Source organism: Tauraco erythrolophus, chromosome 9 (assembly GCF_009769465.1).
Source record: "Tauraco erythrolophus isolate bTauEry1 chromosome 9, bTauEry1.pri, whole genome shotgun sequence".
NCBI classification, from domain to species: domain Eukaryota; kingdom Metazoa; phylum Chordata; class Aves; order Musophagiformes; family Musophagidae; genus Tauraco; species Tauraco erythrolophus.
Window position 1 is genome coordinate 35,077,108 of NC_141473.1, and position 228,692 is coordinate 35,305,799.

At 41.4% G+C, this 228,692-nt stretch overlaps 2 protein-coding genes across 5 annotated transcripts; one reads left to right on the forward strand and one right to left on the reverse strand.

Annotated features, from left to right (window-relative positions):
• Window positions 1–33,598: 33,598 nt before the first annotated feature.
• NRBF2 (nuclear receptor binding factor 2) lies at window positions 33,599–49,932 on the forward strand. Its single transcript, XM_086616528.1, has 4 exons — window positions 33,599–33,662; window positions 45,943–46,027; window positions 47,612–47,652; window positions 48,814–49,932. The coding sequence occupies exons 1-4, from the start codon at window positions 33,609–33,611 to the stop codon at window positions 49,525–49,527; spliced, it is 894 nt and encodes a 297-aa protein (XP_086472654.1). The 5' UTR covers window positions 33,599–33,608; the 3' UTR covers window positions 49,528–49,932.
• An 8,361-nt stretch (window positions 49,933–58,293) lies between these two features.
• Window positions 58,294–225,135, reverse strand: JMJD1C (jumonji domain containing 1C). Of its 4 annotated transcripts, none has more exons than XM_086616769.1 (26): window positions 224,986–225,135; window positions 170,456–170,620; window positions 116,705–116,818; window positions 98,914–99,019; window positions 93,939–94,063; window positions 92,541–92,684; window positions 92,224–92,422; window positions 90,470–92,145; window positions 87,205–87,377; window positions 84,677–86,883; window positions 81,491–81,692; window positions 79,551–79,765; window positions 78,375–78,527; window positions 74,615–74,704; window positions 73,073–73,200; window positions 72,682–72,895; window positions 71,982–72,196; window positions 71,248–71,526; window positions 70,678–70,846; window positions 70,178–70,268; window positions 69,928–70,058; window positions 68,645–68,767; window positions 67,459–67,598; window positions 65,002–65,178; window positions 59,430–59,561; window positions 58,294–59,085 (listed from the first exon to the last, which is right to left on the reverse strand). In XM_086616769.1, the coding sequence occupies exons 1-26, from the start codon at window positions 225,133–225,135 to the stop codon at window positions 58,996–58,998; spliced, it is 7,608 nt and encodes a 2,535-aa protein (XP_086472895.1). In that variant the 3' UTR covers window positions 58,294–58,995. The 4 variants fall into 4 exon arrangements, with proteins under 4 accessions (XP_086472895.1, XP_086472893.1, XP_086472897.1 ...); XM_086616767.1 differs by having other exon boundaries at window positions 84,674–86,883; XM_086616771.1 differs by lacking the exons at window positions 170,456–170,620; window positions 224,986–225,135 and adding an exon at window positions 121,899–121,918 and having other exon boundaries at window positions 84,674–86,883; window positions 92,233–92,422.
• Window positions 225,136–228,692: the final 3,557 nt, after the last annotated feature.

Here is a 228,692-nt window from a genome sequence, read left to right on the forward strand (position 1 = left end):
GGAGCTGGATTAACTACATGTAATAACGTGCACTTCTATGCAACCAGCTTGCAGTTGCCAAATTCATGAAACTGTATTGGGCTCCGTCTGAGAAGTCTCCATCACCCCACCTCCTCAGCAGTATGGCCACTTTCCAGCTTTCCTGTTCAAGCTGCTCTATAAGAGGGGGGCAGAGAAAAGCGAGAGTATGAACTGTAGCGTAGTACTTAAAGTCACTGCTCAAGGACTAGCTGTGCATCCCGCACTTGACATCTTGATTTCAGCACAGATGCTGCAGATCCTTCTGTGGCCAAAACCCTTTTGAAGAGAGGGTTTGGCTCCCAGTCTCACTCATGAACTTTCGAAAATTTTACCTGCCTTTAATTACAATGTTACAGGACTGCCAGTGATTTCCTAGGAACACCGCGACATATCCTGGAAGGGCTCCTGAATGTAAGTGTTCATATTTTCAATTTTTATACTTCCATCCTGCCATTGTTCCATTCCTCCATCATATCAAACAGCTCCTCATGACAGCTATCCTGCACGTTATCAGCAGCTATCCGCACAAGCGTCTTTGTGTTTCATGTTAACTGTTTTTATTCCTTAAAATTCACATCACTCACAATAGATGGTCAAAATCCTCCACTCAAAATCATTCCTGCTCTTTCACTGGTACAAGCAGTCAGTGCTAACTCCCGTCAAAGTTCTCCCATGTCAATTGGGTGCTTATGTTAAACCTTCCAAACTCTCCAGTTATTCTGAGGAGTCTTAACTCTTTACAAGTATTGAGCTTATTATCAGAACCATCTAGGAGTCCTGGGCCCCAATATTGTACATTCCAATTGCTTTGCACGGTGCTTTTTCCAAGGACAATGCATAAATTTAAGGAGATCACTTAATGTTAAAGGTACAACCTTTCCTACAGAAAGGAAAATTTAATTTTCAGCTCTGCCCAGACACTAGTAACTATTGCCAAATTTGCTAAATATTTTTTCTCTACACTGACATCTTTCTATCACAGCACAGACTTTTCCACAGATTTTTGGAATACCAGTCTATGATCTCTGCTGTCCTCCCTAAGAGATGATCATTATTCACAACCGCACTAGCTGGAGCTTCTCGATGCTAGTTTTCCTCACATTCATGCTTCTGCATTCGTATTTTTGGTCAACACCCTCAGTCCTTTTTCAGTGTCTATTTCCAACAAATATTTTGCTTATTTCCTTTAGATTTTGCGTATGTATTTCTTTTGATTCAGACAGAATCAGGAGATGAAGATAGAATGCTTTGAGGAAAAGCTTTCCCTCTGTATTTATTCCTGCTTCTTATTTTGCATCTCTCTTCACTGGCTCTTGGAAAGAAGTTCTGGTGACCTTTGAAATGTACAGATAAGATAATTTTTAAAGGCTCAGTCACAGAAAAGTTTAGAAAATTTGTGAACAGGCAGGGAAGAGCAGATAACTTACTTTGTTACTGTTCTGTCATTTTCTTTAGATACTTCTTTTCTGAATTCTTACAAAAACACACATCCTAGTGAGCAAGGAAGTAGTAGAAGAGAAATAGGAAAGTACAGACAGAGCATTTTCCCTTCAAAATGTTTAAAACATCTTGTGCTGTTTCTTTGCAACAGTGAAGATTGATGTCTTTTTTAGGATAATACTTCAAGGAACTACATTACAAAAAATACCAGATTCCTTTCAGCTAGTTCTCTGCATGTGGCAGGATATTGGTGAAAATCAGCAAATTTGGGATGTTAATGTTCAACCAGGTACAGTGAAGGGTGCAAAGCACTTAAAGACAGATCAGCTTGACAGACTCTGCACTCCAGCCTATTTAGCCAGGCATGTACTTTAGTTGTAAGTTGCCTTGTTTAATTAGCTACTGAGGTGTTCCATCTTCATCCCTAGTGCTTCATGCCTCATAGGACGCAGAAGCAATCACTGCTTGGGACTATGACGGAGCAGGGCTTGATTGTTCTACAAGATGTCCCATGGATGGGGACCAGACACTGTTGATTAACCATTAACTTTGCAATTCTTAACATCAGTTTTTTCCTTTCAGTGATGCTAAGACAGACACTTTGGAAAGATCTGAAATGCTGTGTAGAAGATGACAGATTGCTTTGTGTATTTTAAAAAGGGCTGATTACAGCAGGCTCTACAACCAGAGCAATTTAAGAACGAGAAAAACATAGGAAGAGATGGTGGAATTTCTATGAGCCTTTTAAAAAAAACACATACACACCCACATTTGAAATGTGTATAGAGATGCCTCTATTGAACGTATTTCTAATAAAATGCGTATACAGGATTAAAACATATCTTGCTGAAAACTCCTGCAAAAACACTTTCTAGAAATCAGCAAAATTCATCAGTCCATAGGTTTATGTTGCTTTTCCAGAGGGAAGAAGAGAGACTCGTGGAAGAAAAAGTAGAGGTGAACTAGTCTGAATAACAGAGAACTGGCTGCAGAGACCACACTGAAGTAAGTGTGCTTCTCAAAATATGTATTTCCAGTGTGCTGTGTTCACTGCAAAACCACTTGAAATCTTTTGTACCATTGACTCTTTCCCTCCTGAAATAACACCACAATTTCTCAGGTGCTTCAAAAGGATTTCTAGGAGCTCTTCTGTGGAGTATTCGATTTTCTTTATGAGGGTAGGTTATGCATTTAGGTTATTTTAGGTTATTATGTAGTTAACGGTCTAGGCTCTTTATGTAAGAAATTTTTGTTAGTGCCCATGAAGACAACTTTAGTCCAGGGTTGGCTATTACTGTATTCCCAATATGCACCAGTTTTAACTGTTCAAATTAGTAAGCCTGTTCTCCTGACCTCTGACCTTTCTTTTTCCATCGCTTCAAGAAAGTATTGCAGAGAAGGGCATAGCAATCAAGCCTTGATATTGCTGCAAAATCTTAAAATTTCTTCAGCCTTTTTGATTTGTGGTTAGGCCCACCGAAACTGGAGAAGAGTGCAGATCTCTGGCAGTGATCTGCACTTAGTGCTGGGCAGAGATCCAAGTTTCATGATCCCATTTACACAGTTTTGCAGCATGGTGGAACAGATATCTTGACTTACAACAGCCCGAGTGAGATTAAATCATGTTGGAGCTGACCATGAAAATGGCCAATGTGACATTTTGACCAGGCCAGGTCATCAGTAGTGTCTCCAGACATCCCACTCTGGTTGACCAGAGAAATCAAATGACAGCACAGAAAAAGCACTCATCTACCTAAAGGGTAGCTTTCTCAACTTAGTATCTCCCTTCATTTGCTTAGGAACACAGAGATATGCCTCTGCTTCCTCCCAGATGTGTCAATAATTCACCAGACAGCATGGATGAAAACACTGTCATCTCCAGCTGCCCATCGCACACCATTGAGAGTAGGAGCAGCACGAGCTCTTCAGCTGCCCACTGACAGCAAACCTCCTGAAGAGCACTTCAGCTATTCAATTTGCCCCAAAGGCCATCAGTTTCACAAGCTTAGCAACTCTAGAAGCTACTGTCTTCTGGCTAAGGCTCACAGCACCTGTCACGCAAGCACTTCCCACCCATTACGTGGCACTCACAGCCTTGTAACTACATGAGGACCTAAGGTCACAGACAAACCATCTGTACCAAGAGACACAATTCCCCAAACTCTTCCCTCATGCCTAAGTCAACAATAGCTTGAACATACTGAGTTTCAGGAGACAGTGAAAATTCATGCTGTTTATCGAGTTCTCACACAGGCAATTTTTAAGGAGGTTCTTCAAAGTTTTTGCAAGGCACAGTTATTTTTTGCCCTTTTTCCCTCCAGTCCTTTAATTGACATGGAGTAAAAGTTGTGTGGTTTACATGTGCCTGGAAAGGATGGAAGCAGCTATTTTTAACTGTATCACTTGCTTTTAATTCCATCATTCAATTAGACATATATTTTAGCTTCAGGAAACGTTCTTTTCAAGAGGTGAAATGCCAGCACAGTACACTAGCAGAATCATTAGCTGTCAAAATAAAACAGGCTTCATATTCACAGAACAACAAGATCAACTACACGCGACAGAAATAAGATGGCAGTGCACTTTTACTTTTCAGCAGCGAGCGCAGTGTTTTCTGTATTAAATTTAATAGGCATTTTACATGGGATGTCAGATATTTTTGTCTCTGCAAATAGGGTTCTTTCCTTAAAAAAAAAAAAACAAACATACAAAAAAATCTAGGTTTCCTACTGCTTATATAGGGAAATCATTGAGGAACAGCACGGAAATGCAGTCTTACACTAGCAATGACTAGGTAGTCATTATTTTTAAGAACAATGTCACAAAAGCTATTTCGACGCTGTCACTCTTAAGAATAATTAGTTTCCATCAAAGCAACAGATTATCTGTTCATGTTGTCCACTGGGTCATTACAATGGGCAACCAATACAGATAAATGGTATCTAATCTTTTCTGCTCTTCTATTGGACTGATTGATGGTTATAACATCTCCGATATTATAAGGCAGAAAAATTATGCTGACATTTAGAAGCAAAAGCACAGAAAGATAAAACTAAGTACAAAGCACATCCAACACCATAAAAAAAAAAAAAAAAGAAATCGCTAAAGACAAATAGAACAGAAAAACAAATGACAATTAAGCCAAAAGAGAATTATAGAGGGGAACAGCTATACGTTGTGGGTGGCAAGGAGCTCAATTAATTATAGAACATGAAGGGAAATCCAGGCATTTCCATGAGATGTTATTAAAAGACATATTGACTGAGCTTTCTTTACATGTTATGCCTTAGAAGAAGACAAAAGGATTTCCCTGATATTGATTTGTTCCTGGAACTGGTCGACTTTAAGACATGAAGAATAACATAATGAGAGGTGGCTAGGTAGCAAACAAGAAAGAACGAATTGCTGCCTCCGACACTCACATTTGCGAGCTTCCATAGATTATTGCCTTTTTCAATTTAGCATTTGTTCATATTGCTTGTCAGAAACCATTAAACCACAAAATATGCTCGAAACTAAAACCGGCAAGCCTACCAGTTATTCATCTACTGTACAAATAATCACTATTTTCATCTGACCCGCTCAAAATTATTAGCAATGTTAACTAGCTGGCTGGATTTGCAACGTTCCTGTGAGGTACTAAATGCCCTGAACTGCCCCCAGGCAGGAGGGAAATACTCAGCTTTTTGGAGGAGCAGTCCTTTTTCCCTAGCACTAAAGGTGCCGTCCCGCGTGCACCTGCTGCATCCTCTGCTGGACTAGCTTTGCAGCCGTAGCAGGATGACCACAAGACCAACCCTTCAGTCAGAGCAGCAAGAGGAGGATGAGGCTGACTGTCTGTATGACAGCCTGTGGGCTGAGGGCCCTTTAAACATCATCTTGCTGGTGGAGATAAACAAAAGTGTCTGCTTTGCCATGATGGCCTAATCCTGTCCATGACAGGCTGTTATATAAAGACACCGTGCGGTATCATCCATTTGGGAGCTGGAGAAAAGAGGGTTGATAATGCTACCCACTATGTAGACAATCACCATAAGAAACTCTAGGACAGTGCATTTCTCACCAGTATTATTTATACTGATATGAGAAAAGTAAGCAGCTCCATACTAATAATTACTACCACACGGTGGCTGGCTTCTTTCCATGACAGCAAAGGCTTGCAAACATAAGCATCTTCCCTTATGTATATGCTTAGCAATTGTCCTTACAGTGATGAGTCTTCGAGCAGTTTTGAACAGCTTTAACAGTTTGACTACAAAATAATTTTCTTTTATGATTAATATATCCACAGCAGGCAACAACTCCTCCATCTATAGATCCACAGCTGGATAGCTGTGCATCAAAATTATACTAAGAGTTCTACTTCTTCTCATTCTCTGGCATTTGCCTTTTTGATTTATCAGAAACTGGCCCCAGTTTTCACCTCTGAAATTTTGTGTACCGGCTGATTTTGCCATTTCTCTGAAACTCATGTAATAGTTAGTGTCAGGCAACAGAACGCTTCAGTATGCAAACGTTATTTGGAAAAAGCTTACAAAACATCAAGGGCAACAGTGGATGTGGTAAGCCTTAAGCAGGCGTGAGCCAAATAGGTTCTCCACCACACCAATATTCAGAGATGAACGTCTGGATAAAGAACTGTCTTTACATTTGCTGTCACTGATATCTTTCAAGTTTTCACTCTTACACTCAGCCTCCAGGTCAATGCTTCTGGGAAGGACAAATCACAGAGCTACCCTCACTACATTTATAATTTCTACCCAGAATGAAATGTTTTCTCCATCTTGTGATAATATAAGATCTCAAACCAGTTCCTGTCTCAAATGCAAGTAAAATGCCAGAATCTTGACACATTCTCCAAATGAAAAAAATACAAACATCATGCCATTTCATTCCATTAATATTCTATTAATTTCTAAAAAGGACAATATCTTATTGTTACATTTTTACTTCACATTTGGTTTGGAATTAAATTTTTTTTTCTGAACAGCACAGACAATTTTTTCATTCTGTAAGATAGACTATTTTGATTTTGGAATACTAGAATATATTAATTAAGAATGAGAAATTTGTTAAAATCAACCTACCACATAGCTTCCATTTCACCTGGTTTGGTTTAGAAAGTGAAATATTTTATTTAAAACTTCATAACTGTCTCCTCTAATTATTTATTCAGATCTTTTTAAACAATTGTAAATATTGCTCATACAGGCTATATTAGTCCTGAGGGACAATTACAGTACATATAACACCTGAAGTAGTGACATTTCAAATATTAACCTATGAATATCAGGTTAACAGAGACACTTGTAACTAAATAGCATGATACAACATAAATCTTCTGCATAAATTGCAAAAGTATACGCACAAGCTCCAAAACCTCTGTTTCCAAACTGTCTAAATTATATCATGTGATAACTTGAAAACAGAATTCCTCCTTGCAGAGTTCTGCTTAAGTCAATGTGGTGCTACAGACTTTGACAGTGAGCCATTGCGTTCCATTTCTTCTACCACATCCCAAGGCATTAGGATACACTAGAGTCTGGTTCGTTTTATTTTAAATGGAAATTTTCCTACTCAAGTCTCTGACACAGAAAAAAGTATCATGTTATTTCTCCAGTAGGACAATAATTTGGCAATAACTTTTTTAACTAGTATTAATTTTTTACTAGTACTAATTTGTAAAAGGCAAGGATTTAAATCTGAAGTTCTAGTGCTTTTGTCAAAGTTTAATGAAAATTATACTCCAAAATTTTCATTCTCCTGTGTTACCTTTTTTTTCCCCAGGCTACCAAATAACGTCAGGGTTGGGCTAACTATGACTGAGATGGATTAAATAGATCAGTCTTTCATTTAACCAGTAGGAAACAATAAAGCTTATCTCACTTCTTCAAAGCGAAAGCAAATCCAAATCTGCTCTGAAATTTGGAACTAATCTGGGAAGCTAAAGGTAGCATCTTTCAAATAAAGCAAAAATTTTATGGGGGCACTGGCCGGAAGGGGCTTGTGCCTCTGAACAAGGAAATTATCTTCTGATTCTTTGATCTCTTATTTTCTCAGTGAAACTCCCCACATGCATAACCTGAGATTTTTCCACTCTTATCACCTTCACGAGTCCTATGAACTCGAACTTGTGCAAAATCCTATTTTTTTTGCTACCTGTTCAAGTAAATGAGGTAATATAATTTCAAGTCTTGAGTATTAGCTCTTCCTCTCAATGGCTCAAATTATAATACTTAAGTTTCTTCAATATACCATCTATTTTTAGAAAATAATGGAATCAGAATAAAAAGATGAAACTTTCCACAAATGGAGACTCAGATACAACACAAATTAAGTCAATCAAAATCCTTCAAGGTTTTTTAAACATTTCACTTCGATTTTTTTTAAATGAATCTAAATTCCTAAGTGAAAAGTCGCTTGGACTAAAAATGTAACTTTTAATTTAAACAATATCCAAAGAAACATTTCCATAGTTTCAAAGCTTTTCTTCTGTATTTTTTAAACAAATATTGTGTTAAAAATCGTCCTTTCTAAAAAAAAAACCAAAAAAATCCCCAAACAACAACAAAAAACCACCAATAAACCAATAAAACACAGCTTTGATTTCATACTCTCATTATCCAGGAAAAAGTGTTGAAATAATATCGGCTGACTCTACTAACAAACAATGGGATCTTTAACTCTGTAATAGTTACTGGCCAGGAAGATAATTCTCTCTCCTCTGTCTCTGTGACTGTGCAAATTAAAGGGGATCTACTTATCACTCTCCCTGTGATAAGTAAATTTCAAGAGATGATAATTCTCTGATGTTACATGTGATATGGCTAAGTGAATGAATGTAAAGTAGGAGGATAAGAAACTGTTTTATCTAGTTTCTTCTTCCCTTCTGTTGTCTGTTTATGCTGTGACATTTTCTTGTTTTAGCTCTCTTCTGCTTCTTTGGAAATTAAATGAGATCCAGTATCTCAAAGACTACTGGCACTTATGGATTGGTGAGACTAACGTAAAAGCAATTAGCTAGGGGAAAAAAAAAAGAAACTAATTGCCTGAATTTTATTTAAAAAAAAAAAAAAAATCCCCAAACAAAAATTTGCAGTAAAGGTGAGTTTTGCAAAAACATGCCAAGCCTGGGAAAATCAAGACAAGAAGAGAAGAGAAGGTGCAGGCAGAGCATCTCTTTTGAATTACAGGGACAAGAAGAATGGATGAAGGAATGGTGGAGCTGTATTGACACTGAAAGAACGGCAGCCTCCTGTATTCAGCCTCACCAGCAATCTGCCAGCTGGCACCAACATTTTCTAAACATATCCAGGATACTCAGAACAAGACGTTAAAGCAATGTATTGTGCTTGGTTTGTACCAGGGAACCACAGACATATTCCACCTGGATGCCAGAACAGTTAAGTCTCGTGTGTTGTACATGGGAAGACTATATTTGGAAATCCATTCTGACAACTACATTTCTTTTGAGCTGTTGACTGCCTGAACTCAACTTTTATCAGTTTGAACAAGACTGAACCTATCTAAACCTCATAAAAAGGAAAAGAGTATTTGTGCTGTGATACCCCTTTGCCAGCACCTGCTCATGTTTATTATATAGGTACAGAGACCGTGAAATTTGAGATCCTATGAGAGAAAATAACTACAAGTATAGGTACGCACTTTCCTATGCAAGTGGTTGAACTAATCTGAAGCTCTAGCATATGACCTGCTTTCTAAAGAGCTCTGTTTAAATCTGTGATATACTACTGATTTTGAGTAAATAATTTGGGTTTTAATCTAACTTGTACTCAGAATGCACTACTCCACGCTGTACTCCTCTTTGTTCAGGTTTAAAAGGTCATTTTGCAATTTTATCTGAAGAGATACAAATAAGCAACTTTTAAAAGTACACCAGGACAAAAGCACAAAACTTTGCTTCTCTGCATCCTGTAAAATGGTAAGCAAAACAGTATCATCTGAGCAGTGCTTCTGATGACTGCATTCCTGGGAAAGACAGAGACGCAGGGGCAGCAGACTTCCCAAGTCTCAGTCCTGCTGTTCCCTGGCAGAGCTGATGAAAGACAACACAGTGCCTTTGTGTGTGAGTATCCACACAGTGGATCTTCTAGCCAGTCGTGCCCACAGGCTCAGGAAGCATTAGATTCCTATCATCCAGGTTTTCAGGTTAGTATACAAAATATAGACAGAGGAAGCCTACGAAGATGCATACAGACTGTCTAATTTTAAGCATCTGACTTAAATGCCATAAATTGTACTCTAAGGGCATCTCTCTTCAACTGATTATGCAGAGAATTTGCCTGTCTGGCTCAAATCTAGGATGTAAGTGCTGCATGCATGTTCCCCAGAGTACCCCTAAAGAAAGATGAGGTTCCACTTAACAACTCTTAGCTGCTTGCATAGGCAAAGTCACAACATCTCTTCTTCCTTGAGACTCAGCCAGGACACTGGGTCACAGGCAGCACTGCCATGCCCAAGCAGGCAGGGTATAAGGACCACAGAGCATAGGGGAAAGGGATTAACAATCCTCCATCGTTCCTCCTCCCTAAAAGCACTAGCTCTGGGTCCTTCATATAAAGACTTTTAACTCTCTCTAACCCCAACAGTTTGCAAGCAGATAGGCACCCAGACTGCCCAGGTGAAATGTTGGCCTAATGTGTCTCCAGCTGTAAGTGGTCTGAAATACATACAAAGTGAATGAATGCCTGCAGCAGATGGCCTCGATATCGTAACCTGTAATGATTTTTTCCACCTGTTGGAATAGTGCAAAACCTGCAATGAGTGTAACTGCAACAACTCCAGCACATCAGTTTACAGGGGAGGTGGTTCAGGCTCAGAGTCCCCAGTACCTCATTGTTTCAGCTTTCTGCAGGGCATGGCTGGGCAGAGGGCAAAAAGAGCCAGTTTTGTGATTTCCTTCTAACTTTGTGAAAAAACAGCTGGCTTAAGATCACCATTCCTGCCTTCAGCTAGCACTGAATGTACTACCATTTGCAAAAGGTCAAACTAGATTCACCTGTGATTAATTCAAGGAGTAGTTTGATTTTTACATTTACTGCCACACTTCAAAGCAAGAACTAAGAACACACTGTAAATGTAACTCTTACCATCAAACTAATTCCATAACTTATGGTTACAGGAAAAATTAAAGCTCCTTCTTTGAAACCAGATGCATTTTCAAGAGCTCTTCTACCTGATGTTATACCCGCGCACTTCAGACGTACCTGCGTGTTATATGCTGAGAATAGCTTAGATGTTCCAGTCACAGGGGAAAGAGTTCCTCGGCTCTGAACTAACAGACCCTGAGCAAAACTTGACTTGAATGATACAAATATTGACTACGAATGATATAAATATTTCTGAGACAGGAAACTAAGTGCTTGACTTCAGAGCAACATGAGGCAAAAGGCTGATTTAGTAGTAATCTAAATTTACATAAGACATGCCTAACCATATCTATACCTAGAAATTTTGAGAAATATATACATTTTGATTTAAAGAGGCCAAATTGAAAGGAAAGATGGTTTTCATCAACTTTTTTAAGCTTAAAATAAAAGCCTCCAAAAGGACTGCTAATCCAGAGAGAGTGGACATTTGAACAGCTAAGGAACTTGCCCTGACCGATCAAAAGCAATTCAGGGAAGCAAGCGCTCAAATCATAGAATCATAGAATGGTTAGAGTTGGAAGGGACCTCAAAGATCATCTAGTTCCAACCCCCCTACCATGGGCAGGGAAACCCTCCACTACACCAGGTTGCCCAAAGCCTCATCCAACCTGTTTCACTGCCTCACCACCCTCTGAGGGAAAAATTTCTTCCTTATATCCAATTTAAATCTCCCCTCTTTCAGTTTAAATCCATTGCCCCTTGTCCTATCACTACATGCCCTTGTAAAAAGTCCCTCTCCAGCTTTCCTGTAGGCCCCCTATAAGTACTGGAAGGCTGCTATAAGATCACCCCGGAGCCTTCTCTTCTCCAGGCTGAACAGCCCCAACTCTCTCAGCCTGTCTTCATAGCAGAGGTGTTCCAGCCCTCGGATCATCTTTGTGGCCCTCCTCTGGACCTGCTCCAGCAGCTCCATGTCCTTCTTGTGCTGGGGACTCCAGAGCTGAACACAGTATTCCAGGTGGGGTCTCACGAGAGCAGAGTAGAGGGGCAGTAGAGGAGCAAATCAGGAGTGACATGAGAAAAAAAATTATTAAAAACATTTATTACTTGTATCTACAGAAGTGTACTACACTGTGACAACTTTCCCCACTGAATCAAACTACTCTCCTTGCAAGCAGAAGTATCAGCCATGCAGTCTTCTACCCTCGCAACACTTGTGTGGGTAAGAGACCTTTGTTCTTCACCTGGGAACTCATCCTGGTTCTACAGCGCTTCTAAGAGCAATCCACAAACCCCTTGGACTCTGAGATGTTGAAAATGCAATGGAAGAATGAGAAGAATGGCAATAGAAGACTTCAGTGAGATTTTTTTCTTTCCAGGAAAGTAAGATCCAGGTCTAATATTTTAGTAATGAGTTAGTAGTTCTTAGACCTCTTGAAGACGTTTTCTCGTTCTATGGTTGATAGACACAGAGAGCAACTGGAACAACTTTCTGTGCAGATGCAAAATGTTCCACAAATTGCCACTTAGCCACAGACATGGTATTAAGCAGTATTCCAAAGTGAGATCTGTATCCTTGCATTTCAATAACTAAAATCCTACCTACTTACCAAATCTTAACATGACAGAAGTCATTAAATTCCTCAGGAGTCATTAGCTTTCCCCAAGCAGATGCTGTAAGCGTTTTTTTTTAGTAATTATTTTTGCAGTGCTATCACTGGAACTTCACAGACATAAGACACAACCAACCTATGTAACATATTAGTTAAAACAAGCTGTAACATGTTCAAGTGCAATCTATACAGAAAAGACAAAAGGCTAAGTTAAAACATTTCATCACTGTTCCCCCAAGTAACAATATAATTCGGCATGTCCCAGGGCATGTTTGCAACAATACATCTGCACAGAGAGCTTAGCCCATGCTCAATCTCAAACTCTTCTTCACACATCCTGCATAAAAGCCTTAAGTCTTAATGCACAGAGCTTGCTCTTTTGCCTGCTGGGAATACCGAACCAAAATTCAGGACTGGCGCTCCGTGGTGTTACAAATCATGGAAGGTGAATGCAAAAAGTAGCCAGACTTGAATCCCAAGCAGGAATTCCTGCTCACATTTGCTCATGTGAAAATCAACTACAAAACTAAAACCTACCTAAATTAACTGTTCTACCTCCCATCCTCTTTCCCTAACTGACCCAAACTCCAGCCTTTCACTTGAGAAGTTCACTAGAGTCTAGTGGATTGCCTCCCTCTTTACATCCACTGACAGTTACTTTTTCTTCATCCACTTATATCAAGTTGTGCGGAATGTCTAGCCAGACATCCACTTATTGCAAGACAGGTAGAAGACACCAGAATTACAGAGTGACACATAGCGGGTTATAATTGAAAGAGTCAATGAAGAATCTCGCAATTAAGTAAGAGAAATACTTAGGATGAAGCAGAGTTTGACAATAGTAATTTTTGTCAAAGCATCATATTTGAAGCAGTAGAAAAGACAGTGTCCTCGGTGCTAGGAAAATGTGTCCTTCCTGCCAAGAGGGAATTGTAAGTTTCCTATCTTACAACTGAAATTCTGCATTTACCTCCACAGACTCATGCTGCTCTCACAGCCTGGACAATTTTCAGAGTCATCCAGTGGCACAGGATCAGTTCCAGCACAATGTTTCACTACCAGAACAGCAACACAGACATCTCTCTGCAAAAATTGGGGTATGATCTATGGCCAGAGCAGACTGCAGTTGCTTCCCCTGTCCAGCAGCACTGACTTTCTCCCTGTCCATGGAGGAAGAACTAGCAGTATGTTCTCAGATCCTTTGAAGGGACCTCAGTCTTGCAGAGAGGTAAGACGAAAGGCAGGTCTGTGGTATCTGCTGAAGTAGACTTCCTCTGGTTGCATCAAATATAAGAAAGAAACAGTCGGAACTGCAAATGTCCCTCTATATGATTTTGATTACATAGCCAAGAGATAGTTCATAGAACACATAACATGAGCAAGAAGCAGCTCCAGATACATGTGCACGCATAGACGATAACGGCATCTTTGCCCTCACCATTTTCTGCAAAAGACATGAGCATTTGATCACATAGGCCAAACGAAAGCATGTGACTGTAAACGAAGCCAACACCTAGCCTGAGTTTGGAACAAAGTGTTGAGCTTCAGTCGGAAGACCCTGGTCTCTCAGGTCTTACATTAAATGCATATTTTAAAGGAATATTTGCTCTGAGCAGTCAGGCATGTACACATATAACCACATCAGAACAGATCTGATGCTCCCAAATTAATAACGGGTTTAAAACCCTGCAGTTTTTCCTGATGGAAGCCTAGCATTATGTAATGGGTTGAACTGCAGTTAGGGGAAAATATCTACTGTTTTATAGTAATTTGAGTTTCAATGAAGGGTATTTTTCACTCTAGTCTCCTTAACAGTCTCTATATGAAGTGCCACAGCTTGTCTTAAATCTGTTATTTACTGAAGTGAAAGGATTTCCAGGTATGAGGAAAATGCAATATTATCTGTTATAGATCAAAAAATAATAATGCTTGTGATAGGATATGATTTTTTATTTTTCACATATTTAAGTCTATATATTGTCTAGGATTGTTTCACCATTGTCTCATCATCAAGATTAACATTAAATCAAACAATGAATTATTCATGAGGTGTGAATAAATGGAATTAGCCTTTCTAGCGTTCACTCTGTAAATCGCATCTTCTGGATAAATGCCTTTTTTTCTTTTTTTTTTTTCCTCCTTATGTCTCAACACTAGAAATAATGACCTGGCTTGCAGCCTTGCTAGATTAGCTCTTGTTAGGGTGATATTTTTAGATGAACATAGGTATCATCAACCAAGAGATGTCAGGTCTCCTATCACTCCTGTCAGCTTCCTAACTTCCAACAGTTTCCCTCCCCATCCCTAAACTCTACATTCACCCCTAGTAGCCATGGTACCTGGAGCTCAGATGATTTGTTGAGCTTGACTCATTATCTACTGTGTTGTAACAGCAGTTAGAAACTGAATGACATTCAATTAAAATGATATTAGCAGCTCAGGAGTGATTTTGTTTAATTTACTCCTACTCAGATGTAAAAACATTAGTGACTTTTTTAATTGGACCTCATAATGTCTAACTCCCACTCAAATGCAATGAAATTAAAGACTTTGGTGGCTAAATACCGCTTAATTTACTCCTACCCATCTATAATGACATTAAAGATGCTTTAGGGTAGATATTGTTTCCAATCATTTATATTCAAAAGAAATCTGAGCTTATAGGTACTATTATTGAGTATATAATAAAATCATGCAAGAAATGTATCTATACGGTAGGGGATAGTTGGTTACAAGTAATATTAAAAAGTAATCATTCATTTTTAATGCAAGAATATTAAAAAGTAACGTTAAACACAAGAATTTGTGAAGTTTTCTGTTCTTCATAGCCTCTTCAAGGACGTAGTCCTTTTTTAATTTAGTGTGTGGCTTTTCAAGAAATATTTTTATTAAATTGCACATGGTTTTAAAATCTTTCTTAAGCGGTATTTATATGGTAAATCCAAGGCTGACTTGTGTTATTACAGGGATAGACAGCAAAGCACACTTTTCAGTAATGGGGTTCACTTTGCTCTGTAACTGTTTGTAATACAGCTTAATGGATTCTTCTAAAGTTCAAACATTCTAGAGGCGTATGTGGTTCTATGTCACATTTACACTACCTCTCTCCCTTTTAAACATGACTTGTCCTATACTGAGTTGATGCTGTTTGCTTCTAATACGAGTACTTGCCGCATGTTTTGTAACACTGATGAGGCTGAACCATCAAATCACTCATGCCGCTTTCACTCACACAAAAATTCCATTGACTTGGCCTTTGGCGTATTCCTCTCTTCTCCTTCCCAGCTTCAAAAAGCAAAATCATTATTAAAAACACTTTCCTTCACTTAGTTAAACTTCTAATTATTAAAATGAAAAGCATTTACAAAATTCCACTTATGCTTGCATTATGAAGCCAAGCTGTGCAGATGACAGATTTGCTCTTAAGATGGCAGAACAAGATTTCTCCTTTAATCTTACGCTCTCATCTAGCGTGTGGCTATGGGGATCTTCAAATGGAAAGGCCTGTTCTAAGTAACTAGCATGAACCATTGCCAAGGGAGAGAGGAGATATTTCTCTTCTTCCCTCTTGGCTACACGCAGCCAGCATCCTTGTCCTGCTGTCTGGTGGGTGGTTCGACAACTGTCTTTTGCCCTGCTTTTCAAGTGGTCGTGCCTTATTTCTTCCCATTCCAAACAGAACATGGCCCCTCGAGTTCTTGAACAGCAAAGCCTGTTGGAAACCATGATCTCTGATCCATTTTCTGATTCTGAAGCACAAGCCAATGTGCTACTTCTGGATTTCTTGTCTTGCAAACTAGTTTAAAATAATGTGTTAGTTTATAATAGTTATTTTAAGATAATTTTAAGGTTTCATTGTAAAAAACTGTTCTAATGCTGGAGAACATTTACATGCAATTTTGTAATTCATTTCACTTAAATTTGGGATTTGGTCATGAAAGGATTTAGCATAATTTTTCCCTGGGCATGGGCTTGCAAGGGGTGAAGCAGTGTGGGCGTGAAATATCGATGAGCTTCAACACTGTTTTGGAGTATTTGTAGGAACATCAGTAACTGTATAAGCACTCAGAGTTAAGCCCCAGGTAACACAGACCCTTCATGCGTCTTCTGCTCTGACCTGCAGCAGGTAATTTGTCAGGTCACACAATAAAAGGGACAACTCTGCTCAGCTGGAGCTGGGAACTGCATTCCCTCATGTGGCTCCCTTGGATACTGCACCCAGCTGAACAGTTCGCTGGCCTCAGCCATAGCATCATGCCATGCTGTCTCTCCTGCTCTGTAGCCTGAACTGCAAAATGAGACTGCTCTAGGAATTTATGTGCTGCGAATTACAGACCTTCAGGTGTGGAGTTCGAGACATGAGTTCATTGTGAGGTCTTGGGCACAGAGCATGCGATACAGTGAGACTGGCACAGGTGTTTTGCCAAAGCAAGGCCAAAGCCTTCAATACTTCACACCTATATGTTTATGGCACACACATGCAGGTGTGGTGTCATGACTAAACTTCAGCAAGAGCCGGGAGAAACTCTCCAGGAGCCCTCTGGTGCCACTCCTCACCTCCCAGCCCAGAAACTGCCAGGCCCCCACAATGAGACACTGAATTTGTACCTCGACCTGGCACAGGTATGAGTATCTGGGGCTGGACAGGGTTTGCCACCATCCAGGAGGCAACGGTTCGTAGGCTGTGTGTGCTACCATGTCCCCTGTTACAGCTGTGTATCTGTGTGCATCTGCACATTTATTTCAGGGCCATAGCTACTCCTAATTTACCTTTGCTGACAGGATTATCCAAAACCTGTCTAGATTGACACATTGGATGCATATTGCTACTGCGGTGGAGGAAAAAGGGGCACCCTAGATACAATAGAAGCTCTCAGAGTAACAAGGTTACTCCTGTACATTTGGACTGGACGTCGCTCAGCTATCAACAGATAATCATTACAATTTAATAAAATTAACCTACTACTGATATTCAGCATATTTACCATGGATATGATCAATGTAATTGTCTCTACTTAAAGTGGTCAACAGGGACCACTGAGCATTTGAATTTCTGTTGTCACTACATCTTTCCCTCACTGCTTTTTTCTGGCACCTCCTTCCCTAAAGCAGTCTCTGAATAACCTATTGCCAACGGGTACAATGCAAGGGAGAGGAAGCACAGTTACAATATGGTGAGTAAACTGAACATGGATGGATAAAGTCTGCAATACAGAACACCAACAAAACACTATAGAAAAGAAAGCAGATATTAAAACCAGTGATTAACTGATCAAACTGTGACATTTCAGGATCACTGAATCCTGAAACATATGCAAAAAATATACAAGGACTTCTAACCGGCTTCCATGTCTCAGACATTAAAGGAATCATTAACAGAATACAGTTCTAAATACCTTGCACATACAGTGGAAATGACTCAATATCATCAATATCATTCAGGTGTGAAATGACAAATTTCAAGATACTTATCCAAGTACATACTTGTCTGCACAGAAAGCCTCTCAGGGTGCAGCACAGTAAAGCACAAAAGACTTAAGTTTAATTGCAGTTTTTTGTGTACTCTCCCTGAAGTCAGAAGCATTTTTGAAGTCAAGGATACTATGACCAGGATGAAGTCCTTTAATGGATTGAGACTGAAATGCCTACACTGTGAAGAGATGCTTTATATTAACAAGACATTGTATATTAACAAAGAACAGAGAACACACACCTTTAGCAGGAAAAAAAAAGAAATCTGTATAATTGCCCTTAGATGGGTGTCTAAAACGGTCAAATTTAAAATGCCAGTTAACCTTCATCTAGTTCCCCTGCTTCAGTAACATGGGCTACAAGCAGATCACCTCCCATGGAGTGCAGCCCTCACCAACCACAGGAAACAGCAGTCCAGAATGGGCTAAAGAATGTCAACTCCTTGTCACCACACTGCTGATCAGGCAATCCCATTTAATCTTGATGGAGTGACTCGAACACGTTTACAAGGCACCCTAATTCTCATTATGGGATCCTGATTCATCATATAGAGCACTCAAACAGCCTCTCCTCTCCCATCTAACTTCATTTTACAAAGCCATTATTTAATACATGCACAAACAAATGTCATGCTTATATATTTTCTAGTTTTCTTGAAAAAAAGAAAGCTTTCTGTCTTTTCTATCTCTAACATTTATTTCTAGCATCTCAACCAAATGAAATGTTTCTGTTGCAGCTAGTACAGAATTGTTTCAGGAAAGAGGAAGATACTCTGTAATTTCCATGATGGAAATTTTAATAAACAGCACCCTCAAGAGGATTAGAACTCATTTCCTTCACTGTTTGGTTAAAAAAAAAAAAAAAGGGGAAAAAATAATCAGTTGCTAGGCTACCATATTTGAATACAGCCAGAATAATTTCCAAGGGTTATTTAAGGTGTTTAACTACAGAACAGATGCTGTGCAGAAATCTGGCTGTGCACCAACACCTCTAGTCACAAACGTTAACTGTGGTGGCCCTGAGGTACCCGTGCAGTTTAGTGTGAAACTGAGGCTCACCAAGATCAAACAGGCGATCAGTCCCCATTACGAGATGATCCTTTAAGGAGGTGACTTTGGAAAGGGATGAGGAGACAGGCTGCTTTGGGGCTCCCTGTTGCTCTGCACATTTGGGAAAGTCCTTGTGAGAAAAGCTAATGTGAAGAGAAGTTACATGTTTTGTTCTGAGGGTGATGAGTCCCATGGCCATCCTGGCATGTGGGCTGAAGGTGTGAGAGCACACCTGGACTATTTTCTTAGACTACACCAGGATGAGACCCAGACACATTCTGTGGACACTTGGGAAGGAGGCACAGCAGCTATACCCCATGCTGGGTAACAGGAGGACTGACTGGAACTAAGAGCACACCACTAGTGCCTCTCTTCCCCAAGGCAGGCTGGAGGTCATTAGCTGGAGATATATATATACAGTGCATATATATATAGTGCCAGGAAGATTACAGCCTCTGCCCCTGTAAATGTCAGCCTGAGCCAAGTCATCTCAGAGTCTTGAAGAAGAGCAACTTGTGTGATATATCTGGATTTAGTAGTGGAGAGATCTTAAAAATAATGCCTCAGAATAGAAATTGGATGTGCTGAGGAACAACCACAATTTGCGCGGCATAAGAAAAGTCACTCTGGTGCTTAATTCTACCATACGATGGAGCGTATATATTTTCTTTGCAGAAGTAACACCATCCAGATGTCTCTTCCCTCTTCCACTCCTTCTTTCCAACTAAACACATATCATCTCAATACCACTAAAAGTGATTTTCTGGCTTCTTAGTGATAACTTCACTGAAAAGCAAGATTTCTAAGAATACCAGAACACCCAATGTTAAATACAGCAGTAATTTACAGAGCGAATACATTTGATTCCCATTTAGATATGTGTTGACAATATGTGTTCCCTCCAATGTGTTGACAACGCTGAGGTACAGGAAATCAGATCTTTGATATTGGTTTTAGAAAGAATCTTGCAAAAATAAAACAAAATCTTGAGAACGAAAGGTCAATCAAATAATTAAGAATAATTATTTTACACTTAATTTAGTAAACTGATTTTCAAAGGATATATGCTGAGCTCTCACTCTGCTGCAAAATTGCACTCAGAGTTTGTTGTATTGGCAAATGCTGTTATTTAGCTTTTTTTGTTTTGATTTTGAGCACTTTCCCTGTGCTTATCAATTTTTATGACAACTTTTATGGATTAAAAAGATATTCTTACCATTTAAAACATCACTGTGATCTAATAAAGCCTAAGCAAAGATAGCCTTCCGAAGAGTGGCCAGATTCATGCCTAACGTTTCAGAAGAGTGTGAATTCCTAGAGATGAAGTACCCAGCCAGATACAGATGTGACTGGGAATGACAGAGAGCACATTTAATCCATCTGCCAAAAGGAAGCTGCTTTGTCAAACCAGACCTGACAATTCAGAACTGTTTTCACAGTTACACTTTGGTATGAAGAACTATTTTTAACTCACTTTTAAAACACACTTTTATTACTTTTTTAAAAAAGCTAGATGCTTTTACTAAAGCTAGAAATGAGATGATACCTATACGCCGAAGAAAACCTGGGCAGAAATAACTCATATCTAATCATTATTCCCTGGAACAACAATAAACAGCTGCTTATCTGTGATCATGCTACTTGTCTGTAGCATTAACTTAGATATCAAAACTTTCAAGACTGACATTAATGTAAGCTCCACAAATTATCTGCTGTACACCCACGAATGGCTTTTGTCCCTTTATTCTGAGATAATTCATTTCCTCCCCTTCTCCCCAGTTTTACCACCCTTTCTTAGCATGTCTCGCCAATTTTCTGACATGAAAGTTGTACTAAAATGTACTGATTGCCTACTTTACTTGCCATGTACAGCAATTTTGTTTAATTATTTAAAATTCATGTATATACATCTTTCTATATATAGGTTCCATATGAATAAGAGAGGCTAATACGTAGCAATTACCTCTGTCTTCTAACTGCTTTACTAATTTTATTTGAAATAAAAATGGGCAGGAAATTTTTGCATAACTGTTAATTAAGATTTCTTTTTCACCCTTCCAGAGTAGTATAATATACTGGGGTAGAAACACAGCTTAACCTACATTTCACACTCAGCCATATTCCTTTTTATGCTGTAGTTAACAAAGGTGTTCATGAATCAGCTGAAAATCTCAATTCATAGTTGGATGACACTTTTCTTCAACTAACAACAATCCTCAGTTACAAATGCCAAACAGGAAGAGCACATCTGTGAAAAACAAGCCTCTTAAACCGAACGAATGAATAACAATGATGTGTGGGCTGCGCTTTCTATGCAGCAAACTCTGGGAAGACCTTTCTGTGAACAGCTATCTGATAACAATTGAAGACGCTTTGGTGTTCCTACTCGCCTCCCACAGCCCTTTGTATCAGTAGCTCGGCAGAGAGAGTCTGACAGCAAGATTCCTTTGTCATCTGAAATTTCAGGTACTGTAACTCAGCTCAGTGCTGTACAAAGGGACCTCTACTGAGTGGCTGTGTGCTTGTACAGAAGAGACAGAAATTTCTCAATGGTTGGTTCTCGGTGTGCGGTAAGAATTGTTACCTACGAGTTATCCCAACTAAATCACTCTCTGCTAAGTAACTTTTCAACACCTTGGTCTCCCTGATTTACACACAGCAGCATCCTCATTTCCAAATAAACAAACTAAAACCCTCCAGCACCTATCTGTACGCAATAACCTATGCTGCATGCAATTCTTCTCCCAGCTAGTTCCAAGAGTGAGGAGAACAAACCACCTGTGCTTAAAGCATCATTAGGTTCTTAAATACCATGATGAAAACCATAATATACAAGCCCATAAAAATAGAAGGGAATAGAATAGAATAAAGTTCACCTTCACATTCCAAGCTTAGTGTAAGTGGCATTTCTCCATCATTCTCATAGACCCACCAGAGAGACATTTGATCTGAACATGAAAATGTAGAAGTATGAACATGAGCAAATCATTCTCAACTTGCAGGCTGCAGTCTTCCATAAACAATCCCCCCTCCTTTTTATGCATCCATAATATTAAGAAATAACTAAAAGTATTTGCAACATTTCATTCATCATATCAGTGACTGCTACAGAGAGAAAGAGCAAGAACATTAGCACTGGGAAATTCACACTGCTCTTTTTCCTCAAGCCCCACATCAATATTTAGATAATCCAGCAACATAAAACTAAGGAACTGTCAGAGTTCATCCCAGAAAGCAATGCCCTTTGACTGCTAAAAGGCAGACCTCCCTGGAATAAAGGAGCAGACTGAAGCTGTGCAAAGCTTCTTATATCCAGAAAAGGGCCACACATTTTAGATGGATGTAACAAACACTTTTAATTTTGCAGAAAGTTCCCTTCCATCTCATCAGAAGGCAAGTTCTCAAACACTTCAATGACGTGAGAAGACATTTTCCAAGTTCACGAGACCATTTTTTCTCAATCACTGAAAATCCCAGTCACTGGAGTCAGAATCTGACAACAGTTAGTTTATTTGGACTCATCGTACCTCATAGACAGGCTAGAGCTCCAGGCTGTAGTATAATCTCAGCATTTTTCTCTCCTGAAAAACAGATGTTACTAGAAGGAAATAACTTTAAGTGCTCTGCAGCAATTGCTGCGTTCCCAAAGACAACCTCTTTTTGTCCCTTCTATCCAAAAAAATTACCAAAATAGAATCTTGCTATAGAGTCTTAGAAGTTCCTATCCATGGCTTTCCATGCTTACACTTGACAACATCTGCCCAGCTATAATTGCAAAGGAAAAGATGAAACACTGTTTAAAGTCACCAAATCTCTGATGGGTTTTCTTCTATCCCAAATCTGTGGATGTGAAGGAAAAGAGCATGCTTTACAGAAAATATTGGAAATGCAGGTTAGATGCAATGTGCTATTGCAGTGATGAATTGCATTGTCTAAAAGTCAAAGCACAGGTCTCTGGGGTACCACGCACTGTTCTGTTCCTGCTAGTTGTACTAGGGACACTTGCATACAGTGCTTCTGATTTCCCCATCTGTAAAAATGAGAATAAAGAACTGCTTAACATACATGTCTCAACATCCATTGTCTTAGCATTTGCAAGCCTTTACAGGTCGAAGGCTAGAGAGCACTCACAAAAGCTGAAAGTAATATTAGTTTAGATAATATTTTCTGCATTTTTTGTCCTCTTGTTCTTAATTTTGAAGGACAACTGCAATTGCAATTCATCCATTTAGGCTTATCCTAAAGTCATTATTTGTTATGATGCTGTTGCTGCCTTCAGCTACAAAGAAAATGACTATCCCTACCCCCTCACAGGCAGGATTAACAGCCATAGAAAATGAATTATGGCTAGTCTAACTGACAGAAGCTCAGAAGCAAATTCATTTTCAGAAGTCGACCTAAGCCCAGGAAAGAATTTTGCACCCTGTGTCTTCTTGATTCTTCCTCACAGCTACGTAAAGAAAGTAGACAATGTGTTTTTCTTCACCATCAGTCTGCACGCTCAAGACATCTGCTGAAACCTGTTGGTGCTCAAGGCAGCATGTGAACCAAGTGGTGTGAAGTAAGTGGTGCAACACTATGCAGAGCTTGTGGATTCACACCTAACTTTTTCTTTGTACGTAAAGAATGTATTAAAAATATTGTCAGCATGGGTGGATTATTTTATTTATAGGTGGAATAGTAATTATTTTACTTATGTCTCTGTCAATCTCCAAGTAAAGAGGCTAGCGGGAAAAAGAGGCTAGTGTTCAGTGAGATTGTTTACAAATACATTCATACCAAATCGGTAGTAATCAGCCTCACCATTTTTTCTTCAATCCATAGCTTCACCTTTCTCAACAGAACAGGTGCCAGATGGAGCTGCGTGGGCTTATTTTGGCTGAATCTAGTTTAGAAGAGTCATAGATCCCGGCCTGACTGTTTTTAACGCCTTTTATCAGTAGATTGATGGGTACGCTCATCCACCTTGCTCAGAACTAAGCTGTTATCCAAGTAGCCTGTGATTGCTATCAACTTTTGCCCACTAGACACTACTGAAGAAATTGTCCTTGAATCAGCTGAAGACAAGACATTGTTGGATATAGACTGGATGCTGTTGTACTGCACAGTGCCTACACAGGTTAACACCACACAACGATGATCTCCAAGCAGCCTTCCAAAGTGGTAATATTTCAGTTTAGAGATCAGTGTACAGTTTCCAACCAAATGCACTTCAAAATCACAAGCCATGCTAAACAACACATGACATCTCTGTTCTGAAAACGTTTTGGAGAGATCTGTGTTTTGAAGTTGTTGTAGTATAAAAACGTACTTGTCTATCTGCAGCTGCAGCAAAAAAAGGATAGCGTTCTCCATGATTCATGGTAATCAAGAAATGAAAACTAAATAAATTAAATTATCACAAAAAGTGAGAGAAGACATGAGGCAAATAACAGACATAAAACAGCTGCAGCTTTTCAACACAGGACTCCAGAACACACTGGAAGTGGGCTTCACGTCATGTACAACGAGCGACACGTACGGCAAGTCGTTGGGAACACTCAGCGTGTTACAAATGAAGCACATGTTCTGATCTGGTTTGCGCCCAGCTCTGAGTGCAAGAACACGCATGGCTGGAGATGCACGTGTGCACCCTTGTCACTACCAACAGCTCCACTGAGATCCACCGCACAACAAAGAATTTCCTACACAGATCCAGGCTGTAGAATCAGTGCCTTAGTTGCTTCTTGCCACAAATATCAGGAAAACAATGACCCATCTGTCAAAGTTTACCTGGAGAACGTGTCCTTTTCTTGCTTCATGAGCTGAAGCCTAAGGTTTTAAAGTTTGTTTTTTTTTTTCAAATCTGGAAAGCCTTTATATGTTTAACAAAACACAAGTATGAACTCAAGTCTTACTGTCTTCAATACCTTCTCTACCAAACTGGAGCAGATGCTTTGCCAGATTAGGTCTATGTTACCTTTGCATATTAAAAAGTAGATGGAAATACTGACTTACATTTATTTTAATACAATTGTGTAATCTGAGGTCTGTAGAGCCATACATAAAGCATTTGTTATTCCACCTATAACAAAACTGATCCATTAACTCTGACAATATTTTTAGTACATATTTTGTTACAAAAGCATTAAGACACGTTATGAATCATTCTGGCATTATGAGAGTTAATAGAATACTATACATTTTTCAGGATTATTAATATTTAGTGTCGTTCAGTAAATTAAAAAATCAAGTTTAACTAAGGTTAAAAATATCTGATGATACAGTACGTAGATGATTGTAAATGTATATTAATGAAGCTTTACACAATTGACTGGATATCTTTTCGTTAATCACTCACAAAACCATGCCAAACATATATCAAAGACTTCAGCTCCTTTTTCATCCAATCTTCCGACATTTCATTATTATGGTTACCTGATTAATGGATGCAATAATATATGTGGCATGATATGATATGTTCACATTAAATTTTAATCAAATATTACTAAATTCAGAAAACATTAAGTAAATCATGACTGATGAGGCAATATTGCTGTACTGTCATATTGATGGTTAGAGAAACTCACTATGGAGAGTTACAGATTAAGGAAGAGAAGTAAATCTTATGAGGAAATAGAAGTATCTCAAGTTTAACTAGTTGGTTCTTTTAAAATTGCCTTCCAGCCAAAGGCTGAATATTAGATCCATCAAAAGTATTCCAGTGTCTGTAACTGATATGAATGTTTTGTTTACTTCTACTGCGAGTTGTCTCATTCTTTCAAAAGCACGGATTAACATATACTCTGCGCAAGGGCCTTTCCCAAAAGATGATGGTCTGTGTAGTGAAAAAAAACACATTATTCCTCACTGGAGTTGGGAAAAAATAGCCCAAATAATTTAAAACTTTGCCATGATCTGAGAAGGAGGGTGTCAGGCATGTGGAACACACTTGGTTGTTCACTTTTACCCGAATTACACTATTGTCGCTTTGCAGAAGGTGGACGGGGAGACAGATGTGGATTAGTGTTCACAGTCTAGCTCTGCAAATGTAAGATGGTTTCGTCCTGGAAAATGAGAAAATGTGCCTCCACTGCTGCAGACAGCAGCTTTCTTTTCAGCTTAAAGTCAGTAATGAACCTGTTTATCTGAAAATTTGGAACTCGTATTTGGCAATACCTCTATATTGCATTATTAACTGGGAGTAAGGAAATAAAGCACTGAACTGGCTTTTTACTACTGTGTTTGAAATTGAGAGAGGGCCAATTGTATTTATCTACTTACACTTCCTGTTCTAGTGAAAAATCAGATGGGATTTGCTTATGTTGTTCTCTGCCTGAGCCCACCCCTGTAACTGAAAGATTCAGCTTGCAATTTCAAGGCATTATTCTTTTTTATAACACGTAAGTTCTTTACCCAGAAAACAACTCCATCTTAGGAGAGTTAGATGACCCTTTAGAAACTAAATGATGAACCCTACATACTCATACTGGAGGAAGTACTAGCTAAAAGACTGCAACAAAACAATTCAAGCAACAACCTGTACTGAAAAATCTCATTCCAAAGAATTTAGAGCTCCTAGAAACAGATATTCTCAGGGGTTAATTCTAAACTTTCAGTGTTATAATCCATGACTATGCTTGCATAGAATTTCAGTCCCGTGGTACAGACTAAACAGCGCTCTCCCATGTGTTTCTACCTTAAAACCAGAAATGAAATTAGTCTTGTCATATGACCATCTTTTTGGTAGGCTCTGATGCCAAGATATCAGATGTCACTGGATCTTATTTTGAGTATGTGAAGTCATGTATAAGTCCTACTTAACTGCTTAATTAATTGTATTCAAAAATGTAGTGCATTGCATAGTACTTGCCATGAGGCCTTTCCAAAATCTATTTGCCTCTTCATGTCCCAGTTTCACTTTCAATCCCTTTTCTTGTCTTGAAAGATTAGAAGGGGTGTAAGACTGCCTTGTATTTTGTGGACATGCTTACCAGCAAGGGAAATCTCAGTACTAGTGCACCCCAAATAAATACTACTCAATTCTGTACCTACACTCTAAATATTAGAGCAATAAATATTTAACATGTCTAGCCAGAACTTTTTTTTGGACAGCTTGCTTTTTTGCTAGAAGTCATTCCATTCAAAATATTTTAAGGGAAAGCATACAGATAATAAAGGGAAAGAGGAAATAAAAATGCTAAAATGGATATAATGAAATTAATGACCAACTGGGATCAAATGAGAAGGAGCTCTGAGTATTGATGCATCTTGGTAGCTCAGTAGAGCTACTGGTTTCATACTGGTTGGAGCTATGGCACAAGGATCTCAGTTAACCATCTTCCTGCTGTAAAAGCAGGTTTGGACTTTTTAAAGTGTGACTAGCTCATATAACATAATGTGAACAGTTATGAGAATAATTAAAGCAAATCACTAAGTTATCTTCCTCCATACCCAGATAAGTTTTGTGCAGATTAAAAAGCAGAAAATTCCTGTGAGTTTAAGACCTAATAAAAATGGAAGAATACATCCAAACCCACAGCTCTTACCTCAGGCAAACTCCCACTGCTGTTGGCACCTCATGCAATGCAGAGAAGAGTGCAGACACTTCAAACAAAATTGCCTGGAAAGGTTTGATTCACTCTCACTTGATTAATTGAATGAGTATATCATAAGTCAGTCTTGTAGCTTTTGCTTTTCTCAGGAATAGAAATATGCCAGGAAAAAAAGGTAACTTGAGGTCCTCAGTAATCTTTAGATCACAGAGTGTGATGTTATGTCTCAGGCCTCCACAAAACTGCTGGCTCCTACTAGAATCCTCTGTTAAAATCAAGGTCCAGCTTTTAGAGACCCAACACAGCCTTGCAGTCTACAAGGCTGTGTCAAATACCAGACCTCTTGTCAGAAAGTCAACTTGAAATGGGCCTATTTCCTTGCATTTCAGTTTGAGAGAGGAAAAACAAAACAAACCAGAAAATTTCTGACTGCGAAAGCAGGGTAGGTGACGTTCATTGGATTTCAAAAAAGATGCAATTTGTGTAGGAAAGGAAGGGAATAATTTTCTGTCTGGACAGACAAACACAGCTGTGGAGTTAGGATGAGAGAGCAAGTTTAGAAAAAGAGAAAGGAATCAGTGCTAGTGATGCAAGAACAGATCCTTCATATCCTTTAGAGAAGTAAAGCTGCTAAACAAACCTACTTTTGTCCAAGCTTTTTAAATCCCCAGAAACCAAAGCTGAAGGGTTTTTATTTTTGTGGACAGGGCCAGCTAAGAGAAGCAGCTGCCTGTGGCAGCACTTGGGAAGGCAGTAACGGAAGCAACAGTGCAGCACCGGCCCTTTCAAAGGTGAGCATGAGCGCAGCAGCAGATCTGAGTTGGGGAAATAGGGGTGGACCTGTGGTTTATAGGTGAGAGTGGATTTGTGTCAAGGGTGGGAAAGTGATGGAGGGTGGTGGCTTTATAGTAGGAGAGAACATGCATTAAGAAATGTTAGGAAGAAACCTGGGGCGATGGAGCACGAGCGAAAAACAAGGACATCCTCACATACCCAAGCCTGATTCCCCATCACCACTTTCAAATGGTCAGCTCTTTCTGACCCCAATTTTTGCTGTCGGAAACATGTCAGTCCTAGCCAACAGAAAGGAAAAAGTCAGTATATCAACTGTTCATCATTATGCTCTCACAAAATACTGAAAATAGGAAAGTTTCTGCTCAGCTTAATACTGAGAGCTTATGAACACAAACAGAGTTTTCCTAGTATGTTGCACCTGGACAAAGTAATGCAAAGGAATACTACTTAGCCTTTCACCATTCCCACCAACTCCTTTACCTAAATTAGTTGTACTGAGCAAAGAAATCACACTATAAATATAATTAGTTACTTGGAACCTGATCTAAAGCCTAATGAAATCAGCAGAAAGCTTACAGAGAGAATGAGCTATAAAGAAAATATTAGTTTGATTGCTGTGGGCAAAACTACTTTCAGATCTAAGTAGAGGATTTAGCTATTTTATTCTGCAAGTAATGAGAAAATATCTTCATGATTCTAAAACTAAAATAAGAGATCTAATTAATTCTAGAGCACCACAGTCCTATACATTACTTCTTAGTATGCAGGAATCCAATAGTTTCTTTTTTAAACAGTAATATTTAAATACACATTTATTTTAAATGGTTGTGGTTCCTCTTTTCAGTAAACACATGTGAAGGCATACATTGTGTTTAAATATAATAAATACAGCTAAAATCATGCATCTGGGTCAATCCCCTGCATGTAATCAGGATTATGAAAATTTAGTTTTTCCTTTCTTATCTTTCTCAATAAACGGTCTATGTACAGATGACTGGAAATTATTCAGATATGGTCTTGGTTGTGTTCTTGTTTTTTTAACTCACCAGTTCTTTCTTCCCTGCAAATCTGACTTGTTTCTAATTCTATGAGTTGCTCTGGTAGCTAAGGAAAGTGCTGAACTGAGGTTGATGATTTCTAAGCGGCGCTGAAGTTCTTTCAGAAACAAAATTCTCATGCCAAGGCATACCAGTTGCAAATTTTCTGCCCACTTTAGTGACTTGCTTTTTCGGTTTTTGGTTCTGACTGCTGACCACATGTAATTATAAGGGAAAAGGTCACAAAGGACCTTAAGAAGCCAAAATCCAAATAGACACAAAAGAAGGGGGAAAGGTGACAGGAAAAGGTTTTAATTTAATTTACACCTTGTCCAAGATTTCACCGTCCTGAACCTCTCAGCTCTCTGAAAGAGGTTCCTTCAGCCCCAGTTGTCAAAGCCCTCCTTCATCCACTGCCTTGCCCACAGCTCCTCTCAGGCATTCGCCAGAGGCAACCCAAAGAGACACAGCACATCTAGGGGGAGATCCTGAAATCCGGTTATTCTGAAAAATCTGACAAATGGAAGGAGGGCCATCAGTCCCATGGCTCTGTACGTGCGTGGTGGGAAATAAATTGTCAGAGGCATAGGGGAATCCCTTTTGTTTCAAAGGCGCTTCTTCAAAGAAACAGACATCCCCATCTCTCTTTGAGGAAGGCGCTGTGTGGGAGGCTCTGTGGGCCCTCCTACAATGCCATGACTGAGAAGCTTGTCTTTAACTGGAGCTTAACTGAAAATGCACAGTCCAGATAAAATGCGAAGGCACAAAGAGTAAATAAAGAAGTAGTCAATGCTAAGCAAAGTGTGGGCTGAGGAATTCTGCCTCCTAAGGAGGTGACAGTCAAATGAAGCTGGCTCATCATCTGTGTCAAAAGCAGCATCAGACAGGTAAATAGCAATTCTACACTTTCCTCCTACTCTAAAATTCCACTCTTAAAACACAGGGTATTTTAGGAAGCTTCCTGCTGACAGGCACATCCTGCCCAGAATTACATTTTAATAGTTCTTCTTTTAGACAAACATTTAATTTATACTTAACACAGTCAACATGCTATTCCCATGCAGTCCCTAGGGAGGAGCAAAACATGCAAAACACAGAAAGGGTGGTAATGAAAAGAAATAATCATCCTGTTTTCATTGATGAGTTTGTAGATAATGTAGTAGACTGTTTACTATGGTTCTCTTTTCTCTGGAGGGCAACTTTAAACCTCTTAGAGCAACTCTGTAGACACCAGTAGAAAACAGTAGCCATTTTCAATCCTGTGCAATGGAGGTTAGCACATCATCTGGAATTAATATGTAATATCCCACACTCCAGGATCTTGGAATTTTGGACAAAAATCTACAAAGTGTCCAACACTATTCTCTAAGTAAAGGAGAACTTCCACACAAATTTAGATTTTGCAGTAGCGATAACATCACTGTATCACATTGCAACTAACGTTACGCAGATAGCATTACAGGTTTTACTGGCTTTCCACAGCCGCTTCAGGAATTGACAACATGATGCTCCTTGAAGGACCAGGGAACAATGCCATTTTCATTTTGCCAAAGCCAAAAATGTACTACCTACCCATCAGGGGGGAGAAAAAATAAAATCACACTAGAAAGTAAACAAGTTGAATACAGCATTGCAAATGGCAATGCTAATGACCCTGAAGCAAATCCTGCATATCGCTAGCCGCTTTTAAAACATGAGATTTTGAAAAATAATCTTGCCCGGCTTCTTTTTATTTGCCTTCAGTTTTTGATCAGATTTAGACGTAGGAAACAAAACATTGACATATAAGTCAAGGAAAATGCCCCATTTAAAGATCTGCTAACAGTCCCTGGATGAGAAAAGGCATGGCCAGGTACCCAGAGGAGCTTACAGTCACTGCCAGCCTTGCTGGAGGAACAGTAATGACCACTGCTGGTTACATGAACAACAGGAATGCTGTAACACATTGGCTTGACTCAGCAACACAGCTCCCAAAAGCTTTTTTCTGTTGTTATAATATTCCTCACTCCTTTAGCTCCCATTCCACAAGTGGTAAATTGGCCCAGCATCTTACTCCTTTTCCCACTAAAGTTAACGTGTCTTGAAATGAACATTGACTGTCTCTTAAAACCCAATAAATTAAATTGTCTTTCCTGAGCCAGCAGCACAAGTAATGGAAAATATTTCTCAGAACTAGTTTGTTTTATTTCTAAGAAAGTGTTCGACCTAATCATCTATTTTATCGAACTGGTATGATTTATGGAGAACTGATAAGCACATAGTAAAAACCAGCTATACAGCTACCTGTCACAAGTCAAACATTTGATGCAAAATTAAAAATTACACACAAACAGATCAGCTATATAGTTTAAATAAATAAAAAGGTGCAGTTCAGTCACCAAAGATGAAAAAAAGAGTTAGTAACGTGGCCGGAAATAACAGCTTGACAGTATGCAGTTTAACTGCCAGTGTATCTAAAAATCTTATCCTACATAAAATTTAGCAAGATCATCAAAATTTGTCTCTGGATTAATGCTGTATGGAAAAGGATAATCAACCCAGCTAAGTGTGTAAGATCTCACGTACAGATGCAAGTCAATCAGCAAATTGTGACACATTCACTCAGTATAACTTCATTAACAACTGAAAACTCAGTTTTGTCCTCAGATATAAACACCATTGGCAGACTTTTTTCCTATTGTAGCACTACTGGCAAGAGAGAGGAAAAAGACGGGCAGCACAGGGCTAAGGGTTAGAGAAGGACTGTTCATTATGAAGAGAAACAGTAACCAAGTGAGGCGGTCAAGATGGGAGCTATACTACAGATGACAGATGTTACATCTACACATCCATGAGCTAAGAGGAAGGAAAACACAACGGTTTGGTACAACGAAACAATTGATTTTTCTCATCTCGTATGTTCACGTGTGTAAGTACTGACACTGAAGCGCCTTTCTTCTTCACCCTGGCTGACCAATCTCTTCAATGACTGCTAGAGGACAGCTTCGCCTATCTACTATTCAATCAGCGGGCTCTAGATCAAAAATGCTCTGGACTACATAGGATCTGACTTGGTGGTATATAATTAACCCAAGCGGTAGATAAATTCTTGCAAATGAAAACAGGAACTAGCAAAGTATCTTTTGGAAGCTCCTTACCTGAAGAGATTATCTTGTCTAACCACATACGTTGGAAGCAAAACTCCCCGCAGCACTCCTCTGTTGCAAAGCTAGTCCCCATAGCGCAGGGATAGCTGAGAGCTATGGCGTTCAGGCCACATAGGCTCCCTCAGAGACCCACAGACGCCACTCATGTCTGAGGATCACATCTACAAAGGGAATCCTGGACTTTCTTTCCTTGCTGCTAATTAGTTCTTTTACTTCTTGTTTTTGAGGTGTCTCATCTTCCCTGCTACCTTCTATCCTCCTGTCTCTCCCCTTTTTTCTTGCCCTCATTCCCCTTTCAGTCTATTGCTGCCGTACTCCGAACTCATGCCATCCTTAGTTCCACGTAAGAAAGTTATACACAATTCCTTTATGGCAGTTGTCTTCCCAATAGTCTTCACAAAACACAACGTTGTATGGATAAGGATCATTACGACGCTCAGCAAAGTAGCTGGTCAGTTTATTTGCTGCTCAGCGTCCTGCTCAGCTGATCTTTCTCAAGAAAGTTTATTCTGAATAATTAATACTGCTACCTTGTTAGCGCGCACATGGTGACACGGTAGTTTTGGTGTCGCTGTCATTGCCGCCTGTTTTCATACACCGCAATTCCTGCAGTGAGGAGCCACGGAGAGCAATAGCTGCTTCTTCTCCCGCTCACGGAGAGGCCGAACTGCCCTGGCGAGCTTCGTGCCCGGAGCCCCTTCGCCTGTGCCGGGTTACGCACCGCAGGGCGGAACTAAACTCCCCGGGGCAGGAGCCGGGTTCGCACCTTCGCAAGGGAAAGGCGCTTCCCGCCGTCCCTCGTGCCTGCGGCTCTCCCGCGTGACCCCTCCGGCACCGGCCTCGCTGCCCCGCGGCGACGGCTGCTTTCACCGCCGCGCTCTGTGACCGCGCGGGGTGCTTTGCGCCTCACAGAAACCCCGCGCGCCTGCACACCGGCGACCTGCGCCACGCGCGGCGCTGAATAAACGGGAAAACGGGGAACGAAATGACGGCTGTGTGTCCCTCTGGGACGGGCGCGGGGCCCTCCGCCACCGTGCGGCCGTGCCCCGCCGCGGGTGTCGCCTCTCCGGCTCTCGGAGGCGGCTCGCCCGGTCCCTCGGACCGAGCCCGCGTCTCTCCTCAGCGCAGCGCGGCACCGCACAGCCCTGTGCGCGCGCTGGCGAGCGGGGAAAGCGGCCGCGGAGGGGCGGGGCGAGGCCGGGAGCGGCGCGCGTTGCCCCGGCGACACCGCCCGAGTCTCGCGCGACCCGGAGGCTCTCGCGAGGCGCCGCCCGGGCCGGGCCGGGCGGAAGCGGCCGCCGTGTTTACAGCCCGCCGGGGCGGGGGCGCGGGAGGAGCGGCGCCGGCAGCCGGAGCGGGCGGTGGGGGCCGGCGGCACCGCCTCCGCGCCCATGTGCCCGCAGCCCCCGCCGTCCATGGAAGTGATGGAGGGGCCCCTCAACCTGGTGAGCGCGCGGTCGCGAGGGCCGGGGCGGGAGGGTAGTCCTGTCAGCCGGTCCTGCCGCCGCTCTCGGCCCTCAGGCGGCGGCGAGAGGGTGACGCTCCTCCCCTCTTACCGGTGGGTAACCGGGCGGAGAAGCGCGACCGCGACTCGAACAGTGAACCGGGCCCTTTCCGCCTCCTCTCACACCCCCCCGGCCAGCACCTGCCCAGGGCTGGTGCCAGGCCCCGCCGCGGCGGCACCGGGCCCCGGCCTGCCCGGGCAGCTGTCCTGGGCTTGAGGCGGCTCTTGGGGGGGGGTGCTGGGCTCGCCACAGTGCGGTCCGGTGGCCGAGAGGCCGGGGAAGCGGTGGCCCCGCCGCTGCGCGGGGGCTCCTGCGGGCCCGCGGCCGGTGCGGCACACGGCCGGAGCCGGGCTGCGCCGTGCCGGGGGCGGCTGGTAGCACAGGAGAGAGGAAGCGAGTCAGGGCTACGTGTAGCGGCATGTTTAGGTCGCGGGGGGGTAGCGGCAAGTCTGGCCCAAGCTGCAAACACAAGGGGCAGGAGAAGTTCTGGAAGGAAACGCGTACATGACACAAGCCTTATCCGCGTCAGTTTAAAGAGGTTAGAGACTTATCACAGCCCACTACTGTCTACATGCTTGTTTTAATTTCAGAAGGTGAAATGCTTTGAAATCTTAAATCGGTAATTACTCTGCTTAAACCAAATCTCTAAGGAGCTCTGATGGCAACACAGAGGTCTGAAAAATGCATTCTTCACAACAGCTAATCGTGTTTTAAACAGCCCAAACTGGTAGATTTCGGTCACCTAGACAAGATCTAGATTCAAGAACAGTTAGTTCTCTGCTGCCTTGTGGGTTTTGTCAAAGCTGTATCTTGACTATGCCTCAGATGCAATGATACACAGAGAGTTCCCTTAGAAATTAGCTTTGGTCCAGCAGTCCAATTACCCAGAACAGCACACCAGGAATACAACTGTAGTGCTTCCAGGAATAAGTTTGATCCAGAAATTGTTAAGGCATTGCCATGCAAACCTCAGAGACTTGAGTCAGTTTAGTTTAGTCAAAGCTTATTTGCTCCAGCATGATGTCAGCTCTGACAAACCCTTGCCTGCTCCATATAGAGTCGGTCAGGTATCTTTTGATTACTCTCTCTAATTTCAGAAAGGCTTGTAAAATTGGCATTGCATACCACCCATGGAATTAAGGTTGACAGTGAGCAGGAGGATGATCTATTTAGATCTGAACTGATGGTGCAGAACCGCTCTGGGTATGTCTGCATCATGCTGTTTCAGTCTTATTCTGTATACTGGAAGCCTGATTGAAATAAAGAACAGCAGGAAGTAGACAGCTCTTGTAATTTGTTGATATGATGGGTTTAAAGTCAAAACAAACTTGGAGCATGGTAATGCAGGAGGGATAAACTATAGGTATATCACAGACACTGTAAAAACCTGTTTAAAAGTAGATCTAGTGCCTGGCCTTCTAAGGAGAAAATGATAATTGAATATTCACTAGTAAATGGCTGAAAGTAGCAACTTTGTGGCAGTGCAGATATCACCAGTTAATAGTGTTTCTTACTGAGACCACTTACTGAGGACTGTAGGAATGACAAGAATATGACTAAAGCGTGGTTGATGATCCTCTCACCACCATAGGAATATGCAGTTACTACACCTGTCTAGCACCACGCTAACAATAAGATCAAGACACTTCTGCATAATCACAACTGGGCAATACAGTAAAAAATTACTAGTTTTGTGTAGAAAATTATGAAGTTTCCTGCACATATATTTCTACTCCCTTTAATGGAGTATCCTGAAGTACAAAAACTTTTCTTGAAAGTGCTGCACGATGTAGTCGTGGATCATCTTATATAGAAGAATGACCTGTCTTTTCAGGTTGTGTCAAGCGCCATGTAAACTCTTCATGACAAGAGCTTGAATGGGTACAGTACCATGGTTAGAATAGGCCTATGTTTTTACAATGACATGAACAGGAGTAACTAGAGCTTTGGAAAGCTCTGCTATTCACAGTCCCTCTCTGCAGCTAAGTTTCAGATTTGCAAAAAGGTTCAGGGAAGATGCCAACTTCCAATACAAGAACGTTCATTTAAGTTTTTTATACTATCCAGTATCATGTATTTCACTTGCTTCTCCTATAAATCTCTTCTTTTACCTAAGTCTAGTTCCTGTGGATTGGAAAAGCACAGCTTTTCCAAAAATGCCAAACTATCAGAGAAGAGGGAAAAAAAACCCACACAAAGAAAACCCCTAAACTACAGAGTGGCTTTGGATACAGTAATCATTAGGCTTATTTATCTGCTATTAATGACTTAAGTACAAGACATTTTCTGTCTTTCAGTGTATCATGGCTTGCAGATTTTTGTGAAATTATTTTTCTTTAATTAGGGCTTTTCATTAGCATTTGCTGTAGTTCTTGGATGTTGCTTTGTCCTGTAAAACATGTTCATTAGTTGTATATTTGAGTATCTAGTCTTAGTTACTGGAAAGCATGGATACTATCACTGTCATGATTTTCCTGGGGAGCTGATCTGACAAAAAAAACCCCAAAACATAGCAGTTTTGCAGTATCCTAATCTCTCTTTTTCTCTGTCAACATGTAGCAGCACACTGTCGTGCCGGCAGCTCAGCACCACCCAGCCACTCACTCACTCCTCCCCGGTGGTATGGGGGAGAGAATCCTAAGAGGAAAAGTGAGAAAACTCATGGGTTGAGATAAAGACAGTTTAATTGGGAAAGCAAAAGCCACACATGCAAGAAAAGCAAACCAAGGAATTCTTTCACCACTTCCCATCAGCCTGCAAATATTCAGCCATCCCCAGGAAAGCTGGGCTCCATCACACATAATGGTGACTTGAGGAGACAAACGCCGTCACTCCAAACACAGAATCATAAAATGGTTTGGGTTGGAAGGGACCTTCAAGATCATCTAGTTCCAACCCCCCTGCCATGGGCAGGGACACCTTCCACTACATCAGGTTGCTCAAAGCCTCATCCAGCCTGGCCTTGAACACTTCCAGGGATGAGGCAGCCACAGCTTCTCTGGGCAACCTGTTCCAGTGCCTCACCTCCCTCAGAGGGAAGAATTTCTTCCTTAGATCTAGTCAAAATCTGCCCTCTTTCAGTTTAAATCTATTGCCCCTTGTCTTCTCACTACATGCCCTGTAAAAAGTCCCTCTCCATCTCCCAGCTTTATATGCTGAGCATGATGGTGTAGAATATCCCTTTGGTCAGTTGGGGTCAGCTGTCCCAGCTGTGTCCCCTCCCAACTCCTTGTGCACCTCCAGCCTACTCACTGGGGGGGGTGATGTGAGGAGCAGAAAAGGCCTTGACTCTGTGTAAGCACTGCTCAGTAGTGAAGACATCTGTGGTATCAACACTGTTTCCAACACAAATCCAAAACATAGCCCCATACCAGCTACTGTGAAGAAAATTGACGCTATCCCAGCCAAAACCAGCACATACACCAACTGCACTTAACTATTTGTATTGGTGGCTTTCAGTTTCAGTTATTGTTTATACATTTGACTATTTGTTTAGCTTTCCTAATTACAGGTGGCATGCCATACCTTGTTGTATTGTGCTGGCTTCAATTACATTCTTTTTCTACCTTCTGAAAGATACATTTCCCTCGAAATAATATTTGATCTTTATGCGTCTGTGTCTTAATGCCTTAAACTGTCAGTGATATTTCTTTTTCTTAAGTTTAATTATAGGCTATTTCCCTAATTCACTGATTGACTTCTCTGGATGGCACTAGACAAATACTGATCTGCTTTCTAGATCTGTTAAAAAAAAAATCTATAACAGTGTTTTTTTTTTAATGGAAGTTTTAATCGTTGACGTTCAGGTCCAATGACTTCAATGAGAAATGGACCTATCATTTTAGAATTTGAGCTTTAGTTCTTCAGATCCCTTTTTTTTTTTTCCCCTTTTAAAGTTATTCTTATCTTTTTGTATATCTTCTGTGCCATTGTTGCATGGTCAAAGAATCATGCTGAGTCTTACCCCATCTTCCTTCTTTTAACCTTTCTAGGGCTTGTGCTACAACACTAACTGCTGATTGGATTTTTTTTTCTAGTGAGCTGTTCTCAAGGTATTTATGGTATCCAGTGATACTTCATTTAGGAATAAATTGAAACAACTTTTCCAAAATCTGCTGCCATTGTCTGACCTGTTGAAGTCATGGGAAAGAGTTTTGCAGCTCTGATACAAACCAAATGCTCAGGTCTCTTCCTCTTGCCCTTTTCCCTCCTTCCTTCTCCTCTCTTAGTGTACTGTACGCTTTGCGGATGAGAAACATCATCTAACCTGGAAACAATGGGTTAAAGCCCTGATCTTTATGCTTTTACTCATAGGGAAGCCACTTCTTCAACACTACAAATAAGATATTTAGGTTGTGCTGTGGAACTTGAAACTGGTGTGGACAAAGCACAGTCCCTGCACCTGCAGGCAACCATATAGCAGATATCTAGTTCAGATGAATACTTATTTCAGACATAATCTAGTGCCATAAGCTAAGACATCTCAACATTATTTAACAAATTAAAACTTCTACTGCAAAAGCATGAAGATAAGTCTCGAATTCCTTCTTTGCAAGAGTTCTTTTCTTAAGAGCTTCTCTGTGCTACCTAGTGTAGGGGCAATTCCCATTGCCATCTGGTTTAGGCAAAGAATTCTGATCTCACATCCAGCCATAATTTTAACCATAGGTATAGGAGCAAAAGGCAGGAGCCAGATGCCTGTGAAGATTTTCCATGCTGACCATCAGAAGCTTGGAAGTAACACAGTAAAAATGAGGCTAATAGCATCAACCTCCAGAAGTGACAAAAAAAAGGAAACTTGCTCATTGAACAGAGTCCAACACCCAGAACTTCATAACTCTGCAGATTCTACTTTAATGCCCCAGTATCTTCCAGTAGGATACGTGCTAAGGAGCCATACCACCTCTACCTTGTATTCTTCCTACAAGGTAATAGCACTTTGTATGGTTTATAACAAGATGCAATCCAAAATCTGGTGAAAATCTATTGCCTATAAGTTTCTTGAAGTGTAAGGGATCCAGCTTGAACAGTCATTGTTTTGATGAAAAACAGAAAGTACGGACTAGTGGCTGGAGTGAGAATACTGCAAAAAAAACATATATTGCAAGAATCTCATATAATGGAAGGTTTTACTGTTAGTACTGTAAGACATTGGTAGCAACCATTCCAGTGCAAGCCACTCAACGGTCTGCTTCAAGAAATGGTTTAGAAGTGAGGCGAATAGTACATCGACACAGGGGCAAAATAACAAGCAGAATAAACGTGCAATAGGGAAGAGTAGGAGAAAATAGAAAGCATCTGTGAAAGTTTACCAGAGACCAAAGGATTTAAACCAAATGGGCCAAAATGTGTGGGACTTAATGCCAGCCTGCGCCTTTGTTATTTTGATTGGAAAATCAGGAATATTATGTCAATCTGCAGAAACGTCCACTGAATCTAGTTTGTATTCTTTGATTTTTTTTAAAAAAAATTGTTTAAATAAAGCTTAACTTTAAAGCTGCTACACTTGTCCTTCCAATCTAAAATGAGGAAAAAAAGAGAGGCAGGTGCACTCAATTCTGAACTCAAACTGGAGAAAACAAGTTTTTAGGTTCTAAAAGTGGAAGTATCATTAAACAGACATGCCTAATACAAACTCTGTTTTTACAGCAGTGGTGGAAACCGTGTCTTGGTTTTCCCAGTAACAACATGATCTATATGGAGCCATTCATTTCAGCTAAGGGCAACGTAAAGTGTGAACCCACAGAGACAGCAGGATATCTGCCTGAGTAAAGTGACTGGAGGTGCTGGTGTGATCCATCAGATAGCTAACAGCCAGATAGATCAGTAGTCTCCTCCTTGGAAAAGCTCAACAACATTGCATTCATTCACATACCTACTAATAAAGCACAACACAAAACTCTTCCATGTTGCATGTGTAACAACTTGCAGTAGCTCCCAGTCAAGAACATAATTAGCTAAGCTATAGTTTGTTGACGGAAGCATTATTTCCTCACTGGTGTCTGTGCTGCTTGGGTACCTACCAGCAGTGCCTTTCTGCTGTGTCACACTGGCATTACTCGCGTATCATCGAGCCATGCAGTTCAGCTCTGAGTAAGCGTGCCCAATAGTTTAAAGACCCAAACGAACCCATTTCATAGAGGCTTAGGGAGGCAGCAGACTGAAGTCATGGCTGAAGCCTTTCTGCCCCACTTGTTTGAAATTGTTGCTTCTGGAATAGTTTGTTTACTGGGCCAGTTGTTGTGATGGTTCAGTTGTCCCTACTGAGGGGTAGCTCAGGTCCTGTAACAGCTTGAGCCATGGGGTTTAGGGCTACATATAGGAGCCCAGGTTGTTTTCCTTTGTTACCAGGGCAGTGGGACTGTTCTCAGACTGTCTTATAGCCTCCAGGTAGGAAGACTCATGTAGTACGAGCTGCAGCACTATATATGGGGACAAGAAAAGCATGACCAAAGCAGCTGAGAACTGTAGGTATACAAAATGGCTCTGGCAAGCAAGTTGAAGCATTTAGTGCTTTTATCATACTAAATGGAGGAAAAGGAAAAGAATGAGGTTGATTTGACTATGCATTAGATAAAAGGATAGCACACCTCAACCAAGTTGCAGGTGATCAGAGAAGAGCTGCAGCTGTGCCTGCGTGGGGTATTGAAGACTCCACCTAACCTGAGCAGTGTGAGTTGGTTTCGTTCAGATCTGTCGGTTGCATTTGCATGCTGAGGAACTCGGACTTAACCATTTTATCTTGAGTTTGGAATAGGTTGGGAACACGCATGTAGTCAATTAGAGCTATTCAGTGAATTAATGTTGGTTGGCTAAACAACTGGTTGCTTGTCCGCCCATGTATTTAAATCCTATTACTCTTGTTTACAAGGAAGTTGAGCTTCAACATCTTTATGGTTCAGTACGGACTGAGGAGGCTGTTAATATTGAGACTACATTCTCATGAGAGTTTCACATACTTGTTTTGCTCTATAGGCACACTAACCTGTAATTTACAGTTGAGTCATTGTTCTGTCAACCTCGCTAAGTACAGGCTTTCCAAGACAGAAAATTGAGCTAGCATGTGGCTAGTGGTATTGTTTGAGCAGCCACAATGGGTTCTGCCATTTTTTGTTTCTCCTTCAATCAACTCTATCTTTCCTTGCAGAACACAGTGAGTATTTTTAGGGAGGCTTGCTTCTGTCAATAGAGCTATGCATCAGCATTTCTTTAGGCTTAGGGGCAAATATATTCCTATTGTTTAGCATAAGTTACAGTACAACTCTATTATTTTTGCTTTTAGTGTAACTGCCTGTAAATACAAGCATTGTCTGTAGTCACCCTGAGTTTTATTCATCATGATTGCACTTTTTTTAAATAAAAAAATAGATGGCCATATTTTGCTCTTGGACCTCTCAGGTCAAGCCTTCCACTTGTATTCTCTCTTCCTTCCATTTTTCAGTGCATATGCAGCCATACATGTTCAATCCTTTCTAAGTTCACTACTTCCTGGTGAGAACAGGTGCGTGTAGCACTGCCAGAGTGTTTTTGGGGTGAGGGGAACAATGGTGCATGGCCTCATCCCACCCGTTGTGGCCTACTGCTGTAAACATCCACGTAGAAGATGCTTAGCACTCTTTTATACAATATGGAAGTGATGCAATGTGTGCTTCCGGACTCTTCATTTCACCAAAACACATTCTTAGAAAAATAGCCCTGTTTTTCCTTAAGGAAACAAATCCTCAAACAGATCCCTGAAAAAAATACCTTTATCTTTGCTTTCAGCAGTAATATTGATCCTTTCTGGCAAAGACAACTGGTATCCATGGTCCATAGCATAAAATAGGTGATGTTAGCAGCAAAAAGTAATTTCACTTAAAGCATTTACAAACTCTTATATTAGACAGAACTTGTTTGCAGTTAGCTTTCCTCAGGCCCCATCATTTTAGCAGCTGGGTTTTCCTGCCTTCGTTTGTAACTTTATTAGTAAGCAAGGCACTGTAATCTGTGCTTCGTAATCATATCAAAATATATCACTTTGTAGAGAGTCCCTTACAATGAACAAAGAAGGCTGTAAGCTTAACATCTTGTACTGGGCTTTATCCAGTGAAGAGCTCTTGCCATTAGGGGAACAAAGAAAAACAAAACATACACAAGACTATCTAGCTCAGCTACAGAAGAACTGTTGCAAATTACTGCTCTTAGGAGAGGGTAGTAGACTTACTCTATTTGAAAATGACTAGTGCTACATCTACCTTTTAAAAACACTACAGGATTGAGTAGTATTTTTCCCTGTTACTCTTTATATAATAGCTAGCCATCAACTGGAATCATATGGGCAAAGCAGCAGCTTTTTCCCCCCTCCGCCAACCTAAGCTAGGATCATACGGTGGTAATCCTTTAAGTTGTAACAGTGCACAATCTCCAGACAGAAAGCTAGCATTTTTATTTTCATTTTTCAGTTTGAGGGAGCAGTAAGAAATCTGGCAAGTGGGCTTCATTTCTCATGGCCTGCAGTCGCATCGTTGTGTAGCTTATATCGGAAAAAAAAAGAAGTTAGGTGTTAAGTTTTGAGCTGCTAAAGAAAGCTCTAGGTAAAGGGGAGACTTGCTTTGCTGTTTTAGAGGGTTGTTTGATTCTTATTCTGTTGCTCAGAGATTACATAGGCAATGATTTGGGCTAGTTGGGTGGAAAATCAAATCAGTGTTTCTCTGGAATAGCAGTACAAACTTAGAAATGCAAGTATCATCCTTTAACATCTCAGATACAGTCGAAAAGTTTGAGGAAAGTTGTCTAGCTTACCTGCTTCTGTAGTTGATCCAGAGTGGTTCAAGTGACACAGTAAGGCATGCATAAATCCCTTAAGAACTAAATACATCAGAGCAACACAAGGAAGCTTTTTAGCTTGGTCATCCTTCACTCACACCTGCTTCCTCTTAAAAGACTCAAGTGGTTACACCTGTCCATTTGCCTGCTGGGAATTCCTGCTTGTCTAGGTTGGGAGGGACATCTGGAAGTAGTTGTCGAACTGCTTCCCCCCTTCCATAGCTTGTTAATAAATTATAATTATTCTTACACTACATCCTACACTTATTTCCAGCGCTACAACTGGAAGAGGAAAGAGAAATCAGATCTATAAACCCACTGCAGTTATGCAGCAGCTGTTTCTGTAATCATCACAGCAGCAGGACAAAGTCAAAGCAGTCCTGCCTGAATCTGTTGGGAACCAGCATAGCAGCTCCAGAATGTTGGTGTAAACACCTTCCTCTAGCATGACATCAGACTAGGGATAAACTTGAGAGCCATTTTTTTCACTTTATGACATAGGACCAGTTCTTGCATTGCCAGTTTTATAATAGGATACAGGCCACTCCGAGTTCAAAACAGATTGGCTAACAATGGTTGAATGCTGTGTGGTGAAGTGGAACTGAGCACTAAGAATAAACCAACAGACTAGACAAGATGTGGAAGCTTATCCATGACTATTAAGCATCCAAGTATTTCTGTTGCAGCTTCATCACTTGCTGCTAGGAACCAGCACCACTAATTTCTTCCAAACTGCTGGTGATGAATAATCTACCATGAAAATGGGAGAAATTCCTTGGTTCTTCCACATTCAACTAATTGGAACAAAGACTCACAGGGTGGAATAAATGAGCAAATATTTCCTTGTCGAGCTGGCAGGAAGACATACAAAATGAGGAATTCCTCCTCCATGACTGACTGCAGAGCACCTAGCTTTCTCACACAAGGCTGTGCTGAAAATGATTTTCCTTTGCTGTGGTTCTTGTTGTTTCCACTAGGGAAGTCTGTTGCTCTGAATCGGAGTAAGGTGGCCTGGCATCTGTGTATTTTGATGTAACAGTAAGAAAGGCATTTTGACCTTGTAATCAGAGGATCCTAGCTTTTCTTTTTGCTAACATCTCTGGACTATTGTTTTCCAGATTTTATTCACAATCTTGCCCAACTTCTTCAGACTCCTTTGAGCTTCACTAGAAATTAATTGAGAATGGAAATAATTTAATTGCTCAATCAAATAACAACTGCTATCCTCAAATGTTCTGCGTGTGCTTAAGTGATTTGTGTAAGATCATGCTCTAGTAGTTTAAAATGTGTGAAAATAACCTTTGAAAACAGTTATATGTAGAAACTAATAAATGGAACCAGGCCCCTGGCTTGTTGAATTGCTTTCTTAGCTCTCCTGTCTCTAACTACCTTGTTTCCTCCTTCCCTGATGTTTTAGACCCACCCGTGCAGTTTGCAGAAGCAGCTGTATCAATACTAATTTATTGAAAAATTGTTTTGCAAGGAGCTAGCTCAGGTGTTTTTATGTCCACGACATAGCCAATTTGTAACTGGATGAGCTGCCATGAATAACTGAGGAGATGGCTCTGTATGAGCTGGTACCGTTTGTTCATTCCTGTGGGAAATAAGTTTATCTTTCTGGCATCTGTAATTTGTAAGGAGTCCGTAGAAAAAGGCCATAAAATAGATGATTTTCCAATAGAAAAACACTTCCTCTTCTAAGATTATTTAACCTTAGGGCAGAAGAAAAGGGGAATGCTGACAATGCTCTGAGGATTGAATGAAGGTAAGGAAGAAGAATATAGCCAAAATATGAAGAATCAAGGAATTGTGATTTATTTTTTTTTCAAGAACACTCCATATTAGCATATGAAATCCATTTTAGAAAAGCCAAATTTCTAAATGCAGTGATATAACTGCTAGAGATTGCATAAGAACAGCTGTTGCCCAAAAGAGTGTTTTCTGTAGAAGTCATTTTCTTCTGTGGTGTCAGAGCTTCTAAAATTCCGGTAGAAAATTGAACTGTAGGTGATAAGTCAATTTGGAGGACAAAGATGACAAAGAAATTGACCTGCATTTTGGGACTTATTTTTTAAATGGATGTTAGTATAAGTATCATGTTAGTCCTGATAGAATCATGTTACCATCCTGTTTGGATTATCTGACTTTCGACGCTTCTACCAAGGCTGCAGGAGATGGAAAAAAGTGTCTTTCCATAAGGCTTGTAGGGAACCAGCTGTTCTAACACCTGAGGATATGGACAAATGCACTTATTTTTTTGTTGATCCTGGAACACGCTTAAAGTGAGTCGGTGACTTATGTTCACCAAACATCTGAAGTCTGATATGTTTTATGCCTTTATTTTGGTGAAGGAAGGGAATAGAGAATTTGTATGGGTCAGGGAATTAGAGAGGCAGATTTCAGGCTTTCAGTTCTGTTTCCCCTCCAAGTTCAGTCAGAATGGATTTGGTAAAGGTTTTTGTGGGAGACAGTAGTCTTAAAGAAACAGGCAAACACTTTCTTCAGATTCGTGTCTTGTGTTGTTTCACAGTCAGTGCCAGTGAGGTCTGTTTGCTTCAAACTCCACATGTAGTAAAGCAGTCATGAATAGTCTTGACAGTCTGACAGTCTTGCCAGTTAGCAATTGTAGCTTTGCATATTACACAGCTGGTCTTGGAGGAAGGACCATAAAATTCACGTCTTGTAGTAATGACAAAAAGACTTGCTTTCATGAAGGTTGCAGTGCTGGTTATGCAGTCTGTTTCTCACTGAGCATATGCAAATACTGGCATCAATTGCTTGCTTTCAGCAACATCCTTAGTGTACCTTAGTGGTTTACATTAGTGGCTTACAAATACTAGTATAGACTTAACTGTTGTACAGCAACAACGTGACTTTGATACCTTTAACTATGGCTGTGCTGCTTCCATTCATTAGTGTAAGCTGCGAACAAAACGCCGAAAACCTTTCACAGTGTCTTCACCCAAGAGGCAAAGCCTCTTGGGCATGGGGCAGAAAAATATGTCAAACTAGCTGTCAGCTGTAACATAATTCAAATATCTTGCATTCTGCCAGGGAAATGGGTCCTAAATACTTACAGCTTCTGGTAACTTCTTATGGCCTACTGGTCTTTTTACATGACTACAGTGAACACCTGCCTATAAAGGAGGAACAGCTTCAAAAGGATTTTGTTGTGTACACACCATCTTTGCTGCATTAACAGACTTCGGTTGTTACCTGTACAGTACAGATTCTTGTAAGGTAGTATTAAAGAAGAAACTGAATTGTACAGCTTGGAAGGGAGTCGTGGATCTGAGCCTGAAAGCCTGAGAATTGGAATCAGTACAGGTTTGTCAGATGTACCGATTATTTTTAAAACAGGTATAACTATTTGTCAGTTAACCCTCATTGATGTCATGCTCTTTTTATTTTTAAGGCTCACCAGCAGAGCAGAAAAGCAGACCGTTTGTTGGCAGCAGGGAAATATGAAGAAGCAATTTCTTGTCACAAAAAAGCTGCTGGTGAGTAGCTATTTCTCATGTTCCAGCTCTTAAAATCAGTTTCTAGATTTGCATGTTTCATGTAAGTAGAATATCTAGCTACTTGGAAAATTTTTATTCTTAAAATGTGAATTTGTTTTTCAGTCCAGATCAAGCACACTTTTGGAAACTTTTTATCTAATATGAGCAGCTAAAGTCAGACGCTTCTAAAGTTGTTTTGATCAGGGGTGGTTTTTGCTGTGAAGGCAGTTCTTGACTCAAGATGAAGCCATTCCCTTGTGTCACACACAAACTGCAGTTGGGGACCTGCTGTAAGCCAGTTTCACTTTACGCTTTGTATTTTGTTCATTGCTTTCATAGCTGAAGTCACCTGCTTTCTCTGTTGGTAAAGGAAATACTTAGACAAATGTTTGCTTACAAAAGTTTACTCACTTCCCTTTCCTAATGTCTGAACCAAGACAGCTAAGAACGGGTGAGCTCAGCTTTCCCGGAACTCAAGCAAAACAGCAGATTGCAGCGTAGGCTGCAGTTGACAGCCTCTCCTAAGTGAGACTTCGTGCATTTACCTGTCCCTTTAACTAGTTATGCTTAATTATTTGTGTTGGAGTCGGTCAGCTGTCTGACAGTGCGGGCGGCTACTGCTTGGCAGAAGAAGAAAGGGGAGGTCTTAATTGGTGCAACAAGTAGGACATTTCCAGTGAAAAAGCTTGTGTGGAGGCAAAATAAGCAGCTACTCCGAACATTGTAACCTAGATACCAGGCGTTCTCACTTTCCATTCATAAATACTAGAAAACCCCATAAAATGAGAAACTGATAGTTTCTTTGGTATTTATGAATACTCAGAGCAATGAAGGGGATAGCACTTACATTCTAATATGCAGACTTTTCATTTTGGTTTCCTTCACTCCATATGCCAAGACAAAAACCAGAAATGCACTGAATATTTCTAGCTTTTCTTCATCAGATGATTCTATGCCATTGTCTTACATCCTTCTGAATTTGGTTAAGAATTTCTTATACCTTGTCATTTTCAGCACTAGCAAGACATGCTCAAAGACTAAAGTGCTGCTCTGACTCTAAGGCAGCATATTTTCTGGTTTGGAGGGGATGTTGATGAAAAAAGTGGGAAACTACGGATTGTACCTCTTCATCAAGAACGTAATTAAAAAGCATGACTTCAGAATACTGGTGCACCATGGATGAGAGGATTTTACTTACCACATTTTGTCTTAAAATGCTTGTATGTTTGCAAGTCTGGTCCTTAGCTGTGTTTCTTCCCTTCACGGGAAAGTTCTTCTTCTGGGACTTTGTGGAAATGGCTGCTGGCCTTGTCTGAAAAAAACAAATTGGAACAACCTGAGCCAACAGGATGCCATGGGAAGGGTGTAGCAGGTATTACATGATCTTGTGGTAATTTTTTTCAGACTTTTGAAAAACAGCAGGTGTTTCCAGCCACTGTAACTTGGTAAATACTTTGCCTCTGGACTGCTGCTTTTATGTGGGGATTCAGAATATGGAAGATCCCATGCCTTTTCTTAGCTTTTACAGAAACGTTCAGGTTTTGTAGCCCTGTCCTAAGTGTTTATCAATTTTCTCTTCTGCAGCATACCTTACAGACGCTATGAAGCTGACCCAGTCAGAGCAGGTGAGACCAAAGTGCCACAGGTGCCAGAATCAGCCATAGCTCTCTGTGTCATATCGTGCCCTGACTGATCATACCCCTCTTGGGCGTTAGCCTCTGCATGGTTTTCTGAACCCATGGCAACTGCACCAGGAGTTTTAGAAGTGCAGTGCTAGTCCTTGAGAGTTTTTCCAAGTTTATGTGGAATAGGGACAAGAGAACTACTAACCCGTCCAAGGGTTCTCTGACAATGGTTTCTAGTCTGCAAGGCATCTTCAAGTAGGTGATAAAACGAGTTTCATATTTAACTTTTGCTGTGAGGCACTGAGGCTGTTTTGCTGAGACAGAAAGCTGAACATCTCATCTGCAGTCTGTAATTTTGCTTTTACTCATCCAGATCAGAGGATCTCCAGAACAAGAGCCCTACACCTTTGCTTATTCATTGCACAAATCTATCTGTGAATGTACTAGTGTAGTCTGCTTAGCACTCCTACAGCAGCAGGCTTGATTTTAGCCAATATTATCAAAGTAGATAATATTGGAGTAGACCCTTGGAGATCAGACATCTGTCTTTCCTCCAAAGGATTATTCTTGTAGAAAAATGGTAGCCTCTTCCCCAGGTGGTTCCTGTGAGTTGTTAACCACCATGCCACCTCCTTCATTAAATATAGCTGAATCATTTGGGACCATATCTGGCCTTGGAGCACTTTTCTGCTTAGTGGTGGGTGTTATTAATATGTCTACACAGATACCATCACAGAAGCCTACATGTAGTTTGTATTATTTAGCTAAAGCGTGGCTGTGCATGCCAAGTGAACCTCTTCCTTCTTGGAGTTGGTCATCGGTCAGCTGAACTCCTAATGCCTCTGCTCAGAGGTATTGTAGCCTGGTCGGTGCCTAAACAAAACAAACAAACAAACAAGGAGACTAAATGTTAACTCACTCCTTCACAATATCAGTAGTTATGCTAAATTTGGGTGACATATCTGAATCTGTTGCATTGCACAAGGAGAGAGCTCTTCTTGTTGGATTTATTTATCTGAATAAGAAAAGCTCCTCCCCCTCCCTCTGGCATGCTGTGATGCTGTTTATGTAAATATTTACTTGCATGTAACTTTACATGTGTGAATATTCAGGTGGGATTAGGGGTTGCCAACTAAATTGTTTAATCTTGTTTTTACTCAGGCTCAGCTATCACTGGAATTACAAAGGGATAGTCACATGAAACAGTTACTGCTCATCCAGGAGAGGTGGAAAAGGGCAAAGAGGGAGGAAAAGCTGAAAGCCCAGCAGAATGCTGACAAGGAAACAGCTGCACATCTTCAGACTTCTTATAAGCCATCTGCTGAAGACTCTGATGATCAAAACGTATTGGTTCCTGCCACTCAGAAATACAGCCCTTACTCAGAGAAACATCCACAGGATATTCAGGGTGTCTTTGACAGGGACCCAGATACACTGTTATTTCTGCTTCAGAAAAAAAAGGAGCCAGTGGAAGCATGTATTGGGAGCAAAGCTCCAAAAGATGACAAAACAATAATAGAAGAGCAGGCAACCAAAATTGCAGATTTGAAACGGCACATAGAATTTCTCGTAGCTGAAAATGACAGATTAAAGAGAGAGAATAAGCAGTTAAAAGCAGAAAGAGCTAGACTCCAGAAATCTCCAGTTGACAAGGAGTTGGATGTAGATGCTGACTTTGTCGAGAAGTCAGAGTTGTGGGGTCTGCAGCAACACTCGGAAACTCCTTCAGCTGCAACTTGGCAGAAGTTTGCAACAAGTGCTGGGAAGGCAAAGGACATTCAAATACCCAGCCTTCCCCCCCTGGACATCCCATCCCCTGAACTCCCTCTGCTGGAACTCCCTGAAGATATACTGAAAGGACTGATGAATAGTTAAAAACCAGGAAAAGCGCTCAGTGTAGTTACCCAAACTTAAGAAAAGGGAAAACCACCAGGACAATGGTGATCTGAGGGCAGAAACATCTAACACAATCCTACTGTTGGAGAAAAGGCATTAAAGCAACTTTGTTACTGTGAAATACACATCATATCTGATCTACTTCATAAAAGTTAAAGGTACCATAATTGGTATAAGATGACGAGCTCTTGTCTTTCTCCCAATGTTTCGAACCAAATGACTGCCTGGAGAATGTCTCAAGTAACACAATCCTTCAGGGTTTTAAAGTATGCTATATGGAATAGTTATCTGTAATGCCATAAATGATGGTGCAGAACCTAACCGTTACGGCTGCCAGCTGGCTGCCACTTCATATTGAAAAATGCTTTCTAGCATGAACTTAAACTGTGCATTTCATTATGCATAACTTTGTTAATTCAGATACAGTGCAATTTATACACCTCCTAGATGGATTTATGTGCCACGCTCTATACTCCTGACCATGTTAACCTCAAGTTGGGAGAGATTTTAATTTCCATTCTATGAAGGAACCAACTTACTAGTTCCGTTGACGAGTTTTTTTGGGTTATCTGTTTACATAACTAATCAGGGTGCATCGAATCTAGCTATTGGTTTCTGTATAAAGTGACATTGTTTAAAAAAGAGAAATCTATACTTAAGGAAAAATACCCTTTTTGTTTTCAGTGATACATGAGTGGAAGTAATTCTAGCTGGCAGTATTTGATTGAAAAAGAAATTGTTTACAGTTTAACCTGATTCAAAAAGGATATGAAAATAAAAACCAAGGTGTTTTGACACTAAACGTGTATTAAATCTCTATAAATGTTGCAGAGTATAAAAAACAAATCAAGATTTATACTAACAGCATTAGAACACATGGACAGCTGAACTTCTGTGTTCATCATCCAGCAAATACAGGAAAGCTGGGATGAATTCAGAGGGCCTTGCCTGTAAGTGAAGTGCCTTGGCTGATGGCTGGCTTCTGACACCTGCAGAGCACTGCAGCATCCGAGGAAGCAGCACTGCGGTTTTGCTCCAGGATGGGCTACCCAGAGCCAAACGCACCGCGCCGTGAGAGCTGCACGCACCCGTTCAGGGTTGTGGTTTCTGGGGAGGGCAGTGCAGCCCTCCTCACACTGGGCCCCTTCCAGCACGGGCCAGCCCATGCCCTGCCCCGGAGCGCTGCCTGAACCCAGGCTTTCCGGAGGGGGGTGTTGCAATGTGCAGTGACATTCACATTAGTGAACTTTAGCTGTTACTGATTAATGAAAAGCATGAAGTGTTGCAAGCTACCCTATTTTAAGTTATTCTTGTGCTGTGACAAGGTAAACTTGCTTTCTAAGGGTACATTTTTCTTCCAGAATAGACTTGGAAGTGCAGCAAGAACTCCTTACTGCTGTGCAAATTCTCCCCTTACCTCTGTATACCTGCTGTCTCTGGTGCTTGCTTGAAGGAGAGTAGGGACTGGAGGCTAGAAAATGCCTATGGAAACGAAGGTAAGACAAGTTCATTAGAGAAGGTCGCTTGGGCTGAAATGTAGCAGGAAACTAATCTTGCTGAGGAAAAAAAGTTATTTTTCAGTTGGAGCAGGGTAGCACGTGGCCTCATGGAACAGCTGTGATGGGGTAACCTGTTCCAGGTCAGCCCCAGCCCACTGCTCCCACAAAAGGACAAGTTGCATGATCCATTGGCAGCTGCCCGGCTGGCTGTTAGGGGCAGCGAGGCAGTGGAGTGTAGTGTTTCTGGTCGTGTGAGTAAAGCAAAGCAAGTGGTCTGTGCTCACAAGAAGGAAGTTACTGAAGCACCTGTGTCACTGCCAGGGATGATAGCCCAGGGCTGTTAGCTGCAGGCAGACATTTCGGCACGCTTTGCAAGCAGCAGCTATAGGAGAAGGAAGGAATTTTTAGCCTAGCTACCTCTGCTGGAGGGTCAGGATTCTTCAGAAGGGGGGTAGGGGAATTGCAAGCTGTACCTTCTGGTTTTAAGACTTAACTGTCCTTTTGTATATAGCTGCATAAACAAAACAGCAGGTCCGAAGGAAGCTGCTTCTCTGTAGGAAGATGGCCGAGTAGGGGGAAAACTCCACGCTGCTGCTTTTCAAAGGGCTGTTAAAACTTTTCTCTCTCCTGCAATGCAAATGCTTGTTTGTTCTTGCAGTCTGCCTGCTCCACACAGGACTGCTGCTGAAATCAAACTCCAGGCAGCAAGGCTTAGCACCAGAGTTTTCCACTCCCGTGAGCGATGCAGAAAGGAGAAAGGGTGCAGTGTTCCCAGCGCTGAGCTGCAGTATGAGCACTGCTGGCGTTATCACTGCCCTTACATAAGCCCCGTGAAGGCGATGCGGAAACCTGAGTGTTTCTGATTAATACGGCGGCTGTCCTAGAGCTGGAGCAGGCGATACCGGTAACAAGTCTGACCGTGGCCTAGCGAACAGCACAGGTGCTCCCGCTGAAAGGAGAGCCCTAGTGCTGCCAGCCTCTTCTTTCCCTCCCTTCCAAGCAGCAGCGTGGTCAGCCAGCCACGAAGCCTACGGAAGGACAGGCATCCAGGAGCAGGTAGGATCACCTCTTTCAGCAGAAGCTATTGAATAATGACTTTTATTCAAGGGAAACATTCCATTCACATTTCAGGGAAAAAGCGAAGTGTGTGAAATAGGGTGAAATATTTTTAAGTTTTCCAAGTAAGGAATTCTTCAGTCTGAATTCAGTCAAGCAATTATACAGGCATTTTAAAGAAGGAAAGGCTGTATAGAGAACACTCACCACTAGAGGACAAGTTTTATAGATACACAATGATAAATCTAAGGAAATTCTCCTCCAACTTCTGCCAGCAATTAGTTTGTGCTCCAGCGACTTAAAACTCTCTTCAATGGCTGTTACCTTCCAGCTTGTTGGAGTTGTGGCACGGTGGAATGGTAAAAAGGAACACCCGGCGTTCCTCCCCTGCCCCTGGGGGTTAGTTGGCGTTACCGCCTACGTACCTTTTCCGCGCTCCCCTCTTCCCAGCCCAAGCTGTGCCTTCCCTTCCCTTCTCTCCTCCGCCCGTCGGAGCGGCCGGGCCCGCAGGACGGCGGTGGCCCCGCTCGCCAGCCGGGAGCCGGCGAGCCGCGGGTGGCCGCCGATCGCCACCTGGTGGAACCGCCGCCCCGTGCTCGGCTCCTGCCGGGAACACGGAGCTCCCTTTCCTCCGGCAGCGGCTTGTTCTTTCCATCGTCGTTTCGACGGCTTATTCCCCCCGCCTTCCGAGAGGAACGAGGACGTGCGGCGTCTGCGCGGCGCGCAGAAACAGCAATTGTGCGTGAACTGTAGCAGCGACAGCAAAGTGGGAAGTTACCGGTGGTCACGCAGCGTGTAACCAAAGCGCAGCACAATACCGGGAAGGATTCCCAGAGGCAGTGAGTCTGATCCGTACTGTTTTATACCTCGAAGAGGAACTAAAAACTTCTGTGGTCCATTATTGCAAAGCGCCTCACCAAGAACCAATTTTAAACACGTGTCCAGACACTGACTTCTATTCATAGACTTTGCTTTACCACAGAAACCACTCTTGCCTTGGAACACAGAAATATTATCCCTGTGGAATACAGCCAACATATGCTTTGCAAAAAGAAATTGTAATTACCCAATCCCTGGCTCTATCTCCCAGAAGGAGGAACCAAGGAAAAGCAGCTGGAAAGCAATGTGGAGTCTCCTGAGAAGAAAAGCTGCAGACTGCACCACCAGTCGCTACTCACAGTGACAGCTAAAACCAAAATATAGAAGTGTTGGGTTTTACGTTTTGCTTTTATATAAAGGGAGAAGAGGATCTTGTGACCTCTTCCTCTAAGAGCATTTCCATTTTCAGGAGCTCTGGTCTTGAACTCCTTCCTGCCCTCATGTCCACGGCAGCTCTTCAGCCATCTGCAATTCTTGTTGGCCTGCTTTCAGTGGTGGGGACTACACCTCATCTAGGCCACCTTTCCCACAGCAGGTTGGACCAAATGAACTTTTGAGGTCCCTTCTGACCTGGACTCTTCTATGGTTCTGTGAAAGCCAGCTAGCAAAACAGATGGGGAAAAGCAAGCACAGCCACAACAGCTGATAAAATCCCTTACTGAACTGGACTAATAATACAGCAGAAAACAAAGTCAGTCAGTCAAACTGTTCAAAAGTAATCAGAGCGGTAGCATGTCTGCCATGAATCAGGTATAGGCTGGATGGTATTTGCCAGACCTTTCTGCCCAACTATGGGGCCTGTGGAGTTCAACTGTATAAAAAGTTCATTGCTCCCTAAAGACTCAGAGCTATGGCCATCTTTTTTCCCCTACCTCCCTTCTCTCTCATGTTTGTTTTTCCAGAAGTAACCTAAACTTACCCAGGCTTTCTGTCTTGTAATCATTTGAAGTGTTCCCTCAGGCCCGTTTGCTGCAGGAGTTAAGGTATTATTGAGATCAAACAATATGAAATCCTTAGAGCTGTGAAAATACAGGATTTCCTGCCTCAGAGCTACTAAACCCTACTCTTTAATTCCACTAAGGAAGCACAAAGCTACGATAAAACCACATGCCCGGGGACTGGAAAAAGAAACAGGCATCTGTGTCAAGAATATATTGTATTGGTATGGTTGGAAGGTACTAGAAACGTTCACTTTGAAACGTTAACAGTAAAAATGTTCTGGTCCACCACATAGCTTTAGAAAGGCCCGTGTTTAAAATGCAACTCCTCAGGTAAAACATGTCTTCAGTTTGCTGTGAGGCAGCATTTTCCTACGAGCTATATATAGCTCATAACTTCCTTTTCAAAAGCTGTGAGAGCAAATGAAAGAAGTGCAGAGGTTAGTTTGTGTGTGCTGCTAACGCCACAGACCATTTGCTCCTTGGTCAGAGCTTCCTAGGTCACCCTGCTGAGATGGAAAGAAAGGGATGTGGCCGCGGATGTGGCATCAGAGGAGCTCCCCCCCCCCGCCAGCGAGTGCTCCCCTGCCCTCCTGGGGCACCACGTATCATGGGAACACAAAGGCGGAGAAGGAGAAGAGGGATTCCTGCTAACAAAGCACAAGTCAAAAGGTGGAAAGCAGGAGCACAGCGGAGAGCTGACTTTCTTTGAGGCAGAGATGGGGGTTAGGGGGGAAAGCACAGCAAAGCCTTAGTCCGGGAGTCTAACAGGGAGAGGCAGCTCGTCCAGCGCGGGTGTGGGGGAGAGCACAAACATCCTGCACCGGAAAGCAGCAGAGCAGGGCAATGGTGGCTGTGGAAGGAGGAAGGAAGGGAAATTCTCAGTTATGGGTGCGGGGCGGGGAAGGCTGTCCGCTGTGAGAGCGGGAGAGGGCTTGACAGGATGTCACGGGAGAGGGTGCGAACAGAATTACCACCTACAGAAAAGGTCAGAGAGCATGAGAACGTAGTGCTGATCAGATGGGGGTTCGGCTTCCACACACAGATCTGAGCAGTTCCTGTGAAGCCAGATGAGTTAGACGAGCAGAATAAACAGATTTTAAAATCAGATTGTTATAAGCCCCTACGTCTGACCTGCCTAACAGGGACCACAATTTCACTGCTGGCAATTCCAGCAATCCAGTAACTTCTGTTTCAGCTAAACCCTACGCACAGCCAGCCAGCCATGCTGAATACTTCAAATCTCAGCAGCCCCTCTTTGTTTGCTAATTACTTACTCTTCGTTAGTTACCTCTGCAGTCAGAATAGGAAGAAAATTGCCGTGGTCATTTACTGTATGGCAGTGCAGGGGGTGGAGGAGACAATGAGGAGCTGGAAAGGGCTGAGGGAAGGAGGGGGTGTGCAGAGAGCCAGGCTTGCAGTTTTGGTGACTTTGAGATGTGAGATTTCAAAGGACAGAAAAAGAGAGGAAGAGTTTCATGGAGAGCAGAGCACATTGAGACAGAGCTTGGTCTCAGTAGGAAGGTGGCAAAAGATGACGTGGTACTTCAACTCTTGTTCTAGGAGCTGACAGCATTCCTGCACTCAAACAGCTCCAGCTGATGGCATCGAATATTTCTAGCTGTACTAAAGTAGTTGAGACTGTAGACCAAAAAACCTCCTAGAGTCTTTAGGGAAGGAAGATGGGAAACACAGGCCCAGTAACACCTCACAGAACATGGAAATGGTCAAGAGGGGAAAACTAACCTGAAAAAAAAACCCCACCTCCCCACAAACCTCCCTTCAGTCTCGGACATCAGCTATGACAATCTCAGGTGGTACTGACAGCCAGCACAGCGCCAGCCCCGCTTCTTGCTCCCATTTCCTGTGTGGGAGCTGGGAGCTCCACTTCATTGTGGTGGAGCCAGAAATCTGAGAGACATTGAATAAGCTGAATTTCACACACAAAGCAGTTTTTAAAAAGCACCAGAATTTTTGCCTTTTAGTGGTATTTGGGGTAGCTGTTACCTTTAACATTAATTTCTTGTGCTCTGCTATTGCGTGCAGATGTGGCTTGCAGTCTTTTTGAGCTGATGGCAATAAACATGTGACAGGGCTCCGCGTTGTGCTCAGCTTGTGCCACGTTTTCCTTGTTCACTCACTTTTGGCTTCTTCCCCTCCCATTAGCAACTGGGAAACACCATCATAATTATGGGCAGCTTATGAGGCCATCCCATCCACGCTGGCAGCCAGTTCCCAAAGCAATGTGCAAAATGCACCAGGTTATGTTTTTACGCATTGCAAATCCATCAGATATACCCCATCAACCACAAAATTTTAGAACTGTCCATCTGGTGTAACTTCCACAGCAATTTACCACACATGAACTTAGTTTAAGTAAACACTTGATAGTGGACAGTTAAATTCTGTAGCGACTACAGTGAAATCCTACCTATGCAGTTCCAACTAATTTATCAATTTATATCTTTGCTATGAAAGCAGCAAGGATCTACTTACCCCAGCAACTGCGCAGCGCATCATGCCACGCTGCAGCTTGAGCCCATCGGTTTTGCTTCTCCAAAACTAAACATTTTGTCTTAAAATCCTGTCAGTCTCTCACGCTTTTCTTTGGGAGGGTTCTTGCTGCTTTGCCATCCATTTCACCCACAGGTTTTTGCACATTCACAACTTCATCACACACTTAAGGATTCATCAGCAAAGGTGGCAGGAGAAAAGTCACAAAGGTGAAACTTCAATATTCACACTAGGAAATACAAACGAGCCTGTGTCCAGCAACTCCTTCGGTTCCCACCTGAGGAGGTGGGAACTTCTTCGGCCTCCCAGGCACAAGCGGGGACCCCTCCCCGGGTCTGCAAGTGCTGCAGGGTGACAAGGGCTGACAGGGTGACAGGGGTGTCAGCGCCCCGCAGGGGCCCAACGGACACTGCCGAAGCCCGGACCTCGGAGCAGCAGGTGCCGTCCGCCGGGCAGCCACTGGCAGTGAAGCACTGGAACGCCTTTGAGAAGAGGCAGAGCAGGAAGGCTCTGAAGCAGAGGCTTCAGGCAGGGCAGGCCCAGCAGCACGGCACTTTCTGACAGTAACTCAGGGAGAACCAACCTGTTCCTTTCAATTCCACTACAGACACCCCAGCACAAGGAGCGAGGTGTGGTGACAGCCCACGGTCCAGGCCCCAACAACTGCTCTTTGTGTAGACAAAAACCAAGGCGGGGGGGGGGGGGGGGGAGGGGGAGGGGTGCATGGCCATCTGCAGCAGGGACACAAATAGCAGCAGCCTCCAGAAATTTCAAAAATGTTAAAAGTACCTCACCAAAACTCTAGGGAAAAATATTTAGCCTTAAGATTAAAATTCACTCACTCACATATCCCAAACTTTTTTTTTTTTAAAAAAGTACGCGTGACTGAAGTCCACTTGGCATTAAGCAAACCTACACTGGCAGGTTTGGCACCTGCCAGCAACACTCTGGGTAAAGACAGACGCTGCATGTAACCAACTGGGTACAAAGCTGACAATCAACTGCCAAGCACAGCAACGTTAACCCCAATGGGTTTCTTTGCAACTTCAAACAAATTCCAAGTTTTCAAACCAACGGAATGAAGAACTTTGCTGTTGGAACCAGAAATCGCTGTCATGTTTCACTATTTAAGATAACTCATGCACTTTTTTTTGTGACCCATAACCCACTCAGACATGCCAGAGTGGGAGCAGTAACCAGGCCAGCGACTCTCCCCTTCTGGATACATCACGAGCACCCTAACAGCTGCACCTAACATTTGATGTAAAATCTAAACATTTTAATAGTTTTAATTATTTAAATCCATTACAATTTAACTTTTCAAACTAACTCCAAGAGCTGGAACTCTGCTCAACTGTCTAAAATTTATCATTTTTAAGTAAAAACAGATACTTTTTTTTAAAACATCCATTATTTTGCTTACTACTTGAAGTGTAAGGAGCCGAGATGCGATAAAAAAAACCCTGTTCCACAGAAATTCCTTTCCCTCTTTGCCCAAAGTGTCAGATCATTAAAGAGAGAAGGTAAGTGATGGTTAAATTGTTTTATTCTTAAGGAGAGGCTCTTTCCAGCTCAGCTGTTGCTCTGTGCTCCAGCAGTTCTGTCTCAAACCCAGAGAGGGCAGAGCGGCACACAGGAACCACGGCGGAACATTTCACACGTCACAGTTTGAGTCCGTGGTGAAGGAACGACTCGGGCTGTCACACATAGAGCACAAACACAGAAAATGAGGACGACCAGACGACATTTGATAAAGTCATTTTAATGGAAAATGTAAAACCCCTTTCAACTTCAATGTACAAAGCATGTGTAACACTTGCACTTTTAACAAATTAAAGCAAGCCAATGTTTTAAAAAAATACATCATTGAATGTATATATGTATATATTTACATAGCATATTAAGTTTAATATTTAGCTTTAAAAGTTCACATAAATTTTACCAAAATGAGACAATTTTTAAATAAATTACACCTTTTGAAAACGTTTAATTGTACACTGAATAGCTTCAATAAAATACTGAAGTGTCTGTATTTAATATCTACTTTATATACTTTATATTTTACAAAGTTTACAATTATTTGGCAGTAATTTTCAGATTATGACATGACTGCTGTGCGGACTCAGCAAGATCCCAAATGCAGGCAATAGCTGGTGTTTGTGTCCTACTCTCACAGTAACTGTCTCAATGTAGTGAAAAATATCTGAATTATTTTAGCAAACTGTACAAGTCACATTTACATTTGATCAACAATATAGCATAGAATTTTGTGGTTTTTTTCCAAAAATAAATACATCATCTTAAATCTTTGACATTTCACAAACTTCATGTACATTATAATACAGGGCAGCAGAACGCTGCTCAATTGTTTGCAAGTCTAACGTGTAATCACAGTGGCTGTGATATGAAACTCTACCCTTGCAGTGTCATTAACAAGTAACTACCATCACTATGTTTTCTTGGCACTGATGGTTTGTGAAGCTTAAATTAGTGTGCAGACCGTTCCTGTATCAGAAAAAAATAACCTCTGTTCAATGTTAACGCAAAAAAGCAGAGCGCGCTTAGTTTTCATCCATATCTTCCATTTCGCCTTCATGAATCTTCAGAGCTCTCACCATTTCTTTAACTGCATGATACAAGATGTTTTTAACCTGCAAGAACATCGGACATGTTTTAGTACGGCTTACGACTAAGCAACGCGTCGAAGTAACTGTCTTCAGGACACTGAGCCTAGTGGATGGAACAAAACAACAAAAAGGAAGGCTACATCCAGCCAGTGCAAAAGGAAACACCTTTTTACACATTTTAAAACAAGAAATAAAGAAAACCAGTAACTCAAGGGAGAGTCACTTACACCCCTGGCATTCGTGCTGCTGCTCATTGTTATTCTGTGTGAACAGCAGTGAGGAAGTAGCTCCACGAAGCGCTCCGCATTTCAATGAGCCCGAGCACGCCCTGCCTTCCAACAGCTTCCAGAGCAGAGCTCATTTCCTACCTGCAGTTTATCATCATAATTGATTTCTTCCTTTGACAGCCTCAGCTCCTGCGTTAAGTGAAATGACTGTACAAGATGTTCTGGAGACACAAAGTCTTCAGTTACTTGAACGCAGCTGTGAAAGTTTTGCACCTATCCAAAATAACAAGAAGAGACTGATAATTAGTATTTTGGGGTCGTTATTAGGCAGAGATACCTGAGAAAGAAGCGGGCCTTGAGATGTCTGACACCACAGGCTTATCAGACTACAGGGCGTCTGCCTACGTTTAACGCAGAGAGCAATTAATCCCAGTTGGCTTCTGGCAAAAGGCACACTGTGAGCAGTGCTCCTCTGCCCGTGCTCCGGCGCTGCTTCCTGCAGTCGGCTCACACACCAATGCAACACACTCCGATGGGTTATTCCACCCTTTTACCAGGTGCACAGGCACCGCTGCTGCGTGCCACGTACTGCTACCGCATGGCCGTTTCCAGAATGCCACGCTGGCGCCGCTGCCACACACCAACTCCGCGGCAGCCTTGCCCCTGCAGGACCCGGCTCCTCCGGCCACGCAGACACACCAAAAGCTCGCACCCACACCCTGCCAGGCACAACTTGCCACCTTCACTCAAAGTAATTGCCGGTGGAAACATTTAAAAGAAAAAAAAAAAAAACCATGAACAAAGGGGCAGGTTCAGAAGAAGGGGTAAAAAAAGCACTCTCTTTTTTCTCTAAACACCACTTCTTACTGGTAAGAGGTAACTACTTAGAGACACAGACGCCATCTCCTGCCACCAGGTTGTATCTAGAGGACAAGGGAAAGGAAAAAACACAACAAAAGGTTGTGACCTGAGTACTGACTCCTGTTTGCCCTCTTAGAAACACACAGCATCAGGTTTTCACTAAAGCCTTAGAAATTACACTGTTTCTTCAGCACGTCAAAAACCCTGTTTCCTCAAATTCTAACTGCTCATCAAATTGTGTAATGTTGATCCTGCAAATTTACCAAAGCTGGCAGGGTGGAGAACGAGTGCCTTTGCCATCTTAGGAAACAAACAGTCCCACCCTGCTCAGTACTGATGAAGATCGGCACATTTTAAGCTCCAGCCTAGCAAAATCTCGAGTTTTTTAATGCACAGTCTAAAATCTCCATTGTGATACCTGACATTCAAAAAGCCTTTGGGGCCCACACAGTCGAGGACACAGCACTTCCATTTAAAAATTAGTTTGTTCTTCAAAAAGTCTGTTTTGGTCTGATTTTATAACGTCAGTGTGCCCCTTGACAGGTGGAATCCCAGAGGGTGACCCCTAGCTAAACATCAGTGTTGCACGTGGGGTTTCTGCAGCCTTGTAACCGTCAAGGACAACGCGGCGCTGCTCCCTCCTGCACATTTGTCAGAAGAGAAACTGTTCTGGAGTCCAAGAGGGTTTGTTGATGCCACACAACGTGCGAATGGCAGAGCCACAAGCAAGGACGCAGCTGCAAAGTGCCACCACGAGGCTCCCACCAGCACCCAGGGAATTTCCTAAAGCTCCAGCTGAAATGTCTCTGCGTGGCGCCGCCGGGCTGCTCGCTCCAGCCCCCTCTGTTCCCTCGCAGGCTTCTCACCTGTTTCAAGTCTCTGCCTGCCCTTGTTCTCCTTTCCGCCCCATGCAAATCCCACACCACTCTTCCCCCTTCTCACTGAGACAAGACATGACTGACTCCCTCTCCCTCCGATGCAGAAGGGGCAGTGTTTGTGGACCTCGTCTGTCCTTCTGCTGTGCCCTCAGCCTCCTTCCCTCCCAGGGCCTGTCTTCGCGGCGTGCAAGACTCTTGGGGGAAGATAAGACTTTACAGATTTAAGTACCAGTCTGGTACTTAGCCTGGGACTGCTCTGGCAGCCCACAGGCAGTTCTATTTATCGCATTTACAATACAGGCTGACACAACCACGCACACAACGCACACATTTAGCAACGACTCCCCGAAGGTTCGTGGGGTGAGGACTCCAGCACTCCCACCGCTGTGCCAGTTCCAGCTGAACCGAGAGCAGAGCTTCGCCCTCAGCTCACGCAGAGCGGAGGTTTTCCAGCAGGGCCCGGGAGACGGGTGGAGTATCAGAAAAACCTCAGACCTGGGCTCGGACAGGGAAAGGTGAGCAGGGAAGGGAGGAAAGGGCTGTCCATCCTCATGGCCACAGCTGCTCACCACACAGCCGTCACCCTCCTGCTCTTACACCCAGGATCAGCAATTTCCTGCACAGCTTTGCCCCAGGGCCAGCACTCAGCCCAGCAGCTCTGCATATGCATCTCCCAGACCTTTATCCTACATCCTTATCGCAACATCGCTGGGATGTCGCCTTACCTCCAGCGTGTTATTTTACAATATATTATCCTGCTGTTAAATCAAGATAATACCACTATAAAAAACATTCTAACAACCTGTTCTACTACGAACAAGTCTTGCATGTAGCCTGAACAACACATTTCAATCACCGACTTGAGTATTTCTATCTTTTAATTTGTTGCTAAAATATTTTACAAATTTAGAGTCACCAAATTAAAATGGGGGGGGCATCCCTAAAGGATGACTGTGATACAGGATGACCCAGAGCAGAGCAGCAGAAAGAGTGAATCATTCAAAAGAACAGTAAAAAAAACCCTTTTTTTAAGCTGGAGAAGCTTCCAAGGAGAGCTGAGGGCTCGCTGTCCCAAGAGCCAGCAAGAGCACAATGCCCAGACATTAGGAAAGCAGGAGATGCTTCTGAGTGCCCCTACTCGCACAGCCAAGAAGAAAGGAGATAGAATCCTGCAGTGCATCACTCAAGGTATGTTCAGGAACGCATCTGCAGAGGAGACCAGTCCAACACTGTGTCTATTTCTGGTTTCCCCAGGGAGAGCAATTCCCTGCACAAGAGGTACTGACAAGGCTACTCTGACCGTCACAGCTCACAGGAGAGGCTCTCTCTCCCACTCCACTGCTGGAACAGTTTGACTTTGCCTACTGAAACGATCATAAGGGGGACGTGACTGCTCTCTGCAAGCACATGGGGAGGGGAGGGAAACCTGAGAAGCAAGAGGAATGCTTTATGCCAACATAAAATATTAAGAACAAGTTGCTTTAAAAGCTAGACATTAATCCACAGAAGCTGGGAGGAGGGGAAGAGTAACATCTAGAAGAAATACACACAACCTCCTCCATGTTAGAGCAGTAAAATCGTAGACCAGCATGTCAGAAGCAGCAGTGTGACAACAATCCTAACTGGCTCCGGAACTGAAGTATCTGAGCTACACTGTGCCATGATGACAGGCAGCCAAGCTCCCTAACTCCTTCCCTCAGTCTTGATTTCCTCTGCTCCGTGACATTACTGATGAGCAAATAAAATACCACCAAATTTAGTATCTACTCCCATTCAGTTTTAATTACTAAAGATTCACGATGCGCATGTAAACGTGAAACACTTTACATGTAAACTTAACCCGGTACGTATCCTTGTTCAGCCTTTTTAAGTGTTTAAATGTGCTTGGTGTATCTGCAGCGTTGGTGCTGATCCCTAAGGTCGGTGTTTATGCATCGCTATATGGAGAGCACTATACACGTACATGAAAGAACATGATGCTTTCATTTCCTCCTACGTGGCAGATTCACAGGAACTTCTTACTGAAGATGAAAAGGTTCTCAGCTTCACCCACCAAGGTTTAAAAGCACCATGTTATTAACTCCTTGGTGCCAGAAGCTAGAACATTACCACTTCAAAAGCAATCTGGAGTTTAAAGCCAAGGAGATAAAGGTAAGAGTGTCTTATTTTTGGTCCTTAAATCTACGAACCGCAGGGGAGCCTGGAACAGTCCCATTACTTCATGTTTCATATTCTATATGACTTTATATAATGCCGTATGCTATATAAAACAGATTTCCCAGTATGTTTGTTATTTTCTGTGGATTCCCTTTTCACTCTTGTATCTGGCATATCTCTCTCTCTTGCTTCGAGAGATGAGAGTAAGGTTACTGGAGGATACAATACAAATCTTAGCAACTCTGGGAGTCCTGACTGCTTTAGCCTAACAGGAGGTAAGAACAACATCAATGCCAGACGTTCTTTCTCCTTTGTGAAGCAACATCAAGCCCTGGAGACACAGTACAGGGAAAGGCAACCTACGACCACCCAAGATTTGGTCATGTGGGTTCGTGTGTGGGTTGTTTACCCCCCCCTCCCCCCTTTTTTTATTTTGTTTGTTTTTTGGTGGTGGTGTGTTTTGTTTGGGGTTTTTTTCTCCTTTCTTTTGCCAGAAAACAAATCCACACAGATCATCTGGGGCTAACATATCACCATGTGAAACCCATCTATAGACTCCCTGGAATGACAAAGGAGTTGAGTCTGAGTAAGGTACCTGTTGCTTTCAGAGGCCCAGCAACTGACAGAGCCAGCAGACAGATTGGGGACGTAATACCTGTCATCACCACCCAGCCATTTTTTTCCACAGAGAAAAACTCTACTGCCCTGGTCACGGTGACATGGTTAAGCCATCGCTTCCTCTCTGCCCACAAGAGGCAGCGGTTGGAAGCTGATCTGCAGAGCAGAAACCAAATAGCATCTTCTTCAGAAAGGCCTGGCCTCGCTTGAACCTGGGTGGAGATCAATGATAAATCTTTAACAGCAAGATGGTTTACGAGCCCTACTGCAGGGTGGGGATGCTCCTCATGCCTTGATAGTCAGCTACCTAATTAGTGGTGCTTGACAGCTGGCAGACAGCAAGAAAGCAGGCTCCATTTCCTGTTGAAACAGGAAAAGGTTCATAAAGTGAAGAAAAATAAATCTAGAACTGCCCATTTGTCTAAACGATCATGCTTTCTTCCTCTTTTCACCAAGAAGCAGCAGCTTACAGGCTGAGGAAAAAAAAAAACCACCAAACCAAATCAATTAAATCCTATGTGCTAGGAGAAGAGTGAAGCTTCCCACACAAATTGATACTGTTTCTCCAGAACTGCCCTACTGGCAGTACTACCTCTTACACAATTAAGAATTAAATCAGCCCAGTTGCTGCAAAGGTGGTATCACTCTTTCTGATGGTAAGGAAAGCTGCTGAAAGGACAATGATGCCTACTGGTGATTGATTCACCTTCTGTGTAAAAAGGAACTTAATGTGGACCAGGTAAACAACTTCTAAATCCTGTTACACAAACATCTTTTTATACTCAAACTGTCTCTACAATTCCCCTACAGCTGAAGACAAACACGATGACAAACGACACACAAGTATTTTTAATCTGCCTGGGTTGCTCCCTGCCTCTCCGGGGTTTGGTTAAATTTCAGTTTAGAAGAAAAAATTACTAACTTGACTTTGCTATAACTAAAACCAGCTTAATTAGAAATCTGCTACTGAAATGAAAAATAGCAACAGTATTATTTCACACGTTCAAGCTGCTGTATGTTAGTGCTGGCCAGTTACCTACACAAGCAGATGTACGTTGCTGTACGTTCTATACACTAATAGCTACCAGTAAGAAAACAAAATCTAATGTGAGTACAGATGGAGTTACACTTTGAGAAAAAGTTATTTTATTGTATTTTTGTTACTTAATCCTGTGTGTCTTTAAACAAATGTACATTACCTGATGAAGTGCTCCTGCTGGTAGAATAATAGCATCACCAAGAAACTGAATAACTGTACAGGTTTTTACTCCGTATTCTTCAAGAAGTCTTTGGCGAAGTTTTTTGTTCACATACCAACTCTGATCACGTATTGGATCATGCTCTGGTAAAACTTCTAAGCCTTGCTCTTTTGCTATCTGTAAGTACAGAAAAGATCCCAAATCACTTTCAAAAGAAGCTCAACCTTTTGCTACCTTTTGCAACCCTACTGTGTTCCCAATACCAAAATTTTAGTTAGATTCAAAAGAACCTCAAAGGAACAGAGAAGTCCCACTGAACTGAAGACATCTGCATAACTCCCACTCCAAAATGTAGAGCTTTAAAGAACTCAGCACAATAATATATTAATAAGCAACATGCTCTCTGTTTTCTTTCATCAAGAAAATAAAATTTGACCTCGAGTTCCTATGCTGCAAAAAACCTTCCGTTTTGACACACACGTGTAATGCCACAACCTCAGCTCAGGAAAAAAGCAGCAGATAAAAAACTAAGAGTGATTTGGTCCTGGGCAACCTGCTCTATGTGACTCTGCTGGAGCACAGGGCTGGACAAAAGGACCTCAAGAGGTCCCCTTCCAACCTCAACACTTTGTGATAAGAAGTTATTTTCGTACCATCCCATCAAGGAATTAGAAAGTATGATATTAAAAAAAACCCAACTTGCTGACAGCAGCAGACTTAACTGCAACAACCATTTCTCATCAAGTTAACCATGGGGAACAAACATCGCCCTTAATCAATTGGTAATCAATCAATCACAGTGACTAAAGAAAAAAGTGAATAAAGACAAAAACTGCGCATCTAATCCCTCTGTCATGACTCAGGAGACAATTATCTCATTAAAAGCATAGATTTTTATTCATATTAAACGTACTTAATTACATGATGCAGAGCTTGAAACTGCTCCTGTGCATTATCACCTTTCTTCCGTGCTAACAAGATACAGAGATTTTATCTCTTATCACCAGGCAAAGTGGTCCCAAGGTCTAGTCACCAATTAATCTGCAATTCAGCACTTCAAAAATACCACCACATCAAAAATACAAGGCAGTACAGTACACAATTAGTTTTGGGTATCATGGCAAGCTGTGGCAAAAATGGCAAACTTCCTTACGTAGCACCCTAAGTATTTCTGGTTTAAACCTGCCGCTCAAAGAGTTTCACAATATCCCTTAACTGCTCTGAAAGAAGAAACACTGAGTAATACTCATTGTCCACCTATCCCCTTGCATTTGTGATTTTGTTCACAATTCCCTCTTCCAAACTGAAGAGCCACAATCTACTTTATGAGCATCTACTTTTGAAGGAACAGAAAAGCCTTGCTCTAGAATTCATTATCTCCTGGAATTAGCTGTATTTTATTTACTAGTGCTTGTTTTTCCCCACAGTTCAGCTTGCCAAAAAGCAAACGTTTGAGTCACCACGGTACAGCTGCCCTGGGACTAAAACACTGCCTTATTGTCCAAGAGAATCTCCACTGCTAAATTTCGTAGGCTCTTCCTGCTCGCAGTAGAGACCTTGGCCTCCAGCCTGTTTACAGACCCCTTCGGTTTAGCCAGCCAAAACTCATCTGATTTTTTTTTTCCCCACAGTAGAAGACAGTGAAGACTTCTCTTCCTCAAGCAACTTCTCTTCCTCAGTGATATTTTGGTATTTCTACATCATTCATCATGACTGCCTTCTAGAACATGAAAACATGTTAAAGACAGGGCACAGAAAACTGCTTCCAAGGCTGCATCTCTAAATTTATTGCCATTGATGACTATCAATGTCCCAGTGGGGAATATTCATCCTACACGCTAAGTAATGAACTGAAGGTTCCAATGTGGTTCTAACTTGTTCATCGTACTCTGCCGAAGGAAGATCTGCACCACAGCTAACGCTGAAGAAGTTTGCTGCCCTTGGGTACAGTATCCCTCACGGCTTTTATCTTCACTAAGAGCCAAGGCACGTTCTTGGAGCTAACTACATGACACAGGGTCCTTGAGAAGATCACTGGCTGCTGGGTTGCCTAGTCAGGGTTTTTTACATGGGATAATTCACAAAAATATCAACATCTGATAATGCAAGAATGGATCAGTGACAGAAAACCACTATTCTGCAAATGCTAATACTAAAAACATCCCACCTATTCTTTGTATTAGAGAAGGACAAGAACAGATCTCCAGGCTCTCCTCAGCATTTAGAGTTTGCAGGCTACCCGTAACTCTTAAGAGGTGAGTACACATCATGTTACATGTTTTATTTGTTGACTCATGTAGCATGTCAATTATAAATTATTTTATGTGCTATAAAAGAAGTAATTTTGCTTCCCCCACTTCCCTAAGCACAGGGGTGTGGGTCTGTGACTTTTGCCTGCCCTCTTTGATTTACCAGTTACGTGGATTATATTTATAAAATATCTATTATAAATCTAACCTTTTGCAGAAACTCCCTTATCTTGTCAGCATCTTTGCCAGCATAAATGTGCCATAAAGCACCAGGTAATTCACTTGAATCTTTCAACCGCTTCCTTAAAAGGTCATCCAAATCTTCCTCTTCAAACTTCTTCAAAACTCCTAAGATGCAAACAAAAATATTTTTCAAAAACAAGACAGAGGAAAAACTGAAACTAAACACCTTCTTTTTGAGCTTCTTGTGTAAGACTGACCAGATAAAAGTTTGCCAAACACAACAGAAGTCTCCAGGTGATCCTCTTGTTCAGTGTTTGTAATTAGTTACTAGAACACGAATGCCATAAATACCTTAAAAATGACATTTTTTTTTTTTTTACATCTTTTGAATATGATAGAACACATTATCCTACCTGAAACAAATAGGGTTGGCACCCAAAAAATTAGAATTTGAAAAAGTGTTTTCCTGCAGTCAGCAATAGCAGCTTTTTGCGTGCTGTTCCGCAGCAGCCAGTCAAGACGCTGGAGCTCTCCCAATATGCTGAAGTTCTGCTGCTACTAACTCCGTGCACACGCACGTGAAAACCAAGCAAAGACAGCAAACCTCACAGCACCTCTGCTAGTCACACCCAAAATCTACGTTTGGTGACTATGGAATGAGAGGACAATAGAGTACGAGGAAAGAAACAAAACTATTTCAGTGATTTAAAGACTGTTTCATAACTTATTGCATAAGTAATAAGCCTCATACAGAGGACTAACATACGCGAATTTAGGCTCTCAGGTGCTGAAAAACTACATTACAGTCCAAATTCAACAGAGCAAACACAGTGCATCCAGAGGGGGCAGAATAAACAGAAGGTTTGGCAAATACACCAGCCTGACATAACTATTAGAACTATCCCAGCTTCCAGAGAAAATCCTTCATCCTGCACTTTCATTACCTCTGCCAGACCCCGTGCAGGAATGGTACATCAATTATAGGTAATGGCGAAAAAAGTGACGAGAGTTTGAAATAGCATTTCATAATTCATGAACTGCACTGTATTTTATGCAGAACTAACGTACGTGCAAATTCTTGAAACAAAGATCTCCCAGGTTTAAGCAAGTACTGACGGACATCTTTCATCTGCTTCAAAAGAACAGCGTCGATTTTAAAAGTGGCAGATCATTCAGCCCATCTACGCCTCTTACAATCAGTTTCCCTTTACCTGATTTGGAAAGCACCCCATTTCCTTTCGCTATGCCAACATAAACAAGGATGTTCACGACATCAGAAACTTCAATATGGAGATTTGTGGTTCCTATATCGTGGTCTTTAGTAGCAGCCACACCTATGTTACAAGATAAAATTGAGATTTGTTGTACTGCATATCCACCTTCCAACAGAACGTGCAACAGCTAACTGAGAAGAAATTCCTGAATGTACATGAAGCACCACAGAAAAGCATTTCATGTACAGACAGGCTTTAATGTGAAAATACTGAAATATACAACCTATGAACATGCTTTTGCTGCGCTTGCTAAACAATAAAATGTTAGTTTTTAACAAAGACTTTGAGATATCTCTTAGCCCCTAGGTAGCAGTTGTGCCAGAACAAAACACATTTCAGGAAACGTCTGATTATTCTGCTGATCACAACATTCCTTCTCAATCTTTCAACCTTTCAGGTTGTTCAGGACAGAGTATAAGTACAAGGAACACAGATCAAATTGGTCGCTTTTATGCCTGGCTATATAAGCTGAGGTCCTAACCAAAAGAAATCCCCAAGCAAAGAGGAAAATTAATTCTAGTTCTTAAGAGGTGAAAACATACACTCTTTAAGTCAAAAGGACATTTCAGAACACGAAGCCTTGCAGCAGGATTACATAAAAGTGTCATTAATGATTCAGTTCTCCAGACCCATGCCTTGATCACTATCATTAATATGCTTATTTCAAAGGCCATCTGGAGAAGTTTTTAAATCAAAGCCATCATGCTACAAATTACAACTCATTTCTTGTCCTATTACAACAATTTGTAAAACAGAATTGAACAAATTTCTCTGCAAAAGGAGGAGTAAATGGAAGAAGTCTGAGGGAAACAATCTTTCCTAAACAGGTTTCTGAGTACAGCACACAATACAAATAAATAAATCTAGCATTCTTCTCTTAATTTCTATGACCAGAATTATGAACACAGTAACACTTCATGATGTATTTTGTCATATGGCATTACTAAAGACAAAATCTCTCTTTGTATAAAGTAGCTAAGCATTTATACGCTTCAGAAGACCGCAAGAGCACAAGAAAAGACAGAAAGAAATGCAGAAGCAAATGACCTCTCAGGCCTGAGGTGCACATACTGTTAATATGCAAGTCAGTCAAGTATTTCTCCCACATTCCATGAACATTATCCTCCCAGCAAGCTCAGCTTTCTATCAAGGACTACAACGTGTGATATCCTACACTTCTAAGGGAAGAGGCAACTGCTGCGTTTCTAGGGCCTGCTCACCATATGCACTGCATAGTCTGGGTCCCAGATCCGGACGGACAAAAAACCCTGGCAGATGAGAAGCCAAGTTTAGTTTTCCTTCTGGGCTACAATATTCAGGTAAGGGTAAACTTTTTAGTAAGTCCTCGTATCTGGAAGAGGAAAGAAGAACGTAATTGAATTTGTGAATTTTTGAATTGAATTACGCAGAGAGAAAAAAAAAACAACATGGAGATTAACTTAAGATCATCTAACACCAAACTCAAAATACCTTGCTGGCATCATAGCCTTGAAATCTTCACCAGAAGGCCAATCTTTCAGTTTTAGTAGAGCCGTTTCCCCATTTTTTATTTTCTGCCGTTCTGCAAGGAAGATAGAAATTACTAAAAACTAATACACTGTGTTTTACCTCATTCAATTAAAACATAGAACTGAACTCTTAACTTGTCTATAAAGATTTAATCCATAAAACAGGAGATACTTAATTTTGAGAATCAAGAAGGATACAAAACAAACTCAAGTAGTTGAGGAATGACTACTTCTGTTTGCTTTCTCAGTCAGACCTAACTATCATAATAGTATATCTTAAGTTCTGCAAAGGTACAAAATGCAAGTTTCCATCACATTCTCTGGAAACAGATTACCTAGAGCTTTCTTTTTAAATTAAAAGTTTCTTCAAAGCCTCAAGATCCATAAAGAATATTTTTAACTGCAGTTTCTAACATTGACTGTGTTCAGAATCAATGGAATAAAACATTTAAAGTAACATACTTGAAACATCTTCAAAACCATCCCAGAACTCCTTGACGTTGGTGTTTGAAATAACACTATCTTTGCAATTCAAGATATCCGCTTGCTGGTTTCCAAAATCTAGACTAATTGACTCAGCTTTCCACAGGCTGAAGTTCATTTTCTTATGCATACCAGACACTAAAACAGGCTGTAAAAAAAAAAAAAAAAAAAAAAAAAAAAAAAAAAAAAATTAAAAACTCAATACTTATCCTTTCAGAAGTAAACACCACCTTCAATTAAGCTGGAGTAAAAACACATCCAAAATACACACTGAGGACCTCGGGCCTACTGAGGTGTTAACACTTCCAACAGCAGCCATATCCAAGGTGTCATATACACATCTTTTTGGAACTAGAATTTTTTATTAATTATTAGCAGTTAACTGAAGTTTAAACTACACAAGGTTCACACGTGGGCTATACCTGACAAGCTTTTGTCCACTTCTAACAATACATTTCCAACATGGAGTTAGGTGAATTTGTCCTTTAACACAACTCCCCCAGAGTCCATACTGAGGTCATTTTATAGACTGAACAGCTCAACACCTACCCTTCCTTGTTTCCAGCACTCTTTGAAGAGCTTCCAGTTGTTGTTGTTTTTATGGTCTCTGAGCCACAAAACATGCTTATCACAGATCCACGAATACTGGATATCACTGTATAGTTTACTGCAGTCATCCTGAACACATTTTCTATCATCCTTTGGCTCATCTTTTATTTCAGATTTTACATTTATCTTTGGTGCTCTATTTGGTGGAATCTTGTTTTCCACTACTGAAGCAATTATGTCATCAAGAATGTTGGGCATACTCCTTCCACTCTTGCCACTCTATCAGAAAACAAACAAACATATGCTTGAAGAATGTAAAAGCAAAAAAAGTTAATGCAACTACTTTTGCAGTAGAATGATAACATTTCACTACTAATTAGAAGCTTGCAGTTATCTACCTCCTTTGTAGAAAACTGCATGCACTCTTATATGGAAAAAATATACAGCTATTACAAAACCCAAGATACTCAAATCTTCCTTTGCTTCGTCAGATTAAGGTTTTATCTAACTTCATGGACATTTTCTTCATAGTATGTATCAATTATCTAAAAAACATGTACCACTCTCTCTATAGAAATTAATGCAAATGTGTGTGCGTGCATATAAAGTTTTCATTATAAATGAGTATTTAGAGCAATACTGCTATCAGACTGCTCTAACTACAATGTACCAAAACAAATGATGGAGATTTTCAAATCCAGATATAAAAACTATGCATCTTGTACAACACTTACTGCTGTTCCTGTGGAGTAAACTGGAGCAAAAGCAATACCAGCATCTGTAGAACCTAGACGCAGTTTGCCTGCTGTTGTAGTTAATAAATCTCGTAAGGTTGAGCCCTGCTCGTTGTTCTGGGATGCAGGAGGGGAGCTTTTACAGTTTTGGGACTCCAAATTATCCTGGTCTTTCTCTTCCTTTGAATGTTTTCCAGAAGGACATTCTTTGTTCTCTAAAACAACAATTAATTATTGGAAATTTACACTGTTGTATCATGATGCAGACACAGGGACAGCACCAGTATCCTGCATTTTACAGTGGTGGTATATACTGTAGCACTAGCGCTTTATTCACCGGAAAACACACCAGAGGATGAACTAGATCCTTCAAAATGCGGTCAAACACTGTGACCATGAAAAGACCTTCCTCAGCACCTCAGACATGCAGCTGAGTGAGTACCTGTCACAAATGAGAGATGCTGTAGCTAGAAACACTGCCACACTACACAGGCATTCCACTAGTGGCTCTTCTGACAACAGATTCTGATGCCACCAGGAGAAGGCATTGCAGTTTCAAGCTTAAAATTAAGGGGGGAAAGAGTATCATCTTTTCTTTTTGTTGAACAGAACACTGTGTGCATTTTTCCTAATTAATTCAATCACATACCACTGGTGCCCCCAAAGTTGTGGACATGGTATGACAATTTCAAACACATACCTTTCTTTTCTTCTCTGGCTTTCTGCTCTGCAAGATCAGCTAACCAATGCAGTGGTGACTGGGATTCAGGCGGTGTTAACTTGCTGTCTGTGCTTACATCACTCCTTGGACTTGTATTACCATTTGTCTCGGACTTTTGAGGAGTATTCTGCTGTTGAGACTCAGGCATGCACAGAGAAATTTTATTACTGTGGTTAAGGACATTCTGCAAAACCTGTAAAGAGCAAATTTATTTTTAAGTATATAACTTTGTTTTAATGTATTTGAAAGACAAGGCTAGCATTTAACCATCATATATGCAAACTAAAATGCAACTGGCACTATTCACCCATAAAAATCCACAAGAAAGAAGCCGAACAAACTGCCATGTATACACCCATTTTAGGCTCACCTGAGACACACCATTCATTGCAGGGAGCTTGCCAGCTGGCGTGCTCTGCTTGCTGGTACACTGACAATGGGATTTAATTTCAAATTTTTCTCTAATATTGTGCATAGCATCTAGAAGATCGGTCAACACTAGAAGACAATTAAAAAGAAAACCATCAGCAGCTCTCGATCATTTTGTGGCCCTCTATACAATGCACACTGTGATGCTAAAACGCTATCTCCGAACCTTTTTAACATTTAAACTATTAAAAATGCTAAATTGAACACTCAAAAATACTAAAAAAAGACTGTCCAGTTTACCATAAAGCTTGTGCAGCAAGAGACAAGGTCTTTAAGTAAGTAATTGCATACTACCCTTCTGAATAATCTAACCTTTACTCTGCATTCCCATTGCATGGCACACAACAAGCAAGCCAGTCATTCATTATTTGCTCCTCATTGTTCAACTGATGCATCATTGCTTTGTTTAATAAAACCGTCGAAGTACAGACTGAAGTGAACCACGTCTTGACAAAAAAATTAGTATGTGATCATGTCATTTAAGGCTGTTTGGTAATGGGTTCGCACAGAAGAACTAAGCTGAGGTTATGCAGGCAGTCTTCACTATGCTGTTTCCAGAAGAGTGGTTCAATTCACAATTAAAAATTAAAACCAGTTTCAGACTGGAACCTGTTCTGGGGAATGTCACAATTTGAATTTATTATGGAATCTAACCAACTTTCATTTCTACCTGAACTAACATGCAACAACCCATCTAATAATTACTGGATCTGTGCTTCCAGCTTAAAGTAACTTGGGAATTTGCTTAACAAGTTTAAAGGCACACTTGAATCTTCTATTCTCTGCTCTGCATCAGTGCTGCCAGAGATCACAAGCAAAACTGCGCTAGCAACAGCAACCACATCTAACCACACTTCTTTATAAACTTGTTCGGTTATAAGAACAAATCTGAATTCTGCTGGGTTTAGGATTACTGTTTACTTTTTCATTTATCACAAGCTCCTTTACTGTATTTTGCTTTAAGATGCTCCAACAGATGTCCAACCAAAACCAGAGATGAATATATCTTCTTTTTTTTTTTTTTTTTTTTTGGGGGGGGGGGGGGGGGGGGGGGGGGGAAGACACATGACAGGAAACAGTGGAAAAACAAATGCCCAAAAATCTGTTGCCACATAATGCTCCTTGGCAGTACTATTCAAAGACTTTCTTTCAACAGCTAAGGTCAGATTTATTAAGTACATTCTGGTTGTTTTATTCTGCTCTGAAAAGGTGCAAAACAGTCATAAAAAACACCCTGAATTTCTTCACTATCTGTCCCTGAAACCCCTTCAGATATCTGTCAGTACACTCCTTTCTCTCTCCTCATCATCTGTGCCCCTTGCTGTTAACTGTCCAGAATCACTTGCCCTCCTGTGATGATTTGACACAATTCACAGGATTTTAAACGGAAAATGCGAAGTTTCAAGAAACAATTCTGGCCTCACTTCACAGACAGACCTGGGGAAAAAAAAAAACCCACATCCTGCTTGTTCACAGGTCTTACCAGAGCCTGGAATAATCTGTGTTGGCATCAGGTGTTTGTGATCATGAGGCTGTCCCTTCACACACTTCATCCAGGCATATAACTCCTTATCTGCAAAGTAAGATTGCCAGCTGTTTAACTTCACTTACAGTGGTACACACAGTGAGCTAACTCACATTTTTTTTAATTTGTTTTAGTTAGAAATTTGTTTAGTTTTCTACACATACTGTAAGTCTTCTGTCCTGGTATCCTGCGTGACAAAGACTTGCATACAAGGAAAAGAAGAAAGAGTTTTAACAATACTGAACTCTGAAATATCGGCATCTGTAACACGGGCCCTTGCCAATAACCTCAAAGTTTTGTATTCCTTTTATTACATGGACAGACTTGACAACTGGTGTAAGCCGAAATCCTGTACAGTTCCAACTGTGGCAGTGGGACCTCCTTGATGAATTCCAGCATGGAAAAGAGACACAATCAGGCTGCGGTTGTATGACTAATTTAATTTGACCCAATCCACACTCCAACTAAAAGTGGCTGTCTTCAACCAGAGAGTGCCAAACAGGCCAGAAAGAAGAATTTTTAACTGAATCGATTCTCTGATTTGACCTACCACGCAGCTGCTCTGCTGTTACTGGTAGCACAAAGGAGGGGAAAGTTGCGTCATGGATTTATGTCAGATTAAAGCAACCATGAAACCACAAGTCTGTATGTACCAGTTGAAAATCATTTGTGGCAGCAAAGAGGGCCGAACTGGTAGGAGAAAGACGCTTTCTATGAAGTTTGCCATGCAGAGGGACCTTGACAAGCTTCAGAGGTGGGCCTGGAAGAATCTCATGAAGTTCAACAAGGCCAAGGGGAAGGTCCTGCATGTGGGTCGGGGCAATCCCAAGCACAAGTACAGGCTGGGCGGAGAATGGATTGAGAGCAGCCCTGAGGAAAAGGACTTGGGAGTGCTGGTGGATGAGAAGCTCAACACAAGCCGACAATGTGCGCTGGCAGCCAAGAAAGCCAACCGTATCCTGGGCTGTATCAAAAGGAGCGTGGCCAGCAGGCCGAGGGAAGTGATTCTGCCCCTCTGCTCTGCTCTCATGAGACCCCACCTGCAGTGCTGCGTTCAGCTCTGGGGCTCCCAACAGAAGGATGTGGAGCTGTTGGAGCGGGTCCAGGGGAGGGCCACGAAGATGATCTGAGGGCTGGAGCACCTCTGCTATGGAGACGGGCTGAGAGAGTTGGGATTGTTCAGCCTGGAGAAGAGAAGGCTCCGGGGAGATCTTCTAGCAGCCTTCCAGTACTTAAAGGGGATCTACAAGAAAGCTGGAGAGGGACTTTTTACAAGGGCATGTAGTGGTAGGACAAGGGGCAATGGCTTTAAACTGAAAGAGGGGAGATTTATATTAGGTATAAGGAAACAATTTTTCACTCAGAGGGTGGTGAGGCACTGGAACAGGTTGCCCAGAGAAGTCGTGGCTGCCCAATCCCTGGAGGTGTTCAACGCCAAGCTGGATGAGGCTTCGGGCAACCTGATCTAGGGGAAGGTGTCCCTGCCTGTGGCAGGTGGGGTTGGAACTAGATGATCCTGAAGGTCCCTTCCAACCTGAACTATTCTATGATTCTACTGTCCCTGCCAGAAAAATATGCAGTGTAAAGACATGACAGAAGAAAAACAAGAGTGAAAAATGTCTGGTCAAGCAACTGGTCACCGATCTGTTATGGGATTTTGGGGCAAAAATACAAATGCGATTTGTCTCTCAACCCTCCATCTTGTATCCTATCCACTGCACTGCTAGTTTTAAGAGACTCTTCAAATCTCTCTACTAGTTTGCTCAGATCTAGCAAAGCACACTAAAGAAAGCATTTAGCACATTTAAAGCATTACTTTCTTGCACTGTAATAGATACACAACATACCAAATGTTCCTTTGTGATAAATACTACATTTGTAAGCTATTTTGTAGTTTTTATAACTTCTAAAACATGGAAATACATAACTGGACATGAACATGAATCAAATCGAAAACCAAAACAGCATATACCCACTTGAAGTATTTTATCACTGAAATGTCATAACATGGCATTCCAGTTGATGGTGCCACGAACTGTCTGAAGGTAACAATGGATGCACATTGACTCATTCATGTAGTGCAGTAATAAAAGTAGTAATTGATAAATATCTGAATATGGAATAATTAAACCTCTAACCTTCCTGCTGAAGCAAGGGGAAAACACTGTATTCTCCGTCACATTTAGCTAGCAACTGTAAAAACATGTACCTGTTCCAGGAAAAATGGTGTAACATATAAAGAGCTATTATATAGAGATGGGTGGGTGGTTCTGAACTTTGAAAGAGAGTGCCAAAGGAGAGATGTAGTTCACACGAACCTTACAGCATCATTAGACATCAAGCTGCAGAGAGTGAAGCTATCCTAACTTTGCTTTTGCATATAATATTGTCATGAACAGTAAGGAGACAGTCTTCCCTGTTAGAAGACTGAAAAGAAGTCTGCTTCTGTGAACTGCTTTTTTAAACTTTGAAGACATTTTACTAGAATTTTCCTGGCTGGTTAACACACACACTATAAAAAGCTTCTGACTGCATGTTCCCACTAGGGTAAATAACGTTCGGCGTATATCCCAAGCCACGTCAGAGGGATGCACACACATGCGCAAACATAGATCTCAGCCAGTGAAGGGCCGCTGAAGCAGCCTCTGGCACTAAAGCATTAACGACTGTTCTCGGTGTTGGAAAACACCAACTTTAGATCCCTAGAAACTTCAGGCTTTGATGGAAGTCTCTGGGAACATCCTATAACCGCAGAGTAGGAGGCTCTCACTGCAAGCCAAGGACAAAGTGGATGAGTCTCTCCATTTAATAAAGATCTGCCATCTAACAATTAAAATTTATTCTACTAACACCTCACATCTGTGACATTCTGCTGCTATGACAAACATGGAAATGCTTTTCAAAACAGCATTATGCTTGAATCAGCTCCTGGCGCAGTGTTTGACCACAGGACTGTGCCAGGGCACAGTGCCTGCCACCCAGGGGGAGGCAGCCCTTTCCAACAAGCAGCCTGAGCACCAACGTCACAGCCGAGGGCTGAATGATCAGATCAATCTTCCAAGTCATTCCTCCTTTCAATTGCAACTGGGCTAGGTCACTCAGAAATCACAGGTCTGCAAGTCAGTCCTGTTATACTTCACTACTAACTAAACCAGACATTTGTATTCAAGCACAGGAATTAGATTAAACTGGGTACGTGCGTAGGCTGCTGGATTGTGAAACCTCCTTCCAACACTCATTTTAAATAATATGTAAAGTATTTTTCTCCATCTCTTTCTTTTTTGTAATAAAAAAGTAGACTGTTAAGTTAGTACAACAAACCATGTGCTTCTGGAGAGAGGACTCCAGAAAGCACTCAGATCAAGGCAAGCGTTAACAGCAATGAGTTACCATAAAGCAGGGAGATGTAATGGAGTGCCAGTCTCACAACTGAAGAACAAGATTTAACCTTGAGGGGCAAGGCACAGGCAATCCAATATAATCCACACAGACTGAAAAGAGGACAAAGACCTAAAATAGCCCCCACAGCAGTTGCTTTCTGAATGACTGACTCTACAGCTACCAACAAAAAAGGCGGCGAAAAAGATCTAAGAGAAAACAAAACACACAAGCAGTAATTTAATACTTTACAGAAAGGCAGTTACGCTAGTGGATCAGCAGTCCTACAACAAATGAGAATAAACAGCATATACAATACTCTAGTTCATAAAGAACTGACCTCGAGAACTTTTTCTTTCCTTTGCCTTGTAACAATCTAGGCAGACCACAAATCCACATTTCTGGCAGACCCAATGAATGTTAAACAACGTGGCTTCACATGCATCGCACATCTCACGGACTCCTCTCACTGCTCTCTTCCATGCAATTTTGGCTGAAATACAAAATAAGCAGAATAAAAGGACTGAAATTTACATGCAAAGCACAGACTGAATGGTCTTTATAGATGAAGCATTCCTAATTTTCCCCTCAGACACAACTGCATGTGGGGGGAAGAAATTGATCCTTCCCAGACCATCAACATCTACTCCCTTAGTTGCATTACACGGCATCCCCATCGGTACCAGTATCAATACACTTAATTTTAAGAAATTAAAACATCCAAAAAACCCACAGACTAAAGTAATATGGAAAGAATATTTCTGTTCGACATGAGCGGGCTGCAAGTATGAAGAACTTCTTTAACATACACTTTTAACCCCACACAATAAAGAGAGCTGGGTTTTTCACCTGACTGCCCACGGGACGTTTAATCAAGGGCAGTCAAACTGGTGAGTCGGATGGTTAAAGTTGGCAGGAGGGGAAGGAGGTGCCTGTCCAGGAGACCTGGCTAGTATTTCTGCTTTCTGCCTCACCTCCTCCTTGTATTGCCTGGAATCAGCACAGCCACCAGCCTGCTTAAAGGCTGTGCCCATCTGCTGTGGGCCAGAAGGACAGACTAACTGTGGCTTTGGTGAGGAGGAGGCAACGCTGTTAGCACACGCTCTGCGGGGCCCATGCTGTCACGTTATTCTCCTTTGTTTCGGGAAGGAGACACGTCAGAAACACAATGTCTGCTGGCAGGAGTTGGTATCTGGCTTGCTGCAGGCCTTGGCTTGGAGCTGGTGGCTCTGGCCAGAGAGCTGGGGGCCAAGCTGGGAACTGAGGCTGCTCCAACTCCAACAGCAGCCTGGCCCTTGCCCAGCACAGCCACCAGCACAGGCGGGGGGAACGGGCTGCCTTACTGAGGAAGGTCCCTGCCCCTTCCCGACATACCCTCTTACAAAACATCCTAGGAAAATCCAGTGCAACAGTCCGGTGCAGTGAGCTACTCAAAAGGAAGCAATGGGTCATCATAAACACAGAGAAACACTGGAGTAAAACTGCAGAACACTGAGAGCATCTGAGATATCCTTACCGTCTTTTTTCACCCAGGACATGGCTGTTTTCTCAGATGTTACTAACTGACAAAATTTATCACCTATGATATCTAGAATGTATTTAGAAGTTTCTAGGTCCAGTTCATCATCTTCATAGTTTTCATGTGTCCATAAACTCAGTGCTTCATCATCATATTGATCAGGAGAGGAGAAACCATCTATCCTAACCACTCCGTTCTTACTAAAAGACAACCTAAAAATAGAAACAGATATCATTAATTACATGTATCATTATATTTTGCGACTTATAGTTTACATGCTAATTTACCTTACTGCTAACATTCTGCAAGTAGGTTTTCTTTACCTTCTTTTAGCATCCTGCCGTACTTTTTAACTTAAAAATAAACCCTAGCGCCAAAAATGGCTTTTAAAAGAACAGTAAGGAAGCACGAAAATTAAAACTAACCTTTTTATGCACTTTTTGCATTCAGTTTACTCATCATTCTCTCTTTGTAACATTTATTACCACTTTAAAATTGCAGACAGGAAAATTCTCTTATTTTTCTTTTCTCCCCCTCTTCCCTCTAAAGTTTGATTCCATCTATTCCTCAATCTTTAATTTTTGGAGTGTCTGTAACAGCAACCACTTGGTCTGACTCATATTTTAAAGATTCTTCTACCCTGCTGCTCTCATATGCAGAAAACAGGAGTTTGAACATTATATTTAAGTCTTTCTAGGCAGAACAAATCACTAATACAATATAATGTTTTTGTATCTGCTGATTTCTGGCCTTTAAAACAGCTAAAGGCTTTCCTGTTATCTCACCCGATACCATTGCACTAACCCTGCATAAATTTAGCCTATTGTAAAGCAGTAACAATTAATTATTCCACCTTGCACGATACAGGATAATTCATTATACATATGCAATTATTGTAATAGTTAAGGAATTTTACAGCAATCAAAAATGATACTCAGATGTGTATTTAATAAACAAGAAAAAATTATGAATTTTCAGTTACAATGACTTCCAACAGTAGTGCAAACTGTTCACAGTTCAAGCCCTGCTATCTAAATACAATGAAAATAATTACACTACTGCAAAATTTACCATAATATATTAAAAATATTCAAATTTTTAAATTCCATAACTGTGTTTTAAAGTGCTGACAAAACTTTATCAGTGATGTTCTCTCCTTTATACAGGAGGAAAAAAAGACCTCCACCATCACCACATTAGGAAGCAAATATTCTTATGCAGAAAGTATTCCAAGTCCAACCTTGAAATGATTCCTGTAGGACTACCAAGTCTTGTAACTAAAGCTTCATTATAATAAATTAAAACCCATCCAGGAAACAATTTCCTGTCCAAAACGAGTTGGAGGTACGCTGACAACACATCCCACGTGCAAATTAAAGCCGCTCTGTTCAGTCTTGATAGCTGTTCTGTCAGTGCCATGTACGCTATGCTGCACCCTGGGAAATTTTCTTCCCAACTTGTGATTTTTTCTTGATTTGCCATTAACTGTGAAAAAGGAGGTCACAACTCCTCTGTCCTCAGAAAACTCCCAGAAAACCCTGAGCAGCATTCCCACCATATACTGGCATAAGAACAATTACGAATTAGCACAACTCTGCAGTTGTGCAGCTTGTCCAGAATAACTGATGCTTGCCTTTTGAAAATCCCACTTCAAACGTCAGACACCTGGGTAATGGTGATGTGCTGTACTTTCTGCTTGCCTAAGGTACACTGGGCAGCTGTTCTGATGTCTTTGCTATAAAGCTCTGAACAGCAATGAAGTCAATCCACAAAAGTAGTAAGAAATACAAATGTAAATGCTGTTAAATGAGACAGTGTCTTTTATCAGGACAGACTGACTGAGCCAGAAAAATCAGACAAGCTTTCAAGCAGGCAAGTCCTTTGTATTATTTTAAAAAGTTAAAACCACCACATTATCAGGAAACAGCTGTACTTACCGCCGAAAGTAGTAAAATCTACAAAATACTGGTGAGTGAGTTGGTTCTTCTCCTTTCTTACTTCTTATTAGCCTACATTCTCTGCATTTTTGCAAATTTGGTCCTATTTCAGAGCAAGAATCATCCTGCAAAAAGGACTCTCCCGTTTGCTTCAGCTTCTTTACTTTGCGCCAGTCTTTTAACACTGAGCGAGGTATACCAGCTGCAAAAGTAAGGAGAGTTTCAGCGGAGGTACTGGCAAGCCTGTGTTCACAGAACCCAGTCGCATCAGTCAGGACTCAACATTTCTGGAAGCACATCTGTTACCTGCATAACGTAATTCACTATTAATCCCATCTGTCCGCCTGTCAGCGCCGAAGCTGAAAAAGCACAGCTACCAATTAAACTTAACGCAGGCAGGAGCACAGTTAACTACCTGCTGAGCCACCACGAATACCGAGGACACTGCATTTTCTCTTATATTAGGTGTATTGTTCACCACATATCCTACGAAAACCATCTTTAGAATCTCATTCTTGCAAAATACAACACACCAAGAAAGGCAGGTCTGAATTCTGTTTCAAGTGAAGGTGTATGCAAAAATGCAACAATTTAATCAATGAATGCAGGGCTTTAAAAAAAAAAAATTCTATTTCTCCAAAATTTATTTTTGCTGATGGTTACAGATACAGTTACAAAAACGCAGCTCTATTCACACGTAACTCATCTGAACCTAATGTAAAATATCCAGCGTAAGGAAGAACAGGATCCATTTGCTCTGTCAAGTTCGTTGGCTTTGCAAGGCTAAGCAGTACAATTCTATCTTTGATATGAAAGTCAGCAGATCCAACACAGGGTAACATAAGGAGCAAATCTAGTAATTGAGTAATACGTGCAAATTTCACAAAGACATTTTGAAACTGAACCACGCTGTTATTTAACCAGGCTTTTATTTTAATGACTTTTAAAAGCGGCACCAGTTTTATCTGCAGATAGGAATATCTACCACGACTCTTGAAAGTTTCTTCATGTCCTGTAAACAGGGATCTGCTGCAGAATGATAGAGAGGTCAGGGTGCTAACTTTGGACTTGGTACCTGGGTTCAGATCTGTATGTTGCCAGAGATGACTTGTGCAAACTTTTGCAAGCAACAGACCGCCTGTGACTCAGTCCGTGACCTACAAAACGCACTCCCAACTCATCCGAGGAGCACGACGATAACTGGACTAAAACTTGAGAGTAGAAAAGGCCAAAGTACAGGTCTGCTAGTACAAAACAACGTTTTGTGCCTTGGAACTAGAGATCCTGGGAGTCATCTGGGAGCTGCTAGACTTCAAGCTCTGTGAGCAGGAACTTGGAAGACCCCCAACGCTTGCGGGACTGTAAAATGCCTTGCTTTGCAGGAGGCAGCCTTGCAGCCTGGAGCTCTGAGCACTCTGGCTAGCACACAGGCTCCTGGGGCTTTCTGAAACGGCATTGGGACAAAGCAGTTTTCAAGCCTGGCAGTATCCAGATACCACCCACATTGCAGAACTGCCACCGAGCCCCCAATCCTGAAGAACAGTTTTCTTCAGCCGCCTATGGGAGCCCAGACAGCTGTCCCAAGGGGATCTGTGTGCTTTCCTGAAAGCTCCTCAAGATTGATTATGTTTTTGAATCAACCATTGTGGAAAATCCTTTTTGTAAGAAAATCTCTGACCAGCTCTCTCTCTGAAATTATAACGAAGCTCCCCCAAGATAAACTGATGGGAGCATCAGAAACACCCACCCATTTAATGGGTCAAGTAGGAGAAACGGATAGAAAGACCCCAGGTCTATTACAATTTCGAGAGGATGGCAAGCACAAGCAGCTGCTACCACAGGACGGGCTCAACTTGCCAGCATGCGCAGGACACAGGCTGTGCAACTCACAACAGAACACAATACCAACTCCTACCCACTTCCTGTCTTAAGTTCCATGAAACAGTTTCATAATGTATTATCATATATCACTTTCATACTCAGGTACCACTAGCCAAAACAAGAAGCGATTGCCTTTCCTTAACCGACGTAAGCAATCCTTCTACAACAAAACTACAAAAAAATCTCTTGTGACAGTACAAAAGTCATGAAGACCTAGCACATTACACGTACGCATTCACAGTTCACATTAAGAAGCAAAACTGAGAAAGACTTTATAGGCATGTTCTCCTTGAGCTTCCCTTCACTTGAGGGGGGAAAAAAACCCACCGTAACACTATTATCGCTGGGCCGAAACCAGAACACCTCAGACACACTGCAACACTTCCAGCACCCAGTACAACTTGGGCATCGAGTGCTCTCAGATACCAGAAGCGCAACTTTATACACTAGGCAGTGAAAGCCAAGGAATGTAATTACAGGGAGCAGTACTCATTTTCTTACTACCTGTACTTAAAAATTCTTGCAAAAAGCCATTTAATGGTAGACTTTCTCGTGCTCAACCAGAACAAAGACAAAAGAATAGTCCTCGGAGAAGAATAAATTGAGATAAAAAAATTAAGGTAAGTTCTTAAATAAAATCCCTCATGTCAGCAGACCAGTTTCTCTCTTCAGCTAAATCTAGTTATGATCTGCTATATACTACAGCATTACATTTAAATTGAAATTTGTATTTCCCTAAATTTCTTTATTCCTTAAACAAGAGGGATGTTAACACCATGTAATACACATGCTAGTTAGGAGTGTGAAACGACACTCCCTCCAACCTTTCATTAAACCAATCAAATCATAACAGAGTGGCATCAGGCTCTCAAGGAACTGCCTCTGGCTTCCTGATCAAAGGATGAATTAAAGTCCAACAATAGAGAATCTCTCCCTCCAGCAGCGCTCTAAAAATAAACGCATTATAGAGCTTTTAAAAATATATGTATCTCTCTCTCAATGCAAGTGGCACAACTATATGCACCAGCCTGTCGAATTCTGAAGGACAGAATAAACCAGTTTGTTTACTGCTCATTTTTAAGCCAAGAACCAGTCTGTTAACACATACATACAAAATGCTGAATTTCTTAAACCAGGATATTTCAAATGGCCTCAAGACAAATAAATCTGGACCTACTCATTCACACAAGCATGCTTTTTTAACTCTTCTTCCCAGCTATTGTGCATAACAAACCCTCCAGGATTAACACTGTTAAGACTTCGCATTAGTCTGTCTCTTCCAAATCAGATGAATATACTCACTGCTGTTACCGCCGCTCTGTAACTTCAGTTTGCTTTTTTCTTTGGCACTCCTGATAAGAACACCATTCGGTTTTACTTCTTCTTCTGCATCGCCCTTTTTTTTCTGCAAATCATTTTGTTTCTTTTTGTAAGTTGGCTTGGGTTGCCGTTTAGTCCTTTGCTCTGACTTGCTCTCACTTCCATCGGAGTCTCCACTTTCAGAGCCAGACTCATAAGTTCGTTTTGCTTTTCTCCTAGGGTGCTTATCTTCCTTCGCAAACTTATCTGCCAAGATTTTACTATCTATGTTATTTTGCAAATCATTTGATGTAGAAGCTATTAAATTGACAGTACATGGCTTAATAATTTCTGAAACACTGTTCACTGAATTCTCTTTTTTATTAGTGTTTTTATCTTCCTCCGAATGCCTTGTTAGCCAAGCCTTTTTCAGTTTAGTGTGGTAGTTTGGCTGACTCGCCTGGGAACTTTGCCCACTGCCTACAGAGTTCGCTTTGTTTATTGTATTACAGACGATAGCACTGTCTAGGGAGAGAGAGGTTGAAAATGCCTGATTTTTCACAGAGTTGGACTCCGTCTCACTGGTGTTACTACTTTTAAACTGAGCCGCAGCCAAGGCTGCCTTGTGCTTTTTCAAATGGACAAAGTCGGTGGAGGTGGAGAATCCCGCGCTGGGCTGAGCAGCGCTGCCTGCCTTGCCAGCGGCGGGTGTAACCAGAACTGGAGTGCTGACCTTGCAGTCCGGGGCCTGAGCCGCCGCCTGACTCGCCGCTCTCGAGGCGGTGCACTCCAGCGGCGCGCAGGCCAAGACTGTGCTTGATAAGGAGTAAGTCACTTCTGAACTACCCCAGCTTGACACGCTGGTAGTCGTTGCTGCTGAAGCCGTGACATCCGTTTTGGTACTGCAGATCATAGTTGTGGTAGGGGTGACAGCACGAGGAACGCTGCCGTGTGAGACAGCTGGAAATTTCTTTTCATACTGTGTGCGAGCACTGTCTGAGTTCATATTTGGCAGAATGATTCTTCCAGTCTCCCTGGCTTCCGCTGTTTTCAGGCAATCTGCTTGATTTGTCACAGCTGAAGATCTCTCACTAACTCGATCTTTGGAAGCAGACTGCATTACTGGTACGCTATCGTATTTCGTGCTAGAAGGAGGACGCACAATAACAGATGCTGTGGCGGACTGTGACTTTCCACTCATTCTTTCAACATGCCAGTCCACTTTCTCATTATTTGGGGCATTATTCGACTTCCATATTTCTGATAAATTCTGTTCAGAAGTGCCCTTGTAAACAGTCTGAGCTTCCTTAGGCTCAGGTACCAGAGTTGGTGGTTTCTGCAGTTCCTGTATTTTGCCACCACCAGCATTAACAGGTTGAACGGGGGTTAGAGTCGGAGGTGAAAGGCTGCTATAGCTGCTTTCCTTCTTCTCCAGGCTCTGGTGCACAGGGGGGTGAAACACGGGGGCTCTATGCAAGGCAGGCATACTCCGGAGTGTATTTGAAGACGAGACTGACAACTGAGTAGGGCTCCTGCTGTCGCTTCTAAAAGAATTCACAGAGTGAGACTGCACTGACTGTGAAAGCTGCTCGGGTACCTTGCTTGCACAGCCTTCGCTCTCTGGTTGGTGCTTAATTAAAGGTGGAGGTTTTGAAAGAGAAGAAATGTAAGAGGGGAGAGACTGGGGACTAGCTGCTGTTGAAGGACAACTGGTTTGCTTATCAACATATGCACCTGAAGCTTCCTTTGACGGGTACGATCTTGGCGGTTCATTCACTACACTGTTAGACAAGGTGGTGAAATAGTTACTCTGCGGCAAACTCTGTGAAACCGAGTGCTTCATTTTATACAGTTCTGACACAGAGCGTTCGGCGTCTTTGTCATATTTTACTGAATGGCTTTTGGGACTTGAAGATAAGGACGTTACCCTGGAATAGCTCTCTCTCTCTCCCTCCAGTGCCTTTATTTTAGCTGTAAAAGGAGCAACTTCGATACTTTCTTGGAGTATCCGTCTGTGCTCTTCTTTGTATTTGCTCAGTCGCTCCCCAGTCTCCTGTGGTGGCCTTGGCAGCTGGTTCAGCATTGGATCTGCAAAATGCCTGTGCATATGGCTCTCCTTTGCTGTCTGTGTTCTGCTTTGCTCTAGCTCTGTCTTCACTGGCGCAGTTGTAACAGAACGTAAAGGTTCAATAAACGCCTTCCTCTCCAGTTCTCTGAAAAAGGTTAAGCAGACACAGGTTAGTCTGAACATAGTGCAACGCGCTAAATGGAAGACCTTTCTTCCCATGCTCCGAACAAAGTTATCTATTAACACAAAATAAACTTTACTTTATATTAGGTACAATTTTCAAAAGTCTTCAGATGACTCAGGAACTCGGGTACCATTCCAAGTCAACAGGGAGAGTCTGTTTTGCAGCACACTGACAAGCTTTTCTCTACCACAGGTACCCACGTTCACAAATGAACTAGGAGGAAGCTAGAAGACAACATCAGCTGCTGAAATGTACCTGCCTCTCACATAGAGTTAAACTTACTCTTTGTGATGCTCTACGATACTTTTGGACAACGGTGGGCTGGAATGTGCTGCCAGTTTGAGAGGCCGAAGGGGATCTGCACTGGACGGTCGCACAGGAATGTGACTCAGTAAACCGAGGCTGTCAGCTGAGGTCACCGGGGTGGGCTGGTGTAACCACGGGCTGGGAGTATTCTGTTAACACCAACCAAAACAAAAAAATAAAATCAGATTTCAAAATAGTCATGGGACCACAAGAATTACTGTATCAAGTCCTACCAATGATCAGGGTAAAGTCATGTATTTCAGCCTCAAATTATACACAGGAAATAAAATCTAACATTTTAAGTCACTTTTTGATCAACTGGAACATCTCATTGTACTTTCCCTGGATTTGCAGCATACAAAACAGTTCACACATTTCAGAAGCGTTCTCAGAACCGTTTAATTTTCAAGTATTCAGCACGCAGTTAATTCTAGAACAGCATCTCAAGCTCATCAAAGTTTGCAAACCAATGATAGTCTGGCAGCGCTTAATTTCAGTCACTAGTAAACAGACCATGAGTTCTTCAATGAATTGCAAGAAGTATTTCCTTCAAAAGATGAATATGTTTAGTATTTCTGGCAAACAATTTCCTCTCCAACTTTATAACATATCTCAATGTAAAGGACAGAAGTATCTTTTTCCTGGATGGTTTCTCTCCTCCCCCAACCGAATGATTAAGTATGATAATACTAATTAATCTGCTTTATTTTGCAAGGCATTTTTATTTGGCATAATTTCATCAGCAGCACGCTATTAAAACCATAAACATACATGCCTGCCATACCTTGCAGCATGGCAAATGCAGAGTAAGCAAAATTTTGTGCTGGAAACCCAAATTCTCAAAAGATGGGCAACACCAACATCCTCGTTTACACACACCATGATATTTGTAATTTACGAAACTCTTTTTTCATGGACTACTTGGGCAAGCTTCTATTTTTGTATCTTCTGTGAAACTTGTGTAAAAACTCCGCAGAAAACATCAAGAGCACCTCTCCATCTCTCTCCCCTGAGACCTGCTTACGCGAAACACGCACAGAGGAGTGCAAAGGCAGGGTGCCCTGTTGAACTGGTGCTCAGCTGCCAGGGATAGGCCAAGAAGGGACAGGAACAAGAGTGAGTAGAGCTCTAGAGCTCTGATGTATGCCCCAAAGCCTCTCAGTAGTGCTCCGCCCCTAACTCCGAGCACTGTCCAGAACTTCTTCCCCACCTCTGCTCCTCACCAGCCCATCCCTTTCCTTCTCCCTAGTCTTGGTGACTCCCAGTTGAGAAGTGCTGCAGCGGAAGGGGGAGCCAGGAGCTCTCACGACACACGCAGCACAGAATAGATTTGCAGGTGCTACAACTTTGAAGTTCTGATTTCTGTGCTTTTGAATATTTAAAGCAACTGCTTGGGTTGCGCTAAGAGGTTTAGCGCACACGTTTCCTAGGTCAGGAGTTCCCACGCTGTGGTGAGTTCCCACGAACAGCCTGTAAGCCGTATTAAAGTATTATGCAAAAAAGGCCCGTCACCTTCTCCCTAGAGGAGCTGGGGAACATCTGCTTGAGCACCAAGCATTGCCAAACAGCTTCGTGACTCCACCTGCAACCACCTCCGGCCCTGCCCAAAGATGTGGAACTGCCACAGCGGATGACAGGAAAAGGTGGGCTTGGGGGCACGCTTCCTTCAGCGCACGGGCATGGCTCAGCCCTGAGCTGAGGGCGGCCGCCGCCACTGCTCTTACAGCTGAAACACAGATCCCTTTCTGCAATCGTGGCATCCATGCAAACCGACTTTGGAAACGCCCATGCTGGGTTTCTAAGACATATTTAAAAAAGGCCTCCAGTGTGAGAGCCAGAAGACAAGTCACCACAAGACAATTGCCACATATCAACATAATTAAAAAGCTACGTGCCTCGGTATGCAGGGCTGCATACTTCAGGCAGCCAAAGTGAAAACAGTCTATCATAATTTCTTCAAAATGGACTTCAGCATGGGGTGGAGCAGCAACAACATGAAGAGATAAATCCACCTATAGTTTTCTCTTAGGCTTTTCTTCTCTGCTGCATTTGACTTTATCACATTTTAGATCAAACTGACCTCATATTACAAGGCCAGCTCAAACTGACTGTTTGGGAAAGACTTAGCCACAATGGTTTGGCTTTTCTCAAGAATGAGGCTGAGGAAGAATAGCCTTCCCCATGATGAAAAAGAAAAAAGTCTCTATAACCATTCAGAAACTCCGAGCTTTGACGCAAAGGCTTACAATTTGGCAGACAGACCACTGTCAGCGACGTGCCTTTTGTGGTCCCTGTGAAAATCTGCCCAAATTAGGCCAAGTTGTAAGGCTCTAAAAACCGGTACGCACATGCTCACTGGAGGTTTGATTGCAGCTGGCAGTAAAGCTTTCCAAAGTTTGTCTATGCTACACACGCCCCATCTTACACTGTTCCTCTAAGGTGCCTGCAACGAGCATGCCATATCCCAAGTCTGCAGGAGCTGAGAAAACTTTTCCTGTAATTGCCATGTCTGTCTGCCAAACACCATTGCCACACCAGGCGCTAGGCTGAAAAACCCAAACCATTTCTTCTGAGACTTCAGTAGTTACAGACAGCGTACAGACAGAGGAATCACCCTGACTTGAATACAGGAGAAGGAAGCAGATGGGAAGGCAGGGATGTGTGTCAACAGGAACAGAAGGGGAGAAAAATATATGCCAAGAGAGGGTACACGGATAGGTGGCAAAGACAAGAGAAATGGGTGTTCAGTGCAAGAAAGGTTTATAAGCGCTAGTGTATTTCTCTTCAGAACTTCCCACTGGATTTAGGGCTTCTCCTGTCAAAGCCTTTCTCTGTTATTTATAAAGCAGACATGAGGTTTCACTATGAAGACAGTTCTCCTACCTCTCCTAGTATTTAACTTACCTAAAGTTCTTCACCATTTGTGGTGGCACATGTTCAGCCAGTGGACTCAAGGTCCCAAACCAGTTGGCTGACCTCACATTGTCATAAACTAAACATGAATGTCTTAAAGTACCTAGGAAATCAAGGTCTGAGAGAACTCCCTACTACACACGTCCACTGTTCGGACAGTGCTTACTACTGTATTTCCACTCCTACGTAGTTCTGTGCCTACTCAAAAAAAAGCCACCGTCAACGCACACTTGACGTGATACAAACTACCAAGCCTGGATGCAGAACATCACTACTGGGAGGCACCAGCCCCAGCTAAATACATAATTAAAAAACGAGCAAAACTTACCCTTCTCAAGGAAGCGTCCGTGTTAACAGGAGTTTCTGGGTGGACCCATTTGGAGGAGGGCAGACCGAGTCCTGAGTAAGCATGTGTTCCGTTTGGATACTGCCAAATAATTGGATAAAGCCCTAGCTGATTATAGGAAGCAGAAGGATGAGCTTGTCCAAGAAGATGTGGAGACTGGTGTTGTAACATCTGTTGCTGCTGCTGGTGTGCTAATGCCAAATGGCTTAAGCTGCTAGCATGAGCAGTCTCTAGTCGCGGATGGCCACCCAGCAAGGAGGCTGCAGGCACTCCGGGTAACACTGCAGGAAGTAGATGAGGGTGATGAACAGAATGGTGAGATGCGGTACTAAGGGGGTGAGTGTTAATAGCGGACAAGGGAGCCTGAGCTGAAGACCCAGCGAGCAGATGGGATGAACCAGTTAATGCAGGATGATGAGCGTTTGGATTTAAACAGGTTCGGTGGGATGAGGAATGCAGAGGATAATTATGCTGATGCAAATAAGGTGAAATGTGATTAGTTCCTGTTTCTTGTCCAATCAGAGTGGGGTCCCTGTACACCGTGAAATGTTCATTCTTGTCAATGATAAGAGGACTTTTAGTAGCTTCTAGAGCACTAACTCTAGCTGGAACTGGATGAAAACTAGACCTAGGCAAATCATGATCAGTTTTATTGGCTGACCTTGTTAATCCAGTAGCATGGCTGTTTTGGGAACTAACCTTAGACTTCACAGTATCGGAAGATTGGGTGAATTTAGGCTTAACATCAGGTGACTTTGTTTTAGGATGATCAACTGAAGCACTAGGTTTTGACTTCACAGAATCGGGGACTGGACTTGGCTTATGCAGTTTACTCTCTTCTGCTAGAGAAGCTACGTTTAACGGAGACATAAATGAGCCATACTGCACTTTTTCTTTTTCGGGATTTAAGTGTTCATTTACTGGCAACGTTTTTACAACCCCAGGTTGTATCAAATCCGTTTTGTTAACAACACTGCTAACCCAACTTTGATCAGCTTCCTGTTTTCTTGCTTCAAGGAAATTTGCATTTGCAAACTGCTGTTTTATATCGCTGCTGTGAGATTCTATTTTCTGAACCGTTTGCAAACCAAAGGTACTTGCAGCATTATCCTGGCTCTCCTTTTCAGAGTTGTTTTCATTAGTAATGTCAACAACACATTTCGGAGTAGGAGGTCTGGGTACAAATTGCTCATTTTTTAATTCCCCAGTATGATGTTTTTCTGCATTGCACTCTTGAACACGTGGATCCTTGGCATTCTGCTCATAAGGTGTTGGCTGCTCTGCTGCATGGAGTGAAGATTTTTCCTGCTGATCTAAGACGGATGACTTCAGTCTTTCTGTCTCTTCGCGTTTTTTGTCCTCCTGTATTTCATCCCATGGAGACCGCCTATCTGTTAGTGTCTGTTCTACTCCCTCAACTGTTTGGGATTTTCCTTCTTCTCCGTTTATCTTTGAAGTGTTCTTGCTTTTTAACTCATTTTCCGAATTTTGCTCTGAGGAGGAATCTGTTAATCTTTTATTTGAAATTTCTGAGTCACTGCTCTCAGAGTAATCTGAGATATTGTCTGTCCGCAGTCTCTTCATATTTAATTTTTTTTCATCCTCTTCAGGTTTTCTTCTTTTACTAAGAAAGTGTTTATTTTTGTTTTTGGGGTTTTCTGTAAAAGATAAAAGCATGTCTATCACATTTTCAGTTTAATACAGGTTTAAGAAGCTCTCCCTCCCTCTCCAATAACTGCTTTTACCTCGACCTATATAATCATATCTTTCTTCTTTCATCTTCTCTTCATCAGGCATGCTGCTATCAGAGCCTTTCCTCTTATTTGGCCGAGTATTCCTCTGTTGCTGGTGCTGGTGAGAATTCTGTTTTGGTGCTGCAGTTTGGGAATTCATTGCTGGTCTGGGACTATTTGCTTGTGCACGCGTATAATGACCCTAAAAATAATTTTGTGATTAATAGACTTAAATGTGATTTCAATTAGTGACTTGAAACACGTATTTTTAATATTTGCAATATACGAAAATACTTAGGTAAAAAGATAAATGTATCTACGTGGACTGTGTTGCTGTTCTGGTTGGAACGAGACCGTCGGCGTGAAGTGATGCCAATATTTTCACCTTTCAACAAAGAGTGAACAACGTCATCTAGAAAGGTCATCTGAACCATAGAAGGATCAACATTCTGAGGTTCTAAAACCTGGTTTATTAAAAAAAGAAGGAATAATAATCAGTAGATGTTCAGACATTGCTCAACCTGTATTTCCTGTATCAGTGTTCATCAGTCTATTTTATGTGCTAAAGACTAATCAGAGAAAAGCCTACTTAACCCTGACAAGCAGAACTGACATATGACTCACAAAGGCTGGGAACAGAGAAAACCAAAGCAAATGTGTCTTTACATATCACTGCAAAAATAACTTCTTTTTTTAATAAGAAAAAGTACCCACCACTACTTCCTTACCCCCCTTCACTGACCTGCAAATTTGAAATTAAAAGACACTGAGCTTTTCATAGAGCAACCCTTAAGTAGAAATTACAATATGCAAATATTTTATACAATTTATTTAACATAGCATGAAATATACTGCAGAAGCACACTACAATATTGCTTCCAACATGAGCAAAACTGCTGAAAGAAAGGAACCAAAACAACTGGAGAGAAGAACTCTTAAGACTGGCAGAGCATTACTAGTGAGGGATACTTCAGAAAGACAGAAATGCTAACCGAATCTTTCATCAATGTCAGTAAGTGGAAAAAAAAAAAAATTTGGAGAAAATTTATTAAAGCCAATTAAGAGACAGAATGTATTTGAGCATTAGACTAGTATTAAATTTTTATTGTCACACATGATTTTGTCAGTCATTTCAAGGCAGACAGGTCATTCACTGTATTAATGTTGAGTCATTACTCTGGTCTCCTGAAACAGAATTCATTACTGCCACTAAAAACACCAGTATTAACTCTTTTTGTAACATCAACTGCAGAAATACAACTAAAACTCATCAAATTAAACATAAATTAGGGCTGCACTAAATGCTTAATTCAATAAATTGCGGAAAGCGGCTATTTCAGTTGCTTGGAAGAAGTAATCGCTACCGCAGTGCTAAAAGATTTCAGTGTTGAGAAAAGAAATTCTCAACGGAGCTGACAGGGAAGACCAGTTCTTAATGCTAGATTGCTTCACTTCAAAGACTTCACTAGTCAAACAGCGACAGCAGAAGAAAAGCAGAACTGCAGGACAGGTATTAATCATATCATTGCACAAACGTTCAGCTGCAGGACGGTTCTAACTGCTAGTCCCATGCAAAGCCAAGCCGTAGTAACAGACTCGCCCTGCTGGAACTGAACAACTCGGTGTATTTCAGAGTACTGCAAAAATAAAATCTAAAGAGCTCCCGACGCGTAGCTTACTTGCAGCTTGCTTTCCCCAGTATGGCGTACCGAACTCACCTGGTCATTCATAACCACCATAGTGCGGGTGAAGAGATCATGGTGAGTGATGATGCCCGTGAACCACTGGGTGGCAGAATCCTGTCTGTACACTCTCACCCTATAACCATTTAAGGAGTACGGACCTTCGGAAGGGGAAGAAATAAAAAAGCCATTGAGGAATCCAGCGCGCACATACCCACAAAAGTACAAATGGGTTTTCCTGGTTTTTTAAGCTTCATAGCAAACATAGTGCATATGGCACGGACAGCAAAGACAGGCAGTTCTGGCACAGCACTGCCTGTGGATTTTACTTTCATTCAGGAAGACATTTTGAAATGCAAATGGTACATCTAAGTATGCTTTAAGGTCAATTATGCTAACGTTTTCAACATACAATTTTCTTATCTAACTAAATCTTTCTGCAACCATGATGACAAACGATGGGAAAATTCCTGCCTACAAACAGCAACCACAGAAAAGCAATCTGAAAGGCTAGAAAGCAGCAGCAGCAGGTTATACAGAAGCTATTTAACAGGCTAGTCACATGCCCAGATGCTTTGCTGGCAAAAAGATTTACATCTTGGTGGTGAGGCTCTGCATCTGCCAAGTCTTTCCCATAAGTGACCACAGAGTTTCTCTCCATTACAGCAGTCGGAAAGACAGCTGAGAGATCACGTCGCTGCTATGGCCACACAGAACACTCAAAAACACACACACTATATCAAGCCTTGAGCTCCTGTTTTCAGATGTACCAACTGCAAAGAAACCCTGCACGCTGTCCCTTTGCTAAGATCAGTTTAATTCAGCTCCAAAAGCCCATGGAGGTGGGCAGATAGTACGATCCAGTACTTAGAGTTGGTTTCAAGACCCAGAAATTGAGATTCAACAATTCTGTTTATGTTCAGTGTCTCATTTGGTCACCAGGTCCCTAAGTTTCATCACTCTTAGTGTTTCTGTTGCGTTTTGTGTGACTAAGCGACCTTGCCACCAAGTTCAGTTCCAACTGTGTGGGTTTCACTACTTCTGCAACCAAACCCCAGCTCAGGCATACAGGAACAGAAGCAAAACCAGTCAGTGACAACCTACGAAAAGCCTAACTTAAACGACTTCAGAGTGCCGAGTTGCTCAACCACAGAGGCAGGGCCAGAACTGCCCTGTCTAGTGCTAAAGAGCGTTTTTTTCCCAGTCCTGACCAGTACATTAAGTAAGCTCAAACATCTGCCCCAAAGAGGCCAGGGACCTGGCAGGTGACAGCCTTCTCTAGTAGAACATCCATGTTCGCACAACTGGGTCCATCATACTCTCTGCACAAGAAAGGTTGTGATCATAAGGACTGTTTTTAACGTCAACATTTCAGAGACCAAGAGAAGCGCAAGAGCAGTAACACTTCAGACGTTTCCAAGTGCTCTCGGGGTTTAATTTTGGAACCTTAGCACGGCCTTCTGAAATACCTTTTGCATCTAATTATCTAGTTTTTAGAGCAAGCAGCTGGGAAACAGAAATGCCATGCAATGGCACTATACTTTCACCCACACCCACGTCATTCACTGCACGACTGAAACCCAGTGAACCCTCTGAGCTACCAGCATCGATTCATGCCCACAGCACGTTTCCAGCTGCACAGACAAGGGTCAGAAGTGCGCCAGCACGGGCACTACCAGTCACTGATACGTACGGGCAGAAAAGGAGGAAGAATCTACAAGCTTATGTCTCACATTGCTGGTCTTGGACCAGACGGGGTTCTCATGGGGACACATTTCCTGATGGCTTCTCTCCAACGCTTACTCTTTGCCCCTGCAAAATGCCTCCAGCTCAGCTCTCACACTTCTGGCTGTCTCACCCAACCCAGCATGCCTCAAACTTTCCACGACTGTCCCAGAGCTTTGCCTTGTTCAGACAAGACTCAGTAAAATTCTGCCTGCGTCTCTTCGTGCAATTTTCCCATTCCTACTTTCCTATCCCAGCTCCTCCTCTCTTGCATCCTACTGTTTAACTGCACAATAATTTTCAGTCTCTTGCATAACTAGAACCAGCCTCTCCCCCCTCCCCAGCTTCTTGTCTCATTTTAGCATTTACGATTCCAGGCCACTGGCTTCCAAGTCCTTTCACAGTCTTCTCAGCTTACGAGCTCCATCCTCCCTTCTCTATCAGCTTCCAGCTTCTCTTTGCACTGAGCCAGTGCCAATTTCTTTCCTCTTACTCCTTGTTCTCATCTGTGTCTGCCCTTCATGCCAGCTGTTATCCTATCTATTTTTAAAAGAGACTTTATCTACCTTTAAAAACAGCAGAGTTTTTTTCTCATGTGTTGCTGGGTGTCAGGAAGAAGGAGAAAGATTAAACTGTGGTCATATGACTGCGGACAGCTCAGCTCCAGCCCAGCCTAGCCACAAGCAGCCATTACAGGAAAAGCCTGGCTTTGTCTCCAGTCTCTGGCTGAATCACACTCAGCTACACATTGTTGAAAGAGCCTGTGCAGTACTATCAGGAAATATCTTCAGGGCTGAAGCTCACTCAGTGCTTCAAGAGGATTATTATACACACAGCCTCAAGAGATTGTAGCGTTAATAAATATAATAGGAAGAAAATATTCAAAGATTTTAATTGTTAAAAGTCAAAGACACTTTACGTTCCTTGAACTGGTTTTATTCGCCTCAAAAGCTTTCAACTTGGCCAAGTTTGGGACCAGTTTGGCTTTTTTAAAACAAGGAACAAGCTACGTTCTTGCCAAACATACAATCTCTACTGCAAAGCATGCTGCTGTGACTGCTGTCCAAAGAAAGGTCATGAGGGTCATTCATTTTCTTTAGTCTCATTCCTGTAAATGATCAGACTGGTTTTGTCCAAAATTCCCCCTCCTCAAATTGGTATGTTTCTTTTCAAACATTTGGAACTCGATTTTAATGTTTTAGTCTGACCCTCCTCTTTCTTCACACAAACTGCATTTTAGCAGTGATAGTCAAAGTATAAAATACTAAGATATGAGATGGCGGCTTCGGCATCATAGACAACAAGGAAAAGGTTGGGTCCTAAAAATGGTGTAGAGGATGAAGTAAGAGAAGATGGTAACAACCTTAATAGATGCATCCAGACAAGGCAGAACTGAAAACGCTGGAGAGAACAGGAAAATGGTAACAATGGAGAAGGTGATGAAAACCAGAGAAGGGGAGGGAGGAGAACGGAGGGATAACACGACTAGATTACAGCAGCTAGCACTGCTGGAGGGCTGTCCATGAGCCACTGAATCATTTGTGCCAAATGTCAAGTCTCCGTGACCAGGAGCAGATCGCGCCCCAGGAGAACGTGACGGCAATCTCCGCCGGCTGACCGCTGTCCCGCGGGGCTGCGGTGGTGGCATTGCCAAGGCCCTTGTGGCGGGTGGCACGTCACTGCCCGAGGAAGCACGTCTCTCCTCAGGCCATGCTGCGTCACATCAGGTGAGCAAGCGGATCTGAACTGCAGCTTCTCCTCAGATAAGGAGAGCTAGTCTGCGAGGACGTTTGGATTAGATTCATCTCATCATCTGAAATACTCCTAATTTGTGCACTTCTACGCATTCGAACATCTGTTTGAGATATTATATAGAATTATATGTATAACGACAAAAATACAGATCCTGGAATAACGAGATGCAAAAGAGTTGTGTGGATGGCAGGCTGGCAGTTTCATTTAGATGACTATTTCAACATCGCTGGGGCTTTGCTCAAGTGCTGATTCTGGATCGGTGCACAAAGAGGCTTTTGTAATTGTCTTATTATTGTTACCCTAATGAAATACAATAAACAAGCGCAGTTTTAGTTTCCTTTTCATATAGCCTTAATTTGATTTCACGTCACCTCTCAATTCAGTTTTGGCTGCAAATTTCATCAACAGACTATTAAGTCATGTTGTATCTGAGGATATTAAGATAAAATCTAAAATGACTAACACTGACATATCAACTTACTCTCTACACAATTCCGGGCACTGCTTTTTTCAGCATCCTTTCTCTATGGCCCAGCAGAATAATCACATCTGGTCATATTAAAAACTCCACAGAAAGACAGACATAGTGTGGTTTTTTTTTACTGTAACTCAATATTATACTTACCATATTCCTTTGGGCTTCTAATCTTACTTTTATCAAAGAAATCAGACAGCGAGCAAACCTCAGCACCACCCTTATAATATCAGATTATTTACTGCTCTCCTCCCCATCTTAATCTACAGAATGACTGCTTAAGCATTTTTGTCCTCAAATTGCTTTCCTGCTTGCCAGACCCACATGGGTTAGTTTCTGCCCCTCGTTGCTAGGAATGCCTCTGTAGAGCTGCCTGTCAGTTCTGCAGAAAGTTAATGAATATACTGCAAATGCATGTAATATTTTCATTATCAGCAGAATTGAGCCAAAATTATTTATTCTAATTCATACTAGTTTTCATATAACTTGTATCTGCAGTGTAAAAACGACATATGCGTTTGCTGCAATCTTCCAGCATTAGAATTGAGTCACAAAACTCACTGATTTCAAACGGATTTGGAATGCACTTTTCAACTAGGGGTGAGGGTGTGGGGTGGGGATCTGAAAGTAATCTTCATCTGTGACAGAAATGTGAAGAACTGCAAGCACAACCAGATACCGCAGAAGTCATCACGCGTAACAGTAACACAAACAGAGCACAGAACAGTTTTACACGTGCTAAAAGGTGTGTGGTTGCCATTCGTACACACTTTTTTCACGGCAAATCTTACAAAATATCCATGTTCAGACCAATGATATTCAGCTTTTGCTGTAATCACTAAGACATCAACAAGTTAAGAACAGTCTGAAGAAGTCATGCACATTTTCTTACATAGTCTTGTTTTCTGGAATTAACAAATACTTCCAAGAAGTGACTTCCAAGTTAGAAGTATGTTCTCCATTATATCACAAACACTATGGGATGAGCCCCACACAACTAATGGTCTTAAACTAGCTAACACAAAATAAAAATAACACAATTTCCCACATAATTACCTTGCATAAAAATCTCCTGAACCTTTTGTTCCTTTACCCAGGCTTTTACCTCCTCATGTAACTGCGGGTTATCCCTGAGAACTGGGTTTAGACTGTCTACGTCGTCCTAAAGTAGAGATTAAAAAAAGAACCATATGTTATGTTTACTTGTAACGTTTCTGTTTATTTTCCTAGATGCATTTTAGAGTACAATATTAAATAGCTGAATGCTAATTTTACTGATTGCCTACAAATCCCTGTGTTATTTTTAGAAAAAAAAACTTAAAAGTGCAACATCGTGCTAGAAGTTATTTCATGGGAACACAGTATGCCAGATCCCACATGTGGCCAGACTTGTAAGCTATTAATAGGATCACACTTTCATAAATACTGTCTTACTACAAGCTAAAATTGCCCTCTAAAGACTTCAATGTTTACAGGTATGCAGAAAGAATTGTTTAAATAACGATTAAATGAATTTTAAAAAAATAATAATCATCTGTTTTCCTTCTCTGTAAAATTTAATATGGACACATTGAGCATAAACACAGATATAAAAACCACAAAGATAATCCACAAGAGAGCTGTATTTTAAGAGAAACAAACATTCTGAGAGAAACACCATTCGTAATTTTCAAATATGTTGGCTTTTGTTAATTAGATAATTAAATAGATAATTTCAAATAAGACGTGCTTTAATTTTTATTTCTATTGTATTCAGTTCTCCTGGAAGAGATTATTTTTCATTATTTGAGTAGGACATCATCTGGGAAATTAAGACATATTTGGTGGCATTGTCCTCCTAACAAGGAAAAACTAGGCACAAAATCTGGTTCGTATCCCTGAAAGCATGGCTTAAATCATTGTTCATCTCTACGCTTTTAGAATACCTATTTCTCTTTATTTCAGAGCAAACTTGCTATTTCTGCCTTTGAGGCTGTGGCAGAGAAATAAAGCTGCACCACAGTCTGGCAACTCCTCGTGCAGAAGACAGTCTTGGAAATCCGTGAGCTGCAGGAACATTCATTTGCACCAGAACAACTTCAGACAGCTAAAATAATCAGAGCGATTCTCCACATACAAAATATAAAATGTTTTATCAGTACTGCAGCTGAGATCAAGTAATTTCTTTCCTTGATCTCCAACAAGTTCCTTGATGTTTCACAATTTATTATGAAGAGCTCCAGCCATAGAATATAAAGATACAAGCAACACTCAGGGAATTGTGCATTGCTGCCAGGCGCTCAAGTGACATGAGCAATTTCTCTCTATTCATCTGGATGAGATTATTCCTGCTAACCCACTGATCACAGGATGTCTATTTCAAATTCAAAATTCACTTCCCGACACTTGAAGATTTGCTGTGCTCCATTATGGAGAACACATCAATGCTTCAGTTATTACAGAAAATGACTCTCTCTCCTTAGGCTTTTGAAAAGAATATGGTCTCAGATCCAAAAGGAACGGTCAAGATGATCGTTTTAATACTTGTAAAGTGGAACAAAGTAAAAGTGAAGGGGAAGATCAACAGGACCTATACCACCAGGTTAAAAACGCCGACCAGGCAAGTATGTTATTAGCACTACCACAGACACAAGAAGGTCAACACTAAAATTTATTCAAGAATGGCAGACTAACAAAACACTTTTTCTCCTGAGGGAATCTAAAAAGGGTATTAGCTGTTCTACTTTCCTGTGCAAATCCGGTTTTCAATTGATCCTACACACAGAAGCAACACCACCACTGGAAAGAGGGAATGATTTGCCAAGGGAACCCAACAGACCCTGGAACTGAACCTGTGTGATGATTATTCATCTGTCCTCCCTCCCATGCACTCTCTTTCGCAGCAGCTGCAAGAGATTCCTGTACCAAAAATTTCCCCCCTCAAATCCACAAGCATTAAGCAACGGACTGAGGCACTGCAATACTGGAAGTTTGGCTGACTTTAAAATGCAGTTAATATGCCCATCTCATACATTTAGAATAATTCCTTCAGTCCCATCTATGAAATTTTTTATCTTCCTTTCAAGACTATACACATTGATTAGGTACCATGAAGCCAGACCTGTTACTCTTAACATTATTCGACTTTGATGAGTTATTTATGCAAAGTTTGAGTCTCTTATGTCATCTTGAGCCACTTTTCATTTGTTTCTGAAGGCAACACACACTGCTCCTTTTGGTTTTTTTTTTTAGATTTTGCATCCTTCCTAATCATCTTTGCCTTCTTTGAACTTGACACTGAAGACTCTGGTGATCCTACAGACAGTACATTTGAACCAGTTTTGTTCTACCTTCTATTCAGATCCATGACGTATCAGTACCTCTGATTGAGACTGCTTGGTGTGAACACTTAGAAAAGGAGACTGCAAGTTCACTTTGTACTTCTTTCCTCACTCTTGAAAGATGAACTCATCTCAAAGGTGAGCTACAAAAGGCCTAAGTGAGGTCAAAGATCCATTACACAAACCTGCACACAGGTCTGACTGGGATTACATAGAGGATATCAAAGAGAATGCATAGTTTCTAAATACACACATGAAATGAAACATATTTAACATACCATCAATCACTGAGGAGGGAAAAAAAGCGTTTTGCTTCTAGGCATGAACATGCTACACACTGGTCAATAAAAATCAGTACAACAAAGCAAAATTGTAATGACAACTGAAGCTTAGTATCAAGATACTAAAAAAGGGTTCCTGAAATCTCAGAAATTCTTTTCTTTGCGTCCGTATTACATATATCTATGAAAAAATATCTAAAAACTAGGAAATTAATTGCATAATGTTTTAAACTATAAGGTGATGGCCTTAAGCACGCTGTTTCAGTGCACACCACAAACTCTGGCAAAACCAGGGAGACTGGGCAGTAAGTGAATTTACACTGCTCAAAGAACAACAACTCTGTCTACAGGTTTGAACCTTGGCAATTACGACCTTCAGTTCCCCCCCTCCTTCTTGGTCGAAGTAGCAAGACTGACAGACTAACCCACAGAAGAACTAATTGCCCTGTAGGATTTTACTCCAAACTTTTCTTCATTTAAAAGTAGTTTCCCCCACAAAAGTAAGGAAGGTACCCTCTCTTATACTAGTGCTTCCACAAGTTCTGGATTACCTCCTCCAGGAGGATGTTAATGCTGGTTTGAAAACCTTATGAAATGCAAATCAGAATGCAAATCAAATAAATGGGACTGGAATTTTCTTCTTTAAATCTACTGTAGGAAGCTCTTTATGTACTTCATACAGCAGTGCCCCTTGCTCCACAAATGACTATATGCAATACTGGGAAGACTAAGGGCGTATGGGCTAGAAAGATACGGTCGAGATAATCCTTCCTGCCCTCTGAAAGACAGTCACAGGAAGCAACGTGACTATGAGAAGCTTGCCAATCTACATCCATTTTTTTTTAGATCTTTGCTGCCATTCTTTCTTCTTTCCAGACCAAAAGAGGAATTCACTTCTGGTGGAGTCAACTTTCTGCTTAATTATCCAAAGAATACCTGAGTCGGACGCATGTCTCTAGCTGATAATTCTCACCTGCTGGGGACACGCTCAACTCCTAGGAAGTCTCAAGAAGACTGAAGAATGAAATCTTCCCAAATAACAAAGTGATCCAGTGTTTTTCTGAGTATATCTGTATATTCATTCTTCTGGTGCAAAATGACAGAACAGGTTGGAAACTACAGACCACACCATGAGGTTAAGATACCACACTGCTCTTATTGTCAAGTAGAAATCTTTGTTCAGAGAAGCATTTTCAGAGAGCTTATTTGAACAAACATAATTTATCATTCAAAGCCACAGGTGAACAAGTGCAGATCACTTATAATGCTTCTGAATTTCTTTAAGTCATGAATCAAACAGGAATTTCAAAGACAGTACCCACAGGAAAAACAAGTCAAAATCCAAATACATACGGAGTTCTCCTACTCAAGTCCCATCCACAAATAAAATACTGTTCAAGACACTGAAAGGCATCCCTGGATGAGCTGAACACCTGCATATTGCCCAAAGATCATGCGAAGTGCTTTCTGAAAGGCTCAAATGACCACAAGCTCCTTTTCTCTTTTGAGCAGCCAGGCATGTATGTGGTGGGAATGCCTGCACATTTCCACAGCTCCCTACCTTCCCAACAAAACTTGCACTATTGAAGCAAGATGTTTCCTCAGCATTTTAAAATACTTCTAAGTCATTCTTCACATACTTGAGGGGCAGAAACGAGTTCATTAAATTGAGAGATGAAACCCTGGCACACAAAACAACAACAAAGAAGTGGATTAAAGTAGCTGCCCCTACCCTCAATCACGCAGCTTGCATGCTGCTTACAGGAGGTAGGTCTAGAAACCCCAGTCAGCTGTCAACTCTCCATTTTCAGCAAAGCAGAAGAGGATAACTGACAATATGCATTCCACAAAAAAAAAGTCCTGGAAAAACAGTGGCTTTTAGCACTAGAAAGGCTTGAGATGGAGCCCTGAAGACCAAGCCTCAACACACGCCACGCATTAGAACCTCCAAAAGTTTATTTGGGAAAGCGCCTTCGTTAGCCACAGTGTCTGCGCATTTGGCTTTAACGCATCAAGGACATCTTTTTAATATCAGTAGGAACTCATTTTAGCTAGTGTTTTACAGAGAAAGACTAAGTAGATTTTGCAGTCCTCGTAAAGGTCAACACCACATTAGTCCTCACCATCTGTGGCTTAATTAACTATAGCTTCCTCTGGCTGCTTAGAGGTTTTCTGATAATTTAGGACACAAATTAAATGAAAACTAGTACATAACCAACTTGAGAGTCCTGTTTACAAGGTTTACGCAGTATGCACCACACATGGAAATAAGCATTTTGTTAGTACTTTAATGGTAGCCAGACCACACTTAAATTCAGACAATGCAAATGAAAAATTCAGAGATGTCAAAAGCTTGAACTGTCTGTTTTCTTCTTGTTTCAGGAGTGATTATCTTGAAATCAGTTTCTGTGAAATGAGCCCCCCACCCTTTTTTTTTTTTTTTCCTCCTTTTTGCATCAAATCATTTTTACAACTGCATGGAACTTCAGATATAAGTCAATATCTGCCTACAGGTTGTTTTCGGAAAGCAGTAGCAGCAAAAAGTATTGCTTTTAAAATCTAGCCTGCTGAAAATTTATACTAGTTCTCTAATGCCATCTTTTAGAAGATGATTTCCTCCCATAAGAAAAATTCTTTCCTTATTTTCATTCCTTGATAACCTGCCTTCCTTTTCTTTTTTCTTCCTCTTTCATCTTTCACTGATTGTGTCACCTGACACATCTGATTATATCACTGATCTGTAATCTTTCACTGATTATAACTTTTTAACAAACTTTCAATATTAATATTGTCCTGCCTGACACCACAGTAAGCAGAGGGGGGGAAAAAAACGCAAACAAAACAGTGACATAAAATCTAGATGAGCATAATACTCAAGATCTTAACAACATCATCACCCACTAATAGTATCTCTCTGTCACACTGCAAGACTTTTCTGGTAGCAAAAGATGAGAATCTAGCTAAAACAAAGGAAATTGGCAGCGACTGACACCCCCGAGGGTATCACCAGGCAAGCGCTGCAGAGGCCACACGGACCACACAAAAACCCTATGGGGAAATCATCAAATTTAGCTGAGACCAAAACATACAGATCTTCTGTTGCTTCACTCATCTTTCTAGACACACACGCATGCATAAATCGCCGGTAAACAGTCTATTCCTTATTCTTTTCTGGCAAGTGAAAGGCTACCCCAGCTGCCACGCCACTGCAGCTGGCGGGCAGGAGGTCAGCGAGGCACTGAGGGCTGCAGGGCTGTGCCGCTGCTGCTCCACACAAGCCAGCAGAGAAGTGTCGTTCCAGAGGGGACTGCTCCAGGGGAACAGCATCGACCCGACCCACCGCCTGCCCCTGCAACCAGGGCAACCTGCCTCCCGCTCCAGGCTTCTCCCCAAGGGCAACGCTAGCCAGGAACACCAAGGCTACCGAAGGCTAGAAAGTTTTTGAGGGAGATGGTAACTTCCCAGTTTACCTTAAACGGCTTTGTCTGAGCGGAGAGAAGAGGCTTAGGCTTACCAGGCGACGTGAGCGCTTTCCATGTAAACCCAACCCACACTTGACCTATTTTCTGCTGTTCTGAGTGCATGGTCACAATTTACCTCATTCAAACCCAGCAGCTGCTGGGCTACATCTGAACCAGTTAAGTCAAGCTTGAAGGCACAGCCCTGACCCCTAAACCAGAAACAAAGTCGAGCTGAGGTCAGCCCTGCTCGCACGTGCGCGGAGGCACGCCGCACGGGAAAGGGCAGGGACGGGCAGCGATGCTCTCCCTGCGTGCAGAGGCCAGGCAAGAGAACGGGGGTAACTGCTCCCTTCCCAACACCGGGTTCTGAATGCGCTGTTCAGAAAAGGACCAACGTTTCCAGGGATTCTAGACCACAAACATTTCAGATTAGGGGTTATTTTCAGTCTCTAACAGCAACAACTATGTTTCTTTAAGTAGAAAGTTAAAACTACAGGGCGGAAAAAAAAGATGAGGACTAAAAATCTTGTAATTCTCCAGCTGTCAGTAACTTAACATCTCTCAGGACAAGCTATCAACAGTTTTTCTTTTGCTCCCCACTCTTCTGATGCCTAATACTTCTTCCCACACACACTCCTACTTATTAAGGAGTTGACACTGATTTTAAAATTTCAAATTATCGGGTTTGAGAATTAGGCGAGCAGGGCTGCGCATGCTCTCCAAGTCATTATTTCAGACTTGAAGAAGCATCATTGCACCAATTAGCTCAGTTCTGGAGGAGTAACTGACACCTCTAAGAATACCAGAAAATTTCTACTAAAAATATAAAAAATTATCCTATGGAAAAATATATGAAAGTTAGGAACATAAATATACAGGGAAAAAAAAAAATCTAACTCATAGTCAAGTGTTCTTCCCTGATTTTAGCTCTCAAACACAAAAATAAAGAAATATTTGCCTTCCTATAAGACTACAAATGTCACAGGTGAAATAAGCACACTGGAAAATTTGCTTTTTACAAGTCAGCTCGTTATTCCTGTACCTGTAGATGAGCATCCAGTATGGAAAGGCAGAAGGGAGAGAGCAGCATAGGGAATAAGCATATCAAACAGGGAAGCCAGCAGCCACCAATGGATAACCAAAACCAAACCTGGGCCAGGCACATACTGCCACAAAACAACCTAAAAACTGCTCTAGTAGCTTCTACAATAGTTTTACATTTGAAAATAGACATTAACAAAAATAGATGACCCTTATGCTCACGGGTTATATCACTCTGTCTTTGAGCAGATGGGACAATCTGGGTCAGAAAAGCAAAATCTCCTGGAGTGACAGACATATCTTTTAGCATCTGATCTAAAGATTTCTCCAAACAACTGGCTCCAATGCACAAACCTGGTGGGCTGTCAGCTTCCGACTACAGGGTTGCAGTGACTGTACTACTCATGTTCTTCTCCATGCACAAATGAATGAAAGGTGAAGCGAATAGCACTGCTCCATGTCCATCTTCTCCCCCATTTTGATGACACAGCCATACATTTGCTTTTCTTTAATTTTCATTGCAATCACATTTCCTTCCCCTTCCTCACTGCAGGCTCCATACGTTTATCACCACCATGTCGGCAATATGCAACTTTGTTCTAATTTTGCGTTTTATCTACTCCTAAGAGAATCAGAGACGGAAGACTGGTCCTGTCCCACTCAGCCAGTAACTCCCAAGTCATGTGGTGATACTGGAACAAGTCTTTGAGTCACTTACCAAGCAACTCAATGCCACTATGGGAAAAGAAACCTCAAAGTGCAGACGTTTCCCTGAAGCAAGCAATTAGCAGAGTGAAGTTGATGCTAACAAGGAGAGCAGCTGAGTAGATCAGAGAAAAATCTTTTGTACATTGATATTAAAATTTAAACTGAGACCCAGACACCCTGTGAATTGTGAACGGCTTTCAGAAGCCATCTAACAACTCCTCAAATCATACCAGCTGAAGAACAAGCTGGATGGATGGAGGTGTCTAAGCAAAAAAACCCAAACAAGTACCTTCTGTTGATCATCAGTTGTCTGGACTAGTAGGCTGCTAGAAGGGCAGTCTAATGCCCCCAGAAATCAAGCCAAGAGATCAGTTCTTGCTCAGAGACTGACCACTTTACAGTAGGCACACCCTCCGTGCATCAGGGACAGCAGAAGTTACTCGTGGCAGCTCGAACTGGCAGAGTTGGCAAGCTGTACACCGCCACCACAGATAATGACAGACCAGATAGCTCATCTCTTATCTCATGGTAGTTACCACCATCAAATCTTTTATCAGTTGATTACGCAGCAACACAGTATTATTTGACGAGACTACTGATAACTAAGAGCTTCCTGTATTAAAGAGCAAAGGTCTCTCAATTCAAATCTGCACAAGAAAACTGTAAAACACTACCCAAGATGTGGCAGACTGATGTAGGATCAACATCACCTCCTAGAAACGCGCACCAGAGTATCTCACTCTTGTGAATGATATTCTGCTCTGTAATTTGAACTACCACCAACTTAGATTATCCACAGTCACAGAAATACCCAGTCTCTTCTGCAAATGTCCTCAATCCTATTTACCAAATTTCAACTCTCCAGGAGCTCTGGGAACATGCAACTTTCCAGCTACTTTCCCTCTGTAACTCATGAGGATCATGGACAGAAAACAAATCCTTCCCAGTAATAAAAATATTGTAACCATTTTTTTGTCAAGAGGAAAGAATATATGAGATATCTTCAAAATGTTCTTGAAAGTCAGCTTCAGTGGAGTTTGATCCACTTAATTACTATTACATTAATGTTTTATTTTCAAGTGGTTTTCCGGGGTTTGTTTGAAAAAATGTGTTTCTTAAAACAGTGCAACACAACAGCGTTGGCCAAGATGCTGATAATATGAAAGCAGTTCAGAATAAAACACATTTCTCTCACATTTTAAATGAGTACTGCTGTATTTTTTCAAAGTTAATTTCTAAAAGGATTACTGCACAGAAGCAATGTGTCTGGGTTGGCAAAACAATTTGCACATTTTCTTGCAAAATTTTGTTCGGAAAAACAAACTTCTCTGGTTTCAGGGATACGCTGCAGAGATTCTCCAACTGTCTGGATGGGCATACAACAGCGAGCCCATCACTGTGCAAACGTGGAAATGCTGCCTCTGCTCCACGACAGTATCAGAAGCAATGCAGCCATCATCGTGTGGTTTTTTTCTGCCAAGAGCTCTGTTCTGACCTGCTGGAGCCATTTTAGGAATTTTCCCTATAAATAACGGAGGTCTGACCAGCTGGGATGTATATCATATTTGGATTAACACTACAGCTCTCTGCAACTCTGGAGAAAGCACTGGCTGGGCCTTTTATGGAACAGATGAGTAATTGTCTTGCAAGGAGGAAAGATTAAATTGCTAATCAGAAAACAGGGGCGTTTCAGTTGTGGCTGCAATAAGCTCCTTGGGGTAAACTAAGGAAAGTAATTCAGTGTTTAAAACTGATACAACGCTTGCCTATCTCACAATATTTTTCCGTCAATAAATCTACTAGCACACAGAAACAAAAAAATCCTATTAAAAACATAATTCAAGACTGAACTACACCACTTGGTAGAAAAAAAAAAAAAGCTTTTCAAGAACCATAGTTTAGCCACCAAGTCTTAGGCATCCTGAAATCTGCTTTAACCTGATTTTATCCATTTACACCAATGTGGTGTTAAGTGGTGAAAAGGAGATAGCAAAAGGGAAGAAAACATCCACGCTAAGTAAAAACCCAGCCTCTATGGTTGAAATGTAATTTCTAAATCGTACGCTTAAAATTCAGTACTAAAATCATAAAATACAGAACAATAATTTGTGAGTGCCCAGAAATTACTGTACTTCAAACTCATTTGCTTAGCAAAAGCATACTAAAATACTACTCCCAGTAATGCTGGCTGACACGCATGAGAAGAAGGGGATGCAGGAAAAAAACAGGAATAGTTAATTTTAATTCCATTCAAAAGACAGGAAATGTTTGGTGGATTGAAGGGGAGAGATCAGTATTTACAAACAATGGTAGTAAAACTTTAAAACCACATTTAATCATGTAGTATGCTGTTAAAAAAATGAAATTTGATCAGGAAATGCACTGTACATCAAGCCCTCTACATCAAAACAAATACTGCACTTTTTATTAGTGAAGTTATTATAATGTGTAAGAAAAAAGTAAGATTCATATATGGGTTTAATTTAAAAAACAAAATATCCAAGTTTGTATAAAATTACTTGAGTTTCTCCCCAGATGCCTGGCCTGGAAAAGGAATTTCATATACACACCCAGAACTGCTATAGCTCTCAACCTCTACTAACTGCAGCTTGCTGAAGGATATGGAGAAGTTCTCAAGAAGCACTAACCCTAGACTACAAATTAGTACTTCTGTTCGGTGTAATTTCAAAATTACATTTTGTAAGAAAAAGTTACAGAGTAGCAGCCCTGAACAAAGCAACCTTGTATCAGAGGAAGGCACAAAAGCAAACAAAACCAAGAGCACTTCACTGAATGAGCTATTGTGTTTATCAAATCAAGCTAAAGCTTAATTCTGGTAAGAACACATTTCAGTGAAACTTGGTTTCCCCCCTACCTGAAAATGCAGGAAGGCCTACTCTTCCCTCCCTGGATAAGCACTCTCATGCAATAACCTCGGGATTTTATCCTCATTCATGCTTCAGAGTTCCCCAAAACACTAAGGATTCCCAATTCCAACAGTTGAATTTGTATCTGGATTATGACTAGAGTGCTGGTCAAGAACATCACGTAAGAAAAATACTTTCAACTTTCATTTTCAGTAAACCAAATGTGAAGACTGGAAATTTTAAGGACACAGATAATGTGCCCTTCTTTTACTGAGTGGTATTTTCCAGGGGCCTTTACTGGTGAAAAGGTAATCATTTGTGATCAAACACAGGAAGTTCCTTACCCAGAAACACTGCACGGATCTGTAAATTCAGTAATCCCGAGACTGCTTTGTAGAAGTACTAAGACACTTGAGTGAAAGGATGTACCTTTACCTTCAAAAACGAAACAAGTTTTGTTCCATCTGTTCTGTTTTGAATTCCTAACTTTTAAATTATTTATTTCAATGCTATCTCCTGGAGTATGACTAATGAATTCAAACCATTTAACCGACTGTGATTTTAGAAAAATTTTAGAAAAACTAAATCAAGTTCCTCTACGACAGTGCAAGGAAACCTGTTTTCCTATGGATTTGAGACCTACCTCCAATGTAGCAACCTCAGCTTACCCCAGGGACCTCCCAACTCTTTCCCCTTCCTCCTTGTGTACATTCCCATAGCCTTTAGCAGCTCCACCTGAGCTCCCTCCTACTACCTGGAGAAGCTACAGTATTTGTGGCAGCTATGCCACCCACCTCCTGCGTGACGGCCTCCCCTCCATGCTGCTCATTTCCCTAAGGCTTGTCAGACCTGGAGGAAATCCTCTCCTGTGTCAAACCTCGCTGAGAGAGACAAAGTGACTGAAGTCCTTATTTCTTAAGAAATCCAGGTAAAACAGAAAGGCACGATCTTATTCCACCTATTTTGAGGGAAAAAAAAAAACACAGATCAAGTCCTCAGGTAAGCTCTTCCTCAAAGGGAGACGCAAATACAGGCTTAGGAGAGACGACATACGTCTCCTTAAGACGCTATAAACGGAGGGTGCCAATCCCTCCTCCCTCATTCCTCTCCTTGGAAGCGCTCCGATGAAACTCTTCTGTCCCACACGTGTAACTGGGAGCGAGGGCTGGTATGAGTCATCTGACCCACTTCTAGCCGGATGCAGCCTTTTGCTTCCCCTCACGTTGGAAGCGTACACTTAAACATAGATGTGTCGGTAACAAGCTGTTTAGACCATCGCTCTTTACGATGCTGCCAGAGAAGCCAGCTGGACCGCTTATGGGTGGTCCAGACACCAGGAGACATGGGAAAGAATAGAGACTGCTCTGAAAGACAACGCAGAGAAGAGTTAAAGATGCAGAACGTTGTGTGTGCCTCTGTCGCCCGCCGAGGAAAGGAAAGGAAAGTGGGAGACGCGCACATGACGGCCGCGGACGCCAGCTGGCCGGCACCAGGAGTTCCCCAGCTGCTTCTGTCAACCTCAAAGGGTGGGACCAACCCAAACGCTCCTGCCCGCCTGGGTCAGTGGAGGTACAAGTTTATGGGAAAAGCAATTTTCAGCTGCAGTAGCTATTTTTAAGCCTGAAGTTTAAAGTAAGAGAAGTCTGAAAGATGAGTGCATTGCATGATTAGGGGGTGCTTAAAATACAGACAGAAAAATACTATTTTATCCCTGTTTCAAAATGTTTAAAGAATTTTTTCTGTGTACATGTCATTACTACACAAGCCACACTTACACTAGTGGCTTTCTCTGACGAGCAAACGAGTCACAAAGCCCTGAAGTATCCGGGTCTGAAATACCCTATGTCTGCCCATAACAAACGAAAGGAGAATATCAAGAGTTGTACAATGCCCTTTTCTCAAGCCTTACATCAGGGCGTACAGAACTTGAATTTGTAAGAGATCAAGCAGGATTAGAGCAGTATTAAATCTTGAATCCAGGGTACCTACTTCATGATTAGTGAGAAAGTTTATTATCACTACTTCATCAACTTTGAAGGCATGTAAGACGTTTGACCTGTCAGCTCTCAGACGTGAAATGCACATTTAGAAAAAGAACAAAGCACACACATTTATCACTGTGCGTGTAACACCTCCCACAGGGATTTCTCAGGGCCCCAGCTTTACATCTGCAACCTCCAGCACACAGGTAGACAGGCAGATCTTACCATTTTGAAATATGTCTTTTTAAATTGAAAAAAAAAAAAAAAAAAAGTTGTTCTGAAGAAGAACATGAATAAGTAGAGTGGATCCAAGAGAGATTCCACCATAGAGAAGAACTGAAGCATGTTCTCGATTGATTCTTAGCAGGGTGGTTTTGGTGTGGGGTTTTTTGTTGGTTTTGGGGTGTTTTTTTTTAACCCAATATGCAGGAGGACTTTTTGAAGACTGTGTGCACACCCTTCCACTTCCTTCCCTGAGTGGTGAAATACCCTCTTTTTGCTGGAAGTTTAATGATAGCGAAGGAACTGAATTTGAATTCTTTGCCCTGGCTCAGCTGTGCAAGTCTGTGCCAGTGCTGCGTGCTCACAAATTCTTTGGAAATACATTATCATACAAACAGAAAACGTGTGTGTGTATATTTGGAAATATATCGAGCACCCTGCTCTGCCTGAGCCAGACACAGCTGAAATACACTGACTGCTTGGGCAAAGCAGAGTCTTTTCGGGTCTTTCTGTAAGCGTATTTTATTATGGAAAAACATGATATATAAGGCTTTTTGTTATTCCTTATGTGCTTGTCCAAAGTATAATACAGTTGACTCCAGCTGCTTCAGCCAGTAACAGCAGAATCACACACTTCAGCGCAATAGTGCCCGTGACGGGTACTGCCAAACACCACCCAGACAAAAACACCACACTGATGAGGTCACACATACCATATGCTGAGCTTTGATGCTTCACATCCCCTTCTATAGTCCTTCAAGTAAACTACAATGCTTAAATTAAGGCAAGATCAGCTTTGCTGTTGCTTAACCTACCGCGTGTATCACAACTAACAGACACACAGCTGCCGCAGAATAGTACAAGTAACATTACTACAGAAAACCGTTTCAGTTGTAATGATGTGATTTAGGGTCACACTTGTAATTGTGTAGGTCTTCTGTAGTTTTGCTTAAAATAATTTAGTAACAAACATATTTGAAAGCGTGCTCATTTTCAATCTATAGCAAGAGCCACTATAAAAGCTTCCACATTTGTCCATTTTTACTTAATCACAAAATACACGTGATATACTGTGAATGCAAAGCAGAAAAACATTAAGGACTTGACTTAGACATCACATTTCAAGACTATGTTTCCTACAGATACTAGGTCTGACCTAGAAAATGAATGTTGTAAATTTTATGTCTATCACTTCCTGTAAAGGAACATAATTTTCATTTAATTGCTAAGCAAAGTACCACGGCAAATGTTCCTATCTGCTTTCTCCTCAAGATCCTCTTGTCACCACCATAAAAAGAACTACATGACTAAATGGTCTGACCATCCCAGATTAATGAATGAGTCATTCTCAGTCACCCACAAGTTTCACGTAGACAATAACACCGTTTGTATCCTCTATGAAGCAACACAGATAAAAGCCACCGGAAACAAGTTGTAGGTTGGTGTTTGAGGCATCACACACACAGAATCCAAGGAATTTTTACAGTGAAGAGCAGGATTCAGAGCAGAACACATATAAGAGAAAATAATTTAAGAAAAAAATCACCTAACGCATTCAGTTGTAAAAAACAAGTTCACTAACAAGTGTAATACTTGCTAGAGAAAATCTTGTGAAGATACAAAAAAATGGAAAAAGGCCAGTACAGTGCAGCTGCGTACCCTACTTTCAATAGCAATATTAATGTAGCTCTTACGAAGGCTGGCCAATCTCCTAACAATTGAAACATGTTTATTTATGCAAAGAGCAGACATGGCATGGGAATCTGTGGTTCATGATTCCCCAGTGACTCCTGCCAAAGTCTCTTTACTCTTATTCTGGAAGAACCACTTCTGGTAACGACAGTAATTTAGTTCTTTGCCTACTCAAACTTTGTTTTTCCAGCCAAGACTAAAAGGATGCCAAGTGTGCTCTTTTCTTTGCCTTGAGCAGTTGTCACCTTTAAAGTGGACAGCACCAGCTTATTCATGAAGCCCTTTAGCCCAACAGTTAAACGGCACTGCGTTTTTTGAGCAGAATTGATCTGAGCAGAATTTGTATCAAATGCTCATCTGCTGCTCATTCCTAGTATCAGAAGCGTACACAACGATGGGAAAAATTACTCAGTAGTTAAGAGTTGTATTCGAAGTGAAATGAACTCTTCCCACACAGATTCAAACTTTGTTTGTTTTGGCAGAAAGGTACCGGAATTTTAGGCACTAACAGCAAAATGCAGTAAAAAAGTGTTTAGATCACCATGATCTCTAAGGGCTTCATATTGAAAATGTACAGCCATGAGAGCTTAAACCAAAAACTAAACATATCTGTAAGTCTCAAAGTTAACTCATCTCTGCAAAGAATAGTACCTCCATTCCATCTTCTGCTCAAAAGCAGGCTAAAAGTATTCCGGACCAAACAGGAGAGCAAAAGAGCCATTTTTCCTTCTTTTTGGAAAAGCAGGCTTTCACAGAAGTTTACTAAATATTTATCTAGGACCTGTTTTAATGCCAAATAAAAGGAAAGTCTTCCATAGAAAAGGTACAAGTGAAAACTACCTTACATTAAATGACTGAAGGCTAAGAATGTGATTTCCAGCATTAACAAAAAATAACAAGCAGAACAAACGAATAGAGAAAATCCTCTTTCTTCAGGTATCTTTCAGGGGAAAATAGTCTCATAATGATCAAGTTAATATTTCTGCCTAACGCACTGCTGGTACATAATGCAGTTAGCATATTTTAAAAAATAGTTTCTGTTCTCTTAAAGACATGATCATTCACCAGAGCCTTCATCTGTACAATTAATTAGTGAAAACTTGGCAATGAGACATCGCTACCCTGAGAAGAGACATGCCTATGAAAGTATTTTCTAAACGTCTTACAGTTATTCAAATAAAGAAATGCTTATTCGATGAAAGCTCAATATTATTTTATGTATCTACATTCAAGATCTGACCAATATCCAGTTAAAACGTGAATTCTGGATGCCTCAGTACTTAAAAGGAATCTCTGTCAGTGGCCTTCTTATAACGTTAAAACAAACAGACAAATTAGGTATCTCTTGTCACCAAACTACTTATGATTGATACAGATCAGTGGCCTCCATCTCAGGCTTTAAGAGGTAGCTGTTTGCTCCGTGAGAGGGCAAACGATCTGACCTCTCACACAGAGTTGCCCTCTACGTGTCAAAAACAGAGACCAAGAGTTAGGAAGACCAAGCTTATATCTGGAACTATTTCCCACAAGCTACTGCTTTGTACCAGTTTTTGGTCAACATCTCTTTTAAAACCGAAATTGCTAATGCTGTTAATTACAGTGTTATCTACCAAGATATTATAAAGCCAGCAGCTCACATGACACATTTTCGAAAATGACACCTTCAATTTGTATGCACCTTCCCAAACTCAGGTGCTTCAGTCTCTAATACTGCATAGTAAATACTCATTGAAGTGAAGGACCTAAAACCCATATACCATTGCTACGGTACTGCCAGCCAGGCCTGGCAACAGGATTGTTTCACAAAAGGCAGCACTCCTCATACATTCAATCTGTTTTGCTCAGCTCATCTTGTACAAAATGATCCATTGCCAAAAGGAGATTGATGACTGTTACTGGAATGAACGTTATCAGAGACACGATCTTGACAGATCTCAGGCAAAGGACAGACGCTAGCACAAGTATCTGCTTTGTAAAATGAATCTGCAAGATTGCGGCTGGACTCCGAGGGTGAATTTACACTTCACAGCTGAGTTGATTTAAGAGGTCGCTGCTGCCAAAGGAGGATATCCCGCTCTGCGTTGCGTCATCCTGACCCCCTCCTGAGAGGAAGCCACAGCACTCTGCACCCTGGGCTAATCCAGCTGAGCTCACTCACATCACAGACTTCCCCTCCCCACCCCGTTTTCGAAAAATCAAGGTTGTGCAGGTTTAGAAGGCTGAAGACACTGGCGTGGGGTCTGACAGTGGGACTCGCCCTTTGCGGCAGAGCCGGGCTGCTCGAGCAGCTCCAGCCATAACACGTAACCTCACCCTGACAAGAAGCGTTGAACTCGTTTGGCTTCACCGCCACAAACACACAAAAGCACCAGCCTTTCCACAAGATGAACCTCCCTCTCCTTTCCCCAGGATTCTCTCTCAGTCGCTTCTCTTTTTCTAGGTCTATATTTGGTATCGGGGAAAAAAAAAACACATCTTGGTGAAGGAGGAGGGAAGAAGGGGTGTCAGGACAAAATTACATAGCATTTATTCAGGGCCATCTGTTATTCCAAGTCTCAAAGTACTATTTCTGTTTCACCGCAGTGTACCATCCCAGTCATAAGAAAGAATTTATGGCTGTTCTAATTGCAATCAGTTCAGCACAAGTTGAAGTATCAAATGTTTTTCTATTTGTCATTGAAGAGATTTTTAGACCTTCTTCTGGAGTGGGGGGGAGATCATCATTGTTTCTCTTGTTCTTTAAATACGCACATGGTAATATATTAATGTGTTTCTAATTAATGAAGAAGGTGTTAAAATCAAGGATACTGGAAATTTTAGCAGGCTTAGAAACAACAGCAAGACAAAGTAGGTTTTTCTTTTTTTTAAAAAAAAAACAAAAACAAAACCAAACATTTTCTGCTATTCATTTTCAAAAAAACCACTAAGTCAGATATCACTGTACTAGTGCAAAGACTTAGAAACAAAAGCCCAGCTTCAAAAGGAAGCATTCTATCTTTTATCTGCTGTACAATTAATGGTACTGATTAACCTTTAAAGAGGTCAGGTATTTTACTTAAAAGTAGTTCAATAACATTAGTCGTACGGTACTCCTTGACATGATCAGATTCAGCATCTGATATAGCCTTTCACAAAAGAAGCAACAATATCCGCCAATAATCAATAGCAAATTGTTCCTTTAACACCGAACTCGACTGTAAAACACAAATAATAAACATCTGGATTTTACCTATGCTAAAAGGACAGTACTTATATATTAACCAAATTTCTTACCTGATAGGGCTGAAAGGCACTATCTTCAGTTATAAAATCCAGCTGTTTGTCCACAAGGAATTCTACTGCAGTAATTGAATTGTATACACTTTTTCCAACCAAGGGCTTGAATGTCTATTGGAAAAAAAGAAAAAGAAAAGAAAATTAACCAATTAAAAAAACCTCAGCACATCAAACCCCCAGGACTGTCTAAACACTGACGTAGTTCTTCCAACAAAACAAATTAAAACAGAATAACAATTACTAATTATACAAGAAAGGAGGATTTTGTGTTTTGTCGTTTTTCCTTTGTGCCGTTGGTGGAAAACCAGCTAGAAAAGGGAACTACACCATACATTCTTCCTTTCCCTCATCGTGCTTGAGCAAGAGTGTTTACCACAGAAGCTCAAAGTACAGGAGCATGATTGTATCTTAAACATACAGCTCAGCACGCAGATCCTCTCCTCCTGCCTGCAGGACCAGCTAGCGCAGTGGTAATTACAGTAAGGACGCTGAAGTGGAAACCGACTGCAGACATGAAAACGCTCCCCCCCTTCCTGTTCCGAAATCATTCACCTTGCCTCGAGTCAACCATCTCATTTCCCTGCCTGCCTCTGCATCTGTTCTGACTCTGCTGCCTGCCGCCCCCGCAGCCGCTCCTCACTGCAGCAACCGGCTGCTCCGGCGCAACGGCTTTGGAGATGACAGCGCCCGGGCCAGGGGCTTTTGCAGGGGGGCCGGGAGGTTTCCTGCTTCCTCCCACATGCTGGGGAAGCAGCAAGGGGCCTCCCGGCCCCACTGCAAAAGCCAGGCATGGAGAAATGGGAGCAGGGAATAACAGGCTCCTCGCTGCCCCCATCTAGTCTTTGCCTGAAGCACCCTGCCTTATCCAGACGCAGTGGGATGCAGCAGGCGCATGGGGAGGGAGCCATGACTTCAGCGGGTGTCCCCCGAGAGGGGAAGGGCAAGGGGTCCCCTTCCCTGCTGGCTGGGTTTCCTGGAACAGAAGCGCAAGGAGAGCGTGACTGAGTGGGGATGTACCAGAGGGGATGAGTCAGGTGAAAAGGAAATCCCAGCGGATGGAAGGGAGAGAAAATGCCGCTCTGAAGACAGACGGGAACAACGAGAGGAAGGCATGGGTGAACAAAAGAAACGACCAGCAGAAAGAACATGCAGGATACAAGGGAAAAAAACATGGAGGGACAAAGAAAAAAAAAAAAATAGAAGAAAGTTACTCTATGGGACAAAAAAAAATGTTAATGAGGGGAAACGGGAAAAGAAAAAAAACCTTTGAGACAGATTCTAAATTTAAAATGCAGGAGGAAAAGACAAAGAGGAGAAACAAGGGCAGGTCAAACCACATGAAGCATCATGCAAATGCTACACCAACATCTGTTAAGATGCTGCTATCGCAACAGGACATCACTAGCTCACACGCAGCACCCTGCAGCAACAGACCCCAGGTACTTACAAGGGGAGGGCAGGATCACAGCCACCTGTTTATAGATGGGGAAACTGAGGCACGAAGCAATCCCGTAACTTGACGAAAGCCACCTACGCAGCAGGGCAGCGGCAGAGTCAATGACCTGCCCTCGGCCGGTCTGCAGGCAGCTCCTAAGAGATGCACTCAAGGTTTTACCAGACTTCATTACCTACTTTACAAAGGTGTTGCCTTGCGATTAGTCTAAATATAACCCAAGCCTCTCTGGAGCTTCAGCTCTGGCACTTACTAAACAAATAAGAGAATATTTCATTGGAGATATGAGTTACTTTCTAATAAACATATGCAACTCTACAAATGCTCAGGTTTAACGTACTGCATTCTTGTTTCCATTCTAGTTAAGGTTTCACTTCAGCTGTTACCCTTTCTCACGCCAGCAAGGCAAAAAAAACCCAAAAAAAACCTCCGATCAGCCAGTCAGCCATCTCAACAACAGGGTAACTAGATGAAAGGGCTGGAGAGGCAGGAGACTACGATAATATGCTAACTACAGAGTCTGAATAGTAAATAATTATTTAACCTCTAATAGCTAAGAAAGGGCCTTTGCTCTTGCATCACTTTTCTATAATGGATTTTGTATTGCTAATGGTTTGAGTTAAGAGAGGGTGGAGTTCACATCACGAAATTGCGAAGTGTTGAGTGTATCAACTCTCAAGTGGATAAACTTTTCTTTTAAAAAGTCAATGTTGTAGTCTTTCAGTCCTTAATTCGCCCCCGCGTCTCTGCGTACACTGCTCTACTTTTTCCACGCTGGCTCCTTTCTAACTTTCTGTGCTATTATCCAGGTCAAGAAACGCGTTTCCGACTACAAACAACAGGACATACCACATCATTAGCCGAAACGAAACCGTGTGGAATGCGGCTTGCAGTTATCATTCAGGATTCAGACAACACTATGGATTAAGGTACGTGCGAGCCACCAGTTTATCTTACTGCTAGTATTAAAAGAACTAGTTCCAAATATAGATCCGTGAGCATAATTATTCTAAGAGGAGAAACGTAATGTCTTCTCATTTGCTTTCATAGATCTCAGCCTCTAGACAGGCCAACACCTCCAAAACATGCATGTGGAGGATGCGGGCTACCCCACAAGCACAGAGGAAAAATATGTAAATAAATAAAGCAAAACTATGCCATGTCACACACCTCCCTATATGCGGATGGCTGCTCAGCCGCACACAACTTTTTTCAGACACTATTAGAAAATATTCCCACTATCAAAGAACAACAAAACTCCACCCTTTAAAAAAAGCAGGCCTTCTTGGGAAAGCCAAATCCAGACTCCATCAGCTCAAGGAGATAGGCAGGCCACCAAGGAGATATCCAAACCAGGACAGGTTAGGGATTTGAACAGTCTTAAGACAGAAGACCTGACCAAACTTCACACCACGCATCACATATGCACAAAGAAAAACAGACTAGGAACACAGCAGACAAGACTCAGCTACTAGAGGCAAGCATGTGAGACATGTAACAACATGAAAATAGATGCAAGAAGGTCCAACGAGCTCCTTGCAGGCTTTCAGAGAAAGACGCTCCCTTCTTTCCATTCCCAAAGTGGAGACGACTCTGGGGAGAATCAGACATACTGGCTGAAACCAGGAAAAACTGAACAACTTCAAACCAAAAAATGTCTTTCAAACTTGTATAAAGCTTCCTTTTACCATCTACGTTAACCTAACTCCCTGAAGACCACAATTAAGCAAAGGACTCAAGCACTCTATTTTAAGTGACATCTGACTTCAGCACTCTTATAAGCCTCTGCTTGAAAGATAGCCCACTTTTTTTCCGTCTAAATTTCCCTGCTTGGCCAAAGAGACACAAAATTTGGTTGATTTGCTAGCAAGTTCCCCAATATTGAATAAAACAGATTTCTTATTCTGCCCCTTCCCACCACCATGATTTTACCCCAGCTCATGGAAGAAATAACCTGCCTACGGGAGACATGTGGCACAGCTCTGACACTGAGGAGTTGGGTTTGGACCTTCCCGAAATCCAAACGAGTCTTTAGAAAACGTTAACTGCCATCACTCCATAGCAAACAATCTCAAAACCATTTGATGGCATTCACCAAACACTCGTGAATACAGCGGATTACTCAGGGACTGCTTTTTCTAACGCCCAGTAACACAACTCATCTATTTATTTATCGTCTCAAAAACCCCCATGGCAACCGCAGGCCCTGCTTTCCCGAGGAAGCAGCGCTGAGCGAGCACATAGTGCATTTTTTATCTCTGCCTAATGCAATTAAGCAGCTGGAGACGCGGTAAGCCGCCCCCACCGTGTGAGCAGGCAGCTCCCTGGCACCGGCCAGGGCTCCCGGAGCCGCCGCTGCGAGCTGCTGGCTGCCGGCTGCTGCAGCGCCGGCGCTTCCCGGCTGTGACACCCAGAAGGCTCATTGCAGCAAGCGCTCGGGTTACAGCTGAGCTCGCAGCTGCTGCCCGGCTCATCCCGCACGACCACCGCCTCAGCCGTCTCCCTGGAGCTTACGGCCCGCTCAGCCGGGCACCCTGCGCCTCGCACCACAAAAGACCATTTTCCTATGCACATGTACTGCATTAGCCTTGTCTTTTATTTTTTTTTTTAGTCTCTCTAGAGGAATTTTAAAAAGCTATTCAAGAAACCTATTCTTAAACTAAAATCCGTCACGTTTTATGTATTTTCCTCCTTAAACCGCAGAAGTCGAGAAGATCGTGTGAACTTCATTTATAGGTGCTATTCAGCAAACTTTTCCACATATTGTTCTCAGCCTCGCTGTTTAGTCTGCAATAGCGCAAACACTGGCACCTTTTCATTACCACACTTAATCATTAAACTTCAGAACAGCCGTAGCTCTCTTCCAAAGCCTGTTTGTTGCCACGGTTCGTACTCAAATAGGCGGAATTACCGAGGGCAAAAGAGCAGAAGATAAATAAAGCAGATCTGACACAAAAATCGAGCACCGAGTTTTCTCATGTGCGCACTGCTCTGCCCGCATGCCCTGCGGCAGACCCCAGTTCCAGCCAGGGCGTTATTCCGGGCGGAACTCTCCCAGCCCTTCCCCGGGGGGGTGTCGGAGCCCGCAAGCAGAAGGAAGTAACCGGCGGGACGCGGCGCGAGGCGCCCCCGTCGAAAGGCGACCCCGCCAGCCGGGCCCCCTCCCCGCCGGCGGCGCCGCACGGCCGCGGGCGGCAGCGACCATCCCAACGGTTTTGTAACGGCGGGGCTCCTCACCGCTAACGTCTGGACAGCCAGACCCTGAAGTTCAGCAGCCGGCGTTAACGGCGCAAATTTAATCTCACCGAACAAAAATTTTTTTAAAAAAAGCCATTTCTGAAACTACGTTTTTTCGAAGGTCGCCGCCGCCCCTGCGCGGCTCCCCCGGGGCAGGGAGGTGTCCGGGCCCGGTCCTCACGGCGCCTCCGGCCCGCCCCAGTCCGCGCTCGCCCGCCGCCGGACCGCGCACAAAGCCGCCGCGTGCCGCGCCCGCGGAAGCCCCCCCGTCACGTGCGCCGCCGCGCGCGGCGCGAGAGGGGCCGCGACACCCCCGCGGCCTCGGGGGGCGAACAAAGGCGCGCGGCCGCCCCCCCCCCCAAAGTTGAACCGCCGGCGGGGGGGGGAGGGGGTGTCTCGCGGAGGCGCCCCTGGCCTCCCCCTCCCCGACTCGCGGCGGCGGATTCTCCCTCGCCCCCCCCGGACCGCAGCCGACCCGCCCGCCCGTCCGTCCGTACGCACCTCGCTCGGCGCCCCGCGGCCCGGCCCGGCCTGCGGGACCTCCGCACCCGCCTCCGCCTTTGAACTCACAAGGAAAATGGTTCTCGCCGCGCCGCTTCCGGGTCGGGTCGGGCCGGGTGGCCGCGCCGGGGGCGGGGACGGCGGGGCCGAGGGAGGAGGCGGCGGAGGGGGGGAGGAGGAAGGCTCGCCGCCCGCCCTTTGTGGGGCTGGCGCGGGCTAGCGCGCAGCTGGGCCCGCCGCGGAGGCCCCGGCGCGTCCCCGCTGCTGGGTCATGGCGCGCTGCCGCCGCCGCCGCTTACATAAGGGCGGGCGCGCGGTGCGCGGGGCCGGCCATGGCGCGCTCTGCCGGGGCGGGGAGGAGCCGGGACGCGCCGCACCGAGCCGCCGGGAGCGGAGCGGAGCCGAGCCGCGCCGCCGAGAGCCGAGCGAGGGGAGCACGCCGGCGGGAAGGGGCGGCGCTCGGCAGGCGCTGCCCGCGGGGGCGGGGAGGCGGCCACGTCCCGCGGGGGCGGAGCCGCGGGCCACGTGTGGCGGGGCCGGGGCACCCCGGGGCCGAGAGCCTCCCGCCGCTCAGCGGGGCGCCCGGGCCGCGCCAGAGCGCGGCACCCCGCAAAACCTGACACCTACTTTATGGCCGAAGCCCTTCCTCCCCCGAAAAGCCCCCACGGTACCGGGTCTGTCCTTCGAAAGCCGCCCCTCATCCCTCCCTCGGTGCGCTTCTCTAAGTCAGCAAACGAGGGCTACAGTTCTGTCCACATTTCCACCCCCCCCCCCCAAAAAAAAAAGGAAGAAAAAGGAAGGGCGGGTCAGGCATGAGCTCAGTGCCTGACTGCGGTCCAGAATCAGCCGGAGCACAGGGCGGTGAGGGGAGTGACCCGCACGGCAGGGGACGAGCCCAGAGTCTGGGCTGCTCCGCCGGACAGAGGGGAAAGCCTGGCAGGGGCTGCTCATCCGAAAGCCTTTCCCTAACGACACACTTCCCCGTGATCAGCAAGTATTTACAGCCCATAAACTGATGCAAAACGTTCTCAAGCATAATTTTCTAATTTTCAGCATACAACCTATTTTCGCCTTGATGTCAAAAAAAAACCCCACAAAGAACAAAAAACATAAAACATGTTTTCCCACTGTTGAACAGAAGACAATGGCACTAACCAACCAGTTGCTTACAGTTTACATAAAACCCACCAATTCACTTGAATAGTCCAAGGGGGAAAAGTGCATGGTGCACTATCAAATGAGAAAATGGTTTCCAAACAAATTTAGCAACAATGCCTATATTGCATTCCTTGAATTCAGCTCACATACACAAGCATGGATAGAATAAAAAAAAAAGGGGGGGGGGGGGAACCCACAAGGGATGAGGTTGGGATAGAGGCATTTATTTCCTCCGAACCCTTTAAACATAAACAGCTGTACATATTTTACTTCATGGAAAAAATACAAAGCGTGCAGTTTGCCAAGAAAGTATGAGAATAATGGGAAATCAATGCATGACTACCTCTCTGTTCTCATCTCGAATTATTCCAAATGATGTAAGCTTAAAGGTGTACTGGAATGCTATAAAATACTGAGCTCTGAAATAATAAAATACTGAAGTACAGTTAAAAATTAAAGCTGAACTGAAAGGCTCTCTACCCACCATGGACCTTTCTCCAGCAACTGGGTTTCTTCCGCAAGGGTTTGTGACACCGCGCACAAGCAGGGCAGGAACCAGGCGACCTGTACTCGTCGTTTGGACACTACCCAGCCTACGCTCAAACCATGGAACTGTGAAACTGGATTTTGCTTTGAAGGGACACTAGCAGAGGCGGTTTATTGTACTGATTTTCCCTTTTAAGTGGTCTTCCAGCCCAGCGAGCCCGAGGCTGCTGAGCAGCCTTATATGGCAGCGAGGCTGCGGCAGTGCCCGGAGCAGCCATCTATTCCTGACCACCCAGACCGGACAGTTGCTCCTCTTGCCTTTGGCACTCCCGCACAGCCCCACTAACCCTACACCCTGCAGCCCCTTGCCACATCTGCTAGCCCTCAGGGCTAGCCAAAGAAAGGCCCCCTTCTACCATCAGCCGAGCATGGGGCTCGCTAACCCCCTCCGCTCTCCCAGCACGCACTCCCTGACCCAGACAGGCAGCAGTGGGGCTGCACTTTCTTGTCTCCAGAGAAAACAAAATTAAAAAAAACATCTTGGTGACACCGTTTTGACCTGATTTCTTTCCAATTCTTTCTTTTTCCCCCCACCTCCCACAGGGTAGGGGGAAATGATAGCTCAGCTGCTTTCACCAGTAGCAAGACAGGTCATGCAGTAGCAGAGACCAAAATGCATCCTTATTCCACGTCTGGGGCCACAGTTTGCACCACTTTTACCCTTCTGGTGCAGAAGCATGCCCATCCTCTGCCACCAAACAGCAATGGGGCAGCTTGTCAAGCGAGTAGGAGATTCTTTCGCAGACTCGGTTCTTCAGAGGCCTCACCGCCTCTAAAAAAATAAAACTTGACCTATCAGTAACAGCTTACACAAGGAAATATCCTGAACTCAGACTCTGCCAAGGAGTCAAGAAATAAAGTGGGTTTTTTCCAAGCTTAATTCTATACTTGTATGATCTTCAAGTCAACTTGTAAAGCGCGTTTTAGATTACCTCCAAGAAGTACTGATCGTCCCAAAGACATACTACTACTGCCACCAAATTTGTACCTCTCGTGGTTTCGAGGCTTTGCTTTACCATTTCTCTCAAGCAAGAGTCCTAACACTAACAGTTATTTCTGGAAGGGCAAACAAATGAATTATGCCTACTACAAAGCACAACATGCTTCATGCTGCTATTAAACTAATGGTGCTGCGATAGCTGTGCGATACGTAGTGCAACTGTCAAAGCAGGCAATCCTCAATAATATCCAAGACAGACACTGTTAAAATACAAATCACAAGACTGTCTGAAGGACAAGCAAGTTTGCTCCTCTGGACAAAGCTTTATTAATAGACTGCGACTTAGTAACAAAGAATATTAATACCCAGCGCGGCACAACCTATTCATTACCACAGAGGGATTTTGCTAAAAATTCTCAAATGACACCAGCAACGTGTGGAATACTAACCCAGCAACTCTGTTTCCAAGGGTTTCACTTAAAGTCAACCCCAGTAAAAATCCACTTAAGTGGGAAAACACCTTTTGAGAGTATAAAAAATAAGGAAGTGCTACTGGTGCAACTGCTGACATCAAGTACGTCAGGGCGACACAAAACGACCTTTACGTCATTACAGCTTACTAAATTTATGGCAATATATAGATGTGTGTTCTTAAAGACACACAGACTTGCCACATCAAGGCACTAATGCCTATTTTAAAGTAACAATTTTAAAAATCACTGTCTTAGGAGTCCCAAAGCCTACAGAAAATAGTGCTCTCCAAGCTTGGTTATGACATTTACAAAATACTCCCCTTTGGAGCGGTTTATTTAATAGTGGCATTATTTTAGTGCTGCTTCCAACTACTGTTTGCTTCATCTCACAATCGGGCCCGAACTCTGTCAAACAAGCCATACTATAAGCTTGCACAACAGAGCTGCCTTTGTTCTTTGGCACTGCCAGTCCCCTATGGAATCAGGCAGCACACTGAACTGCACTCGGCAAACAATCCCTGACCTTCAATTACTGTCTTGGCTCGCTGCCACAGGATACATGTATTACTGGTAACACAGTGTGCCCTATTTTGCAGATAATCGCTAGAGCTACAGATAATCATGAAAATCAACGGAAAAACGCCAACACTCCCTTCCTAAAATCGCAGTCCTATCTTCAACTACGGCAAAGCGTTCCTCCGGTGTGCCGCAGCAGCACAGCCCAGGCTCAGGCTTAGGCCATGCATTGCAAGGATGGCAATACTGCAGGTTTTGTATTTTTAGAGAAAGCATGAAAAATTCCAGGTGACGCATGGCTTCGCCTTCCTCCGCCGGAGGTTTTCGCTTTGCTTTTTGTTTGCTTTGAGGCGGAAGGCACGCCAGGTTGTGCTGGCACAGTTTTGCAAGAGCTGCTCTTCCCCCCACCCCCTTTCTGATTTTTTTTCCCCAGCAAACTGGGGCCGCCACCAGCTGCAGCCCGAGCAGCCGCGGGCTGGCCACCGGCCAGCGCCCGGGCCCTGAGTCACTGCCCTGCTGGGAGGCTGCCGGCACGGTGCTGCCAGAAACGCAGCAAGGGCGTTGGGAAACCAAAGTGCACACAGAGCAGGGGGTGCTGCTGCGACCCTCTTTTCGGTTCCTGCAGGCTGTGAACCCCTGTGACTGCGAACCGTGCTCCTGCCCTGCACCGCACCCCAGAAAGACATGCGTTGCGGTGCTGCTGGCAAGGAAAGAGCACATGTAAATATGGCGAATGAGTAAATATTTAAACTTTAAAACAAATGAAAGTTATTTAAATCTGTCTTCATCATTTAAATTAGCATTTTTCTACTTATCTTCTTTCTCTGTGTGCTGCTCTACACTTGCTTTGCAAGCAGAACTGTTTCATAGCGATACGCCTGCAGAAACAACACGGTGTAAGAGCAGAGCTATGGACAGCCTCACATTAGTGGAGAAATTAACTTTCTGATTACGTATTTGTGCAAACCAACTGAGTTCAAACAGTGTACTTAAGCGCAGAAACCAAAGTCCAAGGGAGGAATTAATGTGTGCGAAACAATCATTACTATTAAGGCTGCAACATGTAAAATAAGAGTAACTGGCATTTAGACGCCAGCTCATTTGGCAAATTCTTCATTTAAGCTCTCCTTTGAGGTTACGGAGGTGGGCAAATCTCACTCGGAGGCACCCAGACACGCAACAACTTCACCAGGCCATCTCTAGCAATTTTTCAACATTGAGAAGCTGAGGACATGGAGGAACATGAGCAACAATACAACACGTACACTTGCTAACTCATTTTACAGTATATGTCAAATTAATCCGATTTAAAATTTGGTTTCTATCTTTGCAATATTTTCAATCCACTTTTTAAATCGTTTTTGTCCTTCCCTGGGCAAGCACCATGGGCTTTAATGTTCAATGCTTCAACATGACTGTGCAATTTTCCCCATTACTTCATCCCCATCTACTTCATCATACCAGTACAGTAATCGCAGCCCTGGCAATAAGCTCTGTCAGTAAACTCACACTATTTTTGTGGCTGAATTGGTGTCCCTGCTGCAACAGGAGACCAATAATCTTGGTAGAAGAAAAACTAGAAGCATGGTGTTAAAAAAAGAAAAAAATCATTGTAGGCAATAGTATTGCATGAGTGTTCTTATTTGCTGGAGTTTGCTGCCAGTGTTTAAATGATCTGCAAACTTCAGAAACTACAAATTTTGAATGTTGACAAATAATTTCAGATCAAGTTGATTTTTTTTTTTTTTTTTTTACAATTGCTGCCCCTGGTTTCGTTTCTTCTTAGCCCATTCTACATCTTCCCCTAATTCAGTCTCTATCAGCAGCCTGATGCTGGGATTTTTCTCTCTACCTAGCCTCTGCGGTATGCCATTTACAGACACAAATCCTTATACTACAGAACAGTGCTCTAACTCCAGATCTATGTCCAAAGACAAAATACGAAGCAGCCTCTCGGGCATCCCTTTGTGGCTGGCTGTCACCTCAAGCCCAGCATCGCTGTAACGGACTTGTGTTTTCCTATGCCCTCTCCCTTTGTTAGCTGAGCAAAAATGCTGTGACCCTGCCACTCACTCAAATCCAGTAACATCAGTGACATCTTTAAGTGTGACCTACTCTCTCTCACTTCTGGGTCCAGGTTACACAAAGCTCTTGCAGATCTTTTTTTATAAAGCTTATAAACCATATGTTTTTCTACCCATTCCCATAGTTCAGAGCAGCAGCCTACACTCATCCTGCAGTTTGATTACTGAAGCCTCCTTTCCTCTAGCCTTAATAAAGGCATTACATGCTCAGACCCACTCAAAACACTGTCACAAACACCTCCAGCCCACAACGTCCACTCTTTGCAGTCCTTCCCCTGGCAGTCCCATTGCATCAAACTGCTCTTTCAGAAGCAGCAGCACCTCATCCTACTATTGCTCATTTATCAATTTCAGGCACAGTTTACTGTCAACACTTGCAAAGGTGATTCACTGACATCTTTCCATTTCTCCATAAAACTCTGCTTTGCTGTACTGACCTCTGAAACCTTGACAATGGCTTGGCCACTGCTTTATGGAAGCCTCATCTTCCCTCATAAGCAATGACTCCAATTTCCCATCTGCCTGTCTCTGTGTCATCTGCCCTTGACCTAACTCTCAAGTTTTAACTCTGTGGAGAAAGGAACCCTTTTCATTGTGCATTTGTTCCACAACTCACTGTACAATGAAATCCTGGACTTGCATATACGGTTCCAAGTGTCGCGGTAATGTGCCACAACAGCCATTAACCTTGAGACTGTATTCTGTCTTCCACAAAGCAAGTACAACAGCTTCAAGATCATAATGTTCTTACCCACACTCCTGCTGCAATATTCATCAAACCCTTTTTAACTTGGGTGCCATCCATGTTTTTCAGTATTCATGCCTCTCCAGCCTTCTTGCTTCCCTCAAAATAACACAAAACTCCCTCCAACTCATTCCTTGGCTTTACTCTCTTCTTCCAACCCTATTGCCAACATTCACAACGTCCTTGCATCCTTTCCCCCCTGAACTTACTGGATGTAACATCCATTTACCCGGCCTCCTTCCAGCCTCACCTCTAGAAAAACAACCTGAGAACATCAGGTTCGGCCTTCTTACATCCACTGAATTGCTGCTCTTCTGTCTGATTCAGCATCCGGCACTGCCTCTCTCTCATACTTCCCACTAACTGAAGTCCATTACAGAACAGGACTCCACCTTTCACCCTCCTACTATTTCCTGCCCCTCTCGTGCTACGTTCCCAATTGCCTCTCTGAAGCACATCTCATTTCCTGAGTGTCACCCAGATTTAGCTTTCATAAGGTCCCTTTCTGTTTTTACTCCCCAGAGCTTAAATACTTGCCTCACCTTCTTCCATCTCATCTCCTACAACCTTGTTAACTTTGATTTCTAGAGCACTATTTTTTTTTCCCTAATTCTGCTGTTTTTTTCAGTTCTTCTGCCCTGCCACTCCCTCTCTCTTTCCTTTGTCTAAGGCATCTTATTCACAGGCTTAGTCAGCTTCCTGTCTCTTAAATGGACTGTATTTTTATTTTGTATATTTTTCTATTTGCTTTTCTCCAAAACAACTTGGGTGCATCCTCATCATGGAAAGCTCAGCTTCCCACTGCAGTTCTGGCTCTCTGATTGCTCAGGCTGCCAGGAGGCCCTGTGGTCCAGGTCCGCCTCCTGGAAACAAGCCACTGGCTCCATCGGAGGTGAAACGGGGTGCGGTTCTGAGGGAGCCTCACTCCAGACATCACTTCCTCCGTTACGGCAGTGGTGAGAATGCATCCATGCCGGTATTTTCCATTCCCACAACCCTACCACAGTATCCAAGCGACTCTTGTAATATCAAATGCTCCCCATATGCCTGACACCACACCCAGGGCATGCAACATATTCTTGACATCATGCTATGAAATGGTCACTTGAGTAGGCTGGAACAACTCAGTTAAGTAGAAAGTCTCCACGGGGAGTGGAATTGGCTCTTGGAACAGAGCTGGGAGCAGGAGAAAAAGATATGTTAAATAGAGCTCCTTTTTGGAGCTCTCTGGAGTAAAAAAAAGCCTCAAAAACATACAAAAGACGAAGTATAAAACCAGAAAAAAAAACATCAAGAACAGAGAGCAGTATTTTAGAAGAACACATCCTGTAGAAGCTGAAAGAGGGAAATACCTGCTTCAGATTATCATATGAACGAAGCTGTTATACATAAATTTGGATTCCATTTCTGAGAAGGAAAAGAATCCTCAAGGCCATTCCTCCAGTCTTTACGTTTACTCCTTTTTCCTGACAGTGGTGCGTTTCACTGTTTGTCAGGCAGAATAAGAGCTGTGGAATAAGCACATTCAATTTGCAACGTATTCAGAATGGGGTGAGTTTTTTGGTGAACAGTTAAAAGGTTACAATTTCTATTCCTTCCTCCTCTACTTCCACTGTCTCCAAAAAAGTCAGGAACCCCATTTGCCAGTTCTGCAGGCTTTTTATCTGGCTATCTCTGGATTCCCTTACCAGGGAAAGGCCATTTGAGGCGGGAGAGGATTACTCGTTTCGGATTCAGCGCCTCTGTGCTCTCTTAGTCCCAGCTTGCTGGGAGTTAAGGGCGTACTTGCACATTTCTCTGTGTTTTGCGATACATCCTTTTTATTTTCTAAACATGTACACTTTAAGCGCATAAGAGTATCTTATCTTAAAAGCAGTATTTTAAGATTTCCAAACACTAAGACTTAAACATTAAGCGACACGAATGCGTTGTGTTTTAATTATTTTTGTAAAAAGCTCCATCTTACTGAGACAACATGCTAGTATAAACTCCTCAAAAATATCAGTTTGTCTCGTCTTTGTGTCATGTAAGCAGGGAGAGATACAATCTAGTTTCAGACTATATACAGAAGTATCTTTTAACCTTCTTGAGCAGTATTCTTTCCTGTTATGATTGTTTTATAATCATATTGTGACTTCCTACACTGAGATGCAGTTGCTAACACACTGGTTTGATTCCTGACTCTACAGCATAAAAGGTATAAACCTTTTATAAGGCATAAACCATGAAGAAGTTGAGGTTAAAAGTTTACACTTGATAATAAAAAGTCTGATGGAACAGACGGGGTTTTAGTCAATATATCCCAGCATCAGGATAATGCTGAAATAATGTTGAAACACCATCAGTCTGTCTAGTAAACAAATTAGAAAATAACCTAGATATCATAATGGATTCCCGCCCCCAGTGTTATTTTTAGACTCTCGCATCTGCCTTCCTACACGCTTGTCCAGAAGCAACCTTGATGGACAAACACTTTTTTTTTTTTCCTTTCAGGAAAACACAGGACAGATGGTGTTGAAAATATTTCTCTCTGAGATAACAAGTTTTCCGCTTTTTATAAATTCACTCATCTTCAAAGTGTGACAGCTGTGAGTTTAAAGATAAAATCGAAATGATCCAGATCTTGTTCATCTCCTTTCTCCAGGGTCCCTGAAAGGTCACACAAATACGTCTCGCTTAGAAGTTTCCCGCTAAATGTGAAATGCACTTCTTTTTCAAGTTCAAACTTACTGGTAAGTTAGAAAGAAGCAATGTACCCCTCTGCTTTTTTTTCAAATGTGTCTCAGGCCTGTACTGTGAATTCAGGATCTTCTGGATCCGTTTGTATAGTATATCAGACAGTATTTACCTCCAAGATCTATTTATAGCACTAATTACATTCCCTCATTCCTCCCATACTAGTGTACGTGACAATGTTACTAGCCTACCTTATCTACTCCCACTTTGTCTGTCATGTTAGATTGCACTTCTACACCCTGGTTATCCTCACCATCCTCCTCTGTAACCTGTTCGGTTTGAATTTATCTTTCTCCAGCACGGCTGACCAGAATTATGTATGTTAGTTTAAAACCACTCTCAGGGGAAGCTGTGCTGGGACACTAGCATGCCTCTATTCCAGGAAAACATGTCTCACTTGTCCCAGAGTCACACCTACTATCATCTCAACATCACACAGCAGGTTCACAGTCGTCCTCTGACTGGCCATAAGGCCTGGACCTTTTCCATGCCAGTGCTTCTGCTGGATAAGCTCTCGTCTACCCTTGCCATCTGCTTCTAAATCCACTACTTTGTGTTTTACGCAGTTACGTTTTGTTCCATTTCTATTACTTCGTTTCTCAAGGACATTAAATTTTAGTTGCATAAAACCCCTTCATCCTCTGTCTTAAGGGCTCCTCCTATTCTATACCATCTGCGGACTTAATCAAATTTCATCAATTAGTCCAAACATTTCAGTGAAAATACTAAGCAAGTAATTCCCAAAATGTGTGAACAACTATTGGTAGCCAGACCTATTTCACCACTACGCTGCTCCACCTATTTCAACACCACATAGCTCATGTCTTATAAGCCAATTCCTATGTAATTTACTGTTCACCCTGCTAATCCCCGTCTTCCTCTGATTGTTCATCACTTGGCATACTGTGGAACGCATCGCAAAAGTCTAGATGAATGATACTAATTCCGTTTTCTTGCGTTAGAACAAAGCCAACCAACCTTTTTGTTCAAGTGAGTCCATGCTGTAGCTTTTCAAAGTGCTGATGACAAGAATAGGCCATGATTAAAGGGAAGGGGAAGAAACGCTGAGCAGATATAACCAGTCTATTTGTAAACACTTAAAAGAAAACAAGGCAATGAGCAAAAGCCAGCATGAATTTGAAAACAATACATTATGTCAAAGCAAATTTCCTTTACAAACAGAAGAGCAGACTTGAGAAGCAGATCTATATCCTGGCTTAAATAAGGTTTCTGACACAGCCTCCCATGATATGCATGTACACAAGCTAAAGAGATTAGACCCAAATTAAACTAACATGGATGCGTATCAAGAAAACAGAAGGAACAAACAAAACAAAACAACCCCCAAAACATCCAGAAATCATCACTAGCTCGCTGTCAAAATACGTTATCTAGAATGCAGTTCCCAAAGTCACCTGCGCTGGGTCTGCTCTTATTCCCCACTTTCATTAGTGACCCAGGTGATAGAACAGAGACTACATTTATTAAATTGACAAACAACCAGCTTGGTGGGACTGCAAATTATATTGGAGGACAAAAAGACAAAGTGGAAAAACAGTCTGAGAAAAAAAGATGACACGCAAAACATTGCACGTAGGCAGGAGAAGTCAACAGCAGAAATATCGAATGGCAAACAACTGGCTAAGGATAAATTCCACAGAAAAAGAGAGAGGTTATGTTCAATTTATGAACTGCTGTGAGTTAACGGTATCATGCCATAAAAATGCAAACACAATACTGGGATATATGAATGTTAGTACAGCCTGCGTTCAGCATTCATAAAGCCTCAGCTGGAGTACTATAAAGTAAGTAGAGTTTTGGATATTGTTCTTCAAGACAGGTATGTGCTCAAAAGAGAGCAATAAAACAAGCACAGTTTTGGAAAACGCCACGGATGAATACAAACTGAGGAGACTGGGAGGGGGAAAGAGAGCCGGGTGTGTCTCCAGCTATGAAAACAGGATGCTGCAAGGAATAATTTCTTAATCTCTACAGCAGACACAACAAGTTTTAACAGCCTTAATTTAGATTAGATGGTCTGAAGTTCTTTTTCAGTTTTAGGATTCTAGAACATCTACAGTGTCACTTACCTCTCCCAAACAAAACACCATTTAGAAACACATGCCCAAATTAATGCTATATATAAGCCTGCTTTTATTATGCCATCTGCCTGTCTGCCCAGCTTCTCTGACCGACATCGCCTACTTCACGGCTTCTCTCAACAGCTACAAACTGCTGGTCCGTTGAGGGCTGCAATGCAAAGGAAGAGTCTCAAGACCTCGCTCTCTGGCAGCAATATTCTGGCACTCTCGAGAGCTGTGAGGTACGCGCTGCCCCTGCCCGCACTAATCCCAGCCTGCGGATTCCCACCGATGGAGCTGAACGGGAAGATTTACCTGCAGACTTTAGGAAAGGTTCTGGTAGATCACGTGTGACCTGAAGATAACAAGCTGGCCCTCCTTGTCTAGAAAATTAATTCTTCTGAAAGACAGGTATCGGGTCACTAAAATTCACTCTTTGAAGTAGGTATATTGTATTTTTACTTAATTTTCTTTAATCTCCCAAATTATAATCCCTTGATTATTCTACCTGTCCCTCCCCCCAAAAAAAGCTTTCCAAAGCTTTACCATATTGTGAGGGCAGACTGACAGTCTTTTAATTGCTTGCATAATTCTTCCTTTCCCCATCTTTATGTTGGCACTGCTTTCTCCAATCATTTGTACCACCCTGAAGGAAAGACTAGCTAAAATAGTTACAATCAGCACTAATTCTTTCCTAATTCTGAGATGGAAACTTCTCCTGGTCTGAGTATTTTACGATCCTTAAGTTCCTTCTGGTTTTCGTAATTTCCATTCTTTTATTCCCATTATACATCTTGCTTTTTCCTCCGTAGTTATCATCATCCTTACTGAAAATTAAGCCAAAAATATTTGATGTTTTAGTTGTGTATTACTCTCTACGCTTCTCACTGCGTAGAGAGTAATACACATACTGCTTCTTTTTCTTTTCTTTCTTTTCTTCATAAAAGCTGCTTCTTTTTATTTGTTTTCACATTATTTGCAAGTTCAAATTCAACTTCTAGAAACAAAGAAATCAGAATTACATCTTTTTTCCCCTCCCCTTGCTCACAGGGATTCCTGCATTCGTCTTCATATGTATCTTCAGGCTGGCTATTTATCCATCTTGATCTGCAGACCAGGAGAACTCATCCTTACTTGGGATTCAGTTTCCAGGCAAATTTTACATATCTGTGACTTCAAGAAATTGAATCCTCAGGCTCCTTACACCTGTGATCACGTTGGCTTATTTAAATTTGCCACTAAGATTCAAAATCTAAATTCTAAACCAACTTTCCTATATTTTTTCACATATTTCAAACTGAATCAAGTGATGATTACTACGGGTGCAATTTTAAACTCCGCTTAATCTGATTAACTGTAAACTGCCACTGAATGAGAAGGTCCTCACCAGCCCCAAGCACTGGCACTATCTCTTCTGAGCTCACCGCCCACCCCGACTGAGTCATTTTTTCTGGAGTCACCTTGCTGATGTAACTCGTGCCTTTGGCTGCGTGACTGCTAGGATCAGCTAGATGGGAGCAGAAAGAGTGAAGCCAGCTCTTTCAGCAGCTGATTAAGCATAGAGTGAAACTGAATCCTCAATCCAAAATTATTTTCTAGAATATCTTCACTGCTTTTCAAAATGAAGTCTGAAGCAACACTGATTTCCTGTTGGTTCAGTGACGAGTTTAAGGAAGAAACTTGCCAGCAGTCACATCCAGGAATACCTTGGCCCTATCATTTCTCCTCTAATCTCTACCTGGGAAAGTAAACCATCTCGTAACAACCAGTATTTATCTAACAACACTACAGAGATCCCTATCCCTATTGGAGTCTAACCCTAGGGCTAACAACAGATTCTTTACTCCTTCTGTCATCTTTCTCCAAAGTGATTTCAAGCCAAACTGATTTTGGTCTGTCCTTTTTACATTAAATTATTTTTTCCTAGTCTACCATATAATTACTACTGCACAACTTTTGCTTTTGTTCGGTTATTTCTGAACAGCACAAAACACTTTAAACACATCTAGTCTAATTATTAGAAGCATTCTACCATGCTTCTGATACTCAGATGTTTTATATCCTGACCTCTATCAGAAACACATTTCTTCATTTTGTTGTCCAGGCTCTCAATACGTATACACAACATTTCAGTTGTTTCTTAGTAACCACATCGCATTATCCAGCGAAAACCTTTCCCTAACTGCAGTGTCTGACTATCATTTTCCTTAATCTTGGAGCTCTTTTCCTTCTCAGATAGTACTAGTCTTCTACCCACTGGCACTTCTCCATATGCTGAGACAGAAACAAAGCTTTACCTAACAGCTCTCTGCTGAGGTAAACGCCGGAATAGAAGTTGCATATGTTGGTCAAAGCTTTTTTCCATACAGTCAAGTTCCCAGCCATTGCACTAGCCTTCTTCTCTAAAGGCAGTTTTTCCAGGTACTTGGGAGCAGAGCCTAGCTCTAAGAGTGATCTCCTCAGGGCGCTCACCTCCAGGGACCATAATTCTGCTTAAGATCATCAGACTATTTACTCTATGCCTTCTCCAGTACAGTATGCACATCTGTAATCCACCATGACAGAAAATTTGCTGTCGTTTATCCTATCATGAAGGCTAATGATGGAGTCTTTCCTTCCCACTCCCACTCAAATCCCTTCAGGATCTTTCTCAGCTTTCTCATTCTTCCTTATCTTCCCATTCAGCAACATCAAAAGTCCCACCAAGAAGTCTGTGATTCCTCAGCCACATGAGCCTTCTCTTAATTCTTGGATCCGGTTTAAGTTCCAGCCTCATCACCAGTTCCATCTTGAGCTTCCCTGCTTTTCTTTTTTTTTTTTCCCCTCTTCACTTTTGAACTGTATCAGTAATTTCATGCATACTATATTTAGTCATCTTTATTAAATTTGCCATTTTTCAGGTTTTCTCCACTGCTCCCTTGATTAACTCCCATCTCTTTCACGTCCTTGCTTTCAAAAAGGGTGCACACTAAACTCCCTTGATATAGTCACCAGTTACACAGCAACTACTTATCAGCAGCTTGACTTTTGAAACCTTTTGTCTAAAGGAACTTCAACCCTTCATTTATTTCAGCAGTGGTTAGCAGCAGGAATCAGTCTTGTACTCGAGTCCAAATGCTGTCCATAAATTACATTCAAATCAAACGCTAGTCACTGATCCTCAAGAAACAAGATTTGCTTCCCAGCCTCCCGGGAGAGAGTCCTATGCTGGTTTTGTTGACCTCAACTAAAAAGCTTGGTGTTTTATAACAAACTGGATGTGTCAAAGATGTCTGCTTTGGCTATTCCCATGGAAGTCTATCTAAATTTGGCAGAGTTAGAGGCCTCAAAAAAAAAAAACAACCAAAACCAACATTAGAGTTCACAGATGTTTAACTGAGAAATACTTGGAAGCAAGGGGCTGTTTCCTTTCCTGGCAATCACTGTTCTTGACTAGCAAAGGCCACGGCCTCAGAGATCAGAACAGAAAGTGTCTCCCATTGCTGACACTCAGCACTAAGGGAAAAGGAAGACATAAACTGAGGAGAAGGCACAGGGGGCAGGAAAAAAAAACACCAGAAGGGTGAGAAAGAGTGAATGGGGACAACAGCTGGCAATGTATTAACAAGAATAGAAAGCTGTGTACTACCACCACACATGCCCCTTGGAAGCTGGAAATGCACCTAGAAACCCCACGCGACATTCTTGTTTTCTATCAAGACAACTTCCGCTTTTTTTGTTCCTGGGCTCCAAAACCAACCAGCCAAGTGGCGGTTTACAGAGCCAATCCTTGAGTACTACATGATTAACTGAGGACTTCAGCCTCTCTCTGCCTCACCATCTTCTCTCCATCATTGATCACAGGCCTTCTTTGTGGGGACCCCCTTCCCCAAACAGACTGGAAGGAGCAGTGCTGTATTTCTAAAAGTGTTACCTGTTCTCAACAGTGTCAAAGCAGAAATCACCTGTGCACTCTCCGCACTCTCCCCATACACATTTCTGTTTGACATCTTCCAATCTTTCCTGGCCTGTATCACTTCTAAGTACTTTTGCTGTTTGCAAGATACAGTATGCATATGTAAGGATAAGGAACATTGGCTTTTTTTTGCCTTTCAACTTAGTTTACCTCTTGTAAATTTTTTTTTTTTTTAGTTCTCCTAATCATGTTCAATTTTTGGTAACAGTATTTCAGTTGACTTTTTAAATTAAATTATTCTTTTTGGCCCAATGAGTGAGGCATAATTGATACAAAACTATCAATAAATTAGATAACGGCATCAAATCTAGGACTACAAAAGTTTAGGTGTTTTTTTACCCCTATTTAAGATATCCTCAAGCTGTGCTTATTCAAGATACAAAGCAAGCAACGGATGGAACTTAAAAAACGAAGTCTCCCTTTGGTCTTTATATTCTCATATCTGCAAAATGATTTTACTAACTTTGCTCCCTTCCCCACCCCCAAAGGAACAAGAAAAAGCTTTACATTTGCTAGGTATTGAGGGAACAAAAGAGAAACTCTCACTGACAGGTTTCATTTTTCTCCGAGAGCTCTTTCAGACCAAGACCCTCAAATGGAGCTAGACAACAGGGCAAGCACTAAATCTCTAGAACACTTTCCACCCCCCTCCATTTCATAGTGCTATAACATTGTACATTGAATTACTTCAGGAGAATCTATAAAATGAATGACCCATTTCTAGTCAAAAATCCCAGCTGTGAATCACACAGCCATTTGGCCTATAAAAAGCAAAAAACACAACCTTTTTTTTAAAAAAAAAAAAAAAAAACAACCAACACACACCAACCTGTTCCGGTACAAAAAAGAAGTGGGGATGTTTTCCAATGAATATAAAAGATAAGAATTTTTTGAGCAAGAAACATAGCTACTTTTAGAACTAGCTTTCCTTATGAAAAAAATCACTCTGGCATACCTGTATAGAAATGTTACATTTCCTCTCTCTCAGTCATTATTTAGCCTCCGAAACACTTTCTCTGTAAGTTTCTCTATAACTGAGTTATACCTGAGTTTCTCTGTAAGTCTGCTAATCCTGAAAAGAAAGGGGATGAAAAAAATATATCCACGGTTTTGAGTTTATTTCAGCAGAAATAAAGACGCTTTGTATTAAGTGGCTATAATAGCAGTTTTAATGATAGAAAAAAATACACACCCAGTTTAGGGAGGTAGGACAGAGATATTCTAGCTATGGAAGATCTCTCAAACTCAAGTATGTTTGCAAGAATTCTGCCTTCCCCCCTACTGGCAAGTGTTTCTTTGCCTTCAAGCTAAAAGATGACTCAAGTAACATATCAGTGGACTTCAGAAATAAATACCTCATCATTGTAATAAAAAAATAAATGGACTACTAGTTATCACAGCAGAATCTAAATTAGATTTCTATATTTAGAAGTACCACCTTTCTTTTGAGGATAGTAACATTCTACAGTTGAAGGGCAAAAGAACTCACACGAAGTTGGTACAGGAGCTCCTGAATGCGATTACGGGTGGCAAAGACAGTAAAGTGAAAGAAATGTATATGTAATGACAATGAGTATCAAATGTAATTATAACATCAAAATTAAAACTAATCTTGAAGAAGATGGAAGGCATATGAAATTGGAAAATGAAGTTAAGTTCTACATCTTTAAAGAAATTAAAAGGACAAAGCTATTTATTCCATTACCAGCTTATTATTTATGACCTTTCAAGCAGAAATGAATTAAAACGTCATAATGACACCAGGTATCTGTTGTAGTAGTAGTGTTGTAGTTATTAAGGTCTAAGGATGAAGACTGACACTTCTATTTCAGAACTGAAGAACTTGCGTTATTAAAGCTTACCAGTTTAATTCCTTCTGTATCTGTCAATCCAACAAAATATATTAGCTCTTCCACAAGCATTAGCCCACCTATTATTTCACAAAAATATCGAAGATTTTTCTTCCATTGCACTTCCCCCTGCACCGCCCTGAACGCTGTTATACTTCAGTTACTCCTTTACTTTTGGGCACTGACACAGACTTTAGAAAGCTGATCCTCCGTCAGTGAAACAGTATTTTAAAGTAGACTCCAAGAGTGAATATTTATCCTACTTCATTTTTACCTTTTGTTCTGTCTCATTTTCTTTGTCACTGACATGTTCCCAGTCTGCATTTATTAAAAACAGTCAAGGTCACCCTAACTCATTTATTTAGTATCTGAAACATCCAGCAACTCCAGATGTTCCATTCCAAATACATTCAATTTATTTTCATTTCAATTTTAACCAGACACCAGATCCTCTAGGAGAGATAAGTAGGAAAAAATGCAAGCTGCTCAACAAAGTTGAAGCACTCAAAAAGCTGTGCTATGCAAAGTGTGACGGACTTCATACTACAAGCTACTTTGATTCATGCAAATGCAGAAGAAGGCAAAAAAAAAAACTATAAAATATACTGAATTAGCCACAAGGCTGGAACACAACAATTAATTAGGCTAGAAAAATTTAATTCCCAATAGCATGCAACAAGCATGTAGTCTTTACATTTGGCTATGTAGCCATGAAGAGGAACTGACCTGTTACCCAGGTGTTTAAACACTTAGCAGAACATTGGCAAGTTACTGAAATATTTTCTGCCTTCTTGCTAAACCATCCTGCCAAATCCATTTTCAGTAGACATTCCTTCAGACATGATTATTTTAAAGAAGTGAAACCCATCCTTTTTGTTCTCTGGCCTGGTAATACCTTGCAGTTCTACTTCTCACATGTAACAACTTAGACCTTTTTCAAAAGTACTTTCTCTGTGTTGCACAGACACATCCCACTGAACTCTAGATTATAAGTTTCAATACTATAAACCGCATACTTTATTGGAGCTGGCATTCTGCTGCACAAACTAGCTTTTCCAAACAAAGAACTCTAATATTGGGCTAAAAATTATGTTTCAAGGAACAAAGTAGTTCGATGAAGATAGGAAAGACATATATATTCATGCAAACTTTGCTGGGGAGGTGGTGTGCTGCAGAAGGTAGACCGTAACCTGATGTCTAGCAGGAGTATGGCAGGAAGCAGAGCGCAGAGGCACAGCCACTCTTCCATGTTCTGCTTTGCAGCAATGTGGCTGGAAAGCAGAAGCCAGCTAGACCACAGCAGGTATGGTGCACTGGCATCCCTTTCACCACCCGCCCCCTACCAGAGCATGTGGTACATTCTCACAGGCCACATTCAGTGCAGCTGTGACAGTCTGATTAATTAACTTTTTTCTTCTCCATCTCCCCACCACCCCCAACATTTTTGAAACAAAACTCTGATTCAAATAAGAGGCGGACAGTCCCCACAAAAGGTTGATGTGTATGAACGCTTCCTAAGAGGTGCAGCTCAGATAAATATATTTGGCCTATCGTTACAGGCATTAAAAAGCACGGGCAAGAATTGAATTTCAGCTTGCTGACAGGTAAGTTCAACGTAGAGATTATCAGGAGCACTAAACCAGATTCTGTTTTTTGTGCAAAACAGTCATTTAAGCATTTACTCCAGAGCTTCCCTCCACGCCCCTGGAGTGGAGGGTGTTCTTGAAAATCTACAGAGTCTGGATTCCTTCAGGTTTTATATATTAGCAAACGACATCTGCTAACATCTTAAACAACGTCACTCTGAAAATCAGTACTGTTAGAGACACAAAAGTTGACACGAAACATTTACTGAATCACTAGTTAGTTTTTCTGCCTGTTGCACAAGCGAGCAGCGGAGTACAGGAATGATGACGTTTGAAAAGGGAAGCCCAGTTTCAAGATCCTCTTCGTCTGCTTCAGAGCCGTTTTCATCACTCCTTACTCTGAACCAAGAACCTGAACCTCTCTCCTACCTCATGTGTCAGCAGCAAAACAACACTTTGGCAGGGAAAGGGACCACTTGATCAAACAACCTCCCCATGAAGGTTTCCATGAAACTTCTCTATGTTTTAGAAATAGTTTATTTTGCCAAAAAGTGCATTTCTGTGGCTATGTCAACCATCTAACAATGGGTGACCGTCTCATCCAGTTTGGTTTACTAATTTAAATTGACCTCTCAGTTGGAAACAAAAGCTATTTCTACCTCTACCATATTATTACAGTCAACTGGGAGGAAAAAAAAACCCTTGTATTAGAACAAGGAGTATTCTTCTCCACAGCACAAAATAATGAATGTTAGAGGGTATCAGCCAGACCCATCTGAAGTCTGTACAGTTTTCAGTGAAGGGCACCATTTAATCCAGAGAAAATAGATTTTTATATCAAGTTTTGCAAAAGGACTTCCCATGGGTAGTCTGTTTTAACAACAGTGACTGCATTGGGACATCTGAAATTACTACAGTTTTTTCCCATACTAAAAGTGGAGCCTAGATGACCCTCAACTTCAGAAGTATTTATGTTTGTTAATTAAACGCTCAAATTCTAATTTTTACAAAGAAAAGGGGTGAAAAGAGACCAATCAAAACTCACTAAATTGTTAGGTTTATTTTAAAAAATAAACCTATCTCAGAGTATTTTTTCTGCTAGGTACCACCAAGTCATAGCAAATGTTAACTTTTTAATGGTTAAAGTAAGAAAAAACTATGCATAAGATCCTTGCACTTATTAAAATAAAAGGTCTATTGTGTTATAATGTCAATTTGGCTTCATGTATGTGAATAAGTGACTTTTTTTTTCCCCTAATAGATTAAGAAAAAGAAGATAGGTTACTTAGAACAGCATTGACTATGGTTAGATGCTTCTCATGAAAGCATGCCTGGAAAAAGATCTATTCCTAAACTAAAAACTGAACTAACACAGGTCTGGGAAAAAGCAACCAGATTAAATTTTTTTTGCACGTACTGTATAAATAAGCTTACCATGTAAATACATTTGTATGATGAGCCATTAGAAAGACACTAACTTCTGCCTCAGATTATTTTCCTGAACAGTAGGGTATGTACTTTCTTACTCTTAAGAGAAGTGATTTAAAACAATAGTGGTACATCGGCAAGAGCTTGTCCATGAAATTCACCTGTTTACGTAAGAGTTGCTCATAAGGTAAAGGCAGCAGAAGCATGTAGGCAATGTATTGACATTTCCTTAGAGCCAGCCTGAAGGAACTGCAGTCGTGCCTGCACGAGCCTGCTAGTTTGCTGCCAGGGCATAGACAGAAACAAAACCCCACGCTCGGCCCTGCACGGCACTGGGAACGCAAACCATAAGATAACCACACCAGGCGTGCTCCCAAGGAGCTTCCATCGCACTCCCGCTGCCACTGGGAGCTCCTGCCTGGAATATGAGACTGCAGCAGTCCCGAGAAAAGGCCCAGAGTGTGCACAGCGAGGGCATCACACACTGCCCATCTGCTGTGCCGCTCCACATCATTTGCTCCAGTAGGCATAGCCGGCGTCACAGCCAGGCTCTGAGGACGTTGCTTATCACTGTAGGGTCACAAGCTGCTCTAGGTTCCTAAAACTGCCTTAGTAAGTGCTTCTCTCCTACAGAAGCAGAGAGAGCATCATGAGGTCCTTCTGTTCAACATATCAGCAGCCCTCCTCTGTTTGCGAGTAGCAAAAACTCACATCCTTTTTACTAGCACACACTTTTGATGTGAGGAAATCTTAACCTTATCGCAAAGGCCAGGAAATCCTGGGCTAGGCTGGTTAGCAACTGCACACTTCTTTTTCCTACCAGAAGTCTTCTGTTGGACTGGTGCTGGCAAGACTCCCTGAGAAGTCATGTGCTTTGGCATTTACACTTTTATTGCAGTATATGGTTCCTCTTATAACTTCCCAATCTACTGCTTCTCTGAAGAAGCAAGCAGATGTCCCTGTATTTGTCACATTCGCACCACGTTTCAGAACTTCATTTTCCAACATGAGAGGGTTTTTTTCAGAATTATTACAGGAAAAAAAAAAAAATTCATTCTTTCTCAAAACTGCAGGTGTGAGCTAGCAAACTAAAGCACTACCTGCATCACCCCTTCACATTTTTCTTAAGTTCAGAGAAAACTCCTCCAGCCCCACAAAGATAATCACCCCAGCTGAGAAACCTCAAACATGAGAAACACACTGACAAAAGCAACCGGAGGTGGGGCTGAAAAAAAAATCAGCTTTTAATCACAGGTCTCAACATGCACAGTTGCTATCAAAACATCCATGCTACTATCAGAAGACACAAAGCCTGCCAGGTGGATGCTTACTTATTGCACATGTGAGATTTTAATTGCCTGGTACAGTTTATCCAGTGCTGATGATCTCAGTGCACACACTGCAGTAGCTGGCAGATCCTCGCATGCACAGCCCGGCTTCCGGCACGGGAGACAGCTTGGGGCTCACCTGAAGAGCTCTACCTAAACACCCCTGGATTTGCACCTTTGAAGTATGGAAGCGTAACTGAGGACTGCCTATGCCATGTCTCACTTATATCCAAGACTTCAAAATACTGACCTACAACATAAAAGCTTAATTCTTATTCCTGTTATTTGAGAACATTCAGGCGGGTAGATGAAGGCTGAAGAAGATTGCCAACAAGTGCATATGGAAAGATCATAGACTACCATTCCTTGAAGACAGCTGACAAAAAGACTTCACTCAGGAAACTCTGACAGTATCATGTTATTGTACTACTCTGAACTTTTGATTTCTTTGCAAAAGTAAAAATCGCCTCCTTGTATCAATTGTCTCAGTACCCGAGATTTCAAGGCTTCTTTTTGGCAAGGCTTTGTTACAGCTGATGTGGTGATCAGGTTAGCTGGTACCTTCTTCATCTGGCATCCCCGCTAATTTCTTTGCTTTTTCTGAGGGTTGCAAAGCAGCTAATTGCCCACATCTGTTAACAGGGACTAACAGTAGGAAGTTGTCTTCAAGTAGCTCCATTTTCCTCTTCAAGGTGCACAGAGTAGCATTAGATAACTGTCCATCCTTTCGTACGAAGTGCCCATGGTTGATGAGCCTCTGTGTGCACAAGGCTGTCCGGGAGCTGACGAAACACCAGTTTTATCTCTGTGCTTCACAGACACGTCAGTGGTCAACGTAGGCTGAGATATGACAACTTTGAAGCTAAACCTCAGTAACTGCTTTATTGTTTGGGTTCAGTTTTTTTTTCCTTGCATAGGCTAATTCAGACTAGAAAGGAAAAGTTACTTTGCATTTCCAAAGTCTAAAATAAACCATATCCAAACATAGGGATTACATGGATTTCCTGCCGAAACCATGAAAAATCACAAACTGAAAACTATGGATTATTTTATCTTGCTGTATGTTGTGCAGCTTCTGATGCTAGTACGGGAAAGGAGAGAAATTTGGGAAGCCCAGAAATGTGACTTTCTAGTTTCATTTCTTTGTGGTGTTCACATCATTTATCTTGTCTTCACTGAGGAGGATGAAATTACGAGAGACAGTTGTTCACTTCAATGCAGGGGCACAAGAGGGCATAAAGAGAAACTTCCAAGAGGGCAGAAAAATACTTGAAAAAGGCATGTCAAAATGGAACAGCATAATCCTCTCTCTGACCACACATATAGCTCCCTAAACCACATCAAAAGATGTTATAAGGAAAAAAAAAAATCAGAAACCTGAAAGGGGAAAAAAAGAATTCTTTCCTAAAGAAGCTAACCGACAAAATCTTGGCTAACAGAAGGAACTGCTAAACTACTGTTATTCCTGTTTCTTCCTTCACAAGAATATGAGCAGTGATACTAGGTCAGCCACTACCTGGTTTCAGCAATTCATACACACACACTTTCCCTGCCTTGAAAAGGGAAAGGGGCACATGGAATCATCTAGCAGCTACCGGCAAACAGTTCTTTACAGACCAACTTCCTGAGCCAGAGTCCGCATCCTATTTCATCGTCCTCTCCCTGAGTCAGCGTAACCGCTCACTGTACCCACGTATGTTTTCTCACCACCGTAGCATGGCATTCAGCTGCAAGGGCAATGTGGTGATAACTTTTTTATTCCCTTTATGGATAAAGTACTTCCTTCTGCTTGTTGTCATCCTGCTGTTCCAGTGTTTTGCTGGGCATCCATTGGTACTTAGAGGCAATAATTTTCCATGTGCTACCTTAACAGGCTACAAAAGTCTGCCCCCCACCATCCACCCTCTTCCAAGCTAGAGAACACAAGACCATTTAAGACCGCTGAGGAGAAGTTACTACCTACTCAGTATCTTCTTTTGACCCTCTTTACTTCTGCAGTTCTACTATACAATCCTTGAGGTAACCAGACCATGTTCACTATGCCAGGTAGATGTGCAGTTAGTTTCTACAGTGACATAATTTTTGGGTTAGCTTTGTCCTTATTCTTTTTCTATTGCTTGCTGCTAATTCAACTGACCAGTAGAGTTAAAACCAAGAAGGAATTAGCAAGTCATCGTTAAGGTCATTTAAGGGCATAGGACCACTCTAGAATGATGCTGAAATGCTTGGTAAACAATCAAATGTACATTTAGACTTAAATATTTTAGAAGGCTAGTAGTATTCTGTTATTAAAAGATTTTTTTTAAATGCAATCTAGGCATTTCTGCATGAAAGAGCTTCATAAGAGAGGCTTACAAAGTGGAAATTTGACAAAGGAATTTCTTCATTTTATGGAATTCCATAATTTTCTCTTACCAGAGAAAAAGCCATACTTTTTCTAGTTTCTCTCTCTCCCTCTTCCCCCCCCCCCAACAACAAAATCCTTTCGTGTTGCTAAATATCACCTTGGTGTTCTGCACAAACATCAAAACAGCATTTTGAATCATTGCCTTGGGTGAAATTCACATGAAAATACTTCCTGAGGCTGTTCAAAAGGATGTTTGCCAACAAAGTAGCTTGTAAAAACACAGGCTGAGCAGAAGAAATACATATTGATATTATTTTCTTATTTTCAATATCATACCAAAGACCTCTAACACACTTCAGCAGAGGAAGAGAAAAGTTTCCTTTATGTTTCCTGAATGTTTAAAGACAGCATTTATAGGATTCTAGATTGTAACAGTGTATTCTTAATAGCAACAACAACCCATCAAGCATCTATCAACAAATCCCTTTTGGACATAAAGAGAGACAAAGGTATTGGAGCTTATTGTCCAACAATAGCTTTTAGCATAAATAAAAATATTTTTTCTCTTCAGAGTTTAAAAGCATGCTTGAACTCTGCGCTATACTGGCGTAAAACAATCAATTGACCTCACTTCAAGCTCATTTAAACACACAGCATTATTGACATGAATTTTTATAAAGGTGGAAAACAAAGTATAGCTGTCTTTGTAATTAATGTTTTCTAACTGCAAAACTATTTTGGGCATTAGAAAGTAGAGCAGTAATTATATTTGAGGAGTGCTAGGAATAAGCTTTACGTAACTCTTGACCTAGAGTAAACATTAAAAAAAGTGATGCTTATGTTAAAAAGATATCTGATCATTTCTATTTTTAGAGCATCAGTGATGGAATGGAAGAATTCAATTCCTGATTAACATGTAATATACCATGTACCAAGATACTGCCTGCTCTACTTTTTTTTTTGGGAATGTAACAAAAATATAGTAAAAATCCGTACCCTGAATATTTTTTTAAGTATTTAAAGCACTTTTATGCAGAATAACTAAAACAGCAGTACTCTGAAGTATTTCACGTAACATAGAATTTAATCATCTATGTCTCAGCTACAGTATTAGATATTGTATAATGCTCCCTGTCATATTCATCTGTCTTTCACCCATCCTAGCTATTAAGTAAACTCAGTTTTTAGGAATAAGCATATTCTGGACAATTCGTAGCACTAGGCATAGGTTAAAGGGCAGAAGGGAGGATCAAGATACGTCATTTGCATTGCCTAAAATTTAAAAATACTCAAGAGTTTGAGAATAATGGAAAATGCATAGTGAATCAGTGCTGTTTAGTATCTTCACCAATGACAGACAGTGGGATTGAGCGTGCCCTCAGCAAGTTTGCAGACAACACCAAGCTGAGTGGTGCAGTTGACGTGCTGGAGGGAAGGGATGCCATCCAGAGGGACCCAGGCAAGCTCAAGAAGTGGGTCGTCACTGTAAACCTCATGAGGTTCAACAAGGCCATGTGCAAGGTCCTGCACATGGGTCGGGGCAACTGCTGGTATCAATACAGGCTGGGGACAGAGAATAGCCCTGTAGAGGACTTGGGGGTGATGGTTGATGAGAAGCTCAACATGAGCCAGAAATGTGCGGTTGCAGCCCGGAAAGCCAACCGTAGCCTGGGCTGCACCAAAAGAAGCGTGGCCAGCACGTGAGGGAGGGGATTGTGCCCATTTACTCTGCTCTGGTGAGACCCTACCTGGAGTACTGCGTTCAGCTCTGGAGTCCTCAGCACAGCCAAGACATGAACCTGTTGGAGCAGGTCCAGAGGGCCACAAAAATGATCAGAGGGCTGGAGCACCTCTCCTACAAAGAAAACATGAGAGTCGGGATGGTTCAGCCTAGAGAAGAGAAGGCTCCAGAGAGACATTATTGCAGCCTTTCAGTACTTAAAGGGGGCTTATAAGAGAGATGGGGCCAGACTTTTTAGCAGGGCCTTGTTGCAATAGGACAAGGGGTAATGGTTTTAAACTAAAGGAGGGTAGATTCAGATGAGATATAAGGAAGAATTTTTTTTTTTTTTTACAATGAGGGTGTAGAAACACTGGCACAGGTTGCCCAGAGAGGTGGTAGATGCCCCATCCCTGGAAACATTCAAGGTCAGGTTGGACGGGTCTCTGAGAAACCTGATCTAGTTGAAGATGCCCCTGCTCACTGCAGGGAAGTTGGGCTAGATGACCTCAAAGGCTTCTTCCAACTCAAACTATGCTACGATTCCGTTCATCGCTAGACTCCAGATAAGGACCATCTTACACTGTTGACAGAAAACTGGTGGATCATCTATCAGTTGGATTTTGAGAGATGACCAAGAAAGATTACTAGGTATAGATACTAGCATCCTTTCATTATATGCGCAACTTTAATTACAATTCTATTCAGTTAAGAGTTTAAAAAAAAAAAATGTATCTTAAGTTCAGAAACACAGGACTAAATTGAAAAATTGCACAGCCTCATCCACACACAGGAAAACAAAATGTTTTCCAATTTTTCAGTGGCTGACTTTGCAACCTGAATAATGACTTTAAAAGTATGAGTTGTTTGGTCTGATCTTCTGAACTCAAAATGGAAACTGGTATTAGAGAAACTCCATCATGTGGTAGTATACTGATCCCAAAGACATCACAAGTCTAATTTGAACTTTTCTATTTCACTTACCAACCAAATGAAGCGAATGAAAGAGCAGCAGGCATGAGGGCCCCTGTCTGGAACCATATACATTCTCTTACTCTAAAATATTCTCTCTTCTAAAACAAAATGACAGCCTTGTGATGAGGATCTCCGTGAGCTTCCAAAAGTGAATCCCAAGGGTTTTGCTGCTCAGAAGCCAAGCAGCTATGTTCCTCCCAGTAACTGAGGAACCAGAAACTCTGGCAGGCTGCCACAGGACACAAATCCAGAAGACCTTGCTCAAAACCAACCTACCTCGTCAGATACCTTTTGAGCTAAGGAGCCTAAAAACCTGTGCTGCAAGGCAACCACAGAAGCTGGAACAGTTTTTAACAGAAGACTGTTCAGACCAGTCTGTAGAAGGAGATGAAAGAATATGTAAATGAGCTTCATAATTATTTGGTAGACAAGTTTTGGTACTCAGGATTCACAGGTTTTATTTTTAGTTCTGAAAGGAGGCATGCTTTTTTCGAGACACAACTCTTTGCCTGGTCAATCCCAGTTGGCCTCTTTCTGCTTTCACTGCTTTTACCACTTTAGCGAGAGAAATTACAGTACTTCTCGCTTCAGCTGCTCATAGGTTTTCCAGTAATGGTTATATGAAACTGGGACGAATTGATACCCGCATTGTTCACAGAATGGCACAGGAGAGGTGACCACAACCAGAATTAATGCATAATTAATTTCATACTTATGCTTCCTACAAAATTCTGGCCTTAAATTTAAAGAACAATCTACACAGCTCAAGCAGTAGGTTCATATAGAGTATTAGGGATGTATCAGCCAGATTTGCTTTTATACAAAGAAAGTGCAAGTCCTATAGAAATGGAATGGCTAGACCTTGGGACACACTAAGGAAACCTTTCTACCTGCAAATGAGTCCTTCACTACTTGGAAATATAACATACTATAGGGGGGTTTTCTCCTTATAACCAGAAATCTTTCAAGTAATCACACTTTTTTTTTATTTTAAATAATTTTCTTACAACCAAACGAATAGAGGTTCACGCTAGAGATGCATGTCACCCTGTAGACTAACGAGCAGTGAAGAAGGCACCGCCATGACTCACCGTACCCTCAAATAACCTCCAGACTGTTCCGACAAGAGCTGCAGCAGAACACGCTGGCTGCTGACTCAAACAGATGCAATACGCACGGCCTCATTCCCTCGCAGAGCGCAGTGCCTCCTCTGTGCCATTAAATATGATTCACACGCAGCACGTTGCCAAAATCAAAAGAACAGATCATTAGCAGACAGTAAATTCTAAGTCTGCTCTTCTTTGAATATTACATGCAAATAACCTCCAGTATAATTCTGCGTATTGCAACTTGCCTTCCAACCTCAGTAAGGATGTTACAAATTTACCACCTTCAGTAAAAACACACATCCGTTTTGACCATGTAAGCACCTAACATCAGAGATGCTTGACGCCAAAGGAAGGTAAATAGATGCCAGTGTTTTGCATCAACTGTTCGTTACTAGCAGATTGTAGGGAAAGCACTGACATCAAAAGTCATTAAAACCACATCCAAAAAAACACCTTCAGATTTCATGGAATCTAACATTTATCTCAACCCCTCAGAAAAGCCAGTGCCTTTGGTAGAAAGTAGGACATGTGACAGAAGAGTTTTTAAGCAATGCTGTCAGACAGCATGGCATGAAGCAGTTCCTGTCTTGACAAGAAAGTCAGAGAGAGACAGACTTGGCTAATAATCCCATCCTTTTCAACCAGACAGGATGTGGTTCTACAATAAAGAGACACTATTACCTCCATTAACCTACAGTCCTGGAAACAAGTCATGAAAAATGTATAAATTTCCACTGCTCATTACCACCCCCAAAATAGCTGCTACATGCTTACCTGTCACTTGCAGTATTTTTCAAAGAATACTGTCATCCAGAGAAGGAGCGTTTCCTAACTTTCATGTTTTCTTTATTAAACAAAGAACACCTAAGTCAAATCACATCTTTTTATCTGCTGGTATTTTTATATATGATGAATTGGTCCCTTCCTAGAATATAATGCAGGCTCTCAAACGAGAAGAATTGATCTTGCTACCTAGAAATTAAAGGTTTCACAAACAACAATTTTAACTTTCAGTTTTCAGTGGTGTAAGTTGTGGGGTTTTTTTTCTGATAAAGCAATAAATGATGGGAAAAAAATGTATTTTGAGGTTGATATCAATATGGAGATCAGCAAATAGTCGCATGTGCGCTTTACATAGCTATGGTAGTTTTCTCTGATGATACTTGAGAGCTGCACCATAATACATTAATAAAAATTTAGAATTAATTTTTTCCCAAAAAAGTTGCAGTTAAATGATTATGTCAACTGCATGACCAATACATATAGGTCCTCAGCACTCTATGGCTTGATAAATAGAAATATCCATATGTTTACAAACCTATCTGTATACCTCTTTTTTTTAATCCCTTTCCCCAGCTTGTTGTCCATAAATTCAAGATGTGGTAAATCATCGTGCTGTTTTGGCATTTGGCCTACTGAGCCTTTTCCTGCCTCTTTCTGTTTTTACAATAAATAAGAACTTTGTCAAATTAAGACAGCCTGCATACTGTAATAAATATCAATTTACAATGTTTTTGTCATTAAAAACACAGAGAAACTGTCACTATGTAGGCAAAACACCTTCCAAAGAACTATTAACCTTCATAATGAGAGGTGGTATATACACATTTCTGAGAGTGGTTTATACACATTGAGTAACTTGTTCCCCTCCCATCTAAATAATGGTCCTCCCTCTGTCAAACTGAAGATGAACAAGAGGCTTAAACATCACGTTCAGCGTCACAGGCGCGTGACGGGCTTTGTGGTAACATTCAAGCCCTTAGAAGTTCCAGCGAACGCTCTCCTCAGAGATGCAATTCATTCCTGTGACGTGTCAGAGCGCAGCACACTGGGGATTGCACCACCAGCACCGAACGGGACTTTGTAAGGAGGCAGCTCCCATTCTGGGATACCTGAGAGGATCACAGAATAGTCAGCCCGTGACTCACAGCAAGCGAGAGTCTCTGCCAACATCTCCAGCTGCGTGGGGACAGGGCTATAGATAGGAGAGTTGTTTGAGCAGCCACAACCCACTTCCTTTCACTGAAGGCCCTCCAGCAGCTTTGTTACCAGCCAGACAGCAAAGCTGCAACAGAGGCACATCAGTAGACGTGGGAAAGGGCTGCATTCCAGCCATGGAGACTGCGCCCTTGTCAGGTGACTGAACACAGGCTGTCTTGTGTGTGTGCTTCACCACCGCAGCCAAGCGTTTTCTGGAGGCACCTGCATACTGCGTGTCCTGTGAACGGCTGTGACTGACCACGTACAGGCAACATTGGAACATGGCATCCAACTTCGAAAAGCGAGCTGTGGAGAGCGACCGAACAACTGAGACATCCTGTCCTCCGAAGATAATGAGGACTACTTAAAGGAGATGCTCGCTGTTGCCAATCCTGCACTCCACAGAAAACGCAAAGCTCTCGTTCCACCCTCCTTGGACTGACTCACGTGGCACGCAGAGCTGTAAGGGGGCCACGCGCTCGAGGCACGAGGCAGGTTCCAGCACCATGAAAACACGGGTGAACAGCACGAGAGGGGACCGAGGATCCAGGACACTGAATAAATACCAAAAGGCTCTCAGGAACTGTAAAGGGAATACAAGAGAGAAGGAACAAATGGCACATCGACATGTTGTGCCTACATTTGTGAATCTGCTTTTTTTTTATTGTCTAGATTACTAAGGTTTCAAGTTTCTTTCCAAAATTAAGGTTACTGAAGCTGAATTCTCAGCAGACTGTGGAACCAGCGTTCCCACAAGGGGAGCGCTTTGAGAAGGGAGATTTGAAGCTAGTGAGGAGCCTTTAAGGAGAAGATGTTTCGAGAACCACTGCTTTTAAGACAAAGCTCTAGCAATCAGGAGGTGGCAGAGGATGAGGTGTCTGTACTCTATGCCCTGCACTTGACCTTAAAGAGCATGTTCTACACTTCGCCCTGGCAAACCACGCTATGTGCACGGGGTTCGAAAGTGTGATACAGAGGACCTTTTATCTGCTATGGCCACAGGAAGAAACTCATCACAAGATTGTCATATACCTCTGTGAACTTCCTCAGAAATCTGGTTAGCCTCTTCAAAAACCACTTAAGAGAAGAGGTTGTGGGGCTCACTGCACAGTTCCTACAGGGTTAAGAAATACTGGGAATGAAAAGCTTTCTCTGTATTACATAGAGAACATCTCCAATCTGGCCCAGATGACCTCCCTACAGTCATCAGTCTTGTGAAATGGAGCCTTGCACAAGACCTGACAAAATGAGGAAGAGAAATAGGGATGAAGAGGAGAACGGAGCTGAACAGCATATCCCTTCGGCACTATATGTATCTGAAGCGAGGAACTCGAAGAAAAGGGATCAGCCTCAAGTGTAGACTATATTGTGAAGAATTTGTGAAACAGGAACATTGCTCTGTCTGTGACCATCACCCCACATCTTTCGTCTCTGTTACGCAGCAGTAGCGTGGGGGGTTTCCTGCTTTCAGTTTTTTCTTCCAAGAGCTCTGATGAAAGCTGTACATCACTGGTAATCTGGGACTCTACACAAACACACATACTCTTTTCAGTAGCCACCACTCTATTCAACACCTCACCTGAAATCAAGGCCAGGGATTGTCTCCTATCCTCTCCTCCAAGAATGGCAAAAATGACAGCATGAAAACATCACCACAAAGGAGCAAAAGGAAGAACCCCCTAGACTCCGTCTTATTCTGATCTGCAATCTTCTGTGGTAGCAGTAATCCTCCTTTCAAAAATAAAATGGAGACAACAGCTACCACCAGATATTCTATGATTTTATTTCTCTCAGCAGGTAGGATCTATGTGCTCTGATGAATGAGCAGAACCGTTTGAACCACCTTCAGTCTCTTCTTGCAGAGAAGAGAACAGGGAGAACAAAGACTCCCCCTTTTGACACCAGTGAGCTCCTGCAACAGTTCTCTGAATTTGGAAGATGACGACCTTATATTCCAGCAGTCACTTGCCTTAAAAAGCTATGTTTTAGCATATACCTCATTCTGGCTGCAGGTATGAAAAAAAGTAAAGGAGCAGCTGTTGGAGACAGTCTTATGTGCTAACATTTGATCCAGACAACAAAAATTGATGCTGAAACAGAGAAAAACAATCAAAACAACTACACAAAACGGTAAACAGCACAATTACACTGTGATGTTTGCATTTCCTCTCACACTCAAGTTTTTTCCGGTTCTTTGCTGATGAATTCCCAATTCCCTCTCTTCTCCTGCCAGCAGCCTCTGTCCCACACAAGCACCTCAGACAGCTCTAAAAGCACCAACATTGCTTGCACTGTTACCAAACAGCAGCAGAGAATTAAATCAGGCACCAGCCATAGCTTGGAACCAAATAAGAGCAGTTCAAGTAGACAATTCTACTGCTTTCACACCAATCCCATTACTGATATTACCTCCTTTCAAACAGTGAGATACAACCTCCCAGCTCAAAACAAGCAGCACATCCTGGAGGCAAAGGAGGAAGTGACTGAATCCTCCTTCCCTAGCTGAGCAGCAATCTCAGTTGACAAAAAAGGACTTACAGAATAATGTATAGCCAAATTTTTGGATGACTGCTAAAATCTTATCAAAATTGGAAATCAGTCAAAATGAGGAGGGGAAGTCATCTTTACTATTTCTATACCTAGGGATCATAAGAAATCACAATTGAACTCACCTCCTGCCACAAAACTACTCAGAGAATGACTTCTCAGTAATAAAATTGTATTTCCCGCCTTCATGGTTGCAAGCTGAGCCTAAAACTATTAACAGACTGCAAATGATTGCTTGCATGAGCCTGGAGAAATGACTCAGATCTGTCAACTGCTCCGTTAGCCTCAAAGCAGAGCAATACTGAGTCCATGTGGCAGAAACTCTGGCCTTTCTCCACGTACAGCATAAAGATGAAATTCTTGCTAAAGAATTTCATCATTTGGTTGCAGTCAGGAACTACATTATTCTCCCCACTCTACAACTGCTTCCACTTGCAAGCTCATCCCTCAGAGGGTGACTAACCTGCAAGACAGTTCAATGAGCAGGAAAATGTAAAGAACAAAGAGAACACAGGTTTTGTCTGCATGACAGAAGAGACAGAAATATGTGCTGGTGAACAGATTGAAGCCACCAAGGAAGGGAGAGGGTGGGGGGAGATTTAGTGAAGGTGGATCCAAGCTACAGTCCCTGACACAGGACATGCAGAACACTGTAGGGAAAAAACATAACACTGTGCAGAACACATGACTTCAAGAGTATGATAAAACCATGGGTCAAAACCACAACAGTTCAAAACATACAAGATTGACAATCATTTTATACATGGATTTTTTTTTAACTTCTTATTTCGACTACTATGATGGAAAGGCTGTTTGAAGACAACATTGCTTTAAAAAAGCCCAACTGATTAGCCTTAGTTATTATAGTTAATAATATAACAACAACTGTGGGCAGTTCATACCCACATTCTCATGTCTACTTTGGAAATGGAAAACAAGCCTCAGTTTCTCATAAATTAACATTACTATTTTGACCTGCATACATGGTTACCAGTATTCTTTGGCTCCTCACAGTTTTGGATCATGGCTGAAAACAGAATTTCAAGGGAGAAGCAAGTATCTGCTTTGGCCTAATCGCTTATTTTCCATAAGAAATGTGATATAAACAGTTACTGGGTTTTCTCCATTTACTTTTTATAGTCAAAATGTTATTGCTGGCCAACATAACAACAGTATTCAAAATTTATTGTGTTTTATAAATCTTGCAATGACGTTCCTGTTATCTCCCATCTTTATCTCTCATTTATGAAAATAAAGAGATCTTTTAGTTCATTTCAAAGACAAACTCTAAAGGCAACTAGCAAAAATCTGGATTACATTAGTTAAAAGAACTATACTGATACTGTACTGAAAAAACAAACTGCAGCTAGTACTTTAAACTCACAATGTAGATGCTAAGACCCTGGTTAAAAACAGTGAAAAAGGTCCATGAATGTAAAAGAAAAACATTTTCTCCAACGAAAAGCAACTAGCTATCGACGACCTTTCATAGTCTCACTGCGCCAAAAAACATCCATAGCTAAGTAACAGATCTGTACTTGTATCATTAAATTACTTAGATTAAAAATAAAAAAAAAAGTCAGTGCCACAGTGTAAATACATATAATAAAGAATAAGTTTAAATTCCATTAATATATTAAAAGGAAGTGTTTAGAATCCTGTAAAGTCACAGGAAAAGCTAGTCTGTCTCCCCTACTTCCAAAATTTGTTTAAAATAACACAAAGACCTGGAGCAGGCAGGCTCAGGACGACTTAGAGTTTTCTAATTCTCTTGGTAGCTAAGATGTCATACGCTATATATTACCTTATATATATATTACCTTATAATATATTATAATATATTATTATCTGCCTTTTGGCAGGCAGATACGGGACCAATTGAATGACATCCAATAGTGTTAACCTCGTCTGCCTGAGCGTGTGGAACAGTCGCCCTTCCTGGTCTCATTTGTACTTTGTACGTGCATTTGTAACATTTGAGGAGAAGACATTGGTCCTTTTGCCACTCTGAAAGGAAGTCTGGGTTAGACATTCAGAGGAGGGCTTAAGAGGCCCAATAGAAGGTACAGTGGTTATCCTAATAAATAGTTTAGAATACAAGCTTATGCGTGCCAGTAATGTCATTGGTACTGAAGGAACTCCAAGTACATCTGTCTTTAAAAGACTGTGCAATTGCGGCAGCCAAAGGTGTCAAAATCTACATTCTATGGCAGTGGTGGTAATTTCAGAACCGTGTGCCAAAATATGATTAACCACAGTTCACTAGGTATTTTGATAGTAACACAGGAAAATAGCTCGATGTAGAAAAACTCTGTGATCAACTAAGAACGCCATCAAGCCCCTCATAAGGATAACCTTCACTGTGGTATGAATACCACAGCATTTATATAAGCAGATTAACTGCCATGATACAGGTTATATATATATATATATATATATAAAGGACAGAAGATCCAAACTGTTAATAAGACGGCATATGGAGAACTCCATACATTCTTCCCTAAGAAAAGCTCATCTGAGATTAGGCACACCTAAAGGAAGCATGAATTGCTGTACATTCAGATAGCAGAGCTGCATTTCTACTTGACCACATTTGGAGGAGGAAGAGAAGAAGCAAAGAGTCACAACAGGTTCTTTATATGCTACACATACTGGTCAGGCTTATACAAATCATCTGTAATCCCTTCCCTGCAAATTTAGTCACACCATTATCATGGTAGGACTGCACCAGTCTTGACTAATCAGATACTGCTGCTGTTTGCAGCTACCTTCACCAGTAAACCTGATGGTGCTTAGTGGAGGTTCGTGCAATTCTGTCTGTCTAGGTGATGCCTGACAGAAATCAGTTTGCTACAAGCAAGCTCTGATGCAATCTCAAACCCATAACTGCTATTTCCCCCCACAGGATAGAAGTTAGTATCTGACTAAGTAGGAGAACATCCATAAACCCTGAAATACTTGATAAACAAATGCACATAGTGATTTCATTTTAGTTTTACATTATTTCCAACACAACAAAGTTCCAGAAGACTTCTGACTTAAATTAATTCCCTCAAAATGGTCAATAAATTGTCCCAAATATTTCTCATTTTTCCCATATGAATTAATTGCACCATGAGTCTTAGAAGACGATTTTGCACAAATACCTATCACTATACTTGCCAATAAAGGATCAATAGTGAAATGTTTATCAGTTCTCAAGCCACCTTGTAAATGCTTCTTACCCAAAAAGTAAACCAGTATCGATTAGATCTGTCCTAAGTAATCTACAGAAGGAGACACTGAAAGCTGGAGGTGCTGCCCAGTCTTCAAGATTAAAACGATGAGCATCTTGCCTCCAACTTCAGTAAGGATCTGATCCTGGCAAACCTGTAGCAGCAGTTTACAGAGATGTTGAGATCTCTTCATGTACTCTGCAATTGTGTACCATCCACTACTAACAAGATTCCTGAATGGGAAAATGTTTTGGTGCATCTTCAAATTATCCTTTCTGTAAGCTACAAAAATATATACTGGCATTTCTGTAGTACTTTAGGTAATCATGATATGAAAAAGAAGTTGGCTTTTAAGTTTTATGGATCATTTAGAATAGTTAAATTACTACAAGTATAAAAACACTAATTTAGAATAGTGAAAGTACCATAGGCAAAACCATACTTGGACAAATAGAAATACTGGAACCAACAGGTTTTGTCGTGGTAACAGAGCCTCACTAGAACACTGGTAAGAACAAATACAGCCTATTCCAGACAAATACATCAAAACAGATAGGAACATTGCTCACTAAAAAGAAACTATAAAGCACAAATGAGTTGTGGTTATATCCATATTGATATATAGCATTATTATTATACTTTCAAAAATAGCTACATTCATCAGCCAACAATAAGAAGTACTATTTGTCTCATTTCAGGATTCAGCTAAATGATTCAGTGATTCCAGAGGCATCCATTCAGTCAGCCCTACAAATCAGTATTTTATTCCTACTGTGATGGTACTAATATAGTTTGTAGCAACTCAGCATATGCATTTAAAAACCCTGTAAAGCCTTTAAACGAAATAGGTAAGAATTTTTCAAAGCCATCTGAAACTAAAGCCATGAACAGAAATATAATTCTACATCATTTATTAAAAGAAATATGGTACTTACCCAATGTCTTAGACTCAAAATTGGTGAGAAATTTCAAATTAAAATAGTCGGTCAAGAGTTTTTCAGAATGATGCATTGTACATAAGAATAGTTAATTTTTTTCTTAAACGGTTCTGGTCAAAAATTGAATATTGAGAGGTTTCATGTAAGTTTCTAACAATTGCTTAACTAATAGACCAAGTTATTTCCATAAAGCAACTAAAATGGAACACAAAAGCATCTAACAAAAGACAAAAAAGCTTAATAAAATACTTTTTTCTACTCATGACTGGTGTAGACCCTATGATAGTCAGTAGACAAAAAAAGCCCTCTATATAATTAATTGCATTAATAATTCACCTATCTGTAAATAAAAGTCAGACTTACTCAGGGTTAGATGAGGTCAGCCATGTTTCTCCAGTAAAATATTAACTACTGCTAAAGGATATTATTTTCAAACAAAGACCAATTCTCTAATCAATAGTAGACTATTCTGATTGCTTGCAAAGTCAGTCTAATGAGTATTTTTCTGAAATTATTTTGGTTCCTAAAGACTTTATAAAGCCCTAAATTTACAGTTATTAACATTGTTTCACTTACCAGTATTAACAATATTCTATGTAATCATGTTTTAAACATGCAATGCACACTAAATGAGATAAAATGTCTTACAGAATTACCAATAGCTGTTGTTGAAGTAACCTCAAGGTTTACTGCAAGGAAGAGTAGATAAGATCGATGGGGGAATGGAACAAACACAAAACCAACTTTTGTTGTATGTATTTCCCTCCATATATGTGAAAATTCCACGCAGCAGAGAGTAGAAAAGCAGAAGTATTGTAAAACCACACATACGACCACGTGGTGGTTTCTCAATACCTGATGAATTTCAAAAAATTAAATGGCTTCAGTGTTGTCCATCATTTGTTTAAGACTGACACCATCCTAATGGGACACACATTGCAAAAAGAAGTACAAACATCTTCAGTTTAAGTTTTCACTTTTCCTTTTAAGAAGTAATTGAAGGTGTATTTGCCATTTCTAGCCCTTGACTCAACTTCCTGATTTGGCCAGCAGCTGGAAGGATGTTAATCCAAGGATACGAGAAAGGAAGTGATAAAACAATATGCTCCCAGCCCTGGCCTCTGTGTACTCATAGAAAGAATAGATTTTGAACCCATTACAGACAATTGGATGTGGCATGTAAAATAAAAACTGTATTTTTTTTTAACTTTTATTTAAAAAAAAAAAAAGAGAGAAAACTGTTCAGCAGAAGAAACAAACCTGTGTCTTCAGCAGCTTCCTCCTCTATACTTCTCTCCTCACCAGTAGCACTTCGCAGTTCCAATTAGCCTGTGGTTACTGCCTAATCAGGTCATAATTCTTGTCATGAGTGGCATGACCTGCGGCCAACCAACACTTCTGTTCCTCCTGCCCAGCTGGGACACATGCAGAGCCATCAAATCTGAGAAGGGCTTCAGAAATGCTGACGAAATCCATGTCAACATAAATGCTGCAACATGAACTTCAGAAAGTAAGACGTGTTCCCATATAAACACGCACTTGAAAGGAACCAGCAAGTACTTGAGGAGACTGCTGTTCCAACAGCAAAGTCAGGAACAGAGGTCATACTGGTTTTACTACTTAAGACTTTGTTTTCCAGAAAACAAGAACAATAGTCACTTTGTCAAATAAATGAAGTTACCAGAAATTTTAGGACACTACAGACAGAAAATACAGATTCTATCCCAGCTAGTCTCCTCATGCTGATTGAACACCTGAAGCTGACAGGCTGGTTCCTGAACTTCTTTCCTAGGCTCAGTTTTCTCTCTAGAAGTTAAGATAAATTAAAAATGTAAACTTACTTGATGGACAACAACAAATCACTGTTACTATAACTTAAACAGTATAGGGGTTGCTGTGGAAATTAGACAAGAAAAATTGTTATATATGAAAACATAGATTGTTCATGATAAATGTATCAGGTAGAACCCATTTATAATGCTTTAGCACCTATTGACAAAGGAGAAATAAAAAAAAAAGACAACTTTTTGCTAGAAGTACTGTTTAGTCTGGTTTAGTATAAATGAAGGCCTGCAACATCTGCCAGCAGAAGTTTCTGTTAATGGCAGCTAACTACCAAGATCTTGTTTCAAAATCTTTTTTCCAATGCAGAGCCCTAAGCACATGGGATGAAATCAAGATATATAATAAACCAGAAGGGATTGATATTATCCAAGTACAGCCAATGCATAATAGTGACAAAGAGCAGCACTTCAGTCTCACATACATCCCTGCTTACTTCACAAGAGCTTAGTGTGAGCAATAACGTAGGATACTTCTGCATATAACGGAGGGGCATGAACGTGTATACACACCCCAGGGGACAGAGCTTGCAGATCTAACTGGAATCCAGGGGGTTTTAAGCCATAGTACCTGAAAGGGACGGCAGTAGCACTGTCCCTTTCAGCATCAGCGAGAGATTGGTTAAGTTCTCTGTGAAACCACATCTGTAACAGATTGAGCTGAAAGGAAGTAAGGTTGTTTTCTTTTGTTTTGAATCTGTTGGTAAAACAGAAGCACTTTCAAACTTACTACCACAGCACTACTGAGCTCCAGCTCTGGGCTACAGAGGTAAAATTTCCTCCCATCCCCACGCTCTGTCAAAATCATATAAGAGACCTCCCAGCAGCCTAACCAGCAACACGGATATTGCATTTCCCCCAAGAGGTAAAGAAACCATCCTTTTCTCAACTCAATTTCCTTGTTATCCCAAATATTAACATCCTTTTCCACACCACAAGGGCTCAAAGGACTAAGCGGCCTTCCTCCGTGTCTCCTCTCCAGTCCCTGTTGTCAATTCTCTTTTTGAATCTAGCAACATAAGATTCCCCACCATCACTTATTCTGGTTATTCAAGATTGTGAAGGATCATACCCAGTGACAAGACCTGCTGCTACTGCCATAAAAAGAAGTGCTACAAGAAATCCCCAGAAATCAAGGGAGTATTGTTTCATGGGTGCCTGTTCTATGGCTGTGGCAGGCTAAAGAGAAGGTAAAATAAAGTGATGCAATCATGACATGACAAAAATGCTCTGTAGAGTCACTCCATAGAAAAAGAGACCTTAGAATCCAAACACCTGCCTTGTTTACATGGCAATAACCAAAATTCTGACGGAGCTAAGTATATGCTTTCTTAGTACCATCAAAAAAGCTCCCCTCAGATTCTTGGTACTTTGCAAAAGGTAGATCTTTTACCCTAACCTAGCAAAATGCAGCATTTGGGCCTGCCTGCAACACTTTGACTTCATCCAGACATTAATTTCACCTGAAGCTCCTGTGTCTCAGCTGTAGGAGAACACACACCATTCACACAAAGCCATATGTATCCAAACAGTAATGTGCAAACAAACTACTGAAATAGTTTTTCAGAAAAGGTGCTTTGCATTTTAGATGGGTTCTCCATGCTGCTATACGTTTAAGGTGGACATTGAGACTTCATACAACACATCACAGGATTCATGATGAAACCCAGAGGCTGCTGCTGAAACTCTGGGAAAGGAGAACAAGAAACTCAAAACTCTAATCACGCCTTCCATAACTCATCTTACTCAAGTCAGCTTGAAGAGAGCAGGGCTGCAGCATTGCACAGCTGACAAGTCATTAATGCACAGAAGCAGCAGTGGAGATTTTAACAGTGGGTGGCTTTCAAAAATAGCTGCCAAGTGGATTTGACAGGTGTAAAGCCCAGCTGCTCCTCCCCACCACCACAAGCAAAACACCAAGCAGTTGCTTGTGGATGGAAGTCTTCTGGCACAGCTTTCCTCGGTCTGGACAGCCACCATTCGGGTGGAGGACAAGCACCACACTGACATTCTTCCCTGGCTGTACAGCCTCTCAACAGGTACAGGTCAGATTTATTTTTTTTAATGTTTTTTATAGAGAGAGAAAATTATATATATGTGTATATCTTTATATACACCACACTTTACACACCCACATATACATACATGAAATGTATGTATTTATAATATGTATAAGTCATAATATTTAGATAAAACAGTAACAAACAGACTGCGAGTGACCAGACTAATGGAGATACACAAAAGACACTGCAGGCATTCAGTCATTCTTCCAAAGCCCAAGGCTCTGGAAGTTGAATTTCCAAAATACTGTGCTGAAATAACCAATGGCATCCACATGCCTATATTCTGCTCACCATTGTGGCTCCAAAGTTGAGCTGATCCTTCTAGTTCACTGAATAAGTTCAGATGATATAGAGCTACAAAGCAACTTGTTTTCTTCAGCACAAATGGAAAATTTGATTTCATAAATGCTATGAACAAAAATCAAAGACTTAGGACTTCCCAGTCAATTTCAGAGGACCCAGCATCTCTCTTTCCTTTTATACCTGATGAAGCTGCAGAGTAGGTCAACACTGAAGCTGGAAGTGTGAATGCAGTTCAGATACACCTACACAGACTTCGAGCTAGCTGACTAGGGTATCAACAGGAGTATAACCACAGCAATCTAAGTTTCAGCACCAGTTATAAAATCGATATGCAAGCACATTTATGCTGCACTGAGCTCCCTGCAACTGTGGCTGCTCTGCTTCAACTGTCTAGCTTCAATATGGAACCTCAAGAAGCTTTATGTCTATCTTTTATGGAAGCGCATGCAAATTATTACCAGCATTTCATTGCTATCTGTCTTTTGAACAGGTGCAAGTGACAGAGGAACACTCAATTGGGAGTCCTGCTTAGCACTGCAGCTGAAGGATGCTAGTTATTTAATTTGCAGAATCCCTGGAGAACAAGAAGTGCTTTACCAGCAGGAAAGAACCTGAAGTAGAGACCTCCAGGATGCTGTGACATACTAAAGCAGCTTTCTCTAGAGGAGCTGCCAAAATGGCAACTCCCAGGCCCATACGATCAAAATGACTTGTGCTTAATGTTACTTAAAGGCTAAAGTCTAGAAAATACTCTGTTTTGTTTGGAATTCTAGCACTCCTGGCACTCCTGTAAATGAATTTGACATTAAGAACAATTGTTAGCATAGCACTTAACTACAAAAAATAGTTTATGTATTTTATATGTGGAAGAATACTTTTACAAAACTAAATCCTTTCTAATAAAAAGGATCTCCATTGCTTAGAAGTGCAAGTTTAACAAGAAGTAAAAAAAAAAAAGTACACGCTTGTCATTAGCCCACACCGAGACAAAAAAAAACCCCACACCTTTGGAACAAACAATGCAGTAGCATAAAGTGCACAAGAAGTACCAGGGCCACATACAAGTCAGCACTGCAGTGAGGCTTTCCACTCCGTCACTCATTTCCAGACTGGGAAGCCACGGGACAACACCCATATTTCACAACGGAGCATCTGGGGAGACAGATTTCAGTTTATTGCTGTTCATCTGGGGCATGTCCTGGGAAGGTAATGGCCTCTGCTCAGAAGACTGTGTGGAGAGCAGCGGCTCCCAGTAAGCAGTAGTTTAAAAAAAGCAAGTGCCAAAGTACACAGGCGGGATGTGGTACTACTTGAGACGTTTATGTTCTGTGGGAATATTACAGTAACGTACTCTCCAGCAAAGTAATCTTTGAACCATCTCCAAGTGCTGTTTGTGCATGTTACTGTCTTTCACAATGCAGCAAAAATCAGGTCATTTATGCTCTGCTGAGTCAGTTACTTAAATTTTGTCTTCCTCAAGCTCTGAAGTGTCTTAAATCTTTTCCAGGAAGCTGACAGTTTCCAAGCATTTTCTCCTCTGTTGTATATATCTCATCTTTTCCCCAGATTAGCAAAGTATACAAGCACTAGAATTCTGATGCAGAGAACAGAGAAGCTGAAAAAATCCACTATGAGTTTTTAATCGTTTTCCCTGGAAGCTACAGCACTTCCTCCTCTCAAATTTGAAATATCCTCAATGTTTTTACTTATTTTTACGACTCAGGAGACCGAGTCTTCTCTCTGCCTTGCTTTCCATACACACAATAATCCCTTGTGAACTTATTTCTTTTAACTGCTACAGTATTTTGAGTGTCTGCTGAGGATTTTTTCCCAGTATCTGGCAGGATATACCTCTATTTTTCATTGCGCAGGGAGGAGAACAGGCTGCAGTGAAGTAACTGAGTATGCAGAGGGAACATTAGCAGTACCTACAGAAACTCCTGACTTAAAAGGGGATCCATCTGATCCACGGGACCAACATATGAAAGGGAAACTTACTCAGAAATGCTAAAATTAGACCATCAAGACAAGGAAGAAAACAAATCCTTGAGAGATTGAAAAAGCAGTAGTGCGTCATGGTACAAACAGAAATGAACAAGGGACCTGTTCTACTTTCCATCATCATGCCAAAAATCAAGAATTTTGTCTTACAAATCTCAGGAAGGTCTATAGAAGCTTGTTGTTCAATCTGTACACTTTCTCCTTTAATCATGACACAAATGCCAATAAACTGGCACTTTGTAAGTATTTGCTTTATAATCCAACACAATCAAACCAGCCGAAGCAGAATTCAGTCAAGCAAAAGGATTCTGCAATTGACAGCTGGAATAGGGGGACAGGGAGGGAGGAGGAAAATGCTATGTAAGGTCAGAGGACAAGTCTGTCCTCCACATGTCCATGAATACTTCTGCTCTCATACTTTACAACCAAGTACCCTAACACTCCATCAGCACATGAACATACGGGCTCATCCACATCTAACGAGAACAAATGCATCCACTACCACCCAGAACAAACCTCATCTCCCTCTTCTGCAGGAAGACCTCCTCATTAGCATGATGGTCAGACTGAAGGCCCACAGTCCCACAGGTGCCACTGGCACTGTTCACCCTAAATCAGCTCCAGATTCTCACAGTGGAAAAGAGTGAGTCATTGCCAATGAAGATCTGCTCTTTATCCCTGGTTTTGTTATAAGCCTGGCTAAAGCTCTATATTCTTGCAGAGCCCTGGACAGAGTCCCAGGAAAGATTGTTCTCAAGCCACTGGTTTAGCAATGACTTCACTTGTTCCAAGAAAGAGAGACAGGCAAACAGACACATACTTGCTTTTTTTTTTTTTCCCCTAACTGAGGTAATAGAGGAGATGAAATTGCTCCTGCAGCCACTCTTCCTTAGGAGATAAGCATATTCAGGATCTCATGAAATACATTTTAGTTTTTGTATATATACTCTTCAGAAACATACAGTTGAAGGAGAACCAGTTCTTGCTGCACGCTAGCACAAAAACTGGGGGCGATGCAGTTATTGCAGACCTTTGTATTAGTTGAGACCACGGGGCAAATCTGTTGGTTTGACAAGGCAAGTACTGCAAAGCTAGTGAAGCACTGTCTCCATACTCAAACCAACAGGGAATTAGTACGGATTCTTCTGATTTATCATATATCAATTCATACGGAATTCATCAGCGGTATTGTTTTATTTAGAGGCTTAACAGGCAACGCGTGCTTTACAAAACAAACGACACCCAGTAGAACACATGAACCCCCTGACCCATCATCCGTGCCTCTATGTAACCTCCCAGGCACCCAGCTCTGTCCTGCCAGCAAAACAAACCATTCCCCAGTCCCGTTTTTCACCATATTAGACTGAGTCAAATTGTTTCCTCCTTTGACACCTACCCTGCACAAGACTGACAGTTTCTTCCAAAAGGAAGAGGCGAACATAATACTTTTCCTTCTCCTGTTCTATAACAGTCTCTCCCTTTCTTGTTGCAAGTGCAGAAGTTTCTCACATGCACTTCCATTCAATGTGTTCACTTTTCTTTATCTCCAATTCCAATTCTTTTCTTTCCCACCTTTGGTGTTCTCCTAGCTCCTTTTCCTGAAAGTACAAACTTGCTGTAATCTATTCATCTTAAACTCCTTTAATCTTAATTGCATTTTCAATTACCCTTCTTCTCTTGTTTTCCTTCCAAGATAATGGAACATGCCCCTTAAAACATCTGTCTTAAATTTCTATTTTTCCTTTCTATCTGTAGACCTTCAATGATAAATTTTCATTTCAGCACATTTTTCCAAAACCCTCTTCCCAAACAAAATTATTAAGAGAAAAGGCACTCGGTCCACACCTTCCTATGCCTTAAACATATAAAGTTGACGTTGTTAAAGTGAACTGCTGTCTAAGTTTCTACCCTGGTATCCCCTCCTAGTTAGTCTAACACCTTAAGCTTTTCTTCCACATTATTCTGTTACTCTCTAAAATGTCTTCGCGGCTTCTATCCTTAGTCCTCTTCTCCTCCTTCCTCTACACTATATTTCTAGGAATTTTAATATGCAATTAGAGAGACAGTAATTAAATTCAAACTGACAGCTCACAGAAGCATTCTGTTTGGTCCACATGAAAACTTCGGCTCCAATGTGTCACCCTGCCCACACACTTACTTCCACCCCCCTTCTTGGCTGCTAAGGGGATACCATCATACTCCTAAGACTTCAGGCTGAACTGTACCATAGGCACAGCTTTATCACTGATCTCTAACATCCTAGTACCCAAACTATTTCTAAATCAGGGAGATTAATTTATTCCCCCTAAAATACAGTTATTCTTATCCACCCACAGACCAAAAATTTTTATCCCTCATCTCAATTGCTTCAAAGTTGTTTCCTGAGGAATTAAAAAAAAAAAAAATCAATTTTGCCTCCTTTTTGAAGTACTGATAACTCTCCTAGTCCATCACTTTGAGCCCTTCAGTCCTTTTTTTCGTATCTTTGTGACACACTACCCTCTCCTTGTTTACCAAGCTAAGCTGATGCCTTCAATTTCAACACCTTATCTGCACTTCTTTTCTTAATCCCTTAATGTGGAAAGACACATCACTCACTTCCACTACCTACACTTTAAGTTTTCAAAATCTGTGCTCACATTTTTTTCTATGCTACCCTTTTAGCTGAGAAGTTTTCTTCTGCATTGACATCTGTAAAGCATCACTGTTTGGTAAACAAGCGCTGTTTACCAAACACTCTGTTCCCTAATATCTAGGCTACATTTATGCACACACCACTTATCACCATTGTCATTTCTTTATGCTTCTTGATAGTCTTTTCTTCTATGCTTGTAAATGCCCCACATGCAGGGTGATATCCAATTATACCAGCCTGCTAGGCAGCCAAGAGGTTCTCCACTCTTTCCAGAAAGTCATCTCACAAGAAGGAAAGGCATTTGATTTCAGCATGAACAAGCTGAGGCACTACACTTCCTCTCTGTCTCAGACTTCCACAGTCACCCAGAAACTGGTCAGCAGAGCGACCCTGATACGATGGAGCATGTTGCTGCCAATAGGACTCCAGGCCCAACTACATCAACTTTTCATCTTCGGCATCAACAAGGGGGGAATTCTACTAAAAAATTATAATCTCATATATAGATATTTGGGGGGGGTGGGGGGGTGGGTGATGTTTCTATCCGTCCTCAGTAACCGAATTTCTAAACAAAGAGAAAGACGCAGGACTCCTCATTTCCTCACTTTCTGTCAGCACCTGACATAACAGCCTGAAACCTTTCAGCACAGCTACACGAGGTTAATGGATGCTGTGCTTTCAGGAACAGCTACACTCCAGGCATTCAGGCCTTTAAAAATAGCAAACATTTGTGACCAACTTGCATTCTAGCCATTTTATCCATAAAGTGAAGATTACATTGTATCGCACAATTGAGCAAGAAAAGAAATCAGTAATTCTGAAGAACATGGATTCTAGATTGATGACTGCACCTAGAAAGCCCCACAGGAAACTGCAGACCTTGTCTTCTGATCAGGTTTGAACACCACACAGTAAATATAGAATATGTTGATCTAAGAAGAAAAGAAGAGAAGCAGATAACACCTAAATAGACAAGCACCTTCCATTCACTCCACTAAAGGCAAAGATCCTGTGGAACACAAAATAAATATTGCTTTGCTGCCTGTACATTAGCATCCAAAATAAAGTTGTACCAGAAACTTTCATTTTGGTATTTAATATGAAGATAAGAAAGTTAAGTACATGAATGATTTTTTTCAATACAGTTCTCATGCATGGGAAAGATTGAGACTTTTCTTTTAAAAGCTACAGCAAGACTCAGCTTTTCCAGAAAGTGTACATTATCACATCCAGACTTAGGATTTCACATAAAAGTGCAGATATGCCTATTGTTGTTTGGCAAATCAAAATTTTTTTACTACCTTCTCCACTGCTTTCTTATTTTTAGTAAGTCTTGTTTTGACAAAAAACCCCACAAACCTTCACAGAGGTCATCCACTCCACTACACCAGAGTGTTCAGATAGTCTAGAAACAAAATCGAAAAGGATTATGGCAATTTGAGCACCTTCCCTGTCCTCCAAGGCCTGGCGTGCTCAGTACAGCTATTGATACAAAGCAGAACTTTGGGAAGCCTCTATGGAATCTGCTCTAACTACAGTTAATATCCTGTATCCACACCTTCCTTCATACATGGGTTTTCTGGAATGAATGACTAGAGGGTATGACACAGAAAACAACTGGTATAACATTTGTAGGCAGGCCAAGTACAAATGCTGAGAACCTGTCATCTGTAACATCTGGAAACTGTGACACAACAAGCTATTTGAGCCTCACTTTAGAGTCTCTTTCAATGATCTCAATTTTTTAACTGTAAAGGCAGGAGGTGGATCTTTCGCAAATCTTTCCTCTCATATCTGTCAGCTACCTCAAGAACATAAACATTAGAACAAGAATAAAGAAATTGGTAAGATGGACATGTAAGAAAAAAAATGTTTCTGCCTTCTGCCAGACCAGCACAAGTTTGAATAAGTCTCTACTGAGAGAAAGGTGCAATTAAAACATACTTTGAACATGGAGATAGGATCAGCAGCCAGACTAGAACACTTTCTAGAAATACACCCCTTTAAAACTCAAAAAGGATCTCTATCCTGGATGGTGAGATGAAAAGCATGTAAAACAGCAGAGTACTTAAATACTAAGTCCTAAGTTGCTAACAGATTTTAAAACACCCATCTCAATCAAGGAGAGGTGGATGGCTTCAAAGAACAAATGACATGACTCCTTAAAATTAAAAATTCTTGCTCAAGCATGTACTGATATGAAACAGAAAATTTGCCTGTAGAAGCAAGTATAGGAAACAGCCTGTACATTCAGAAAGTTAGCTTGTTTTACCCAAGCACATCAGAACAAACACACAAGGTGAGTTAAGTAGGAACATCAACTGAAGAGAAGTTCATCCTAAACCATCTATACAACTCTTTCGCCACTAAGCTTTCTTGAACAGCCTGCTTCATGACCTTCAGCAACACTGTTCCAACCACAGTTCCAGAAAAAAAATCATGCGACAGCATTTCAGAAAGTCCAAGTGCTCAGAGATAAGAATACAAAGAGAATATTTAAATGAAACAGATACAGCTAAAGTTTGGAGAAAAAAAAAAATACCATCATCTAAACTCATCAAAACTACAAATTTCTAAAAACCCAAGACTGAAGTTAGAGATACTAAGCTTAATATCAAATATATCTAAGACATCCTTTCTTCACCATTTTGACAAATTTATTGGAGCTCCCTTTCACCTGTCAGTCTGTGAGAAATCTTCCCCATCTCCGTACAAAGCAAAAACATCCAATAAAGTAGGTTCCTGAAATCTCATCTCTACTTGGCTCTTGTGGAGACTTTGACAGCACTACTAGTTTCTTTGGAGAGAAAAAAAAAAAAACCAATACACATTTATTGCTTATTAGATTATCTCATCAGATACTTAGTATTCACCAGGTCTACCTCAAGGTATGTCCAAAACAGACACAACCTCCTAGCAGTTCTCTCAGCAGCTTTAACGCTTGGGCATCAATCCAGAAAGCATCAGTCTCACAAGGCTCATTTCATAAACCAGGCAAGCAATTATCACTTACTTTATTGATCTTTACTCACTTTTCTCATCTTTCTGAACTCTGACCTGAATTCTAGATAGACTCAACTCGCACAAAGCAGGCATCACAAGCTTAACAGCTGATTTTCACCTTAGTTTCAGTCCTCCACAGAACACTAAGAAGTGTTCCTGATAGGTTAATATCTGTAAGATGCTTTGACTACCTAAAGTGCCATCAGTTCTATTTTGTCACTCAGTAGTTTTGCAGTGCTCTAAATTGATTCAAAAAGGGAGATGAGTGACTTACCACCACTCCCACCCTTTCAACACAAACAGGAGTATTTTCTTATCCTTTTCTTACCCTCCTCCCCCTCCATGCTCACTACTTTCCACCATCACTTAAGTAACATAGACAGTTTCCTCAGAACAAAAAAAAAAAAGATGATATTAAAATAGTTTAGTAAATGCAATTGCTTAAGTATCTTACCAATGCAGGCCATTGAATTTGTTTGATCTTTGATCCCTGAGTCTGGCTTGGGTCCTTTCTTTTCGCCCAGACCAGCTGGTACTCCACCAAGAAGGTTGCAAAATCTTCATAAACTTTAACCCATTCTCGCTTTTCCCATTCAAGGTCATCAAATTCCACATATACCTGGGGAAATTTAAGAACAGGAAAAGGACATATATTATTACATACACAGAGCATGTGTGCATCTACATGCACTTTTGAAAGCATGTGGTTTAAAATTTAATGCAAGAGATGAATATTGCCCGTTTTACTATTATGGTATTGCAATCCTATAATCAGTTCCTGCACCACAGCAGAAACTTTCCTTGGCAGTGCACTTACGCTGAAGTGAGGAGCGTTACTTTTGCTAAAACGTTACCATTAACATTGGGTAGCTTATCTCACCGGGTACAACACTAAGTATCTACTAGTATCATCCGAGTAATACATACAGCTATTTACAGATCAGTAAACGAGTTTAAGAACACTTCTCACTCTCAGTTCAGATACTTGTCATACAATACAAGCCAACCAAAGAAACACTGTTTCAAGAAAGGACGGGGAAAAAAAAAAGCCATTTGGAACAGAACCAGAAAGGACATCCTGAGCCTGCAGACCCTCCTACTGCAAACTAGTCCAACACACAGCACCTAATAGAAGCAGCTCAGCTGCTTGCCATTTTTGTCCTCCTGGAATTCTGCTGCTTTGGAGGGGGAGGGAACCTCCACACTGTTTCCAGTTAAACTAATTTGGAGCCAGTTTGCAACTATTTGATCTCGCGCCATCCCTGTCCTGGAAGTTCAAATGTATCTGGGAGAACTGTAGTAGAAAACAACCATACCCTCCCTCAGCTGCGTTCACTAAGCTAAACATGCCAAACCTTTTGCCTCCTCTTGTAAAGGGAAGAGGTAACTCAAGAGCCAAAAAGCGATCCGAAAGCTACCCGCATTAGCAAACCCATTACATTTCAAAATTACAGAACGGGGGGGGGGGGGGGGGGAAATCAACATAATCAATTTTTTCTTTCCCAAATCATGAGAAAATTCACATGAAAAAACAGCTCACATTACAAATAGTCACTGCTTGTCACTCAAACTGAAAAAGAAGGGAAGATGCTTTGCTACCCTCCTGAATTTCAGCTCTCAGCCACACCCGAAGCAACTTCTGAAACTGGAGTTTCTTTCTCTATCTGCTTCTGAGAACTTAAATCACTGTCACAGAAATATTCTTGTCTTTTTAACTTTGGTTAATTTTAGGCCTGCAACATACTTCCCTGTCTAGACTTTGTCTCACACTTTCCAAACACGTACTATATGGTGCTCCTTCTCATCTTGTCTTTCTCCCTTCTATGCACACAAATTTACACCAAGCTTCTTCTCACTCCTCTATCAAAATTCATCATCCCAGTGTCCCCCATATTATTTTTTTAAACCATATTACTCCCCTTCTGTTCCTATATACTCCCTTTTCCTTTCCCTCTTTAAAGCATCAGACTAAGACAACTCACTGCAGTCACTTTCTTCTATGACAGCCCATTATTGCATCTCCACTTAAAATTTGTTCAAAGAAAAAGGAAGAAAGTAGTTTCTTCTCCTGTCAAGCTACACTCACAGCCTACCCATTTATTTCTGTTCCCCCTCCTCACACTGCTCACGACTCAGACTAACCGCAGCTATCGCTCGCTGCTCACCGACTCCCTCTCATCCACCAAATACTGACACCCGACCGTCCCTGACATCGTGCACGCTCCGTGTCACCAATATCACATTCACACCCAACTGGTCTTTCCGCCTCTTACCTCACATCTCCTCTTACTACTCATTTTCTTTCTTGACTGCTCTTACTCTCCAAGTCTAGGGTGTGCAGGGCAGTAGTCTATCTGCATTAAATGCTGTTCCTTCTTTATTTCCCATGGGTAAAATCTTCCCTCTGGATTCACCACCTCAACACTGGGAATTTCCCACTGTTTGCCTGCTGCCACTCCTCCAATATTTCAATTACCCTGGCTGATCACAGTCATATCTCTGCATCACCTTGTTCATCAACACAACTACTCTTTCCCCTTGTCCTTTTTCCCATTTCACTCATTGAAATTATCAGGAAACTACTGCTAGTCTTTGAGGTGGCATTGGAATCGGCCCTATAGGAATAGTTTGTATATTAAATTATCCTCTCACCTTAATGGTTCATTACAGCTATCACCTGTTATTCTAACAAAGAAAGAAAACAGCGGCAAAATCTCAAAACGAAAACTTGGAAGTTGACACCTTTCACTAAAAAGCACTTTTTAATAACTTAATTTCTATTAATGAATTTTAAAAATACTTAATCAAGTTGCAGAATAATGATTTCTCAATCAAAACAGAGTTAACAGTAAATAGTAATGCTTTAAGGCACTGGCAGGAAAGTATATCATATCTCAAATCATCCTTATCAAATACCAGAATCTTGGATTTGCAGCTACTTTGAACTTTTCTAGAGAGAAATTTATTTCTGCAATGGACCAAATCACAAAATTTAAAGACAACCTTCATTAACAGTATAGTCAAAAATCATTCCTTAAAGTCATCTTCCTCCTGGCTCCTCCTCCTGTAAATTCCACTCAATTATTCTGGACTGGTCAAATAATAATTTTGTTTCAATACCTGGAAAGACATTTTACTTGGGTAGTCTATAGCAGGGTATAAGAGGTTAAGCACCAGACGTCACACAGCAGAGAATTAAAAAAAAAAATAGGAGGCAAGAGAAACCAAGTGAATAAATGTTTTTGAAAATACAGATACAAGTAAGTCGGAGTTAACAGTTCAGGAACCACCACACTGAAACATACTGTATCTTCTGGACACTAGCCAAAACTTGTGGAAAACTGATACAATCTAGTGCTTGTGTGCAAGTTTTGCACCCCAAATAAACCGAAATCCGGTGCAGCTACAGTGGGAGTTATTGCTGAGCTATCTGCAGAGTCTTCTGGCACCGCGTAATTAGATCTTCAAAGGAGCGGTTCCAAGAAAAGTGGAGAATGGAGCATGGCGCAGAGCCAGTCTGCCATTGCCCAGGGCACCACACTCCTCCTCTAGTATGACACACACACAACCTTACTTGGGAATTACTTCTGCCAGCTTCCACTACATTCAGGTTTCGATGCCAAGACTATTAACTATCTGCTGGCCTTTCAAAGTTCATTCTTGAAAGGCAGAAACACCACAGAAAACGCAGAGTCCAATGCTTTGCCCATTCTCTTATTTGCTAGCAAATACTCAAATCAGGAAAATCCATTATGAATTTTTCCAAGGCAACAGCAAAGCCTCTGAAGAACACAGGCTCCCTCTTCCTCTGCACACTGACCTACCGCACATAGAGGAGCAACATCCCAATCAGCACAATTTATCTAAGGGAGTAAAAAGGGGAGAGAAGGAAGAAAGGAAGAAATCCAGCAACCTACGCCAACAAAACAAACGTAGAGCCAAAGTCAGATCCCCATAAGGAGCGCAAAGGCTGAAAATATTTAATCTTTCTTGCTTCACTGGCCAAACTCTGTACAGCAAGAAACTCTACAACATTTGCCTTCCTAAGCATGATGAAAGTCCATTTTGAGATTTTTCAGCCAAGTTTGGCTTCCTTGCCTTGTCAGCTATACAGAAGTTTGTGTTCCCAGAGTGGGTGAAGTCTTCTCACCACACATGCATTCACTTGCATAAAAAGGAGAAATTCCCACTGGGATGATATTATATTTATAATTGGCATTAACGTGCTAATCTTGTAACTCACTACTATTTTCCAACAGGAAGCAGCACAAGCTTTTAGCTTTCCAAGTAAAGCAAGGCAAGAAATTAATTTCCAATGGAGTCAGCCAAACAATTGCAACAAAATACTGCTGTTTCAAAGCCAAAACACAACAATCATGGTGAAATTCTCTACACGCAGTGCTGTGATCCAGAATTTTCCAGTCACTTCTGCTCCAAATAAATACGCCTGACCAAGCAAATTCTAAACCCCTTTAAACTGTCACGAAAGCAATGTTGACTTCCAGCAAATTTGACGTATAATGCTAAAAAGCATAGTCTGCACACCATCCACTTTCCTGAAACCAGTGGAGCAGGTGGATGCTGTTTGGAACTTCCCCACACTACAGCAGTGGACGAGTTGCCCACGGGCTGGTTAGAGCTGAAGTCAACTGCAGTGTTAATGATCCAAAGGCTGACTTCAGGTGAGGTGTGCCCTGGCAAGAGCTCCGGGCAATACAGCTACAAGAATCACTACAAACACCCATCATTTTAAGGCAAAGTAATCTCTAGTAACAAGGAAATAGAGGGCTGTAGAGCATTTATTTACTAAGTTTCTAACCCAGTGTGCTGAAGTGATCCATACACCTAATTTGTGTTTAACAGAATACAAGTTCTGTTTTCTCTCCTAAGGGAGGACTGCAGAGTTTCCCCTTTATCACCTAAAGATTGTTAGCAAAATATTTATTTCTAGGAGAAAAAAAAAAAAAAAAAATCAAGCAATCTTAAGATGTTTTTAATAAGTCAAAGAAAACATTTCTACATTTGTACCACATCAAACTGTCTTTCATCAACACAGATATGGCTGCTGACTTCAAGGTGAATCCCAGAGCACATCCCACTGGTTTTCATTCATAATGTTTTTAAATTAAACGAGAGACAGAATATTACACCATGTGCAATTATAATGCATATATACTTCATACACCATGTATAAGAATTGAGAACTCAAAATCCAGGTGCTAAAAATTATCTGGGGAATTCAAAAGTCTTAGTTACACAACTTAAAAGACAGACATAAAACTCTTAGGATGCTTAACCAAGCATCAAAAACTAGTTGTCTGAGTTAGCACAAAAATGTATACCTTGTATGTAATTTAGCAGAAATTTACTGAAAAATACACAAGTATGAAAAAAACACGAGAATGGCGCTTTTTTGACCCAGTATAAAGGGTGCTGGAAGTTTCCTCATTTTCAGAGAAAAATCTACCTTCAGAAAATAAAATCCAAGGAGATAAGTGAGTCCAGGTATCCCAAACCAAAGCATCACAGACAGTACTGAGGGTCTGAAGTTGGCAGGAAGGTTTCTGGAGGTCTGAACCCTACACGACTCTGACAGCTTGTTTATCTCCGGTGGGCTTTTTTAGCATTGTATGCAGTTGAAAATTAAACCAAGGTATACTAGGCTCTGAAAAACTCCATCTACTTATTGAGATGGAGGTGATTGCCAATATCTAACTGGTATAAACTAAAGCTAGTTGTAAGTCCAGAGGGAATGGAGCCAATAAGAATGTTTTTATAAAACTTAATCTTCCCATCCTGTTCCCAATATCCTTGCCTTCTCAGGTTTTTACAGATTGCTTCTTTGATGGAAATGGCATTACCTAGCAGTCAAGTCTTTCATAAATATATCTTTAACTAATCAAATGCAATCAAAGCACAATTACTATAAAGCAAACAGCTTTAACACAGGAAAATTATTACTGTGTTATATAAGTGCTACCCATTTCCGCATGGAATAGTGGTGAAATAACAACCAAAGACAGCAGTAGAAATTTTTATTTAATAAAGGGTTTGCAGTGTTGTTCTGTACTACCAAAATTTCCCCAATCGTTCACATTAGCATTTCATAGTCACTCTATATTAAAAGAAACTCATAAAAGAATCATCATACCCTTTCCTTCATATATTGAAATGCTATATATTAGCATTTCACAAACTCTTCAAGCAAAACAGTACCCCATCCAGAAAAAAAAAAAAAAAAAAAGAGTATTTGAAAATACATTGGCATCAGTCCATACAGCCTAAACACACACAAAAAAAAAACCTGGAATAATGGCAACGGATTGGCCTTAAACTACCAAATTCTTTAGGATTACAAGATGGGGTTTATTGCCTCCATGTAGTCTTAAAAATAGCCAGTATTTTTACTGCAAATCAGACATTTTCATTCCTAAATACAAAAACTTCACTTATATTTGTACACAAGAAATACAAGTGTATTTACTTTCAACAAAGAAATACGAGATGTACTGTGTACTTTTTAGCAGGGCTAGGTAGACAACCACAATGCCTGAAAACATTTTCAAAATGGCATTTTTGCCCTTGACAAAACTGGTATGTGTTTATTTATCAGACTTATACAATTCTTCCATCATTTAAGGAACGTAACCGCTTGTCTCAAAAACGCAAGAGCTCCGCATCTAACTCTCAAGAACTAGAAAAAAAGCTGTAGAATCACGTACACGTTTTACAGGAAAGAACACTGAACGCTCCTTAGAAGACGGGGCAAATGAATAGTGTTGGTTACTTCATGCTATTTCAGCACTTAAAGAAAAAACATGGCATCATTTGGACTAATGTTCAAATCTGCAGATCTTCCTTGATTATTTGTGGAGTTTGCAAGTGTTAACAAAAATTTAATGGCAGAAAATTTAATTTTCTCTTAAATGCAAAGTCCTGCTACTTTCAGATGAGCTGTGGAAGTCAAAAGGACAACTCCTCAAAGATTAAATCATCTCTAACACAACCTATGAAACATCATAAATTTAATTAAACACAACAAGGGCAAGTGTAGAGTCTTGCATCTGGGTAAGAACAACCCCATGTACCAGTACAAGTTGGGGACTGAACTGTTGGGGAGCAGCACAGAGGAAAGGGACCTGGGGTCCTGGTGGACAGCAGGATGACCGTGAGCCAGCAATGTGCCCTTGTGGCCAAGGCGGACAATGGCATCCTGGGGTGTATTAGAAGGGGTGTGGTTAGTAGGTCGAGAGAGGTTCTCCTCCCCCTCTACTCTGCCCTGGTGAGGCCACATCTGGAATATTGTGTCCAGTTCTGGGCCCCTCAGCTCAAGAAGGACAAGGAACTGCTTGAGAGAGTCCAGCGCAGGGCCACAAAGATGATGGAGTGGAGCATCTCCCTTATGAGGAAAGGCTGAGGGAGCTGGGTCTCTTTAGCTTGGAGAAGAGGACACTGAGGGGGAACCTCATTAATGTTTATAAATATGGAAAGGGTGACTGTCATGAGGATGGAGTCAGGCTCTTCTCACTGGCATCCAATGATAGGACAAGGGGAAATGGATATAAGCTGGAACATAGGAGGTTCCGCTTAAACATGAGGAAGAACTTCTTCCCAGTGAGGGTAACAGAACACTGGAACAGGCTGCCCAGAGAGGTTGTGGAGCCTCCTTCTCTGGAGATGTTCAAAACCCGCCTGGACGTGTTCTTGTGTGACCTAATCTAGGTGGTCCTGCTCAGGCAGGGGGATTGGACTAGACGATCCTTTGAGGTCCCTTCCAATCCCTAACATTCTGTGATTCTGTGATCATACTCCCTATTCTGAAGACTTAAATTCTCTGTTTATTTGAAGGAAAATAGAATAGGCACATCATCCCAGAAGCAGCCCTCAGTTATAAACTGCAAAGTTGAAGTACAAAAAAAAGAGGCCGTTTCACTATCTGCAGGGTATTAAGTCTCTGTTGTTTCAGAAGTGCCTGGAAATCTTTTTGTGCAGCACGATGGTTCTGGGTCTGTCCAGCAGGAATGGACCGACACTTATTTCTTGTAAACCACTGAAAGACCCTGCAAAACAGCATTCTGCTACAAGTCCTCTGAAATACAAAGAGATAAGCTCTCCAAAACCACTACTCTCATTACTGAGAAAAAAAATAAAAACTGCAGCCTCAGGATCATCTGCTCAAAATTTATAAAACTATACAGAGGAGCCTGTGTCCTTACTCCAGACACACAGTGATGGACACATTCAAGCTGAGGCCATACTTGAACTGCCAACACTGCTCAACACACTTCATACATGGAAGAATAAGGAAGACGACCCCGTGCTCTGAATAGGCTTCTGAATAAACCGGAGATGCACGCTGGCTGGAAGACATGTCAAATACATACGTGCAGAAAGGAACAAGACCACGTGTAGCAAATACATGCTTCAATCAACATAAATTTTCAAGGTAGCTTCCTTATAAACAGCTTTAAAATACAAAAATCCTACAAACATAGCGCGGTCTTCAAATAAAACCATTTATTTTTCAAGCAAACAGTAATCAAGATATATTATGGAGGAATAACCACAGAAATGATCAACATGTACAGGTTTTTTGTTCATTTTTAAACCCTAGTTCTGCATTCCCCAAAACACATGCTTGAACACTGACAATAAAGTAGCTTTTGCAGAAAAAATGCGGAGAAAAATGGTTGCAAAACTGAAGAAAAATACCAGTACTATTGCAACAGCCTGCTGCAGTCAGTAGCCTGAATTGCTAAGCAACCAGCACATCACGTAGACTACAAAGTAAGATTGTAGGGAAGACAGAATAAAAAAGCACCCTACTTGGATGCCCCAATATCATCTCTGAAAAATAAACAAAAACATTTAAAATACACACGTCTTTCATCTCTTAATTTAAAATGCACATTCTAAAGAGAAAGCTGAAGAGAAAAAATATGAACTACACTAAACTGCAAGGAAAAAAACATACTACTTTTATGTGACTTAGAGTTTTAAATGACTTTGTCAAAAAAGACTTGTGTCTGATAAAAAGATACTCCACAGGAGTGACAAATTTTATTTTAAAAGCTATTTGAATAACCTAGGTGTTTAAAATGTTTGGCATACCTATTTTGCAAATCTTTTTCCTAATTCAGATCTTAACAGCAAAGTGAAGCAACATGCAAACCAGAAATTCAATCATGACTGTAATGGACTCACAAAGAAACCAAAGTCAAGTAGTCCCATTTTAAAAAAAGCTTTAGATGCCAAAAGATACACTAAATTACCCAACCAAAATGAGAAACAGAAGTGACTTACAATTTTAAGAACACATCAACTATTAAATCATAGCAACAACTAGTTGAAATACACACATTACGCAAAAGTGTTAGGTCCTTTAGGACCTAAAACTCCTGGTCCTTTAGGCTGAGGAAATAAAACAACTCAAATTCTTTTTGCCATCACAGAACACAGAAAACTTTTCTTACTCTATCTAAATTTCTAAATGTTAATTTCTAAAAACAATTGTTAAGAAGCCTATGTACTACAGAAAGCCTACATACTCAATTAAAACGAGAAGGAATTTTTTGTTGGAATCAGACATTTGTGGTTTTAGATAATGTGAAGAAAAAACAACTAAAAAATTAAACTATTCAGCTACTTCAACGGCTAGTTAAAGGTAATTCTTATGTGCATGTATGCACATTTTTCATGTCACACTAAAAAGATCCACGCCTGTCATTTAATAGGGAATTACTATTGCTAAGTCTCAATTCAAAAAAAGATTATGCTCTTTTTAAACTATATGTATCTCATATTTTAAGATCTGACTAAAAACAACTGAATGGAGATAAGACTATTTAAAATTCTAATTATTAATTGTTAAATGTTAATAGCTTTGAGGCAATTTTTACAGTGCAACGGCTTGTTAATGAAGATAAAGCTCATCTAGCAGGTTGTCAGCAGACACAAAGCACCACCGAAGGTTCAATTAAAGTGCATTGTGAAAGGAATAGTTACCTCCTAGTTAGAGCTCATGATTTGCTATTGTTCCTCATCCTCAAAATCTGAGTTAGCTACTAACAGAAATCTACCTCTCTTGAGGCAGGAAACTTCACCGAATCACCTGGCTGTAGCCTTAGCTAACAAGGTATGGCTGTCAAGCTGCTCACAGGGAAACAAGACAACTTCAGTCCTCCTGGGACAGTCTGAGCACACACAGCTGGAACTCAAGGAGATGACCACGACCTACACAGAGAGCTAAAATGATTACATGATGTTTTCTGATGTTGTACTCCAGCTGAATAGCCCAAATCTGAACCAGTGCTTGAGGGAATCGATAGAAGTGCTGGAAGCACGGGGCTTTCCCAATTCCACCAAGACAATCCAATTAGCTATCTTCAATAGGTGAGGAGCAAAACCAGTCATCTTTCCAAGTGTCAAAGGACTAACCCCAAGACTATAGCTAGACCTAGAAACATTTATCAATTTCTAATCAGATCAAGATTCCATCTGTTTTGTATGTTGGCATGAAAAGTGATGTCCTCCCAAAACCACAGTGCAGAGCCTGAACAAGCACTGTACTTTTCAACAGCAAATCTTTCTTCGAGGTCAAACACAAAAGAGACTGTAAAAAAAAAGCAACGTTTTGAGTTGAACTTTTGATACCTATACCTTGAAATCCACACTAGGAAGAAAGACCAAATGCCTCTCAGCTACTCTCTGTCCGCATCATTCTCTGGACAACAGGCCAAACAAACCAGGAGTGGGTTCACAAACAATTTTCTTTTTGTCCGATTAAGCCTGGGATACCAAAAAGACATCAGCAAAGCTTTTGCATAGTGACAGACAACATCAGAGGAAGCTGGTCAGCAGATTTTGTTTGTGCCAGAGACATTTTCTCAAGGCCTAGTTCATACTAACAGCAGGAATACATTCAGAGAGACTCGCACAATTCATTGCTCTCCTTTGGTCAGTTTACAGGAATTAAGGGAACTACGGAGAAGTATTAAAAGAGTAATTGGGAAACCAAGAGAAAAGTTCACCTACCAAAGAGAGACACTATACTGCATTTTTTATGAATTATCAACTACAAAATGGTAATTTTCTGTGTTCTGATGACAACGCAGTATTTGCTCTTATAATGAAGATTATTAACCTTAAGCAACAAGCCAAAAAAAAAAAAAAAATCTTCAAAAGCATCAAGACAAGAATCCTGAAAGGTAAAAGAAATGTAGTGAAATATTTATCTACTTCATTGATTATCCACTAAAATGTTGAAAGATATTTTCCAGATGTTTTTTCCTTCATAAGAGGACTAGAATATTTGAGTAGGGAAGTTAGTGTGCCATACGAGTTATTTTAAAGCTTTATCTCTTACCAGAGAAGAATATTTTACTGTCTTAATAGTAACTCAGTCTTCTTTCCTCCACTTAACATGCTATCTATAACCAGCCTGCAAAACTGTTTCTCCTGGTCCTGCCTAAATCACCTCTAAGCAATATAATAAAGGCAAACAGTTTGTAAACTCTTTCTAGCTAAGATGCACAAGTATTTCACTTTTGCTTTTGGAAATTTCAATTTTTGCTTTTGGAAATTTCAATTTTTGCTTTTGGAAATCTGAATTCTTAAAGTCTTCTCTTCTAGTATATGACTGTATTCAGTGCTATTGCAAGCTGAATTACTCTTTTGTTATATTAGTCAGAGACAGCTTCTTGTTAGCATTCCAGTCTTTGGGTTTCAATCTGCTCTGCAAGTCATCTTTCAAAACTACATCTCTACTTCCTTCACATTGTTGATCTTTGTCTACTCCTTCATACTGGAAAGTCATTACTCATTCAAAAATAGACCCTCATACCTTCCTGATGTAGCTAAAAGCTTGAACACACCTTTTAACAAAAGATTTCCAAACAAACCTTACGGAAGTATACTTCTTTCCTACGGATTAACTGCAGCATTAGAGAAGAAAATTAAAATCTCTGCTCACAGGCTGAAGCTTCAAAGGATTAAAAATTTTCAGGTGTATATGATCTTCCTTTATTTTTCTGTTTGACACCAAATTACAAGCCTAGACTGCACAGAGAAGAACTGGGTCACTACAGTTTGTAGTACACCAGCGCATACATGTCCACAAACCGGGATCGAGGTTCATTCTAACTCTGAACTGAGATATCTCTAAATATTGCTAAAAGGCCAGGGTGATTAAGACCAGGGATGGTGGCACAGGTGAGCAAACAAGACATCAGGAAACATCCTGCCAAAATTAAGCAGTGTTTCGGGAGCAGAAGGAAGAACATAACCACAGCTTCCTAGGTTTTCCGACTGTCTTAATCCACATCCTCAACCTCTTATTTGCCATAACGGTCACCTCTCAGTCAGAGAGAACTGAAATTTCTGACCAAAAAAAATACAACTCCATAAATAATACGAAAACTATAAAGAAATATAGCAGCACCATAAGTAGCTTAGACAATCATCTTTTCCATTTCACAGTGTTAAGGGGATGTTTTAAATCAGAATGAAGACTCATTGTGCACAGACAATTTGGTCCCAACTTAACCAAATACTTGTATTTTGTCAATGTATTTCAAAAGCCTCCTAATAGTTGTTTTTAAATAAAACCAAACTACACAACAAGAAACAACAAACTTTAGACATTGACACCGAATTGGGAGTTTCTGCACTCAGTTCATGACAGCAGGCAAGTCACAATCTCCATGGTTTAGTATCCATACTCTAGAAAAGAAATAAAAGCTTGCCTGTTTTGACCACAAATTCTTTGGAAACTGAGATTATATGCTTACATAATGCTAAACGCAGTGGAGATGTAATGCCAGTGGGCTCTCAGGTGCGACCAAGGCGTTACAATGCCAACCACGCTGGATCGCAGAAATACAAAGACGATGGGCTCCTGCGAACAGCTGCCCACTTTGCTGTCACTGCTGCTGCTAGGGCTACAGCGCAGAAGGACTGCTTCAAATAAACAGAATTATTCAAGCGTAAAAGCTTCAGGAATACAGGGGTGGAAAGCACTTAAGGTTACAGAAATCATTCATGATACGTACATGAAAACTCACTCAATATGCTCTTCTACTAGTGTTTTTCAGAATATAGACTTTTGCTCTCTCATCTAACATTATTTTTTGTCCTGCAACAAAATTTCTCAAGTATGTGAGGGAGGTCGTTCACCCTTTTATAGTCTAAGTATTAATTATTTTATTTCAGTACCACAATTCTCCAAGCCACAGAGGAACTTTTATGATTTTTACCTTGAAAGCACGAATTTTTTAAAGAAGTTATAGCATATATTCACACTTATTTTTTTTAATTAGAAATTCTTAGAAATCTCCAGTGCACTACAACTCAAAAAAAAAAGTGAAGGATAGTGTTAAACATTTCTGCTCTCCTAGTAATTTCTTACAATGATCTTTCTAAGGGAGAACAATAAATCCATTGATAACACCAACAGAACAATAGATCCAACAGATAACACAATCGACCCTTAAAGCCTAAACCCAGAAGTAAAGACCTAAGAACACAACACTGGCAATGACTATACATCAAAAGCTGCCTAATGAAGCAAATGAATAACCTTAATTACTGCATTAGCTATCTCTGGGTAACTTATCAGTGAAAAATTCAAACAGACACTCCCTGTAACAACAGGAAGGCTAATATTTTTTAATAAATGGCATTTTAAAGATGATGATGATAAATGAAAAAAGTTTGTTTATGCACAATGATTTTACACACTGTAACTATAAGGGCTGTGCCTGGGATTAAAAAAAACATCTTCCCTGCAATTCAAAGTGCATGCTGCAGAGAAGAGAATTAAAAAAGCATTAATTCAGAACTGTACATAATTTGCTCACCATCTGTACAAGTTTCTGGAACAAAAAAAATAAGGTTTGCTGTATGTCCACAGCAACTTTTAATGCTAGAAATGATACAAACGATCAACGTACCTGCTGCATTGAGTCTGATATTTATAGAAGTCACTTAAATCCTCTACAGAATTGAACAATTAACATGTGAAGCCTGAAGTACCAATAGGATGACTGGTACTCTTCATCTTCTCCTTTCTCCCCTTCATTTCCCCACTATCATCTTGTTGATTTAAAATTAAGATACAGTTTTATATATCCCCCAATTCAACTATTGCAGAAAAATGCAGAACTACTTCCCCCAAGTTTTTAGCACTCATTCTGCATTTGCAAGTTTATTTTCTGAAGAGCTCCTTGCAATTCTGATAATCACTTAGAATTTTATCAGAATATTTAAAGAAATGTATCAACATAAGCAAGTTCTTTTTTGTAACAAATAATAACACACTTCATCAAGTTTTCTGAATGAGGAAACATCTTGAAAATAAACAAAAAATTCATGAACTACAATAGCTTGTACACCCACTGCTACAGTTATACAGAATACAGATGAGAATTCCAGAAAAAAATAAAGTAGCTAGGTAGAGGCTTTTGACCTCCACAAGTAACTCACTTTACTACAGCCTTCCCTGAGTTAACTTGCATTTGACAATTTATTGCATTATGATAAACCAGTGCAAGAGAAGATACAGCATACTCGCATCACACTTGTTCTCCTTCCCCTTGGGATTGAGCAATAAAATAAATATTCAAGTTGAGGGACACAAGTGTTCCCTTCAGGAAAATATTTTTGACTTACGGAGTCACCAGCTGCAGAGCTCTTAGTTGTGCAAGATAACTGAAACATTCATCAATAATGATAAAGAAGTGAATCTGTTTTCAAAGCATATAATATGTCCTGATATGTTTTGAAAACATGAGGTTTCACAAACTTAGTTTTTGAAGCTGAAGTTTCTACCTTGATTTACCAAATGTCTTCTGCCCCACTGTATGTACTACAAAAAAAAATCTGGATGTTATTTGTAACAATCAGTTTCATTTCCCTGTAAGTTGTATGTATAACATACCTTTTGCTGCAGTAAACTTACTGTGAATAAGAAAGGAACAGTTCTTACTCACGTGAAACTTCACATACCATCGAAGACAAAAGTGCAAGACAGATGCCTGTCTTCTACTGTCAACAAACATTAATACTGCAACAAATTTAAAGAACGTGCAATAAATACTTTTGAAAGTCATGTTCATTACTGGCTTTCTCACACCTTTTGATACATTTCTTTCACTGTGATATAAATACCTCCTGTACCGTGCTCTATTAGAGTATTAAGCATAGCCAAGTCCTGCAATCATACAACAGCAAGATGCTCTGAACAGATAATAGTTCTCAACACTGCAAATACATATTCCAGTATTTTTATTCAGTGGATGTATGGAAATTAACTGCATGGAGGGGGGGTGGGGAGTAGGAAGGCATATTTGTGTCTCACGCATTTCACTTCCCACAAAACCAGTAAAGCCAAGATGCTCTATTCCCTGGTCACTGCACAGAAAGAGGGAGAGAGGACAGAATGCCACAGCTAAAACCCAGTCTTAAGTTTCTCTCTTAGGATGAGAAGGAGGAGACCACTGATGAATCAGACAGAAACAAACATCTAACCCACACAGTAAGAGCTGCTACCATCTCCCACTACCTCATGTTTAGATCAGGAGATGAAGGCTGAATAAACCAGATTCAGAAGTCACACTAAATGCACTACATGCAGGCAAGGAGAGCTTTTCTAGTTTTGCTTGTAAGAAAAGATGAGAATATTGCACGTATCCAAAAAAAATTAATATGATTTGGTACATAGATTATTAGATACCAAAACGACCTGCCAAGGAGTTTTGGCACAAATTCGTGGGAATCATAAAAGTAAAGAAACATACCTGACAAGTTCCATAGCACTGGAAAAACTAAGTGTTCTTGAGCAGTGAGAGCAAAGGGCAAAGACTTCCAGGCTTTCTAATGTGTGTGGCTTCTCGTACCATCACATCCCTTTCTTTCTAACCTTGATTAAAAAAACCCCATATATTCACAGGATACATTTTCCCCAAGAGTCCTCAATGGCAGGACTGGTTGTTCAGTTAAGACTACTCCTTGCTTGCAGTACAGTCTGGTTTCTTAACATGTTTTCTACACCCAAGATACTAATAAAAAAAGGAAACACACACACACCCCCAAAGCAAAGTACACAAGTATGGAAGATATCTCACACCAAGACAAGATCAATCCTTTTGCAATTATTTGATTTTTAAATTTAAAACCAGAAATACGCAACTTAGTCATTCTATTTTTTTCCCTATTAAATCTCTAATCCTTTAAATAATTTTTCTTCCCACATGCAACATACTGAAAAACAATTGTAGAGCTCTGAGGAAAGCCAGCACCTGCAGGAAGGGGTTTAATCTGGCAACTGCTGATGTTGTTGAGTCATTCATCACATAAATCTCTTCTTAAGTCCCACCTCTTTCCTGTAGTTCTGACCACTGGAGTTTGAGAAAACAGACCTCGTTTCATGCTAAACTCCCACCACTAAGCAGCTGAATCTCCTACATTACTTAGGATACTGTTCGTGAGAGCAGACTTCACATGGAGTCATGCAACATCCTGTTCCACGCCAAATGCTCCAGATGGGATATGTTTCACTGCTGCCTCCCCCTCCCCAGTCCATTTGAGCTTGTTCTTTTTTTCTTTGAAAGCATTTATCCCAAACTGATGCTATAACAGCATGTTCAAACTGACCTTTTGAGAAAAATACAGACAAATCAAAACTTACTGAAAATCTAAATGTCTTTAGTACAAAAAAAAAAAAAATCACTTAAATTATAAAGATATTTGTGTTAGTTAATCAATTAACAAAACTACATAAATAAGAAAATATATGACTTGATGCAGCTCTACCCCACAGGAAAATCTGCTTTGCTTCAGAAAGTTTACTAATCATTTAAAAGCTTAACATTGTCACGCACATTACTAATCTAATGGAAGTTCTCATCGACATAACAAGGAAAAAACTGTCTAGTCTGCTGATCACTCTGAATGTTGGCAATTTCTCAAACATCTGCTAAAGGTCAGATTTCCACTGCATGGAACCAATCAATGAAGCTACACAACACTCCCAGCGCCATTGCAAGTGCCAAACAAAGACCACTGTTTTACATAAGCAAAGAAACTCAGCCTGAAATCTTCCAAAACACTACCAGCAAAGTCTTCACTCCATTCGCCCCACAGTACTCCTCTACCTGGCAGCAGCTGTTAACATTTATTCTAGTTTTGCTTTTTATAGCAGAAAGCGAGTTACTTAATGCTAACACATTTTTCTGCATTGTTAAATAGTGTGCAGCCAATACCACATACAGAGAAACATTACAGAGGAAAAAAAATGAGCAAATATTTATTTAAACAAAAGCAGGTTTTATTTAGATGTTAATCCTAATAAAAACAAAGCTTCAGAAAACCGAATATTCATATATTTAGTGCCTTTGTTTCAGCTCAGTGACTTCAAAAACACCCCACCCCTACTGAGCTCTGAAAAACAGATCTTAAGAGTTAAAAACCAGCCTGAAATCATAAAATTCTGCCCTAAAATCCTTACTAAGCAACCTCAGAAATATAATCCCAGTATCCTAACAGATCAGGGAATTGTTGGCTGCTGCTAAAAACAATATGCTCTATATTTCAACAGCTTATCACATGCCATAAAACCAGCACTTCGGCAAGAGACTATGCAGAAGAAATAAATGATTGATTCTGATGCTGCTGAAAAGCCGAGCTTGTTCAATTTTTACAGACAAATATTATTTTATATATGGATAATCTGGTATTGATTTACAAGAAAAGCCTTCTCCACACAGGAGAGAAAGGCCAACAACAAAGCAATCTGGTGGAATTCGGGGAATTCTTTTTGTTTTTTTAATTGTGTGTCACTAACTGATCTTCCAACTACAATTTTAGATTTGTTTTATAATTTTTTTGCTGTTGTTGTTAAAGAAAATCCATTTTAACTTCCGAGCCAACACGGATAAGAGAAGGGAAACAGAAGACATTCAGTAGACATTCCAGTAAATTCAGCAGAAATATTTTCCTGCGTTCCTTCTAACTCAACAGCTAATACAGCAATGGTGTGGTCATGGGGCAATTTACATTAAAAAAAAATAGTTATTACTAGGTAATCACGTCATCACACAGCCGACAGCCTTGTGCCATTGCCCTGGCTGTGCAATGCTGCAGTCCTCACAGCTTTGCTCCCGACCTCCAGTGATCCCGTTCACGGCTGGGACAGAGCTACCAAATAGCCTCTCAGCTCCGGGGCCCGACGTGAACCACACTCCCTCGTACAGATGGACTACTCCCTTGGCAAATCGGAGCGGAACCACCATGCCAGGCATCAGTACCATCCACGAGTCAGAAAAGATACCATTCTGTGTGAAAGGAGAGGGCTGTCCGGCATCTCATACAGTGGGGCACGGGAGAAGAGACCAGCGCTCCCCCAGCAAGACCAGGCTCACCGGAAAGCTGTGTTTCATGACCGCAACAGCAAACAACAAAAGCACAGGCTGCTTCTACGAATACCTACCAAAAAGTTTTAACGGCATGATAAAACTTGGTATTATCTGAGATACAAAACTGAAGTTACTGAAATTGAATATAAATACATCTCTCAAAGAAAAGACTCTGCAATTTTTTATTTTATTAAAGCTAAATAGCAATAGGACTAAGGGACATTTCAAGGAGACAGTTATTTCTCTGTACTAGTTCCACTTAATCTCTGAAAAATGTCTTCAGCTCCTTTTTGCAATTTTTTTCCCATGATTGTTTCTTCCCTTGCCTAGCTGTTAGTGTTTAGGCTGATCCCAGTTTTATGGGACACTTGGGGGCAGAGCTCTGTCACACTTGAAAAAACAGCAGGCGTCCCCAGAAAGGCCCATCAGTATCCAGCTGTCTCCTAACTTTCAGTCACTCAACCACCTCTCCATTCAAGGGAAGCCAAGAAAATGAACAAACATCTGTATGAGATGCTTCAGGGGAAAGAGTGTGATGACCAATAAAAGTTTCTGTCACGCTCCATGTTTCTTCCAGCAGGTCTGTACAACTTGCCATTACAAAGCAGTTTCTTCAAAGTATGTTTGGAAGCAGCACATCACCCATAAGGGAAGAAGCAGAACAGCATATGCTTCAACAGCAATTCAGTACAAAGATCACAGATCAATAATACCTCACTAACGTGACGGCTTGCACAGTTTTGCTGCTTTTACATGCAAACACTACCAATTAAAGTAACGTGTTTGAGTACAGTTTTTATTTGAATAAATACCACATTCAAGAAGCAGCCTGGCCAGATGGGAATATATAGAATATATATGAGCCCAAATTACTCACATTAGTTCACATCTCCACACATACATGTGTGGGAGAGTATTGGCCTGGCATTCCTATTACTCACATTTTCACAGAAGGGATGATAAAAGCATGCTTAACTGTCTGTCAGTCCTGAAACAGAACTGTATTATTACAGTCAGCAGAATTTACTTTTGGAAAATACATCAAACAGGGTTAATTTCTCCAACTTTCCAGTACATATAGATCCACCTCTACTTTAGAGAGGTTTTAAGCCATTAATGACAGTTTCCAGAGGTTTTTTGATGACATAATATTAACCCCACAAAGCAGTAAGTTGAGTCAGCAAGTGCCTGTATTGCCTGATAAACATAAACTGCACAGGCAGAGTGCACCTACACTACACCTTTACTGATGTAGTGTGCAGCTTGGATGTTACCCAACAAATGAGGGAGAGAGATGTTAGGAGTGAGCTGGAAGATTTGTAAAGATCAATTTTATGAGCGCAGGCCAAGTGCCAAAGCATTTACTTCGAACTCCATGTTACTGTGGCTACGACAGATAAAACCCAGTGCAAGTACATCTGCTCTGCACTGTGGCACACATCGAGACTCGTCAGCTTCCTTCTAATTTACTCTGCAACATGGGTCACTCACAATGCTGTTAGGGAATCCACTGAGAAGTGAATTAAAGTAAATCAGCAACACCCTCAGTAACACACCTGAGTCACAATGTCCCCTTGTACCATGAGTGAACTGTATTAGAGAAGTCACAAATTTACTCAATTAAGCAGAGGGAAGAGAGTAAAAAAAGCTGCCTAAATGCTGCTTCCAAAAAGAGCTGTACAGTGAACGACTGACCCAAGAAAAGCACAAGTAGGTCACCATTAGATAGATGCTATCCTAGCTTCAAATAGTTGGAAAGATGTTCAGTACTAAAACCTAAGATTTAAAGTTTCTAGTCAGGTAGAACTACAGCTACCCCTACAGAATTACAGCACTTACTCATTCTGTACTCAATGAATTTTTTTAAAAAAAAAAAAAAAAGAACTCTCAAAAGTTAACTAGTTCAAAGGATGCAAAAATGTTCTTTAAATACGTGCTACTGGAATTGCTCCCCAAATCATCTCCATACATGTATATTTAAGATTAATATCTTACAGCTTATTTAGTGAAATGGAGAGGCTATGAGAAGAAATTTAGATTTAGCAGCAATTTTCTCCCATGGCTCTTCCAAGAGTGAAGAATAACGTTCTCCAGAGAACCTCTCAAAACAATTGCCCTTTTTCCATAACAGCTGCCATTTTACTTACACTCTCAGAAGGACGGATGCCATAGGCTGCCTCTCAGCAAAGAATAACTGTTACCTCACTCTCATCCTTTCTCAAAGTCATCATCTATATCCCTACAGATAGGAAGCCACTTTCTCCCCTGGGGGCAATTGGCTTCATTCCCAGCAGCGAAAACAGAAGGCAAGTAGTGGCCATCGTTGTTCAGGCAGTTGTGGCTTCAATCAGACTGAAAAATGAGAAGTTGCAGGCACAATGGAGGGAAACACACTTTTAGGATCCTAAAAATTAATCTCAGTTCCAAACATCCTCAAATCTGCTGCATTCAAACTAGCCAACATGATGGATACATGGAAGGAGGAAATAGACACGTATTTGAAGCATGGAAAAAAGGAAATGAGAAAATTCAGGAGTTCACAAAACATCAGGAATGAAAATAAACTGCAGGTCCTGTTGCCCTGAGTCAGTGAGGCGAAACAGCCGTAAATCTAAGTCGGCTCTGCATTCTCCAGTTGCTCTGTAGCTCCAGAATGCATAAAACAGCTATCACACATCAGTCAACCTGCCCCTCGAATTGTTAAAAGTCTACTTTATTTAACGTAGATCCACTCTTTAGAGATTTTCTTTTGTATGAACTGGGTAAGAACACTGCTCACATGGAGTGTGAAAGTCGGGTCAAGCCAAAGAGATTGCCAGAAGAGAACTACATAAAGGCTGAGTCAAGTCACTAATTTAGAATCAAAGGAAGCATTTTACCGGGGGAAGATGGGGGGTGGGGGGATAAGGACACACACGACACATGGACGACATGACACACACTGACAAAACAACCTTTAGAAGTTTAAAATATGTTATTAATTATACTTCCTGTAATTAACTGCGAAGTCAGGTAAATGCAGGCTTTAACAACACACACGGTCAATTCCATTTTCCTTGAAGCTTTCTGTTAGAAATTTCCATGCAATAGTCTGTTTAAAATACTACTCTGAAGTTCAAGGTTTTACTACTCCAGTGCTTGGGTGATGATTACATTCTTTCCCCATCAAATTCTCCTTAACTTAGTAGTCTTTAAGATTTTGCTGCAATGCATTAAAACTAGAACGTGTGGCAGGTAGGATTATTCCGCTGAGTCGATAGCATTACTGTTTCCTGACATTTCAGTGCTTCGTTTTGCAGCCTTTATCTTTAATTACATTTTGCACTGGAATAACAAAGAATACAAAACAATATGAAATGACGTAAGAGATACTCTTAACTGGAGCTGCCAAGATGCTTTTAACTCAGAGATGCCTGCAGGTTTTTTGCATTTTAGTTTCATACCTTTTCAACATTCGAAGAAGCATGCTAGGCAGTCAGCTAATTTGATGGGGGTTGTTTCACTAAACATTCTTGCATGCCGCACTTATAATACTCCCTCCTCTCTCCACTTGCAAGGACATGAACACTCAGTTATAAGAAAGTTTAATTGAAGTATCAAAAATAAATCAAATTAGAAAGCATAATTACATTCTAATCCATGAGTGTACAAATAGTTAGATTCCTAGTTAAACTGTCAAAGGCAGCAGTCTGTAAAGTTAATCAAGCACAGCATATGACATAACAATTAGACCAACTTACTCCTTCAGAAGATAAAAAGCAGAATGGAAAATAAGAGAAAACCCAAAACCAAAGTCCCCAAACTACCAAGTGAACTAAGAGAAAGTCTGCATTGCACATCCAACACCCCAGTAGCATCCAGAACGCAGAACATGCGTTTGCACCGTTAACGCCAATAGGCACTGCCAACACTGCCACTGTAAATGTGGTGCCTCTTACTTCACTGGAGATAAAATGGGATTAACGTAACATCTTCTGCTTATGCAGGTCAGGAAATTAAATTATCACTTTGTATGGCTCACACAGTACAAAGAATATATTCTTAGAACAGATGCACAAATGCAATAAACCCATGAAACACAAGGAAAAGGTTTTACCACACCCAAACTTGCAAATGGCAGACCTCATTGCTGCTCTGGCATCATTATCTGACCAATGAGTCACAGACCCTGCAGGGCCAATTAATAGTATCTCATGCAGGTGACAAGTTACCAACATCGGAGGAGTTCAGTACAGTTGACGTACACTCTAGCAGCGGCTACAGTACAACTGAAGAACATTAATACCTTATTCAAGAAATGTCTTAAATTGTTACGCTCATTATACTCAGAACCTATTAGTGATCGACTCTAGGAATTTGTTAGCCACCCCCTGCAACTCAACAGCTGAAGAGACTCAGTAGTATCAAACTCAGACTCTCACAGACTAATAAAGCAAACGGTCAGATGGCAGCAGCTACTGAGTTTTACAGCTATACAGGTTCTTCCACTCAAGTACGGAGGGGAAACACTCAAACAGCCCCAAGATGGCCTGCCCTTTTTCTATTTTTTTTTTTAATATGTAAAAATGCTTGATTAACTGCTGTTCATCCCATACCTGTGAAGTACCTTACCGTTTTTAGTGTTGTGGCAATTCCCTTATTTTACAAATGCAAGTATATCCAGGATTGCTTGATAGACAGACAAAAGTATTAAAATTATCAAATCTGACAAAAACACTTAATTTTTTCTTATCTCCCAAAGTTAGCACCTTTCCATGTTTCATTAATATCCAGGCAGCATTCAATTATTTCTCAGAGCAGCACTGCATAAACCTACAAACTGTAATCACTGACTTCTGATTTAATTCAACTATCAGCTGGCCTGCCAGTACAATTTCACAGAAGAAATTAGCTGAGACAAAACAGATCATATGGTCAGCTAAATCTGAATATGTTGGGGGAAAAAGGAAAGAAGAAACAAGTCTCAAGAATCAGTACTTGAAGGCTTTTTCTAGGGAGCTTTACCCTGACTGTTTCAAAGCCTACCTTCCCAGATTTTTAGCACTCAACAGAAATAAAGGCATGGATGCAAATACTAAGGTATACCAGAGACGACAGTTAATGCTACCTTGGCAGGTTTGCCTAGCTTGCATTTGTGCATAGCTCAAGCCCAACAAGCAGTATAGACATATTCTAAGTCATTAACTTTTACAGAAATCCAATGATATATTTTCATTTTCCTTCCACCTGCAAGAGAAAGCATCAAAGATGTAACAAAACCAATACTCTATATAGGAGGGACTATACTAATTTAGTAATAAAGTCTCTGATTTCAATTTATGCTGCTATAATTTGAAAGGTGATTTAGTCATCACCTGACAGCCGAGACTTCATGAGGGACAAACAGATTTCACAAAGCCTGCAATTCTGATTTTTTACATATCCTGAAGTCTCTCTCTCATGGTATTTCAACAGTAGAACCTGAATTTCTATAACGTTGTCATGCCAATATAGAGAATATCCGTGGTAGTGCAATTTTGAATGATGTTACCTGGGTGCAGGTATTAAAAACAAAATCTCAATTACATTTTCCACATCACAAACTTTTTTTCCAGAGCAGAAGGCAAGTGTGTGGTTTCTTATGTTCCCAAATATACTCTCATCATATTACTCTGAATTCCCTACAGAGTAGCAAAACTGAGTTCCCTCCCATAACACACTCCTATCTCTTACTACATCTCAAAGCTTCTTCCCCCTCACGCCACAAGCTTGCCTCCACAACACTCTAACCTGGAGTTTTTTACTCAGCCTGAACTGCTGGGGATATGACAGCCCCGCTGTGGCTTAAGCACATGCATGACTCTGCACAACTGGTTTGTGACCAAATTAAATCATCGCCTGCTGAGCTCCCTGTGCCTTTGTATGTCAAGTGTTAATTTGGACTCCCGTCCACTTAACTAGTTTTCATTTAATTTTCTACGAAAAAAGTTGTCTTTAGTTATCACGGTTTCATGCACCATATATTTCACTGAAAATCATCAGGAGATTCAAGTATCAGGGAGAAAGGACAGACAAGACAAAAGCATGGAAATGCCTAAGCTTCCTCACCACTGTCCCAATTTTCTTTGCATCTGTCCTAGCACCACAGCAGAAGAAAAAAGAACACAAACCTGAAATAAACAATCAGATAAACTGCTGGAGAGCTTTGTCCTTGAAGGACATAGGGAGACATGCCCACCAGTAGTCCTCCGAAACTGCCAGTAAGAGAAGCTTAAATGAGCTAGTGAGCCTAAATGTTACAGAAAAGAGGAAATTCTTATCTAGGAAGACAGATCTGCACAGCAAATGAGCTTCTTCAAGTACATGTGGTTTTTTTCCTTCCAGTGAAGCCTAGAAACTTCCCCAATTTTCTGGTTTAATCATGGAGAGATGGAGCAGTTGTTACTCAAGTTAATAGACTTAAAGCAGCAACACCACACTAAATGCTTTTAGACATCCAGTATCTACTACATTATGCAGTCTTTTCCTCAAACCATGCTACTACAAATTGAAATGCCTGTAAAAATGGATAAAGAAGAGAAAATTGAAAAGAACTCAGCATAATAGGGATAAATCCTTTCTTTTACTGTGTAACCACATTCCAGGACAGTGTATCTACTACCTAGTAACTGCCTCCCACCCATGGTAACATTTATAGAGCAGGGAAGAACAGTGTTTCTCTGCATTCTTGACAAACTCTTGGCCAGACACCCAAATACTTGTAGAGAGCAGATCTTTAAAACTATGTTTCTGCCAACTGAAGGGGGGGGGGGGGGGGGGAAGCCACCTTTTCTTCTTCTGAAAAGTGTGGATATGGTCCATGTAATCAATCATTTTAAGAGGGATGTCTAAGCAGCAACAACACAAGAAAACACCTTGGAGCAACAGAATCAGAAGCTCCTGGGTGGTAATAGTACTTGGCAGGAGAGGCACAAACTCACTTCAAATATTCTTCTTAAAGACACTCAAACCACTGTAAAACATGAAAACTTATAGAAAGGCACACGTAAGCAGTATTTAGAGCATCTTCCCCAAACTCTCACAAGCTCCTCTAACCAATGAAATTCAAACATGACCTTTCAAGCAGGCAAAAGAGCTTGTCAGCCAACAGCAACGGTGATCCCGCAAAGAATGTGAGCAATACATCAACGCTAGGACAGCATGTTGAGTTGTCAGCAGCTGGAGGTCAGCTGGGATCAACAGCCCCTGTGTGCCCCACCGCCATTGACGTGGTGATAGAGAGATCCAGGCACTTTTCAAGTGATCACAGTCAGTTGTTCCGACATATTGCCAGGAAAAAATATAAGGCACAATGCAAGTAACGATTTAAACACTTTCTCAGAAAAAAAAAAAGAAACACCACACCAAAAAACACAATGAAACTTGAACTTCTGCAGCTAGAGTGTCTTTTACAGCCTTTTAGAAAAAAAGGACATCTTGTAGCATATAAAACTCATCGTTTCTTGTCGAAAACATCAAATAGCTAGCTGCTACTGGGTCACCTCACATATACACAAAACAAATCACTTACTTTCCCCTTCCGACACAGCAGCCTAAAGCATTGAAATGGGTCAGGATGTCATCTGAGAATGCCAGAAACTCAGGAGATAAGGAAAAACATTAAGTCTGGTAACAGCCTGGCAAGCTTCCTTCTGAAAAGACTTCGGGTTCTTTACCTAGGAATACTGTACCTGCCCAGCAGTGCTAGATCCAAAATACTGCAGTAGCTTGTTGACTTATCTGTGCAGAGATATTTTGATACATCCGGCAAGTCAGGACTCGCATAGTAATTTAGCCCTTTTGTGAGACTGCCAAAATGGCAAGAGCCAGGCATCAGATTTCTTCCAACAATTAAATGGGTCAGACAAAAACTATCGATCAACTTTCTCCCAGAGAACAAAAATATCCATAATAGCAATAGGTTTATGATGAAGAAATGGAATTTATTAGGTGGTGCTAGCGCTTTAAAGTTAGCTCATCACTGCATTAGTCTGCAAACTACCTTACTTGAGAGCTGAAAGCAAAGTCTACAAGCAGAGTCTCCTGACAGTTTTGATTTTCCTACAGCTAGGAGTCAACACAGGCATGCAACAGCAGTCAACAGAAACAAAATACATGCTCACACAACTAGGAAAATATCAATGAATTCTTATTTTAAGTGGAAAGAATTAAATATGTTTTGGGAAGCCCCTGCTGGAAGACAGAGTAAGCAAGCAGTAAACACACATAGGTTTTTCATGCGAAAGGCAATAATCATTTTAAACCAGTAAAACAAGTTAAAACCACTATACTTGAATGATATATTTCTATAACACTGTATATCCAAATGCAACAGGAAAGAACTGGATAATGCAGACTTCATTGAAAAAGGACTCGATATAGCAACACTATTTTCTTTTGAAAATGCTTGCAAACGTTAAGAAGGTGGGAAGATGGGGATCTGGAAGTAGATAGCAGTAAGATAACCATAGTTTAAGGTTCATTTGTTTTTTTTCAGTTCCCTACCAATTGACATTTGTGAATGTTTGCTATACAAACTTGTAAACAGAATGGTCTACCACATCTACTAAATAATCTCCAAGGACCAGATCCTATTTCCTTGTCAAAGTGTTCTTAAACTTCTTAAATAACATAACTTCAAGCAACATAATTACTTTACTGGAGTAAAGAATATCAATCGCAAGAGGTTTCTTCAGGTACACTTGTATTGAATTCACATTCTATGGTTATATGTAAAAAAAAAAATTACATGAAGGCATAACAATTCTGCAGTTTCAGTAAACCTACCAAAATAAACATCTGTATCTATTTCATCTCTGTAAAAAACATTTACACCACAGTACAATTACTTCAAAGTTATGATGAAGTAGTAACTAAAATTCAGGTGATTTTCTAGATATGGATACTACTCATAATGAATGTACACATTGAACTTAAGTTCAAGAAATCCTCCTCAGCAGCCTCCGTTAGGGGTCACGCGAGCACTCTCTCTGCCCTCACGCTCCCAGGCTCGAGCACATAAGGGTCAAGGCAACCCACACTGCCCAACGGGCCCCAGTGCAAACAAAAATCGAGCCGCATGAGCAGAGGGCAAGTTGTCGGATCCACAAGTACGGAACATTTCTAAGTACCACAGTTATATTAAGTAACAGCTTTTTGCTCAAGTATCCATGCATGTGACTCTCACTTAGCAGCTTGGTTGAGTAGGAGATGGAAGCTAGAAATTCAGCTGAAAGATCACAGAGCTAACTCTCACTGCATCTGTTCTCAGTGCTTCCATCAGCACATTGCTCGGTTAGTGCACACACGACGGCCACGTAGCCTCTCTCCAACCCCACACCGCAGGGACCTCACCGAAACAAGCTATGAAGACAGTCTGAGCCTTAGTTGAACAGCTTCCAATATACAGTGGAGCATTTGTTGATATCACTCGTTGTTATGCCTCAGTCTGTAATCCACTTCAGTAGAGCGTGCCAAAAATTACTCTTCCTACAGTCAAAAGAAACCAAACAGCCTAGGCATTAAGCAAACAGATCTTGCTCTACACAACTACAGCATTTCAAATAATCAGACTACATCATTTTGCTTCAGTCTGATGAGCATAAGACTGAAGAAAGAGAGGTTTCACAATCTTGTGTGATTGTTACTCTGTCAAAAAATAACACTATAATCATAGTTATCTTGCTGTACAAGGTCTGATAAACAGAACCAGTGAGGCTGTTCCAGAGCTAGTGAGCTTATCTGGGCCTTTAACAGCCCCGTAAGAGAAGTAACACATCAGTCGAGCCAGGATCCACAACCAACGCTGGGCCCTTTCTCCTGCCAGAACACAGATCTCTGAAGCAGCAGTAGATTTACTTGAGGGATTACCCATATGAGGGGCACCAGGCTCAGAACAGCCTGTCTTAGAGACTATTTTATGAACCAGAGGTTCCACCACAAAGAAGGTCAGCTAATTTGTCCATCTCTCCACAGCCACGAAATGCTCTGTATTTACAACCAACTGTTCCCACATCAGGACTGTTTTGATCAAGTTATTTACCTCCCCATTCATGTAACACTGACCTACCCAGCCATTCCTCAAAACATCTCCATTTTCCACACAGAATCAGACTGAAGGATCTTCATGTTTGCAACTGGTTGGTTGTTTTCACCAAAGCCCATATAAAATTTAATAATCATTGGTGAAATGACTGACAGGCAATGAAAGAGTTAACACATTTCCTAGACAAATTTTTTCTCACTTTGTCCACAGTTAAAAAGAAACTGTTACATTTACTCTTTCAAAAAACAGCTGATGCATCAATGCAACCCCTGCAAGCAGTATCAGGTATGCACGTCTGAATGCATGCAGTGACATCTATTTATTGCTGGTTGTGGGTGGCTTGTAAGCTTAACAACAAATAGCTTTGAGCTTGAAACGCATCTTGACAGACATCTTTCATGCTCTGGAACCCCAAGACCACTGTAGAAAATTACACAGTCTGGGACAGCCAGATTTGACCTTTCAACACTGACCTGCAGGTCTCTAAGGAAAACAGACGACAAATGACTGCTTTCTGACAAGGGATGGTTGAGGCATCTTCGTGTCAATGGATAACCACACCTACAGACTTTGCTACCCACAGATAGCTCATAAAATTTTGTGAGCTGCTTAACCACAGGGACGTGCAAGGAGTAAAGTATTCCGCTCTTTAAGCCATACCAAAGTTTCACCTGTTTCTGCACTACATAAAAGTCTGTTCAAAGCAGAGTTATTGCATTATCACCTAGTAGCTCCTGGGGAATACCAAAATATTGCAGATTGAGAATCTATCTCTGTAATAACAGCAGTATCTGCTACACCAAGAGACAGAAGCTTTGCTCTGACAATTAACTGTTATCCAGAACAATCTGGCAAAGTTTGCTATGAAGCTCCCTGTTGGTTTGACAGTGGAATGAGGGATTATTGTCCCAGCAAATTTTGATAGTACAGCTTAATAATAAACTGTTCTGCCCAGAAAATGAGAAAGGAAAAAAACAAGAGGAAAAAAACAACCCTACTGACATTCATCTGCCTACAAGATCAAACTTCTTTTATGCATTGTTGTTTTAATTTCTAATTGCCGTGACTGCTAGAAAGAATTGCAGAGTACTGTAAAGATACTCAAACCTCTTGGATGGTATCCAATTAATGTGGTTAGCATGGTGTGATGATGTGGAAACAGAAGATCATGTGACTCATAGATCTTTGGCGGGCTTTAAAATATCATCTTTCACAGTAAAACTACTCTATTTTAAGCAAGCTGACTGAAAGGTACTAGTAAGGCATTTGGGTTGATGTGTATTGGTGCAGGGAAAATTGCACCATTTCTAAAAGAATTTAAAGACTTTTGGCTCTTTTTAATAGCTCTTGAAAGTCCTCTATTTTAAAGTTACCTACCTAGCACAGGGGTCTTCTGCATATTGATACCTCTGTCAGGACAGGGCTAAGAAACAACTCACACAAACCACCCGTTTACTCCATTGGTATCACTCCTCATTGGGACCACAGCTAAGAACAAACGAATGAAGTCTTGCTTTACCAGTCAGCTTTGAGGAAACCTTAAAAAAAAAAATGCCTCTGTAGCTGCAGTTAGAAATCTGGTTTAAGACCTATAAAAGAGAGAGCCATTTAAAGATTCTCCTCTCCTGAAAGAGCACCAAGGAGAAGAAAGATCTCAAGCAAGGTATATTATAAGTTGAGTCACTTAACTGCTCAGTTCTTACTCGAATACTGCACTGAGGCACAGCACTGTACTCTTAAAAGTTTGCAGCTTTTTCCTCCCTTTTCTTTTTATTAATCTGTCTTCAGTGCAGATATAGAAAGCTTCTTTCCCATCCCACCCCTCTGACATTCTAACTGCATGAATATTAATTTTCCCAGACTTTCTACTGCAGCACATTGCCCAAGTCACAAACCCTCAGTCAGCAAATACCACCAGCCTCACACTCTGCTGCACCTGAAAGCTGACAAAAGCACTGCTATAGGTAGAGTCAAAGCCAGAAAAGCAGACTACTTTTTTGCCACATGTCAAAGTATGAGGCATTGAGAGCTGTGGCACCAATTAAAGCTGCTCAAGGTAAAAAGCAGGTGCATGCCCTATTGCTGAATGAAGCTAGGTTAGATCAGGGCATGTCACAAGTTAATGCACTGCAAGTAAGTAGTAAGCACTCTCTTGCTGGCAATTCCAAATACAGTGACTGTTAACATTGATGTCTGCAACATCAAAGCACATGCAAATGCTCATGAAAGGATCAAGTTTCCTTTATCTTAGAAAACGCAAGATGCAACTTGCAACTAGTAAGTCTTTTCTTCCTTCGTCCTTGGGACAAAATTCATAACATTGAATATAGTTTGTCTCTCATTAAAGCAAACAGAATCACTGATTACAAAAAACTCATCATGAATGGCATCCATTAAAACCATCAAATCGCCAGTCACAGCACCCTTTCTACAGAACATCTTTAAGTTTCCAGAAGTCCCTCTGATCCACTGAGCTGGACCAGACACCCTGGTTGTAGATATCCAGGTTCAAGTTAAGTTGGCTTTCTCTGACTCTCTTGCATTTCTATTCCCCTTTGAGGTACCTTTCTACACAAGGCTCCCTTGCCTTCTGCATATGTTCCCTTAGAAATCCACCTCTAAACTCAGTGTCCCAAAACCAGGATGGAGTCCTGCTCAATAAGAGGAACAGTCTATAAAATCTCACTGAAGGAACTGGCTATGCCTGATTATTTATTATCTGTATTAAGTGGCTCCCAAATGTTCTGGACCACTGGCAGCATTCAGTATGTCTTCCACAAAGCACCTTAGTCAAATCTAGATTATTTCTCACATAGAGAGGCAACGAAGTTTTGCAGACATCTTGATGTTTTCTTGGGGCCCATGAGCAACACACAGATCTCTCTTCTAAACAGAGCATGCTAAACCAGCACGCTGCTAAAAACTAGACAGTTATTTCGTTCTAGTTGGAAGAAACAACACTCACTGTAGCCACACTGTTTACAGGAACAAACCTTTCCAACACAAGGCACAATGAGTTCACTCCAGCTCTCTGCCCAAGCATTGTGGAACATACTGATAGTTTAAAATGCCCTTTATGCCCTTGAGAACAGCTGAATGACATGAAGACTCCACATACAATCCTTTATTTGTGGTGTTCGTAAAAACTTGTCAAACCCCTCCATGCAAAGGGTGTCTGCCAACAGCGACTCTTGACTTAGACTGTGTGATTAATTCAATAACAGCAAAGACAACTTTTGAAAATTCTAAATTTTGCATTGCTTCTAGGTATAAGAATGAAAATATTCTGAAGAAATAAAATCAAAGCATCAAACATGTTTCCACTTGAATTAGTTTTCGAAACGCAATACGGAACTACACCAGCCGCCTGAACATTAACGTGAAAGTTATGACCAACCGGTTCCAAAAAAACGTTTTTGGAAAGTACTTCTCTTTACATGTTGTTTTTAAAATTTTTAGTAGGAAAATCTTCTATCTGAAAATACAAATTAAACTGGTAGGACTGGTGCCTTAACTGAAAACATAACATCTTTTTTTTTTTTAATATCTGTTTGCAGGACAAGCTATGAATAGTAATTTCCAAAGTCTTATTGATGGCTCAATTACAGTTTATGTTGTCATGCGTTTGGCATGACAATATCACCCATTCACTGCTATGTGAAGAGTTCATGCCTCCTCTGCCCCTACGCCTTGAAAGAGATTGCTACTGCTTTTACTGGTAAGCAAAGCTGGAGTAAATTGAAACTGAGGAGATAACAGGCAAGCACAGAGGTAAAGAAAAAGAACGTACTGGCCAAGCAGTTTCGGCAACGTTATTTAATCAGCAAAAAAGAAAAACCTGTGGCAAATAACGCATTTTCCACTGCTACTGTTCAGGGTTCTGTTGTCTTGTTTGTTTGTTTCTCAAGTTCAAGACATTAAAAACGTCTTTTTTTGGGGTTTTAGTCTCTCCTTAAACAATCTTGAAAACAAAACCAGATCAAGTTTGAAGTGTTCCTTTTGTAAAGAAAAAAATAAATCAAAACGCAAGACGTAGTGTCAGATTTTGTATTTATTTGTACTTGTGATTTACAAGTCTGAGATAAGGATTAAGCCAGAAATTCAGATTTCTTCCCTGAAACAGTCTTTCCGAAGACTTAAGTTACACAAATGATTTCTCTTCTTCCCTGCCCTCTCCCCCCCCCCCTCCATCTCTTGAGAACCGCCTGAAGGCAAATATAATTGGAACCTTGCACTCGCTGCAGACATGTCATGAACAAGAACATAATCCAGGGTCATCGGCAGGCTAAAGGCAGCGCACTGCCCTGCCATGCAGGATGATCAGTGTCTGGATGATAAGCATGCCTACGGGCCAGCAGGCAGCCAAGGCAAGCCTGCAGACCTGAGAGAGGGCAGCTGGCATTGTTCTCAAGCAAAAGCTGTTCAGACCATCGACAAAACAGCTCTGATAGCTCTGAAAGCAATTGTAGCTACTCCCCCCTCTTCCCAGTTAGGTGGGCAAAACATAAGGTCCTAAGGACTGGGGGGGAGGGAAGGTTGAAAGCAAGGATCTGCTTACAGCCAGAGAAGAATATCATTAACTATTAATAACAAAAAGGCTGCAATGCAGACAGCTTGAAATCTGGTACAGCTTACTAAATCACGACCGCATGAGACCATTATCCTACAGCATACCAGTAATAGCTCCACAGTTCAGACTCCTTACCTTTGAGAAATTCATACATTTAGATGAAGACCACACAGCACATCTTTCCAGCAATACAGCACTTATTATGATGAGAGCTGTTTAAAAATTCAAAAAGACGACTTCTAGTTAAACATTCATTTTAAAAGTAGGTCCTTCTGAAATAGGATGTTTTATGCCAAACAATTGACAGACAATATTCAATAAAGCGTAAGTGCAGATCTTATTCGGCCTGCAGTAACATCGGGGAGGGAGAGGAAATGCAAGTCATGAATATCTAATAAAGTTTCTTCACTAAGAAGAAATGATGAATAAGTTTCCCCTGGAAAGAGTCCTGTGAAAGCCAGCTTCTTATGCCAAGACAGTGGTTCCAACTTCTTTCCACCTCACTTCAGAAAACTGGCAACCAGTAAGCAGTTAAGACTGTACTAATAAACAAGGCATGGCGGAGAATTTTGCCGAGTGCCAAGAGGAGGGGGTGGCTTGGTTTGTTTTTTCATTTGGGGTTTGGGGATTTTTTTAATGTTCAGTACACTAGTGGCCTAGGTGGAGCCCTCTATTCACATCTAAGCAAACCAATTTAGCTGATCCTACTTTCTTCCCATTCCCTGGACAGACATTTCAAAGAGTATCGATCTGCCCTTTCAGGTGCACTCTTCCTCAGTGAAACACGGAGTAACTGCTATCTGTTCTCTAGAATGACAGGAGGACAAAAGGCTAAAGGAAAAGCAGGGGAGGCTGGCTGCAGGCAGGAGGGCTGGCTCACACTGGTGCTATTGTCAGAACACACGACGGGCAATGCCAGGCGTCTCGGAGCTGCCATATGAGTAAAGAGCAAAACGGGATGAAAACGACAGTGCTGAAGCAAAGTGGGGATGCTGTGAGAAAGCGAGCTGCAGCCAGTTCAGCGCTGCGGTTACCCCACTCTCCTCACCACGTCCTTGCTGCAGTTGGTTCACAGAGCTGGAGTTGTGCTGTCCTGTTCCCCTGCTGTCGCGCCGCTCACAGGAGCCGACCAAAAAGGAGCTAGAGTCCAGCCCTACTGCTGGGCCTCACCACTTAACACGCTCTCCTTTCTCAAACAAGGTGGGTCACAGTTTGGAATGCATGTTATATGAAGGGCATATCTGATCACAGCTGGTCCTGGTCTGTCAAGCCTCTAGGAGTGAAGAAGGCTATCCATGCAAACGGGTGTTACATGGAGACAGAAAACGACAAGGTGAAGAACCACTAACAAAAGATTCTTAGTGACATTCTTAAATTCACAAATAACTTCGAAATTAACAATGTGGTTTCAAAGTAACCCATACAAGAAATATTTTGGAGATACAGAAATAAAACACAAGTAGAGAAGGGTGTTCAGGGCCACACCAAGAAACGTCAGGGTAGAAAGCCAGTTGGGACAATTCTACAATAGAAAGTGCAGATAGCAGGAGGGTGGTCCACTGACTAGAACAGAAGTGGAACAAGAAAGATAATAAATCTGGAGTCACAACTACATCAAAAAAATACTGCATGTGCTTGAGTGTTAACTTGCTTCTTTCTGGTGTTTAATTTTATTTGAGGATTTGAATGTAGCAATTCACTGTCTCTGGCAGTAAAAGTAAAAACCCTGGAAAAAATGTAAATGGTAACAAATCTCAAAAACAACACCCTTCTTTCTCAGGCCTGAGAAACGAGCACAGCTCACTGTTTCGTTTCTTTTTCTAAAACAGAAGCTGGCAACTTCTCAAAGTGTTTGGGATAGTATTATTTTTTCCCCTTACACTTGAAGTTAAGCATGCTGGTAACATTTTTTCCTCCTGTCTTCCCACTCCCACCAAGTTTGGAGCTCATCAGGAGCCCAAAGCCCAGCTTTCACAGACATAAGACACCAGAAGACATCAATGATTTACAGCATCTTGCCGTAGCAAGAGACAGTGGATACCTACTCCTTGCTCTGAGCTCTGCAGGTCTAGAGTTCAGCAGAAGCCAGGCAGCAGCTTTCCGCCTGTGTGGCGGACTGAACAGTGGGTGCGCAGACATTTTGAGAGTCTCAGTCTAAATAGGGACCCGGGAGCTGTTTCCACTAAAAGATACGACCTGCTGCTCTCAAGTCAATGTTTGCTGAAAGACTGAATTGCCACATCAGAGCTTGCAGGCTCCCTCCAGGAGGATCAAATTTGATGTTTGGCCATCACATTCAGGGACTGTTTGTCAGAATTTTAACATACCCAGAGTGGAGAAGTGCAGTCATGCATCGAAACACAAGAAAGGTTATATTTAAAGTACAGGAGATGGTTATGGAAAAAGACAAACAGGAAAAATTTTATGTTGGGAAAGGATAATTGGTTTATGATCACGAACAGCACTGATCACGAGTTGATTGTAGTACAGCAGCACTCCTCTGAGTAATGCAATGCCAAATTAATGAAACTTTGCGAAGCCATCAGGAACAGAAAACAAGAAAATTATTTTACCCAACATATGTTTTGAGACTGAAGCTGGAGTACTGCATCCATCTCATATATCCACATTTTTAAAAACGTGCTGAAAAATGGAGGAGGATGCAAAACAGTGCTGAAAAGTTACTGAAAATAGGCAGGAAAATCCATTTAGTGTCATATACTCAGATTACTAACAAAGAGAGAAACGTGACTCTAACTTCCAAATATTACCAGGAAATACTTCACAGGAATACACCAGATAGTAATAGGCTACTATGGCAAAGTCATGACTGAGGTTCCTTCCAACTTTAAAAAAAAAAAAAACACAACACACCTTTTGTTTATTTGCTGCCTAAAACCACGAGTAAGCTTTATTTATGAGCATTAAAATGTCTGCACAGTCAGTAGTCCCTAAGTTTTATGTATACAGATCCCAAGTTTCACAGAAAACTGGTTTGTGATTCTTTTCTTTGCTGTTTGTGAAGGCAAGGTATATTTACATGATCCAAACAAATCATCTGCTCAGAAGACTAGTGATAATGCTTTGAGCTGCTAGGATCAGAGACTTTTTTGAAGAAGCATCTTTGCGTGACAAAAACCTAATGCTACATCAGACAGCTTTTCATTAACAGAATGCTAATAAATTGATACCCTCACGTAATTAATTACAAAGACTCTGGGCAACAGGAAGTCTCACAGCAAACATGTACATTCAATTTTCATAAAGACGTTCTGCCCCAGTATGAGCTCCAGTTTGGGGAAGACGGTGCCAGATGAACCGAGTTTCTTTAACAGGCTGCAAATCTGTTCCATTAGTTCTCAGCTGCACTAAGCACAGTTGACTTTGAAAACCAAGCCAAGCACTAGCAACGGATCCTTGGTGCTTTGTTTCTTTCAAAAAGCTCCGTACTTTAACAAAACATTATTCACTTCAAAATGCAACTACATCGCTTTTGTACTGAAAGCCTGCCTCTGGACAGCACTGAAGGGTTCCAATATCTCATGGACTTTTCAATCTGTAAATCACTAGGCTTTTGCTCAAGTACCAAAAGCGAGACTCACGGTAACAATAAGGTTAGACAGAGCCTTGGTAGCAGGCAGCAGAGCAGTCAAAGACAAATCACAGGACTTGAAATTCACCCTGTTGTGCTTCTCAATAGGAAACACAATGCTATTTTAGCAAGAATGAGTAATTACTAACAACCGAAGATGGATTCGCTACTCAGAACCTTCAAAAATCAAGCCTAAATGCCTTTTCTGGAAAATATGCTTGTGTTAAACATTCTGAAAACCCAGCAAGACAACCTACAATAAAGCTTCATAGCCTCGATTATTCAAGAGATCATTATTACTAGATCATCTAAATGGATTACTTTTATTGCCTGCCAACAGTGCTGAACACTAATTATGGCTCAGGATTTCCCTGTGCTACATACTGCATTGACAAGTAAATAGACATTTCTAACATAAGCAACCTATATGTCCCTTTTTATGATTGATTTCATCAATAAACCAGAACAGAATACACCAGCAAGTGCTAATTACACAGGATCTGCAGCTGCCTTGCATCTGCAGTGCAGCAGTTCATTTGCCTAAGTAAACTCAAAGAGTTTTGGTACTTAAATGGCAACAGATTTATTAGCCTAGAGTGCCACGTTAGCAAAACCAACCCTGGAAGAAAGGTAGGCAAAGACCAGCTAAGAAAACACGAGAAAAGAGTCAGGACGGAGTGATCTGTGAACATGAATACGAGCAGTACCTGAGCATGCAAACCCACAAGATACTGCAACCTACGGTTTGTCAAAATTCTCAGTCAATGCGTGACAACCGGTTAAATTGTGAGCAGGACTGATGGTGAATGAAGAGATTACTACTTTGCACAAAAGATCATAAATCAGTTTACGGTTTTTTTTAGGGGGTTCTCTTTTGCACTCAGCAAAATACTCAGCTGGCTCCTGTCCCAAAGCTTAGCAGCTACATTAGCGCCAGACAATGACTTGCCAACACATCCAATGCCACCACAGTAAACACATTCTGCAACACAGACATCAAAATCCTGGGATCTTGCACCTGCACTTTCCAGAATGTAACATTCCTCATCCAATGCACTACGTGCCTAATGGAAGCTAAGCAGCTGCTGTACTAGTGAAGCTCAGTGAAGAGACCTTTACAAAGAACAGAAATATACAGCAGCCAGAGCAGGACATCACTCAAAATAATCATCTCTGCCCCAATCCACAAGGGAAACCTACAAAACATATTGAAAAAAATGAGCCTGGGAACAAACTTCACTGAATACCAAAAATCATAAACTTGCTAGATAAAGTGTCGTGAACTCAGTAATTTTACTCCCCTCCATTAACTTCTTCATGTTCCAAACACCAAACTACATTAATTTTCTGTCCCTGGAAGATAAATCTAGCACTTATCTCACTCTTTTCCCATCCCTTCATTCCCATTGCTTCCATTTCCAAGACAAAGACTTAGATGCCGAAAAGCTTGTCTAGTTTCACATACACCTACACAAAAATATTTCCTAATAGTTTCTCTACATTTGAAACTTGTTTTGCCTACACTCTAACACAGTCACATAATAACATTCATCTTTCAAGGGCTCCTATTTTTTCTTCACACATTTGCCAAATCTAGATGATCTCTCTTCTCAGTTGTCCTTCTAAATGACAACCTACTGTATACACATACACCATAAACAGAGGATACAAAAGCTGCCATCAATCCAGTTCACAAAAGCTTTTCCTTACAAAGGTGGATTCCCTCTCATCATAGCAGGGTAAGGCAGAAAAACTCTACCCACTCTCTGAGCAGCGAGTTGAAGAAAAGTAGAATTTGGGCTTAGTTCAGAACTAGCTTTCACTCCCACTCATGGTTCAGCTCATCCGCCTCCAGGGACACAGATGCTGCACAAGAGAACCTATCGATACATCCCATTCCTCTGATCGTGCTCTTCGACAAAACCCTGTGACAAACCCCATTAGTACCCCTTCACCACCTAGTGGGTCTACCTTGTTTACTGACTTTGATACTTCAGATGATTTTTTAGGAACCTGTGATCAAACTGATTTCCTATTTTTATTTAAGCACAGGGAAGAGAGAAAGATTGAGAAATAAGTCTAGAGAATGTCTATTTTAACATCTTGTGATGATGCTTAAGGCCATCTTGATTTTTTTCAGGCACACCCATTTTCAGGACTCCTACATCTCAGTCTGAATCCCTGAACTATTACAACCCACTCTTGTGAGTGGGAGTTGAAAACATAAAAAAAAAATATCTTCTTTTACATATCCAGCTTTGGTTCTTCTGAACAACACCAGTCCTATAGGCTTAATTAAAAACAAAGAAGCCAAAAAAAGCAAAGGAAAAAAAAAACAAGGAATGACAGTCACTGGCTTAACAGCACTCAAACTCTCTGCCAAAACACAAAATTCTTTCTGTTCCTGCCTATTTTCCCCAGACACCTCCACCTCCTCTTCCCCATTAAACTAAACCAATATGTTCACACAGTTAAGTGTTCCAATAACTTGGTCAATATAAAATATTCATAGTAGCTCCAAATCTATCAAATTAGGATAATTATTCCCTCACAATTCAAGAGGCATAAAACCTCAGAGGACTGCAAGCATACCGATGCTTCTGCCTCCCCTGGCAGCTCCATAAGGTTATCCTCCCGTGGAAGAATTAAGAACCAAATGATGAGGGAATTTAATGACAGTGCAGTCCAGATTTCATCATGTTTTACCACTTTCACAGGTTGGAGATGTTAAAACAAGAAGGTGTCACAAACCCTACTTAGCACCTAAAATTTTGTTAGGCAAAACTGAATGAATACAAATCAGAACATATGGAGCATTTCTTCTGTCTTTCTTGACACAACCCACAGAAGTGATTAGCTTGGCTTGTGACCAATTTGACATCTTGACAAATTAGTCAGTTCCTCACAGAAAAAAGATCTCAACTATTAAATGTTTAAGCAATCCAGGTTAATTTGATTATTACTCATATCCTCTGTCACTCCCAATTATTCAAACTTCTACAATAAAGTGAGAATCAAGAGGCCTTTGCCACATCTATAACACAAAACACAACTCACATCACAACTGATATATAAAAAAGCCTGCTGGCAACTCACATTGCCACCAACCTGTCATGAAGATGTCAATGACCATAGGCCTACTAAATCATCAGAAAAACATTCCAATAAAGTGATCCCAAAGCCTTTAGGCCTAAAAAGCTATTGTTAGCATTTAAACTTTGAGATCAGTAGCCACTTCAACTGTCACTAGAAATACTATAAAGGCACCCTGGTTCCATTTACCACTTAGTTTCCTAGACCACAAATGGTCTGCATGCAGTTCAAAAGTCACTAGTATAACACATTTCAAAAATTATTTCCTGAGTTCAAACCACAGAAACAGAAGAAGTGTGATGGAAATGAAAAATACATTCTCTGTGCTGGGGGGGAAAAAAAAAATCCAGAATGTACTTAAAATAGGGGCTGAACCAGACTACTCAGCATAACCCTATGGTCAGGGTCACAAAAACCATTTAAATTCGCTCACTGACACTAACTTGCATATTTTGCACCCTCAAGCACTATGTGGCTAAGACAGAGCTTTCAGTGTTTGTCCCAATACTGTTTCTATCAACTCTTCCACGGTCCTTACCTTCAGACCTATATTTAAGTCTTATCTAGGTTCTTACCTCACTTATTACATCTTTTTTTTTTTTCCTTTTGGACTTCACAGAACTCTGCTCCACACACTCTCACAACGCTGATAGACAATAATCATTCTACTACGTTGCAATGACAGCATCTGTCTTTTCTACATCATTGTGCCTCCTTTCTCTATCAACATAACTTACTGGGATTCGGTTTCCAAGTCTTCAGATTCAAAATGCCAATTCCTGCTTCTGATCCATACTTAATCAAAACCTCTGCCATTGGCTGCTTCAAAAAAGGCAAAGACAAGAAAAAAAATATAAAAGAACAGTTTCGGCCTGCCACCTTTGAGTTTTATCCCTGGCTACCCTTCATGTTTGACAGACATAGCCAAGAAACACCAGTAGAGCTACTTTGTTATATGCCTCAAAAACCTCTCCTCTATCACAAGATTTCCCAAAGGTTAGGCTGCTGAACACAAACAACACATCATTATAACCTCATTTCAGCTCCTTGTCCTTCCGGATTTCATAAACTCTGAGGCACAGACAACTTTAGCTCCGTGTTTGCACAGCACCTACCACAGTGAGGTCTTGGTCAAAGAGTGTCCTACAAAGTAAACAGTGTTGCATGGGCACAGAAACGGTAATCTCAGCAATTCCAGCACTGAGACTTGGCAGAACTTTATCATGCAACACACAGTCTATTTACCCTAGAACATCTCAGTCTTACCTGCAGACAAACAAAATCCCATACACACAAATCCATTTCTGAAGTTGACTCTGCCAATCTTTCAGATCACCTTCAGTAAAAACGCACCACTACTAAATCTTTGCTCCGTTTATTATGTACAGAACCAGTCAACAGACCTGTGTAACCCTCTACTACTAACAGAAGCAGCTTTGATGTCTTTTTTTTTTATAAGGTGAGCAATCAACAGTTCAGCAGGCTTGAGCTTCACATTAAAAATGGAAGGTACTAGTTAGCTAACAAAATCTTACTGCCTGAAAGAAGTGAGGGAGGTTTACTGGAAGTCTTCCAACTGTTCGGACAGGACAAGATGTTTCGGAGAAGCCTTAAGTACACTGACCATAGAAAGATGCAATCAAGAGATGTGATCTAAGAAGAAATTAAAATATAGCTCATCAATGGGGTAGGTAGGGAACAGGAAACACTAAACAGGACTAGGACAAGATCAGATGGAGTGTGTTTTGCACCAGATGAGAGCAGATTAAAAGCAGTGCCAATAATTTTGACTCGTGCATCCTGGAAGAACGCAGCCTAACTTTCTCCTATTTATACTTACATGACAGCAAGACACCTTGTCCCTGCGTAACACTTACCACTGCCGATTTTCTCATGCTGGCTACCTTGGTGGTTTGATATTTCTGACATTAGAAGGTAAGGAAAAACACAGAACACAGCAAGGTGCATGGGGATGTTATTTTACAGCACTCATTTCAAAGAACCTTCACAACGCCTTGTAGTTGGAATGGCCATGATACTAAATGCTCTGTGAAAATGTTTAAAGATTTCTTTGTAGTTCATTTTTATACATTACCACCTGCAAAAAAAAATTTTGTTTTATCTTTTTCCCCAGGTGTGCATTTTCCATAATGCACACACTTTAAGTAATGAATCACTGCGAGTTTGACCCACCATCACAGGCTAACCACACTTCAAGCTGTTAACCCATTTGGCACAACACTGATAAAACAGGACTTTATTTTCTTCTAGATTGTTAGTAAAATCTTTCATTAGATTATCTGAGCAAGTATTTACCATTTTAAGTAATGTTAATAAGGTGTTTGGAAACATTTAAAAGGACTATACAGAAACAACCAATAAAATACTTAAAAGCACAACTCAGCAGCATATACTGCCCCTAATCCATCATTACCGCTCACCATAAGAGCCTTCGCCACCAGTGCAAGTGCTGCACGCCACAGAACCCACAATCCCAGCTCTCTTCTCCCAACCAGCAATAGCAACAAAACATAGCAGAGGTAAAGTCCTGCATACTCCACAGCACAAGTACTACAGCAGCAATTTTCAATTTCTGTAGCAAAACAGATATGTTCATTTTCTTATGAAATACTTGTAGTTTTTATCACCATAAATGTCAATACTAGTAGACAATACCTCATTACTACACCATCTTTTACATTACTCTCTACTACTCTTTCTAGGTACATATGCTTTTCAAGAATGTCTTCCAGTCAAGGCTTCCCTATTAACTTTAAGCTACTGTCAAATTTCAGAAAATCTGGAAGTTTCTGTCTACACATAAGTTTTTTATGAGAGACTTGCAAAACGAGTGACTTGCAAATCCCTACACTTTACTGATGATGAGCCAGCTGCTTGCCTAATCAGCACATCTGCAGTTCCAAACCTTGTGCTGCCACTGCCCAGCTGATAGGCCAAAAAAGGAAATGCATGGGATGTGAGCGAAGCCAACAGTGATGCTGTGACAAAAGCACTTGGTATTAATTAAAAGTAGTTTTAAGTCACACACTCACATATTTAAGTCAAACACCACTGTCTTCTAAGCTCTGAAGGAAAAAAACCAGTCCCTCCACAGTGAAGGAAAAGGTTAATTCTGTAGCTCCACTGGTTCAGACAGCAAGATCACACCGTAGAGAGTTTGAATAGCTTGAGGGCGGATAAAGCTGCAGTCAGAGTTTGCACTTTACTAGACATCTGATAAAGTAATCCCCATCAAGGCTACCTGCCGGTTCGAGCTCTCCTAACTAACAAAATTCAACAACAGCCTTAGTTAAAAATCAGCTGAAAGGGCAGCCAACCAAGCAGCACAAATTCAGAGACGACTTGACTGCATTAGCACAGACATGCTCAGGACCATTCTTCTGTGACCCACAGGTAGACCAAACCTACCACAGTGTAAGACAACATGTCCCTCCACCACAACATGTATTAGGAAAGCAGTCTGTAAGATCTAACTTCCCAACTCCCAGAATTACGCCGCTGTGTTATTCCCCATGGTACTTAGATAATTACGGTCTGATGATCTATCCCAGCTACCTTGCTATAAAGTAAGGCCCGAGTTCAGACTCTCCATCCTGTACATGCAGTCCCACCAAAGAGCAGCACATGCCTGCTACATTACAAATGAGCCTCCCTTACAGTGAAAATCTGACGAGTAACAAGTAGATGCAGGTAAGAGAAAGAAACAAAGCAATTAAGAGCCATAAAACAACTCAGCTCTACAACTGCCCTGAGCAATGCCAAACTGACAGCCTTAGGAACAAGAACTGCACGTGGCCCAAGCTATGATTAACGAAATAGCAATACCAGCGTCATCTCTGCCCTCTGACTTTAAATAATCAATTCTTTTTTGAGATTTTGTTTTTCTGACTTTAAGGAGCCATTAGCTTTGAGGAAAACTGTGAATGCAGGTATTGGACTTCAATATTTAGATATTTTCTTTTCTTTACAAGTTTCTTAGTATTTCCTTGTGTTAGAGAATGGACCTACTGCTTCAGGAGCCAGAAGCCTCTCAGGAAGGGACGCTGGCTTTTGTGCAGACAGAAGGAACCTTTCTTTTGTCAATTTACATCAAACTATGTATGCATTTCTGCATCTAAACCACCATGGTCCTCTCTTCTTTCCTTGTCTCCTCTGCTGATTGACTCATACACTCTAGTTCCTGTATGTGTCTGCCCAGTCTTTCCATAAGAAGCATTGGTCAAATAAAGTTCAAGAACTGATCAAAAGGTTTTCAGGAAAAATAAAAAAGTTCCTTTCCATTCTTTCCCCCCTTCAAATACTGCCCAGCTCAGTCCTAAGATCCCTAAGGGCCATTTTACACGTCCTTACATTGTGTCCTTCTCAATCCAAGACATGCTACTTAGCACAGGCATGCTAAACTCCAGACCAAAACCAGACTTCTGTAAGGAAGGAGCAACACAGACATAGAACCAATTGCTCATTTCCACTGAAGCACTAAACTCTTTCAAATGCAACAGTAAACACTCCTGAACTCACAAGTTCCACGTATCTGGAAATGGGTAGGCTACCACAACATAAAACACATCTTAGAAAAAAACATAAAAACATATTAAATGCCATGCTTTTTACCTCAGTCAATGAGCTTAAGAACACTCTGCAGACACAGACTTCATCCATTTCAAAACTATCAACTGAAGAGCCCTATTAAGTTCTGCCATTATTTAGCTTTTTATTGCTCATTATTTTAGCAGAAAAGTAACACATGGGCAAACTCAAGACTCAACTTGTATTCTGTTTATTGTATTTGGAACCAGTCAGTGAGCAGTGATCAACTGTGCCATGTTACTGAAGTGTGAGCAATGCTCAAACGTATCTGAAAGGTAAAAATATTGAAAAAAAATAATGAAAACTAGATAACGGAAAACCATTCAATGTCCAAAAAATTCTGTCAGAGGAAAAAAATATGCCAAACTGTACACATACATCCCACTTTACCTGGACAAGACACTATTATAAAACTCAAAAAAAAAATTAAGTAGTGTCAGTAAGCCATTTTTCCAAGTGTCCACAGAAAGCCAAGTCCTTCCATTTTAAAATATAAAAATCTTTACAATGCTTTATGAAAGTACTACATTCAGTTTCAGAAGAAATCATCTGATGGAATTACAAAGTAAGTTAGTCAATGAATAATTTATCAAACAAGATTTTTCATTTTATCTTTTATGTAGTCTTAGGCCTGACTCACTAAGTTAAAATTTTGTAAAAAGCTATACGTAACAAAAGGAACAGATTAATCTAGACTACAAATTTCTAAACAAAAAATATGGTACAAAGTAAAAAACACTTGAAAAAAATTCTATTTATACAAAGACATTAAAATTTCTTTCAATGAGTCAAAATTTATTATACCTTTTTAAAGATCACACAGAAGGAGATAAGTATCCTATTATACAGAAAAGCTATACATCAAATTAAGAACTGGTCATGACATTGTCTAAAAATATTCACATGTCACATTCTGACCTATATACAAATGTTGAAATGACAGTATACAGAAGGATCAGGTATATTTAGGACAGTCCACCTGGATTAATAGTTAGCAAGCCAGAAGTATTTCATTACCTCCCTCTTGCCTATTGTTTTTCTTGAAGCTTTACTCACTGCTCAACTGTTATTAACTAGATCACCACCAAGGTTTGACCAACACCTGAGTATACCAAATATAAATGGACCTGAAATAGACAATCTGGTTACCATAAAGGGGAAAAAAAAAAAAGCACATCAATATACTCCAGTGGAGAAATAAATTTTTACAATTTAAAACTCATTTAAAATGTTACTTTATTTCCTGAAAAAAATTTAAACCCAACTTGACAGTATTAAATTAAATCTATTCAGAACAACCTGCAGAAAGGAAATAATGTGAAGATATGCATCCCAGTGTAGATAGCCATTTAAGATATGCAAACAAGCTGCACACTCTTTGGAATAATCTGGTTCAAACAGACGTTTATTTGGACAGGGCTGTTAGGGACTGACAGCAAGAACAGACACCTCCGAGTCTCTTCGGTTAAGAAACAGTAAAGGAAAATTGTCACATTGATATGCTTCAAGAGCAGAGTACGAAGTCGTACAGCAGAGCTAATAAAACCATGAGTGGCATGCAAAAGGCAAACAAGGGGTGACTGTCGACTTGTACCTCCCAAGGGAGGAACCAAATCAAGCCTGAAACAACAGCAATCTCCAGCACAACGCGCAGTTAAAGGGCGACCCTTCTTTGTCACATGATGTGGAAAAGTTCACAGGGATTCAAAAAGGCTGCCTACAAATTCATTTAGGAAAAATACAGCAAGGGCTACAAAACCCAAAGACCTCTGGTGGATGAAGTCCCTGAGCTCCAAATCACTGTAAGGAAACCCTGAGGAAATACGGCTATGTGTCAGAATCTTAGAGGTGCAATAGCCAAATGTCACAACAGCTCTTCAGACCACAGTATCTCGTGCAGATTCAGTCTTCGACTACATCAGTTTCTGTATTTTTGACTGAAACGTTGGCACTAGGCCACTGTTAGCTCCTAATTCTTTAAAGATCACTGTGGGTCTACAGCCTAAAAGCCGTTAACCTCTCCCCTAGAAACTGCTCACACCATGCCTTGTTGGCATGTATTCGCTCCTGCCTTTGATGACGAGCAAGGCTGCAAAACCAAAGTCTTCGAGTTTTGCTTTAGGAAAAACTAGAATGCAAGAAAAACTACAAATTAACTATAAGCTCCAGTCTAAGAGTTCACTGCTAACTTCCTGCCACTCTTTCTCCAAGATTTTCTAAACTAACCAAACAGTTTAAATCAGCTGTTACCTACAATTAACCCAACAAGTTTCTTTGTCTCTTTGATATCAGCTTTTGGGTTATTTTGTTTGGTTTTGAAAGGTAGTAAATTTACATTCTGTGTTTCAGGAAAGAAGAGAAGCCAAGAAGAGAAAAAAAATAAGGAAATAAGCTGGAGGACTGTTTCAACAAACCAGCTTTGCCAACTCTCCTCCACAATACAGCTTTGCAGTCCCTCCTCACCAGACATGCAGGACTAAAGAGATTCGACTTGGGCCACCTGGCAATGACTCAGCAAGCACACTCTCTTTCACAGAGCAATCCTACTCCAGATTTTAAACCATGATTTTATTAAAGAGCCCTGTTCCCTTAGCAAAAACGTAAAGCCCTGGTGAGTCAACCAAACTACTAACTCACCAGTGTTTACTTGAGTCGTCATACATAGCAGTAAATGTACATATACAAATACAAGCAGTCCCTTGCAGTAAAGCCCAACTGCAATTATTTCAACATCCACATTAATTACAGTGCTGATCAGAACACTCAAAAAGTACATTGTATTTATGCAGAAATATTATATGCAATATTTTACTGAGGCATCAGAGGTGTATGCATTTGACCATATAGATGCTTAAGTTTCCTTCAAAGCATTTGATTTCACATCTGTTCTTCCAAAACTTGCCTTTGCAAGTAAGTATAGCATCAACAGACAACAAACGATCATGTTATGGGTTATTTTGAACTTGTATTTCCTTATTTGAGTGAAAGAATAAATTATTCATACTGAACAAATAAATATAATAAACAGAATTAATTCAACTGCAGTACAAAATCCCTGCATTACAGCTGAGCAGGTTAGGACACATTTACTAGTTACAGAGACTGCAACTCTCACAAAGATATTCAAGCTAGTTTTCAACTGCTTCATTCAGGCCATGGTCCACAGACGTTTCTCCTGGAAATGGTGCCAGTTTAAGCTACTCCCACCCTCAGCCATTTGCTTCTGATCGATCCCATAACACCTCCTCAGCCTCAGTACAACTGCTGAAGTGCCATATGGTGAACCCATCAGGAAACTGCTCAGGGTTAAAAAAATTAAGCCAGCACTGCCACCAAGAGAAATGTCTGTGGAACCACAGTCTCCAAAACTTCTAAAAATGTTGCCATTGGAGAGTCAAGTTAAAAGTCTTAACGCTTACCCTGCATCTTTGGTGTAAGAGAGTACATGAACTAGTTCAAACTCAGTTTCTGTATGTACACGGAGGCAACTTCCTCGCCAGCAGATTAAGTTGCTCCATTCCACTTAATTCTGAAAAGCGGCAACAGCTGTTTAAAGTAAAATAACTTAAGAAATCAAAGAAAATATTTTAAAGAAAATTACTAGAAAGCAAAATACAGCAAAATCCCTGAGGTTCTTCTGGTTCCCCTGCTTTCATTCTGTCTTACAAGATGGCAGTTAGTGGTACACAGGAATAACATCAACTAACAACAGTAACTTTCTGGATGAGTCAACATAATGAAGCAAGGTGGCATTAGTTTACCTTGGAATTCTCCACCAGCTCCAAAGAACAAGATGGTTACAAGCAGAGCAGTCCTCAGTCCCTACCTAGGAGGGAAACCGCCCCTGCAGCAACACGGAACATCTGTGCTCAAAGCACCGGAGTGTGCAGTAACCGCACATCACAGCAATGTCTCTTCTGAGACAACCACCTTGTTGTCAACTTCAAGTAAACTTCTCAGATGATCAATACTTACTTTCTTCTAGCAAAAGCAGAGGAGCTTACTGAGTCCTACTGAAAGGGAAGGTCAAGCCTGACCCCAGCAGAAATGCAATATCACTGATGGAACTAAGCATCTGTACAATTCACTGATAGCAGAATCAGAAGAAGGTTGAGCTTATTTTTGGCCAAATTTTAAAAGTATCACTTTTACAATTTGCTCAATTTGATATTAAAGAACAGCTCTGCTGTTCTCAAGCAGGTTTTGAGATCTTGGCATGTGGACAGAAAGAATGGCTTCCTATAAAACGACTACTCCTTCAAAATTCTTTAAAATGGCTATGCCCTGTTTTTTTGAGACACCTCCAAAGATTGACACGAAGTTCTGGAATGAGAAAAATTTGATGTGATATGAATGCAGAATAATACATTATTTATACACATGGCATATAAAAGGCAAAAGTGAATGCTTTTTTGATTAAAATACTTTCCTAAAGCCTCCTGAAAGATTTAAGTATTGGATCAAATCTTCATTTTTCCATATTTCGTTCACTGCTGCATACTTGGCAACTGCAGCAAATTATTAATAAACTGATTAATCCCTAGCTCAGGATACTTAAATTCTGATTACAATCTTGATATTCAAATAAACCTTCCTCAAAATCCATCAGTGTATGTACATTTACTTGTTGATCTCTATCATATTCAGGTTTATATTAGTACAAAAGCAAAGAGGAGGGAAGGACAGAGTATGAAAGGTTGAGTCCTTGCAGTCAGTTTCACAGGAACGTTTGATCTCTTCGTCAAATTACTACGAAAGAGATACTCCTTCCTGAACACTAACCCAACTAACTCTGGAAGACAGATGAGGTGACACTCACAGGCACAGGATGACAAGCTCGATCTTATTAGAAACACAGAAAGGAAGTAGGAAGTTTTCTTTACTGCTGAGCCAAGAAGTGATCGCCGGGCTGATAGCACTGAAACTTACAGACTCTTGTCGGCTTCCACACAGATACAGAACAGTAGAAACAACTGAAAATGGTCTAAATCCCTGATGCATTTCAAACCAACTTCAACACACACACAAACACATCCTACAGCAATGGCCCTTGTCCAGATCCAGAGGTAGCAGTGACAATGATAAATTCTGGCATGTTTTTAGCATTATCTCCAATAGCTGGAGTAAATAACATGACAAGCTCCTCACCAACCACTTGCTCTTCATCTTTAATCCAGATGCTGGTACAGAAATATGTAGTATTTTTAAGTTCTATTAACCAACAACAAGCTATGCACAACTAGTTTAAAGCATATTGCTGCATATTCCAGTTTATTTCAGGGTTAACAAGTAAACACTGCACAGCATGTATTTCTAAAATATGGAACGAAAAAATCTATTTCATTTTTAAACAGTTTAGCTCAAGCACGTTCAAAAAATGAACACAGTAAGATTCTCTTTAAACACTAGCTTAGTGAAAGGGAAACAGAGGACAATGCAAAACATTGTACTAAAAACCAATATATGGCAGAAAACAAATGTAACCTACAGAAGTGCAATTCTGTGCCTGTATGACAACGCCATACCCCAATCAGAAAGTTTAGGAATGCAGAAGCAGGAAGATTAGAACAATTACAAATCGTAAAAAGTCTGGGTAAAAGGAGCTCCACACACAGCGAAGGCAAATTTAACTTCGTCTTTCAGTGAGAAACTCTCAGCATATGGGGTACTTCTCTGAAGTATCTTATTTTCAAGTTATCAGCAATTGTTTCAGATTATTTTCATGTTATCTGTAATACAGTGCGGATAAGTTTCCATTACATTCTGTGAACTTCCATTTTACTGTTAAGCAAGGGCAAATTCAGTTTAAACAGACACACAGTCTGCCACTGGTCTCTTCAAATGGTTTTACCAGACACAGTCAATTTTTAACAATTCCTTGTTCGCAAATTACCGAAGATGAGATACTAAAAAAATACAATTACCAAAACTATTAATGTATTGTTTCCCTCGCTATGACTTACTAATTTTCTGTAAATAAAAATCAAACAACTGCTTCAAACTATCACTAATATTTAGGTTTTTATGAAGGATATCTAACATGGTGATTCGTTGCCACAAAATATTTCCCTATGCACAATCACTGAATGTTACGTTTGCCCATCATAAGACATTAGAGACTACCAAAGTACTCAGTTCTTGATTTCGTATTCCGATCCACAGACGTCACGGCAGCAAAATTCACGCATCAGTAAATATGCAATTACAAGCCACTGCAACTTATAACTATGCTTGCTATTAAGGGTGGCACATTATGTGTTTAAAAGCTTATTTCCATTTTCTCTTTCATGTGGAGAAAATACACAGCTGAATATACGACTACATTCAATATATAACTGCAGGACCATGAAAAGTCACAGAACTATGAAGCACTCCCAGAAAATGAAATAATTTTAATAATCTGATTTATATTTTTTAAAAAATTACTCCTCTAAATAATCACTTTTTAAGCACAATACAGGAAAACACCTCTGCAATCACCATGTCAAATCTTGGCAGTAGTGATTAAACAGACATTTTACAACTTGTGCCCAGAAAGCAATTCTGAAGGGACAGCAAAGACCAGGGAGATCATCTAGTGTTGACTCCACCTCTTTCCTCCTGGCCATTTCTATATTTGCCCAGTTGTCACTGCAATGAGAGCAGCATATAGGCTTTTCCAGGCAGCTAGCAGTAAGGAAAAAGAGAGTTCCCAGCTTCCTCTAATAACACTCACTGTTACTCAAGCAGAAAAAGCAGTTATGAATTCTCTCAATGACTAGTGAAACACACACGTACATATATACACACAAATATATATATTAAACTTTTTCTTTGCTTGTATTTTTATTTTTAAATAAATACTTTTCATGCAACAGGAATGTTCAAGAAGGAAAGATCAAGAGGTCAAGTGAATGATCAAGTCACTATCAAGTTGTGACTCAGATCATGAAAACGAAGACAACTCCTGGATTAAATTGTGTATGTTGTACACACAGTACTTGTACAGCAGGTGTTTTTAAACATCTGTAAACATTACAGGATGTCTAAGAGAGAGACATGGGCTCCAAATCCTGGCAAGGAAGACCTGCATGTAATGGCAAGAGCATTCATTGTCCAAAAGACCAAGAGTACTTGCAACCTGTGCCAGTTGTTCTCACCATATACCCCCTGAGTGGTAAATTAATATGAAAGCTGAGCAAGGCACAATTTCCATAATACAGTGGGGGACAAGACACTTTTGATACTGTTCTCTTTCTTTATTAAAAGATTAAAATAAAATAAATCCATTTTCAGAAAAAACAGACTACACACCAGCTATGTTGCAATCATGAAAAGTACAAGGAAAGAGTCATTTAACATGCTTTAAAGGAGTTGGAGAGACCTATGAGAAAGAAGATACTGCATAACTGAGTCGTTTTCTTCGTTTTCTTACCAGGACAATAATTCCAACTATGAAAGCGTTCATTAATTTAGTTATGAAAATACCATCATGAAACAAACTTAGCAGCATATGAAAACTGGAGCCTTCATTTGCCTGCTCACCAGCAGAGCACAGTTAGTCCAGCCTTCAGGTCTGGAGTTCCTGATTTAATGAGTAGTTCTGTTTACAGCAGAGCTAATGAAGCTTGGTTTCCTGCGGATTTGCTCCTACAAGCCCTGTGGCCACTTAACATTAATTACGTCAGTTGCCTCTAAGCTTGCCCATGTCTCCCTACAATCCTTCACCTCATAAAACTCTCCGTTTGTCCCTGTATTTCCATATCCAAATACTCATGCCCGCTCTCGTGCTTTTGTTAACGCCCAGCTCTTTCTTGTGCCCTCAAACCCACCTTCACATACCATCAGCTCCACTCCCCATCTCTGTACAGTGCCGAGCGAGAGGCAGCATATGCTGTAGCTGGTCTGAAGCTCAGAGCACGTTGGCTGGCCAGCTGGAGATCGCCTCTTCGCTTCCAGGAGAAGCGCACAAAATGCCGTGACCTCCTTGCCTTTACAGGGTTTTTTGGGAGGAAGACAGCTCCTCAGATGCCAGCTTTCACAGACTGGGGGGAGGTAATCTTTCTCAGACTTCTCCCTGCTCTCGAATTGGTTGAGACTGACTGAGGGGTTCACACTTACCAGGGAAGAAAAGACACAAAGGCAATGTAAACGATACTTCCTTCTGAAGCCAGGATTAAAAGGTAACCCAGATCTGGTCATTTGCAAAGCACCTTGAAAATTCCCACCGCTGTTCTCCTCCCTTCCTGCAGCTGAGGGCATCTTCTGTATTTCTGCACTGTCCATCCCGCTCAGAGGGACCAGGAATACACGAAATTGACAAAAAGTCAATTTCAACATTTTTATGCTGCACCCAGTGGGCAGCAATGAAACTGTCAACAAGAATTACCATCTCACTCCACTGACGAGTAGCAGAAGGGTCTGGAGCTATTCCTGGGGATGGCCACCTCTAAATGAAAGCCACAAAGGATAAAAGCAGCACTCACTCCATCTAGGATGGCACATATGGAACCACGGCTAACAGAAAAACACCCTTGTTCTTCACTGGGGGCGGGGGAAGAAGATACTTAACGTTGGCAAATATCAACTAATGAGAGTTTAATGTTAATTATAAACACAAAAGGAGAGCCTAACCCACAGAAACTACCTGTTGCTAACAGAAACCTTATCATTTCCTCCTCTATCCACCTCCCTTTGTGATTTACACTTGTTTGTGCCTTGGGGTCAGGGAATAGGTAACGCAAAAATCAAATATTACACTTGGAGGGGGCAACAATGCTCCAAGTAAAGTACTAGTCTGGGACAGCAGTACTACCAGTCAGACCCGGATAGTATTTCCAAAGCCTTCCCAAGCTTCCAGGATTCCTAGGTGACTAGAAGTGTATCTACACAGCATAATGCAGCGCTGTGCAGCTAGCTCGAATACCAGAAGGAACACGGCCACGTTAGCACCGCACTGCACCCAGGCTGAAGTGCAGGCTGGAGCATCCACCCCGCTTCTCAGGTAGTTTGGATCTATCCAAACAGCACTCCACTACAAAATGTTAAGCATACCCTTAGTCATCCTGCCTCAGAAATCCAGCCATAACATGACAGTTCTTCCCTAAATGACCGAGGATCATAATAAAAGAATATCTGAAGAGAAAAAACACTTGGTTATGAAAGTTAGGAAGAGGAGCAAGTACTTACAACAGGCAGATATGTTATCCATTTAATAGAAAAGATAAGACCCCTGAAACACCTCGGTTTAGCACCCTTTCTCTCTTTATGTCAGCTCTGCCCCTAGAGTTTACAAATTATGGCTCTGACTTGTAAATGTTAGTAAACACATCTCCCTAAATGTTACTCAGTGTTTCCATAATTGTACATAGATTCTAGAGAATACTACCCTGCAAGAATAAGATCCAAAATAGGTTCTAAAAATAAAGCGTTCTAGATGATTCTCACGTATAACTAAAGGTTGAAAACACAGGCTATTTCATAAAGAAGGGCATGAACAGCACACTATTCGAATTATAGCTGGAGAGCGGAAAAAGAAAAAACAACAAACGACAGAGTAAAAAAGTAGCCTTCCAAGTGTCACATACATTCTGTTTCCAAAACAAAGCTTAAAGCCTAGGAAATACGAAAAGTATGAATTCTCAATTTTGTGAATCACACTTCCCGCACCAAGCCATCAATAATCTCTAAAACCAGACAGTTGTTTGCTTGATGAGCTTGTAAAAAAGGCAACATTCCACCCCGAACCGTGTTCGGCTGTGTACGCCACCCCCTTACCAGCAGCAATATGGGTTGCCCAGCGCAGTTCGGTGATTCCTTTTTCCAGCCTACGTAATGCCCATTTACATAGTCGTGATATTTTTAAATGTGCTTTCAGAAGCACCAAATAACATAAAAACATGGAAGGAGACAGCCACGGCAGTAACACAGCACTCGTTTGACCACAGAATTCACAAGTAAAACAAGGACTGAGTCCACGGAGCACAATAAAACTCCATTTTACAGCTGATGCATTCGGAACACTAACCCAAGGAAATCCTGGCCGTGTTTCCCCCCCCTCCAGCGAGAGTATGCCTGAGCACAACAGAACGTATCCTGCTCCTTCGCCAGCCTCCACGCACATTCCTACACCCCTTAGGAAAACAGTGACAGCGGACATAAAAGGAAGGGAAACAATGACATTCTTTTAACAACAACGCTCGCTACCGCGTGCGGCACGTTACACTCCGCCGGTCAGCGCTGCACGACGGCAGTTTCTGCATCCCCCGGAACAGACGCCTTCACCCCCGGCCCGAGCCCTGCCGCTCCCGGCACAGACCGACCTCCCCTCGGCGGCCGGGCCAGGCGTTCGCCCCCTCCTACCCGCGCTGCAGGGCCGGGAGCCGCATCCGCGCCCGCCGCGCGAAGGGGCCGCCGCCTCCGTCCCCGCACGCCGCGGGGAAGCGCGCCTCGCCCCGGCCCCGACCCCCGCCGGCGGCGCGGGCTCCACGTCAGCCGCCCCCGCCGCCGAGGCGCTGGCACCTTCCCCCCGCACCCGCCGGCCCCCCAGACGAAGGGCTGTGTCACGCCGGGCCCGCCCGGGGCGCCCCGCTGTCCCCCGCCGCAGGCCCCGCGCCGCCGCCTCGGCCCCACCGCAGCCCCCCGGCCCGGCCCGGGACGCGGCTCTTACCGCCAGGTCGGGGCTGTGGGAGTCCCGCTGCGAAACGGCGCGAATGACCCCGGCCCGCCAGCGCCCGCTCTCCGGCGGCTCCTCGCCGCCGCCGACGCACAGGAACCGCTTCCCCACCAGCTCCGGCCGCGTCTCCACCGCCACCGCCATGGCCGCCGCCGCCGCGCAGGCACCGCACCAGCCGCCGAGCCCGCTTCGCTACGGGCCGCCCATGGCGGGAGCAGCGCGGAGCGGGGGCAGGCGCGGGGCTCTTCGCCTCAGCGGCGGGCTGGGTCGGCGCCCCTCGGCCGGGCCGGCGCCGCGGGGCCGCTCCGCCGCCGCCAGCAGCAGCCTGACACAAACACCGAGGGGCGGGGGAGGGCCGGGGGCGCGCGCTCGCTCGCTCGCTCGCTCACCGCCGCGCTGCGGCCCCGACCACTCCGCCCACGCAGCCCACTGCCATGGAGACCGGCACCACGCGCCGTCTCCCTCCGCCAGGCACAGCGCGCGGGGAGGGGGCGAGCGGCCGCCGCGCGGCAAAGAGTCCGGCCGCGGCGGCACCGGCACCCGGGCTGGGGCGGCACCGGGACCCCGCGGGGGGCTCCTCCCGCTGCCCTCGGCGAGGCGGGCCGGGCCGGCGCCTCGGGCGTTGCGGCGCCGCAGGACGAGCGTCCTCCGCGGAGGCCGCCTCCCACCGAGGAAGCCTCGAGCTGCCGACCCCCGCCCGGCCCCGCGGCGGCGAGAAACACGACCCTCACCTGCCGGCCGGGCCCCCTCTGCCCGCCCCACCAGACGGGCCGCCCCCCGTCTGCGGGAGAGCCCCGGGTACCCGCCGGGGAAGCAGCTCCGCCGTGATCTGGCACCGACAACCTCACACCCCTCTCCGAGCTCCCGTCCTGCGGCGGGATTTGGGATACGGCCCCTTCTGGGCATTTCCCCTCGCTTTGAGAAGTGGCTGCCCCCTACCCGGCACGCTCCCCCTCCCATTTAAGGTGCATCGGGGGGACCGCTCCAGGAGCCCGGCCCCGGGAGCCCGGGCTGCGGCTGATCCCAGCCCTGCCCAGGACGAGGGCTGCCATCCGCAGTCTCCCCCAGTTTAGCCCCTCCCCAGCAAAACAAAGACGACCCTCCATCTTTCCCTGCTGCAAGCAAGACCCCAGAGCCCTGAGGGAATGCACCACTTGCTGGGCCCGTCCTAAGCGTCTCCTGGCACAGCACCTGGCACCGCCAAGACGCCATGTGATGCCACTGAACGCAAGAGAACGGAGGGTGCCAGAGCAGCCAGCCCGGAGACCCACACGTGCTTCAACCGGGAGCTTGAGTGGTAACACGGAACGAAGCCATGTTCGGTAGCAGCTGCTATCAGGTTATTGTTTCTTCCACGAAGCCCGTACTCATGCTGTAGTAACACCTTGTTTGCATTTTAAGAGGTTTTTTCCCTTCACGTTATCCAAAGGTGCAGCTTTCGTGAACCTCTGCCTTTCTTTACTGGTAGGCTTGCTCTCAAGAGAGCGGGTTAATGATCTCTCATCTACCCCTAGAAAGCAAATTTGAATAGCACACTTCTGAAAAATAGATCATGAGGCAAAAGCAATAAATCAAGAGTGCCAACTTAGCACGTTCCCATGTATTTCAGCGGAACAAATAACTTGTGGTAGAAGAGAAGTTAATTAACAGAAAGAAAAAAAAAAATCAATTCATCATTCACCATTAAAAGTTTGTTCACAGTATTAAAATAACTTACAAGATGTAACACATAAGAACCTATAGCTGCCCGGCATCCCATTGGCAGCAGACTAGGGATGCATGGAGGTGTGCTCCTTCGAAGCTGTAGAAGAAACCACAAGTGCATTTGAGCCAAATTAGATCTTCATCCATGTTTCAAGGCAGTGCTACAACCAACAAAAAAGTCCTGCATTCTGGCAGAACGAGTGAAAAATAGGCAATTACAGAGCAGTTATTCAAAAGAGGTATAAAAATAAGTTACAAGGACAACTAAATAAATATTAATCACATCAGAACTCTTTATAGTTTTATTAGATTTGCTCTTGTTTAGCCAAAGAGTAATTTGAGATTATTACTGAATTATACACTTAAGTAGATTACATCAGTGTGCAACAAGGCATAAAATATGTCAAAAAAAGTCAAGTTACATGGTTCTAATAGACCAAACTTGTGAATTTATCATAGAACACCAAAATATTAAGAATCAAGTATTTTTAATTTGCTCTAAAAATTCCTACCATAAAGTGCTGACACCAGAATTATGTTCTAGTATAGATTAGAATTCACTAAAGGCCATTTGTTCAATGCTGCATGATTTTATAGTATTTATCATGTGGAAACATCAGCAGGATTAAGTAACATCAATGATTAGGGGTTAATTCCCCCTGTCACCTGCCAGCTCCCAGATGCCAAGCGAGGAGGGCAAGACCTTTGCCCAGCTCGCCACCACACTACTGCACTGAGCAGAGTGCCGCTCTCGAACAGCTTCTCACGCAGACCAGGAGAACGGAGCTTAAGGGAGCACCGTGGCATCTTGACAGGGCAGCTCCACTCCCTGGTCACCCCATGGTCTCAGCTCTTCTCCCTTTGGCAAACAGTTATTCAGCTTTGAACAGCTTTTGTTACCCATGTGTGCTTTAGCAATGTCAACTATATTCAAGTGGACCAGCATTACCAGAGACCCATGGGTTGCCAAACATGTTTTCCACCTTCAGCAACTTTATTTCCTTTGCCTCTGTCCACTTACCCATTTCTTCTTTGCTTTCTCCTTCTCTCCTTGTTTCTCAGCAAAGTGCTGGAAACTGGGAGACCGCAAAATGCCCAGGATGTGGATAAGCAGATTTAGAGTCCCTAGATGTGACAGGACAAAGTAATGATGTTATACTGTGGCCCAAGGCCTGAAGATAGCACAGAGGCTAACCTTTAGACAGTCTGTGCTCTATCACACTTCCGTAGCACTCCTTCCTTTCTCAGAAACCTTCGCAGGTTTCAAAGCAATACATTAATTCCCTTTTCAAAGCAACACCTCCTCCATTTCCTTAATAAATATTATACAATACTTGAACTGAGAATTCAAAGTATCAAAATTGGCAAGATTGAAAGGATTAGGGATGGGATGAATTGATGCATCTTCTGAACAAAGTGGCATACAGAAGAATCTTCCCATAGATTACTCCGAGAAGGTCAGAGGAATTGTCCTCTTTGAGCTCAGCAACATTCAGAGCTGGGTGTCCGTGGGCAATGCCGAAGCAGAGCTGACACTTTCAGGCTGGAGAAGTCCAGAAAATAAAAAAAACGGAAGAAGACACCTGTAGGCTGAGCCCAAGGGAAGGAGGCTCTTCTTTGGAAAGCCACCAGAAGCAAACTCTCCCTTCGCACTCCTACGTGGCCCCGGTGCAGCTCTGGCAGTGAATACGGTGACCGATCCATTCAGTTACTAAGATTTACAGAAAAGTAAAAACATTCAGCCAGCCCAACACAGGAAAAACCACACTGAGGCTAGACATGACCTGCTGGGTCCATCCTTTTTCACCCAAATTGCACACCAAACCCACGTTAACTGCCTGAGCCCACCTGAAAGGGGCAGCTTGGTCCTGCTGCAAAGGGATGGGAATGGGAAGATGGGGGAAACATGGCCATGTTTTCTATCCCTTAGAGCAACAAGAAAAGTGATTTCCACGATTTAAAAATCGCAGCATCTTCTATCTTTTGCTATAATTGGA

Coding starts and splice junctions, on each gene's coding strand:
- NRBF2 (XM_086616528.1), top strand. CDS start 33,609: ATGTGCCCGCAGCCCCCGCCGTCCATGGAAGTGATGGAGGGGCCCCTC. Junction 33,663..45,942: donor TGGAGGGGCCCCTCAACCTG/GTGAGCGCGCGG, acceptor TTTATTTTTAAG/GCTCACCAGCAGAGCAGAAA. Junction 47,653..48,813: donor AGCTGACCCAGTCAGAGCAG/GTGAGACCAAAG, acceptor GTTTTTACTCAG/GCTCAGCTATCACTGGAATT.
- JMJD1C (XM_086616767.1), bottom strand. CDS start 225,135: ATGGCGGTGGCGGTGGAGACGCGGCCGGAGCTGGTGGGGAAGCGGTTC. Junction 71,527..71,981: donor TTTACTCCACAGGAACAGCA/GTAAGTGTTGTA, acceptor GTTTTCTGATAG/AGTGGCAAGAGTGGAAGGAG. Junction 59,562..65,001: donor CAGCAGGAGCACTTCATCAG/GTAATGTACATT, acceptor TATTTTGGATAG/GTGCAAAACTTTCACAGCTG.